At 34.6% G+C, this 257,419-nt stretch overlaps 1 protein-coding gene across 17 annotated transcripts; it reads left to right on the forward strand.

The window, feature by feature from the left end:
• Nucleotides 1-5,606: 5,606 nt before the first annotated feature.
• On the forward strand, nt 5,607-148,534 carry GABRA2 (gamma-aminobutyric acid type A receptor subunit alpha2). Of its 17 annotated transcripts, none has more exons than XM_054253391.2 (11): nt 5,607-5,861; nt 6,884-6,964; nt 9,392-9,507; nt 67,650-67,717; nt 87,359-87,579; nt 89,820-89,902; nt 94,402-94,545; nt 96,146-96,298; nt 134,488-134,690; nt 140,202-140,381; nt 146,363-148,534. In XM_054253391.2, the coding sequence occupies exons 2-11, from the start codon at nt 6,894-6,896 to the stop codon at nt 146,657-146,659; spliced, it is 1,536 nt and encodes a 511-aa protein (XP_054109366.1). In that variant the 5' UTR covers nt 5,607-5,861; nt 6,884-6,893; the 3' UTR covers nt 146,660-148,534. The 17 variants fall into 17 exon arrangements, with proteins under 17 accessions (XP_054109366.1, XP_008991655.1, XP_078224102.1 ...); XM_035293781.3 differs by lacking the exon at nt 5,607-5,861 and adding an exon at nt 6,194-6,432; XM_035293783.3 differs by lacking the exon at nt 5,607-5,861 and adding an exon at nt 6,194-6,366.
• Nucleotides 148,535-257,419: the final 108,885 nt, after the last annotated feature.

The following is a 257,419-nucleotide window of genomic DNA, read 5'->3' on the forward strand; positions in this document are numbered from 1 at the left end:
GTGTGTGTGTGTGTGTGTGTGTGTGTGCTTGCATGCATGCCTGCATATGTGTAACAAGGAGTGTGCAGAGGGAGCAGAGTTGAGGCTGGAGATATACGTAAGCTATAAACTGAAGTCAGATGTGATATACAGAAGAGTAGTTGGACCTTATACTATTCTCAAGGAAACATTTTGGATGACTGAATGACACTATCAAAATCAGTTTTAGAAATATTTTTGTTGCTCCAATGGAAGATATTTTGAAGTGAATAGAAACCAGAGTCAGAGAAACTAATTAGTAGGCTACCATTTATTAGTATTGCAGTAGTCCAAGTAAGGATAGACGTAAGGCTATGGAATTGGTAATGAATAGAATTGTTCAGATAATGGGTAGATAGGAGGTAGATATTACTTTCTTAGCAATAGTAAATGTGTGTGTGTGTGTGTGTGTGTGTCTGTGTGTGTATGGTACTGGCAGGGTGTTGAAAGAGTCTAGAATGAACATCTCCCAGTTTTCAGGATTTTGGTTGAGGAAAGGTGATAAGATAGAGAACACCAGAAGAGATAATCTTTGAGGAAAAAAGGTATCTAAGCACTGATGGTCAGTGATGTACAGTTAGAGACAGAGCTTTAAGAGTTAATGGCATATGTCATAGCTAAGACTGTCCAAGGTCAGGCCATTATTAACTCTGTAACTAAGACTTCCAATTTGTATTCCAAAGTGCTTAACTTTACAAAGATCAGCAATTATTTATTGGACATCTATGAGAAAGCCACTCTCTCAGATACAAAAAGTCTCTACCAAAGAGATCTATATTTAAAATCATTTGATATCCATAATTAATTTGCCATAGCATCATTCACATTTTCTTAGAAATAATTGGTTTCTATTTTCTCTTTCATGTTGCTCTGACCATAAAATGCCCATAGCCTGATTATATTTTTCATTTATTTTTTCACTACATGTTCTCTCTTTTCCTCTCAAGATGCAAGAGTTTTGATGCTATAAATAATGAATTGGAATAATCCTTCAGTTGGACAAATCTTATCCCACCTGAGGTGTTTACAAATGGGTTCAAATTAGGTGCTGGACTCCCTCTGTTTTCTGATTTCCTTGTTGTTATTATTGTTGTTGAATAATTGCACATGATGAGGTGTTATTACAAATAGCATAGTAGTTATGGAAACTCTGAAACCATATTGTTGGGGCTCTACTCTTTCCATCACCACTATGAGAACTTGAGTCAGCTTAATGTTTCTGTGTCTAAACTTTCTTATCAGTGAAATAGAAATAATAATAACTTCTTACTTTTGAAGATTAAATTTGTTAATACAAAGCTTTTAGAATGGGATCTAAGCTGCTATACGAATGAAGACATTACAGGTTTCCTTTTATTATTGTCATTACTATGAATGTTATTTAAAGGACATATCTCACAGGCAAAGCTGCTGATCATGTAGCTGCTTATAATTCATTAACATGCATAGTTTTCAAGGAGGGAATTTTTGGTTTGAATTGCCAGAGTTTTATCTTTGTTTTAAGAAGCAATTCGTTAACCTAAAAATAAATTTAACCTATAATTTTACAAAAGGAAGGCAAAATAGTTTTCTTACAAATAATTCTTGTGTGTGTCATGATGTAAATATTTTTAAAATCTCAGAAACCACCAGAATATCCTGAATGCTTGATATATTCTATTTGCAAGTTGGATGAGAATTTGTAAAATTACTTTACAAACAGTTACTAATTATATTTGAAGAAGGTAATGTGCATGGTTTGTTCAAGCTAGTATACATGATATATTTAGCTCTAATGAAATGTGACCTAGATCCATTAATAGAAAAGAATAGTTTTGGAATTATTTGTTTGTGAAACCAGTTATTTTCACTTTACAGCTGTTTCTTCTTTCAGAATCTTAGGGCCTAAGTCTCCACCTAAATGCAATATATGGGAAAGTAGAGCTTGACCACGTCCTGGTTTTGACTTGAAAATTGTCAACTAAAAATTTGCACCAGTTTTGTTTTTTTGTTTTGTCTTCTGGTAAAGTGGTGAATGTATGAGAACTGACTTATACTTCAGGTCCATTTTGAAATCAGTAAATCGTTCAATGGGAAAAGTAGGAGATAATATTTAATTGTTTGAAAACAGAGTAATCAGTGTTTCAGTTCCTAATTTTTCATAAATTTGCATTCTCATCCAAATGAATGAATCACATAGGAATGTATGTAGTTAAGATATATACAAATATATAAAATAGGTACTGAGAGTTTAAAAAGGTTAATATAGTGAGAGGCTATTCTTATTGAAGTAATTATGATATTGCTCTTCAAAGCATGTGAAAATCACCATGATCCAATTCATATAGTAGTAAGATTAAATATATTTTGTAGAATTGTGATATTTAAATGGTATTCTTATTAAAATACTTGTCTATTTTATAAGTTCAGATATATATTTATCTATAGCTATATCAGCGTGTCTGTATATATGTATGTATGCATATGTGTACAATAAATATAGATGTATTATATATATACATATGTCATATATATTTACATACATGTGTCATTCTATAGAAAACTTAAGATTAATGCAGTCCCCTAGGGCATATAAAGTAGTAGATCTGTATAGCAGTAATGCTAGGTTGGGTCCTAAAAATGAAAGCTGTACAAAATATCTGTTCAAGAACATGAAGAGTTTTTATAACAAATCTTAAAATTGTACAATATTGTGTGATATCATCTAATAAGAAATCAGACAAAACCAGGATCTCCCAATTCTTCAGCTTTTTTTTTTCTTGGACTTTATGTGGAAATTTTCTTAGGGATTTTAGTGTTGGGGCTGGGGAATATATAACAAGTGACCACCCCACCCCCCAGCCTAATTTGTTGGTCAGTAATTCGAACAGGCTCCAAACTAGGCTTGTGCTACCTAAGCCTGGGTGGAAATGGATTTACTGGCAACCAATTAGTTGTCAATTCTTACTCAGGATTGGTTGCCTTAGGACATGCTCCAAAAGGAGTGGGTAGGAAGAGCTTAGTCACGACCCACACAGGCTGGCTCAGATCTCAGACAGTTAACCTGCACTCTCTCACAAAGAGCAGAGGAGAAAATCTGGCTGAGTTTGTCAGATGTTTGAGGAAGCTGGACAATCCTCAAATTTCCAGATAATTTTGTCTGGGCTAGTAATACAGCAAAATAATAGTATAGATATGCCTATATAATAGAAATCTGTTGCCCACAATCAACTTTTCTAGTTCGATTTCTTTTAATGTGCTTTGAAGTTTAAGTCACAGCTATCCAACATTTAAAATTGTAAGACATTTTGGGAGAACTAAAAGCAAGCTTTTACAATAAAACATTTTAAATTGAGTTTTTACGGTGGGTCTTTCTCCTGTAAATGCATTTCTAAATCTGTGGGATGTACTAACATACACTTAAAGAAAAAACTAAAATGGTGAAAATCATCCAAAGCAGTTTGAACTTTGTGAAGTGTCATATAAGAGGGTCATATGTCATTGAAATAACATATTTAATAAGGGTGCTAATCAAAAAAGCTAATTCCTCAAAACAAATCATTCCCATTGATATAAATGTTGAATGGAAAAAATTAAAACTAATATTTATAATTTGATATCAGAATCTAGGAGAAGACCATGTAAATATGAAAATAACATGTAAATATATTTACAAAAATTTTGACATTCATTAAAGAAAAATGTTGTTGGAGCATAGTAATTATGGAAAGAAACCATGCACTGCTCAGCTTCCATTATCAAAATATCAACAATTTAGTAGTAATATAAATAGAGAGGCGATAGAGATCTTACTGAAGATTAACTCATAGAAATGGAAAATGGGAAAATACAGTAGGAAGTGAACTGTTCATGCCAAGTGAACTGTTCATGCCAAGACACTTAGGTTCTCTGGTTGCAAGGTTTTAAGTGGCATGCTTTTTATCTTGGTGAATTTCAATTAGACTCTGCAATGGGCAAGTCAGGAAAAGAATATTAATGATGGAGGAGAGAGCTGGGTGGTATTCCATTCTTCACAGAGCAAGCTGAATAAGACAGCAAATGTTTGTTTAGGTTGTAGCATATTAAATGCTCATCCAGAAAATGGCGATTAATAGGTTAAAAAGGACAGCTGGAAATATTTACGATGTAAAGGTTTTACACTCTTCCCATAATCTTCAAAGCAAAGCTAAAATTTACTGTAGATTAGCAGTGCCTGTTAGAAAAACTGCACCATCTAGGAAAAACATCTGAATTTTTGGTGCATAACTAACAAAATTGAAGTGTTTGGCACATATTGACTCTGAATGTAAAATGACAGAAATATATCAGCATACTTATCTCTCTCTTTTTCCTTTAAAGTGTCTAACGTTTATAACAACTTCTGCAAGAGATAAACACTGGCTCTGCTTTGCCTCAGTAGAATGTGCATAACATTCTCTCTTATGTGCAGTACAAAAAGAAAAATATCTCTTTTTTTTTGTTCAAGTTGCACGTTTGGATTTTATCGCCTCAGATAAAATAGAACAGAAACGAGACAGATCAAACACACAATGTTGAAAGTGTAAGATGGGACTGGAATTCCAAGTCCCTTTGCCAGCAAAAAGCCCTAAAGGGGGAAAACCTCAAACCTTGTTTCCTTTCCTCCCCCTGGAAAAGGAGTTGCAGAAATGGTAGAAGCACAGCAGGTCCCTATTTGCTCCGGGGTAATGTAAACTTTCTGGAGCTGTTGATTGAGTTTGATCACCTGCTAGGGAGGGCGCCTGTGAAAAGAGGTTGGAAAAAGGATTGCTGGAAGTGAGCGGGAGGTTTCCCAAGATGTGTGTGTAATCTGTAAATGGACTTTACTGACTGGCTCAAGGGAAGTCTCCAGACCTCAGAGGGGAAATCGGTCTTGATTGCAGGAGTGTGAAGGAATGAATGGTGTATCAGAAGCGTTCAGGAAATCAAAGAAACTTCCTGCTGTCTAATTCCACGCAATATGCTTTAAACTTGGTCCTGCGTGGATGCGCTGATGACTAAGTGAAGGCGTGATTAGTCCCTAGCCCTCCAGCGGGAGCGGTACCTCTTTACCTCTTAGCAGCCACGTCGCTCCACAGCAGGGTGATGTTGGGGGACGGGTGGCTGGGCGCGGCCCCAGGGATCTAGGGCGTCGCAGCCACTTTGCATTCCCGACTTCACATTAACACCCACCCGCAGCTTCCCCAGGAACCTTGGGGCCTCTCGGGAGCCCCAGCAAGCAGCTTCGGGGAGCAGCCCGGGGCTGCGCGTGGGCTCCGCTCCTCCGGCACGGCGTGGGCGAGGGGAGCGGCGCTCAGAGCGCACCCAGGAGCCCGACTCCGCCCGGGTCTGCGCCGCTGCTAGTGCCAGGCGGGCGACGGTCAGTTACCAGGGATCGGGGCGGGGGAGAGTGTGTGCGGGGGTCCCCGAGTTCCCGGGAACCTCCTTAGCCCTCCTACCCGGTCTGACTCCTCCTCCTCCAGGCACGGGGCTCGTGCCCGCCACCGCCGGCGCGCACCGCGCCTCCGCCCGCGTCCCCACAATTTCCCCCCCGCCCCAGCTCCTGCCACCGTTTTCCCCCTCCTCCTCTTCCTCCTCCTCCGCCCATCACCACCACTACGAACGCCTTCGTCTCCTTCTACACCTCGCGCCGCCGCCGCTCCTCGCGCTCCGCTCTGGCTTCCACCAGCCCATCACTCCACGCTCGCTCGGCTGCTGCAGTCTCTCTCTTTCTCTTTCTCTCTCTCTCTCTCTCTCTCTCTCTCTCTCTCTCTCTCTCTCTCTCTCTCTCTCTCTCTCTCAAGTTTCCTATCTCGTCAAGATCAGGGCAAAAGGAAGAGCACAGCGAATTCTGCTCGCCGTTTCAGGTAGGGTCGCACACGTTGGTCCCGACAGGGACTCTTTCTCGTTTGTCTATGCCTCGCGTGCAATCCTCATCTCCCCCACCCCACTTTCAGAGGCTCCCTGGAAACCGGGGAGGCTCAATTCCCCCACAGTTCTCCTCCCCAGCGCAGTTAAAACATAATTTTGATACTTATCCCCAAAAGCCTATTTGCGACTACAATAAAATCCAGGACGCCTGCCCGGCAGGCAGCACGTTAGCCTGGCTCTTTTAGAGTCTTCAACTTTGCACGCTGTGGTTACCGCTGCCTGCCTGCCTGGCTGCTGTTTGCTGCCCGAGCCTCGCGCTCCTTCTCTTATTGTGATCGTCGGCTCCAGAGCAGCTGTCAAACGCATCGTTTCGCAGCACTTGATCCGAACCTGGCTGCCTCCAAGACACGGTCTTGGGCAACCGTGGGTGGGCAGGGAGGGAGATTATTTTATTTCGTTAAGGGGAGTGAAGAAACGGAGACGTGAGGACCGCAGTTCACTGTAATGATAAGAATAATTGCAGAAGTGGGCTGCCTGCCCCTAGCTTTTCCCGCTGTGGCTGCGGAGGTGGTCTTGGTTGAGGGGGCTGTGGCGTGAAGTACCCATCCCTCCTCTCCTTTCCTACTCTCCCCTCCAACCCATTCCCTTTCCAGCTCATGTCAGTTTAAAGTCCAGGGTGTTATTATTACATGTGTGCGTAAAACAGTGTTTGCTGACGATGAGGCTGGGGGACGTTCCTGGCAGACAGAAGTCTGATTACTTGGTCATCTTGCGGTTTAAAAAGAAAAAAGAAAAAAGAAAGAAAAGAAAGAAAAAGGGTGGGATGTGTGTGTTTGGAGGAAGGGGGGAGAGAAAAAAAAATCTCCTAATTATCAAATCCTACACACAATCCAGGAAGTAATCTCCGTAGCTTTAACCCTAATCCCCAACTAAAAGGATATTTTATGGGGTTACTTCGATAGTGGAACTGAAGGCGATTTTAAGTGTATTTTGTTTTTCCTTCCATGGCTTTGTAAAGAGCGACGGTGATGAAGACAAAATTGAACATCTACAACATGCAGTTGCTGCTTTTTGTTTTCTTGGTGTGGGACCCTGCCAGGTGAGACATTTATTGTATTTGACTATGTTAATTCAGGGTAAAAGTGTGTTTCTTGTATGCCATCAAAGCTTTTGAGAATCTAGAGTGCTTTAAAAAATTATTTCTGAAAAAAGGGGGTATATGGGGAAAGTGCACTATGAAGTAGTAGACTGTAAAAACTTCACTGCTTCTTGTTCTTAGTGATAAGCTCCAAAAGCAAACAGAAATATTTTCTGTGCAGAAAATTCACAGAAGAAAGGAAAATCCTTTTAATGACATATTACTATAAGGAATTGAAGTGATTAGTATAGGCACTTAGAATTTAACACCAGGATTCAGTAAGGAAGCCAAGTTTCCCTTCAAAGCTGACAGAAAAGTACCGGCTAAGTGATTTGAGTGTTAACTTAATTTTTTTTCCTTTTTCTTTTCTTTTTTTTAATGGTATGGCTCCTTTAGTCATCATAGAAAACTCCAATGATGTGTGAGTCTTAAACCTCTAGGTGGAGGTAGTATACAACTTCACAATCACAAACAATAAAACAAAAGCTAGATTTACTAACCATAAACTTTTTGCATTATTATAATCCTTTTTGCCTAAAATACTTAGAGTCAGAAGGAGTACTTATTTAAAATATATAATAAATTTTCTTTCTCCTATGCTCTAAAAACATGAAATTAATTTCTATTGCTTTCAGTAACTTCATCTTAGTTGCAGTCTCTCCTGCTTTTCATCATCAGTGGGCACCTTTTCTTTAATGCCTTTAGGATATGATTTTCAAAATACAAGAATACATAAAATACAAGTTTTATAAGAATATTCCTGTAACCACTAATTTTTTAAAAAAGAAATGTCTTTATTACACATTTATTTCTCTTTTAACTTTTTATTTTATTGTCCAAGTGATGGTCAAAGTATGAAAACATTTCTTAGAATTGAGAGGCCATCTATCTTATAAAGCCTTGTTGTCATTTGGAAAATATCTACTAATTTAACATCTACATATTGATTTGAGAAAGAAAATATAAAATATGATTAAAAAGCACTTTTAAGTGAAAATCTCTATGTGGAACTTTATGAACATCTTAGCTACTGGTTGTACAATTAGCCTACGTCGGCAATATGGAAACTTTTGAGGCTAGAGAGTATAAAGTGATGAACTTATTTAATTTGTAGATGTTTCTCTTCACTTCAAGATTTTAATATTTTCTCTGCTCTTAAGGCAATATTTGTTTAAATTTGGTTACCAGTTTTTGATGTATCATGACTAGTTTTAGCTACTAGCTCTGTAGTCATTTAAATGCACCTTAATCAGAATGTAATTACATATAATATTTTATTTTAAAGGAATGGAAATCCATGATCACTTAATAATCATCGAAAATCTCAGTATTTAGACATATTTATCTTAACTAGTTTCCTGTTCTATATTTGAGCAGTAATGCTTATGCCAGTATTTTATTCTATTATATAAATGATTCCTTTTCAAGGCCAGTAATTTAAATCTCTGATTCATTCTGAGAAAAAAAAAATGGCAGTGAAAAGGGACATTCTGTTTTATACATTCAGTTGCTTCTGCAACAAATGGCTGCATGTCACGAAATCAGGTGTTTGGCTTTATGATGGAGAAATAATGGAGAAAATCACATTTTCTAAACCTTTTCTGGTGATATTTTAAGACCATTTGTCCTTTCTACAAATTTATTATAAAAAATGTAACTAGGCATTTTAATCTTTACATTTCATCTTATTGCTCTTCTCAGAAATCAATCAGGAAGAAGAACTAGGCTCTAAGGTGCTCTGCAGCTGTGTATGTGTTGCTGATGCTTTCATAGCCCACCTCCACCTCCTGGTTACATTTTGCCTGGCACATAGCCAGTGGAGTTTCCCTGATGTCTATATTGCACTTGGCCATTGGGTGGAGGTATACCCAAAGTAAGGAAAAAATCCTGATTTAAAAGAGAAAAAGACATATGAAAAAGGAAGACACTTATGAGAGATATAGAAAATATATTTACCTCCAAAAAGACAATTTATTTTCCAATTCATATTGAAAACAGTTATTTCAAGAGTCTGTTTGATTGTTGGACTTTTCTAGCTTCAGTATAGCAATACTAATTGTATCTGCATGTGAAAATCTATGATCATAATATGTCCCAGGAGACAGATTTAGAAAGAAAACAAATAGTCCACATAAAATGTTTAAGGGGTAAGAATCTCAAATAATGTTAACACCAAACTTCTGATAATCTACTATTTAGAATCTATTTCAACTTCATGTTCACCTATTTTTACAGACATACTGATATTTATAGAAATTTTAAAAGGAGGAAAACAAGTGGTACTAATATCTCAGGGAGTGTTAAAATTTAAATTTAGGAAGAAAAGCATTCTGGCATTTGAAAAACACACATATGTATATATATCAGCTTTTAAAATTATCTGTTTAGGTTGGTGCTGGCTAACATCCAAGAAGATGAGGCTAAAAATAACATTACCATCTTTACGAGAATTCTTGACAGACTTCTGGATGGTTACGATAATCGGCTTAGACCAGGACTGGGAGGTAAAAATAGTTTTCTTTTTTTAAAACTCTCATAAAATAATGCCTTTAAAAGTTAAGGGTAATACTCCTATTTTAATACATTTTACGTATGAATGTATCACTGTGTATATAAAATCATAGAAAATAGAAATATATGAAAAAGCATTATCTGTGATTCCTTTTATACACACATAATGTATTTAACATATCTTTCATAGAATGCCTAAAGTCATCTGGATCCTAGAGTTTCTGCATGAATAGTTTTTAAGTTAATTTATTTCAAATGGCTAACTTTCTAACACTTAGAGTATGTTAAAATCTAGTATTATTGAGCAGATATACTTATGTAGTATATTTACTTTATTTGATCATATTTTCATATCAGTTTAGATTACAGAAGGAACATTAAAAGTATAAGAATATAGTGGTTGAGTTTTAACAAATACACTTTTTAGAATTCTATAATACTTCTTTACACATGCATGTGATATTTCTAAAATACAGTACAAGTTTGTCATTCTTGAAACTTTCCAACATTTCAGATATACACTAGATATAGGTCTAAATTTTTGGATTAAGGCACAATTTGATTTCAAATTTAAACATTAATTTTTTACTCAGAAAAATAAATATATATATTTTTATTCAAAAAGGGAAAAGAAATTGGGTTTGGCTAATATGTTAAATCTTAATGACCACACTTACAGCGTGTATGTTTCATAATAATTAAGATGTTTAGTTTCACAGTTAATTTAAGAAAAATTAGTTGAACAGTTGACACTAAGCGAAGATTTATATAGTTTACCTGGTTATTGCCAGGTTTGATGACTTTGCAATGCTAAGTTTCTGGAAAAGATTTGTATTAGTCTGACTACATGCCTGAGTATTTATGCAAATAATTCCTCTAAAAATATAAATTTTGTGTGTATGGTTTGGATTGTCCACGGGTAGGAAAAAACTCGGAAGAGACCAGGCTGGTTCAATAATATGCCATTTAAATTTGATTAGTGGCAGGGCACGGTGGCTCACGCCTATAATTCCAGCACTTTGGGAGGCCGAGGCGGGTAGATCACGGGGTCAAGAGATCGAGAACATCCTGGTCAACATGGTGAAACCCCGTCTCTACTAAAAGCACAAAAATTAGCTGGGCATGGTGGCGCACGCCTTTGGTCCCAGCTACTCAGGAGGCTGAGGCAGGAGTATTGCTTGAACCCAGAAGGCGGAGGATGCAGTGAGCCGAGATCGCGCCATTGCACTCCAGCCTGGGTAACAAGAGTAAAACTCCGTCTCAAAAAAAAAAAAAAAAAAAAAAAAAAAAAAAATTGATTAGTTTTTTACTTGAATCCCTGAGTAATATCTTACATTTAAATCCCAGAAAGGAATAATGTTCACATATATATGACACATTGCATCCTGAAGGAAAAATTCAGTTGTTTAATATATGCTCAATTTCTAATAGGAAAAATTAAAAGGAAAAGAATATCTGATTAGTAATTAATATGCCTAATAAGCATGAATATAAAGAATTACTGTCCATGTTAACATATGTGGCAATGAACTATTATTGGCCAAATTTGTATAAGAGAAGAAAGCCTAGTAAGTAAGAAGTAAGGCTCTCATAATTCACAATGGTATTTTAAGAGACAGCACTAAGGCAGATTTTTTTTCTAAATGGATTTTATTATTTTTAAATAAATCATCTACTGTCAAATATTAAAATGTTCAAGCTAAACTGCAGACTTTATCTCTGAATTTTTAGAAGGAATATTTATCCTCCGGGTGTATGGTTGGGTAGTAGATCTCTTTATATTTCCTTTTAAAATCTTGCATCCTTTTTATTTCCAATGCTTGCATTCAAATAGATTTTGTTAATTGGGTTAATGTAATATACTAAATGGCCTTTCTTGCATTATTTTCTTCCATTCTCAATCCTCTGATATTGAACACAGCTAATATCTCAAAGTCAGGCCAGTCTTCTTTTAGCTTTATACTCCTTTTTATATGCCGCTCTCTTCTCTTGATCAAGTGCCTTTGGTGGCTCCACATTTCCTTTGGTAGATGGTGGTGAGGGATAGTGGAAGGAACATAGTCCTTGGAGGCAGACAGATCTAGACTGGAATTCTGCTCCATCCACACACAAAGCTGTGCCTTGGCCATATCACCTCTGTTTCCTTTTATTTAAAGTGCCTGTTACATATTTACCTTTCTACCTTATCAGATTGTTGAATTGTTTATATAAACAAAAAGCATACATGGTACACAAAGCATGTGCTACATACTGGCAGTTCAATGATATCAATTCTTTCCCTCCTCCCTTGGGTTAGTAATTTAACAAGGATTTCTGCAGTCTACTTCTCTGGTGTCATTTGCTACTTTACCCCATCTCCCACTCTTCCTGCCCTTCAAACACATCTATTTATTTTCTCTTGATAATTCATCTTATCTACTCCCCTGGTTTTTGGTCATATGATCTCCTCTGACTAGAATCACTTTTTCCTCATCCCCTCTGGTGATCCAAACCCTACCTTTCCTATAAAAATCATCTTAACACCAGTCCTTTTTAGTAAAGATATTTTAACTGAATTGAAGCACCCAGAATAAATTTTCTCTCTTGATTTTTTTTAACTAGTCATTGACTCTGTTTCTCCTGGTACCTATGTGCTATCATGTGTGACTTATTACCATTTTATGTTTCTCTTGTTACCTTATTAAGATTCAAAGCTCATTGAGTCAAGATATTATATAATAAATCCTCTGTTTTCCCAGCAGCTAAATATTGAGTTGCATATTGTGGTCATAAAATAAATGTTGATGCTTGATTAACTTTTCTGTGACCAGTTAATTGTCTGGAAAATGGGACTACTCATATCTGGCTGACTTTTGAGTTAGGAGTGTTGAGGTGGTATGTTGAGTATTGCTCTGTAGGAGAGCAGTGTGACTTAATGAAGAGAACCTTGCTTTAGACTGGACATTTAGTAAAATCCTGGCTCTGAGGCCAAGCGGTTGTGTGACCTTTCAATCCTTAGCCTCTCTGGATCTATATTTGTCATCTGTGAAACAGGATTTCTAATGCCATTCTTAATTTTTTTGATGAATATTAAATACAATATATGCAATGAATTTAGCACAGCAACTGACAGCTTATAAATTACAATCTATAAGATATTGAAGTCTTATAAATAAGACTTATAAAAGACAACTAAAAGACTCTGAATAACTTTCTAAATGTACTGTTACAAGTTTAAATTATTATCTGATTACGTCTGCATCCAAAATTTTTAGTCTGAAGGTACACATGTAATTTCAAATAGAAAGCTCAGGGAAATAACCTATATCATTATTTCCCAGAAATGAATAATAAGGGGAAAATGGGTTTAATTCAATTTTAATATATTAAACTGAACATCTCAATTGATGGGCAATCTAGTTAATCTCAAATACTATTTTCTTTCCTTTATAACTTTAATATAAATGGGTACATAGAAAAGGGGAACCAGTTTTGAACTATGAGTTAGAAAAATTGTTCTCTTCACCTGGCTCTGTCACTTACCACCTCTTATTGTAGGCATTTTGAGCCTTGATTTTTTTTTTTTTTTGAGACGGAGTTTCGCTCTTGTTACCCAGGCTGGAGTACAATGGCGCAATCTCGGCTCACCACAACCTCCGCCTCCTGGGTTCAGGCAATTCTCCTGCCTCAGCCTCCTGAGTAGCTGGGATTACAGGCACGCGCCACTGTGCCCAGATAATTTTATGTATTTTTAGTAGAGACGGGGTTTCACCATGTTGACCAGGATGGTCTCGATCTCTTGAACTCATGATCCACCCACCTCGGCCTCCCAAAGTGCTGGGATTATAGGCATAAGCCACCGCGCCCAGCCGCAAGCCTTGATATTTTCTTTGGGGAACTGGGAATAATAGAATTTTATTCTGAGAGGAGGAGAGTCCATTGTGATTAATTTATATGGCAAAGATTATGTAATACATTGAGTAAAAATTCTTAAGGTATTTAATGATTAATAATAGATCCCTTTAAAAATTTAAGTCACAGCCTGCCCCTCAACTGCTCAGATCCTATTCATTCAGAATAAAAGCTGGATTTCTTGTGGGGGCCTGTAAGGCCCTGCAAGGTTTGTCTCCCCACTCTTTCTTTAACCTCACCTCACACAACTCTCCCTCTTGCTAGCATTGCTTCAGTCACTTTGGCTTTGTTCCTACTTTTTGAACACACTGGGATGCTCTGTGGAGCCTTTTCTCTCGTTGTCTCCTCTTCCCTGGTATATCCATGGATCTCAACTTCTCAGTGAGGTCAACCCTGACCAACGTAATGAAACTCCAACCTGTCTACCCATAAGCAATCCTGATCCCCTTTGCCCAGTTTCATTTTTTCTTTGTGCTTCTTTAGCATTTTTATTATATACCATTATATTTATTACCATTATATTAATCGCATATTTTTGTCTCTTTTGCTAGAATGTATGCTCTATGAGGTCAGGAATTTTTCCTGTTTTATAGCTTGATTCACTGATACATCTATGCTAAGCATCTAGAACAGTGACTAGCACATAGTAAGCACTGAACTAAATGTCTCTTGAATGAGTCAATTTTATTAGTTAATTCATTTTTGTTTTTAGTATGCCACCATGAAAATGATCAACTATAGAGCTTATTTCATCCTTAAAATTAATGGAGGGATGATTTAATTACTACCTCGGCCTTTCACTATTAACATCAACATATTTGAAGTTGATTTCTTCGTGAATTGGAATAATTATTACATCAAAGACTCAGACTCCTGACTTATAGTACCTGTGATTCTGCCATGAATGAACTGTAGTTTGGAATGATTCATTTGTCCCATCTATGACTTAATTTGCTTATCTGTCAAGTGGGAGTAGGAGTTCCACATATTCTATTTATATCTCATAGGGATAGTATATGGCTCAAGTAAATTGAAATTCTTAAGAAAGCACAATGTGACATGCAATTGATAGGTATTGTCAGGTATAGCAGAGGAGAATTCTTCAAGGAAAATATTATGTTAGGGAGTAATCTTCAAAAACATGTCAAGAAAATACTGATAGGTCTTATACATTTGGTAGTCTTACTCCATGTAGGCCTGAAAACTTGAGATGGGATTGCCTGAAAAATCTTATCTACCAAAACCATGCATTCAGATTAGCTAGAAATAATAACCAAGCCTTCAAATCAAGGCTTCTTTTTGTCTTTTGTCTTCAATTTAGTCATTAGAGCCAACAAGTTGGGGTATCACCCAAATGAAAATATTTCATAAGGGACTTTCACGTTGTTAAATGAATAAAAGGAACATTTGTTTCTTGGACAGATTTTATAAGGTTATTGGAAAATTGAATGTGTAGACAGGCCTCATATATTCTTGAAAGCTGACATCCACATGCTAAGAGTAACAACTATTTGAAATGACAAGCCTTGGAATCTAAATTATAGATTCAGTCTGGAAAGTAGAGATTGAGTACCATGCTTAACTGCATTTTGAAAAGCTATTTCGAGGAGGTTGGCTAGTTAGAACCACTCTGTCTCAACTTGATGCTTTTGTCTTATACTCTGAAACCTTGAAGATACCTTATGCTTAAAAACCATGAAAAACTTGAGGTCTGAACATAGAGTCTGATGGTCAGTTTCCAGCTTCACTCTTGGATATTTATCTGTAGGCTGTGGATAGATGTATGATAACATATTTCCATGGATTTGTTACTCACTAAATTTATAAAAAAATAAAATAGAGGCTACTGAGTGGGCCAAAATTAATACCAAAACATCTGATCTCTCCCAGAACCTAAGAGGAAGTTTGACCTCAAAAGAGCATTGTATTACTTCATAAAGTAATGGTTAAGATCAGTGCCTGCTTTTGAATTCTGTTCCTATTGTATATTAACTGTATAACTTTCAGTACATTGTTCAACCTCTCCTTGCTTTGATTTCCTTATTTGTAAAATTATAAGACTTGTTGGTTTGTTCTGGGCTTATTTTAGTTTTTGCATCTAATTCCTTTGGACAGTGGCTGACAAACAGAATAAGAACTCAATACATGTAGAAATTATTATGGTTATTGTTGATCCTACTACCATTTCTACTAGAAATGCAATAGAATATATCAATCCATGTTACACTTAATTTATAAAAGTTTTGACTTTCCAAACGTGATAAACTTGGAGCATACAGAATTCAGCTTTAAAGAAAGAAGTTATTTGTGTGTTTCTTATGCATTCAGTCTTATTGGGTGGGCACATCTTTGTACATGAACAAAATCCCTGAAAACAAAACCAATAATCATGACATATAACAATTTGGCATCATCAATTCATGATAATGAATTTGTCTATAGAAGCAAAGCTGTATTTACAGAATAAAAGTTCATCATATGATATAAATGATGGTTTTAGGGACATATTATAAAATTGAAAGCACAGTCACTACCCTAACCTGGGATGTAGCAGATACTTCAACAGCAAAACCTCTGGGTCTTGAAACTTTAGAGTATACATCCTGATTCTTGATCACATGATACTTATCTTTATGATTATGGGTGGAGATATCAGGATGAAGAGAACACACTGAGAATGGTTTCAAATCTCAGTATATAAAATTGAGGGAGCAAGGAAAAGATGGGGAAAGGTAGGCTGCAAGATGAGTAGAAAGAAGAGATTGAGCTGAGCTGTTAAGTAGTTCTAGTTTCAGTTGAAGGCAGAGTAAACTCCAGATGTTAAAGCTTCTGCTTCTTTGAAAATCTGTTATGTTTGGCATTCTCCTCATTCAGGCAGCTGCAGTCAAGGCTGATTCTCCTTCAGAAGCATGAGGTAGCTGAGAATCTAGACTCTCTTCCCTTCAGACTCAGATTCCTAGGGTCTCCTAAAGTTCATTGAATAGGATAACCTTCAGAATAAGCCTTCCACATATGAAAATTTCAGAGTCCTTTCATGCTCTGCACCAGATCTACCCACTAAACTGCCCAAAGATCACAGGGAACACTGCATTTTATTATTTCATGAGTGAGAAAATGAAAATAAATTGGGATTGTTTCATACAAGTGTGTAAATAGCTTTTGATAAAAGTGTAAATGACTGATATAAACTCATTTGTTATTTCCTATTTATTTAAATTTACTTTGTGGGAGGGATGAAACATGTACTGGCTACCTGAAGTGGGATGCCATTAGGGAGGCTGGAGACTTGTGGACACAGCTTTCAAAGTCAGTTTCTTTAATTTTGTCTGGGGGCTGTCCTACTTTTTTTTATATGGCACGAAAATAGCATACTGATGGACTTCACCACAGTGCACGGAGGTTAAACTAGAAACATGGTAATGTTAGGTATAGCTTTTTGCAATGCTTTTTAATATTTTGAGGCATGACTAACAAGCATCTTAGTGTTTCTGCACACCCTCACTAACACTGTGTGTTGCTTGCCCACTCCTTATTTCAGAATGGGACTAAGATAGGCTTCTTAGGAAACAGGGTGAGGTAGTTTTGCAGAATTTTTTATAGTTGGTTGTTTTAACCAGATATATAGCTTATGATTGTTTTATAGGAAAGGAAGACTGAATACATGACAGCGCTGGTGTGCATTAGATTAGATAGTAGCACTTTTTCCCCATACAGCAAGTGTCAGGCAAAATTCAAGATGATGTCAGTAAAGTGCATAACCCAGAAAATATTACCTATTTTTTTTTTTTTTGGAGACAGAATCTTGCTATGTGGCTCAGGCTAGAATACAATGGGGGGCTCACTCTGCCCACTGTGGCCTCCACCTCACAGGTCAAGTGATCCTCCCACTTCAGCCCCCTGAGTATCTAGGACCACAGGTTTATGCCACCACACCCAGCTATTTTTAAAGTTTTTGTAGGCATAGGATCTCACTATCACTGGTCTTGAACTCCCAGCTTCAAGTGATCCTCTCACCTTGGCCTCCCAAAATGCTGGGATAATAGGCATGAGCCACTGCACCTGGACACTACCCATGTTTTCGTGAACTAACACTAGGGCTTTGTTTGTATCTTGAAACATTTTTGGTTAATAGTAGTTTATTTATTCAACCATCACTGTTGTGAAGGTGTTGTCCTCAGTCATAATTCTGAGGGATAGTTATTTTCACTGTTTCAGGCACAAGCATGCTTCACTCACCATATTTTTACCCTGTAGCACTTCAGCTCAGATGCAGTCAAAGATTTCTTTCTCTCCCCCTTAATACAGAGTGGGTAAACTAGACCACAAGTATGACCAATCCATTTGTTTTAGTGTTCTATTTTGATTGCTACAGCTCAATCACCTTGTAGAAATCTATATTGGTAGTGAAGATAGTGAAATGAACAGATTGGCCAGTAAACAATTCATTACTTTTCAATATGTTAACATGGAAAGAGTCAAATGAAATTATTCTAGTATTTTGTTCCTTAAAATGTGTATTGAAAGCATGTGATATGCCAGCCATGCTACTCTGAAGGACATAAAGACATACAAGGTGTGGTGTTGGTCTTCCTGGAGATGAAGTCCCTCAAGGGGAAGATAAGGCAAATACACTATCATTTTAAAAATACCTTGAAACCACGAAACACATGGGCCATTATAAGAACATACTATTGAAGTTTAGAGAAGTAAGAAATGATTTTTACTTGTACCATATAACTGAAGTTAGCGAAGTTTTGTAGCTGTAAGAATAGTTCATTCATTCAACTGTTGCTTACTAAGGGCTTAGGATTTGCTACATACTATTTTAAATGCTGGAAATACTATGATGAACAAGATTCAGTCTGTATAAATTCATATTACACCATATTTTGGCTTTTTCTGTCTTTCACATGTTCTAGGCACTGTTTTCTTCTTTCTCTTCTTAACTAAGAATTCTGTATAACCACTCTGTGTTTTCTTAATTAAACTTTAAGTCATCTCTCATAAAGCAAAGAGTGATTTCTGGTATAGTTGTTGTGAGGCAGATAATTATGATATCTACAGAAGAGTGTAAAACCCAGAGAGCATATTTTATCTGTTTATAGCAGGGATGTTGAGGGTGTTTATGTTAAGTGTGACATTCCCAGAAGTACTAAGTGTCTGTTAATTACAACAGAAACTTCTGGATACTCCAGTTATCTTCTTTAGAAAAAATATATCTTCTGTCTTAATTGTTTTTTGAGCTACAGGTGAAAGAAAAAATAACTAGATATAAATGGCAAAACAAAAAATATATGAAGAATCATATAATGAAAATTATGTTTATTTCTTCTAATTTTTTAGTGTTGACACAACATAGAATTCTGAAAATTTTTGTTTTTAACTTAAAATACCCTCATCCCTTGAGGTACAGATCTTATCATTTACAAATAAGGTATTATAACAATGAAATTAGTGTTTAAATATTAAAAGATTTCATATAGAAGCTAATCAAATTAGGGATATCAACTTATCACCAGATTTAGATTCCTTCAAATTGTTTACTGGATTTTGCAGTTTAAATAATTAGCATTAGTGATAGTTTTGGTATTTTGTGTTTCCACGGTACCTTTTTAAGGTATGATCTTAATTTGATATATGAGTTAAATCTATTTCATCTTCTCTATATTCCTTGTTGTTTATTTCAGTGTTAAAATTAAAAATGGTTTCACATAAAAATACAAAAAGTAGCATTCTTTCATGAGAGTATCCATTTAATATATTTTTATTAACATTCAGATTGTCACAAGCTTATTGGGGAACAAATGTAAAACGTTTCAGGGATATATGTAATGCCATTTTTTAGTATAGCAGCATATCAGTATTCTTAGAGGATATGATTAATTGGGGCATTAATAGTTTGATTTAGAATATTATAAAAAGTAAGATGTTTCTTCTGATATATATACATATATGTAAGTATGCATATAGTATCCATAGAAAAATATGCTAAAAATAAGGTAATACTATTTTCAACTGTTTTGTGGAGATGGTTAGCAAAGTCTAATAACTTTATGAATATTTCAGGAAAATATTGAAATATATGAATATTCCAATATAATGAGTAGTACACTTGAATTTTGTCTGTGAGTAGAGGAGTAGAGTTACATCTCAAGGTTAAGGAAAGTTGAAGAAGGAATAAAAATTATAAATGTCTCCGAATAGTATTACAAACTACATTATTTAGATTATGTTTTGTAATGGCACCTAACATATATTAGTGAGCACTGGGGAGACATTTGGTTTCTATTAAGTTGGCAAAAGGATCGGATGTTTTTAGGATTATGTATGTTAAAAACTTTCCAAGACAGAAGATAACTCCAGACTTGAATTGGAGGAGGAGTTTAGAGAAGGAAGACAAATGTCATGGGAGACTTTGAGAGCAAGATGGAAGATTTTGTGTTTACTCTTAATTACTTGTGAAGATTTTCAATTTTGTACCAAAAGATGATGAGATACAAAGATTTTTTGTTTGGAGAGTTCAATTTTTTTCAATTACATGACTTTCTTAAGGGTCATTGCAATAGAATTCAGTAAGTTAGCAATAGTCAGAGAATTAGGGTAAATAGGACAAATTCATTGTTACTGTGATTATATAGAGAAATTCTTCAAAATTTTCAAGAAAAAAAAATAGCGGGCTAAAATGATACTTAGATTTGCAAGGAAGATTAAAATTTGGATACCACAAGAGAGGAAGTCTTAATTAAAAGAAAATGGAATTGCAAGTCTGGTGTTCAGGTCAGGTAGTGGGAAATATGACAGGATAGATTTAATTAGTTATCCAGGGCATGTAAGGGTAATTACTGAAGAAAAAAAAGATGAGAAACTGATGATTGTTGTCAGTAAAATTGCAAAAGAATTGTTCAATACATATTCGAGTAAAAGAAACTTCAGAATCTTAAGAGACTAAATGGGGCAGGCTTACGTTGGGAAAATATTATAAAAGAAGTTAATGTAGAGTTACTTTTCAGGAAGCAGAGGATTTTTAAGAGAACAGGAAAGTGCCTTGATGACTAAAAGCTAAAACTGAGGATCCTTTTATCATTTTGAGTAGTTTTGGCTTAGTAGAAATTATAGAATTGCAGGATAGATAACTAACAAGAAAACCATATGTAGAACCCTATTATTAGTAATACTTACATTGTAATATGTCACCATTTAAAATAGATTAAATATCAAACGTTGACTTCTTATTATTCAGATATATACATCAGAATAACAGTATCTGAACTCTTAAAGGAGAAAAGGCAATATAGTAGTAAGGAGAATATTGCTGTAACAGAAAGCTTTATTTCAACTTTCATGCCGTCAAGCTTCCCTGGTAATCTGAAGGGCTCTAGGAGGTATTTTTGGCTGCTGCCAAATTGATGGTATAATTAATATCTTTAACAGAGAGGGTCATTTAGAATTTATGTTATTATCTATGTAATATAGGGGTGATAAAAAGTCCCATGGGATACAGTTGCTAACTCAGGATGAAGACATTTACGTTCAGATGCTCGTTACATAGATGTTGACAGTGTTTGCCATTCTCTTTTAGCTGCTACCCCACCTAGTCTGGTTTTTGTCATTTTTTGGTGACAGCTTCTAATATAGGCATCTAAGCCTCAGACATCTGATTGCCACCAGTTGCAGGGGGCAGTTGTAATTTCTGCCTGTGTTGCTACTGCACTGGAACAACTGGGATGTTAAGAAAAATCTATCAACACATAAGGAAATTGGACAGGTGCATGTTTAAGTGAGTAGATATGAAAGTTAGTGGGGCAGAAGCAGATGTCTCTGCATCAATCCCTTCCCTTTAGGGAACAGTGTTATGGCATGTCATCTCTGTAACTTTCCCCACCTGCTTAGAGAGGGTGGTGTAACACTTTACATACTTCTGTCTGAAGACATTAAAAAAGGATATAATAATCTCAAGTGGTGTTTTATACCACAAATTTAAGCCAGTTGGGAACAGAGGAAACTGCTCTCTAGCATTGAATAAATTATCAAATATAGGTAAGACAATAATTACCATAGTAACCTTAATCAGTTAGGAATGTGTTTGCCTGAGTGTAATTGGAAATTTCATCTGCAGTGACTACATTGGGGGTTATTTTTTCTCTCTTGTTTGTGAGAAAAAATTTTACTGATAGGTGGCTCCTAGGATTGAGTTCTTACAAGATGGCTTAAAGAACATTGACTCTTTACTTTTTCATCGCCTTCCTTATTGTCACCTCATGATCCCAAGATGACTGCTGCAGCTCCAACTATCCCATCTATGATGAAGACCAGAATAAAAGGAAGGAACGGCACCATCTGTTCCTTATGTCAGAAAAATAAGCCTTCCAGGCACTTGTGGCTGATTTCTATCTTAACTTCATAACTCTTTTCAGCTAGGGGGTCATCTGGGAAAATTAGTGTCCTACTAGGGTGTGGGCACATTTCTACCATAAATTGGATTTATTTGAAAGGAGGAGGATGTATTTGATAATCAGGAAGCTACTGGCAATGTCTTTCACGTTTGCTAACTCTTTGTAGAAAAGTTACTTATTCTCTTTGTGCCTCCATTTCCTCTTCTCTAAAATGTGCATATGAATAACATGAATGGTGATTCTTAAGATATTGATTCAATAAGTTTATAGTTTATGTGGGGCTCAAGATGCTGCATTTCCAACAGGCTCCTATGTGATACCAGTGCTGCTGTTCTGTGCACCACACTTTGCCCAGCAAGGAAGTGATTAGCTGAGGCTACCATGTTGTACAACTCTAGGGGAAATTCATAAAGAATATAATGTAGTGAAGAGAAGCAGTCTTTTAAGTGCTCACTAAATATTATTACGATGTCAATTTTTTTTGACACTTAGGGATGTATAATTTTTATTCCTAAATGTTGATGGTGATAAACTATTTTTAGCAGAGTCTAAGTATAAACAAATTTTTTTCTTATACTTGTACAAAATTGTTGATAAATATAAAACTGGCCATTAATTTAGGTGAATGTGCTACATAATATTAAATATAATTTCTCTATCCAGTCATGACTGTACCTTAGTTATATCATCCTCTATGAGTTAAAATATATCTATATCTATATATAGGTATGTAGAAAAAATTAAAATTAATCTGTAAAAATGCTTCGTAGTGTTTGAACCTTGCTTTGTAAAAACAAATGTATTGGATACTGCAGCTAACTAGTTGTGGGAAGAAAAAATCTGAAGTGAAGATTGTGAACTAAATCTGTATACATTATTGATTATAAAATAAATAATTTAATTCTGAATATGGTACTATGGTTAAATAATTACCACATGTATAATTTTGGAAGAAATATAATAGTGCTCTTAATTTAAGTTATTTAACATGTTCTAAATTTCCCTTTTGGAGAGATAAGAGGGGTGATTCACTTTAAAACAATATTATATATGAGTTATATCAGAGCTCCTTACGAAGACCACTTTATAAACTTAGAGTATCCTAAATTGGTGAAAAACGTTGTATTTTAGTTTTACAGACTTGCTAAGAGGAGAAAGAATCTTTAGTTTGCTCAGAGGATTTTGTTACGGCAAAGCTGTGTACGAGAGTATAAAACAAATACTAGTTTGTACATAAAAAACTTCTTTTTATAAAAGCTGTATGACCTTGGAGTAGTATTATTTCTGTGCCTCAGTTTCTAGAACATGAATATGAGAGGACTGTACTCAATGACCTACAATGCCCCTTCTATCTAAAATTTCTCCTGTGGTTTTGTGTGTGTGTCCTGGGTGTGTGTTGGGGGGGCTTGTTTCAGGCAAATAGAGTAGTAAATAAGGTTCTTGGAACAGAAATCAAAAACCAATTTTTTCTTTGTAGAGAAATAGAGTATAGAGTTGAATACAAGCTAGCAGAATAAGGCTGCTAAACCTCTGAAGTCTCTTCAGCCTGGAAGGGCACAAAGGCTGCTTTGGTTTTCTGACTCCTAGCAACTAGGAATTTGTACAAAATTTGGTGTTCCCATTGCATGAAAATCCCAATTAAGAGCTTCTTTTAAATCTGAGAAACATTTGATTAGGAAGTGACTAGAGTAAGTAATAAATGCATCAAGTTATATTTTCCAGCTGTTTATGTTTCTAAATCTTGCTCTACATTCTTTATACATGGCATATGAATGGCCACATTTCTTCAAAGCTCTTTTACTTCTCTGCTCTGTTCGACCTCATAGATCTACCTTTACTCGAAACTTCTCTTTCCTGTTTTTTTTTTTTTTTGTCCCTCTACTGTTCTTTATCAGTGTTTTATTCTTTGGTTTCTCCTTATCTTCTCTCTTCTGAAGTATGGGTGCATTCCAATGTTCTATACTTTTAGCTCTTATCTTTTACTTTAATGATATTTCCAGAACAGTTTAATTCAATTTCATGACCTTAAACATTAACTATATGTAGCGTCCAATACTTTTTTCCCCTGATTTGCTTATTATTGCTCAGATGAACTCCTTTCTATGACGACCCACCATCTTCATGATTATGTCCAGGGCACTTAAGGTAGCTCATGTGCCAATGACCTGTATTCACTTTTCTGAACCCATCTGTTACAACTTGTCATGAATTTTGTATGTAGTGGTCCAGATTCACTGAATTCATTGCATTTTTTATTTTTTAGTAAAATTTAAGAATAGTCTTTGGACCACTAGCCTGTGGGTCATTATGTAGACTGTTGCTTCTATCGGGAACCACATTTTCCTATTTTAGGTTCAAGCTTAGATGTCAGCACTTTCTAGAAGTCTTAAATGATTATCATTTACTCACACACACACATGTCCTTTGGAACAAATAGCCCATTAATATATTTAGTATAACATTATCATGCAGTTTTGTAACTCTGTCATTCACCTCTTGGAATCTAAGATCTCTAAATACAAAGATTTATGACTCTTTGCCTGTTGTTTTATCCCCAATATTATGTGTAGTATTTCTAGGATATAATAGTAATCATTTATGCTGAATAGATAGACAAATGATGAACCGTGCCCTTTCATACATGGATTTCTCAAATTAAGTTTCTAGAAACTAAACTTATAATTCTGCCACCTGAAGCTGTTTTTTTCAGTCTGTAGTTCTCTTGCATGGCTAATGGTATCTGAATTTGTCAAGCCTCAAGAACTGAAAATCCATTTGAAAAGATTTTTTCAACTTCTCTTTACTCCTATCAAGATTCTTGCTTCTGGTCTCTATCCTCTAATCCACAGGTATCAACCTGACTTATTGGCCTATTCTTGTTTTTAAATCAATAATTAACTTAAAACATTTGAAATCTAATAAAATGTGAACTTCTGGCTTCTCTTTTAAAAATGACAAATCTGTTGACCCCAAGCTGAAATTCCTGATGACAGTAGCTCATTGAAATTCAGTAACAGCTTCCCTGAGTACAGGGGTATGCCTTCTAGATTTAACCAGAGATTTTATCCAGTGTATGTCACTCATCAAGTCAACTGCTTGACCAGGACATATTGTGCTGCCCCAAGGAAAAGTTTGAGTATATTAACCTAGCACTATCCTATTTTCCATATCACCAGATTTCTAACATTTAGTTAGATTTGATTATGCAATTATTTTGCTCAACATCTTTAATAGCTTTCTTCTTTCCCAGTTTCCAGAGTGGACCAGTCTGTGTAACATAGCCTTCAAGAGCCAGAACAAAGGGACCCAAACTCAAATGCCCTCCATGGGCAGAACAAGTAAAGGAATGAGTGGAGCATAATGGAGATTGAAGAACTGGAGAGCACATTTCTTGTATGAAGGGGATTGATTATTACCACATGAGTGTTTAAAATCAGAGTTGCCAATTACTCCAATTATTTTTCAAACGTTGTTGAAGATCTCCATTTTTATGGAAAATTTTCTTAAGTCTTAAAGGTCAACCAATTTTTATTTAAATCAAAATAAACAAAATCTGTTCTTCCCAAACAAATTGCACTTGAGTATTAGTTTGCAGCCTCTGGCCCTAAACCAAGACTTCTCATAAAGGGTATGAAGAAATCAGTTGGAGAGCTTATTAAAGCAAATTTGACAAATCTTCAAAGATTCATTCAGATTTGGTATGATCCCAGACCTATATTTCTTCAAATGATTCTGGTGCTCATGGTCCAAACACTGGATTGAGTTATATGTTTTCAAGGTTCTGGTTAAAAATGATAGTTTCTTTCTTCTTTCTGTTATAGTACTTTGTTTGAACTCTTTTTAGTTAAAAGGGAAAAATAAATGTGTATAGTAAGGTTGGTCTGTTACCAGATGAGTCTAGCTAGCATTTTCCTCAATAACATCAAAGAGGGGCCTTTGTCCCACATTGTTCTGAGCTGGCAGTCAGTATTATAAGGTCAGAGTCCTACTTTTGTTTAGTAATTGGATTAGTTAGAATTAACTGGCTTATGCTTCAGTAATAACTTTCCACTTTTATCTCTCTTTCATGTATCTTATTCATGGTCCAACCTTGTTCACTGAGGTTGAATGGTATATGGGAATGGGCTCTCTTTCATGTGATCCTTACTTAGGGTCTCGGGTTGATGAACTTTCACCATCTAAAACGTTGCTAGCCACTGGGACAGATGTCTAGCAATGGATGTCTAGGGGAAAGATGTGGCTAGGTGCACACTGTTACTTAAAGCTTCTGCCCAGATATGACACAATGTCCTTCTGCCCACAGTTCCTTTTTCAAAGGAAGCCATCTAAACATGTTCAACTTCAAGGGGCAGGGAAGTGCAACCCTACCATTTACTCAGAAGTGGAAGAACTAGCAATATTTGGCAAGTAACTTAATGATTACCGCACTTGGCAAGCAGAACCCATTTCTCAGAGTGCATATCATCTTCCATAGTGACTGATTATGCAAACTGCTTGGTGAAACAGGTTGTATCTCATTTTAAAATATATAATTCTGCAACTCTGTTTTGTCTGTAACATGCATAAAATGTTTATGAAGTTAACAACTACATGAAATTAATTATTATGAAGGAATGAGATGAACAACAATTTTTGGATATAGTCAACTTTATATACCTTCTCTTTTTTTGATGTTAGAAGGCAGTACTGTATGCCCTTTTTTCCTAGCTCCCAGGAATAAAGTGCTTTGTCAATTGTACTGTGAAGACATAGTTCCGGTTGAAGATATTTAAAAAGAGATAGTCTTTGAAGTGTTAGTCTGAAATTTCAAGCTCTGTCACAGTAATTGCTAGGGAGAATGGAGTTAGAGAGGTGAGGAGCAGAGACCATGTCTGGTTTGCTACTGTGTCCTCAGTGACTGGAACAGTATGTATGTAGAATTCATCATTTGTCAATTGATTATGTATGTGAATCCAACATTCATATATGTAAAAACAGACATATCTGTACTTTGGAGAGCTACTTATTTTGGGTTCTCAGAAACATTTTGACATTCAACAATTAATTTTGTCTACATATTTGAGTGGTTTAGACTTCTGACATTGCTAAAAATGAGTCATCCTTCTCAGAAACAGTGTTGATTGATAGATGGGTTCAAATACTCTGCTTAACCTTTAATTCAGTAGCACATAAAATTAGATCCATTGGGTTGAACCTGGATTTAATATAGTGAAATGGACTAATTCAGTAGCCCTTGCTATTACCGCATTTTAGACCAGCTGAGCAGTGATCATGAGCAAAGGCTCAGTTGTCTGTAATGCGTGCATCACTGCCTCCTAACACCACAACAAAAGCTATGGAAGAGCTATTAGTTGCACATGACAGAAACCAAAACAAGAACTACAACAATGTATTTCAAAAGCCTGAGAAACATAAGCCTAAAATGCCTATGTTGAGATTTTGCAAAACTATTATTAGTTTCATACAAACCATTTAAATTTTTTTTCAATTGTCTTACAGAGGCTGTTAATCAAGTTATAAGATAATGTGAATCATACTAAATTATAATTTCTAACAGGTTTTTGAGAATGAAGTACCGTGCTAAGCACTTTACATATCATTTAATACCCAACATTTCTTGGTACATAGTAGTTGAGTTATTTGTAAAATTACTAATACAATGATGCAATTGTTCACATAAATTTCAATCATGTTAAGCTTATTATAAGTAATTTTAAAGGAATATGGTAACATGAAGAAGGGATATGTATATGAAAGGCAAATAGATTGCATATTAAATGCTAGAGTCTTCTTTTCAGATGCATTGGGTTACAAAATAGATTGCATATTAAATGCTAGAGTCTTCTTTTCAGATGCATTGGGTTACAATTGCGTCTTTTCTCTTTGTCCCCATTTGAACCATGTTCATCTTAAGAGATGCAATATAGTGTACTTCGGAAAAGATCAGGCTTTGGAGCCTGACAAACTAGGGTTTGTATTCTAGTTTGAGCAACTTCTTTCCATGTGGTTTTTGTACACGAGTTGCCTCTTCTAATCCTCAATTTCTTCATCAGTAAAATAAGTCTAAAATACTGACACTTATAGCAAAATTGTAAAGATTAAATGAAATTATTAATAATATTCCTGTAAAAGTACCTGGCATGTGTTGGGTGTTCATTAGTGGTCAACTTCCCACATGCCCTTTGATTTCTGGTAACATGTCATAGTGTGGAGATTTGTTCACAGTTTAGGAAATAATGAGTGAAAATGAGAGATGCTTTAAAAATAGGACATGAGATAGTTATTTTTACTAAGAGAATTCATGGAGTTTGATAGTCTTTATTTAACTGTGTATCCTAGGGTTACATGTGATTAAATTTCTCCTTTGTGGGTTGCCCTTTAAGTAGAAGTTTATTGCAAAACTCTCCATAGAATTTGTAAATTGCATCATATTTCTTGCCATACACTGGAAGTAAATGAAAAGGAATTGTTGACTTTTGAGATTACTTCTGTGGAAGTACAGAACCAAACAGGAGAATAAGGTGTTTCTGAGAAAACCTGAGCAGTAGAATAAATGATCGTTTAACTTAATCTGGCTTTTCTTTAGAAATTTAGACTCCCATAAATATGTTGTATTTCCTATGTATAAATATTAGACAATAGTGATCTAATTACATGAGAGTTTTTGTTAGGTTTTTAATCATGATACTTACGATTTCTTCAAAACTTAAAAAGGTGGCTGGGCGCGGCGGCTCAAGCCTGTAATCCCAGCACTTTGGGAGGCCAAGGCAGGTGGATCACGAGGTCAAGAGATTGAGACCATCCTGGTCAACATGGTGAAACCCCATCTCTACTAAAAACATAAAAAAATTAGCTGAGCATGGTGGCATGTGCCTGTAATCCCAGCTACTCAGGAGGCTGAGGCAGGAGAATTGTTTGAACCCAGGAGGTGGAGGTTGTGGTGAACTGAGATTGAGACATTGCTCTCCAGCCTGGGTAACAAGAGCAAAACTCTGTCTCAAAAAAAAAAAAAAAAAAAAAAAACTTAAAAAGGTAACTTTTTAAAATGATTGAAAGTGTTATGCAATAGAAAATTTTTAAGACTTCTACTGAAATGAGTAGGAGATAGAATTCCAGGATATCCCCAAATTTCCTGTCATATGTTTTACATGCCCTGTATAATTAATTTCTGGAACTGTGACGGTGGTTTCACTCTGATGATTATGTTTCGTTACATAGCATAGTTGATTTTAACAAAGGGAGATGATCCAGGTGGGTCTGACCTAATCACAGGAGCCTTTTAAATCTAAATTAAGAGGTCAGAGACAGAAATGTCAAGGATATTTAAAACATGAGGGAGATTCTCCATTGCTGGAGGGGCCATATGGCAGGGAACACAGCAGCCTCTAGGAGATGAGACTTGAGATCCAGCAGGGAAAATGGGAACCTAATTCTACAGCTGCAAGGACCCAGATTTGGCCAACAATCTGAAAGAGCTTAGAAGCTGATTCTTCCCCAGAGGCTCCAGAAAGGACCACAGCACACCAATACCTTGATTTTAGCTGTGTAAGACCCTGAGAGGAGAACCAAGACATAGCGTGTTGGACTTCTAACCTACAGAACTATGTGCTATTAAATGGATATTGTTTTACATTGTTAAATTTGTAATAATTTGTTACACAATAGAAAACTAGTATCTCTACTATTACTAATTTTTAAAATACATTTTTCAGTGTTTAACCTGTGCTAGTCACAGTGTAATTTACACACACCATCTCATTCAATTATTAAAAGAAAAACTGTAAGACAGGCATTATAAGCTACATTTAACACATAAGAATATTGAAGCACATACAAGTTAAGTAATATGCACAGGGTCACACATTATTAGTGTATAACTCTGAATTGATTTTAGATCTCTTTAATTCCAAGGCTTGGCATCTTACATGCCCCTTTATTATGTAGGAATAGATATTTCATGAAGATGATAACAAGCCATCTACAGAATATCATATGGCATTGATGTGACAGTTTACCTACAAAATATCTTATTTTTGAGCCTTCAGTAAGAGAAACAAAGTTTTATTTTATTTTTTATATGACAAGATTACTAGTTGTGAATATTACAATTTTAAACAATTAAATGTAAGTATATTCTTCCTTTAAAATTGCAATGGAAAAGTTTAATTATTTCCAATAGGTTTTATGGCCATCAGTTATATCTCCAAGTTTTCATTAACTGAATAAAACTGCACATTCCAAAATGAATAACTTTTAAAGTGCATTATTGGTACATTCAAAATGTTTAATTTTATTTTTATCATCCTTGCTCATATTGAATAAATGCTTTTTAAAACCATTTTAAGATTGTTAATGTTCTCATATCTTTATTAAACATCTTATTAAATATTCTCAAAATATTAACATTATAACTAAAAGAATAAACTATTACACCTTAGAAATTTTGTATAATAAAGTTTATTTTTATTTAAGTCTTTCATTGCAAATTTGTTCTTTAAAAGTCATTATGTATTCTCAAATAGGCCACTATCTTGTCTTAGTTTTTAGTTAGTATTAATATGTTGCTGCCTCTTTCCTCTCTGAGGACTTCCTCTCTTGCTCTATCAATCCATGTGGCTATCTCTTGCTCTCATTTTTATTCTTGGTGCTCTCTTCCTTTCCCAGGGATTTAGCTGTCCTTCTATGTGCCTGATTCCAAAGTCTTTCTTAGTGTGAAGACTACCTTTCCAGGTGATAATATCTCCAGTTCTATCCATTAATGCTTACATATTACCTGTCTCCATTAACTCTTAATACTCCCCTGGCCACTTTTCTGGCCTATTGAAATACATCATTCACTTATTCCCTACGTTCAATATTTCTTTCTTATCATCTATCTTATCCATGTCTCATGTATTCATTTTTTTCTAAGAAACATGATTTTGTATATATCTTGCAGGGAGTGGTTATATAACTTGTTAGACTAGATGAAGTTAGAGAAAGAAGAATCAAGGAATGTTAAAAGGATGTTGACATAGGCAAGGGGGTCAAAACTGTTTACTTTTATTTAAATAGGAATTATTTGAACAGTAGTTACTATTGTACATGCCATAATTACCTGAGTAGATTATGAATTGCATTACTAGAAGTATGAAGTTTTCCTGTTTTCTCTCTACAGCACTTGACACAGCATCCTGCATATAATATCACCCATAATATCACTGGTTTATTCAATTATAATACTTGAATAACTTTATTATCTTTTAACTTTATTATCTTTTGCCATTTTGCAAACCACTGCTTTACTGCATGTAAACCAGCTAAGAATTTCTTTTTTAATAACCAGTGACCATATGGCAGTTGCTTATAACCTGTCATTAAAAGTTTAGAGACATAATCCCAAATCATTTACTTAGTTGCTTTTAGTGGTTTTGTTATCATGATTTCATTTAAATATGTTTGAAGCTAATCCTATTTCCAACCTGAGCTTTTCTTACTGAATAAAATGTAAGTTAACCACTCCCTGTAAAACACTGTCTAAATTTATTTTTAGTTTTTGTGTTTCTTTTTTTGACTTGATTGAGATATAATTTGTATTAGTCCTTTTTCTTGCTGTAGATAAAGACATACTCGTGGTGGGACAATTTACAAAAGGAAGAGGTTTAATAGACTTACAGTTCCATGTGCCTGGAGGGGCCTCATAATTGTGGAAGGCGATGAGGAACAAATTACATCTTACGTGGATGGCAGCAGGCAGAAAGAGAATTTGTGCAGGGAAACTCTCATTTTTAAAACCATCAGATCTCATGAGACTTATTCGCTATCATGAGAAGAACATGGGAAAGACCTACCCTCATGATTCAATTACCTCCCACCAGTTTCTCTCACAGAGCCAAAACATCATTATATCTCAGCCCCTCCCAAATCTCATGTCCTCACATTTCAAAACCAATTATGCCTTTCCAACACTCCCCCAAAGTCTTAACTGATTTCAGCATTAACTCAAAAGTCTGCTGCCCAAAGTCTCATGTGAGACAAGTCAAGCTCATTCTTTCTATGAGCTCATAAAATCAAAGGCAAGTTCATTACTTCTTAGATACAACAGAGGTACAGGCATTGGGTAAATATAGTTATTCCAAATTGGAGAAATTCACCAAAACAAAGGGCTACCGGCCCCATGCAAGTTCAAAATCTAGCAGGGCAATTGGATCTTAAATCTTCTAAACAATTTCCTTTGACTCCATGTCTCACATCCAGGTCATGCTGATGCAAGACGTGGGTTGCCATGGCCTTGGGTAGCTCTGCTCTGTATAGCCCCTCTCCTGGCTTCTTTCACAGGCTGGTGTTGGTTGATTGCAGCTTTTTCAGGTGCACAGTGCAAGCTGTTGCTGGATCTGCTATTCTGGGAATCTGGAGGATGGTGGCCCTCTTCTGATAGCACCACTAGAAAGTGCCCCAGTAGGGAATCTGTGGATGCTCAACCCCACATTTCCCTTCCACACTGCAGAGGTTCTTCTTGAGGGGTCTGCCCTTGTAGGAAACTTCTGCCTGGCCATCTAGATGTTTCCATACATCCTCTGAAATCTAGGTGCAGGTTTCCAAACTTCAATTTTTGACTTCAGTATACCTATAGGATCAATGCCACGTGGAAACTGCTATGACTTGGGGACTTCACCTTCTGAAGCAACAGTCTGAGCTGTACCATGGCCTTTTTTAGTCTCAGCTGGATTGGCTGGGATGCAAGGCACCAAGTTCCTAGACTGTACACAGCAGGAGGACCCTGGGCTCAGCCTGCAAAACAAATTTTTCCTCCTAAACCTCCAGGCCTGTGATGGGAGGGGCTCCCACAAAAGTCTCTGACATGCCCAGGAGACATTTTCTCTATTGTCCTGTGATTAACACTGGACTCCTCATTGCTTATGTAAACTTTTGCAGCTGTCTTGAATTTCCCCTCAGAAAATGGGATTTTCTTTTCCATTGCATTGTAAGGCTCCAATTTTTTTTTAAGCTTTTATGCTTTGTTTCCATTTTAAAACTGAATACCTTTAACAGCACCCAAGTCACATCTTGAATTTGCTGCTTACAAATTTCTTCTGCCAAATACTCTAAATAATCCTTCTGAAGTTCAGACTACCAAAAATCTCTAGAACAGGGACAATATGCCACCAGTCTCTTTGCTAAAACCTAACAAGAGTCATCTTTACTCCAGTTCCCAACAAGTTCCTCATCTCCATCTAAGACCACCTCAGCCTGGATTTCATTGTCCATATCATTATCAGTATTTTAGTCAAAGCCATTCAAAAGTCTCTAGGGAGTTTCAAACTTTCCCACATGTTCCTGTCTTCTTCTGAGCCCTCCAAACTGTTCCAACCTCTACCTGTTACCCAGTTCCAAAGTCTTTTCTACATTTTTGGGTGTCTTTTGAGGATCACCTTACTCCACTGGTATCAAATTACTATATTAGTCCATTTTCACATGGCTGTTAAAGACGTAACCAAGACTGGACAATTTACAAAAGAAGGAGGTTTAATGCGCTTACTGTTTCTTGTGGCTGGGGAAACCTCACAATCATGGTGAAAGTCAAGGAGGAGCAAATGACATCAAAACTCCTGTTTTTCAAACCATCAGATCTCATGAACCTTATTCACTATCATGACAGCAGCATAGGAAAGTAACACCTTCATGATTTAACTATCTCTCACTGGGTTCCTTCCACAAAACCTGGGAATTGTGGGAGTTACAATTCAAGATGAGATTTCAATGAGGAAACAGCCAAACCATATCATAATATACAAAAATTATACATATTTAATGTACACACTTTTAGCAATTTGGTCTTATGCACATACTTGTGATACCATCACCACAATCAAAATGCTAAATGAGATTTAAGAAATGCTGGATTTATTATTTTTTGATTTCCTGGGTAGAACACATTTTCAAAGAGCCAGGAAGAATTAATAGTGTCATTGCTTCCCAGCTATTATCACAGAAGGAGTCATCCCCTTTATACCAGTTGGTTTCCTTCATTCCTGTCTTTTTCCTGTCTCTTTGAGAAATGTCAGTGGAACTATCACTGCTTATATAATTCTTTAAGCTTTGATTATTTTGCATTTTAATGTAAAAATAAAAATAATTACCTTCTGCTTGAAGGTAATTATTTTTGAAAAAAGGTATAGAGTATTAAACAACAGGGAGCTCACTGAAGGTATTTTCATTATTATTTGGTACAGGAAATTGTAGATACGTTGTTGTAGTTATATATTTCTGAGTAAGAAATGATACGGTCATCTTAGACTTGACAGTTTTTGAAGGGGCTGAGTGTACCTTCTCTTGAGTTCTACAAAGTTAAGTATAATGATTATGAGTATCCACATTGGAAGATGGGCTACAAAGTGTCAGATAATATTAAATCCTATAAATATTTAGTTTAAGAAAATTTCCTTACATTTGGAGTGAGTGATTTTCATTAAACTTTAGAGTGTAAGTAGAAGGTGTCAGAGACAGTTAGGTCCCATAATGATTTAGTTTAAGAAGATCTCCTTAAATTTGGAGGGAATGATTTTATTAGATTTTATGACATATTCGGGCAATTTTGGTAAATTTCTGAAGACCAGTGTCAGACTCTGGGTCAAGAAGAATATTTTTAGCTAACACTCCCACTACTTACTGTCTTTATGACCTCATGTACCTTATATTTAAACTCTTCAAGTTTTGATGTTGTCTGAAAGTGAAGATAAAATTACAGATCTCAATATTTGGTATAACAGGTGTGTGTTTATGATTGCAGAGGGAATGAATGAAGATATGAGTTACATTTGAAAGTTATCTGTTACCTATGAAGATAATTCATCATTCCTTATGTATAGAACACTAATGTGGCTGAGATGAATGGCTTGATCACAGATAGTTAGACAGGTATCCAAATGGACATCTTCTACCACTTAGCTAAGTTAGTGCATAAGATCATCATAACTGGCATGACATGTAGATAAAATGACTCTCTGATTGAAGACTGCTCAGGGATATTTAGTCTGAGACTAATCCTAGATTAATTGCATCAGATATAGTGGATGGGTATCAAGCTAAGGCCAAGAGAATGTTAGTTCAGCCATTTCTATATAAGAAACTAACTCAGGAAACATGTGATTCATTAATTCCTAACCATCTGAGAGAGATCCAAGATGGCTGATTACTAGCAGCTCAGGATTGTAGCTCCTAGTGAAAGCACAAAGAACAAGAGGATGCCACACTTTCAGACAAATTTTTGTTGCTCATGGACTAAAAGATTCCCAGTGGAGGAGCCCCATGGGTCACCAGCACGACTCTTGTGGCTGGTGCGGCAGTTTTCCCAGCACCCTGGCATGGTGGTTCTATGTGCAGAGTAAAGGGGACTGGGTCCCCTTTTGGTCGACATTTGGAGCTCTGGGAAGGCAGAGTCACCTATTCAGCTGATTGAAAAAGGGACTCAGGAAGGAAGCCAGACCAGAGATTCCTGGGCAGAAAAGCACCAGGAATCTTAATGCTGCTGTTTTAGCCAGTGCAGTGGGTTGCTCAGATTCCAGCACCGGGAATCAGGAAATTTGACGTCCACTCAGAGACCTAATTTGAAAGTTGGTAATTACAAAGATGACAGGTGGATAAATTTACAATGACGGGAAGAAACCAGCATAAAAAGGCTGAGAATACCCAAAATCAGAATGCCTCTCCATCTACAGGGGATCACAGTTCCTCATCAAGGGAACAAGGCCTGATGGAGAATGAATGCATTCCATTAACAGAATCAGGCTTCAGAATGTGGATAATAAAAAACTTCGGTGAGTTAAAAGAACATGTTCTAGCACAATGTAAAGAAACTAAGAACCTTGAAAAAAGGTTTGACAAAATTCTAACAAGAATAGACAATCTAGAGAGGAATATAAGTGAATTAATGGAACTGAAGAATACAATACGAGAACGCTGTGAAGTATACACAGGTTTTAACAGTTGAATTGATCAAGGAGAAGAAAGGATATCAGAGGTCGAAGACCAACTTAAATGAAATGAGAGGACAAGATCAGAGAAGAAAGAGTAAAAAGAAATGAGAAAAGTCTCCAAGAAATATGGGACTATGTGAAAAGACCTAATTTATATTTGATAGGTGTACCTGAATGTCATGAAGAGAATGAATCCAAGCTGGAAAATATTCTTCAGGATACTATTCAGGAAAACTTTCCTAACCTAGTAACACAAGACAATACTCAACTCCAGGTAATACAGAGAACACCACAAAGATATTCCTCAAGTAGAGCAACCCCAAGATACATAATTGTTAGATTCACCAGGGTTGAAATAAAGGAGAAAATTCTCAGGCAGCTACAGAGAAAGGTCAGGTCACCCATAAAGGGAAGCCTATCAGACTCACAGCAGATCTCTCAGCTGAAACCCTACAAACTAGAAGAGAGTGAAGGTCAATATTCAATATCCTCAAAGAAAAGAATTTTCAACCCAGAATCTCATATCCAGCCAAATTAAGCTTCATAAATGAAGGAAAAATAAAAATTTTCAACAACAAGCAAGCACTCAGAGGTTTCATCACCACCAGGCTTGCTTTAAAAGAGCTTCTGAAAGAAGAACTATACACAGAAAGGAACAACCAGTATCAGTCATCCCAAAAACTTACCAAAAGGTAATGAGTATCTCCATAATGAAGAATGCATATCAACCAATGGGCAAAATAGCCAGCGAGCATTAAATGGCAATTTTAAACTCACAAATATCAATATTAATCCTATATTAAAATGGATTAAATGCCCCAATCAAAGACACAGACAAGCAAATTGAATAAAAATGTCAAAACCCATTGGCATGTTGTATCCAGATCCATTTTAAAAGCAAGGACACACAAAGACTCAAAAAAAGGATTGGTGGAAGACCTATCAATCAAATGGAGCACAAACAAACAAACAAAAAACAAAAGAAAAACAGGAGTTGTAACTTTTGTCTCTGACAAAATAGACTTTAATAGTAACAAAGACTAAAAGAAACTAAGAAGGACATTACATCATGGTAAAAGGATCAGTGCAACAACAGGAGTCAATGATCATAAATATATATGCACCCAATATAGGATCACCCAGATACATAAGACAAGTTCTTCATGACTTAGAGACTTGGACTCCTGCACAATAATAGCAGGAGACTTTGACACCACATTGTTAATATTCAACGGATCAACGAGATAGAAAATTAACAGGGCCATCTATGATTAGAACTCAGACCTGGAACAAGTAAACTCAGTGAATATTTATAGAATTCTTTACCCGAGGTCTACAGAACATACACTTTTCTCAGCATCACATTACACCTATTTTGAAAGTGACCACATAATTGGAAGTAAATCATTCCTCAGCATTTGCATAGCATTTCACAGACTTAAATGAAATATTGGTTGGCTGTTTGCTTGTTATTTTCTTCCCTTATTTCTTCCTGTCTCCACTGTTAAGCACAATTATTGGCATAAAAGAGGTTTTTAATACCTCCTTTTAGATTGCATTCCAACCTGGGCTATAGAACAAGACTCTTGTTCTCTCTTCTCCTTTCTCTTTCTCTTTCTTTCTTTAAAAAAAAAGAAATTCCTCACCATTCAATGCATGCACTTAAAACAATGACTATTCTTAAAGAGGTGCAAATTCTGTCTGGCCACATCCTTGTTGACTTCATAAATATATTTATTTAGAGTCCTACCATCTCTAAGAAGACAAGAGAAAATAATTTTTCAGTATTGTCCATCAAAATTCAATTAAAATATGATATACTATATGGAACATCCACATTGCAAAACAAAATGAAAGCTCTATGCTTTCAAAGTCAAAAAATAATTCCTTCAGCACAGTGTAGCAGGCTAAATAACAGTATCCCCCCAAGGAGCTGAGTTGAGCATTTGAGAGTAGAATTTAGAAATCAGAAGATGTAAAATATTATTATCTAAATAATCATCATTGCATCATGGGACATCTGAAGCTCAGAGATAATCACAGAGAAAAAACTGCATTAGTAGCACAAGTTGGTTGGTAAGAGCTGGCATTGCTTCTCTCAATGAAGCAAAGACCAACATTGTCATCATCATGATCATCCTCATAACCTATTGAGTCCTTACTATGTACAGGCAACACTGTAAGTGTGAACCTTATGTCCTTGCATTGTTTCAATTTTGCAGTATAAAAGCTTCAAAAGGCAGACATTTTAATCTGTTTGTATCCTGTGTTTCCTCAGACCCTAGAACAGCGTCTGGCACATTGTGCTTATTAAATATTACTTCAAAATATGATTGTGGACTAAAAGATTATATAAATTGCCCAAGGTTACACACATAGTAGGTGACAGAATTCAAATTCAAATTGAGGTCTTTTTACTCCACACAGTTCTAATAAAATGAAATCCAATGTTCTAGGTAAGAAGCATGGCCAATTGTTCCTCTGTAACTGTTTAGGGCTTATGGGGCCTGTAATAGGACCCCTTTTTTCTTCCTATTAAACCCCAAGCCAAATAAAAATTAGACATAGAAAGACTTCCAGAGATCAGAATATTAGTTTTATTACTAACAGGCTAGATTGGAGAATGTAGCTTATATGTATGGTCATATTCAGGTTCCCTAATGTTACACCCTAGGAGTACTGGAACCTGCAGATAGACAGACATATCCCTGATCACTGTGTTATGTATGTAGAGCCCCAACTGGGCAGCCAGAAAAGCTTTCAGACCTACCTCCAGATGACAGGCCTGTGTCCAAACTTGTGTACTAATCACAGGAAGCAAAAAAGAAAAAAAACAAAAAACAAAAATCAGGACACAGCTCTTCTGGGCAATGAGATCTTAAATCAGAGAAAGTGGCAAAGCTGATCATGTTCAGTTTCTTTTCCCAATCCCTCTTGTCACAAAAGTTACCATTTCTCCCTCAGGAGACGCATTTATGGGTAGCGAATAGGGCTGGATATGTTACTTCTATTAATGTTTCCTCTAGGGAGACACATGTCCAATCAAATGTGAGAAAAGGGGAGTACGTGTTTTTCCACCAGTGGATCGAACCTCCACAGAGCAGTAGTTCTGTCTTGTTCATTCTGCTCATCTCAGAAAATAGAATATACTAATCCTAAAACCATTAGATTAGTTCCTAATTGTCCTGTTATAATGTCTGCAGACCCAGGCTTTGTGTGAATCTCAGAAGTGATTCAGATATGCGGACTCTAGGTTTCTCAAACACATATTTATTCTGACGCAACTGCCATGCACCCTGTAATTGCTTGATAAACATCAAAGAGATGAGCTGCTAGATTCTATAAATTTGGGAAGCTGTAAAACAGTGGCTTTTTTTTCTCAGTGAATTTGCCATATTCCCAGATAATTGCAAGTATGTTTCTTCCTGGACAGCGGTGTGAAGAGACTGCAGCAAACAGGTTCTTGAATGGGAGATTTAGAGAAAATAAGAAAATTGACAAGTAGATTGGCTTTGGCAAATCCATAGAGGGAGGCTAGACAGAAGGATAAAATTAAAGGTCTTGGGAAAAGAGATTAAAAGCAGAACAAATGAAAGCTGATTTTGATTTTTTGAGATGCCCAGCATTATTAAAGTTTTCTGAGGAGTACAATGGGACAATGGTTGAAGATATTTACTTTAAGAGTTTAAGGGGTGAAGATTAACATGGGCAGGGGCACTAAGTGCCACGATCCCCCTGGTGATTAACAGGCATATAGTGTTGACATCTTATGTCCATTAAGAAATATCACATTTCACCAAGTTCTGTGAAGATGGATATGAGTCCACATGCCTTTTGAAGAGGTACTAAAATTGCCATTATGAGAATAATGCTTGAGAAGAGTGTTTTAACCACATTTTGTTTCAAGTGGTCTACTATGTTACCTAATGAGGTGTGTAGTTAGAAAGAGCCTTCAAGAGTCTTACTATTTATATGTGATTTTAGTTAACCCAGTGATATTTTAAGGTATACAAAAAATTATAAAAATGAATGAAAGCAAGATAAAAAATATGTGGCAGATAAGACTGTAATGTGTTTTCTTCCAGCTCTGGTAATGCTGTGCTTAGCATAGCCCTGATTATTTGGGGGTTCCTATGGTTGGCAGAATCTTTGGCAAAGGGAAAACCAGAAATGCTATGTATTGAAATGAGCTACCCTGAAGGAAGAGCTAAAGTGAATGCTTTGCACTTGTAACAGTTCTTCTCTAGTTTTCTTTGATTTAATAATAACTTTGATTTAAAAAGAAATTTGAGAATCCATTTAAGAAAAGTTATTTGTGTAAGAGGATCTACTGGGGGAAAAATGGTGCACAGCCTGACCCCAAAGGATGTATTATCTCTTTACAGAGCTTGCAAAGGAAAGGACAACTGCTGTTTAAGGCACCATTTAGAAACACAATCTGTTGGAGTATTTTTAAAGCGTGATGGATGTTTAATTCTAAAAAATACTGTTTAGTGCATTGAAATGCTAAGAATCTGTTGACTGCTTATATATTCCTCTATGTTTATACCACAAGAAGTGAACAATTACAGTTATAAGGACTATTCAGGTTAAGAAAATGCTGGCAAAAATAAAGTAAGACATTGGGATTGAAGCATTTAATACAAATTTTTAGCACTGATATGACTCACCAGGCAAATGAGAAAGAAAGTGAAGTGTTGACGTGGGTGGAGGGTGCCTCGGAAGGGAGTAGACTAGGATATTTTTATCAGAATGCACATATTAAGAGTCTACTCAGTTCATGGCTGCCTGCGAGGTCTGTATGAAGTGACTTAGTATGTATAATTATATCCCAATCTCGTCTTCTCCTGTGGAAGTTTAGAATCTAAGACACAGGTGGAGCCAGCCATGACACAGATGGGGCAAAACTGGATGACACATTCAAGCTTAAAATAATGTGATGCGTACAAAAAAGAGTGGCAAGTGCATATGCTGGCACCACGAGTGAGGGAAGTTAAAGGATTTCCTTTCTTCATCAAGTTGGGACTAACTGCTAGCATTCTTGAATCTGTGGGTAATTTTGAGAGGAACTAAGAGAGTAAGTAGCCAAGGGACAGCTAGTTGGTTGGTTTACATGATTCCAAACGAGCAGCTTAAAGGATTAAAAAAAAATCTAGCTGATTTTAAAATGAGGAATTTACGAACAGTTTGGTTTTGTGTTAGTTGGAGGTCAAGAATAGAGATCAGTCATTAGAGATACTTAGAAGCAGTCCCCAAAGGAGGAATGAGAGTCAGAGTATGATGAAATTAATGAAAGGGATAACCAATTAAAATTTGTCCATATGCACTGTGTTTTTCTTGACTTTTTCTATAGATATTATGAGGCTTTTCTATGATATTATGAGTGTCTTGTTTTGAAAATGTTCTAAATTAGAATTAAATTCTGGAATAACACATTTCTTGATAATTACTTTATATTTCTCAGTCCAGAAAGCTTAAATCCTTTCCTACACATAACAGAAACTCATGATTATGCAGAACTGTGTAGTAAAGCAAGTCACTACTTTTAACATGTCACAGCGGTTAACATCCAAGCTTTAGAGCTGTATATGAATTTCAATTTCAATCTTGACTCTGCCACTTACCTTCTGTGTAACCTTGGGCAAGTAACAAACTTTTCTAAGTGTTGGCTTCGGTATTTCCCAAGAAGAGGAGTAATACCTATCTCATACAGTTTATGACAAAAGATAAAATAATGTGTGTAAAATACTTAACAAAGCACTGATGGGTAGAATACTGTCTGTAAATGACACTTTTTTATTCATTCTTCATAAATTTATTTATTTAATAAATATTTATTGAGTGTCAAGTATGTGCCAGCAATTGTTCTAATCCATTACAATTTATCAGTGAACAGATGAGATTTCTGCCCCTGTGAATTTACATCTTAGTGAATGGAGTGAAAATACAAAACAAACACAGTGAAGAGGAAAAATATATAGTATGTCAGGAAGTTATGAATGCTATGGAGAAAATAACATAAATAGAAGAACAGGGAAATAAGAAGTGGGAGAAATGGGAGCAAAATGAACTTTTTAAGTTTAATGTTAATATTAGACTCATTGAGACGTTGACATTTCAATGAGGGCTTATAGAAATTTGATGGAGTCAGCTACATGGATGCCTGAAAAAAAAAAGCATTCTCCAGTATGGAAGAATGTGCACCCTACTAAAAAGATGTGAAATAAGAACGTGCCCAGGGAAAGGAGGCAAAGACACAGAGGGTTAGATTAGCAGGGGATGAAGTCAGATATATAATGGAGAAGACTGTTCAGACTACTACTTACAGCCTTGCTGGCCATTGCAAGAGCTTTGGCTTTTACTTCTAAGTAAAATGAGAAATCATTACAAAGTTCTGGGTAGAGCCATGGCTCAATTTTATTTTCTTGTATCTTACAAGATCCAGTCTGTTTGCAGTGGTGAGAGTAGACTGTCTGAGCAAGGAGACTGGTCAAGAGGTCACTGCTTTTACCCAGGTGAGAGACAGTGATGGCTTGGACCAGGGGGCTAGCAGTAGAATTCCTGACTGGATATATTTTGATGATGGAGTCAGGTCACTTTCTGATGGATTGGATGTGGGTGTGAAGGAGGAAAGTCAAGGATAACTACAAGGCTTTGGCTTAAGCATCAAAAAGGATTACAATAAATATGATTATTGTTATTTTATAATTTGTGGCTTCTTATTTTCCACACTTAAAAGAGAACAGTGAACACACTTGTACCTTTTTGTATCCTCCATAGAACTTATGAAAAATGGAATGCACAAAATTGGTGATGAGTAAATGACAGCTGAAATTTTGAAGGGTGTGGAGACAATGCTACTGCTGAGAAAAAACAGGAAGGCATGAAAAGACAGAGGCCTTCCAGAGAGAATTTTGTTTTCTTTTATAGCTGGGTTAAAGTTACTCTGGTCCTGACTTTTCATCTCCCATTAAATTGCCTGATCCAAGAACTTTACCATAGACATTCTCCAAAATCAATGTGGATGCCCACATCCTTCTTGATTGCAGAAAATGGTCTTTCGTTTTAAGAGCCTTAGAAGTGATATAGCCTCATTGTTCTCTGGCCACATAGAGACAAGTGCTGTACAGTCAATGGAAATGGACAATAGATACAATTACCTGACAAAATAAACCCCAAAATGTCTGTCTAAAATTTCTTTTATGTGGGCAGAAGTGGATCTTGGTTCCCTTCTTTATGTGGTAATATGTCCTTAGGAACTGAAGAGAATTGCCACAATGCTTTCAGGAAATGATGCATTTCATTTCTGTATTGGATTTATATTCTTGTGAACATTTACAGATGGGAAACATAAAACTTTCACACTGAGAGGAGAAGCAGACATTATTATTTGTGGGAGGACCAGAAGAAAAGTAAATTATGTAGCTTACCATTTCTGCTTTTTGCTCATAATCTATGAGTCATAAATATAAGCAGAATGTTGAGACTCAACATCTGTAAACGAAGTTCAGAAATGTCATGCCAATTCCCAAACAGGAGAGCTTGGGTTGAAGAGTACCAAGGCATACATGGAATACCCTGATTTAGTTGTAAGTGTCCCTTCGAGTACAAACTAGATGTGTTTTCATTACATGAAGTGCAAAGCCTTATTTCTAGTGATTCTCTGCCCTTACAGCAAAAGTCTAACCATTCCAAGTTCCGAGTTCAGTGAAGGCAAACATGGAGTGAATCTCTTTGATCTATTAGCTGGGGTTGTACCAAAGCTGCCTTTAAAAACTTCCTGGAGAGCTGAAAGAGCAGCTTAAAACACTACCAGGAATGGCAGGAACATGTAAGAGTGGACAGGTAAAAACACCAGTTTTTGGTAAAATCCCAAATGTATCAACTTGCAAGTTTATATAACAAATCGTTTTATAAGAAGAAATGGTGGAAACCAAATTTAGTATAGGAAAAGACAATAAACTGCTTCTAATAGTGTATCAGAACAGAGAAATTAAGAGGTAAAATTTAAGTGTGAATGAAGAAAGAATGAAGGAACTTGAATATTGACATTAAAATGCTTTCTATGGATATGATCATACTGAGAAATTGTTTTAGACTAATAAATAGTAAATATAACCTTCAATTTCAGACATGGTCTGTAATCATTCTTCATGGAAGATTGTTTTCTTATCTATGTCTTTAATGTTGTTAACCATTCATATAACTTTTCAAAGTTTTGTTTGTAGAAATTATATATTTCTTTTTTAGTAGAAAATGTCTAAAAATATTTTATTGTCTGAAAAACGTATAGACGTAATTAGGATTCACAGACAGATTTATAATAAAGTAAAAGTGTTGTGAATTGCAAAGAATGCTGAGTTTGAGAACTTGCATTAAGTTAAAAATAATATTTTATGACAAAATCTAGGTGTGGCCTCGAAAACAATTTTGAAGGACCATTAGAACATTCTTAATTTCATAGAACACTACCTTAATTTCATAGTTATCTTTATTTCATTCTCTCATCTCTCTCCAATGTCTAGTGAATCCCTTTTGTTACATTTCTTCTACCAATCTCTGCACTTACCTTGGGGCCCAAACCCTATGCTGCATCAAGTAAAATCTAGATCTCCTAGAATTTCATCAAAGGAACTTCTTATAAGTATTAATACTCACTATGGTTAATAGCCCCCCATTTCTTTTTTTTCAAAAGCCTCCAACAATGAGACCATGTAATAAAATTTGTTGAAATGATAGAAGGGAAAGACTCTTAAAGCAGAGAAATAAATAACAAAAAGACAATGCATTATAGATACGAGGATGATCTGGAAAGCCTTTTTCTGGGAAGCATCTCTGGCTCCCCAGCTTTGAGTTCAGAACCATGTGCCTCCACTTCCCCTATCTCTTACCTGTCTTACCATATCTTTGCACTTTTGATTGTTTTTACGATTTATACATACTTCATGGACATAATCTATCTACTTGCTTCTTTTTCCTCCATGACTATGATATCCACATACTATGTTTTGTATTTGCCTTTTATCTAAGTATATTAAATATTATAACAGGTACTCAATATGGTTTTGGGGGTTCTTTTTTGGAAGGAGGAAAAACAAGAATGAAATGAGAAAAGATATAAGAAAGAACATTCATTTTACCATTTCTCAGGGTCTTTCTACATGTAGCCCTCTTTGGAAGTTCAAGATTTAAGATAAAGTGACATAATTATTTTGATTTAAATATGACACAATTCAACATCAAAATTAAGATCTAGATATGAGACATATTCAGATAGTTGCCTGTATATCTATATACATGTATATATATGTGTATATATATATAAAATACATGTATGATCCACGATATAGACCAAAGATAATATATATCTACATATATATATGTGAATACATATGTATATCTTATATCTATATACATACAATGAGATGAAGGTTTAAATTTTCATAACTAGCATTGACTACTTAACTGGACTGGAAGTTTCTTTATTGTTATTTCTATATGATAATATGGAAATTATATTATCATATAGATAATATAATTCTTCATGGCCCAAAATAGCTGGGCCATGAAGACTGTTTAGTACATATATATGGTTTGACTATACTGGGACTACTCAAGATAGTGGTTTAAATTAAATGAAAATCCTTTTACTGGTTGTGTTTGTGAGTGGCATTTTACTACTGTAGTGATTAGGAGAATGAGATTTTATGTCATAGTAAAATATTTCAATGCAGCTCTATCTCATATTAGCTGTTGAATTTGGATGATGAATAAAATGAATATAATTACAATTCATATGGTGATCATGAAGATAAATTTTGATAATATATACAAATTTAATCTAGTTCAGGCTTACAGTAAATGCTTAATAAGTGGTAAATTCCTTTTATTATCACACATTTGGAATTCAGCAGATATGACAAGTACTTAAGGGTTGCTACTTAAGTTTTTAAAAGTTCCTAATTACATGTTAAGTATAGAGTAATCATAATATTTTTTCAATATACATACATTCAAGAAACAGCATCCAGTAATATGTGGTAAAGTTAATTACTTTAGATTTCATTTTTACTTTTATGCTACTTTAAGCTAAATTTATTTTTATGAAGAAAGTGATACTATCATCAAATTAGAATATCAATAAGCTCTGTGTTATAAGTACTGAGTTTCTTTTTGAGACTGATCCAAGAGATTCAGGGAAAGACAGCAAGGGTTTGTACTATTGCCAACAAAGCTATGAATGCATTTAACTTTGAAATGTTGTAGATGAAAAATGTTGAATTGTCGAATGTGAAAACTGAACTCTACTTGAAACAAAAGCAACTGATCTTAATCCTATATTTTTTAGCATCTAAATCTAAAACATTGCTTTAAATTTTTCCCATATATGATTAATGTAATTGAGCAATGTATCATCATAACAATTTTCCTACATGTAAATTACACTAATTATTCATAAGTATAAATTTGACTTACTTCATATTTAAGTGTGATAGTATTTGTATAGCCTTATACTTGATTATAATATGCTATCCAGCAAGGAGATCAAAATGAATATCCTACATGAAAGTCATATTTCAAAGATATTATAGCTACAGGCATAGCTTGGAGATATTCCACGTTCAGTTCCAGACTACTGCAATTAAGAAAATATCTCAATAAAATGAGTCACATACAATTATGGCTTCCTAGTGCATGTGGAGTTATGTTTACACTATACTGTGTTCATTGTGTAAAACAGCATTATGTCTTAAAAATGTACATTAACTAAATATACTTTATTGCTAAAAAATGCTAACAATCATCTGAACTTTCAGGAAGTTACAATCTTTCTGCAGATGGAGGGTCTTGCCTGAATGTGGTTGGCTGCTGGCTCATCAGGGTGGTGGTTGCTGAAGATTGAGGTGCTGTGGCAATTTCTTAAACAATGAAGTTTGCCACATTGATTGACTCTTCCTTTCACAAAGAGTTTCTCTGCAGCACATGATGCTATTTAATAACATCTTACCCACATTAGAATTCCTTTCAAAATTAGAATCAGTCCTCTCAAACTTTGCTGATTTTATAAACTAAGTCTATGTAATATTATATATTATTTGTCACAATTTCAACCATGTTTACAGCATCTTCACTAGGAGTATATTACATCTCAAGAAACCACTTTCGCTGCTCATCTATAAGAACAAACTCTTCTTTAGTTTTTATCCTGGGATTGCTACAATTCAGTTTCATCTTTAGTCTTGCCTTTCAACACTTGTTCTCTTGCTATTTCCACTACATCTGAAGTTATTTTCTCCACTGAAGCCTTGAAACCCTCACAGTCACCTATGAAGATTGAACTCAGGGTTTCTCAAACCTATTAATATTGATATTTTGACCCCCTCCTATAAATCATGAATATGCTGAATGGTATCTAAAATGGCTAATCTTTTCCAGAAGGTTATCTTTTTTAAAAAATTATTATACTTTAAGTTCTGGGGTACATGTGGAGATGGTGCACATAGGTATATACATGCCATAGTAGTTTGCTGCATCCATCCCCCCATCATCTACATTAGGTATTTCTCCAAATGTTATACTTCCCCAATTCCCCCACCCACCACGATCCCTTCCAGATTCTTTCAAGGAATCACTATGACAGTGATAGCCTTACAAAATGTGTCTCTTAAGTAATAAGAATTGAAAGTTGAAATTACTCCTTGATGCCTGGCCTGCGGAATAGATGTTGTGCTAGCAGGCATGAAAACAACATTAATCTTGTGTATCTTCATCAGCACTCTTGGGTGGCCAGGTGAATAGTCAATGAGCAGTAATGCTTTGAAAGAAATCTTTCTTTTTGAGCAGTAGGTCTCAAGAGTGGTCTTAAAACATTCAGTAAACCATGATGTAAACAGATAGGCTGTCATCCAGGCTTTGTTATTGCATTTATAGAGCATGGGAAGAGTGGATTTAGCATAATTCTTAAGGGCCTTGAGATTTTTGAGACAGTAAATGAGCATTGGCTTCAACTTAAAGTCACCAGCTGCATTAGCCCCTATCAAGAGTCTGTCTGTTCTTTGAAGCCAGATATTGACTTCTCCTCTCTAGCTGTAAAAGGCCTAGATGATATATTCTACCAATCAAAGATAGTTTTGTGTACATTTAAAACCTGTTGTTTTGTGTGGCTACCTTCATCAGTGATCTTAGCTAGATCTTCTGGATAACTTGCTATAGCTTCTACTGTAGCACTTGCTGCTTCACCTTGTACTTTTATTTTCTGAAGGCTGTTTCGTTGCTTAAACTTTATAAACTAACCTCTACTAGCATGATTTTTTTTTCTGCAGCTTCCTCATCTTTCTCAGCCTGCATAGAATTAAAGAGCGTTAGGGCCTTGCTCTGGATTAGCCTTTGACTTAAGGGAATGTTGTGGCTTATTTGAACTATTTAGACTATTACATTCTCCATATCAGCAATAAGACTGTTTTGTTTTCTTGTTATTTGTGTGTTCACTGGAGTAGCATTTTTAATTTCTTTCGAGACCATTTCCTTTACAATCACAATTTGGCTAACTGATATGAGAGGCCTAGCTCTCATTCTCTCTTGGCTTTTGACATGACCTCCTCACTACACTCAAGCATTTCTGGCTTTTGATTTAAAGTTAAATGTATGACTTCTCTTTTCCCGTGAACATTTAGAGGCTATTGTAGGGTCATTAATTGGCTCAATTTCAAATATAAGAATACGGTTTTAGTCTAGAGAATGGGGAAGTCTGAAGACAGGGAGAGAGACCAAGGAATAGCTTGTTGGTGGAGCAATCAGAACACACACAACATTCATGACTTGTTTGCTGCCTTATGCGGGTGTGGCTTGTGGCACTCAAAAATAATTACAATGGTAATATCAAATATCACTGATTACAGATTACCATAACAGATATAATATTAATAAAAATATTTGAAGCAATATGATGATGACAAAAATGTGACCCTGAGACATAAAGTGAGCACATGCTATTGGAAAAATGATGCCAGTAGACTTACTGGACACAGGGTTGTGACAAACTTTCAATTTGTTAAAAGTACACTATCTGTGAAGCACAATAAAACCAGCTATGGCTGTAAATGATAGAAAACAGTGAAAGATAAAGTGGTTTTCTCTAGGATTGCTTTGTATCATTCTCTGGTTATCTATGATGCTGTGAGTTAATCATATAGAACAAAGTACTAGGAGTTACTGGGTGGTGAATAGAAAGGTGGACTACTATTTACTAAATTCTCATGCATTGAGTGTTACAATATGAATCATTTTATTTGAAGAAAAAACACAAATTCCTGAATCCAACAGAAAGACTAATTAAGTATCTGAGGAATGGCAAGGATAACTTCATAGAGAATGTATGATTTGAGCTGATTTTTTAAGAACAAAGGTTAAATAAGAAGATATTTTATATACAAGAAAGTCCAAGTACAAAGAAACAAAGGTATGAAGGAGAATAACATGGAATTTGGTGTGGCTAAGGTACACAATACAGAATATCATAGGATTAGGAAGTGAACATGAACAAAGACACATCATGAGAAAATTTAAATTTCATGTTAAGATCTTTGAACCTTAAGCAAACAAGAGCCATTGAGAAAGATTTTGATCAGAAAAGAGACACCATGAGATATGTAATTGGGAAGGAACATTTGTGACAATATAATGGGAGGTAGATAGTAGCTGGAAAGAATAGAGGCAGGAAAACTTTTAAGATGTCATTCCAGAGGTCACTGCCAGTACAGATGGGTAGGAAAGAAAAATTCAAAAAGGATATAGAAAATTTAACCAGCAGAACCTGGTCAAAATTAAGAAGTAGTATATGAGTCAGAAGTTCAGACCATCTAAAAATTTGACAACTGCCTCAATAATGGTGCCTTTTGCCAAGAATGGAAGTAAAGGAAGTTTGAAAGGCATGGCATAAATACACATGTGAAATTATTGGGATTTTGCTTTCAATGCTAGTATTTTTGTTACACTGAATTGCTTTCCTTCTACAAAGAGTAAAGAAATAACAGAAAATAATTTTGCAAAGTAAGCAGATGTCAACAGTAGTATTGTGTGGGAGTGATAGAAATATCATAACAATTAGCATGCATTATCTTATGTACCTTTTTATAATAAAGAAAATATGGCAAAATTTTTTAGTTCCTTACTATTAGTAACATACATAAATTGTATGTCTTAACACATTAAGAATTTTCACTTTATGTTGATTTATAAATAACATCTCACAAAGATAAATGTTTGCCCCTATTACATATTGGCTTTCAAAGTTCTTTCTCATTAATATGGTTATTAAACACAACATGAAAATTTTTAACAGCAAAGTTTTTAGTTTTACAATCTCCTAACTCAGCTGTTAAGCTGGTTACTGTCAGTACTTTAGAGAACAGCATGGGCTTTCAGAATGGTGACTAATAAGCTACAAATTACTGTCTAACCCAGGAATACTTGCTCTATATCATCCAGTGCTCTGACTGAAATGTGGACTCCTAATGTTCTAGCATACTTCATGTGCCCTGATTTCCATCTTTAACAGCTTGAGATAAAGTGGGATTCTATTCTTCCCAGAAGAATAAAGTTTATACTAGAAGTTGTATCTTTGAGAATATCTTCACTCTTCCTTTCCCTTGTCAGAGGGCCAGACTGAGAATGCAGCCATTGCTTGATGAAAGTTGCCTTGAGGAATCCAAACAGCTGAAGGAACCATACGTAGCTTCTCCTTGGAAACATTTTCTCCCTGATCTGTCAGGCTGGGGATGTCTCCAAGTTGTACTTAGTAAGCTCTTAGTAGATATTTGTTAATTGAACCAAATGATCCTACTAAATAGATGCAAATCAGTGTTCATTTGATCTCTGCTTCCCTTTCCTAGTTGACTTTTCTCACTAGTGCTTTGATGAGAGAGGTGTTTCTTCAGCTCCCTTGGCAGAGTAAGCTGAATCACTAGGTTTTGAAGAAAGACATTTTGAAGAGAGAGAAGGCATTGCGAGTCTTCTACCGAGGTGATGGTTTAAGAGCTGGAACAGTTCAAAAATGTGTTGGTGATAGATAGACCTTGCATTCATTCTAATATTGTATTTATTTGTAACTAAAAACCAGAGACTATCATGATTAGATGTCTTTAGTTTCTTCTCCACCGACTTTTTGTATCCTGTCTACAAGTGTACAGGCATTCTTTATTAAAAAAATGAATTGGCAAATAATAACTGGATATATTTATCCCTTACAATGGGAGGTTTTGATACATATATACATTGTGGAATGAGCTAATTGGGATAATTAATATATCCATCACCTGACATAATTTCTTGTGGTGAGAATATTTAAAATCCACTCAGTAATGATGAAATATAAAATATATAATTATTCATTATAGTGCCTTTGCTCTCCAACAGATCATAAGAACTTGTTCCTCCTACCTAACTGAAAGTCTATACACTTTGACTGGCATTTCTCCTTTTCCTGCCTCTTCTCCCCATTCTCAGCCTCTGGTAACCACCATTCTACTCTTTTATTCTAATATGTGGACACTTTTTGAGGAACCTCCATACTGTCTTCCTTAATGACTGTAATAATGTACATTTCTATCAATAGGGTACAAGGGTTCCTTTTTCTCTGCATCTTTACCAGTACTTGTTATCTTTTATCTTTTTGATGATAGGTATTTCAACAGGTGTGAGGTGATGTCTCATTATGGTTTTAATTTGAATTTTTCAAATATACTTATTAACTATTTGTATACTTCTTTTTTTTTTTTTTTTTTTTTTGAGACAGAGTCTTGCTTCATCACCAGGTGCCAGACTGGAGTGCAGTGGCGCAATCTCGGCTCACTGCAACCTCTGCCTCCCAGGTTCAAGCAATTCTCCTGCCTCAGCCTCCTTAGTAACTGGGACTACTGGTGTGCACCACCATGCCCAGCTAATTTTTGTGTTTTTAGCAGAGACAGGGTTTCATCATGTTGGTCAGGATGGTCTCGATCTCTAGACCTCGTGATCCACCAACCTCGGCCTCCCAAAGTGCTGGCATTACAGGCGTCCATTTATATACTTCTTTTGAAAAATGTCTGTTCTGGTCTTTAGGCACCTGCTTTTAAACAAAATTATTTGTTTTCCTATTATTGGATAGTTTGAGTTTATTTATAGCCTAGATATGAGCTTCTTATCTGTCATATGATTTGTGAATATTTTCTCCCAGACTGTTCTTTTTCTCTTCCATCTCCTGTTTCCTTTGCAGTGCAAACATTTTTTAGTTTGATCCAATTCTGTTTATTTATTTTTGCTTTTGTTGAGTGTGCTTCTGGGGTCATCGTCACAAATCGTTGCCCAGACCAGTGTTGTATAGCTTTCTCTCATGTTTTCATCTGGCAGTTTTATAGTTTAGAGTCTTATATTTAAGGCTTTAATCAATTGTGGTTTGATTCTTGTATCACGGGTAAGGCAAGGGTCAAATTTCATCATTCTCTATTTGGATAGTCTGTTTTTCTAACATCGTTTATTGAGGAGTCTGTCCTTTCCCTAATGTGTGTTTTTGAAACCTTTGTTCAAAATCAATTGACCTTGGATATGTGGGGTTATTTCTGTGCTTTCTATCCTACTCCATTTGGTTGCTATGTCTAGTTTTATGGCAGTATTATGCTGTTTTGATTACTATAACTTTGTAATGTATTTTGATGTCAGGTAGTGTGATGTCTCCAGTTTGCTTTTTTGGCTTACAATTGCTTTGGCTATTCAAAATACTTTGTCATTTTATGCAGATTTTAGGATTGCTTTTCTATTTCTATGAAGAATAACACTGGAAATTTGACAGAAATTGCATAGAATCTGTAGATCCCTTTTGATGATATGGATATTTTGACAACATGAAATCCCCTAATTCATGAACATGAGGTATCTTTTCATTTTATATGTGTCATTTTCAATTTATTTCAGCAGTATTTTATAGTTCTCAGTGTATGGATCTTTTAGCTCCTTGGTTAAATTTGCTCCTATCTATTTTTATGCTGTTCAGACTCAGATTGTTCATTGTTAGTGTAGAAATGCTACTGATTTAGTAGGATAATTTTGTTGTATGAATCTTTAATTAATTTATTAGCTCTAACTTTTTTTGATGGATTATTTATGGCTTTCTATATATAAGATCATATTGTTAGTGAACAGAGAAAATTTTACTTCTTCTTTTCCCATGTAGATGACTTTTATTTTTATGTCTTGCTTAATTCTTCTAGTTAATACTTGCAGTACTGGTGAATAGAAATGGTGATAGTACACATACAGGCATTCTTGTTCAGTATTCCCAAATAGTCTATACTTTAAAAATAAGTGTAATGTAATTAATTGGGAAAAATTAAAAGCAAACAAAGAAAACTACAACAACAAATATAATACATAAAGATGCAACTGGTTTTAAAAGCACCAGGAATCTTACACTAAGAGGACAAGTAATATATTAAACATATGTTTATATTTTGCATTTCCAAAACTTTAAAATATATCAAAGCCAAAATTTAGAAATCGAATAAAAAATGATTGTACTTAAACAAGATACATGCCAGTTTTATTATTATTCTTAACTCTTCCTGACTTTATGGGCCCTTTGTTGACCATCCAAATATAGTAATGTATTGTTTGGGTTATCCTTTTTATCAAATGTATGTTGATTGCCCACTGGGAGTAAGATAATAGGTAAGGGGCAAGAGTTCTGTGGGGATAGAATGGAGACCATTTTGTTAACTAATTTAATGTTTTTAAATTATACTAGAGAACACTAAGTACCATATTCACAGCAGTCACTTAATAAGTATTTGTTGACTTTAATTCAATTGATAGATGAAAAATGGCACATGTAGGTGTTATGGGAATCATCCCAGAAAGCAGAATGTCTTTGTTGTTGCTGAGAGCATAAGGCAAAGCACAGCAATGACTAACTCATCTTAAAATATGTGCATGACATTCTAGTTATGATACAAGATGAGCAAAATTATTAGCATCGTGATCTACTTGAAGGGATGTCATCTACAGCTTGATTTCCTCTCAGTATTGTACGTTCATGTCTTTATTGATATGACTGTTAATATCTAAATTACAGGGATGAAGACAGTATAACATATTGCTTGGATAGTTAGCACCAGTGAATACAATTGAAATTTCTCCTGTGCCTGTCACTATTGTCATTTTTTCTTCTTAGAATAAGCGAATGATGTTTGTACTTGCCTCTCATTTTCCCCAGAAGCAGACTCTAAAACACAGATTGTTTGGGGAAATGACATCAGGAGGCACTAGCAGAGGGAGTGGCAAAGTGAACAGGTAAGGAAAGAAAGTCAGCACAGGGTATCCTAATGCTCAGGTTACTGCTGAGGACAACTGGCGTTTAGTGCCACTGTGGACTCTTGGGGAGTGATATGGAATATGTTGTCTCTACTTATGGAGAGAGAAAGCTGATTTATAGTTCTTCCATTTTCCATCAGTCACTGGTTGCTTGTTGCTCCCAGGAACATAAACACTATACACTTCCAGTCTACTGTCACCACCAGAGAAAGCCCTCAGGCAGAGCATTACAGGTGCAGTAGAATGCCATTACATGTATAGGAATTGTGATTGTCAAGGCAGTATGGAACAAGGAGCTGACACTAGATGCTAAATTGGTTTTATGTGGTATACTAGTCCATTTTCACACTGTTATAAGACTGTGGAATTTATAAAGAAAAGAGGTTTAATTGACTCACAGTTTCACAGGGCTGGGGAGACCTCAAGAAACTTACAATCATGGCAGAAGGGGAAGAGGCATATCTTACATGGTAGCAGGTGAGAGAGTGCAAACAGGCAAAGGGAGAAGAGCCTCTTATAAAACCATCAGATCTTGTGAGAACTCACTCACTATCATGAGAACAGCATGGGGGACACCACTCCCATGATCCAATCACCTCTCATTAGGCCCTGCCCTTGACACTTGGGGATTATGGAAAGTACAATTCAAGATAAGATTTGGGTGGGGACACAGAGCCAACCCATACCATATGGATATACATACAATATTTTACATTTTATTAACAGGATTGGCTAAACTATAAAACTTTTGACCTGGAATCATTATTTTTTATAATAAAAATGAATGCACATATTTTTGGAAGCTAACTAGAAATTTCTCTCCAGGAACTTCTTCTACTTTCTTACCATTAGATTTAAAAATCTATTTCCATTTGTTTAAATACTCTCAGTACTTATTCCTGATATAATCAAGGATGTTCTCTCCTCCCTCCTCCCTCTGTGTATTAGTTGCCAATTCCTTTTAGTTAATGTCCTGGCTGCATGCTCAAAAATTTTTCTCTGTCATTGATCTTTTCTCTCTCCTGTATATTCAGCTTCTCCCTTTCAACCTCAGTCTTTCCCATCTGCCTTGCCATATGTTCAACTATCTTCTGCCTTAAACAAGCAAAACAAAAAGCTGTCTCTTTTCCTCTACCTTGCCCTTTTGCTTGAGTTCTCTTACCCTTCACAGTTAAACTTCTCAAGGCTGTTTAACATCTCTCTAGTCTTTTCCTCTTCTCCTGTCTCTCACACAGAGCTGGCTCTTGCACATTTTCTTTACTCAACTAATGACTTCAAGATCTCTAAATCCAGCAAATATTCCAGGCCTTAGACTACTGGATCTCTCATCAGCATTGACTATATGTCACTCCTTCCTTCATAAGAACATTAATTGCCTTTGTAGCACTCATCTCTAGTCTTTGAGATACTATATTCTCCTCTAATTTTGGTTTCACTACCTGGCTGTATGCTATTTTTCTTGGCTTATTTTCATTTATTAATTTTTTAAATGCTGGGACTCGGGCCTTTTTCAATTTATTGGTGTGTATTCCAATATTAGGTATATTCATTTACTTTTTAGACTCCAATTATAATAGTAACACTAATAATAGCTAGCATCATGAAACATTATTATCTGACATTGTTCTATACTCCTTTCAAGCCTTAATCCTCAAAGGAATTCAGTAAGGTGGCTTCTTTTATCTACCTTGCATTAGAGATAAGGAAACTTAGGTGCATAGAGGTTAACTGAGTTGTCCAGTTCTTATTCAGTAGAATCATAGACTCTGGAGTATGCCTTCACAGCCCAAACTCCCCAGTTAGATACAGATATACATAGATGGCAAAATCTTTTATATTACCTTGTATTACCATGTCTGCTGTAAGTGATTTTATAAAATAACTCATTTAATCTTTATAACAAGACAATAAGGTAGGTATAGTTATTATCTATGTTGAATTATACACAGTATACAGATAAAACTAGTTCTCCAAGGTCACACAATTACAAAGCATGCATGTTAGCTGTGCCTGTTTCTTGAGGTCCACCTTATACTATTCTTCTAATTCCTCTCTGTTCTCTTTCTGTACTTTTTTTCACTTCCTGATGAAATCCAAATATTTTTTCTATCATTATCTTTAAATGTGCTGTTTCCCCTATGCTTGTTAGGCCTAATATTATCTTATGTGTCTCACTCAAACTTACTCACTTTTTTTTTTATTGCATTTTAGGTTTTGGGGTACATGTGCAGAGCATGCAATACAGTTGCATAGGTACACACAGGGCAGTGTGTTTTGTTTGCTTTCTCCCCTTCACCCACATTTGGTATTTCTCCCCTGGCAATCCCTCCCCACCTCCCCCTCCCAGTGGCCCTCCCGTTTTCCCCCTGTAGACCCCAGTGTTTAGTACTCCCCTCTCTATGTCCATGTGTTCTCATTTTTCATCACCCGCCTATGAGTGAGAATATGCGGTGTTTCATTTTCTGTTCTTGTGTCACTTTGCTGAGAATGATGTTCTCCAGATTCATCCATGTCCCTATAAACGAAACGAACTCATCATTTCTGATTGCTGCATAATATTCCATGGTGTATATGTGCCACATTTTCCCAATCCAGTCTATCATTGATGGGCATTTGGGTTGATTCCAGGTCTTTGCTATTGTAAACAGTGCTGCAATGAACTTATTCACTTTTTAAAGATCTTTATAATGCACTTTTTTATATTCATGAAATATAATTTGATTAAGGAATCCTACCCTTCCTCTATCCCAAATTGAGTCAGGCTAAATGGTTGGTTCCCTCAACCAATATTTATTTAGAGGCTACTATGTTCCAGAAATTGTTATTTGTTCTTGGGAAATACAATTAAACAAAACTATTTTTGTTTTCTTAGAGTTTTTATTTTAAAATATGTATGTGATATGTAAGAAAACTATAGGGAATATTGAAAATTAATGTTATTATGGAAAAAGCAGGGAAAAACAGGACAAGGCAAGGGAGGTTTATAGTATTGGGTGTTGAGGGAAAGTGAAATTTGAATTACAATGTCCCTTTTGGGCTTATTGGAAGAAGGTAACTTTTGAGCAAAGTCTTAACTAAGTTAACATTTTTAAATGCTTAGAAAGTGTGGGGCATGTAGTCAAACCTATATAAATATTTGTTAAACATAAATAAATATGCAGGGCTCTGTGGCTTATACCTGTAATCCTGGAACTTTTGGGGGCCAAGGTGGGAGGATTAGTCGAAGCCAGGAGTTCAAATCCAGTTTGGGCAACAAAGCAAGTCCCTGTTTCTAAAATTAAATGAATAAATAAATAAATTAATAAATATTAGCTAGGTTTGGTTGTGTGCACCTGTAGTCCCAGCTACTCAGGTGGTTGAGATGGGAGGCTCACTTGAGTCCAGGAGTTGAAGACTGCAGCGAGCTATGAGGCTGTGATCATACCACTACACACCAGCATAGGCATCAAAGTAAGACCTTTTCTCTAAAAATAAAATAAAATAAAATAGTAAGGTGAGAGAGTAAGCTATGTACCTGTGACACGGGCCTCCTCGGTGGAGGAAAATGTCTGTGAAATATCAGGCATGTTTGATGAACATTCAAGAGGTCAGTGAGGCAGCAGTTAGTGAGGGCAATAGCAGAGAAGAAACAAAGTAGCAGGGTACAGTTATGAAGTATTATGTGGGTCATGAATAGAAGGCTATAGCTTTTAATACGTGGAATGAGATAAAGATCCATTCTGGGGTTTTGTGAAGAAATTTGGCACGAACAAATTTCTGATTTAAGAAGAGACTGTGGAAAAATACTTGTGGAATGGAAAAGTAAAGACCTCCAAAAATCGGCTCCTCCACAAAAGCAATAAGAGCAGTGGCAAAAATTGTATTTCATCTTACCATTTCATCTTCTTTACTGCATCTCCATGCTGAACTTAGAAATAAAGTCTTGCAACTCTGTTAATTGTGAAAAACGGCAGTCTAGAGGCCACTGGATTTGACAGAATCAGTTTGGAGCTACCCCAAAAGTCTCATTGCCAGTGAACTGTCACCATTTGACCTGTCTGTCAACTCTCAGGATTCATCTTTATTTTGCTTTACTTAGCTTGCTCTGTGTGGAGAGCTAAATTTCCAGGGCATTTGATTAAAACAATTGGTAGGTTTTGTTTAATGTCACAGTGATTTTAAAAGAGATACCAGCTGGAATTAACAAGAAGCTGGGCAAAAATCTAAAGAAAAAAACTGATGACTGAGATGACAATAGGGAGCTTTTAAAACCTCAAACCTATTCTTGGGAATCTCAAAAGCCTTGCACAAGTGCCTGAGAAACACTTAAAATGGTCTTAGTCTTTCAGGTAGTAGAGCCTTGAAATTCTGCAAAGCAGGAAGTGAAGGCTAAAGTAGAGTTATAGACTGTGTGCTGGAGTGTTGAAGACATTACTTCCCCCTAATTCTTTTACCTCACAGAACCTTTGTTCAAAGGCTGGGAAACTTACTGGTTCAAAGCATTTAGGAAAATCACTATGCTAGTATTAGCTGGACACTAAGCTAATTGAGCAAGAGACTTCAGTGGCTGCAAAAGACAAAAAATACAGGCTTTACAGAAATAGTTCTATAAAGTTACTAAACAAAAAATAGTGACAGCAACAAAGAGCAATACACACAAACACAGACACATGAACACACAATCATGCACACACATCTTGAAGAGTGAAGGATTTATCTTTAGAGTTATCATAATATTTAAAATTTTAAGTTTTCAACAAAAAATTATGACCAATGCACAGAAACAGGAACATACATTTCATGTAGAGAAAAAATATAAATCAATATAGTTGTCCTTTTGGAAACTTGAATATCAGAATTACTAGCCAACAACTTTAAATGATCTTTTAAAATATGTTTAATGAACTAAAGGAAACAATGTCTAAAGAATAAAAGGAAAATATAAAAACAATATCTCACCAAAAGAGAACACTGACAAAGAGGTGGATATATATATCCATAATATATATATATATATATATATATATATATATATATATATATATATTTTTTTTTTTTTTTTAAAGAATCTCATGGAAACTTTGGATATGAAAACCAACTGAAATCAAACATTTACTAGAGGGGTTCAGTAACAAATTGGAACAGTCAGAAAAATCAACAAATCTGAAAAAAGTTCATTGAGATGATTCATCTAAGAACCAGCAAAAAAAAAAAAAAAAGAAGCAAGGAATACAGCCTCAATTACCTAGAGAACACATAAACCATACTAACATTTGGATAATAGGATTTCTATAAGGAAAGGAAAGAAAGGACAGAATGAATATTTAAAGAAATAATGGTTAGGAAGCTCCCAATTTAATGAGAAACAGTATTCTATACATCCAGGAAGCTCAACAAAATCAAAGGATAATTTCAAAGATATATCTACAAAATATTACCAAATTAAATTTGGTAACATGTAAAAAATTATACACTAAACCAAGTTATATTTATTCTGTGAATGCAAAGTTGCTTTAACACATGAAAATCAATTGCTATAATATACAGTATTGACAGAAAAAGGGTAAATGCTTCATGATCATCTGCATAGGTGCAAAAAAATCATTTGACAAAATCCAACACTCATTCATGACAAAAAATTGTACAAATTTGGAACAGAATAGAAAGGATTTGATTCATAATAAAATGTACAAAATAGGCAAATCCATGGGAATAGAAACTGAAATATTAGTTGCCAGAGCTTGTGAGAAGGGAATATGGGGAAAGACTGCAAATGGATATGGGATTTCTTTGTGGTGATAAAAATGTTTTAACTTTAGAGAGTAATGATGTATAAATTGGAGATGATACTAAAAACCACTAAATTGTAAACTTTAGAATATTGTATTTCATATTATATAAATTATATCTGAATAAACCTATTATTTTCTTTTTTTAAAAAGAGGCTTTAGGGGTGAATGAGTGCAAGCAGATGGTTGTAGTTTCAAGAGTCCTAACAATGGAAGAGGTGAGAAGTCTTTGGACTGTACCTATCTTTGAGAGGAGATTTACTGTGGAAAAGAGAGAATCTGTGAATAACACCAAGACTTGTGACCCAAAGGGTTAGAATAAATAAAATACAATAGAGAAGCCTGTAAATGCAGTGATTTTGGAGAGGAATATCAGTTTTGTTTGAGGCATGATTAGTTTAAAAAACCTATTAGACAGCCAAGTGAAGATGCCAAGTAAACAGTTGTATATAGAAGTCTAATTTTTAAAAGAAAGTTCTATGTTGCAAATAAAAATTCAGAAGTTCTTAAATACATGAAATAAATCAAGAGAAGTAAGTGTAAATACAGAAGACCAAAAATTGAAATTTGAGGCATTCTAATATTATTAGGTTAGGAGTTAGGAATGAAGGATTTAGAGAAGTAATCAGAAAGGTTGGAATAAAATAAAGTGATTACCATGGAGAAAAAGTGAAGAAAGTGTTTCCAGGAGGAGCTCCTTTATTGTATATTCTCATAGCATATGTCATGTCTGCAACTGTATATTTATTTGAATTTTTGCATAGTATCTCTCTTTGTTAGGCTATAATAAGCTTCATTATGATAGCAGAGGCTAAGTCTACTTTAGATGACTGTGAACTAAGAGTAAGAATTTATTTAGTTAACCAGGATTTATTAAGAACATGTACTCTGTCAGGGGCTGTTCTGTGCTGTGGCTTTATCTTTCTGAGCAAACAAAACCCTTGTCTTCATGGAACTTAACTTCTGTTGGAGGATATAGATGAGTACTATTTAACAGAACTTTCTGTGATAATGGTAATATTCAGTTGCTCTATCCAGTATGGTAACATAGCCACATATGGAAAAATATGGCCAGTGTACTAAGGAACAAAATTTTAAATGCTATTTTATTTGATTTAATTAAAAATAATATAAATGGCCACATGTGCCTTGTGTCTACCATAGATATAGATATGTACAGCAAAGAGAAAAAATAATAAATGAACTTATAGAGCTAGGGAGAGATTTGGAGTGGTTGTAATTTAAGACAGAATGACAACTTTATTCACTCACTCACTTATTCATTGCTGTATTCAATTGTGTTGAGCACTATATACCCATCCATGATGAACATTGGGAAATAATAATCCTGATTAGCCTTAAAGACGGTGAAAAAAAAATCTTTCATCTCCTCTTAGCTGCCTGATGTATATTTTGAAGCTGCAGTGCCTTTGAGTCTGAAAACTGGTCCAACCTTTCCTTCTAGTAGCTATCTATTTGCACTCTCAAACTCCAAGAAAATAGTAAGACTAGAAGTTCAGAAATGGGTAGGAGACATTAGCCATAGAAAATAATAGCCCGAGAATTAATCCAAGAAAAATTCTATAAGGAACAGACAGGAAAGAAACATTTTTTAAAATGGAAAATTGAAGCTTTCCAAGATTTTCAATCTCAAATTCCTACAAAAGTTAAGTAATTGGCACACGTATGGACCACAGAAATCAGATAATTTTCTTCACATTTATTGTGGATATCTTACTTTGGGAAGTGCTATGCTGAAATTATTCTCTGAATTTATTCTTAACTTTTAAAAGATAAGTTTTAAAAATAATAATGAATGCATGATTTTTATTTTCACTATTATTTAAAATATTATTGAAGATTGGCTAATGCAATAACCTAAAATATAAGTAAGAATAGGAAAAATCATGTTTTTTTCCCCCTAAATATGCAGATAATTGTGTACTTAGAAACTTCGCTGGTTCAATTGCATGTGAATAAAATTATAATTAGTTTTTCTGGATTACACATCATTGACGTGGAGAATATTTTCCTAGAGAAGTTATTTTCTATTCCTAGAATAACAGCATTACTGGCTAGATCAAACAATAAATGGTCAATATGAGTTTATTTCTTCTTTCATGTGATGTACACAAAAATTTTCTGAAATATTTATATGATTCTCTTTCTAATTCTGCATATATTGATGCCACTTTCTTGAGAAAATCAATTTTAAAATGTGTGTGTGTGTGTGTGTGTGTGTGTGTGTGTCTGTCTGTCTGTCTGTCATAGAGAAGAAAGAGAAGGAGGATCTGGCACAAAGAATGTACATATTAAATGTCCATAAATCACTTACAAAAGAGAGGATTTTGCTTTTGCCAAATGTTAGAAATTTTTGTTAGGAAAGTTTGATCGCTATTGTATGTATTTCCCAGTACAGTTCAACTATTATTGTGTTTGTCAAAATCATTTTGATAAGCTTTTAAAAAGAGTATTTTCCACTTATTCTCTTCATGTTTTTACCCTCCATTTACTTTCCAAACCTCATTTGTTTTATGCCTTTATAGTTTTACTGAAAATACTCCTTTCCAGTATCTGCACATCCTCTGACAGTCAAACATAAGGTCCTATTCCTGCAACATTACTTTAAAACAAACAGTATTCCCTTGAATTTTACCATTTTCTATTCTCAATCTCTCTCTCTTTTTTGTTTTTTAGTCTTAACAATGGCATCATCTTCCAAACTGAATACACTGTCCTCATTCTACTTCAGTCTACTTTGTCTCAACTTGCCCCCTATATAAATGTAACATAATATATCTGGTAACATAGCCCTGGACACAAAATTCTCCAAGTCAATGTCCTCCAGTGAATCAACTGCTGCCATGTATATGAAGATAATATTCTCATTATTGTGGCGTATCAGGTCTGTTTTGATAAAAACTTCTGCCTTTCTTGGCATGTTTATGAGTGAAACTATGTTTATGAGTGAAAGTTAACTATCTGTGGGACTTAGCTTTTGCAAAAGGGAGTTTCCCTGCCTCGAATATCTGCCCTGCTCTTTGTTGGATTAGAGGGTGCTCAGGACCACTGAAAATCACAAAAGAGTGAAACCTTCATGTCTTTCTCCAACATGCTTCTCTGGGCATTGAGACATTATCTTCTTGGTTGCAGCAGACATTTCTTGTATTACATTTTTAAAATTTTCTTTTTCCTATTATGTTGTGAATCTTTCACAGGCAAATATTTTACTTTACTCACTTGTATCCTCAGCCATCTATTTTAAGTGAATCTTGTAAAATAAATAGTAATTGAGCATTAATTTTCTTCTTTCATAGTTTTGCAAAGGACTTTCTTAATAAAGAAATTTTTATTGTTATTCTGTGCTGCATTTCCCAGCAAAAAGTAATTTTTCATTAATTAAACACTTCTTGAAATTATTTATATGTGCATTTTGGGTATCCTTTGGGGCCATTTATTTTTTCTGTGAATAATTTTAAAAATTCAGAGATGTACACAGAAGAGAAAGATTAACAATGACCACCCCAATCATATCACAAGATTTTGTCAAAATTTATTAGGATTGATTTTAAAAGAAGAAAATATTAAGAATACATTAAGTATTCTTCAGTACATGTCTGCAGGCTATTCCGTGTCCTCTTTCACAATGCTGAATTTGATTATTTCTCCTAAGGATTATACATTCTTCTATATATGCCACATGCATTACTTATTTCTCCTAAAGTACCTGTTATCAACCTTCTTGTATTTTTCCTCTGGAGAAATCTATATAGAACATCCTCTTACTTTTGCATATTACTATAGGTATTTCTCATGTCAAATATTTAGCTGATAAACAATTATTTTGAGGTAACTAATGGTGGATATTTGAGGTGCTAGGAGCTCTTTAACTGTTCAGACTTCAGTTTTGGTTTGCAGTGAATCAGTGCAGTGAATTCCAGTGAATTTGTTACTTCACTGGAAGCCTGTTAGACTCTCAATCTGTATTTGTCAATTGGAAGTTTGTGCTCTACTTTCACAAATGATAGGTATCTTTTCCTTATAACTAGCGATAGCTATGCATGACCATTTTTAATGTTGATGAAATATTTTGGGAAAAGGTTGATGCTCTACATTACTAAAATGAAAAATAATTTGTTCAAACATACAGCACCTAACAGGCAATAGACATTGTAGTAAGCACTTGTGACATAATAGTGAAAAGAAATGGTGCAGTCCCTGTTCTTTGTGGAGCTTACATCCTAGTCATGGAGACAGACCAAATATAAAACAAAAAGTAAGGAGAATATATTAAGGCATTAAATTAATGGCAAAGTTGAATGGTCTCATAAAAAGCGTCAGACAGCAAAAATAAGAGAAGAGGGATTACATTACATAGGGGGAATATGAACTCTTGCTCCGAAGAGAGAACATTTAAATTGAGACTTAAATGCAGAGAAACAATTAACCAAAGAGAAAATGAGAGACAATAGCCATTTTAAGGCTCTGAGTCAGGACAGATCTTGGTGTGTCAACTAAAAGCGATCAGGGCCAGGTGCTATGGTTCATGCCTGTAATCCCAGCTCTTTGGGAGGCTGACGCGGGTGGATCACCTGCGGTCAGGAGTTCAAGAACAGCCTGGCCAACATGGTGAAACCTTGTCTTTACTAAAAATACAAAAACTAGCTGGGCATGGTGGTGAGCACCTGTAATTCCAGCTACTTAGGAGGCTGAGGCAGGAGAATCACTTGAACCCAGGAGGCAGAGGTTGCAGTGAGCCAAGATCGCAACACTGCGCTCTGGCCTGTGGAGCAAGAGTGAAACTTCATCTAAAACCAAAAAAAAAAACAAAAATGAAAGAATGATCAGGACTGAAGAGTGAATCATGGTAGCTAAGATTCACAGAGACTCAGGTTGCCACAGATTATAAATTCACTTGTTTCCTCTTTAACATACATCTCTTCAGTGGATCAGAATATTGTAACAGGCATTAATAGCACAACTCCACCTTGTTCGAAAAACAAACATAATTGGAAGATACTATAAAATGCCTTCACAAATCAGAGTCACAAGATTACAATATCCTGTATTCTACTGGAAATAGCCTACATTCAAATAATCTCTCTAGCCACCCCTCCCCTCCATTTCTTTCTTTTCCCTTTTCCTTTGTTCACTTCCCTTTCCTTCTCTAAGGAAAAGCAAAATTATAACCACAGATTGAGTTTTGATCATGGAATTCTAGAAGATTGTGTTAGATGTGTCAAATATCTATACTCATTGCACTAAAATAGTTTATTAGCACATGTTGGTTGTTTACAGCTTTGTGCATCATCCATATTGAAATCCTAAAACAAAACAAAACAAAACAAACAAAATAATTCCTAGGCCTAGACATTATTGAATGTTCCCTGTCAGTGTTTGGCCTGCTGATTATCCTTTTTCTTAACATCCACAGCAGGAGAATATCTTCTCAATGCATACATTATTTAGCTATGTTTATGACATCAGTAATCCATGAAACCATTTTTTTTTTAAAAATAACTTTTCATATCTATGTTCTGAGTCTTAGGCATTTCTTTTACTACCTAGAACTTTGACGCTAACCTTATTTTTCATATCAGTTCTTAAGATGCCTCCCTATAGCCACTAGGCACTGATGATACTCCCTTACCCTTTACTTGCCATTTGGCAGGTAAGAAATGTTATTTATATCTGTAGCATCAATACCTTCACACATTTTTGTCATTTCTTGGACTCTAACTTTACTACCTAAACTAAGGAGAATCATTTCACCTTCTTCTCTTAGGCTGAAAGCTACCTTCACAATTTAATTTCTCTTCTCTGGACATTTTAGATCAACAGCTATAACAAAGTTTTATTCAATTACTAATTGATTAAATGTAATTGTATAATTAATTTCGTGTGTCAACTAAGAGTGATCCATACATATAGTATTGTGTATGGAGAAGATACACTGATTTACACTCTATAAATTGAATCTTCACCATCAGGAGATAACATCTGAAATATTTAGTTGAGACATCAAATTTAGGATTATATCAAACAAGAAAAAAAGGGAAAAAGCATTGGACCTTATCTCTACAATTGCTTTCTAATAGTGTATATAATTCAGTTCCAGAACCACCTACATAATTTGTGATGCCCAGTCCAAAACGAAAACACAAGGCCATTTGTTTAAAAAATAATTAAGATTTTTAAAGAAAGCACAAATAGAACATTAAATTAAGCATGGGAGTCTTCTCAATTCAGAGTCCTATGGGACTTTGTATACTCAGAAAGCTGCTCCTGTGCAGATGTTTGGGGTAGGTGGTATCTGAAAATAAGTTTATAAATTTATTTCTTTTTCAAATGCACTTTATAATAGAATTTCAAAAATACAATTTTAGTGATAAAATAGTATATACAACAAAGCTTAGTGAACATATTTCTTTGGAACACTATAACTATGCCTTTGGCACAGAGTATTCTGGTGAACAGAAATGTGTTTAACAAGAAACTACTGTTTGTTTTAAGTTTATCATTGACTATGGTATAATGACTTGATTTAGCCTGAGTACTCAGAAACGAGATTGCTTGGGTTGTAAATCTTTGCTCTATCTACTCTACTAGCTGTGGGTCTTTGGCAAATTTGCTTACCTTTCTTTGAATCATTGTACACATGCAAAGGAATAATAGAGAATCTACAACATAGGTTTGACATGCAGATTCTGATATTTCACGTGCTTTAAAGAGTACCTGGTATGTAGTAAGCATTCAGAATCTACCCTGTTTAATCAAAATCCTTTCTAGTTTTTATTTCTTGCCTTAATGAAAACAATATCCCAGACATACTTTACTCTCTTTAATGGTTGTTAATTAATGTCTAGTATAATATGAAAAATATTTCATGTTGTTGTTTGTGTAGAATTACAAATCTGTCAGCTAATGGATAAGACATTTAGCTCATGTTGATAAAAATTAATGATGTGTTTCTTTCTATTAAAAGAGTAGTGAAAAGATTTTTGTGTTTAGATCTTATCTTTGACCCTCTTCCCCATCACCATTTGGCTTATTTAAAATAAAGGATGTAAATCATCTGGCTAATAGAGCACTCCAGTTAATTGTATTACAGTTATTATGTTACATAATTTTAGAATCCAATTTAGTTCAGTCATAGCATTTCATGCATTCTTAAATACATTTAAAAGTAAGCTTGTTTGAAAGTAATCCATTGTAGTTAATTGAAGTTATTTTATTTTACTTTTATGTCACTGAATGATAAAACTTTTCATATTAATTAGAATTATGTTTATTTGTAATTACCAAGCTGTTTTTTGTGTATGGAGAAGATACACTGATTTACACTCTATAAATTGAATCTTTACTATCAGGAAATAACATCTGAAATATTTAGTTGAGACATCAAATTTAGGATTATATCAAAAAACAACCACACTTTATTTTTAGTACTGGTAACACATTTATTGTAAGCTAATTTGCTTAAGATATTTCCTAAGAAAGTATTCATTTTGAGCAATATAGTCTTAAAATGAGGATGCTCTAATCAGGTATGGTTTCCAAGTAAGAATATCATAATCCTTCCATGCATTTTGCATTTCGGATGGTGAAAACCTATGAAGTAACTGAGCATTATAGTCATTATGGTTGCAAAAGTGGACAAGAAAGTAAAACTCAGTACTCCTGAATTTATGACAACACTTCCAAACCATACCATGTACTCAAACCCTTCTCTCGCCTGTGACTCTTATTATATAATATCTATATTCAATCTCTTTTCTCATATCAGACAGTATTACTGAAGTCTTCACTAACATCTACGTGACCAGTTTTGGCCCTGTCTCAGATACAGATATGGTGAGTTTTTTCATTAAATAGTATCTTTACTTCACATAATGGGAAATGGGGGGTAATTTAGAATAAACTGGCATTTTTAGTGTTATAGCATTATGTATATGTCTCATGTCTATTTAGTCTACCCAAATACATAGAGAGTTAAAGATGTTTGGATTTGTGTTTTTCACTTCCAGCTTGAGTGTTTGGATTAGCCCTTTATGTTTTATATTATTTTTACAACATGTCTACCTAGCTACAGTGTAATAAATAATTATTTAAATAAAATTAATTGTATTACAGAGAAAAATTTTCTAGAAAGACTAAGGCAGCAGTGTGGACTTGCATAAGGAAAGAGAATATAGTTTCATAGATAAATTCTTCTTATAGAATGAGGTCATAGTCAGTGTTACATATTTAAAAAACAAATTTCTGATTGGTATTAAGCAAACTGGTTGCCTTGTTATGCTGTCTACATACATACATACAATACATATATGCACACATAGTAGGTATATAAAAATCAACCCAAAAAATTAGAATGTTGGTACTCTTGGATTCTATGGAACTGGTGTTATTTACTTTTTCTTTAAAATGAGACAGGCCTGGTGTGGTGGCTCACGACTGTAATTGCAGCACTTTGGAAGTTCTAGGTCGGAGGACTGCTTGACCCCGGGAGTTTGAGATAAGCTTGAGCAACATAGTGAAACCCCGTATTTACAAAATAAAAATATATGAAAATTAGCAGGGTATGAAGGCACAAGCCTTTTATCAGAAGGCTGAGGTGGGAGGATTGCCAGAGTCCAGGAGATTGAAGTTGCAGTGAGCCGTGATCATGATCATGCCATTGCACTCCAGCCTGTGTGACAGAGTGATACCCTGTCTCCAATCAATCAATCAATCAATTAAAATAAAATAAAATGAGTTAGGTAGGTGAGGAAAATTGGTTTGATGTGTTAGGTACTGGCGGGTTAGAATCACCAAAGATGAATTATTGATGAAGCATAAAAATTTGATACTCAGCCCTCCACCTTTACTGCTAACTATAGGGCTCTGTAATAGAAATTTTTGATGATATAGTTTTTCATTCATTAATACCTTGTCAGATTCTACCATGTCTCTCAACTGACATTTGGTTCACTTTACATTTCCTTGATGTGCATGTCTCTTGTCCCCTGCTACTTCCCTGCCAAATCACCCCTCAGGCAACTTTCTCTCCAGGACTTCATGGCTCTTTAGAGCTCCATCTTCCTTATGGCCTAGGCACTGAGAATTAAAGAAGTCCTTGTTCCTTTTTGCCCAATTATTCTCCATTATGTCATTTCTACTCAAATTCTTTCCTTTCTCTGATAACTCAGGGGAGAAGTTGACAAGTTTGCACATTTTCTACCTGGATAAACAAACAAAACAAAGCATTTCATTTTTGCAGGCTTTCATGATCATTATCAGCTAATTTATCAGGAGCTCCCTACATTTTCATTAGGGAACCTACATTCCACTTTTATGATAAAAAATATGCTGTTTATTCCATCAGAGCCACATCTCTGACCTCAGACCTTTTCTTACCTTGACCTGGGTGGCCCAAAACCTAATGGTTGTGGGGATGATCCCCACCTTTGGGGAGGTGGTTGATGCAAACGTTGGCAGACCTTTGAAATTCTTTAAAACAGGAATGTCAAGATTTCAGTGTTTTCATTTTTCTCCTTCAACTCTGGGTCTTAGGCACGATTCTGGAACAGGAGGAAAAAATCATATTCTTCAGCATAACACTCCTTTTCCCTTGTATTATCTTAAATTTTGACCTGAAATATTAATCTGCCTCTTCCCATGGGTCAATTTAAGTGGACAGATTCTTGTAATGATGGTAGAGACTATTTTTTTTTAGCAAGAATGTGTATTCCAAATGTTATTGGTTGCCTATGAATATAATTTTATCCTAGTAAATATTCCTTGCTTTAGTGCAGCTTGTCTTAAATGTTCCCAAATGTTAGAGAGATACAGTGCAAATAAACACCTAACTTCTATCTAAAATCAAATAGAGTCAGAATTTTGTTAAGTACTATGTTGAGAAATTAGCATAATATTATATAAATTATGACTCTTATGTATGGTTACTTTGTGTCTTATTATCAGCCAAAACAGAAAGGCAAATGATATAAGACTCCCAATTATCAATATGTTTTCAGTAGATTTTTTTATATTGTAAATTTCAGTAGTAGCAGTTACTGCATTGAAATTTTAGCTTTAATTTTTTGCAGAATAACTTCACCTAAAACATCTCTTTCTCCATATGTATATGCATACATATATATATATGCATATGTACATACATAAGTACAAACACATATATTTCTAGCAAGACATGTTTGGTATTTGGGGATTTTACACAAACTCATGTCATACTTGTAAGCCAAAATGTACAAAGTCATTTGTTTTACAGTAATGATAATGAATTAGATTAATCCTCTACCTCTCCATATTATGACCACTCTTTGGGATTGCTAATATATTTAAAAAGGTGGTAGTTGATGTTAAGTATACAGTTATGAGCAATAGGACACATTAACTACTTTATATCTGAATTGAATAAAAGCAGTCTTGTTTCATCAGTAAATTGAACCTCAGAATGTTAAAATTTTTTAGCAGGCTCAAGATATGCTTTCTTATTTGGGAGGATCCTATCACAAATTATAGAAAACATTAAAATATACTCACACTACCAATATAGGTTGCATTGAGTGGAATTTCAGTTGATAACACTTAAATAAACAAGACCACTTACTTCGATTTTTCAGTTTTTTTAAATATTTCAGAATACATGGGTGTGTGAGTGTGCGAATGCACACCCACATACAGATACAGTTTCCAAAATGAAATGCATATTCAGCATCTTAGTAGGTTTTGGAAAAACTTGAAGGACCTAGACATTTTCCCTAATGATACATTTCCCTTAATGCATTTAGCCTAAAAAATTTATATGAGATTGCTCTGCCCTTGTCAGATTTTCTATTTTATTTCTGTCTTTATTTACCTTGTTTAGTCAGGGTTACCAGCAGTTGTTTAAGAGGAAGTCTAATTAATCAAAAAACTACCACATGGGAGCATACTATAGAAACACAGTCCAGTCACAGGACAGCACAGGAAAATTCTGATATAAAGAATCATTAACTAATAAAAGACAGTTAAATTCATTTTAAAAACATGGATAAAAGAAAATGCCAAGCAATTCAGAATTAACAAATGCAGGCAGAACATCTACTTCTAGGGGTGCGGTGTCACCATTTCCGGAGTCAGGAAGTGACTGAGGACTTGGAAGCACACTCTTTTCCCCTAAGACCAATGAATTCCAACCTCACTGGAGGGGTGCTGCTGCTATAGGAACATGCAGCTAGCTACTGCTGGTGAAGAAACATGTGAGGGTATATGCTGAAGCTGGTCCACAAAAATATGCTGCCCGGGCTGAAAACTCATAGCATGTCAATCCTTTGAAGCTGTGCTGAAAAATGACAATGCAGCTGACCCAGAAAGAGACCAAGAAAGAAAACTCCCTTCTCTTGTTATGACATTGGAGTGTCCCTCCAGCACCCTCTATTGACAAAGCCTGACATTGTGTGAACTGGCAGAGGAGCAGTATTTATAGGGTCCATCAGGTATCATAAAGGAAAGAAAAGAAGGGTGGATTTCAAGTTAAGAGGCCGATATACTAATAATGTGTAATACAGGGAGGAGGATGGAGAGTGAGGACCAGGAGATAGTTTGATCAATCAACAGGTACTGTTGATATTTGTCCAAATCTAGACAAGAAAGATGAACCTGGGAAAAATTGCAGTTGAATAACCTATATACACAGGTAACACAGACACATGCAAACACATGCATTTACTCACATTTTAAGTCTATTTTGGAAGATGGTGTTCAATTGAAAAACATATATACATTTCATAAGGAGAAAGGATTTGGTCTTCATTATGACTGAAAGAAATGGTTTCCATCTTGATATTATTTTTACTGGAAATCAAGGTAGGTAATGAGGCAAAGTTTGAATTTATGTTTAGTGTGGATGGCAAGCTTGAGCAATGAGACCTGGCTGTGACACTTAAGAAAAAGAAATGTTATAATGATGGGGAGAGAAAACACAGCCATGTTATTATCTACAAGTCAAAGTGGATGTGGCGATAGCTAATGAATATCTTACAGAAGCAATTTGTTAATAAGAAAACAAGTATGGCCAGGTGTAGTGGCTCATGTCTATAATCCCAGCACTTTGGGAGGCTGAGGCGGGTGGGTCACAAGGTCAGGAGTTCAAGACCAGACTGGTTAAGATGGTGAAACCCTTTCTCTACTAAAAATTCAAAAAAAAAAAAAACCCCAAAAAACAAAACAAAAAAACAAATTAGTCTGTTGTGGTGGTGGGCACCTGTAATCTCAGCTACTCAGCAGGCTGAGGTAGAGAATTGCATGAACCTGGGAACCGGAGGTTATAGTGAACTGAGATCGTGTCACTGCACTCTATCCTGGGCAACTGAGACTGTCTTAAAAAAAAAAAAAAAAAGAAAAGAAAAAAAAAATAAATTTAGTTCTTAGTTTGTTTATTAGTTTATTTAGTTTGTTCATAGTTTCATTAAAAAATTAAAAAAGGACATTTCTTACAATGACATACATGTAGCCAACAAGCATATGAAAAAATGTTCAACATCGCTTATCATTAGAGAAATGCAAATCAAAACCACAATGTGGGATCATCTCACCCCAGTCAGATGGAAATTATAAAAATTAAAAAAAAAACATGTTGGCAAATTTGTGGAGAAATGGGAATGATTATACACTGTTGGTGGGAGTGTAAATTAGCCACTGTGGAAAGCAGTTTGAAGATTTCTCAAAGAAGTTAAAACAGAACTACCATATGACCTGGCAATCTCATGACTATCAGTAAGACATACACTTGTATGTTCATTGCAGAATTATTACCACTTTTAGGAGCCTAGATGATACACTTTTATTTCTCATCAGTGTGCATAGTCAGCAGCAAAACCTAAATTCCTAATTTCTCCTATTCACGGCAGTGATGTAGATTTGTTATGACATTAGCCTAAGAGAAAAAAAGCAGCATAGCAAAAAGAATTAAGAACCAAAAAAATATGCACACACACACACACACACAAACACACATGCTGCTATCTTGGAATCATTCACTAGTGTAATTGTCTCAAAAAATTTGTAACTCTAAATTATAATTAAAGATCCTACTTACAGTTTTTGTAATTCTGTTGAAAATATTTTAACATTTTGAAATTCATAAAAAGGTAATTAATTTTTGAAATGTACCAGTAGCTAACAATTGACAAAGTTTGTAGTAGGCATGTACATTTTAGCAATTTCTAACTTACTGTACTGTGTTTTTTATTACCTTTTTTCTTGGTTTCTATATGCGATGTCTTTTCTTATATTAGTAAACATTTTCACTGTGTGTGCATATTCTTCAAGTGTAGGTGTTATAACTACCAATTATTTAACCTAAACCTAGACTGAGAACCCCACCCCAAATGCTTGTCTATAGTGAAGTGTTAGGGTTAGAGCTTAGACAATGAAAATTTGATGTAATCTTGAGATTTTTGCTACAGAGTTTACCATTAGGCTAAGATGCAGGCAGTCTGGTAAGTATGACCTTGGCTTATTGATTACATTGATTACCCCAGTTAATACTTTTCTTCCTCTACAAAAACACAGAGTGCATTATCTCTTAGAATCTCCAGAAGCTACTGAGATATTATTTAGTTCAATATTTAACATCAAGGAAATTTAAAGACTTGTGACATTTAATATCTGATCAAAATTGACACTGAACTTAATCTTTTATCCTTTTTCAGAGGTTGTCATTTGTAAATGTAATTCATTAAGAAAACCTGTGGCAAATATGGCAAACCCTTTATATCAAAAGTAGAGCAATAATGTTTACTACATTTAAAGCCAGCATGTTGAATCTGGTTGCTGTAAGGTTATTGACATTTTGGAAAGTTAGGAAATAGACTCTGGGAATATTCATTCATTCATCAGATTTTTTCAGCACTCTCTTAGAATTTATAATTATATTCCCCAAAATGTGATTTATAGTCACATGCATTGTAACCACCTGAATTATTTTTTTAAATAGTTGTTTCCTGGGATCTTCCGAAGATCTATGGACTCATATTCACTATTTGTAGGACATAAAGGTCTGTATTTAACATGATAAGGTATTTGACTTTATGCTAAGGGAAACACAAATCTCTTATAAGATTGGTGAATGGGTGGAGGAAGGTAGAGGGTATGCAGCAGAGTAAGAGTTCTATCATCCAATAATTTATATTAAAGGATACGGAAAGGAAAACTGGTTAGAAAGCTATTCTATTACAGGCAAGAGATGAATGTGGATTGCCTCAGAGCAGTGGAACTGAAGCTGGAGAGCAGTAAAAAGATTTAAAAGTTATCTGTGGGGTAGAATTGATGATCTGTTGGATGTAGGGGTGGAAAAAGTAGTATGGAATGACATCTTGGGGAATTGCATGAATAGCAGTACCATTCACCGGGATATGGAACACAGAAGGAAAAGTTTTGTTTGTTTTTGTTTTGTTGCTCAGGGATGAACATTTACATTTTGCACATGTTGAGTTCAAGACTATAATTGGAGATGTCCAGGTAGCAGACATAGATCTGGAGCTCAATAGAGAAGTTTGGAGTGTAGATGGCTTGGGAGCCATCTAATGCTGGTTGAAACCATAGGCATACAGAAAATTTTAAGAGGAGAGAGATTAGAGCAAAGTGGCATCATACTTTCACAGAAACTCTGGAACACCAATATTTAAAGGTTGGAATGAGGACAAAAAAGCCGAGGAAGAGAATTAGAAGGAGCAACTGTGGGTATCTTTCAAAATGAAGAATGGTTCCATTTTCTGAGCTAGGCTGTGCTTTGATCCTTAATTTTTTGTAAAAAAGGCAGAGACCACTACCTTATTCGCTAGCAGATACAATGGTATGCTCTTGTCAGCCCTCTGCCAAAATGGGATTCTGTAGAGTTAAAGTGAGATGGCTTATTTGGTAACTGTATGAACACACGCATTTTGAACACAGTAAAACATCACCTAGCGGGTGGGGAAACAGTTTCAGAAGGGTTGAGGTAAAAGTAATTTGACTCCATTCGTTAACTTTCTTGGGGAAGGAGAGTTGTAGGAACTTAGTACATCTAGTCATAGCTCTCTTTGTTTTCTAGGGTCACAAAGTAGCATTCCCTACCACCCTCCCCATTCTTTTGTATAAACTAAATAACATTTATTCCTATCAAATTACCAACATCATTATTCACATAACTAGAAAAAAAAATCCAAAAATTCCAAAATTTATATGGAGCCAAAAAAGAGCTTGAATAGTTAATGCAATCCTAAGCAAAAGAACAAAGCTAGAGGCATCACACTGCCCAGCTTCAAACTTCCCTACAAGGCTATGGTAACCATAACAGTGTGGTACTAGTACAAAAACAAGTAGATCATTGGAACAGGCTAGAGAACCCAGAAATAAAGCCACACACTTACAGTTAGCTGATCTTTGATAAAGTTGACGAAAATAAGTAATCGGGAAAGGACTCCTTATTCAATAAATGGTGCTGGGATAACTGGCTAGCCAGATGCAGAAGATTGAAACTGGACCCTTCTTTTCATAATATACAAAAATAAACTCAAGACGGATTAAAGACTTAAATGTAAGACATAAGACTATAAGAATTCCAGAAGAAAACATAGAAAGATGTCATTCTGAACACAGATCTTGACAGAAACTTCATGATGAATTCCATGAAAGCAATTATAACAAAAACAAAAGTAGATGACTGGGACCTAACTAAACAAAAAGAGCTTCTTCACAGGAAAGGAAACAATTAACAGAGCAAACAGACAACCTACAGAATAAGAGAAAATATTTTTGAACTATGCGTCCAACAAAGGTCTAATATCCAGAATCTATAAAGAACTTAATAAGTGAAAAACAAAGAACCCCACTAAAATAAGAAAAAAGGGCATGAAAGAACATTTCTGACAATGACATACATGTAGCCAACAAGCATATGAAAACATGTTCAACATGGCTTATCATTAGAGAAATGCAAATCAAAACCACAATGAGGGACCGTCTCATCCCAGTAAGATGGCAATTATAAAAAGTAAAAGAAAAAAAAATTGTTGGCAAAGTTGTGGAGAAATGGGAATGATTATACACTGCTGGTGGGAATGGAAATTAGCCACTCTGGAAAGCAGTTTAAAGATTTATCAAATAAGTTAAAAGAGAACTACCATAAGACCTGGCAATCTCATTACTATCAAAAAGACATGCATACTTGTATGTTCCTTGCAGCAGTGTTCACAATAGCAAAGACATGGTATCAACCTAGATGCCCATCCGTGGTGAACTGCATAAAGAAAATGCTGTCTAAATGCAGCCATAAAAAAACAGTAAGTTCGTGCCCTTTGTAGAGACTTTGATGAATATCTGGAAACCATCATTCTCAGCAAACTGACACAAGAACAGAAAGCCAAATACTGCATGTTCTCGCTCATAGGCAAGTGTTGAGCAATGAGAACATGTGGACTCAGGGAGAGGAGCATCACACACAGGGGGCAGTTGGGGGGCACTAGGGGAGGTACAGCGTAGTGCGAGGGATAACATGGGGAGAAATGCCGGATATAGTCAAAGGCGGAATAGAGGCAGCAAAGCACCTGGTTATGTATGCACCTATGCCACAACCCTGCATGACCTGCACATGTACCCCAGAACCTAAAGTAAAAGAAAAAAGAAGATGCCATCTGTATACACCTTGGAAAACTATGCAGCCATAAATATAATGAAATCATGTTCTTTGCAGTAACATGGATGCAGCTGGAGGCCATTTTCGTAAGCAAATTACTACAGGAACAGAAAACGAAACATGACATGTTTTCATTTGTAAGTGGGAGCTAAACATCAAGTACACATATACACAAAGATAGAAACAATAGACACTGAAGCTTATTCGATGGAGGGGTAGGGTTGAAAAGCTACCTATGGATACTATGTTCACTACCTGGGTGGTGAAATAATTTGTACATTATACCACAGCAACAGGCAATCTACTCATGTAAAAAACTGTATAGGTATCCCCTAAACCTGAAATAAATGTTGATAAAGGAAAAAAAAAACCTAAATAATAAACAACTGTGATTACTGAAAATAAAGTGATTTTTAAAATAAAAACTGCAGAGGTTGCATGTTTTTGTCCTAGGTTTTAAGTTTCGAGACTATCTTTGGGAAAGCCACAAAGACCTTATATGCCTAAATTAAGAATGATAAATATTATTTATTGGTGCTACTACCATACATTTTCTAGGGGATATCAACACATGTGGATAGTTGACAGGCATTGAAGGTCTCACTCAGGTCCCATGATGAGGATTTTCCCAATGGTTCTCACAATACCAGGAGAATGTGACTTTAAGAATACAGGTACAAGAGATCATTGCAAAAGTAGGGAGGGAACACTGTGTCATATATTATGGTAAAACCCAGAAAAGGGTTTAAATATGTCATTAGATTAAAAACAGAAGTATTTGCTGATTGTGGTAAAAGCAACCAGATTGCAGTGGGTGGAGGCAAGTGGGAGGTGAGGAAGTGGAGAAAGAGCGGAGGTAACATTTTTAAGCAGCGTGGTTGAAGAGAGGAGGCGAGACAGAGGGCAGTAGCTCTACGGCATTATAACTACCAGTGAGGCTTTTATTTTTAAAGATGGCATTGAACTTCTCACTGTTCCCTGAGCATGTCATTATATTTAACAACTCTTTGGCCTCGCACATGTTTTTTCCTGTTCTTGTTATGCTTATGTCCTCCTTTGCCAACTGGAGATATTTTATTTATTCAAAGTCAAGCTCAAATTTCTTTTTTTTTTTTTCTGATTTCTTTCTAGGTTACTCCAAGCCCTCAGTCCTCCTTATCCCTGTGCTCCACCATGTGATGTTCATAGATTTTTTTTTGTTATGACATTGTACACGGGCTTATGAAAATCTTCCTGACTTTTTTATTTTTATTTTTACTGCAGTGTGAGCTACTAGAAGGCATAATTTGTGTCTGTTCATTTCAGCAAGATTTCCCAAGTACACACTAAGTGCTCCTCACCATGTTGGGGCTGAAATATGTAGGCGTAGCCCTCAAATTGCTCACAGGGTATTGGAGGACAGCTAAGGAAATAGTTCATTTTAAAAGAGTACAGTAATGCTTTCATTGAAGTATTTATGAATTAATATGGTATCAGAGGGAGTGTGGGTGGTAGATAAAGAGTTTGGTATGGTTTTTAGAGAAAAAATATAGCTAAGGTGAACCAATAAGGACTGGCTAGCTACAAAATGGAAAAAGCATGTTTTAGCACAAGTTGGAAGAGCTTGCTGAGTTTAGTAAAACGTGAAATTTCAGTATAACAGGAGCCTAGAATGCTCTTAGGAATTCTGGAAGAGAGGAGGCTAGAAAAGTATTCAGAGGCAGGCCATAAAGGCCATAAAGACTAAGAAGGTCATAATCACCCCCCAAAAGTTATAGCTGAATGCCCAAATGATACTTTAAAATGTGGTGTTTTCTGTTACCAGACAACTTATAATTGCATGGCTTTTTTTTTGGTAAGTGTTGATTTTCCTTAAAATATAACTATTATACATACATTTATATCTGCATACCTTTTACATACATATTACACATTCTTTAAAAATAATTATTAATATTTAAAAATTACTATAGCTAAATATAACTATTCTATAAAATAAAATCTAACTATTTATATAACTATAAAAAGTTTTTTGGTGGTTAGTTTAATATAGTTACCTAGATGCACACATGTAAATGCACAAACAGAAGTCACTGACACCTGTGAATTTAAGGAGTAGGGTATTGTTTGCAGGTTGCTGCCATAAGACATCTTTGAGCTTTTCTGACATCTGCTTCTGCTAATGATCCCCTTCTTCTTATGTCTCATCAGAAACATATGGCTCAAAATCCTTCATATCACATTTAATTTATAACGACTTTCTTTTTTCATTTATTAATAAGCAAAGTATTGTATATTTCCTGTGTTTCAATTAGTTTTTTAGATGCCAGTGACACAGCATTGAAGAAGTTGGTCACTGTCCTTGTGGAATGAAAGTTGTCCAGATATAGGGGGGAAACAGATAAGACTGATCAGCAGAGGTTAATGAGTTTGCATAGTAAAATGAAGCATGATAAATCAGAGGCCTGAGATATATGTATATCATTGATGTGGCAGCAGAGAGGGGTGTGTGTGTTGGGGCATTGGTATGTGGATGTGGTGGGAATTATTGTAGGCAAGGCTAGAGAAGAGGCCTTGGAGGGCCTTGGAGGCTGTGAGAGTGTACTTCATGTCAAGGACTTTAGAAATGCAGGTGAATGAAATCAGCAACATTTGATTCTTTCAAACTCCCTTCCCCACATCATTGCAGTATTTCAGTGCATACCATAGCTTAAGGAGTCCAGTCCAGGCTAATTTTGGCATCAGTCTTTAGGCTATCTATTTAGATGCTCTCTCCTTTTCCACGCCTTTTTCATAGGTAAGGAATGTACTGTGGGGACAGGCTAGAATCTAATTTTCCTCGTCTTTTTCTGTGTTTTTCAAAGATGATGCAAGGCTAAAAGAGAGTAGTAAAAGGGGAAAATATCTTTTTACTTAACTGTTTCTATTGGTAGCTCTCTGTTAGCAATCCATGCCATTTGTATGGTTGGTAGATGAATACTGGATCTCCCATGGGGCATACTTGTGATGTCTTCTCAGTGACCTCCTTATTGCAGTCACCAAAACCACAGGTGGCTTACTCTCCAATGGCATTCTCCGTGGTATCCTGTGTGGCCACTGCCTCTGGAACTTTATGACATTGATTTGCTGGTGTCTCTACCTTGTCAGGCTACCCTTTTGTTGAGTATAGGGAGAGGGAGAAGGATCTTTTGAAGATGATTTATGTCAGACTATCTTCTTCCTTGGTGTCTAAACTATTTTCTAAGAACTTTGCACATATTATTTCAATTCATCCTAATAAGAGTCCTAGGAAGTAAGTTCTATTTTTCTTATCATTTTACAGACAAGTTAACTGATATAAAAAGAGGTTAGCCAACCTGCTCAAAGCCAGGTTCCCTGATCTACCTGACTTGAGAACTTGTGTTTTAACATCTATTTCTTATTACTTGATATATATCATTATTATTTAAGTTTGTGTTTGAGTTAGTTTTAGTTGTGAAAAGATTTTTTTAAATTATGGACATTTGAGATGTACAACATTATACTTTAATGCACTTATAAGAGTAAGTGGCTACTGTAGTCAAGTAAAATTAACATCTCCAATATTTTGCATAGTTTCCTTTTCTTGCAGTACAATCAATATTATAATTGTAGTCTTTATATTATATCTTAGATCTGTAGAAATTCATCCTACATATCTAGGCCTTATACCCTTTGATTGACACCTCCCAATTTTTTCCCTCTTCACATCTCACTCCTGGTAACCAGTATTATTTCATTCTGTTTCTATGTATTCAAATAACCTATCTTCCTTCCTTCCTTCCTTCCTTCCTTCCTTCCTTCCTTCCTTCCTTCCTTCCTTCCTTCCTTCCTTCCTTCCTTCCTTCCCTTTTACCACATATAAGTGAGATCATGCAGTATTTTCCTTCTGTGTCTGGCTTATCTCACTTAGCATAATGCCCTCCATGTTCATCTAGATTGCTGCAAATGATGGGATCTCCTTTTCTAAGACTAAATAATATTTCATTATACATATATTCCACATTTAAAAAATTTATTCATGCATTGACAGACAGATTGTTTTTGTACTTTAGGTAGTATGAATAATGCTGCAATGAGCATGTGAATACCAACATCTTTAAAGGTCATGATTTTATTTCTTTTGGATACATACCTAACAGAAAGATTCCTCGACCATATACTAATTCTGATTTTAATAATTTGAGGACTATCAATGTCGTTTTCCCTAACAGATGCACCAATTTGCATCCCTGCCAACAGTGTACATGGATTTCTTTGTCTCTGTCGCCTGTTCAACACTTGTAATCTCTTGTCTTTTTGATAGTAACCATCCTAACAGCTGTGAGGTGGTTTTAATTTGTAATTCTTTGATGATTAGTGATGGCTTTTTATATACTTATTGACCATTTGTGTGTTTTTGTTGGAGAACTGTCTATTCAGGTCCTTTGCCCATAGGTGATTTGTTTTTTTAACTCTTGAGTTGTGTGAGTTTCTTATATATATTGGATATTAGTCTCTTATCAAATATACAATCTGCAAGTATTTTCTCCCACCCTATAAGGCTACCTTTACATTTTGTTGATTGTCTCCTTTGCTGTACAGAAGTTTCTAGTTTTATATATGCCCACTTCTTTATTTTTGCTTCTGTTGCTTTAACTTTTGGAGTGATATTCAAGACATTTATTGCCAAGATCAATGTCAAAGAGCCTATCTTCCCTTCTAGGAGTTTTAGTTTCAGATCTTACATTTAGGTGTTTAGTCTGCCTTGAGTTCAATTTTTGTATGGGATAAGATAGATGTCTAATTTAATTCTAGTGCATATGGCTGTTCAGTTTTTCCAACATCAGGTTTTGAAGAAAATACACTTTTCAGAGATTCCAAAACTCCAGTCTCAGTCCTACAACTTAGTTCTTCCTGTAACTTTTCATAAGCCATGAGTAATGTCCATTTATTGATCTATAAAAGAAGAAAATTTTATTCTGATATTCTGCCTTCAAGGGATGTTTTATGTATGGTATAATGAATGAAGAGACCATGGTGTTTAAAAACACAGAATTTGAAACCAAATTTTGCCTCTCTGTCTTTTTTTTAAGCTAATATTGGTTTTGAAGTATTTCCCACTAGTGAAATTGAGATAATTTTGCATATTCAATAAGGTTGTTATAAATTTTAAATTACACATATCGAAGTAAATTACTGTCTACATAACTATTAATTATAGTGAATACTTTTATTAGATATATTTTAATTATCTCCTGTTAGAATATGAATCTGTAGTATAATTTTCTAATTTGATAGTGAAATTTGCCTGGCCCCTAGTTCCAAAAAGAATGCCCAAACATCTTACCTCCACAGTGTTTGGAATGTGCAGTAGCTGTGTTGTTCTGCAACTGCAGTTTGTGTGAACTTCGTTGTATAATAGGGCTTGTACTAATTGGGTTTCTTAGCACTTTGCTGATCTGTTCTTAAGGGTCTCATTTTTTTTTGCAAGTTTTGCAATGCAAATACTGTACTAAATTTGTTGTCTAGACCCCTTTGAGTACCAACTGAAAATATTTGAGCTTAATTATTCTTGTGTATTCCAAGGATGGTGTTTTTTTTAAATTGCTGCATACCTGCTTGATAGACTACATGTTCCTCATTATAGAAGACACACACTGATTGGAATTTACTCAATGGAGACTAGCTTTTATTAGCAAAAAGAGTATAATGAAATAGATGATGATATTTTAAAATAAACATGGAAAATCAAAGTAAATGAGACATCACTCCAGAAGCAGTCCTACAATTTAGTTGTGTTTTAGTGAGTGGATAAAATTTTTCAGGAATTGGCTACAAGCATTGATTTATAATTAATATAGTCAGGCAGTAAAGAATATGATGCTGTCATTAAGTTAATGTGTCCTTTAAATGATGTTTGTATAACAAACTGTGCAATACTTTATAGAAAGTGATTTCTTTATTTCCAGGACAAATTATGGATATGATGCTTAAAGAGTCTACTGTATAAATGGAGATTTTTAGTAGTGGTAAAAAACCTTTAACTGGAAACTGTATCCTTGTCTGTATTCTGTCACTAACAAACTTCAAAATAGGAAATTCATTGAATTTATCTATAATCCCATCTGTGAATGGAGGAAATTGGGTTACATTTCCTGTAAGGAATTTTTGAAAACTTGGAGTGTATGAGTTTTTCAATAGTTTAGTGTTACCCAAGAGTCAGTCTCACTTCTCCTATGTCTAAGTCATAGGATAGCTTTAACCTAATGTATCCTTGTGGTTTTTGTTTGTTTCTTATTAAATTTGCACTTTAGTTGTATGTGTATTCTCCAATGCATTGTGTAATTCATCGTTTTTAAATTAATTTCTGATGGAATCTCAGTTCGCAGATCTAAGCCTTTAAGTTTATATGAAGAAGTTAGACTGTTTTTACTTTTTTGGTAATTTTCTTATAAAACACAAATCCTGTAATAACTGTGTTAGTATATACTCATGAAAACCTGAAGTTAATTTTAAATGCACTTTTCAGGAATATTCTTTTCAAATATTGAGAGTGTACATTTTATAAGCATTTAAGCAAATCATATGAAAATAATTTATTTGGAAATCTTGTATTTAGTGGCTATGCAATGAATATTATCTTATTGAAATGTCTTCTTTACCTGTCTTTTTAATCTAGAAAGCAAAATATACAAAAACTAGACCATCAACTATATTTCTTTAATATAACTATTTAATATAACTATTTGTATCTATATATTTGTATCCATATATCTATATCTATATTTTATACTAATATATAAACATAAAATGTGGACTAAAGTGAACATTTAAAATAAATATTTAAGGAGTAATTATTATATTTATCAAATAAATACATTTATTTTTTTCAACCACTTAAAATTTTTATATTTCTAGTAATTAATATGTTTAAGTACAGTTTATTATTTTTATTATTTTTCTTAGATATATTATGTTGTAGCAATTAAAAGATAGGATTCTAAATTTATATCATGTTAATACTTGCCTTAATGACTATATTATAGATTCAAATTTAAGAAGTATGTCATTGGCTATTGGTTACTGAATTATGATGCTCATTTTTAAAAATCCATCCACCAACTTCAGATATTTGTCTTTGTGTTCTGGATTTTTAGTTTTTAAAACGGCTTATTACTTGCAATGGTCTGATTCTATCATTGACCATTTTAAATGTTTTTTGTAGTTTTTCTTAAGAGGTTATTTGTTTGCCATTTCTTACCTGGCTCATGTAGAGCTCATTAGGCAGAGAAGTGGTATTTATTTTTCTTGTTTTCCACTTTTGTTTGTACAATTATTATTTTATTCCATAGCATTTTATCAGTAATCTTCTGAAGCCAAATGCCTATTTTCATTAGAAATAGTTTAATCAAAACTAAGTATTATACATTCACCTAACTGGACACAATCACAGTACACTGATAATAAATGCATTCACTAACTCACTTCTTGTTGTTGTCCCTTCTCTTCCCATAGAATGCCTTATAAACATGACCTTAATTTACTTATTTGCATTCTTACTCTTAACAATGTCTATATCATTACATATACTATCTTTTAGTGAAGCTTCAGTTACTTTTTATATTTAAAGTTATATATAAAAATCAAGATTTTATTATTTTCTTCCTGGACCCAAATGGATATACACTTTATTTTGTAAGCCACTATTCTAAGCTGATTATCCTGTTTCCATTTAAAGGATCACTCTTCATTTAGGTATAGTACAGTTGATAATAGTTATATTAAATAAGTTACAACCAACCTGCCTTCCTGAGATTAGACTCATGTAACTTTCATTGAAGTTTCAGATGACCTCACACTCTTTATTCATTCACCAACATCTTTCACTTTTCTCTCACAGAGGCCTAGTGTGCTTGGTTGCAATATTTTTCTTAATTACATTATGTTGTAGCAATGAAAAGATATGGCTCATTTTCTTTACCCCTTCCTCTAGCCATGTTTTCCCATTTCACTTTGAAGTGCCCTTTCACTGAGAGTTGGGGTTAGCTGCTATACCACTTGTCCATCAATTAAACTATGTTCATTGCTTTAGCCAATGGGATGTTAAAACATGTTACAGAAGCACTAGCTTGAAATGGGCTTGTGCATTGGGGTGTCTGAGGCAGGACAAGAGACAGTTCTTGCTGATCTGAATTGCCCCAGCAGCCCTACACAAAGACAGCCTAGATCAGCCAATGGTCATCTAACTCACAGACCTATGAGCAAGCTCAGCTAAGATTAACCTGAGCCCAGATGAGATCAGCCAACTTCCAGCCTCATGACTTCTAAATGAATAATAAATGGTTGTTATTTTAAGCTCCCGTATTTCCAGTGTTGTTTTTAATACAGCAATAGCTAACTTATATTAGCTAGTCTCTAGGTTTTCCTGGTTAAACTAGATTTCTAAAGGCATTTAAATTCAGAAGTGGAGGAGAGTTCTCTATCCTTTATTCACTTGCACCCTGTGTTCCCTCCTCAACTCATTTGCATTCTGCCTTCTATGCTCTCTCCTTCTAAGTCTTTATGACCTTTCAGTAATGTTTGTTATTGATGATTTCTATATGCTTCTTATATTTTCTTTTAGTTTGATACATTTTCTTCCTTCTACTTTGTGTATGCTTTCATGTGTGTTCTTTTATGGTTCCTTTTAATTTTCTAGAGTTTTTCCTTTATTTATTTTTATCAGTTGATCATACAATCTAATATGTTATCTCTTCTATCCTTATAATTTTAATTCACTTGTAAAAACAGCATAGCCTTGGGAACATGTTCAATATTAGTAACCACAATAGATATAAATGGACTGAATTATCATGAAAGGATGGAGAAGGTCAGGTTCAACAACAAAAAATCCCTTAAATTTTTGACGAATTTCAAAAAATTGTTTTATAGGGCCTAATATCTTATTACAACTGCAGTAAAATCAAACATTAATGATTAAATATAAAAAAGGAGGCAATACATTTGGAAATACAAAAACACAGTTAAAAATGTTTTCTATGTAAAGAGGAAGGAAAGTCATGATAGAAATTATAAAATATCTTCAATTGGACAATAAAGAGAACACTATGAATTAAACCTTATTATAAAACCATTATAATAATGACTTTGGAATTGAATAGGCAAACAATAAAAACAAAATAGAAATCAGAAACAAACTCATACCCATATGGATACTGGATATATTATAGAAATATCATTGCATATGTATGGGGAAAAAATGGACCAGTCAATAAATGGTGCTGATAAAGCTGGTTTTCTATTATTAGAAAAAAATGTTGGACCTTGATCTCATATCGTGTGTACTAATACAGGGTAGATTTTAGGTCTTCATGTAAAAAGCAGAGTTTTTTTTTGATATCCATTGAATATAATAAGAGGATATGTTTATGATATTTTAAATATCTTTAGTTTGATTCTTGTTGAGTTGTATCTTATTTAACAAAGTGTTAGTATGGAAACTACATAAAGAATCATCATAACTTAGTAAGAAAAAGATAGGCAACCTAAAGGGAAACTGAGTAGATGAAGTCAACAGACAATTAATAGAGAAGAAAACTAGAATTTTTAATAAACATGAACATATATTAGTTTTTACTACTTAGAGAAATCCACATGGTTGCACCATTACCTGTTTCACACTAATTATAACGTCTAAAATGAAATATTCTGTCTCTACCAAGTAGTACACAAACAAGAACATTTATACCCTTCTTTTGAGAATAGAAATTTACACACTTCTTAGAATTTCAATTTTAAAATATCTTGTTATTTTGAAGATGCACATATACTAAATTCCAGTAATCTTACTGATAGATTTAGTCTAAGGCAGTGTCAGCATACTAGAGCCCATGGAAAAAAAGCTGTCAGCTGCCTATATTTGTAAACAGAGTTTTATTGGAGCATGGCCATGCTTATTCATTTATGCAATCTATGGTTGCTTTCACATTGCAGTGGCAGAGTTGAATAGATGTGATACTAACCATATGGCCCACAAATTCTAAAATGTTTATTGACTAACCCTTAATGGAAAAAATTTGCTGACCTCTGGTCTACAGTAACTCTTCTTATACCTTTGTATTACAAGTGTTGAACAAGAATATTTGTAGCAATATTGCTTGTGACAATGACAAATAAGTAATAAGAAAAATAAGGATTAGAAAAAAATGATGACTTTATTGTGAAGTGGTGTTAAAATATAATGCTATAAAGTAGTGAAAATGAATCAAAGGGTGTTAATTTCCTTAGGATCATAGCTTCTAGCAGCATCCATGTTACTGCAAAGGGCATGATTTTGTTTTCTTTTAAGCTTCCTACCATCCAATAGTGTACATGAACCAAATTTTCTTTGTCCAATCCATCATTGACAGGCATCTAAATTAATTCCATGTTTTTGCTATCATGAATAGTGCTGCAATGACCATATGCATGCATGTCTTATTTTGGTAAAATGATTCATTTTCTTTTGAGATACATAACGAGTAAGCTCATCCCTTCTAGAAGCAGTTGTCAATTACAGATGCAGTAAAGCAGTTTGACTGAGACCTTGTTCACCTGAAAGAGGCCAAAGTGAACTTGTTTTTTCTTTTCACAAGAATATATAGCTAATAGTGTACACAGGTGTACTTTATTTCATTTTATGTGGCAACATGTATTGATAAGCTAAAGGAGTAATATTTGTGATTAAAATTGATTTTCCCCCAATGTAGTTCTCTATGTTTAAATTTTTTAGAATATTATTTTTTGGAATATTATAGTGTCTCATTGTGTCTAAAACATTTACTATTTTGAAAGGGATTCAATTTTTTTTATTCCAGGAATACACAATTGATGTTTTCTTTAGACAAAAATGGAAAGATGAACGTTTAAAATTTAAAGGTCCGATGAACATCCTTCGACTCAACAATTTAATGGCTAGCAAAATCTGGACTCCAGATACCTTTTTTCACAATGGGAAAAAATCAGTAGCTCATAATATGACAATGCCAAATAAGTTGCTTCGAATCCAGGATGATGGGACTCTGCTGTATACAATGAGGTATGTTTTTAGGTTTGATGTGATCCATTTATATACTGAGAAATTCGTATGCTAAACAACCAGTCAATTTAGTTGTCAAGTATTAGCAAAAGTTGAATGTTTTCTAACATATTATTGAAGCATCCATAATATGTTTGCAAATGCCTTGATTAAAAAGAAAACTACATAAGATAGAATTTATGAGTTTGAGTCTCATCTTGTTTCTTTAAATGTTAAGAATTGCCTTTATTATTCAGAATTTATGTTTTTAGTTATTCTTCAGACTATATTTTTTTATGTACAGTTTTAATAATATGATTTAAATTTGGTTTTCATCAGCATACAATTTTAATTTCTTATCAGATATCCCATCAAAATTTTTATTATCTCAAAGTAAGACTTTATTTATGTATTTATATTTATTTATTGAGGTGAAGACTTGCTCTGTCGCCCAGACTGGAGTGCAGTGATGTGATCTTGACTCACTGCAACCTCCGCCTCCCTGGTTCAAGTGGCTCTCCTCTCTCAGCCTCCTGAGTAGCTGAGACTACAGACCCATGCCACCACACCGGACTAGATTTTGTGTTTTTAGTAGACATGGTGTTTTGCCATGTTGGCCAGGCTGGCCTGGAACTCCTGGCCTCAAGTGATCCACCCACCTCGGCCTCCCAAAGTGCTGGGATTACAGGCATGAGCTTCTGTACCCAGCCTAATTTAATATTTTATTTCTCCTTATGAAGTTACTACAGAGAAAAATAACTTTTAATTCAGAGATAAAGCTTTATTTATAAGGCTTACAAGTATTTTGGATACCATAAACATATACAGGATTAAACCATATGAAATTGTCATTTTGTAACTCAAAAAGTATCCTAAACATTAAGTTTATATGATTTAAACTTTAATGAAATTTTATGCCATAATAAATAAAATTTAACACCTATTACATCTTAAGTATGCTTATGATTTAATCTTGGGAAATAAGTTACTTGTATTATATAAGGAAAAGATCACAAATCTAGTAAAATTATGTGGAATCTAAAGATAAAATATTTCATAAAAGATTTGAAACAGACATCTGACATCAGCATTATATATAGACGGAAACATGTATTCCAGTTATTTGATGCATTGTCATTTTGTAAGATAAGTGCTAGATTTTAGTTATAAAAGTTATTTAAGAGGGACAACAATATGGTCCTATGCTATTTCTGATCTTTAAGGAAAAAATTTTTGAGGACTCATTACTGGATATTCATTGCCTACAATGGAAGTGCTAGCTAGTCTTTCTGCCTACCTCTCTCTCTGAATTTTGCAATATATTCTGATGCAGTGCCCTTGTTGGCTTTGTACTTTGATCATTTCTATGAGTTAAGGCAATGATGAAAACCTTAGGATTTAAACAAAATGCAGGTACAGGACATATAGAATTTTGGAAAATATTGTGTAAGTTCTATTTAAATATTCTCTTAGAATTTAAGCCATAATAAATCGTTGGTCACATTATTTGCTTTGCTCATTATAACAGATTCCTCTATAAATTTTATTTAGTATCTGCTATACCCACTTTGTCTTCATGTGATATGGAATAATTGGAAGTTTGCTTTATATCAAATTTTCTATGCCTACTGTTTGTTGTAATCATGTACATACAGAAAAAATATGTATTTAACATTCTTAATTTGTGTTCTACAATTTAGCCAACAATCTAATCTCAATAAGTTATTTCTAGGAAATACACCTGTATATGTATTTATATCTAGTTCTATATGTATAGCTGTGAATATATATGCAGTATGTGATATTTATTCACAATTCACATATGTTGAAGGGAGCTCCTCTGAAGTAATATTGAATTCTTTTATCAATTTTGCTATACGTTTGTCGATGAGATAATGGAGACATTAGCATTCTTTTAATGATAGAGTTATTTGTCCTTAAGATTTCAAGTGTTAATAGTGAACTTAAGGAGGAAAGAGCCCTTTAAAATGCCTATGTAATTTCTTCATGTCTTAAGAAACTAAAATGGCTAAGGTATATTTTTAATTATTATCTTCAGTTATACTCAGAATTTGTTTGTGTCAATATCTTCTGAGGGATCACCTAAACATGAAAGAACAAGAGTATTTACATATGAATGAGCCTAATAAAAATGCTATGATTAAGGCTCTACCTCCATCAATTCTGTTGACAGTAGACATAAGTGATTTTTCTTGACTTAACCAATTTACTTAAACAAATAGTGGAATTTTGACTTTTAGGCTTACAGTTCAAGCTGAATGCCCAATGCACTTGGAGGATTTCCCAATGGATGCTCATTCGTGTCCTCTGAAATTTGGCAGCTGTAAGTACAGGAATGGAGGTACATGTTTTGGGTCAATAATATCAGGGAAAATCAGCAGCACTCCTTAGTTGTCCAGGTTTTTTTTTTTCTCAAATTATGAGTTGATTAACAATTGTCCAATAAGATACAAAAGTAAAAGGCATGCAAATCATCCTTAAGGAACATCTCTCAAATATAGCTATAATTTAGTTATGATGTTAAACAATTATCACTCGTTTCTCGTTTTTGCTCCTAATAAAAAATATTATGTATTTTTGTACATGATAAAATTAAACCATTCATAAAATGTATGAATGTATAAATTTAGACGTGTATAAAATAAAGACCTAACTTGAAGTTTAGGACTGTAATTTACCTCCTTTTCCAACTGCTAGAACCTTAAAAACTCAAAATAAATGTTATTTTTTTATCAACTAAGAATGAATTGGAAAGGATAGATTCTACAGTTTACTAAAGTGGCAATCAGCCTTTTGCAAATGACATGCACAGAAACTTTGTGCCACTGTCTTCTACTGTAACAATGGAAGAAGTTATTTTTTATTTCTTAAATTAAGGGAGATAATGTAGCTGTATTGCTACATTCTGGCACCTTCTATGTACATAGAACATTTTAGAAAAGGATCTGTACAGTTGGCTGTTCTTTAGATCATAGGGGTTATATCATGTATATCAAGCAGAAGCATTCATACTTCCAGAATAATTGAAAAGGGGGAAGGTTAAATCATCTTCCTAGGCCCACATGACATTCTGGGTAGATTCAGCATGAATTCATGAACACAGCTAAGCAGTCTCCCTCTTGTGAGGGTGTCCTCTTGCCTGACCTTTTTAGAAACTGTGCTCTTTCTGGCACCATCATCTTTGTCACTTCTGAACAGCTTTTGACTTTATATTCTCTGTCAAATAGAAATGCAATGCTCTCACCTGATTAAAACTATGTATCACTGAATAGTGTGCCTTCTCCTTGCAAACTATATCAAGGCAAAGAAAAGGAAAGAATGACAGCTCATATGAATGTAAAACTCTCTAATTATTTTGATGATCATACTTATGTGGTATGAAAAAAGCAGTCTTGTTTGTTCTTACAAAAGGTGTCAGCTCTCAATTTTCTTTGAGAATCTCCCCTTTATTTAACTGCAAATCCTTCTTTCATTGTCATGGAAACCATAAGTTTAGTACCAGCATTTCTTCCAACAGTATTTAAGACAGTCAGTCATGTTATATAACGTAAACATGATGCTGAGAAAACCACAGCAGATGCAGCAGAGGAAAATTTATTTCCATTACATAAGTGGCATTATAGAAAAAATTGAAAGCCTTGATACCAAAGAAAAGATTAATTCAAGATGTAATCATGTTGTAAGATGGATTTTTTTTTTTGTCATGAAGGCATCAAATATAAATGATGTGATGGATGTCTCCATTCTGAAAATGAAATGAGCACACCTGAAAATATTTTAAATGAAATTTAAAAATCTCTTATACTGCATCTACAGAGTGGTGAAATATCGCATTCTTGAGAATATAGTTTCTGTATCCAGAAGGATCTATGAGCAACACATAAAGTGTGTTGCCAGGCTTTTTATGTTTAAGTAATTATCACTAATTTTGTTTTCTTCACATTTATTTTATGACACACTGAATAAACAATTTTTATGTTATTTTATTGTATTTGCCTATAATAGGTGCTGGATGCATAAGTATTAATAGTATGGACATCAGTGTAGAGTAATGTACAAGCCGAGCCAAACCTAACATGTTTGCATAACGAAGTTTGGTTTGTTATGCAACACAGAAGCAGCTGTGACATTTTCTTCTATTCATTTATTCCTTGCTTGTTTGAAAGCCCTCTTCTTCCCTACTCCTACCCCCCAAAACATTGGATTTCAGGAACTTTGTCATTGTCCTCAATTAAAGGAAGATTTTTTTTCTGTGTGCTTACAATTTTAAATTCAGTCTTGTTTTGTTTTATTCCTATTGACTCATACCTTTCAATTGTTCCTTGTTGTTTAACTTGATTTTAAAATTTCTGAATGAAAGTCTAGGGATACTCCATTCATTAATCCCAAAGAAGCTGTAAATTGTCTTCAGACTAAAAATGAATAGCTAAAAATAATTTTGGTGTATGTTTCCTGGTTACCAAATGTTAAAAATCAGTTGGTATAATCTGTTTAATGCAACGTAGGAATACAAAATGGGTTAATTAACATAAACAAGATTATTTAATGGCAGCTAATTTAGAAGTGAAATTTATGATGAATTTTATAAAACTTTCTCTTCCTTTATACTTTATTGAGAAACATTATTATGACCTCTTGGCTTATATGTGTGTTAGTGTCTTCAGGAGAGGCTCTAATATTCATTGTATAACTTTCTGCTGCATTATTTTCACCAGACACAAATTTCAAAACTATATTCCTGTCTAACTAATGAAGGGCAGTAATTGCTTTTTCAAAAGTCATGTGAAGAATCAGTCACATTCTTTAATAAATTCTTGAGTTCTTCTCCAGATTTCCTTCTTCCATAACAGTAAAGAACATAATTAAAATACTATGAGTTAATTTATTAATCTAGTGAGGATGGACTGAGACTTTTTCTTCTGTGTATCAGGCACTGTACTGGGTCCTGGAAGAATAGACATGAATCAGACAGAGTCCCTGTCTATCAGTATCTCATTAGTGCTTTAAAAATGTCATCTCTGTTACAGGGTTTCATTTTTACTTATTTATGTTTAAAAGAAACATTATAATTCAAGAGTGATTTATTCTACTTATAAAAAAACTTCATACTTTGTTGACAACTACAGAGTATTGTGAGGCCCTTCCAATGTAAAGTAGACCATTTGATCTAACTTTTTCCTAAGTTCTGTGCCATTTAAAATTTTATTGAAGAGAGAGCCAGAATATGTATTCAAGGGAAAAACAAAGCAAGCCATTTGATCGACAAATCAGTTGCTAGTTATCCACATTCGTAATGTTGTTTAGTCTTCTCAGGGTAATCAATCATTAATAATTAATGAATTGAAATTACCTAAGAAAATTAAAGCATGGAATAAAATTCATTTATATGCAATCATATGAAGATTTCTCTGATACTAAAAGTATATACATACATAAATATATACATATACATTTTTAGAATCCTATTTCAAAAATTGTTTCACATAATATAATTTAATTCTTAATGTAGGTAAGTATATATGTAGTGATAGTGGTGTTTCGCTGATATTAACATTTAGTAGAAACATTAAGAAAACTAGACAGCATTGCAGTATGTCATTAAAAGACACAAACTCATAATCGTTCGCGCTATTGTTACTGATACTTGAGAGGAAATTGATCTGTGATGACAGACTTTAGATCAAGTTCAGAACCAGGGTCACCACAGTACGGTTCCATTAAAGCTAGGAAAGTTATAGATGACAGAGAATGAGATTTCCAGTTTCCTAGAGAGCTGGAGGCAGAACTATTGCCAGCAACAACTTGCCCTTTAATCAAATCACCCTTAATTGGTGATGTGACTGTGATGTTGAGTTTTGTTAGGGGTAACTATTTCTCTAAACATTCTCACGAGTAAAAGTGCATAGAAGTTCTTCAAAATGTCACTGATATAGCAATAATTGCCTGTTATTCAACTGTGGAGGGACTCTGCCTACCTGGAGAGGTTACCTGTTCCCCAATGGGACATAAAGGGGTAAGAAAATGCAGTGCCAGAGGAAGAAGTGAGACCAGGTATATTGCCTACATGCCAGCTCTGAAGTCATCTCACTTCTGCTAAGTTCTGCATCTTTGGCCAATAAATCAGGAATTTATATCTGATCTGATTGCATTTTTCCTCTTTGTGCCAATCTGTAATTTAACTGGGATGCTATAAATGTGTAGGCTAGTGATATCTGTGTGCATTAATTCCTTTAAAAATAAGCATAATTTTAAAAGGATTTTCAATTTGATGCAACTATAGCCTTATTATTTATCTTATATGTTCTATAATAATTTTTTTTCTTATGAAATGCATTGTATCATGATAGCTAAGCCATTTAACTCTTAACTAGGGTACATTTATGTCCAAAAATTAGTATAATTTTGACTTATGCTTTTTATCTTATGAGTGATTGATGTTTATCAATAAGTGGTTTTACTGGACTTTGGGCATTTATAACATGTTTACAACATTGTCTTCATATGTTACCTTGGGCCTAAAGGGAGATGTTATAATCATCTCAGGGCCCAGTGATTGTAATAGACTCTAAGAAGAAATTTGCTTTTCACCTTTCAAAGTGGATGCAATGAATATACTGTCATGGCCATGATCATCCTTTTTGGTCTGCCTTATGTCTCTCATATTGAAGTAAATTTAAATGAGACATTTTTTCCTAAAATGTGATGTTTAAGTATTAATATTAAAAGTATATAGTGACTGTATGAAATGCACAACTGTACATGTAGCACTAGATTGATGGCTCTTATTTTAATGCTTAAAATATTTTTTCTGATTTTTTATAGATGCATATACAACTTCAGAGGTCACTTATATTTGGACTTACAATGCATCTGATTCAGTACAGGTTGCTCCTGATGGCTCTAGGTTAAATCAGTATGACCTTCTGGGCCAATCAATTGGAAAAGAGACAATTAAATCCAGTACAGGTTAGTAAAATTGGTCCTAAGAAAACCTGGTGCCTAAGAGTATTAATAGGTTAAAGGACTTGGAACTGTGTCAGATGGCTTAAAATCATTTGCTCTTGAGGTCCAAGAACTAGTTGCATAGATTATGCTTGGAAGTTTTTTAGACATTCAGAGTCTTAGGCCCCACCCCTTATTAAATCAGAATCTACATTTTAACAAGATTCTAAGATTAATAGTTGCACTGAAGTTTTAGAAACATTAGCCTAAAATGCACCATGTATTCAAAACATACATGTTTTCTTAGAGTAGTAAATTTTAATTTTTACCTTTCGACAAGTGATAATTTCTTTTTTACTTTTTTTTTTTGAGATGGAGTCTTGCTCTGTTGCAAGTCTGGAGTGCAGTGGTTTGATCTCAGCTCACTGCAACCTCTGCCTCCTGGGTTCAAGTGATTCTCCTGCCTCAGTCTCCAGAGTAGCTGGGACAACAGGTGTGCGCCACCACACACAGCTAATTTTTGTATTTTTAGTAGAGACGGGTTTTTGCCATGTTGGCTAGGATGGTCTTGATCTCTTGACCTCGGGATCCACCCGCCTCAGCCTCACAAAGTGCTGGGTTTACAGGCGTGAGCTACCTTGTCCGGCCGACGAGTGATAATTTCTTTAGTTTTCTATTTTTACACTCCTGTTCTAGATAATTTAGGATCCTTCAACTTTTGATATTGATAGTTACTACAGGCCCATGTGGAAAGCTGATTCCCTCTGTGAGGGCCACCTTAATCTAAAAAAACCCAGCAGTGTGGACTAATGATCTTACATCTGGCAATAATTAAAACCCAGGGAGCAGAAAGAAAGGTAGATATGAGAATTAGATAGTAGTGACTGAAGCAAATTAGAACAGACATATAACAATGAGAAATTCAGAATTGGTGACAGGGTTAAAAGTGAGAAAATATGGGCCAGAAGATCAGTCTAGGAAATCTGGCCAGAGATCAACATTTTTGGAGCCAGAGAGCACTGAGTAAGAACAATCAAAACAGAGACTTGAGGTTTATACTAAGAGAATAAAGGGCCTAACCAAGTAAAATAAACCATTGGCAGAAAACATTTATAAATCCTGAATTACTTTGGTCAATAAGCATGACTTAGAGAGGAAAACAAATGCAAATTGAACATCTCTAATTTGAAAATCTAAAATCCAAAATAAAAAAAAAATACTTTTTGAATGCTGATATGATGCTCAAAGGAAATGTTCATTAGAGCGTATTAGATTTTATATATTTGGAATAGGGATGCTCAATTAGTAATAATGTAAATTTTCCAAAATCTGAAAAAACCAAACTCAAAAGCACTTCTAGTTCCACATATTTTAAATAAGAGGCATTTAATCTGTACCATATCATGGGATGTATACTGCAAGTTTCTTGACATTATCAAAGTTTTTCTTGAACCACTCATGCTAAGCTAAGGAGGCTTTTAAAAGTAATATAAATTTCATGACATATATGTGATACATTCTTTTTTTAAAAAATTAGTTTTTGTTCTACCTCTGACCATTTCTATTTCCAAAAAGTTCAATCTATTGGCTATTACTCATTGAGCTTCTTAAATTTTACTTCCAGGTGAATACACTGTAATGACAGCTCATTTCCACTTGAAAAGAAAAATTGGGTATTTTGTGATTCAGACATATCTGCCTTGCATCATGACTGTCATTCTCTCCCAAGTTTCATTCTGGCTTAACAGAGAATCTGTGCCTGCAAGAACTGTGTTTGGTGAGTGAATACACTCTTTGCAGTACAGCACATTATCTTTTATAGCATGCTTTCAAAAACAATATCTCTCTTGATCCTCAAACTAATTCTTTGTAGTATGTGGGGCAGGGAGCATTGTTTTTGTATTATAGTTGAGGAAATAGGCTCAGAGAGGTAACATAGTGTTGCACTGTTAATTAGGGATATAAACAGTATTCTGAAAACACACTCAGTCTTCTTTCTTGAAAATCATACTGCTCTTCAACATTTGTCCCTACTATATTTATATCAGGAGGATTTTCTTAGCGGTTTTAATTTACAGTCTGACTACCATATTTCTAGGCTTTCTATATTTTTCTGTTGTTTTTAGATGAAGAGGGATGATCTTACAATTTAAGTTAGAAACAGAAGGAGAAAGGGAGGGAGGGAAAGAGACCTCATTCACTTTTATTAGAGTATTTCATTTTCTTGAAGAAAACCAGGACAAGGAAGTTTTAAATTTAGAACATGGAATTCCATATATCTAGACTTTAAATGTTTGTTTTGAGATGACAAAAGATATTAATACTTTACATGAGAGAGAGAGAGGCTGGTGCAATGCCTCATATCTGCAGTCCTAGCACATTGAAGGAAGGGAGGATTGCTTGCATCCAGGAGTTGGAGACCAGTCTGGGCAACATAGCAAGACCCTGTCTCTCTAAAAAAAAAAAAAAAGCCAAGCTTGTTTGTACATCTAGAGTTTCAGGTATTTGGGAGGCTGAGGCAGGGGGATTGCTTGAACCTGAAAGATTGAGGCTACAGTAAGCCATGATCATGCCATTCCACTCCAGCCTGAGTGATAGAGCAAGACTGTGTCTCAAAATAAAACAAACAACAAAATGAAAAGGAGAGGTATGTTATTCATTCCACGAGTTTATTTAATAACAAAGCTTTCATTTTCTTAATTGAAACCATGCAGAAGAATTTGGCTACTACTTTTTGGATATGTGGGTATATGAATTAGGCTGAGCACATTTTGTAACAAAGTAGATTACCTTTGTGTGTTTGGTCCACTCATTCCTTTGGGAGTTTTATTGAGAACTTACTTTGTTAGGTACTGTACCAGGCCCGAGAGAGGCAAATATGAATAAAATGTAGTCACTGCATTCAATTACTTGGTTAGTAGATGGCACAGTATAACCAGGAAGGATAATGACATCACAAGGTAAAGGTATTGTAAAAGAGGAATAGACAAGTTATCATAAAAAACAGCAGCATGGATCCTTCGTAGAGTTGAGTAAGTGGCCGAGTTAACATTTGTGCTGAGACTTGAAAGATGAGTAGGAGTTTCCCAGATAGATGAGATGGGCAAGAATCCTAGCTCAAAGAATAGATTGTGTAGTGACATTAAGGTATGTTCGTTGAAAGGGAACTGTTTAAAAATCCTAAAATTGCAGAACTAAGAGGAATGACCAAAAAATTGACAGTGCTCTGAAAGGATAATTTCAATCTCTCTCTCTCTCTCTCTCTCTCTCTCTCTCTCTCTCTCTCACACACACACACACACACACACACACACACACACACACACACACGGGTGGGGGAGAGAGAGAGAGACAGACAGAGAGACAGAGAGAGAGAGAGAGAGAGAGAGAAAGATAGAGAGAGAGAATGGTATGTTCATTGAAAGGGAGCTTGTTTCAGTGTCTGTGGAGATATAGATAGAAATTAGGTTGAGGCCTAGATGAAAAGGGCGTTATAGGTCATCATAATAAAATGTACTTTTATTTTAACAGGTTATAGCAAGTCACTGTGGTGTTTCAGACCATAGCATGTCTAAAGCTCTCAGAACAATGCCTAGCATTTCTTACATGCTATGTAATTGTTAGCTGTTCTTCAAAACCACTTTGTTGAGGTTGATTGACATGTAAAAATCTATACATATTTAATGTGTACAACTCCTTGAGTTTGGGGTGTAGGATACATGTGTGAAACTATCACCACCATCAAAGCTATAGACATATTCATTACCTCCCAAAAGTTTCTGTCACCTCCTTTATTACTGTTGAGGTGTGTGGAGGGAGGGATGGTAAAGATACTTAACATAAGATCTACACTCATCGCAGATTTTCAGAAGACAATATATTGTTGTTAGCTATTGGCAGATGCTATAGTAGATCTCCAGAACTAACTTATATCACCTAACTATAGATATTATTATTAATCTGATCATATTTGTATTTTAGAAAGACATGGCATCTTTGCAGAGAATTAAAAGATAGAAATTTAGAGAGGTAGGGAGAAAAGTTAGAAAGCTGCTAAAATAGTTCAGGTGAGAAATGATTAGGTTGTTTTGAAAGAAGACAGTAGCAAAAAAGAAAGAAAAGAATCAAAAGATGTTTACGAGAGAGAATCAATGGATGTGGTGAACATATATAACAAGTATATAAAAAGAATAATTTAGGATAACATTTAGGATTTTTCTTGCATTATTTAAATGGATAATGTTCCTATTAATAAAAGAAAAAAGGAATAGAAAGGGCAAATAGGAAAACTGAATGTAGTTTGAGTTATGTGTATTTTGATATTCCTTTTACTATCAATTTGATGTTTAGTATACCAATAGAAATAAGTATCTGGAACACAGATGAATATTAGAACATGTTGATAAATATGATAATTATTAGTGACTAGATAATAGAAGTTATAAATCTAGAATTTATCTCAAAGATAAATTAGGTGGGTGAATTTGATATCAGAGAACAGAATCTTTAAAAATCCTAAAATTGCAGAGTAAAAAGGAACCAATTGAAATGACCAGAAAACAAGGAAGGAAAACAGGGGATAATAGAGCTATAAAAGGAAAAGAGGATGCTTTCAACCATCACACACACACACACACACACACACACACACACACACACACGTGCATGTGCACACACACACATAAATACACATCCATACTGAATATATATCAAATGTACACTGATAAGTCTAAAATGCAGTGAGTGAATCTAACTAGTAGAAAGTTACTGATGGTAAAGAAATAAATAGGTAAAGTTGCTTTGGAGTGAAATAGGATTGAAATGGAAATAAGAAATGAGAAAGGAAAGGAGCTGAGCATAGAATAAATTTGGGAGAAGAGAAAGATTAAGATAGCTATAGAGACAGGCGAGTCATTGTTGTTATTATTAATACATAGCTATTAACATGAAAATAAGAACATGGGGAACTATCATATAATAAGCCACAAGATATGTGTGTTGCATCCTTCTTTACTTATTTTTTTCCAAGGAAGTAGATTATAATATCTCTTTTCTAAGGAGGAAAGATATGAGACTCTAAAATTTTAGGTATCTTGTCTAAGACCTTAAGGCCGACATTTACTCCAAGGCTTAGTTTCCTTCAACTACACTATGCTGCTGTCATGGCTCTCCTTTAAGGGGAAGGGGGTCAAGAAAGAGTAAGGAAATTGAACATTTCTGTAGAAGATGTAAGAAATTCTGATAAACAGGTACCTAAAGAAAATATTTGTAATACGGTTGGACTGACAAAAGAAAGGAAACCCAATTTTCCAACGTACAATAAGTGATGCAAAGCAGGCTTTGTTAGTACTTTCCTTTCTCCAACTTTTTGCTTGGCTGTGTAACAAACACACATTTTTTTTAATCTTGGAAAAATACTTTTTATTATTACATTATTGGACGAACACGTTGGCTTAAAGACTACGCCACTAACTATAAACATGATTCAAATGGTAAATAACCTCAAGATAGTATAGTGAGTTCAAATTGCAACCAAGTTGTGTAAGATTCATAATAAAACTGTTTTGCAATTAGATTTGAGGGGAAAATTTTAGAAAGAACTAAACAAACACAACATGTATTAGTAATAAAGGAATAAAAAGAGGAGAGAATGAAGAGGATAGTAAAAAGAGCAATTTTTAACAAATGTATACACCTATGAAAACTTTTTTTAAATTCAGGAATAAAATTTTAAATCAGGATATGTCTGCCAAATCAAATTTAGCTCAGGGTTATCATTTGTTTGTTATTATACTGTCATTCATGTTTTCTTTGTACTAATATGATGCATGCTTATGATCTATTTATTTAAGAGGTATATATCTTTATCTCATGCTATTATATACACACATATATAGGATATATATTATGTATATATATCCTATATATGATATATGTCAGAGAAATATATATATCATAAATATAGAGGATATATACCTCATGTATAACTAACTATAGGATACACATATGAGAGATATACATATAGGTTGTATATATGATATATATCATATGTGTATCCTATATGTATCTCATATATATATATCCTATACATATCTCATATGTATAACCTATATATATATGATATATGTGATTATATATATCTCATATATATAGGATATATATTATATAGGAATATCCTATATAATATATATCCTATATATATATAATATCCTATATAATATATAATATCCTATATAAATGAGATATATATATAGGCTATTCTATATATCTCCTGCATATTATATATGTGTGTGTATATATATATATCATAAATATAGAGGATATATACCTCATGTATAACTAACTATAGGATACACATATGAGAGATATACATATAGGTTGTATATATGATATATATCATATGTGTATCCTATATGTATCTCATATATATATATCCTATACATATCTCATATGTATAACCTATATATATATGATATATGTGATTATATATATCTCATATATATAGGATATATATTATATAGGATATATAGGATATTCCTATATATGTGATTATATATATCTCATATATATAGGATATATATTATATAGGATATATAGGATATTCCTATATAATATATATCCTATATATATATAATATCCTATATATATATAATATCCTATATAAATGAGATATATATATAGGCTATTCTATATATCTCCTGCATATTATATATGTGTGTGTATATATATATATGTGCATATATCCTTTGTATATATTTAAAGGGGATTTTATTAAGTAGTATTAACTCACATGAACAGGACATCCCACAATAGGCCATCTTTAAGCTGAGGAGCAAGGAAGTCAGTCTGAGTCCCAAAGCTGAAGAACTTAGAGTCTGATGTTGGGTGACAGGAAGCATCCGTCATGAGAGAAATATGTAGGCTGGGAAGCTAAGCCAGTCTAGTCTTTTCACGTTTTTCTACCTGCTTTATGTTCTGGCTAAGCTGTCAGCTGATTAGATGGCTTCACCCAGATTAAGGGTGGGTCTGCCTTTCCCAGCCCATTGAATGAAATGTTAATCTCCTTTTGCAATATCCTCACAGACACACCCAGGATCAATACTTTGCATCCTTCAGTCCAATCAAGTTGACACTCAGTATTTACCATTCCAAGTCCACCCCTTATCAACTTGATTCTATACACATCCAGTGAGATCATATACATAATCTTCAAATAAAGACAATAATAAGGTCATAATTACTCTTAAGATAATACAACTATCTTTCATACAATGGGAAATGCACCAATCCTTAAACCAAATGCTAATACATAAAGTTAACAATATGAGGTCAATAAATCTTGTGTCACATGGTAAAGGAAAAGGGGAACAAAATGAAGACATTTTCTTAGTACAGGTGTATACATGCACAAACATGTTTTTAACAAAAGAAAGAGGAACTATTCATGACAATTACAATCCTTCTATCTGCAAATGGTCACATGGTCATAGTTGGTGTTGATGGCTAGCTTCACTTTCTACTACCCATGCTCTATTTCCTTTGCCTTCAGCAAGCACCTGGGCAGATCATGTTTTTTGTTTTTTGGGCTTTTTTTTTTTTTGTCGTTGGTGGAGTGATCCAAACCTTCGTTCTTGAAGGATCTGGGCTATTGGTAGTTCTGCTTGGTTTGGGCTGTTATAGTTTCCAATTGACCTTAATCGTAGGGCATGGTAATACTGAGAGATGCCTTAATGTCTTAATGGATCTCCTGTGTTCCATTCTTGTTCTTCCTTACCTCTGTTATAGAGTATAGACTGATTTCATCTTGATATAACCCAGCAAACACTGTAACTACCTCCTTAGCCTACAGACTTAAAGGACACACACCCAAAGTGTCCAGGTAGCAATCTTAATTTCCAGTTTAATGGAATCATTCATGTGTCCTCTGTTGCCAGCATTCCTCTCTCTAAAACTAAGAACTCTAGGCCAGCAGAACATAATGTTGTGGAAACAGGAAGCAAACATTTGGCTAGTGGATCACTAGGGGTGAGCTAAGTGGTACCACTTATCTTTCCACCCCTTGATTCCTGGACCCATGAATCTTGGTGATGGTAAAAGCATTACCATAAAGGTGATGCTGATTCATAGCATACATGGCCTTCTGGAGAACTTTACCCCTGCCCTTCAAGATATTGTCACCTCGTTGGCACTGTAATTGTGACTTCAAAAGGTCATTCCACCATTCTATCAATCCAGCTGCTTCAGGATGGTGGGGAACACGATATGACAAGTGAATTCCATGAGCACGAACCCACTGCCTCACTTATTTGGCCATAAAGTCAGTGCCTTGGTCAGAAGGAATGCTGCGTGAGAAACAGGTGAGAGGGCTAAAAGGCTAAACGGACATACTTCCTTTGTGAATTTCTGTTATCCAGCCCAGAGAGGCCCTCAACTTGTCTGCACTGGCAGTGATGATGGCACAGTTAAGCTTTGGGACATCAGGAAGAAAGCAGCCATCCAGACATTTCAGAACACATACCAGGTGTTAGTGGTGACCTTCAATAACACAAGTGATCAGATTATTTCTGGTGGATCACTAGGGGTGAGCCGAATGATGCCACTTATCCTTCCACCCCTTGATTCCTGGACCCATGAATCTTGGTGATGGTAAAAGCATTACCATAAAGGCGATGCTGATTCATAGCATACATGGCTTTCTGGAGAACTTTACCCTGATGGAATTATTTCTGGTGGAATAAACAATGATATCAAGGTCTGGGACCTGCACCAGAACAAGATAACATACACCATAAGAGGCCAGGCAGATTCAGTGACTGGTCTGAGTTTAAGTTCTGAAGGCTCTTACCTCTTGTCCAATGCAATGCATAATACAGTTCGTATATGGGATGTCCGGCCATTTGACCCCAAAGAGAGATGTGTAAAGATATTTCAAGGAAATGTGCACAACTTTGAAAAGAACCTTCTGAGTTGTTCTTGGTCACCTGATGGAAGCAGAAATAGCAGCTAGCTCAGCTGACAGGTTTGTGTATGTGTGGGATACTACAAGCAGGAGTATATTGTATAAGCGGTCTGGCCATGCTGGCTCCATCAGTGAAGTTGCTTTCCACCCTGATGAGCCTATCATTATCTCAGCATTGAGTGACAAGAGACTGTATATGGGAGAGATTCAGTGAAGATATATCCACCATAACGGTGGATAAGGCATTCCATGGGTCCATGGATGGTAGTCTTGGCAGAAGCATTGCATGCAGGATAGACAAACCCATATCTGGCATAAGTGTCCATTCAAGTGAGAGCAAACCTCTGCCCTTCTCATGATGGAAGAGGTCATTATAATCAACCTGCTACCAGGTAGCTCTCTGATCACCCAGAGGCATGGTGCCATATCAGGGGTCAGTACCTGTCTCTGCTGCTGGCAAATTAGGGACTCAGCAGTGGTCGTAGCCAAGTCAGCCTTGGTGATGGGGAAGTCCATGTTGCTGAGCTGAGCACATGTGTAACTTTCATCCCTCTTACCATGAACACATTGTTCATGGACCCATTGGGCAATGACAGGGGTGGCTGAGGAAAGAGGTTGGGTGGTGTCCATAGACTGGATCATTATATCCAAGTCATTAAAATCCTCTTCTGCTGAGGTCGCCCATTGGTGAGCACTCACATAGGATACAAATATCTTCCCAGTTATTAACCACTCAAAGGGGTCCTTCCACATGCCTCTTCCCCAAATTTCTTTGTCACCAATATTTCAATCATGCTTATTCCAAGTCCCTGACCATCCAGGCAAGCATGTGTCTTTACAATAGAATAATTTATATTCCTTTGGGTATATACCCAGTAATGAACTTGCTGGGTCAAATGGTATTTCTGTTTTTAGGTCGTTAAGGAATCACTACACTGTCTTCCACAATGGTTGAACTAATTTACACTCACATCAACAGTGTGTAAGCTTTCCTTTTTCTCCACATCCTTGCCAGCATCTGTTTTTTTGTTTACTTTTTAAAAAAAATAATAGCCATTCTGACTGTGTCAGATGGTATCTCATTGTGATTTTTATTTGCATTTCTTCTAATGATCAATAACACTGAGTTTTTTTATATGATTTTTGGTAACATGTACACCTTCCTTTGAAAAATGTCTGTTAATGTCTTTTGTCCACTTTTAATGTTTTTTTTCTTCCTGTAAGCTTAAGTTCCTTACAGATGTTGAATTTTAGACCTTTTCAGATGCTTAGTTTGCAAACATTTTCTTCCAATCTGTAAGTTGTCTTTGCACTCTGTTGATATTTTTCTTTACATCTTTAGTTTAGTTTAATTAGGTGCTCTTCAGTTTTATTAGATCCCATTTATCAATTTTTAATTTTGTTGCAATTGCTTTCGTTGTTTTCATTGTGAAATGAAATTTCACAATGCCCGTTTCTGTGTGCAGAATGGTATTGAAATGAAATTTCACAATGCCTGTTTCTGTGTGCAGAATGGTATTGCCTACATTGTCTTCCAGGGTTTTTATAGTTTTGGATTTTACATTTAGGTCTTTGATTCACCTTGAGTTAATTTTTATGTAAGGTATAAGAAAGGGGTACAGTTTCAATCTTCTGCATGTGGCTAGCCAGTTATGTTAGCACCAGTTACTGAATGGGGAATCCTTGCTTGTTTTTGTCAGGTTTGTTAAGATCAAATAGTTGTAGGAATGAAGCCTCTTTGCAGTTGACATCATCCTGTATCTGAAAAACCTCATAGTCTCAGCCCAAAAGCTCCTTAAGCTAATAAACAACTTTTCAAATTCTCAGCATACCAAATTGGTGTACAAAAATCACAAACATTTCTATACACTAACAACAGTCAAGCTGAGAGCCAAATCAGGAACATATTCCCATTGAAAATTGCCTAAGATTGCTTTGTGAAGTATGGTCATTGATATGGTTTGGTTGTGTCCCTTCCCAAATCTCATCTTGAATTGTAGCTCCAACAATTCCCACCTGCCATGGGAGAAAACCAGTGTGAGGTGATTGAATTATGGGGGTAGGTTTTTCCAGTGCTGTTCTCATGATAGCAACTAAGTCTCATGAGATAATACAGTTTTATAAGGGGATCTTTCCCTGCACAAGCTCACTATTTGCCTACTACTATCCATTGCTCCTCTGTGCTTTCCACCATGATTGTGAGGCCTCTCAAACTACGTGGAATTGTAAGTCCATTAAACCTCTTTCATTTGTAAATACCCCAGTCTTGGTTATATCTTTATCAGCAGTGTGAAACTGGACTAATACAGCTACATTTACCAATATTGATTCTTCCTATCTATGAGCATGGATAGCTAGTAATACAGGTAAAATTCATATACAATAAGAAAAGATCCTTAATAGTCTGAAAAATCCTAAGCAAGAAGAACAAAACTGGAGGAATCATGCTATCTGCTAATTGATTTTCAATAGGGGTGCTAAAATTATTCAATTGGGAAAGAATAATCTCTTTATCAAACGGCACTGTTATAGCTGGATAAATGCCACATTCAAAAGAATGAAGTTGGACTACCTAGCTTACTTGAGAAACAATAATTAACTCAAATAGATAAGAAATATTTAACATCTGAACATAGCACCTAAAATAAAAAACTGTTAGGAAAAAAAACATAAGGATAAATCTTCATGATCCCGTATTTAACGATGAGTTAATTCTTAGATTTAACACCAAAAGCACAAGCAACAATAAGTAAATAAATGGGAATTTTTATATCATGAAAAACTTTTGTGTATCAAAGAACATTATCAAGTATGTGAAGAGAGCTTACAAGTGATGAAAATCTATTTGCAAATATTTCATCTGATTATGTTTTAATATCTAGAATATATGAGGAACTCTAACTCATAAGCAAAAATATAAACAATTAAATCTAAAAACTGGGCAAAGACTTGAATAGACTTTTCGTCAAAGGAAGTATACAACTGACAAACAAGCACATGAAATGATGTACAATACTATGGGTCATTAAGGAAATTCAAATGAAAACCACAGTGTGATACATTTAATACCACTGGGTTGGCTATATAAGTATTTTTTTAAATATAATAATCATTAGTAAGGGTGTAGATAAATAGGAACCCTTGTATATTGCTGTTGAGAATTTAACATGTTGCATCCACTGTGAACAAGTTTGGATGTTCCTAACAAAGTTAAACAAAGAATTATCACATGATCCTGTAATTCAACCACTAAATATATATCCAAGAGTAATAAAAATATATGTTCAAACAGAAAAATGTACATGGATGTTTATAGCGGCATTATTCTCAATAGTCAAAAGGTGGAAACAATCCAAATTTTTATTAACAGATGAATATACAAAATATAGTATACACTTACAATAGGACATTATTTATCCATAAAAAGGATTGAGTACTGACATATGCTACAATCTGGATGAACTTTAAAAATTCTATGCTTAGTGAAAGAAGCCAGACAAAAATGGTCATATAGTATATGATTCCTTTATATAAGTTATCCAGATAGACAAATCCATAGAGACAGAAATGATTTAGTGGTTGCCAGTGGATAGGAATGGAATAAGTGGAGAGTGATTACTTAATAGAGACAGAGTATTCTTCTGGGATAATCAAAAAAAGTTTTGAAACTAAGAGAGAGAGAGAGAGAGAGACAGAGTGATTGCAGAACATTATGAATGCATAAATGGCATTGAATTATATAATTTAAAATGATAAATTGTATGTCATATGAATCTCCTCTCAGTAAAATAATTTTTAAAAGTCATAAGCTTAAAAAATAGCACTGAATTTGTATTTCAAGGATTTCCCAGGAATAAGAAGAATCTTCTCAAATATCTGTTAAAAACTTTGCAAGTTATTGCACCAATACAAAACCATAGGTGTGCCCAAAGCTGAAAATAAATGTTTCATGCAAATGACTTAAAAAAGAAGATTGCATGATTTTCAGAGCACAAATAATACAGAAAACAGTTTCAGGGAATGATTATATAGTAATGAAAAACAGAAAGGAAATAAATGGGACAGAAGTTAAATTTCAGAAAGACCTAAATTAATTTGCAACTATGTTATAAATCTCTAATAAAATAATGCATTATCTCTTTAATAAAGATTATAAGGAAAATTAAAATAGTGCACTGAGGTAAATAAAGACAGAAATTTCCTAGTATAAGTCAAATGGGTATATATTTTAAAGGGAGCCAGCAGAAGACTCTACTCATCCTAGTACAGAGGTGAGATAAATAGAGGAATAGATATTTAACTTAAAATCAGCAGAAGGTGTTAGTCTCAATGATGCCAGGTTTAATGTTTTTTTGTATCAAATGTACAAATGTTTTTAAAGACTGATGATAAATATAACATACATAAAATAAAACATCCAGACAATTTGAATGTGTAAATTTTATGAGTTCTTTACAATATCACTTTACAGATTCAAAAATCATATTTTATGCAAGTTGAGGTTGTCAGGCGGTGAAAATATTCTACAAGCTATTTAGTATAAAGATAGCAATGAATATTCCCTATGAGTGTATGTGTATGCATGTGTATATTGGAGAGGGGGCAAGTCAAAGATAAACAAAAATGCTAACATCTGCCTGGAATGAGGCTTGAAAGCTGTCCAGCCTCCTTATTCTACACCCTCTTTTCATTCTTCACTGTTTTCTACTTTCTTTTTTTTTTTCTTTTTGAGCGTGAGCATTGTCATTGGATTATTGCATAGCAGTTGCCTAAGAAAAGTTGCTACCTGCTTTAAATTTCTCACTTTAAATTGATAGTCAGGTTTATGAACTCTCTCCCTAATGAGAGATAATTAAATCTTCTGTACTCCCCCTATGGCCAAAGATTTTTTTTCTTAAAAAAAAAACAAAACCGACTGTTTAAAAAATTAATATGCCATCAGAGACAGAAGGTCAAATTTTTCAACCTCTGAGGTCTTTATGGCCTTCATGCTGTGAATAGAATAAGAAAACAGAGCAAATAAGACAGTAGGCAGAGAAATTAAAAACAGAATATGCATGCCTTGATATTAGAGACTATGCTCCATCATATTGGGTTTTAGTTATTCATTTTCTGGCATATTTCATTTATCTCATGGATATGTAGAGCCAGCCTGATGTCTTTCAAAGATAACCTTGTATTTTGCAACAAACTTTTTCTGTTTATCCGATTCATTCAATACCAACAGATACTTACTAAGCACCTGTTTACACCCTTGAACAAAAAGCATGCACAATTCCCTTCAAGGTGAGGTATTTTCCCTTGGTTGACAATATAAGAAAGCACTTGGGAAAACATACCTTAGGTGTTATGCTTTAGAAGTTCCTGAGACTAGACAATGCATTAACAGTACACAAACCTCATTTTGTTGTGTGTGTATATATATATAGCTTATTTTGTGAAATTATGGATCCTGAACTTTTTAAATAACTTTATATAAAAAACAGAATTGTGAGAAATTTGCTAAGTATTCTCTCTATATTTGATGCCAAATCAGTTTTTAAATTTTGGATACATTTATATGAATTATGAACTTGTATTTTTCTTAATATTATATTTAGTATATAACAGAGTTCTTTTCTATTAAGAAGTCAAATCAAATAACAGACATCTGTTAGGATGGAGGTTTTTGATAAGTAAGTAGAGGGAATAAATTTTGTTTTCTACAAAATTCAAGGTATATTCAAGGACATTAGCTATTGTCTTATATAAATTTCGGAGTAATTAAAACTCCAAAATGGGTATGTTTGGACTGATCATTTCTATCCTTAGTTCTACAGATTTCTCTGATTCATTCTGACGTTTTAGACCAGAGAACCCAAATATGGTAGTTTGAATCCAGAATACTTTTTGTTTTCTTTTCCCATGTGGAGGAAGTCCACAAGTAGGTGGTCCAAGGCTAGTATGACAGCACTATGGTCACCAGGTATTCAGTGTCTGTTTTTCTGTTTTGATGTCCTTAATTTGTAGTTTTGCTTAATTTGTGGGCTAAAATAGCTGTTGATAACTTCAGTCATTGTACCCATATTACAAGAAAGATGAAGAATAAAGTGAGGAAGGGTAAAAGGCTCCTGCTCTCAGTTTTCCATACAGCGAGCTTTCCAGATGTCCCTCTAACTAATTTCTACATGTTATTAGAGTAATGTGGTCTTACAACTGGAAAATTTGAGAAATTGCTATCTTAAATAAATTCAGTTTTCTACTATTATAGATTGACTCTCAGATTGGTAGCTAGTGGTTTCTGCCACAATAAAAATAAGTTGTTCTGAAGATACCCTGGATGCCAATCACCTTAGGTTAAGAGAACATACTTGGCAGCCAGAGTATCTTGGTTCAAAACCAGGCCTTTTTACTACCAAACTTTGTGGCATCTGGCAAGTTTCTTAACCCTTATGTACCTTAGTTTCATCTCTTTTTAAAACTGGGTTAATAACAATAACTTTCTTGTAAGGTAGTTTAGGGAATTAACACATGCACTTGCACGTACAAACTCACATTTATTCATATATGGAGCACTTAGTGGAAATGTGGTTATTTAGTAAATGCTACGAAAGTATTTGCTATTATTATTACTGTTTATTACCTGATGCTGATTCTCTATTTCATGTCAAAAAAAAACATGTTTAAAGGATAGTCATATCTTGTTTTAGTGCAAATAACAGTAATCATTTTGCAGAATGGCCTATTTCAGAAGCTATGGACCTCTATAAACTTCTGGGAAAAGCAGATCTGGGCAGAAATCCAGCTTCTTTGACATCATATCATTAGGGTTTGGTTTTCTTTGAAGGGAATTTCAGAATCTTTGTCATTCTGTTATTTAAGCAAATTATGCCAGTGTGGGTTCAGTTTTAGTAAAGGCTTTTTCAATTGCAGTGGAATAAAATGCATGTAAAGTTGTCTAATAACTCTCTGTTAATTTTATTCTTATCAATCACAAGTTTGTCTAAATATCCACAAGAAACATCATCTCAGATATGTCTCCCATCCCAAAATCCTATTCTTGGGTCTTGTTGGTTTGACATAGGTCACATGCTCTTCCCTGATAGAATCATCCTGGCCAGTTACACACTTATTAGCAAGGCTTGGGTCCAGTCCACTCCTTGAGCCAGTGGAAATTGTCAAATTCACCCTGAATATGAAAGAGGAATATTCCTCCAATGGAAAGGAGAACAAGAGGTTATTAGAAGGATTGTCATGCACCCTCACTCTGCTATTTATGTACATTTTCTTTGATGAAGACTTTCATTTGTACTTCACTGAGAAAATTGAAGCCACTAGAAGAGAACCTCCTTCAAATCCCACAGCCTCATGCATCCAAGTTCCTACACCAACATACTCTGCCTAATCATGTTTCTGTGTATTGCTATCCCTTCCACCTGTGCACTAGAATGCATTCCCTCTCTCTTGCTTCAGAGCATTAATCCAGGAGTGCACCTCTCCCTTTTTCATTTCATCAGTGCTTTGATTTTTTTACTTAATCATCTCTAGAGGAAAGACAAACATGGCATTAATTACCCAATCCTCAAATAAAATTCCCTTGACTATACTAATGCCCTGGCTAACACCTCATTTCTTTGCCCTCTGTTTAAGCTGATTTACTTGAAGGCATTTACTGTTTTTACTGTCCTCAATGTTTCTCCTCCCATGAGCTCTCAGATCCACCTAATCAAGCTTTTGTCTCTACTATTCAAACATCGTCCTGCCAAGGTCTGCCAAATTGATGAACAGAGTGGCCAAATCTCAGGCCAATTTACTTGACATATCAGTGGCCTTTGACAGAGTATATTCCTTCCACAAAATGGAAATACAATGTCCTGGAGATACTTTATTCATTCTGTTTCTAGGATAACCATACTCCCTAGATTCACCCCCAACTTTTCATGCCTTCTTAGTCTCCTTCGCTGGTCCCTACCTTTGCACAGAGCCCTTAAATGTTAGTGTGCATCAGGGTTCAAAATTTAGCCATTATTTTTTTATGTATACTCTCTACTTTGGTGATCTCAGCCTTTATTGTGACTTTATACTATTTAAGTGTGATAATTACCAAACTCAGAACTTTTGTACAGAGCTCCTCTCTTAACTCCAGGCTCATACACCAAGTTGTCTTCCTTATGTCTTCATTTGTGTGTCCAATAGACAAACCTGATCTGCACAAAACTGAGCTTTCAAATCACCTCTCCTCAAAGTCTGCTTTACTTGTAGCTTGGCTTGTACCCTAGACTGGACTATCATATCCCACTCTCTTATCTCTTTTGGATCATTGCAAATCTGACTTAGTCTGCTCAGAATACTATTAACAAATACCAAAGATTGGGTGGCTTAAAAAATAGAAACTTTATCTTCTCATAGTTCTGGAGACTGGAACTCCATGATCAAGGTTCAGCAAGATTGTTTTCTGGTGAGGTCTGTCTTTCCAACTTATGGATGCTTGCCATCTCTCTATGTTCTCCTGTGGCTTTTCCCTAGTGTATGTGCAGAATGAGAGTGAGTGGGCTGTCTGGTGTCTCTTCTTATAATCACACTAATCCCATTTCGATCAAAGCTCTGCCATTATGACAGATTCTTCTATAAATTTTATGAGCATATTTAACCTCAGCTACTTGAGCTACTTGCCTGCAGGATCCCTTTCTAGAGATAGCCACAGGTGAGGCTGAGACTTTAACATGGATTTGGAGGTAACACAAATATTCAGTCCATAGTACTGTCTAGACCCTTAATAGACTCTTGCTTCCACCTGTATGGAGTGCTATGCCCAAAACAGCAGTAAGAAGGATCCTTTTAAAATGTAGATCAGATCATGTCATACCTGTGCTCTAAAGTGTTTTGGCTCTCCAATATACTCAAAGTAAAAACCAAAGACCCTTCAGAAATCAGTCCTTATGTGACATAAATTCCCTTCCCCTCCAAGTTCAACTTCTGCTACCCTTCCTATCCCTCCATCTTTCCCTAACACCCACACTGACGTTTTTTTATTCAGTGACCATGTGAGACATTCGCCTACCAGCTTTGTTTCCTTTTGCCTGGACCTCTCTTTTTCCAGGTATCTGTGTGGCTCACTCCTTCACCTTCTTAGTGCTTTTTTCAATTATTATCTTCTCAAAGAGACCTATTTTCCAACCTGACTTAAAATTGGAAGCTATCTCAATATTTCTGAGACTTCTGCTCCCCTGTCCTACTCTATTTTTCTGCTTCATTGCATAGATCATCTTCCAACATTATAAAGATATATATATATATATATATATATATATATAAATTGTGTTTGATTTCTGTCTTTCCCACTATACTTTAAATTTCAGGAAGCAGGTATTTTTATCTTATTTAAAAAACAAAAGAAAACAAAAAAAGCGAATAAGCCTAGAGGAATGTCTAACATATAGTAGGTACCTAATAAATATTTGTTAATAGAATGGATTGATGCATGCTGGATAAGAAAAAATTATATTCCACTACTTATGTAATCTATATAATCTAATTATGTAATCTGTAAGTAGTAGAACAGAATTTCCATTTCCACTGTAATCCACTATAGATTACAGTATACTCCAAAAGAAAATCGTGGAACTCTAAATTCTTAGAGTGAATAAGTGGTTTCATCAAAGTGATTAGAACCACATAGACCATATGATCCCTAAGTTTCCTGCATAATAGCAATCATGAGTTGGATTACTTAAAGGGGAAAACAGTAGTGAACAGAAACTCCCATCAGAATAGCCCAAATAATGATTCTGTAAAACTTTACTGTGAAATGCATATTGAATATATGAATATTTGGATGTATAGAAAGATATATTTCCATATAAGATTTTGTATGATGTATCAACATGACTGTTTAATGTAACTCTTTTTATGGAAACACACAGTCGTGATGCAAAAAATAATAAATAAATAAATAAAAAAGAAAAGAGATGAAAAGGGATTATCCATTGATAGATTTTATTATCTAAAACTACAGTGCCTAAAAATTTTATATAGGTGTGAGGGAATAAGTAAGTGGAAAGTGATTTTAGATACTCCTGTACATAGGTGGTAGATACAGACAGACATACAGATAAATAAATATAAATTGGCTCATACATTCATACATAGATGATAAATAAGTAAACACCTACATTCATTAATTCAACAGGAGTTAAGTTAGCAAGAGCAAATCTATATGAATGAAAAGTGTATATCAGGAAATTGGCCATAGGAAATCAAAGTGCTATATCACAAAGAAATTTTAATAGATGTATCGGATGGAAAATAAATTAATCTTACTCATTGCAATAGATTATCTGACCTTGAAGTTTATAGGGGACACAGTGCACAGAGGCTGCTGTCCCTCTGACACTACCAGTAAGTTCTGAGAGTTCCTAAAATCACCTCTGGTTTGATAGTTCACTTTATTATATATATACATATGTATGTATATATATATAATAAAACCAAATATTAAATATGTAATTAGATTATCACCTTATGTTATCAATGTATCTGCCTCCTTTATACCTTTATTGATATTGTTACTCTTTTAGTTCCCATCTCTTATTTTTACCTTCCCTTCACTCTGTTTTCCTCGTCATTGTGTAATTCTCAATGTCTTAACATTTCATTCTACTCTGGAGCATTCCTTTTTACTCCCAACTAGTTATTTAAAGCTAGAAATACTTGTTTTCAGTGTAACTGGTGAGTGAAACCACGCTTCTTCATATAGGCTTGGAAATCTATGCAGGAAATGGGCTCATATATCCGTTACATGAAACACAGCTATACATTGTATGTGATCAGAAAAATTGGTAGAGGAAAAACAACATCTCTTTACAACTTTTGGGAGAACATCTTGTGGGAAGAAAGTCCTTTAATAATGACATTATTGTGCCATAAAGAGAGTCATAATCTGAAGCAAGCAATATAGAGTTAATCTTATAATAATAAGACTACCCTATCAAGCACTTACTACCTGGTTTAAAAAATATTGCACCAGGAATGAGGGAAGCTTGTGTCAGGTACCGACCTCATATTTAGCTTGAGTAAGTTATTAGTTCTCTAAACTACAGATTTTCTCTACTTTAAATGGATGTAAAGCATATGCCATCTACCTCATAGGGATGCTAAGAGGATGCATAGAACAATGTGTGTAAAGCATTGCTTAAATTTAAAGTCAATGTATACCTTTGTTTTATTTATTCAACAAACAAAAAGTTTGGATATTTTTTGAGAACCAAGGACACTGTAGTATATGCTATAGATACACCTATTGTGTAAGTGTGCATAAGTGTGTTTGTATGTTTTTCTTGAATTAAAATTTTTTTATCCTGGGATTATAATCTTCAGTTTTACAACATTTCAACTACTTAACATATTTGTATACAAAACTACTTCTTACATTTTTAATATCTGACTGACTATAGAACTTGATAGATAGAGTTAAATGAGACATGAAAACTAGCTAGCTAGATAGAGGAGACAGGTAGATATAGATTACATACACGCAAATGCACATGTGCATTTGCATATGCATATATGTTAATATTTTCCATTGTTTAAAAATAGGCAATGAAAACTCAGAAGATTTGGTAAAGGAGGGACTCATATTCTTGCACTGGCAACCTTCAACTGATACTGAATAGCAGCAGCCACCATTAGACCTGTGCTCTCTAGCTTGCCACAGCCCTTTCCATTCATTATTGCCCACCTTACCAATTTATTTTTCCTACCCAGTCCCTGTGGACATTTGAATTTATAACCCATGGGTCGGGGCATGCAGAGTTAGGAAAGGGCATTCTATAAGAACTGATCAAAACAAACCAATGCAAAGAGAGAGACAATCAGAAAGTCATACAAGTAGAGCTTCAGCTTGTCCAAGCTCAAGAGTTGAGGCAGTCTTAGGCAGAAATAGATACAGATGGTTTTAACTGGAAAAGTAAGAGAGATGGTGGCAGCAGGAGTAGAATGCCTGGGTGGTAGCAGGATAGGAAATCGATGAGCACATAGCCTGTAGAGGGTAGAAACTCATTCCAAATCTGTCTTCCACAAGACATGGGCTGGGAGTGCTCACAGGAGGCACACCTGGCATCCCAGAATTGACTTTGGCATAAGGCAGCACTGGATAATCAGATGCAAGCTGCCAGCCCACCAGCAACCCTCCTCCCTGCTGTTGTCAGAGTCTCATCCCAGTTAGCTCACTGCCAATTAGGAAAGTGACTGAAGCAAAATACATTAATAAGCCATGGCAAGGAAAATTAGAGAGCCTTGATTAGTCTGGTCTAGAAGCAGGCTGAGAAGTTGTTTCAGGAATATAGGTGGCCTGGCCTGATTGATAACCTGAGCTATTATCTCCTTACAGTAATGACATAAGGGGAAATTAAAAGTATATGCTATTGTTTCTTGGTGATTTCTTTTTAATTTTTAGATTTTGACCAGGACAAGCAGTTATCACTTTAATATAGTTATGACCATTTAAGTCATGAGAGCAGGAAACCCACTCCTACTTCCTACACTAAAATTTATATAGTAATAATGATGACAAAAATACAAGTAGCATTTATTGAATACCCTTTATATGACATACACTCTATTAGAAACTTCAGATTAACTCATTATTTAATTCTGAAAAAAAAAGCAGGAAAGTGACATTTCCCCCACTTTTCAGACAAAAACATTAAGACCCAGAGGTGTTAAAATGCTACTCTATTATCAAACATCAGGTCAGTTCCAAAGATAAAATTTAAACTGTGATCTCCCTGACTCTAATGCTTTCACTTTTTCTACTACACCATTATGACATCAAACTACTGTGTCCTTTTTGTTTGTTTGTTTTGAGCCTGAAATCAGAAATACTCTTGGTGACTTCTTATTTCTGTTTGAAAGTCAATCAGGCTTAACTAAATCTACATCAGAACTTGATGTGAACTTTTAGAATCAAATTCTCCTGGTTAGCTGTTACCTGTCGGCAGCTGCAAAGGATTTCAGATTCTTTGCCCTGTAGTAGAAGTTGCTACTATCAGATGATACTACAGCCCCTGATCCTATAAAGTGGCTTTTCCTAGTTCAGTCTTGCCCTGGTATAATATTCAACATTTTTAAGGGAAATTAACCTAGTTAACCTATGTCTAGGTTAATTTTGCCTTAAAATGCCCATGTTCTTGTAATCTGAAGTGGATAATTTACTGGTTTTGACTGCCTTCAGTAAATCCAATTCTCTATGATGTATTCCTTCTTGGAACTCATCTGTGAGTGCTTGATAACTTTGTTGACTGTATGAAGGAGGTTGCAGGTGTTTCAAGAGAAAAGTTTTTTGTTTTCTTTTGATTTGATTTTTTTTGGTAAACATAATGTTTATTTTCTTCATTTAAGCTTTAAGAAATGTGGAAAATATCAGCTTTTCTACTCCAGTTATTCTTCTATCTGTAAGGCTTAGGTTATCACTAGATTATAAAATATTTACTTTCACTACATAAAAGGTCTGAGTGCATATTTATTGCTGTCTTATAACTCCCAAAGAAATAATAAAAACTATCCTTTATTTTCAAATAGGTTTTAATATTTCAAGAAAATAATTTTCAGTTGGATGAACTTTTTGTGATAAAAATTCTCTAATGATGCTTTATTTATTGCAAATAACATATATTCTCAGTTAAATCATCTCAAGGGGTTATAAGAAATCATTAAAACTATCAACATAGGACCAGTCAATCTGCATTTTATGGCAACAAAACTTTCAAGAGTGAAATAGAAAAATAATTTGATAACAATGGGGGGTTTATATAGGATAGGGTTTTTGATAGTCTCCTGTTATTTTATTGTCTGCTTTTCATTATTATGAATATGTTATTTTAAACTCATGAAATTGGAATGTAATAGTGATTTTTATAGTCACATCAGGTCAAAGCTCGTGGATAGAGAAGCAGAGGTGGAGAGATCCCGGAGTGATCGCCCTGGTCGGCCATCTTTGTCCATATTTAGATCCACCATTACCTTAATGAAGAACCTCTAGGTTATAACTGATTTCAGTTGATGTGAACCATACTAGACTTCTTGGAAATCACCTCTCAAATGCAGTAGATTATGATTTGATGGGTTGTTCTTGCAAGAGATTAGTTTTCAGTCATAAAACAGTTAAAAAGTCTGCTAAATACATTTGATAGCATCACTATCAAATTTGTCTAATTAAGGAGGTGTATCAGAGTAATTCTGTCATTAAGATGAGGAGTTTATGGGACTAGAAACAGGTGAATCCACTCAGAAGAGATTCTATGCTCTATTGGAACAATGGAAGAATGAAGGGGAATCCAGTTCAAGGCTTTCCTTTCTTTTTCCACGAGAGCCACATTAAATTGTTTCCCAAGGTAGGAAATGAATTAACTAAAATAAAACTGCCCAGTGCTTCCTAGGCATCCATTTAAGCAGTGTAATTTTGAAATGTCTTTTGATTTTTCTTAAACCACCACTAGATGGGACTCTTGCATCCTTGATTTTGGGTTCATTCTTAGCCTCTGTCCACAATTTGGGGGTCTAATGAATTCAGAAATAACAGGGAAGTTATAAGGTTCTCTAATTGACAGATTCTGCCTAGGGCCTCTCCATACATCATTTAATCTATTTAATCTTTGGAATTACGTAAGATGCATATTCTAATTCCCATTTTAGAGATAAAATCACCAAGGCTCAGAAAGAAAGAAGAGACAGGACAATTTAACATTCGTTGGTCAACTCTGTATATCAGGGATGTATGCTCATAGGTTTTCCTTCTAACAACCCCCAAAATATTTTCCTTTGCAGATGGAGGAAGGATCTGCAGTTTAGCAAAGTCACGTAGCTGCTGTGGCAGAAGCAGAATTCAAGCTCTTGCCTGCTTTTAGAGCCTATTTTTCTCTATGTATAGCCACTTCTCAAGCAATTTAAACACTTTAATGCTTGACTCAACTTTAAAACTCATAAAGATCTTGTTGACTTTACCAGTAAAATACAAGGGTTAGATTAATTATATCAAAAAACACACAAATAAAATCTCATTTATAGATTCAGCAATGTAATTTAGTAGTAAAGAGTGTGGACTTCTGAGTTAGGTTGCCTGGGTTTGTATCTCTTCTGTACTACTTGATACTACAGTATGATCTTCAGTAAGGCACTATACTTTATTTAAACTCAATTTCCTCATCCATAAATGAGAAAAATAATAATACCTAAACTTACATGGTTGTTATATGAACTACACAAATTAATACATAGAAATGTTCTTAGAATAGGATCTAGCATTAGGAGAAACACCTAATGTAGATGATGTTGATGGGTGCAGCAAACCACCGTGTCATGTGTATACCTATGTAACAAACATGCAATTTCTTCTGCACATGTACCTCCGAATCAAAAGTATAATAAAAAAAGAGTGATATCTGATAACTAGTAAGTGCTTCTCAGTGATGATTTTTCATTATTCAATCTGGAGTAATGTAATAATATAGATTTATGTGCAAAAGGCACGATTTATATAATTTAAAATTATATTCATATTGCAATATTGTAATTAAGCTTCTGTTTCATTCTAAAGCTTACTATATTCTTAATTAATATATTCCTTATACAGTCTGCAAGTGTACTCCACTAGTGTTACTATTCACAATTTTTAAAATTAATTCTTTCATTAATGAACCAGGTGATAAGGAGTGTTTACCTTCATCAGAATCTGTGATAGGTGACATTATTTTAAAAGCACATGCACACAATCAACTCAGAATGTAGAGGGATAAGCAGGCATGTGAATAAATAATTGAAGTAAAGGATTGTAAGTGCTAGGAGAGAAATTGTCTAAAATAAGCTAAGAGTAAAAAGAAAGGAAACACTTAGAGGAGTCAGAGAATCCCACAGGGAAGAAGAATCAATTCAAGCTTTGCAGATTAGCATAATGAAAAGGCCGTATTCTAAACAGAGGGTATACAATTATCAAGGGCAACATGGAGCTTATGGAGAACAACAAATTATGGAGTGGTGTATCTCTGGCATGGGGTTCATTTGTTTATCAGCATGGTTAGATAGAGTCCAGTTCATGTGCAGCCTTCCATCCCATTCTCAGTCCCTGGAAACTACTTCAAGGGTGTTTTAGCAGGAGAGTACAGGGATATATTTGAGTTTGAGGAAGACTATTATGGGAAGTATTGCATAAAATAGATTGCAATGAGAGGAAAGTGGATATAAGGTGACTAATAAGAACTAATTTTTATGTTTCAGGTGAGAGATAGGATCTGAAATAAGATCATGCATGTTTGTGGAGAGAGAATTACATATATTGGAGATAGTAGAAAGGTAGGATATGTAGGATATAGGGTGTCTGAAGGACAGAAAAATGTAGGTGTAGAGTTTGTAGAATACATTCAGCCCTCTGTGTCCAAAGGCTCCACATCCATGGATTTAATATGGATTGAAATATTAGGGAAAAATGCATAGCTATGACCTTACTAAACAAGTGCAGACATCTTTCTTGTCATTGTTTCCTAAGCTAAACTGTATAACAACTATCTACTTATAATTTACATTGTATTAGGTATTATAAGTAATCTACAGATGATTTAAAGTACATGGAAGGGTGCGCATAGGTTATATACAAATATGCCGTTTTCTACAGGGACTCCAGCAACTGTGGATTTTGGTATTCACAGGGAGTCCTGGAACCAATCCCCTGTGGTTACTGAGGAATGACTATATTCCTAGATCTCCTAGTGGAGTTACTAGCTAAAATCCAGTGTTTTTTCCTACATTACAGAATTATGACACATGAAGCAGGTTTTGAGTTAGTCTAGACTCACTTGTGAAAGTTTACATTTTGAGACTTCTGTGGGACCCATTTCTGTTGGTATAGCATAAAAATTGTCTCTGGTTTTCCGTCTCTAGTCTAACATTCCTTCAGTTTATTCTACACATTGTGGCAAAAGTAATTTCCTAAAAACACAAACCTAGTCATGTAACCCTTTCCTGCATGAAACTTTACAGTGGCTCCATTGTATCTATTGACTAAGAATCTTACTATGGGTTATAAGACCTTCATGAGGCCTCCCCAGCCTAATCATCTGTTATAATTATTCATTTTGCTATGTTAACCTATATTTGGCCTAGGGATGGGTTTTATTTTGTGCTGTTTTGCCTTGAATATATTCCTCAGACTTTTTCAAGTCACTTTTTATATATCAGTTCCTCCAGGGAGTCCTATCTGATTCCAGAGTCTTTGGTACCTCTTAGGTAGTCTTAAAGCACCTCATACGTTATCACTTTTTATACTTTCTGTGTAACATGCCTGTTGGTCATCTCCATCTTTCTGTAAGTTATATTCCCCCTGAGCATATGATGTATGTTTTTCATATACTCATGTCTAACGAAGTGACTGACACATAGTAGGCCATATTTTTAATGAATAAATAATGTCATATAGAAGGCTTGACAAATGTTGACTGAATCCATGTGGAGATATTCAGAGGAAATGAGATACTTGACTTGAGGAATCATGAGCTACATCCTTGAAGATCTTAATAATCTGGGAGTAAGTTGGAAAATGAGAATAAATTAAATTGCCAAGGGAGAGGAATAAAGTAGGAAGAGTAGAAGGGCAGCATTGTACCTTGTGGATACCAACAATTAAATGACTAGTGTCAAAGGAAGTAAAAAAGAAATCCTCAAAAGATAAATTGTGTATGGAATACTAGTAGCTTTAGAATTTCTATTTTGACAAGACCAAACTGTTTGGAAGAGAGGGTTAGGAATTATCTTGAAGCTGCATTTACATAGCAAGCGTATTGTAACAGTTTCAAGGAGACCAATATATGTATGTTGAGCTTTATTTATTAGGTAGTTTGACATTTTAGAGGGTCAGTATAAAACATTCCTTTTTTCCTCTCTCAAATTTGAGCTAAGTGATGTGTTCAGTACATAGATAATCAGCATTCCTTCTGTCAGAGATGATTACTGTCTCCCAGTAATTTACAGAATATTATAATTCCAGATTCTAGCTGTGTTTGTCAAATCAAAAACTACGTTTTTTTCTTCCTCCTTTATAGTTATAGGAACTAAGAGATATGAGTAAAGTTCTAAAAGAGATATGAGTAATTAATAGTTGTATAATTTTTCATTTGTGACTTTAATCTTGGGGATATGCCCTTAATCTCAGTAACATGCCCTTAAAATGAGCAGATATGCTCCTCCTTCCCTCTTCCACTTTCTGTTTGCTGGAAGCCAGTTTAGTGTTGGCAAGATTTCATGAACCTCAAGAACATGGGCAACATCTTAAAAATGGCAGCGAAATAAGAAATAGAAAGCCTAGGTCTCTGACACCAAGACCGTCCTATGCTTAGTGTCTTGTGCCACAATTGTTAAATGAGAGATAGAAGAGGAGAAAATATACTTCCATCTTCTCTTGTTAGCTTTCTTACCTTCTCGAACCAGAGAACGGTATTTAGTTGGTGCTTAGTTTAATAGCTTAATATATTCATTTTCTAAAACTTCTCTCTCTCTCTCTCTCTGTCTATCTCTGTATCTGTCTCTCTAGTGAATGGTCTATATATATATAGACAATGTCTATATATATTTGGAGTGAATGATATATGTGTGTGTGTACGTGTGTGTGTGTGTGTGTGTGTGTGTATATATATAGTATATGTGTGTGAGAGAGATAGAGAGTAGAATGTGAGAACAGAAAATAAATATTTGAGATAATAATGGCCAAGAACTGTCCAAATAAAACCACAGATCCAGAAAGCTCAGAGAACACTAAGAAGGATACATTTAAAAGATGAAAGGAAACAACCAGAAAGTACCTAGTCTTACCATTTTCAAACTGCTGTAAACAAAGGACAGGGAAAATCTTAACAACAACTAGGGAAATAAAAACGATCTGCTTTAAGCATAAAGAAATAATATCCAAAGTAGTATTTTAAATAAGAAATATTGATCATACCACTAACCTGTCAATTTTAACTCTATAGTAGTTTCCCATTGCTCTTGAAAGTAAGTTATATTACTTTAGCATAGTGAAACAGGCTCTGAATAGTCTGGCTCCTGCTTCCTCTTCTGGCCTCATCTTCTTTCATGAAAGCCTCATATTTTGCCTTCCTGCCTTGCAGCCTTCTCTCTATTCCTTCTAAATGCCCTGGGCTTCACCATGTTCCTGGGATGTTCTGTACATGCTCTTTTCTAGTTTAGGATTATTTTTTCTTGGTACCCCATTAACTTTGTCCCTTATTTTTGTAGGGAAGCCTTACCCAAGCTCCACTTCTAGGTGGACTGCTTTATTATAGGTCATCTTCAACCTCATCCATTTGTGATGTTGGGTTGTTTTGTACTCTTATTTTTTATATCTCTTAGATAGCTTATCTGGCTTTGCTAACACTACATTCACAACTCCATAGTGATTACCACAAAGTGGGGACTAAATTTATGTTTGCTTCATAAAAGAAAGAATAGCTTTCTTACAATTATCATAAAAATAAATATTTATTGATTACAGATTACTGGGAGAGTGGTTTCAATAAATATATTGAAAGACAAATGAACCCCTACCCTCAACTAAGCACCCTTTTACATTTTGGGGAGAAGACACACAGGCTCAAATTCATATAATTTATTAGGGTATAAAGTTGTGCTACTAACAAAAAATTGAGAATGACAATGTAACAGAGATATGCACAAGACCAAGTTGTGTGTGCCTTTAGGAAAGCAATTCTACAGATTACAAAACCTGAGTCTATATACTGCAGCATTAAAAGAATATGCAACCTAGGGTGCAGGAACCTTTGCAATTATGTTAATTGGTGTATTCTCATTTTTTATGAAAGTACCTGACAGTTAGAAGGCACTTAGTAATAATTTATTAAGTAAAATATAGGAGTTAGCTAAATAAAAAATAGGTGAACAAGTGACAAGGAAAACACTCCAGGTAGAGTAAACAGGATGTACAATTTCCCAGACTATCAAAATTTTTATATCTCTACAATTTTAGCCCAGAATATGAAAATGGTATAAATTAAATTGTGAAGCCTTTCACTGAGAGAAGGACTTCAGGAAGAAAAGTGAGGAGAAGGATACAAATTTTAGATACATTAAATCTGTGATATATTTAGGTAAACAAAAAAATTAATTCCTTCAACTGTGTTATTCACATTATTATTAGACTTCGAAACATTTTCCTCTGGATCATAATTGTTTCTTTATTCTCACCGACATTAAAGATAGGAGCATAAGTTTTCGGACAAAATATGTCATCCAAATTCCAATTTCTCTCTCTAAAACATAGAAATTCTAATGCTTTTATTATTCTGAGTTAAAAATTATAAGCTTTTACATTACACGTAGATTGTATTTGTAAATGTTTGTTTGGGGGATACAGCATTTAACAAAATGGCGAAGGTTCTTGCACCCGAAAGTGCACATTCTACTAATGCTGTAGCATCTATAGCTCAGGTTTTGCAGTCTGTAGAACGTCTTTCTAAAGGCACATATAACCTGGTCTTTTGCGTACCTTTGTTATATTCTGTCTTTTTCAACTTTTGTCCTTTGGGCCGAAGGGGTGGGGGGAAACTCAACACGTTATCAAAGTATCTTTTGTTTCTGTCATTTCTAGCAGTAACCAGCAGGTGGTATCAAACAATTTTACATGTGTTCTATTGCAGTCTTCCGTGCCTATTTGGTTTCTGAGACTTCTCCTTCTTACCTTCCACCCTACACCCCAACCACAAATGCACACAAATATTTGATAAAATAAAGATCTACAGAAGGATTTTATTTTATTGTGTCTTTCTGATTTAAATCTCTCTTTGCTTTCAGGGTGATAGTTTTTGCATACATGCATTGAAGTTTTTTTTTTTTTTTTTGTAGTAAGGGCACAGCTTTGCATGAAGAAACTTATTTGGTCTTATTAACAATACTGTTGGAAAGCACTATTGGTGATCCTTACTTCAGAAATGAGGAAGCTGCTGCACCAGTGTCAGTCTCTGGGTTAAACTACCTCCTCTGGCTTGGCTTTGTTCTCAGTGCATATTTTCATCCAACACTCTTTGCTTGGGCATCACTTGCTCAGCTATTCTGAGTCAAAACATCAATTGCTTAACATTTTTTGTCCATACTTTGATATAAAATATTATATAAAAGAAACCAAAATATAAAAATGCTATAAGTTAGATATTGCCATTGCGTGGGGAATAATCACATGTGTTTCACATATTACAGAAAACTTTAGTGCTAAGAACACTTTAAGATCCTTACCTTTTTTCTTTTTAACTGACAAAAGAGCCTCCTAGAGAAGAAGTAGAGGTCTCACAGAGTGATAAAAAAAGAAAGAGTCTGTTAAAAAATGCTAAGGAAACATTTAGAGAGTGCCCAACTAGGTGTAGAAAATGTACATTGTTGGCAGACAGGTACATGGAACTTTTGTAAGCTTTCCAGGTAAGTTCATTGTCTTTTTGTTTAATGTCCATTATTTTCTGTTTGTAGTGTGATGAGACCAGGCTACACCAAAGCAGGAAGCAGAAAAGGTGGCATTTGAGAATTGTATTTTTCTAGTAAAAAGACAAAAAGAAAGGGAGGAAAGAAAGGAAGGAGGAGGGGACCTAGATATAATGTTAATACATCAAATTTCCAAAATCAGATGAAAGAAAATGTAATTTAGATATAGGGAAGATTGCTGCATAGTAGATTTATATTAAAATTGCTGCAATGTTTTATTGCCTGGAATGAATACACCAAAATCTAATTTTAAACTATAACTTAGAAACAAAATTCAACTTGTGGTTTGCCATCATTTGGACTTGCATTTATTGTAAATGTTTTTATTTTTTAATTAACCAGTATTAAAGCATTTATCAAATATTCCAAGATTCACATTTGAATTCGAATTGTTAGATGCCATTGAGTTTCCCTGATTTAAATTAAAATTGTTGTATTTTTTAAATCACAAAAGCAAAGCAGATTCACCACAGAAAAAGAAAATAATAAAATCTCCTCAGTATTAATTCCTACAAATAACTAATAGTACCATCTTAAATTGTATCCTTAGAGATTTTATTCTTTAATTTTATTTCTGATATTTCACTTTAAATAGCAAAAAATGTAAAACAACAAAAAGTCAGCCAAAAGTCCATTTTAATTTTCTCCATTCAATCCAAATGCCACATTTTCTCCCCAGATGATAACTGTAGGTGTTTGTTATTTTATTTTTTTAGTACCTTTGTACAGGTATATTTATATTGATATACAAATCCATCTATGTATACTTTTATTCAGATTGAATTATGAAACTTTTAATGCAGAATATTTGTAGTCAAATCAATGTATAGCACTACTTTATTCTTTGATATTGCCATTGGTGATTATGATGCAAGTATCCAATAATTTTTCAAAGTATTTCTGTGTCAATTAATATTCCAATGTGCCACTCTGGCTTTTGAAAGCAGTGTTCATTGAAGAGTTTGGTATATCACTTATCTCTATACTGTCTTTTTTATTATCTATTAACAGATTATAGTTGTATATATAAATATGGAGTGCAAGGTGATGTTATGATTTTGAATACAATGTGGAAAGATTAAATTCAGCTAATTAACATATCTATCACCTCTAATATTTAACATTATTGTAATCAGAATATTAAAAATATTTTCTTAGTAAAATAGAAGTTACAGAATTTAATATTTGCTATATTTACCATGCTCTGCAACTGTTCTCAAAAATATATCAAAATTATTTCTCCTATCTGAGGCTTTGTACCCTTTGGCTCTCATCTTCCCATTCTATTTCTCTGACCCCCCAGCCTTTAGTAATTAACATTCTTCTCACTGCTTCTATTAGTTCAATTGTTTCAGATTTTACCTATGAGAAGATGCTTTATTTTCTTTTCTGTGTTTGACTTACTTGAGCATAATATTCTCTAATTTTATTCATAGTGTCTCAAATGACAGAATTTCTTCTTTTTTTGAGGCTTATTACTGTTCCATTGTAAATATATACCACATTTTCTTTCTTAATTCATCCTGTGGTAGACACTTAGGTTGATCCCAAAGTTGTCTGTTGTAAGTAGTTTAATGAACATGAAAGTGAAGACATCTCTTCAGTATACTGATTTCAAGACTTTGAGATAAATTCCCAGAAGTGGGATTACTGGATTATATGGTAATTTAATTTCTGTTTTTTGAAATCTCCCATATTGTTTTACATAATAGTTATACTAATTTGGAATCCAACCATGAATGTGCAATTATTTCCTTTTCTATACATCCTTGCCAACACATGTTATCTTTCGTCCATTTGATAATTGCCATTCTAAAATATGTAAAGTGATATTCATTATGGTTTTAATTTATATCCTCTAATGTTTAGTGATGTTGGACACTTTTTTCATATATTGCTGAATGATTTATATGTCTTCTCTTGAGAAATATCTTTTCAAGTCCCTTGCTTGTTTCTCAATTTGATTAATTGTTTTGTTTCTAGAGAGTTGGTTGAATTTTTAATATACTTTGTAAATTAAGCACTTTTCAGTGTGTGGCTTGGAAATGTTTTCTATCAATCCATAGATTTTTATCATTCTGTTAATATTTTTAATATATGGAAACTTTTTATCTTGATGTAATCTCAGTCATTTATTTTTGTTTTTGTTGCCTATGTTTTTGCAGTCAAACTTAAAACATTATTACTCAAACTAATGCCATACACCTTTTTCTCTATATTTTCTTATAATAGTTTTAAGGTCGCTCTCAGGTTTTGTTGTTGTTGCTTTTCTATCATATCAGCAAGATAGATTTTGAGAATGGCAGCACAGGTTGAGTATCCCTTATCCAAAATGCTTGGCACCAAAAGTGTTTGGATTTTGGAACATTTTTAGAATATATACAGGTTCAGCATTCATATCTGAAAAATCTGAAACCTGCAATGCTCATTTTAGCATTTGAAACATTGAATACTTTAGAGAATATTAAATCTGAGATTTATGGATGAGGGATTGTCAATCTGTCATAGTAAGAAAAATAGAAGGAATAAAAATAGCTAATATTTACGTATTCTGTCCTATCATTAGATGTTTCACTAAGCTATGAAAACAAAGATTTCAATAGCCCCTAACTAAAAAAGAATACAGACTTTATAGAATTAGTTAAGAAAATCTAATAAACAAATAATAAGTACATCAACAACGACAAACCCCAGAGAAGCATCAGAATGTGATTTCCAGATTTGCCATATTAAAATATTCCTAATGTCCAATTTTCAAAAAAAAAATGAGACATGCAAAGTAAAGAGAAAGTATAACCCATTTGCAGGAAAGAAATATATTCATTAGAAATTCTACCTGAGGAAGCCCAGACATGTTACTAACTACACAAAGACTTCAGCTATGCTAACTATGATAAAAGAGCTAAAGGAAACTTTGTTCAAAGAACTAAAGGAAAGTATAATAATAATGTTACAAACATATTATCAATAAAATGATATAAATTCTTTAATAATTGAAACAATTAAAAAATTCTATAGTTTAAATTACCATAACTGAAATGAAAAATTTACTAGAGGGGGGCCTCCAGAAGATTCAAACAGTCCAAAAAGAAAAATCAGTAACCTCAGTGATAAGCCAATTAAGATTGTTGGATGTGAGTAATAGAAAGAAAAAAGAATAAAGAAAATTAATCAAAGTTTGTAAGACCTGTTGCGCATCATCAAGCACATCAACACATGATAATTTGTAGTCACAGAACAAGAGGAGAGAGAGAAAGGTAAACAAGAATATTTGGGCCACTCAAGGTGGCTCACACCTGTAATCCCAGGACTTTGGGAGGCTGAGGTTGATGGATCATTTTTGGTCAGGAGTTTAAGACCAGCCTAGACAACTTGGTGAAATCCCATCTCTACTACAAATTGAAAAACAAAAATTAGTTGGGCATCGTAGTGTGTGCCTGTAACCCTAGCTGCTCTGAAGGCTGAGGAGAAGAATTGCTTCCCTGGGAGGGAAAGGTTGTAGTGAGCCAAGACCATGCTGCTGACCTCTAGCCTGGGTGACAGAGTGAGGCTCCATCTCAAAAAAACAAAAACAAAAACAAACAACAACAACAAAAAAAGAATATTTGAAGACATGATAACCAAAACCTTTCAAACTTGATGAAAACCATCAATCAGTACGTTCAAGAAACTCAATGAACTATAAATAAAATAAATTCTAAGAAATCACAACTAGATATATCATAATAAAACTGTGGAATGTCAAAGGGGCCAATAGAGAATCTTGAAACAAGCAAATGTTTTAAGCAAAGTAACACTTCATGTAAAAGGGATCCTCAATATGATTAGCACCTAACACATTATCAAAAACAGTGGAGACCAGAGGTAATGGGGTGATACTGGAAAGAAAAATATTCAGCCAAGAATTATATGTTCATCAAAACTATCCTTCAAAATTTAGTAGAAATAAAATATTCTCAGGTAAACAAAAACTAAGTTTTTCATTAGCCAAACTGCTCTACAGAAAATGCTGAAGAGCCACCTCAGGCTGAATTGAAAAGATAGTAGATAGTATTTATCCACAAGAAAAAATAAAGAACAACAGTAAAGATAGGTATATATAAAATACAACTTCAATGTATTTTTGTTTTAATTCATTTATTCTTTTTAATTTGAAAGAACTTTATAAAACCATAATTATAAATTTATATTAATGGGCAAACAATATAGAGAGATATCATTTGTTATATAAAAGTATTAAGTTTGAGGGACAAAGCTAAATAGAAGCAAATTTATATATTTTTGATACTTAGTTGGTATTAATCCGTTAGATTGTCATAAATTTTAATTCTTAAGACAAACACCAAGAAAATAACTCAAAAGTACATGGTAAAAAATGCAAAGGTATTAAAATGGTACATTATAAAATATCTATTTGACAAAAACGGAATTAATGGAACAATTGAGAAAATATAAGATATGACATATGAAATTAGCTAAATGAGAGAAGTAAATCTTTTTTTTAGTAATTATATTATATATGAATTGATTAAACTCAGTAGCTAAAGTTATAAATTCACTTAATGAATAAAAATCCAAAAAATATGATTCAACTTTATGTTGTTTACAAGAAAATTCCTTTAGATTCTAAAACACAGATTAATTGAATGTAAAAGGATGGAAAAGCATATTCTACACAAACAACAGCCAAAGAGATCTAGATTGGCTACATTTATAACAGACAGGATAAATAATAAGAAATTAAGGCTTCAGAAGACAAATGACATAATATAATGACAAAAGAGTGAATTCATCAAGAATATATAAAAATTATAAGCATTATATAATGACAAAAGAATCAATTCATCAAGAATATGTAAACATTGTAACTATACACATGTAATAAAAGATTTCAAAAATATGTGAATTATAGAGTGAAAAAATTGAAGGGAGAAATTAATGGTTCAAAAATATTAGTTGAAGAGTTCAGTGTCCCACCTTAAAAAAAAAATGAATGTAACTAGGCCTGGCATGATGGCTCACACCTGTAATCCCAGCAGTTTGGAGGTTGAGGCAGTGGATCACCTGAGGTCAGCAGTTCATGAGCATCCTGGTGAGCATGGTGAAACCCTGTCTCTATTAAAAAATACAAAAAAAAAAATGGAAAAAAATAGCTGGGCATGGTGGTCAGCACCTGTAATCCCAGCTCCTCAGAAGATTGAGGCAGGAGAATTACTGAATCTTCTAGGTTGAGGTTGCAGTTAGCTGAGATCGCACTACTGCACTTCAGCTTGGGTGTCAGAGCAAGACTCCATCTCAAATTTTTAAAAAAGAAGAATATAACTAAAGATCAGCAAAAATTAGAAGATATGAATAAAGAATATACCAACTAGACCTAACATACTCCACCCATAAAAAGCAGAATGCACATATTCCTCAAATGGACATGGAATGTTCTCTGGGAAGATAATGCATTAGACCATTAACCAAGTCTCAATAAATTCAAAGACTGAATTATTACAAAGTATGTTCTTAACACTACAATGGAATAGAATTATAAATCAATAAAGAAGAAAATTTAGAAAATGTACAAATATGTAAACATTAGACAGGACATTTCTAAATTACCATGGAATCAAAGAAGAAATCACAAGAGGTATTAGAAAATACTTTAATATATATGAGAAGAAAAAATAATGTAACTTATGGAAAATAACAAAAGGCGGTTCTTAAAGAGAAATTTGTATCCCTAACCACTTATGTTAAAAAGAGAAAAAATAATTCTCAAATCAAAAACTTAGCCATCTTCCTTGAAAAGTAGAAAAGAGAAAACTAAACCCAAAGCAAGAGGAAGAAAAATAAGTGTTAGAGATAAATTGTAGAGAAAACAGAAATAACAGTAGAAAAAATTACCACACAACTGTAAGTTGGTTTTTTAACAGATCAATAATATTGACTTACTTTTAGCTACAATGACCAAGAGAAAAAAGAGAAAAAAATCAAATTGCTAAAATCAGGAAAGCAGATGGAATATCACTTCTGACCATAGATAAATTATATATATATATGTATATATGTGTGTGTATATATATATATGTAATTCTGTATATGTATCTGTTAGAGAATATATGTAATTCTATATATGTGTCAGTTAGAGAATATACATATAGTGACCAGGCTCATGCCTATAATCCCAGCACTTTGGTAGGTCTAGGTGGGCAGATCACTCACTTGAGGCCAGGAGTTCGAGACCAGTCAGGCAAATACGACAAAACCCTGTCTCTACTAAAAATACAAAAATTAGCTGAGCATAGTATTGTGCTCCTGTATACCCAACTACTTGGGAGTCTGAGGCACAAGAATTATTTGAACCCAGGAGGTGGTTCCCCCGAACTAAGATCATACTACTGTACTTCAGCCTGGGTAAAATATATACATACACACACACATACACACACACATTAGGAAGACATAAATTGTGTGTGTGTGTATAAAATAACTCTGAGAACAATTGTTTTGTCAAAAATTTAGATAATCTAATTAAATACAACAATTCCTAGAAATAACAAATGACCAAAATTGACTCAAATTTCTGAATAAACCTATAATAAATAAAGCTATGAACTTAGTAAACAAAAAAAACGTTCAATAAGAAAACCTCAAGGGCAAATGGCTTTACTGGTGAATTCTACCAAACATATAAAGAATTAACAAAAATCTTTCTCAAAATCTTCCAAAAAATAGATGAGAAGGAAACATTTCCTGACTCATTCTATAAGGCTTTATTACCAAGATCCCAAAATAGAGAAACAAATCACAATAAAAACCTAGAGATCCATATTCCTTACAGATATAGATCAGATGCCCTCAATAAAATAATTGCAAAGTAAAATCAGCTACACGATAAAGTGGGATTTATTCCAGAAATGCAAGGTTGGTTCAGCATAAAAAAATCAAACAAATATAATACAACATATTTATGGAAAAGGAAAAAAATAAAAATGCAAACTCATAGGTGAAGGATTAAACTTTCTCACTAACATCAGAAATAAGACACAGATGTCTGCTCTCACCAATTCTATACAACATTATACTACAGTTTCTAGCTAGGGCAATTAGGCAATAAAAATAAAAATATACAAATTGGAAAGGAAGAAGTAAAATTCTATTTGCAGATGACACAATCTTATTTATAGAAGACCCTTAATAAACCACATCAAAATTGTTACATCTATTAAACAAATTCAGCAAAGATTTAGGCTACAAAACCAACATACAAAAAGTCAGTTGTGTTTTTGTACAAAAACAATGAACAATCTGAACAGGAAGTTAAGAAAATCAATCCATTGATATTACATCCAAACAAATACAGTATCTATAAATAAATGCAACCAAGATGAAAGATGTATACACCAAAAACTATAGAATATTGCTGCATGAAATTAAAGAAACCCTAAATAAATGGAAATGTTTATGTGAGAGAAAGAGAGAAATGGGGAGGGGGGGAGGGTGGAGAAAGAGATAGAGATAGATAGAGAGAGAGAGAGAGAGAGAGCACGCTTGTGGAAATATATCGTATGTCCAAAGATTGAAAGCCTTAATATGATTAAAATGACATTACTACCAAATAGCACGTGCAGATTCAATGAAATACCTATCAAAATTCCAATTATTTCTTTTGCAAAAATGAGCAAAATGACCATAAAACATATGGAAATGTAAGGGACCCTGAATAGCCAAAACCATCTTGAAAAAGACTAAGAATAATGAACAAGAATAAGAAGAGACTCACGCTTCTTGACTTCAAAAGTCACTCTAAAGCTATAGTCATCAAAACTGTGAAACTTGACTAAGGATAAATATGTAGATCAATGGTGTAAAATTTGGAGTACAGAGATTGAACCACATATCTATGGTCAATTGGCTCTCAACAAAGTGTGCAATATAATTTAATGGGGAAAAAAAGTCTTTTTAACAAATGGTGCTGGGACAACTGGCTATCTAGGTGCAAAAGGATGAGTTTGGATGTCTAACTTACACCCTCACCAAAAATGAACTAAAGGCACACTAGTAGTACCTCAAACTGTAAAACTCATAAAAAAATAAGCCTAAATCTTCATGATCTTCGATTAGACAACAGTTTCGTAGCTATGACACCAATTTGTAATACCCCATATCATCCTAAATACAAGGAGAGTATCAAATTTTTAAAGTTTTGATAACATTTTGATGATACTATTGCTTTTAAAATGTGTATTATTGTTTGGTTTGTATTTCTTTACTGCTGTTGTTGATTTGTTATTTTCATTTCCTATATTGTGTGTGTGTGTATATATATATATATGTATATATATATGTATGTATATATGTATATCTGTCTTATATTCTACTCTTTTGTACAAAAATCTCAACAAAGAGCAACATATCAGTTTAAAACCTTTCACAACTTAGCTCGTGCAAACACAATATGTTTCTGTAAATGCTGATTTTAATAACTTTCATTTTTGCTTTCATTTTTACCATTATTATCATATGGTATTTTTAGAGGCATTCACTCATGATTTACTAGAATTATTGATGTTTTAAATTACTAACTGCATTCTAAATGAATAAAAATACTGATTTAATGAATAAAAATACTGATTTATCCTAAAGGAAAATAAAATACAAAGAATCCTCAAATATGAATGAACATTTCTTTAACATTTTCATATTTTCTTTTAATTTAATGTACTTCCAGTGCACGTAATTAAACTTATATTGGATTCCAGATAAAGCAGCTTATTGCAGCCATTTTGGGGGCTTATAATGCAATTTACCTTCTTTTCTCTTAACAATTGTGACTTCCCTTACCAGTCAGAAAAGCTATATATTAAAAGGAAAAGAAATACATTCTTTTTAAACAAAGAAAATTATGAAATAATGAATTATATTTTAGAAAGTTTTGTTTTTAGTGGCTTGCTTTATATTTTAAAGATTCTGAGTTATGTTATAAAAGATAATTATGTCCTCATAATGTCCTGATAATCTAGAATTAATTTCACACTTAAGTAGTCATGCTTGAAGTATTTTTAAATCACAGTTTCTTCGTGATCACTTCTGTGGATTATTGGTCCATTGCCTAACATGATTCAAATACATGATGAACAAATTAATGTGAAGCTTTTATAATAATAAAAAAAATTAATGTTGATTGGCAATGAGCCCATTTAACATGCCTGCTTTTCCTTGAAGGTAATTCTACATCAGTATCCCCATTTTAACCTCATTAGTACTTAGAGGAAAAGGGATTTTTTTAAATACAAAAATGAAAACCAAAAGCATTTTCAGAGTCGTTACTTCAAGAAATATAATAACCATTTAAAATAATTGACTTTACACTGTATTCTAGTATTTATTGATTTATTTATTATTTATTAGTGGATAAAAGTAGCAAAAATATATAGAGGGAGAAGAAAAACTACTTCTCATGCTGTCCTGCTAGTGCCTATTGATGTTTTCAGTTCCCACGTTTTCTTTTGCAGGAGTAACAACCGTCCTAACAATGACAACTCTAAGCATCAGTGCTCGGAATTCTCTCCCCAAAGTGGCTTATGCAACTGCCATGGACTGGTTTATTGCTGTTTGTTATGCATTTGTGTTCTCTGCCCTAATTGAGTTTGCAACTGTTAATTACTTCACCAAAAGAGGATGGGCTTGGGATGGGAAGAGTGTAGTCAATGACAAGGTAAGTGAGAACTTCCATGTTATCATTATTAAGAAAACGAATTCAGCTTGTAACAGATATGTTTCTAAAAACTGAGATTAAAGACATCTATCTATCTATATATGAGCTAAAATCATGTCAATTTCTTTTAAAGTGTTCTTGCCTGAAACCCTTTAGGAGTGCTTGTAGTAGTAATACTTCCGTTAACACCACACTGTAACATCTGTTGAGTTCTATGTGTCAGGCACTGTGCTAAGTGTTTTACGTATACTCTCTCACAAAATCTTTATAGCATCCTTATTACTAGACTGTCTTCTTAATTCTCATTTTTACTGATGAATAAGCAAAACAGTAAAGTTATTTACTTGCCCAAGCTCACACAACTTGTTAGTAAGTCTACTTGAACCCAGATCTGTCTGTCTGATGATTGAGTTTATAGTTTTAGCACCACACTACATTATTACAAAGAGATTGGAAAAAGAAAATGGGCATTTATTTTACCTATAATAGAATTCCAGGCTCTAGCAATGATTTGAATTCTCTTCACCTGTTCCAATCTCTGTTGATTGATTGTAAAAGGCCATATAGCATTTTTTATCTCTCCATTATTGTATGGAATAAATTTGTGGGTGCTGAAATGCCTAAGAATTTTATGTTGCTCATACAGTCTAAAAGGGAAAAGTTAATTGTTTTTACGATTAACTTCTTTTGAGGTTATTGCTGTCCATTTTTAGGTTTCAAGTACTGAATCTAATGGGAGATTTGTGGATTAATGTAACAGCTGCTTCCTTTCATATGCTATAGATTATTTATCTGCCTTAAGAGGAGTCTGAATGTTTCATAGTGATCTATATTCTTATTAGTAAAATGTTGTATTCAGAAAATTTCTTTAACATTGTATTCACCTAAATGCTTCTTTTATTACATTTGGAATAACTTACTTGCAGACTTGATTTTTTTCTCAGGTATTTGAATATAATATTTTTCATTTCTGTGACGATCACAGTTTAAACATACAAGCCATAAATGTTATAGTTTAAAATCTTGCTATTTTTCCTTAATTTTGTGAGCCATAGAAATTTTAACAAGACTGATGGTTCATTTAATTTTATAAGTTGTGTTTTCCCTACTAACAGAGCCAACAAATAAATATGAAAAGGAATCTGATCCATTTTATATGCTTATCTTTTGGGCTATTTCAGCATTTCTATTACATTTTAATGTTGATTTATGTTTTCGTTGCCCATATAGTGTACTGTTTTTTCATGGTATCTATGCAATTATTTTTTAAGCTATATTGATTATACATGCACTTTCATACTAATTTTGGAGGGATAAAATATTACATATTTGTAAATAAGTCACAAAAGATAAATGCTTTGTGCCATGAATTCCTATATATAAATTTATTGATTATTATTTTAATATTAGAGCATGCCAAATTGACATTATGAAATGATATGCCTTCTCAGCTCTTGACCTTGGAAAACAGAAGCACCTCTAAATGTGAAAAACAAATAATTGATAATATTTCATAAAAGCAATAACTTACTACTCATGGATAGTGGGATTTAAGTTTACCCATATGCCAAATTACACATGGCCAGGATAAATTTCTGTCAAAATCACTGAGATCCCAACCTAATTTTCAGGGAAAGAGCTAACATTGTGTATGTTATTTTAGTTCTTTTGGTTTAGTTCAGGAGAACGATATATCAGACATTGCTTGTTCTCATATACTTTTTCATAGCTAGAGTGTCCAGCACAGTGCCTGGTCCTTAGCAGGCATTTTAGAAATATTTATTGTATGAAAGAATAAATGAGTGTCTGATCTTAAATCTGAAAATGTAATACCAGTGGGAAAACTTCTTTGCCTTCATGGAAAGCTTTTTAAAAAGCTTGTAATAAATTTACCAATGGGTACGCTATCCAATTTCATGATTCAGATGAGTTTTGAGAGTTGTTTCATAAATTATCTTAGGTATAAGAACTAAAAACACCTTAAAACTAAAAGGAAATCAAGAACAGTGCTTAAAGTAGCCTATCTGTCTAAAAGATATTTTAGTGTAATATACTTTTACCTTAATATTTCTTAGACTTAATTTTAAGCAGAAAATTATAATTTTCTTTTTATAGAAATTTTTTGTTCACAGGCTGTTTTTGGTGTCCTTTCTGATTAACCAGGCTTATGGAAGGCCTTTTGTTTTGCCATTATTAAACATGAGCAAATGTAGCTATTTATCAATCAAATGAGCACATGAAAAGTTATTTGAAAATTCATAAAATACCAAGCATCAATTCGCTCCATAAGAATAATGATTCAGCTATTTATTGATATTGTATGTTTTAAGAAAAAGACATAGGTCTTTAACCTATTAGTTAGAATTACACAGTCAACATATTAGATTTAGAATGTGCACTGATACTTAAATTTAGTTTTTACAAATAAATAAATAAATACTCTCATTTACATTCGAGCTACTTTTGAGCCCTATATTAAAAGGCAAATTTACCTGGCTCTGTGAGCTTGGGCAGGACTTGCACTACTTTTAGCATCAGTTGTGAAATTAGGCAAGGAAACCTTATTATTAGAAAAATGCAATACTGGATCAGATTATCCAACTCCAAATTTTTATGCCTTTCCATATACAAAAGTATCTATTTATGCAACACCAGGCTCTTAGGGAACTTTTCTTCATATTCAGTGTTCCTCCTTTTCTCTTTCTGGTCAATACAAATTCTTTCACCCTGCCTCTTGATTTGATCTCTTTTATTCTTGTTGCTTTCTCAAACCTTCTCATTAGTTACTCTTTCTTATTTTATGTCTAAAAGCGATCTTATTATTTTCAACTGCCTCCTTTCTTTCAGCTTAGGAAAATGCTTAATATGCTTAATTTACTAAGAGCAAAACTTTTTCCAATCCTATGCTACTTTCTTTCCATATCCTCAGATTCTACCCTCTGTTCTATATTCAAACTTTTAAAAAACATGTTATCTTATCCCTTTCGACTTAATCCCGAGCCACTATAATCTAATTTTTTTTTCACTTACTATATTGTAACTGAAGGGGACAAATAACCTTATATTTTAAGATCTGATATTTTTCTATTTTTCTCAAGGAATCCCCATTAAATCTTTTTACTGTTATGCTCCAGCATCATTCTTCAGAACCAGCTCAGCAACTTTTTCTCCTCTTTTCTTTCTGAAATCAAGCTTCAGAGTATCAGCTTTCTTTGCTCACATCCTGGCAGCTGCCAGTATTCATTTTATGTTTTTTGATTCTCTGCCAGAGTTCAGAGTGGACCCAGCTTCCCTGGCATCTGTTCTTGTTTATCCCTAAAGACAGTCAATTCTACTTTCTTTAATGCAGTTTTTGTTTTCAGTATTCACTGTGTGATTCTCACTTTAAGGGTTTTACTGACAATGTTTGCATGAATTTCTGCAACACTAAGCATACTGTCCCCCCATTTACCATCCTCAGCACGAATATCTATTCATCAGGAAAATTTTGAGCCCCCCTCTGCCCTTACAAATGATTAGGTCTCAATTATAAGTGGGTACAGAATTCTGCTCGTTTGCATTAGAGCCCGCATTGCAGTTGTATATTGCATGTTTCTGTTTCAACTCCCTCACTGATTATAACAATTACCATATTTGTTTAATAAATCCCTTCTTTTGTAATAAATGTCCAAGGCATTTTGTATGGGCCCTTTCATGTATTAGGTGCTCAGTATATATGGTATGAGTTAATGAGGTATTACAAAATTAAAATTCAAAACCCATGCTTTTATTTTACTATTCAAGGTTGTTATCAGTAAGTATACTGTACCTTTTAACTTCATTTATCTAACCTGTTCCTGGAACATTTTTACCTGAAAATAATATCTCATTCTCAATCTCAGCCTGAATATGACAATATCTGTTTTATAAAGGATTAAAGAAATAACAGACAAGCAAAGAACAATACAGTTCTCCTAAATGGATGTCATATCTGTTCACTGCCCACACCCAGTTATTCATCAGTAATTGGTACCTCAGTTAATGTCACAACCTAATCTTATAAGCCAACAACTTGGAAGTATCTTTCAATATCTAGTCAGCCATTAAATATTGTCCATTATTCTTCCTACATATCTTAGACCATATCTCCACCATCTCTCATAATTTTTACAGTTTTTTAAACCTCTCTGACTCTAATCATGTCTTTTTCTTATCTATCTCTGCATTATGACAGTCAGAGTTATTCTAAAACATAGATCACTCTTCAGTTCTTTAATGAATTATTAAAGGCAAATATTCAAAGAGCTAAACTAATATAGTCCAAGTGTATAGTTTCTCTTGTATTTGCTTATATGATGAATAATAAGGAAAAATTTTTTGTTATTGTGTACTTCTATATGTCTGGGAATATCTCTATTTTAGAAATGAGAATTGGTTGATAAAGTAACCTGGTCTGAATCACACATCTCATAGGACTTAAGATAGATCTAAGTTTCATAATCATATTCTTCATTTCTCCAAATATCTATGCCTCTGCACAGTTCCATAGCATAAGACCTACTGCCCTTCTTGCAATAATATTTCTTCTTCTTCTGCTAACTGACAAATTCCTATTTTTTTAAGATCAATCTGATTTTACATAATACAAAAACTTTCCAGACTAATGTTTCTGACTTCTCTTGACTCCCATATTGTATTTTGACACCATGTGGTACAAATTATTTTTATAATATCTCAATACATTACAGTTTTACTGTAAATAAATCTGTTTCTTACACTAGTTTAAAGGATCTGAGTGGGCAATATTTTGCCTTATTTATCACTGTATATGTTGCTACTTAGCACAGCATTTAGTACATAGCTTACTGAGTAGATAAAAAATATATTTACTTTAATTCCTTGAGATGGTTTTCAATTCTAAATCTAAATCACTGAGTCCTAACTGGCTAAGAAAAGTATAGAAAACACCAGATAATAAATTACTCAAAACATAGACATAGCAACAAAATATCCAAACTGTTATGGAATGTGCCATTATTTTGTGAGTCATTTTACTTAATTCATAGAAAACATCACATTTTCAAGTGTATTTATTTAATTATTTGCATTTATAATATCCTGACTTGTTCCAAAAGTATTTTAGGTAGTTTATCAAAAGAATGCATGCACTTAAATTATAATTAAATAAAATAGAAATAAAATTAGAAAATAAAGATAAAAGAAAATAGACTCAAATACATTTATCTTTGGGCCAGCACATTAGCTGCAGTTCGTAGCAATAGTAGTTGAGCTTCAAATTCTTGTCTTCTTGGTGACCAAAGTAACCCCTTGGGGGAGGGAAGAATTATTTTTCTTTGGATATACACATTTTTTCTCAGAGAAAAACTTTTCCTTACACTGAAACTGCCTTTGAAAAAACAAAATATCATGTTGGCATTTTTTTAAATTAGGGGAAGCTGGGTACTGTAGCAAGTGATGTCAAATTTTTCCCAATAAACGCAATAATGGATTTCATATTGATGTTTCTTGTAGTCCCCTTCAATAAAAGCTGAAGGCATTACATTAACATACAACTCAGTGAAAGCAATTCTTCAAGGAGCTAAGCTAATATGGTCCAAGTATATAGCTTTCTCATGGCCCAATTTATTCCAAGAAAAGACTTTAGAGTACTTAGAGAAGTGGATGGACTGTTTAACCTTCAAACAATCTTCTGTAAGTATCACTTTTCTCAGTCAGGATGATTAGTAGACAGTTAACAATAGCATTATCTGACCAATGAGCATGTTGTTATTTTACAAGTAATGGGCTTTCTAGTAGCCACAATAACTGTAAAAAGGCAACATGGTATGATAGAAAAAGTATACATTTGCACTTTGGAGACCTGTTTTTTTTCCTCCAAAGCCTATTATATTCAATGTTTGAATGAGAGTCCCATTTCTTTATTGTAAGGAATAGTCACTAAGATTCTTTCTGATTCCAAATCATGTAACTATTATTTTCACTTAAATACTAGGTGACTTTACTCATAGGTATATTAGCTAGAACATCAGCTGAAGTTACTAGCAAATTATTTTCTCTACCACTCATAGGAAGTCAAGATTGTTTTGACACCATGGTGTAAGACATTTTAATTTCTGTAATCTGGATTTTTCTAGACTTGATATTTTAAATATATATCCAAAAGACCTCTCAGTAAAGTAATACCCTCAAAATTAAGTCTATTAAACATCATTTAAAAATGGGAAATAAATTTGTGTGGATTATATTTCCTTTTTATTCCACTTCATCGACAGCTGAACAGTCAATAAACTATAAAACAGCATAGTTTAATTCTTCCTCCACCCAGATAGTATATAAAAATACATACTTTTTATTTTGTTTACAAATCAAATCTTCACATTCTAATATGAGGTCTAAATCACAAGTAAAATGGCTACTACAAGCATTGCTTTTTAAAATTAAGCCTGTTTTATTATTTCCCAGTGTTACACATCTGTAGATGGTGAAATTGAAGACATTCAGGAGGCTTACACAACAGAATTGTAGAATAAGCGATTAAATTTTGTATCTATTGATTAATAAAGTATTTATTATAGTTTATGAAACATATTACCTTAAGTTATGCTTTATATGTTATATATACGTTTTTATCATAGTAACCATTTTAGTTACATACCGCTCATTTATCATTAAGCAAATGTTTTTGAGCCTGCTCCGAGCCAGGAGGTATTCTAGGAGCTCTGTACAGAGTCTGTGTTTTCATAGAGCTAACAATGAAGTGAAAGGAAAACAAAAGAAGAGTGAAAGAGATACATACATGTTTTATTACAGACATAAGTGCCAGGATCCTGCTGAAAGGCATGAAATGGCAACTAAGTGCAGGCAATAGAAAGTGTTGTCTCAGTCAATGTGGCTCAAAGCTAGGTCAGTGTTACCCTGGTAATAGTAAGGAGGAAACAAGGGGACAATATGGAGTTAATTACCAGTGTTGGCTGAATTGTGTTACCAGTTGCAGGTTAGGGAGTACAAGTGAGTGTACAGATTTCTGCAGGAAGTGAGAGTTCATGGAAACTGAGTGCATATCCAGACATTTTTGTTTTAATTACCTGTGGGATATGTAGGTAGAGAAGTCTAGTGAAACTTAGTGGTTACGAATTCTGAAGAAATGCTGTGTCATTCATTCATGCATAGGTATCTCAAGCCATGAGAATTACTGACAATTAATAGAAAATACTGTCAGTTTGCTTTCCTTTCCCCCAGTCTCCTGCCAACTGATCTCATTCTCAACTTTTAACATTATCTTTTTTAAAAAAATGACTTCAGAAACACAGTGTTTCTATGTGTATATTTTTGGCTATACCTGGCCTTATTCTGAAAATGATAGGAAGTGGCCTATCTAGGTGCCTTAAAGTAAAAATACAGCATTAGATTAGGCAACAGGAAATTAGGCTGTATGAACTATCAGAATTTTTCTAGTTATCAGAAGAAACAAAAAAATGTTGTATAGGAACATGAACATTAAAAAATTCATTTATGGAAATGAATATTGTTTTTAATCCTTAACACAAAAGGTTTCGTTGGGCCATTTCTCTTCAGGTTCTGAGTGTAGGCTAAAAGTTACACTAAATAAAGTAAAATCTGTCATGTGGCCCGAGGATTCAGCCTGCTGATGGTCTGGCTCGATCCAAAGCTGCATCAGATTCAAAGAGGTCTCTAAAGTGAAATTTCTCCCAACATAGTTATTTTTAATAGAAGTTGACAGTGAATAGGGCAATGTAATATCTCCTGATTATAGTTTAGGTAAGCTATGCTTATTCTTTGGTACTATCACTATCAAGTCTGTATCTCATAAAGAATATTAATAATATATAGTATATAGACTTAACCTTTAGGCTATCCTTTAGAAGATCTTAGAATTGTAAGTCAGCTATGAATTCAACAGTATTTTTTCTCCATAAACAAGATTTTAATTTTAAACAAAGAGAAACAGTTTGCTTTACTATAGATTTGTAGTTATTACTTTCAAATTGACTGAGGGAGTTATTTTTTCCTTTAAAATGAGACTTTGTAAAATTCTGAGCCAGAAAAGCTTTGCCGAGTTGTGGCTAGGAATTGAGAAGATGTAGCACCATAGGAGTGCTCTGCCCTTCATTCAGTGAATTGGTAAGAAATTACAGGTGCCAATAACTGGGTTATTAACTAAAAATAGTACTTATAGCTGTTATATTTTGCTTACTTGGTCCTGAAAATGGTAGTTTCCAAGTCACAAGAGAGCATTTTTGAAGCCAAAACCACTACCTTGTTAAGTTCTGAGCCCTATTCTGAAGTTTACATGGATTCAGAGATTGAAGCCATACTTTAAACAATGAAGAAAATAAGACAAATTTTGTTATTTATGCTGTCAATAAAAATTACAAGCATAACTTGAAAAGAGTTTTAACCCTGCTTATTAAAGGGTCGTTAGTGTTAGCATGGAACAAAAAAAGCCCACATACAAATATGCATGATGGATATTTGGCTGGTATGTGCTGCTTCTGGTTATTTACGGCCAACGTCAGTTCTGATTGGTTAGAGTATCTGTTCAGATTAGTTAGTTCCTCTGCTCTAGAGTTTTTCAAACATTTTGTACCTGTACTTGCTGGACATATATGTGCAATTGGAGGGTATTCAAGTAGGGACAGGAATATGTTGGTTGAAATTACTACAGGGCTTCTAGCTGTAGACTCCTGTTACAACAAAAGGTATTTACATTTTGTATTTCTTTGTCTACATGTCTAAATTCTACACCATAGTTCTTCATATAACATAAATGTCCTACTTTCACAAAACTCTCCTTGAGCTCTTCAACAAAATATTTTTTCTTCTTCTGCCTAATACATAATAAATTATATTGCCTTTACATCTTGTACACCAGTAATCACTGTCTGGTTTGTAATAGTTATGATTTGCACTCCACTAAGAAAATACATGTTTCTCAATGTGGTTGGAATAATACATTTGTCCATTTGTCTGGACAGTTTGATATACCTTTAGTATCATCATCTTCGTTTTGTCAAGTTAGAAGCTGAAGAAAAACATTAAGAAACTTTTTCAAGGCCCAGATTCTTTATATGTGCAATTTGATACCATTTTAAATAATGTTACAATTTGGTTCAAATAATAATATAAACACATGCATTAGAAAAAAAATTATGTTATTATTTGAACCACATGGAACCAGTTGTAACATTATATAAATTATAAATTGAAACTTATATACATTATAAGTTAAAAAGTCCTTTTGGAAGATTGACCTAGTGGTATAAAACTCAACAAGGATATTTTAGGAAAAAGCATACTCCCAAGTCTCAAACAGCTTCCTCAGACAGAAAGTCATATGGCATGGTGTTTAAAAGAAGAGGTTTAGAAGTCAAATACATCTAAGTTTGAGTGTTTTTTCAGCCATTTAATAGGCAGGAAACTGATCAAATCACAAAACTTTTTTAGCCTTCATTTTTGAACTTATATCATAGGATTAATAAGGGAATTTAATTCTTATCTCACGGTGAGATTTCACCTTGGCTAACAATTAACCTGACACATTCTAGTGCTCAAGAACTGTTAGCTATAATGTCCTTATCAGTCTTTGACTTGAGGATTATCCTCCATTTGTAACATGGGAACTATATGCATCATTACTGAAGAAGAGATGTTCTGTAGCATTTATAAATTTACAAATGGTGATCCCACATCCCTCCTTTTTTCATAATTAAGCTAGATCTGGAAGAATGTCAGCAGGGAAAAGAGGAGAGTGAGAAAACCAAGCCAGTGAAAGATGAGTAATCCATGACTGTTTTTAGATTCTCCTGGGCTTTCAGAGTTTCTTTCTTAACTTATTTGAACACTTTAAGAAATCTTAATTAAAATAACTAAGAGTCAAAACTTTATTGTAGAACAATTTTTCTTCTATCTCAGTTGCTTTACACGTTACTCATTTTGTTGGATAATTCACCACTGTCTCAATTTACATTGTATTTAGATAACTAACAATATATTTGTATTAGTAAAGAAACACAGATACTGTTTATATTTTCATTTTGTTAAATGAATTATATATTAATGCACTGACATGGCTACCTTGTAGAAGGCTTCATGCTAAGTGCGAAGATTACAAAGGTAAACAAGACAGAAGCAGCACCAGACTTCATTGAAAGAGAAAGCAAGATGACAATGAAATAATCACATTACTAAGAAATAACACATTTCAAAAAGTGTCATAATGGAAACAGGGTGTTATGAATGATAATATATGGGGACCAAATATATGTTTAATTAGAATGTGTTTTAAGAAAGTCCTTTCTTAGGAAAACAGCGTTTGAACCAAGACCAAAATAAGAGAAGGAATTGGTGGTCATGTGAAAAGTGAAATGGGGAGAAGGTATTCCAGGTTTTAAAAATTGAGGTGTTTTGGGCTGGGAAATTATCATGGCGAAAAGCATGGCATGAAAGCAAGAAAGTATTTTGAAAACTAAGCTTATTTCAGGGGAACCAGTATGTAATGAGCAAAAGAAAGAAGCTGTGATTTTAAAAAAAAATGTTGTTTTAATTCTAAGTTCTGTGAAATAGTATTTAAGGGATGTAAGCATAGAAGTTAATGATCCGATTTTTGTCTTAAAAAAGATCCCTGTGATCATAATGTGTCTAATGATTGGACAAAGTCAAGCCAAGCTAGAAGAACACAAAGTCCAGGCAGGATATAATAGTGACATAGACAAGAGTTTGTGATAACTGAACTGGAGATGATAAAGAGAAACGGGATGAGCTAAGCAAAAATCCAAGAGTTTGTATTTTATTCTCCTTCTGTGTTTCTAGTATTTGTTGCACTGCCATCTTCATAAGGTTACAGTTTCCCATCATCTAAGTAAAGCACTGCTGTATGATTTTGACATGAGGTGGGAGGGAATCCTGTTTCGAAGCTAGGAATGTGGGATCATTCATTGCAGATTATCATTCCTCTTGTTAAAATATTTCTACATTTCACTTATTCATTCAGTCATTCATTTGACAAATATTTGAGTGACTCATGAGTAAAAAATGTTATATTGTTTTATTATTTGATTTATTTGTTTATTATTTTTTGAGACAGAGTTTTGCTCTTGTTGCCCAGGCTGGAGTGCAATGTTGTGATATCGGCTCACTGCAACCTCCGCCTCCCAGGTTCAAGCAGTTCTCCTCCCTCAGCCACCCGAATAGCTGGGATTACAGGCATGCGCCACCATGACTTGCTCATTTTGTATTTTTAGTAGAAATGGGGTTCCTCTGTGTTGGTCAGGCTGGTCTCAAACACCCAACCTCAGGTGATCTGTCCTCTTTGGCCTCACAAAGTGTTAGAATTACAGGCATGAGCCACCATGCCCTATCTTTATATTGTTTTTTAAGGTTGTATTTTTCTATTGTTTATTTTCCATGTCAAGCACAACCAAAAAGATTCTCCAGGAAAGTAGTACCATTAATTTTACTCTGGGGTTTTTGTCACCCTAATGGATTTGGGATTTAATAAGCACCTTTATTTATTTTCCCAATTTCTGTTTTTTTTTTTTGAATGCATGATGATTTGTATTAGGATACTTTCCTTCAGAATTTGAAGTGGACTTTAGAAAATGTTATGTAGCAGACTCAACCCACACTCTCTCAATTTTTGTATTTTTCAATAGAAAAAAGAAAAGGCCTCTGTTATGATACAGAACAATGCTTATGCAGTGGCTGTTGCCAATTATGCCCCGAATCTTTCAAAAGATCCAGTTCTGTCCACCATCTCCAAGAGCGCAACCACGCCAGAACCCAACAAGAAGCCGGAAAACAAGCCAGCTGAAGCCAAGAAAACTTTTAACAGTGTTAGCAAAATTGACAGAATGTCCAGAATAGTTTTTCCAGTTTTGTTTGGTACATTTAATTTAGTTTATTGGGCTACATATTTAAACAGAGAACCTGTATTAGGGGTCAGTCCTTGAATTGAGACCCATGTTATCTTTGGGATGTATAGCAACATTAAATTTCGTTTGTTTTGCTATGTACAGTCTGACTAATAACTGCTAATTTGTGATCCAATGTGTACAGTATGTATATAGTGATACAGCTTACCAGTAGACCTTTAATGGAGACATGCATTTGCTATCTCATGGAACTGCAGACAGAAAGCACTTCATGCCAAAAGAGCCATTGCCTTTTTTCCAAGATTTACCCTTGGACCTAATTTTAAGTGAATTTCAGATGACCTGATTTATTTCCTATCGTTCTAATAGAGATGAAAATGGGAATCCTGTACAACCCTTTGTGAACCCTTTTGGTTTAGCTCTTAAGTAAGGTATTTTCTACTGTTGCTTAGTTATGATGGAAGGTAACATTGTCATTCATAGATGAATTCTTCTAAGTGACAGAACATTGTATCTGCGACATCATCTCCCTTCATGAGTGCTCAGAATCCCTGCTAATGTAATTGGAAGCTTGGCACATATAAGAAAAACTAGAGTTTTGAAATCAGCTTTTAATTACTATGTATAGAATCTATAGCCATGTACATATTTCAGCATGACAAATTCAAATAATTATGAGTCCACCCTACAGGATGTTAATTATGCCTATGATTTAATAACTATTGGAATGTCATGGTCATTACATTTTTAGCTTCAGAGTTTATTTGAAAGTAATAATTGAAATCCTACAATTTATTTCAATCATTGGAAGCTACCTTAATTTAAAAAAAAAAGAAAATAAATGTGTCTTACTCTTTCCAGGTATGTGTTGTATTGAAATTGATCAGCTAAATTTTACTGGTGCTGGACACTGGAAAAAGCATCCAGTTTGGTTGCTGTGGAGCAATATGCATATTGGATTGGAAAATTGTGCCAAAAACTCCCACTGATGAGAATTCATAGGTGTCTCACACTACGATGAGCACTTATATGATTCTCCTCTTTCCTGTTTACTGCAAATTCTGCCTTAAGGCTTCTTTTCAAGACTCAGAAGCCACTAATTATAAAGGAAAGGGCAGTTAATTGGCACATTTTTCTGTTGTGAAAGCAGTTCTTTCAGATAAGAATTAATGTAAATCTGCTTTTGTAAATTGCAACTTTAAATTTCGCTGACTCAAGTTTACAACAGCTTTGTATACCAGAAGAGATTTTGGTAAGTGTTGAACATTTTTACACTGCAACTTTAAAACATCACCAATAGATTGTGGATTATTTCACATACACAAACATAAACACACACACATGCACACACACACATGCACACACAAACACAGCTAAATTAGAAACCACATTTTAAATTTTATATAATTACTATTAATGGGTAAAATTCATTTTTCTTTTAATATTTTTAAATATTATTTACACCCCTAAAATATGCTAATAAAAGTTAAAAATTGTGTATATGCCTAGATTCAAAGTTTTTGGCAAACCTCAAATACTTTTCATTGACATAAACATTAGCAGTTATTAGTTGACTTTTACTATTAGATGCACCTTTACAATGGTGTTTTTGTAGAAACATAAGTAGTCAAATAGTGACATTTCTTGCAGTTTTGTACAGTATTTGAATATAGTGCATAAACAGGTATGTTCATAAAATCAATAAAAGGAATATCTATGGAAATAAGCAAAATCTCAACAAAATTGCTATTCCTTTGCCTCATTTAATTTTTTTAAATTTCCTTTGTTTCAATGTGATTCTATTATATGTTTTGCATGATTGTATAATACCAAGTTCACAAATGCATCTTATTAACAGAATTTGCCAAGAAGACAGCCTTGGCATTAAAAATTCCCTCTCAAAAGGTAATCCATAATCCTTAATAAAATAAAATTGTTATATGAGCCAATAAATGTATTTCTTTAATTCCCTTCCAGTAACACCTTCTTTGTCACCTAGTTTTAAAATGTGCACTTTATATACTGAAACAGAAGATATCCTACTATACATTTAAATACAGCATAGCTCTTCTGTGTAGTTTAGAGATGTTTGAAATTGTCTGAGAAAGTACGCAACGCTTGAAAGTAAGCAATGAAATTGCTTTATGTGGTATGCATTATTAGACACGTTTAAAGTATTTTTCTTGTAAAGTCCACACTGCCTCTTTAATGTCTGACTATGAATTATAAATTTATAAATATGTGAATATGTAAAAATCATTGTAAATAACAGTTTCTGTATGACCACATAAAAAACTCATCTATACTTTAGGCAAAGAGCTGCTATTATGTTGATGGCACTAGTTTTGTTAGCATTTATGGAAGATTGACCAGGAAACATATTATTGTTATTCTTATTTTTAATTTCAGTTGTTAAAATTTTATTTGAGTGCGATGACATTCTGACAGTTTAGATTTTTCAGTAATATGGATCAGAACTCTCTGTAATTTCACGAGAGATGCTTCATGGAAATTGCTTTTAAATTATAGAACAAGATTTTCAACAATTATTCTCCTTTCCATGAACCAATTTAAAAACAAATTAAAAGAATGTTAATTTATCACAATAAGACCAATTTTTCAGGAAATACATTTTACATATACTAACACTGATCTCTTTCGTCCATAAGATTATACCTATTTTATGCAGTTATATAATCACATAAAGTGTTATGATATGTACAAAATGTAGATAAATATATGTACATACATATAAGTTTAATCTCATTATTTTATAGCTACTACTCTGATTCAAGTAATATTTATTCAAAAATATTTTTACCTCCTTTGCCATGCCCTGAAATTGGTGTTAATATCACTCATGTAACATCCACTGAATTTAGTTGAAATTTTAAGTACATCTCATTCTTTTAATGACATGAAATTAAAGACTATATAAAACATTTAAATTAACTAAGTACTCGGAGTTCTTTAATGAGCTATGATATCACTAGTGTGCTAAGGTGGTAGCTGTTTTTTCTCCTTTACATGTTCCTATATGTCTTATTATGAAATGGAACAAATAGAACCATTTAAAAAATTTTTAAAAACTTTTGTGATTTTATTAAGTGTCGATCTTAAGGTTTAGAAATCTATTCAGGGATTTCTTTGTTTTGAATTGATCTCAGATTTGGATAAGTGGTCTCCTTGAGCTGTGTTTCTAAATTTTTTTCTTAAATAGTTCATAGTTTGTTTTTAACAACAACACAGAAGCTATGATTTCACTGTCATTTTTTTGGTAAGTATACTTTGGTAAATATATCTGGGGGCAGATAGATATATGATTGCATTTATGTGGCTCTTTTGGAATTTCTGGTTGAGGGACAGGAATCCTGCCATGACATAATCATGGATTCTAGAAGAGCACCAAAGTTTTAGAGGTACTTTACTTTGGCATGGCCTGTCATCATTCCAATGAAAGAATAAAGGAAATAGCTCAAGTCACCTTCTGCATTGTCATGGTTCTTCAGCATGACAAAAAAAAATTGTTTAATGTATTTTATGCCCAATACCCTCAGACACATGTCTGTGAAACATAGACATATTTATTTACTTACTTGGAAATCCAAAATCATGTTAATAGATTACTAAACAGATTATTTGTGTTATTAGTCTCCTGGCTCACCTAAATTCACCTGGATATTTTTGAAGCAATGGCCAAAATTTTTATTACGTGAAAAGATTCAGAATTTTAAGTGAATTAGTACCTGGCCCATTGCTGCCCTACAGTGCCATATATTTTCCATTTAATTGAGGTCCCATAGGCACCTCGTGCTTCCCCTTTATTAGTTCAAAGTATGCAGAAGTGTAAAATTTTAACTGGGAAGGGATGCAGTTATTTTTGACATCTGAATGGTTAAGAAACATGGATACTATATTAAAACCACTTGTAATAGAGTGAACCAGAAGTTATAGTTTTATTTACTGAATTCATGCTTTAAAAATGAAAGTAAATATTTAATGTAATTATTTAATATTCATATTTTGCTATTAAAATTTATATTAAATATATTAATATTTTCCATCTGTATTTAAAAGCTCAGATTATTGGAGAGAAGAACCCACAGGAAATGTGAGGCTGTTGCTTATTAAACCAAGTGAAGCATATTTTCCTTTTTAAACTTCTGAGAAAGTAGATAAATTATACATATGTAGACACACAAATATTTTAAGAGTCTTTATTCTATTTTAGATAAATTATACATATGTAGACACACAAATATTTTAAGAGTTATTATTCTATTGCGATAAGCATCATAACTAAAATACTGAAGTAGAGAAAGTTCATGTGAAAGGCATTTGGGAAGGTAATAACTTATTCAACATCTACTTGTAAATATTATATATCGTACCTTTGTTTTTTGCTAAAATTCTTAATTATCAACATATATAGACCACTGTGTCTTCTATCTTGTTTAGTTGAAATATTCTATTTTTGTTTGTTTATATATGAAGAACAATGTGTACTGGTAACTATACATCCCACCTCAAACTACTTGATGATGTATTTAATACATAACAATACCTAATATTGCCAATAGGAAAGAACAATTAACAGATTTATGTTTCAGCTTACAGTAATGTTCCCAAAGATCTTTTAATAAGGTCTTAGCTGTATGTGTCAGTGATGTATGTATGTTTGTGAGTGTGTATGTGTGTAATTCCCAGGTATGTATGAAAGAATATTTTGAGAAATTTGAATAAATTTATGAAATCTAAAAAAATTTGTTTTATTAATGGATCCAATCACAAATTCAGTTCTTATTAAACTAACAATTAACTTGACCAATAGAATAACTTTTTCAGTAAATCTATAACAAACTTATTAATTAGAATTAGGTTTGAGGTATGCATATGATTAAAAATATCTTTTCTATGTTTCTGTAAACATTTTTCCAATGTATTTCTAGTTTTTTTTTAAAGATAAAATTCAAAATGATCTCGCAATTCTGCTTTGTGAAATAGAATAGAAACATCTTTGAATGCTAAGTTTCTCAATGGAGGCTTATGTAAGCCATTTTAAAAGTTAAACATCTGGTTATTTACAAATACAAAGTCATCTATATTTAATACTTGTTTGTTTTATACCTTACATTTTGAATTGCAATGATATATAGTTATTAGAGTATAATTATTAGAAAGCCCATCACATGCTAGTCAATGTTCTAAGCTTTTTATACATATTAGTTATTCAGTCCTCACAACAACCAACAACCATAATCACTGTGTGATTCTTGAAGTTCTGGAAATCTAGAATTTCTATATAGTACGTCAACATACTAGTTTACATGTACTATAAGAAAAGTAAAAAAAAAAAATCTGTATTTTTCTTTTCTTTGCTTTAATTCATATTTATATGTATGCCTTTTAGGGAATATCCATGCAATAAGGAAGCCAATAGATGCTTCTCTATACAACAAAACAAACAAGTAAAAACAAACACTAGACAAGAAAACTGTGCTATACAGAAAGCAAGTACCCATTTTTGTGATGCTAGCTATTTACTAACTTTGATACAATTTAGTTTCTGGGAATATATTGCAGTTTTCTTTTTTGGTTCACAAGTAATGATCAGGTTTTAAAAATGATTAATGTTGATTAAGCAAAAGTAAGCACTGCTTTTATTTTTTTTCTAGTTTTGTAAGTTTTATTTGTCGTTGGAGAAATATGTTTTTATTTGCCATATTGTTGAACTTAAAGGGATGGACTACAAGTATTATCTATTGATTTCATCAAACGTCTTGTTGTAAATTACTGTTAAAAGAATGAGGCCTGAATTGATCCCCATAGATGCCATTGGTGGGACTGTCAAGTGTTTAATTAACTTACCAGGTTTGAAAATGTCAGTTTTCCATGCTTCTTTTTAGAAGAATTCACCATAACATGATGCCAAAATACAAATATATATTGTTGGCTATATATGAATATTTTCAACAAAGTTTATTTGTAAAAACACTAATGCTAAGAAAGCAAGCAGGAAATTGCAGAATTACTTTAGAAATAAATATTAGTTATAGATTGTTCACAATTTATTTTTAACGACTATGTTGAAGCAATTGGCTGTGCTTTGAATTTAGCATAATGTGTAAAAAGGTGTAGTATATAATTAGAAAGACATAGAACTCAATTATTGAGCCAAAATTTTCATGAATTAAACTTTGCCATTTACAGATAAGTCCTGATTGCTTGTTAACCTTGGGTGCCTGCACTACACTTGATTTTAAGATTGTTGGTGTCCTATTCATTTTCAAGATTTTCCTGAGCAGATACAAATTCAGGTTTTGGTGTCCTTCAAATTGAGGAACATCACCTTTCATGAAATGTTTCCAGTAGACGTGATGTGGGTGAAAACTTTTTAAAGTGTCATATTTATTACTAAATTTGAACATAAAATAAAAGGAATGAAAAATTTTCCCCTTGCTGCAAATTAATAATGCAATCACATGTATAGAGAATGTGAGGAAACTCCAATGCTAAACTTTGATTCACATTATATAAAATTTGAAATTTTCTGGGTGACAGTATACTTATATGGTAGTTTTCCTGTTTCAAGAAAATAACTCAAGGACTAACAATATTTGTAACTATGACCTTGTTGTAATTGGGAAAAGCCACTAGTTTCTCATATGACCTTCATTGAATATGTCATGCTTGCTGTTTAAAAAATTCCTAACTAATCACATGCAAATTAATGCTAAACATATTTTTTGTACTTATTAAAATAATTTAAATATATTTGATCTGAAAATTGTGTTTTTTATACTCTATTACATCTTTGCTTACAAGAATTGAATTTTTTGTGAATGTGGCTTTTATACATTGGGGTATAAAATGATATTTTGTAATAGCAATTTTAAGAGTTGTTAGTTTCTTAAACTTCTCTTTAAAATATAAAGCTGTAGGCTAACAGGAAAAGCATAAAAATACCCTAAAATATGGAGGGTGGAGTATTGTATTGCTAATGTAGATCTCTTCAATATTTTAAGAAAGTGGTCCTATAAAAAATATAACCTCACCCAGAAAATTGGCTACCTGCTATTATAAAAGTGTCACATTTACATGGAACTATTAAATTCATAATATTTTATTTTATATAAGGTAGATTGAAGTTCACCATTCTCTCTGTAAGCCCCCATATCATGTATTTTTCTTATTTGCCCTATTTTCTAAATTCAATGCAATATTATTTAAAATAGTTTCTATTTTGATTATTGTTATTTTGTTAATAGTACTAAAATATTTTAAATGTCAAAGGTATAGACACAAGACAATTTTTATCAGCATCTTTTTTCATGTGATAGCGGTCAACCCCAGCCAAATTTTTTAATTAACTGAGATTTTTTAAAAAATGAGTAAATCAGAATCTTGAGTGAGAAGGTTCTATGAAAAAAATTAAAAGCTCTCCAAGTAATTTTACTGTACAGCTGTGTTCATCTGCTTTTATGGGCTTTTCCTAGTCTCTTTCTTTTCGAAGAGTTCTGCTTGCTAACCTATAGGCACAAAATTAAACGAATAGTACATCAGTCTTTACATAATATAGTAAGTATAATAGACAATATTAAATCTTATGTAACAAAGTATTCATTTTTATTTTATTAATTTTTATTAATGTATTCATCTAATTAAAGTTGCTGCCTCACTATTTGTACCCTACAGACTGTAATTAATTATGAACTGTGAATTTGTATATAGCTGTAGATAATAGACATAGATATAATTGTCATCTTCAGCCTATGCTTTTAATCAAATATTTTAAAATTATTTATAGTAACATGTTTTTTCTATTTTCCTGGGTAAATTATGATCAATTTAAATAGTAAGTATTAAGAGCTTGAAATTTACATCTCAATAAAATTGTAGCCAGCAAAATGCTAAACACATCAACAGCATTCAACTAGTTTCCCTGATATTAGTCAACTTGTAGTCCAGGCTTTCTCAAAAGTATTTAAATGAAAGCATGCTTTAAATGGAAGCATTCATTTCACCTTTTCTCTGTAAGATTCAAAAGGGAGAAACTGAGTTTTCAAAGGATTTTCTATGGTGTTTTGACTGATCTTTAAAATGGAAAGCCAAGGAAACTGCTAATAAAACAATAAGACTCAAATCTTAACAGTATACTGTGAAGATGGTTGCATTGCCAAATTGAAAAGTTTTTATATTCTCAAACCTATCATTAGTATTATCTCTGGGAAGTTTTCAGATGCAGATAGAAAAATAGAGAAATGGAAAAACAGATATAAGTGGTTAGAAGATTATCAAATCCCTCAGATATCCCTTGAGAAACTGTGGAATTATATCCAATTTTCTTGGTTTAGAAAATCAGGGATATCAGTATGTTGAATTTTTTAAAAATTTCCTCCATCAGTTAACAGTTAATATATTAGAAATTTATTGAGTTTCCTTTACCTGGAAAATTTACTCCTGTGGAATACCTTATTCTCTTAATAACTTGAAATTTGGTGAAATTTCTTTTATTAATCAACAACAATTTCTAAATCACTTCTTAAGATGTAGAATAATAAGATATAAACTAATAATTGAAGTATATCAGTTTTAAATTGTCCATGCACTTATGTTTGGAACTAGTTTTATTTCCAAAGTAAAATATACATGAAATTCCAGATAAATGGAAAAATGAAACTGTTATCATGCCTACCACTTAAGTCAGGCTGTCTACAACCAGTTTATAGAACGTTTTCATAGAAACTATATACAGAGGTCGCCCTAAGGTGTATCTGAAAAGCCAATCCATTCCAGACAACTGAGTCTGTACCTCAGGAGAAAAATGTCTATAATTCTATAATGTTTGTTTTGTTAACTTTTCTTCACACTGATCATTGCGTTTCTCCTTCAAGATTCTGGTATACTATGTAGTATTTGTATTGAACTTCATGAGTATCTTACTGAAAATCATGTTTTGCTTTCTGGAAGTCAATATATTAGCCACGACTCCTTTGAATAAGAGCAGGAACAACTTCAAACTAGTTGAAACACAGAAAAAATTTAGAGAAAGGATTGAAGATGTCGCATTCAATTGTGAATAAGCATGAAAACTCCTGACCTCAAGCTGGGAGCAGGGGCTCAGGCCTATAATCTCAATGTTTTGGAAGGCCAAGGAGGATTGCTGGAGGCCAGAAGTTTGAGACAAGCCTGAGCAACATACTGAGATCCCATCTCTAAAAAGAATTTTTTTTTTTTAATTAGCTGGACTTGGTTGCAGGCACTTGTAGTCCAGCTACTTGAGAGGCTGAAGCAGAAAAATACCTTGAGCCCAGGAGTCTGAGGCTGCAGTGCGCTGTGATCCTGCCACTGTTGCTCACAAGTGGGAGATAGAAATAGGACCCTGACCCTAAGAAACAAAAACAAAACTAAACTAAAAACTATATGAACTCAGAAATGTTAGGAATTAAGCTATGAAATTTATTAATGTGATGAAATAACAAGACTCATTGCTTGTGTAGCTCAATTCAAATTCTGGAGTAAAATAATCTGATAGGGAAAATTTGGTCTAATCAGCTGTATTATCTTGAGTAAAAAATACAAGCAGAACTGCTAGGTCACTCCCTCACCAGTGGAGAGAGCCAGTGTCCATTGAAGAGGAGCAAAAGTTCTGTATACACTTCCAAACATTGGCCATTACATTCAAATAATGTTTTTCTATTTTGAAAAATTACAAAAATGAAAATGAAATTTAAAAATAGATTAAAAATGAGGAAAACAAAAAATAGACACTCTCAATACTTATATAATTATATTTTCTAATGACACAAATCAACTACGTAAAGATGTTATAATTTATGATTGAATTGTCGTTATTTATGTATCTGCATAATGTTTTTATTTTATTTTTATGTATTTATTTATTTCGAGGCAGAATCTCACTCTGTTGCCCAGGCTGGAGTGCAGTGGTGTGATCTCATCTCACTGCAACATTCACTTCCCAGGTTCAAGTGATTTTCCTGCCTTAGCTTTCTGAGTAACTGGGACTATAGGTGCATGCCACCACACCTGGCTATTTTTTTTCTTGTTTTGTATTTTTAGTAGAGACAGGGTTTCACCATGTTGGTCAGGCTGGTCTCGAACTCCTTACCCCAAGTGATCAACCTGCCTTGGCCTCCCAAAGTGCTGGGATTACAGGTATAAACCACCATGTCTGGCCTGCTTAATGTTTTTAACATAAAAATAAATACCAACTATTGCATCAAAGGACACATGTACATTAAAGATTTTGTTATATATGTTTCTATTATCAAAATTAGTGGCCATCCCAAAATTACACTGGGATGACAGGTCATTTACATTCACAATTGCTTCTATTAGCACAGTCTCTCAAAAGGTATGGAGGAGACTGGTGGCCCAGGCAAGTGGAGTCATGATTTGGATGTGGGGTCCTACAGGGCAAAATTGGAACTGGGTTGCCTATCCCAAACAATCCAGGAATGGAAAGAGACTAAAACTTAATGCCAGACAGAAATTATCTGGCAAAGAATATTCTAGGAAAATGGCTATCAACATGTCCATGTGACAGGAACATGGCCAAAACAAGAGGGTTAGAAGAAGAAACTAAACTGGAATGGAATTGAAACATGTTATACTCAAATTCTGGAGTAAAATAATCTGATAGGTACAATTTGGTCTAATCGGCTGTATTATCATGAGTAAAAAATACAAGCACAACTGCTGGGTCACCCCCTCACCAGTGGAGAGAGCCCAGTGTCCATTGATGATGAGCAAAGGACATTATTTTGTTATAAATAATGAAAATAGAGTCTTTATTGAGGACTAAGAATAAAACTAGAATATCTACCTGTCTTCATTACCTACTATCCTCATAATACATCCTGGGCACACTAACATCAAGTAAAGTAAGTAAGATGAAACAAAAGTTATGAGAAATGAATGTGATTTTATTTGAGTCTTAAAGAAGCAGAATACATTGACTAAATAATTAGCCAAAGTTTGAGTAAAGAGAAATAGCAATCAAGATTTAATGCTTTAGTCTCATATGTTTTTAAGGAATAGAGTCTTCCATTTACCCTCACTATTAATTTATACCACTAATGTGCATTCTGCATATTACTATTTATTCAGAGGTTACAACTATGAAACATTTATGCCATATGAGAAATTTTGATACAGCAATTGTGATCACATGTCATATAACAAAAACTTAACTGATTAGCATATTTCATGATAGTACAGTACTACTTAGTGAAAGCTTGATTTTATAATTTCAATTTCTGCTTAAATAATAGTTTTATTCATTAATGTCTTGTTATTAAGCGTACAATATTACAATTTCTATATCAAACCTCATCTCTTAGTAGTTTAAAATTGATGAAACTACAACTAGTATTTTAATAGCAGTATAACTAAAACTTAGATAATAATTCGTTTTGAGCACACCAAAGACAAACTATTATAAAACTTTAACAACTTGTGCTTGATTGAATGTTCACTGATCTCCTGTGTTTCTCACACTTACTTAAAGATTGCTTTCTCCATTACTCTAATGGCAGGAATTATACCATTCTTTTTCAAATATTTTGATTGAAATTTACCAGGATTCTTTGAATCTGGGCATTGGTTTATCAGTTTTGGAACATTCTTAGTTAATATCTCTTTAAATAACATTACTTCTCTCTACTCTCTCTCCCCTATCTCTCTGTAATACCAATTACATATATTTAGCTCTTCTTGCTCAACCCTCCATTCTTTCATAACATCACTTTCATGTCTTTGGTCTGTATTCTGGATAATTTCTTTTAAGCATTTGCTAAATAACTGGCATAAAATCCTATTTTTTAATATTTAATTTTGAATCCAGAGTCTGACCATTAAATTACACACTGGTTCTGTAATTCGCTTGCTTTGAAAAAATTGATTTCAATATAAAATATTTATATGATTAATAATACTCTGTGAAAATTATTCTTGTCCATGGGGAACCTCTAGGCTAATATTCAGTGATCTGAAATTCTTACAATTGACTTCAGCCAACTTATAAAAGATGAATACCCTTCATATTCCTGTACATTTTCTTCTAAAATTTTGAAGGATAATTCCAACAACTTAAAAACGAAAATGTAAGTTAATTTATGTAAATTTATCATAAGCATCCAATCCAGGCATTGAGTTTTAATATCATTTCATAAGGCTACTCTCAAACTACTATCAATAAGATCTGTACGAACATTGTGCCCATTTATGAAATGGCATATTTATGAAATGAGTACAATGTTTATACAGATCCTACTGATAATAATCTTAATTAAATGTTGTATAAGACAAATTGATCAGATATAATTTCAACCTCTGTCTATCGGATCAGGAAAACCAATGAAGTGTCATGTATTCATAGAAAATCCCACAAGAAGCCATCTTGGTATAGAAACCGTGGATACATCTTTTAGAAAGCACTTCTACATGAGTGTCATGAGTGTCACATTTTTGCACATCTTGTCAGCAGAAGCACTGGCTGCATTTGTTCCAGACTGACTTTTCAAATATGTTTGTAGAGCAAGCAGCCTTGAGGGAAAATTATAGTGACAAATTTTGGTTATTTATGGGCTGGTGAGATAAAGATATTGTGTCTCTTTGTGGCAAAGACCAGGCAAGTTTATTCCCTTTCACAAAAGCTTCAGATTCCCTAATCATGATACTCTCTCATAATGTAATTCATTAGGTATGTAGGTATCTGCTGAATATGCTTTTATTGCCCTACAGGAATTAGGAATTAGACTATGGGTGCAAACATGATTATATTCTGGCTCTTGATATTACCATAAGTAATAAACTCTTTTATCTCGGACACAGGAGTTTCATGTCTTCTGCCAGCATCCAGAACACTTTGTCTGGTTAACATTTCAGCTTGCATATGCGGGAAAATCTTGAACTTCATAGTTCTTGACAAATCACCACCACCACAACCATAACAGTAAAAATAATGATGACAATATATACAAATAACTAAAAAAGCACACCATGCCTGTTATCTTTCAAGACATGTTAAGTATATTAATTAATTTTTTACAATAAAGCTATTAAGTTAATACTATTATACAGATGAGGAAATTGAGGCAGATATATTCATTACTTTGCCAAAGATCAAACGGCTAATATACGTTAGAAGTTAGATTCAAACATACACCACAAATCTCCAATCTCTGACTTCAACCAATTTTGTATAATTGCTTATTCAAGTAACCCTTTTACTATTGCATATCATAGACTATTCATGGTCCATTTTACAATGCTAGTAAAAACACTGCCACCTTAACACTGAACCAGGTCACTTAACTCCAAACTCGCATTTTCTTAAGAAATGATTACTTTCAAACACTCTTGTTACTAATTACTTTTTCAGTCAGTATTCATATGCACATCAACCAAAATCCACTATATTTTAAGCAAAAGTAGACTTCTTATAGAATTTGAATTATATACAGATTTATTGAACATTAATGAAAAAAAGCAAAGATTTAAGAAAAATCTCTTAAAGATGTGCTGCAAAATGACTACCAAGGGTAATACTTTTTCTGTAGTCAGGAGGCCACAGGTATCAGACTAACATCACTGCCACTATAAATCATCATAACTAAGTAAGTAACCCTATGGTATGTTACGTCAAGATGGACAAGCAAATCTTGTTAGCCATAATCCAAATGAACATAATGTATGTCCGTGCCCTACCTTTCAAGTACTATGAAGCTAAAAGAGTGAGACCTCTGTTAATACTACTGCAGAAAAACCTCAATATCATAAACTATCTTTAACAAGAATAAATAGCAGAAGCAGGAGATTTTCTTCCTTCTCTTGGTTTCTGCTTTTCAAATCTTGTGTTTATCTGTTTGGCTGAACTGAAATCAAATCCAGAATTCTAGTTACCTGTGAATCTGAAAAATAATATTAAGCTTCTGGCTGCCACAGAAAAGGAATCTATATTCAGAATCTGTGGACATAAGAGCTGAGAACCATTCTAGCAAATTCTTCCTCGTGCATTAATTTTTAACATAGTAGAATATGTTCCAAATAAACTACACAATTCAAAAACACTCAATGATATGCAACAGGTCTTTTTGAAAATTAAGTAGCTATTAAACATCAATAAAAAGTATTTCACTGAGATCTTTACTCATTTCATGATGCCATCTTGCTACTCCTAATTTGGGTAGGTAGGCTTGGAGCTATCTTTTGAGGTCATGAATATAAGTAAATTGGAATGAATAAGACGGTGGGTGATTAGAGATTCTGTATGCCAGCTCCCTGAGAGAGGGACAAGAAATTTTACCTGTCATGTTGTGGAAAGACTAGGAAAGAAAGGATGATCATAGAAAATTGAATCTGGTGAGAAAAAAGAATGTATGATAACAATCAGTAGTATTTCATTTTTTTTCATTAGCAGTTGTAGAGATCTAGAATGACGACTAGATTTAAAAGCCTGAGCTAGAGTTTTTAAAAATGTGAATTGTCTGTCTACCTACTACAACTAAATCTCGTAATGCTCTTGAAATTGTAGAACTCTTTGGGAAACTAAATAATTAAATGCTTTAAAAATGGATACTGAGCAAATGTGGCTGAAACATATCTCCAAATTATAGCATTCCTCAAGCTAAATACATCAACAATAAAATACTGTAGTAGATACATTTCTGGCATTGTTATATGGTGATTTTGTGGGTAGTGAAGAAAGAAATTAAGGGCATGGAACAATCTGTTCCTCAGAAGATGCATTGTGTAGTGCTCTCATGAGAATGACAAGGAAATAATTGAATGCATTTTGTGAACCAAAGTATTGATGAATAAAGAAAAGACAACTCTTGGGCAAGAAACAAAGCCATGAAAGACAGGTAATTTTCAAACTTTAAGTTTAGTTTCTCATTGAGATATATCAGAGAATGAATGTGAGGCAACTCTGAAATCATAATTAGAGGGAAATCTATAACAATTACTTTTGCAAACACTTCTAAAAGTGACAGTGGGAAAGATTTTTAAACAAATAATTTTCAGTCCTATTGAAAAGATAATGGAGTGTGTAGTTCTCTCTTGGCACAGACAAGAGCTCACTTTGTCCAGAAAATTATAGGTCAAGCAATACAGAACACTTGGGCTTCATTAAGAAGAACACAGCACACTGCTGACTAGGAAGCAAGTCGCACAGGAAGAGAAAGCCTGGAAAAGCACCCACAGCTTGCCTATTTACCATTTCATTCAAATATCATTGTAAATGTTTTAAATTATTCTCTCATCTCATTCTCTGTAGGAAAAGAAAAAAAAGTCTGCTTTTGTAATGAGTCCAGCTGTTCATGCAAGTTAAGCATAATGGGATAAGTGGGTATGCATATTTAAAGCTAACATACAAAGAAGTTATTTATGGTATAACAATTACAGAATGAAAGTCAAGAAAAATGGAATTTGTCTTGCTGAGCTTCTAGCCAAGCAGATCATGGCTGCATATGTGTCTGCTATTTTTTTATTGTACTTTAGATTCTGGGGTACATGTGAAGATCATGCAAGATTGTTGCATAGGTACATTCATGGCAAGGTGGTTTTCTGCCACCATCCCCCCCACCCCCTATACCTGACATTTCTCCCCACATTATCCCTCCTCCACCTTCCCTCCAACTAGCCCTCCCCTAGCTCCCCACAATGGACTCCAGTATGTGATGCTCCCCTCTTTGTGTCCAAGTGTTCTCATTGTTCAACACCCGCCTATGAATGAGAGCATGCTTTTTGTGTGATTCTGATTACTATTCTTAGACTCTCCTAAGAATTACATAGTAAATTCACATATGGCACACTGAACTTCTCAGTTGAAAGGCATTTGACTGAGCAAATTATGGAATTAATATTATATTCTAGATCTTGTATTTTTTCCATATATTAACAATTTAGGAATTCAATTAAATATGAACCTCAACCTCTCAAAATACTAGAAATCAAAGACATAAAATTACTCACTAGGAGTTAAATCCTAAAGTCAAAAAAGGAAGTTTTAAAGTCATATATATATATGATAAAATATTTTCCAGGTCTGATGGATTAGAATATAAATTGCTTACACATTTTAACATTTTAAAATAGAAAATTTAAATTGGAAGTATTTTTGGTCAGCAACAGAAACATAAAGTATTTAGTCCCTTAGAAACGAACAGCTGTGCTACACATCCAAGCTCCGCTAAGAAAAAGGACTTAGCAAACACGTCAGACTATCCTAGACCCTGAATATTGGCAATGTCATCCCTATTTTCAGATGGTTGCACCAGGCAAAAAAAGCGCACCTAATTTAGATTAATATTCAATTCATCATATTCCTTTGTTCTGATTACTTATACATGAGAAAACTATTTGAATTTGGCTTCCTATTTAGGTCTCCCTTTTGAGATAATGTGCTGGATATATGGACTGGAAATATCCTTGCCTCTATAATAGTTCTTTTATTATATATTAGAGTTATGGTAATCCGGATTTTTACATTTCAATTTCGCATTTTGATTACTGTGAGTCTACCATCAATAGAAGAAAATGCCACTGGTCTACTAGCAATGTCTTGCTTCTAAAACTGGTACTGAATTTGGGCAAATTTAGCAAAATCACAAGTGGAATTCTGAAAGCTCTTTGGAGAAAAGCTGCTAATTTTTTCTCCATTTCTGTATCACCATATTAGGAAGACAAAAGTTATTCCTTATGTCCACAGGACATATTTTCTTGCACTGATTAACCACATTGTAGCCACTGCCTGTGTTTATTCTCCCAGTACATTTAATGAAGTTTATATTTGTTATTATCTCCTCTGTGAATTTTCTGTGGGTACCTTCAGGGGCTTTGATGTCTGAAAGCAGGAGAAGATAAATGTCCTAGCTCAAGAAGAGAGAGAATTTGGCCTATCTCTATTCAGGCTCTTAAGGGTTTGGATGATGCTCACCAACATTGGTGAGGGCTAATCTTCTTTACTTAGTCTCTTGATTCAAATGCTTATCTCTTCTAGAAACTGCCACACAGACACACCCAGAAATACTATTTTACCAGTCATCCAGGCATCCATTCACTCAATGAAGTTGACACATAAAATTAACCATCATATATCCAACCCTTGTTAACTTGGCACCCATATACATCTCCTTAAATCATACTTAATCTGTAAGTAAAGACGATAACAGGTCATAATTCTACCTTCAATAATACAACTGTTCTACATACAACTGAAGAGAAACTAATTTCTTTCCCAGAAGAGACAGTCAAGTTTTTAAGTGACATTTACTCTTCTGATATTTCAAAATTTAAATATTATGATGTAAAATGAACAATATGTAAATACTGATATTAATTTAATATATCATGTTATAAGATAAGAAATATGAGAGAGAAAAGCCAAATATTTGATTTAAATATGTTTGTGTATACAAGACTGTATTTGTAACAAAATCTGAACATACCCATGACAATTACAATCTTGGATTCTGTAATGCATCACGTGGTCTTCACTGGTATTCCCCCCACTTCTGAACACTCAGCTGTGTTAATTAGCTGATATTTTTAACTACCTTCCTCTACCATCCATTCTGTATTCTCCTTTCCTTCAGAAAGAACTTTACCTCTTCATGGTTCTTTATTTAGCAAAGTCACCCACATTTTTATTACTGAAGGCTTTGGGCCATTCATTGTCCTGCCTGGATTGTTTTTTTTATATTGACCTTAATCACAGGGCATAGTAATACTAAAACACATTGAAAAAGGATCTCCTGTATTCCAGACATACTTTTTCTTATGTTCACTTTGGAGTAGTAGTCCAATTTCCCCTTGAATGTTCATATGAATCAGTACAGCCAACACCTTAATTCTCTTCTTGGCCAATTGACTCATAGTCATGAGGAAATTAAAATGATCAGATGGCAGTCTTAACATCCATTTCAATTGAATCATTGTTTCCGGATTGAAATATTTCTCCCTCTGGGACTAGACCTCTAGACCAGCAAAGCATACACTTGTGGGAAGAAGCATCAAAAATTTTGCTAGTGGGTCAGTAAGGTAATGGTGAAAAGCACCACTTCATTTTTAGCCCTTGATTCCTGGACACATGAATCCTGGCTATTGGAAAAAGAGTAGCATGAAGTGGACACTGATTCAGAGCATATACAGTCTTCTGGAGAACCTTGCTTCACTCTTGCAAGGTACAGCCACCTGGGTTGTATTGTAACTGTGTTTTCAAAATGTGGTTCCACCCTACTTTCAAACTATATACTTGGGGATGCTGGAGAACATGGTAAGACTAGTGAATTCCATGAGCACGAACCCACTGCCACACTTCTTTTGCTGTGAAGCGAGTTCCTTGATCAGAAGCAATGCTGCATGAAATGTCATGAGAATGGATAAGGCATTCTGTAAGTGTATTTTTGGCAAAATCATGGTGTATAAGTAAGACAAATTTATATTCAGAGTAAGTGTCTATTTCAATGATGAGTGGAATCCAAAGTAAGTGTCTATTCCAGTGATAAAGTGTCTGATCTTCCCCTGATGAATATTGTCCAATGTAATTGACCTGGCACCAGGTCCAGTGTAATCAGCCAATATAAAATGGTGCTATATGAGGGGTTCAATATTGGTCTCAGTTGCTGGCAAACTGGGCACTCAGAGCTGGTCACAGACAGGTCAGCCTTGGTGAATGGAAGTTTATATTGCTGAATCCATGCATAACCACCATTTCTGCCACTATGCCCACTTTGTTTATGATTTCACTGGACAATGACAGAAGGGACTAGGGAAAAAGTTGACTAGTATCTTTATAACAGGCCCTTCTATACACTTGATTATTAAAATCCTACTCTGCTCAGGACATCCTTTGGTGAGCATTCATGGACATGGACTCAGGTATTCTCATGATTTTGCCCATTCATAGATGTCTATCCACATACCTCTTTCCCATATTTCCTTGTCACAAATTTCCCAAGTATGTTCCCTCTAAATTCCCTGACCATCTAGCCATACCACTGGCTACAACTCATGTTTGGTATATAATCACGTGTGCCACCATTTTTCCTTCCAAACACAGACCACAACCAGTTGTACTGTCCAAATTTCTACCCACTGGGATGATTTTTCTTCACCACTGTACTTCCAGGATGTCCCACAGAGGGGCTGTAATGCTGTAGCTGTGCCTCGTTCTTCTCTTCTTCTGTCAGCTGATTGAACGACTTCTCCATGAGGCTAAGAGAGAGAAGGCAGTATAGCAGAAGTGGGGACTATGGACATATAGGTTACTTCCTCATGTAACTTACTTGTGCTTGGAGGGCCAACTCAGGCCTGATCATATATATCTTACTTCTATTTGATGATGGTGTTGCTGTGCATGCCCACATTTCTGACTTCATGGAATAACCAGTCTATGATAGGCAGCTCAGGTCACATGGTAAGTTGATGGGCCATGATCAAGTTTTTATTTCTACTGTGGCCCAGTAGAAGGCCAAGGCTGTCTCTCAAAAGGTGAATAGTTATGTGAGGATGATGTCAGGGCCTTAATCCAAAATCCTAAAGGTCTTCACAATTAACTCACCCTTAGGGGTCTACTATAGGTACCAAAAATATGCCAATGACACTGCAAGCACCACTGGATCTGTTAGATCATATGACTCAAATGGCAAAGCATCTTGCAAAGCAACTTGAACCTGTTATAGCGCCTTCACTTGTTCTGAACCAAACTCAAAACTAGTAACTCATTTGGTAAATTGGCTAAAGTAATACACTCAAATGAGGGATATGTTTCATCCAAAATCCAAATAGGCCCACAGCATTCGACCTCTTTCTTGGCTGTAGGAGGGGCCAGAAGCAACAACATATTCTTCATTTTAGAGGGTATATTAATATGTCCCATGCCACTAGGACCCTAGAAATTTCACTGTGGTAGAAGACCCTGGATTTTATTTTGATTTACTTTCCACACTCTGACATTCAAATACATACCCAGTAAGTCTACAGTAGTTGCTGCTTCTCAGTCACTAGGTCCAGTCAGCATAATGTCATCAATGTAGTAGACTAGCATGATATATTGTGTAAAAAAAAGGCAATCAAGATCCCTATGGGTGAAATTATGGTATATAATTCATACCATATAATTCATACCTCAGGGGTATGTCATACCAGCTGGAGAGTTGACATACCCCTGAGGCAGGACAGTGAGGGTAGATTTCTGATCTTCTCACCTGACAGTAACTACTTCTGGTAGAGATTTTGACAGGTATGGAGAAACTCCCCCCAAAAATGTTTCCCAGATTAATGCTACATACCAGGTACCCAGGAATATGTTAATTTTCTCAGTCAGCTAAACCATATGTGGTACAGCAGCTTCAGTTGGAGCCACCATCTGGTTAAGCTTATAATAATCCACTGTTATTCTCTAATATCTGTCTGTGTTCTGCACAAGCCAAACAGAAGAGTTAAATGAGGATGTCATGGGAAATAGCATCCTTGCATCTTTCGGATTCTTGATGATGGCACTAATTTCTGCAATTCCTTCAGGAATATGGTATTACTGTTTCACTAGGTAAAGGCAGTTCTGATGTCTACCATTTGGCATTTTTCACCACAATAATCTCACCTCACAGGTCCAGGAACCAATGTGGGAATTCTTCCAGTCGTAAACTATGTGTACTCCAGTTGTGCACCTGGAACTGGGAAAATGACCACAGGCTGGTATTGGGGTCCCACTGGACACACTGTGAAATGGTCCTGAGATAGAACTCCATTGATCTCCTGACCTTCATAAGCATCTACACTGATTAGTAGACCACAGAAACATATTGGGTCTCCTGGAATTAATGTTAGTTAAGAGTCAGTATCCAGCAGTCCCTGAAAAGTCTGATTATATCATTTTCCCCAATATGCAGTTATCTTGGCAAAGGATGTAGGTCCCTCTGTGGGAGGCTGGTTGCAATATTAAAAATATAAATTTTTGGTAGTATGGAGAGTCTTTCCTCAAGAGGACCTGGCCCCCCATTCATTTAGGGCGTTTGGGGTCTGTTAATTGCTTAAGTATGGGAAATTGAGGGATTCGAGGAGCCATTACCCTGTTTTTATAATGTAAGTTAGATTTTTATTCACTTGACTTGGAAATTATCTGCTTATACAGAATAAGTAAAAATGTAGTGGGTATTCTGTTAATTTTATTTCCAGGAACACCATGATGAACTAGCGAACACCAGAGGTCTGCAAGGGTCTAAATATTCTGATTGCTGCTTTGACTCTTCAGTACATTATCGCAGTTATATGCATCTTTCCAGTTGTCTCCAACCACCCTAGGAACCAATTACTCCCATTGCATTTAGATTTTCCAGTTGAGTGTCTATGGTTCCCACTGTAAGTTCTGACCTATAGAGAAGAGGAATCATAGATTTTCAAAGATACTGGTGCTTCCCTCACAAATTTATTTCTCAAAATATTGTTTAAAGGTAGGACTTCTGAACCCACCTAGTGTGAGTGAGTAGGTCTTAAATGATACCTCCTCTCTAACATTCCATTTCCTCTGTCTTTAAATCATTTCCTCTACATTAAACAAAAGGGAGATCAGGCATTTCCAATTCACTCATAATGATATGCTCTTTAATTCATGTTTTAGCCAGTTAAGCAACCAAACAATTAAAGACCTTTCTAACTCCTGAGTGCAACATTAAACACAGCATCTCTGCTAATGGGCCTGTATCAATAAATTTGGCCTAATTCAAATTGATATTTCTTCCACCTTTATGTCACAGCTTTGATACTGATTTCTGCACATATTCTCTGGATTTCTGCGGGTATAAATTAGAAAACTCAAGAAGTTCTTTTAGAGAGTAGCACATCTCCTCATGGGTCACTCTTTATTTCTCACTTCTTGGGGCCTGCTGGGGCTGAGTCTAGTTATAATTGTAGAAGTAAAGAAGGATAGTAGGGCTTGGTCCTGAGCAGAATTAGCAAGGACTTGCATGACCACTGTTTCAGGGGACACCACAACCTTTTTCTCAGGCAATGCAAGCTGAATTCCCTCATAGGGAAGTGGGAAGGCTTATATCAATGTGGCAAGGATGCTGCTCCCACTGGAGAAAGGAAGGCTGGTTTCACTGGGGTTAGAAAGCCTACTTCCACCAGAGGTGGAGAGACTACTTCCATTGCCAAAGACTTGTCAGAATTTAGATGCTAAATGTTCCCAGCTTCATTAGAGTCTCCCCACATGTCCATCTCAACTTACAGGATCCCATTCTTTAATAATTAATGTCCTAATCTTATCAAGAAACGCCCAGCAAGACTGGGAGTTCAACTTGTCTTGTAATTCAGCCAATCACAGGATGAGGTCCTATATTTGATTCTTAGCACTTTCAGCCCTCCAGCTCTAGGAGATATGACTCTTTCTCAGGGTACACCTAGAAGTTCTTAAATGATTGATGTGCCTCTTGAGTTGGTAATTAAAATCACTGAACTTATTTTTTCTTTCATCACTTTGTCTAGTGACATGAGGAAAAAGCAACCAGTGTCATTATATTTCTTTAATTTCCAAAATGTTTGAACGTGTCATAAACATAATTGCTTACCTCCTTCCTTATTATAAGTGGTGAATTAGGAGTGTCCAATGAAGATATTTTGCATATTGCACCATGGACTATCAGTGCACTCTTTAATACTAGAAATAGAGTCATTAAAATCTTTAAATCTCATCAGAGTAAAGATGCAATTCTAGAAAACCCTAAATAATTCAGAAAACTCCTTTTTAAAATTATGTTCCTCTAGAACCAATTTTAGTACCAAAATCTGTGCTACTCAGGATTATCCAGATAAATGGAACAAATGGATTATATATATGAGAGAGACAGAGAGAGGTAGATGATGAGATATGGGAATATCTCTTCAATTTATTATTTGTTTAGTCAATTATTAAGAAAATCGGCTTACATGAACAACAAAACAAAGACATTCTATGTTGTGTCATCAGCAAGCTGGAGAATCAGCAGAGGCGCTGGTATAATTCAGTCTGAATCTGAAGGCCTGAGAACATGGAGAGCTGATGCCGTAACTTCTACTTTGAAGCCAAAGGCCTGAGAACTGATGAGTGTTGATGGAGGACTGGAAAGGTGAGACTGGCATAAGTAACAGAATCTGGAGTCTGAAGGCTAGAGAATCATGAGCTTTAAAGGGCAGGAGAAAACATTTGAGCTCAAAAAGAGCTGCATGGTCCCTCCTCCACCTTTTTGTTCTGTTCATGTCATTAAGGAATTGAGTGATGCCCCACTCTTATTGGTGGGTATAAACTTTATTGCCCATAAATTTTCCTTTTAGGATCTCACAGAGTCTATTCCTTTATTTTCAGTCACCTAGTGTTATAGAGGAGAAAACTAAACCTACTATCTGAACCTTCATTATGTGGATACTTAAATATGTTTTTTTAAAATAAAATACTTTCCCAGGTTACTTATTGGTACAGAATGTTTATTGTTGGCTTTCCTTAGAAAGTGGTGAACATTTTCTGTCTGTATGTTGAAATTAAAAATAATAAAATGACATACTTCCAAAACCTTTTTTTCTAATATGGCAATGTTTTTCAACATTGAAGTAAAATAGAACTACCTAGTTCTAGAAGTTTCCAACATACAGGTACACATTATGCCCTTAGTTCCATTCTTTGTTCAATTGGTTTTTGGTCTAATCCACTTAGCAAATTTAAAGTTAAGTCATTTTATGCTCCTAATCTTAGAATAATTTTTCTGTGTAGTTGCTCTTTAGATACTATTATGCTCTAGGCTTGAAATATTTGCTTACCCACCTCAGCTACATGGATTTTTGATGCTCCTAACAGAGTGCTCTGCTATTACTAGTCATGTTATCTTGAGTAACTGATTGAAGTTGTCTGATCCAAGTTTCTTCATTATAAACTGAGGATAGGGTCTATCCTATTAAGTATATAATTCATGGAGCTGCTGACAGCACTAAGTCATATAACATACAGTGCCTGGTATATACTGATGGCTCAATGAATGATAAAGATCATTAGCATTCTTGCATCATCATTATTTTTAGTTCAATCACCAGAAGCTACTGTTACCACAAGGCCTTTCTTTGCCCACAGAAGTTAATTTGGGAGAATTAAACTTTTCAATGTATAAGACACTCATGTCATTTCCATTTCTCAGGTCCTGAACAACTTTCTGGGGAGTTGTTGGTCAGAACTGATAATACTAGTATGGACTTTCTGTTTCTAATTCAGAGGAGATATCAGTGCTGAAAAAAGAATGGTCTTGCTTATACTTTAAAATGGGCAAACTTGTATAAATGGTACATGTTTTACTTTTAAAGTTCCATTATCTTTGTAATAAGTGAAAATTCTTCATGGAAACTAGAAATAGGTTAACTGTTAAATCCTTTTTTATTGTGTGTAGTTTTTTTCTGTGTGCAAATTTGTTCATATTTGATTTTAAATATGGGGAAGTTTAATATTTGAAAGAAAACCTTTTAGTCAGTGTCATGTATAATAGAGTTGATATGTCTACTGCTAATCTTGTTCATAGATATCTTTGTTTGGGCTGCTGTGACAAAATATTATAGACTAGGTACCTTAGAAACAATAAAAATTTACATTTCATATTTCTGAAGGCAGAAGGTTCAAAAACAGGTTGCTGGCATGATCATGTTCTGTGAGGGTCTTCTTTCTGTTTAATAGATAGCCCTCTGCTCAGTGTGTCCTCTTATGGAAAAAAGGACAAGAGGGCACTCCGTGGTCTCTGTTATAAGGCACCAATCCCTTTCCTGAGGGCTCCATCCTTATGGCCTAATGACCTTCCAGAGGTCCCACCTCCAAATCCCACCACATTAACTATTATGTCTCAATGTATGAAATTGGTTGGAATGTAAAATTCGGTCAACAATAACAGGAAACTCTCTCTTCTCATATCAAGTCCCACTTTCACCATAGGGTGAATCTGAGTCAATGTGCCATGATCCTTTGCCAGGTTACTCATCTGCATGTTTGTAGGTATTTGGGAAGAGCTTTGATCACCAAGTGGTTGACTTTCCACAGGTTTTCATTCCCAGACTCTGGTTTGGGAACAGATTTCTCCTACCTTTTGTTTGAGTAAGCTCCCCATTCTGCTATCAGGCCCTTTTGATAGAAAAGTCTTCGCTTTCATCAGCCTTCCCATATAGCTCACAAGCATCCAAATTTATTTCCTTCTTTGTTTTCTTTTCAGGTTTATTTTATTTTCCCTTCATTTCTTCACAGTTCTATTCGTATGAAAATGGCTAACATTTATTGACATAGATTGACTTTGATGGGCACTACACAAATAATTTTACACGATTCTATTCATTTAATTACCATACAAAATATGAAGCATGTATTAACATTATGTGGATTTTACCAGTAAGAAGCCTAGATACATTGTAGTTAAGTAAAGTAACTTTCCCAGTATTACACAACCAAGGAGAGATAAAACAAGGGAGGTGAACAACAGCTTTACTGTTATTCACCACTAATGGACTCCTGAGGGCATAAAATCTTGCTTGTTTGTATGATGGTGTTTATGCCAATTTAAGTTTACTGTGATTGCTTGTTCTTTTTAGTTTTACATTTTTTTTTCAGTCAGGATCTCACTGTGTTGCTCAAGCTGGTCTAGAACTCCTGGACTCACGTAAACCTCCCTCCATAGCCTCCTGAGTAGCTGGGATTACAGGCCTGACCACTAAGCTTAGCCTACATTGTTATTGCTTCTGAAGTAAATATCTAAAGCTAAATAATATGTACTATTGAAAAGGATCCAAGATAGCTGATCACTAACAGCTCGGGATTGTAGCTCCCAGTGAAAGTGCAGAGAATGAGAGGAAGCCACACTTTCAGATGAATTTTCGTCGCTCATGGACCCATAGATTCCCAGTGGAGGAGGAGACCCACGGGTCGCCAGCGTGACTCTTGTGACCGGCGCAGAGGTTTTGCCGGTGCGGCAGCTCTTTGTGCAGAGTAAACCAGACTGGTTCCCCTTCTGACCGATGTCTGGAGCTCCAGGAAGGCAGAGCCGCTTATTACGGACTCAAGAAGGAAGGCAGACTGGAGATTTCTGGGCAGAAGAGCACCATCAGTTTTATTGTTGCTGTTTTGGCCAGCGCAGTGGGTTGCTCAGATTCCAGGGCTGGGAATCAATAAACTGGATGTTCACTCAGAAACCTAACTAGAAAGGCAGTAATTGTAAAGATGACAGATGGATAAATTTATAACAAAGGGAAGAAACCAGCCTAAAAAGGCTGAGAATACCCAAAATCAGAACGCCTCTTCCTCTACAGGGGATTACAGTTCCTCATCAGCAACGGAACAAGCCCTGATGGAGAAGGACTGTGTTCCATTAACGGAAGTAGGCTTCAGAAGGTGGATGATAAGAAACTTCTGGGAGTTAAAAGAACTTGTTCTAACCCAGTGTAAAGCAACTAAGAACTTTGAAAAAAGGTTTGACAAAATGCTAACAAGAATAGACAATATAGAGAGGAATATAAATGAACTAACGGAGTTGAAAAACACAACATGAGAACTTAGCAAAATATGCACAAGTTTGAATAGCCGAATTGATCAAGCAGAAGAAAGGATATCAGAGGTCGAAGACCAACTTAATGAAATAAAACGAGAAGACAAGAATAGAGAAAAAAGGATAAAAAGAAAAGAGCAAAGTCTCCAAGAAATATGGGACTATGTGAAAAGACCTAATTTATGTTTGATAGGTGTACCTGAATGTGATGTAAAGAATGAATCCAAGCTGGAAAATACTCTTCAGGATATTATTCAGGAAAACTTTCCCAATCTAGCAAAGCAGGACAATATTCAACCCCTGGTAATACAGAGAACACCACAAAGATATTCCTCAAGAAGAGCAACCCCAAGGCACATAATCATCAGATTCACCAGGGTTGAAATGAAGGAGAAAATACTAAGGGCAGTCAGAGAGAAAGGTCAGGTTACCCACAATGGGAAGCCTATTAGACTTACAGCAGATCTCTCAGCAGAAACCCTACAAGCCAGAAGAGAGTGGGGGCCAATATTCAACATCCTTAAAGAACAGAACTTTGAGCCCAGAATTTCATATCCTGCCAAACTAAGCTTCACAATTGAAGGAAAAATAAAATCTTGTATGAACAAGCAAGTACTGAGAGATTTTATTACTACTAGGCCTGCTTTGCAAGAACTTCTGAAGGAAGCATTATACATAGAAAGGAACAACCAGTATTAGCCTTTCTAAAAATATGCCAAAAAGTAAAGAGCATCAACATAAAGAAGAATTTATATAAATGAATGGATAAAATAGCCAGTTAACATCAAATGGCAGTAACCCTAATTTTAAGTCAACTAAATCCCCCAATCAAAAGATACAGCCAACACCTAATGGTATGCTGCATTCAGACCCATTTCACATCCAAAGATACACAAAGGTTCAGAACAAAGGGATGGAGAAAGACTTACCAACCAAATGGAAAGCAAAAATAAATAAATAAATAAAAAGCAGGAGTTGCAATTCTCGCATCTGATAAAATAAATTTCAAAGCAACAAAAATATAGTGGTAAAAGGATCAATGCAACAATAAGAGCTAACGATCCTAACACCCAGATACATAAGACCCATAAAGAGATTTAGACTCAATGAGGCAGAAAATTGATGAGGACAATCAGGACTTGAACTCAGATCTGGAACAAGTAAACTTAATAAATATTTATAGAGCTCTCCATTTTAAATACACAAAATAGACATTCTCCACTTTAAATATACAAAATATTGATCAGCTATTATTAATACCCATTTTTAGAATAAGCAATATTCCCATTCTCTTCCTCTTTTTCTTCCTCTTTCTTCCTCTCCTTCATTCCTTTTTTTCTTTCTTTTATTCTTTCCTTTCTAAAGAAACAACAAAGAATAATATGTACTATTATGAACAAATGAGGCAGTAAAAAAATACCTGCATAATTATAGCAAAAACTTCTAGAGGAATACTTCAAGTTAAAACTCAACCACAATTTATTATCATTCTCACAAATTGTATTAGATTTTTAAAAAATAGTTTTATATATAAAATATTCTGAATTTTACTGATTTGTCCAAGTTCTGAGTAAGAGATAATATTTGCTCCATCTTCTTCTTTAATAAAAGTTTAACAAATTGCTCATCTTCAATGAAGCAAACTCACTTGGCTGAATTATTGGAACCTGTTTAAAATATAGTAGTATTATTAAAATGTTTTTGCTCTTAGATGTAGTTTTTTACTAGACTCTTATGATTTAATTGCATAGATATATGGAGGTCAAGGAAACCTGAAAGCAAAGGATGATACCATGACCTAATGTTCTTTTTTGTAACCATTGATATTAGCATACAGTGAGAGAGAAAAATTTCCACTACACCATAAGAATTATTTTTAAGTTAGAGGGACACAATTGATTATAAAGAAGTAACTAATAAGGGCATTTATGACTCCTTTTATGTATATGATTCACCCATTAGATATCTTCTCAAAGGAGTCTGTGTAACTCTGCAGCATCTTCATTTTTTTTAGAGCTTAGTCATTTGTCATTATGTCATGAAATGACATAAGTTGATCTGTGGCTTTGTGAAGACAGTGACAATATTTGTTTTGGCATCCTTATTTGTCAGTAAACCTTGATATGAATAACATTAGACATCTTATTACAAATCAGCCCCAAAGTTCCCATCTTCAAGGCCATCAGCAGCAAATGGCAGTTGATAAGGCAGGACTCACTAAGGAGAATAATTTTAGAATGCTGTTGTCCTTTCATAACAGTTTGTACCTTTGTGTCTCTGAAAGATACAGTCTGTGTAAGTTATGTGACCAGTCCTCTGTATTTAATATCCAGGTGAGTGCTTTAGAAATAATTTTTGTTAGTCAATAATAATGCAGAAGTTTAGGCAAAAGTGATATATATGTATGTGTATTGTGTGTGTTTGTGTGTGTGTGTGTGTGTGTGTGTGTGTGGCCAATGTCTCAGTTTAACAAAATGAATTTGCTCGAGTATCATATGATTGACTGCCAGAATGCTTCAATGATCGAAAGGTTTTTGTATTCACTGTATCTGTCAGTAAGATTCATTGCCTTGTTTTTTTTTTTTTTTTTTTTTTTAATTTTGTTTTCTGTTAAGAAGCCCTTTCAAAGTGAGTGGCGTTTGACATCTCTGTGGAGACATATGTATTAACACTTTTGCATGCATGAAAATTCACTTACTCAGCACCACAAAAATTCATGAGCAGCAGAACCACCCACTCAGAAAGGTATCTTAAGTATCGATCTTCTGGGAGGCCACCCCACACTATTTGTAGAAGAGAAAGCTTGCAGTCACTGATGTTTCTATTCTTTTTCCACTTTCATATTAAATCCCTTGTCAATTCTTGTATCTAAAATACTGGACAAATGTTCCATATCCAGCTGAAAAAAAATATTGCTTCTTTCTCTGAAGGATCACTTGAACGTTTCCATTTTTCTTTACCACTTAATGCTTTGTCACTGTCAGGTGCCCATCTCCTTCCCTTTTCAGTCCGATTGACCTTCTATTCCCCAGCAGAGTGGTCTTTCTAAATTACAAATCTGACCATGTCAGGGTACTGCTTAATGACTGTTTTGCAAAGATAAAATCTAAGCTGAAAATATTAGCTTGAATAATTTCCTTCATAATAGGACCATATCCTAAATTATATGGCCCTATTATTTTTTGGCCAGTTTTCACTGACATTTTCTTTCAAGCACTTTCGTCTCCATTCACAGTGGATTTCTTCCTAACCTCCAAATGAGTTGTATGCATTCCTCTGAGTAACTTCCTACGTGTTTCTTATTCTCCTAGCATGTGCCCTCCTTCCATCTCTACCTGCTGAATACCCTTTCAGCTTTCGAGACACAGTTTTACCTGCAGTTTTCTTTCTGTGAATTCTTTTCATATTTTCCCATAGTTGGCCTGACTTTGAGCCTCCTTAGAACTTTAAACTAAATAATTTATTATGTTTAAACTGCATTAGAACAATGCCTATTGAAGTAGGATATATTAATTTTAGGTCTAACTATAGTAGGCTCTGTCCAATATTTCTAAGACTAATAGCCTATGGATGCCTGCGATTTCTGTAGCTCATTTAAAATCATGCCTTTAATAAATTTTTAAGTACAGAATTCTTCATGAGTTATACATTATATTGATGTGGTGACTTTTTCTATTTTTATCTCTAATGAAAATAATAAAGGGGTTAAAACTTGTCTGTTTCAAGCCTCCTAATTCCACTTGGAATAAAATTAACACCCACAATCATATATTACAATTTATGCACTTTCTTTGTCTGCAGACTTCCACCTGAAATTATGTTCATAACCCATCACTTGGCAATGGTAATGAACCCCACCTGGGAAATACAAAAGAGTCATAGATACCCATTAATAGTTGCAATCTCAGCCAAGCCTGACCACCTCTGCACATTAAACGGCACTCTTTGAAAATGACTTCTGACATACGCAGCTGTTTGAAACCTTATAAGCCGTTTTGCATGAAAAAATTTCAGAAACATAGATTTTTCTGTTATTTTATGTTTTTGTTAAGATTACCTTTTAAAAAATAGCCAAATGAAGATCAAAGTGAAATTAAAAAAAAATGTTTGAAGAGGCACAAAACTTTTAAGATTGAAGCCAGCAGGCTATCACTGAAGAGGTAAAATATATTAAATGGAGGTGTGTTAAAATGTTAAAAAATATTAAAATACGTTACTATAGTTTATAATATAATATAAAAATTAAGAATAAAAACATTGAAAATTGTAACAGAAATGGAACATACACACCTAAATGAGTTTTCTTCTCATACATAAAGATTTGGATCGTCATTTCTGATGCCAAAGAGAGTTCAGATGGTAAGAGTTTAGGTGGTAAGGGATACAATTTCCTCTAAGAGAATACATGAAAAAAATATATTGAACACTAACAGATTGATGAATTCACATTAAAGTTTTTTATATTTTTATTAGCATTGTGGATGTTTATACTTATTTTTAGAGTAATTCCTTATGCAATAATGGTTACAATTATCTTAGGACCACCTTATGTGTAGCCATTGGGACATGCCTCTCTGAAGACCATTTTATATTAATTTTTGAAATGTTGCAAAATTTTCCATTAAATAATATTGATTTCATTTGTAATTACATGAAACAATTTGTCTCATATTTTAAGTATCTTGCTTTTACCAAGGAGTGGGGGAAAAAATAAAAAGTCTTAGGCTGAGCACAGAGTACTTGAGAAGTTAAAAAATCTTGAATTCAATCATTCTACTCTCAGATAATGATCTTCAAATTCAACATTCTTGCCCAAGCACTTCTACAACATTTTATTATTATTATTATTATTATTATTATACTTCAAGTTCTGGGGTACACGTGCAGAATGTGCAGGTTTGTTGCATAGATACACACGTGCCAAGGTGGTTTGCTGCATCCATCACCCCGTCATCTCCATTAGGTATTTCTCCTAATGCTATCCTTCCCCTAGCCCCCCGTTCCCCAACTGGCCCCAATATGTGATGTTCCCCTCACTGTCCCTGTGTTCTCACTGTTCAACATCCACTTATGAGTGAGAACATGCGTTGTTTGGTTTTCTGTTCTTGTGTCAGTTTGCTGAGAATAATAGTTTCCAGCTTCATTCACATCCCTGCAAAGGACATAAACTCATCCTTTTTTATGGGTACATAGTATTCCATGTGTATATGTGTCACATTTTCTTTATCCAGTCTTTCATTGATGGGCATTTGGGTTGGTTCCAAGTGAGCCTCCTTTCCTAAAACAAATAAATAAATAAAAATTAGGTCAAGAAGCTATGTGTCTTTAATAAAGTTCAAGAACCAACATTCTTGAACTTCATTAAAGACACATAGCTTCTTGCTCTAATTTTATGTATTGATATATTTGTTTGTTTGCTTATTTTAGGCTCACTACATTGCCTAGGCTGGCTTCAGAACACCTAAGCTCAAAAGATTCTCTGGCCTCAGCCTTCTTAGTAAGTGGGACTGCAGGCAGTTGACACCTTGCCCAGCTTTTCTGAGCTCATTATTTTCTATCTTCTTATGTACTTTTCCTTTTGGACAGATCTGGGTCTTATGATTCATTTATTGTAATAAATTTCTGGCAAATACCCTCAGCTTTTCCCTATCTTTTCTTTCCTTAATTGTCTCACAGTGAAACCCATATCTGGATGATTCCAACTAGCTGCCTTTTCTCTACTTCAATCTAAATATCTGAACTGTGGTATAGACAAATTATACCACCTGGCAAATTGCTGAAACTTCAAATCACCACTACCAGAGTTCACTTAGCATTCTCTGTCAATTCTAGCTTGTTCCCTAATAAGCTTGTTTTCTGAAACTTCAACGTCCATCTTCTTTCAAATCATTCTCCATTGATGATTCACCTTATTTTTGATTGAAAGAAATAGAAGATATGTCTTGGACCAGTCCTTTCTTCCCTCAAAATAGTTCTATCAGATAGAAGTAGGCTTAGATGCAAGTTAACAGTGACTAAAAATAACACTGGCTTAAAATAAGTTGGAGATATTTAAATTTACTTTCTTATATTGGAAACAATTACATTCTTTTTATTTTCTTCACTTAAATTCCTTAACCTTTGCTTCTGATAAAATTGAAGTAACAGTGATGTGATTTGCTCTCACATCAGACTTCTCTTGCCCCCCCCCAAAAAAATCAGACAAAAGACATGAAGTGACACTTTTTAAGATATTAGACATCAGGCAGTAGATGACAGAGACCCTTTAAAGGCAAGAAACAAATGAAGTGAGGACTACAGTTTTGAGAGAGTTTCTAAGCTATAGTCATAGAAAGATAAGTGAAGCAGAGGCTAAAGAATATTATGAATTTAGGAGATAGAGCTGAGAGTCCAGAGAAACCAAGACAGCTAATGGCCATAGAACAGATGATACAGTTTGGCTGTGTCCCCACACAAATTTCATCTTGAATTCCAGTTCCCATAATCACCAAATGTTGTGGAGGAACCCAGTGTGAGGCAATTTTGAATCATGCAGGAGGGTGGGGTATTTACGATGCTGTTCCCATGATAGTAAATAAGTCTCATGAGGTCTGATGGTTTTATAAAGGGCAGTTCCCTGCACATGCTGTCTTTCTTGTCACCATTGTAAGACCTGCCTTTGCTGTTTCTTCACCTTGTGCCATAATTGTGAGGCCTCCCCAGCCATGTGGAACTGTGAGTCCATTAAACCTCTTCTTTAACATAAATTATTCTGTTGCATATATGTCCTTATAGCAGCATGAGAATAGACGAATATAACAGATTACCAGAAAAGTTAGAGTTACACAAAGAGAGAGAGCCCTGGATATATGCAGATGGTTCTCCTCGAGTTTTCTGAAAAGTATTCATCAGAGCCAATGTGAGGAAACTACTCTCATCTTGGAAGAGAACTTTCAAAATGGGCAGAAGAAATACTGGCCATTTTTCAAATAGGGCTGGTATCAATGCTTATTTCTATGATTCAGATTAGTGAAACTCATAACTCAGTGCATTGCATAGAGAACTCAGGAAGGTCTTGCTCAAGCAGTGTAGAATGATTAGCCAGAGATTCAGCCTTATTCCAGAGCTACTTCAAAATCATAGAAGCAAGGCATGCAAAAATCAAAGTGTTTCCAAGTAACTAAACTGTATCCCAGAACAAAGCTCAAGAAAATTTGTAGGAATGAAAATGTATCTAGCACTCAATAAGGTGAAATCCACACTGTTGGACATATAATCAAGTATTACTTAAAGCAGGAACACACAGCACACAATGGCAAGAAGAACTAGTCAATAAAAACTGATATGGACTTTAGATGAACAGAATATGACACTGACATAGCTATTGTAACTGTATTACGTATGTTTGAATAGGCAAATGGAGACATAGGAAACATAAATAAGATCTAAATCAAACTTCTAGAAAAAAAAGCGTAATGACTCAGGGGACCAACATGCTAAATGGAATTAATGGCAGATTAAGCATGACAGGAGGAAAGTTTACTGAAACTGTCCCAGGTGAAACAGAAAAAAAGTGTGTGTGTGTGTGTGTGTGTGTGTGTGTGTGTGTTTTGAGCAACTAAAGAATGGAGTTTCTCTTACTTGAGACGGGAATAAAAAAGTGTAGCATGGTGGTTGGTTTTATTCAGATATGTTTGTTTAATTTTGAAAGCTGCTAGATGTATAAGTAGAGACATCAAACAGGAAGTTATAAAGTTACATATGATTTAGTGTACTGCCCTAAGGGCTCAGATGAAAATATTAACTTGGATATTGTAAACATATAGATGGGGTCTCTTTGCGGCTGGATTTATATAGAAAACATAAAATTCCCAAACTGGGACCACTCAGATATTGATTAAGTGAGAAAGAGAACAGATAACAAAAGAAAATGAAAAGAAATAATTTTGGAGGGGTAGAAAAATCAAGAGTGTGGTGATCTGAAAGCTTAGTTGTAAATAGAAAACTAATCAAGGATAAGGAACACTCATGCTGGTTAAATGCTTCAGAATGGTCTAATATAATGAAGACTGAAATAGACCACCAAATTTAGCCAAGCATGTCATTGGCATACTTGACAAGAGTAGTTTCTGAAGAGTAGAAAATTCAAAGCCAGGTAAGTAAATTTAAGAGAGAAAGATTAAAAAAGAACTTGGATACTAAGAGGATACCCTTCAGAGTTTTGTTTCAAAAGTATTCTGAGTAAATGGAAAAGCACATAGTCGAAAAATAAAAGAAAATGCTTTTTTTTTTAAATGGGAGAAATTTCACCATATTTATATGCTGTTAAAACTGTGTTCAGCTACATGGAGTTAGGGGCAGAGTAGATGGTGGTTTGGATTTAACCACCTGTGCCTTGCAAGGAAGAGAACATGCAAAAAATGATAAGGGATAAAAGTGACATCCTTCGCTTATCTTTGGATTTGTACATTTTTCCTTTTTATACATCCCTATTTTTTAATTGTCAATCTACCAGAGTTGTCATAAATTTTTGTGATAAAGTTCTGATTTTAAATCTATTCCCATTGCAAATGTGTACAATGTTGAGTAAATTAGTTAGCTTCCCTGTTCCTCAGACTTGTCCTCTATAAAATACATATATGTTTTTGAGGCAGAGTCTTACTCTATCACCCAGGCTGGAGTGTAGTGGCACAATTTCAGTTCACTGCAACCTCTGCCTCTGAGGTTCAAATTATTCTCCTGCCTCAGACTCTTGTAGCTGGGATTAAAGGCACACACAATCCCCAGCTAATTTTTGTATTTTTAGTAGAGATGGGGTTTCACCATGTTAGCCAGCATAGTCTCTATCTCCTGACCTCGTGATCCGCCCGCCTCACCCTCCCAAATTGGTGGAATTACAGGCATGAGCCACCATGCATAACCTCTATAAAATATTCTTAATAATATTATTCATCTCATATGATTATTAGAGAATTAAAGAAAGCAATATATGTAAAACATAATCCAGTGTCTCCAACACAGCACATAGTAAAATCACAATTAATGCGGACAATTATATTTCTGCTCCATTACTCATTCATTTTTTACATAATTGAATTCTTCAGAATAATTTAAATGATGTATTTCTAACTTAAGAATTGATATTTTGCCTAACACTTGTGTTTTTGGTATTCCCCTAAGTTTATTTTAAATTTTTGTATTACAATACTTTGTATGTATTCAAGTTTCATGCCATTGAAACTACTGATGTTAATTTGATGTTCTGCTGCTGCTTTAAAACTTAGAAACAGTTGTCTCACAGAAGAATCAAATTAATTATCACATATGTATTTCTTTGTAATTCCTTCTCTATTTAACCATTTAATAAATTTGAGAATTTTTTTGTGGTGACCAATATCTATGACAGGTCATCTATCTTCAGTTTTTGATGACCTACACCAGCATTCCCCAACATTTTTTGGCACTAGGGACCAGTTTTGTTGAAGACTATATTTCCACAGACACTGGGTGTGGTATGCTTTGGGGATGAAATTATTTCACCTTAGATCATCAGGCATTAGATTCTCATAAGGAGCACACAACCTAGATCCCTCACACACACAGTTGTCAATAGGGTTTGAGCCCCTAAAGAATTTAATGCCACAGCTGATCTGACAGGAGGCAGAGTTGAGGCAGGAATGATTGCTTGCTGGCCACTCACCTCCTTCTGTGTGGCCTAGGTCAGGAAACTGTAATGAACCTGGCCTAGGGGTTGGGGACTCCTGACTTACACAACCTCTTTTTCTTGAATTCATGAAAAAGCACATTCCATTAATTCATTCACGTGCCATGTTTTTACTGAGCATGTACTAGATATTGGGTAACATCCTAGGTCCTAGAGTCAAACAGGCAAATGAGATAGACATCACCTTTTCCTTCATGTAGTTTAACAAGAAAAACTAAAACCAACAAACATTGTTAAAATTTTATTTGAATGGCATGAAGGGAAAAAAGAGAATAGAATATGGAAAATAAAGCAGGAGATAAGTACTTCTTAAAGTTTGATCAAAATTTTATTCTAAAAGATGCTGCTGATAAAAAGACTGGAAGTATGAGAGGAAACTTCACAGTGACAGCAGCTGTCTATTTCTCACAGGACAGATAGCACATCAAAACTTCGAATGGGATTGAGTTATTTAAGAATGAAAGAAACTACAATGACTAGAGCAGGGTAAGATGGGACATGATATAGTTAGAGTCAGGGGACAGATCTTGCACAACATAGATCACAAGAAGTAATTTTAATTACACTGCATAATAAATGCTTAACAAATAAATGAACAGTTAAAATGTACTACTACACTACACTCCTGGAATTTGCATCACATAACAGAACTGATTTTGAAGAATTGCTGTTAAAACCTGATTGGCTTGTTGGAAATCATTTTTATATTAAATACAAATGGCCTTTAATTTTTAAAACCATTCCACTTGAAATCAATGTTTCCCACAGGTACTGCTATTATTGTTATGATGGTAGAACATGTCTTTCAAATCCAAGACTATACATTTTGTATAATATAAAAAGTAGAATTTAAAGACTGAAAATGATTCTGATCAAGAAGTAAGCTGGATGGAATTCTCATTTATCTTTCTTTAGCAATTCACTACTTCCCAGAAATAAAAGTAACAGAACAATGAAAGGTGGTTACATTTAGAATGATAAAAGACCTGTGAAAGAGATCCTTTATATAATTGTGCAGTTTTGCTCAAGAAAATGTTCTTTCAGAAATACTGACTTTTTAGAATTTGTACAAGAAATTTAATGTTTGAAATTATTTTTTATAGGATGTTACTCATCCTAAAGTGTCTACTACTAATAGCATTTATTGGCTGATTTCTATTTGCTGGACAGAGCTATCAGACCTTTTCAGTATGAATTGCTTTATTTATCATAATAGCCCTATGAGAAATATATTATCATTTATGTTTCTTAAGCAAGGATACCAAAATTTGGAAAAGTTAAGTTATTTTCCCGCATTTTAAAGCTGGTAAATATTAAAGTTTGGATTTAAACACAGGTGATTTGATAATAAAGGCCACAGCTTTATCTCTCTACTAGAATCCATTTATGTACAACTTTTAATTTTTTTTCTTCACTCCAGCTTTGATGATCTTTGATTCATTTTCAATAGATAGTCATGTAAGAGCACTATCATCTGGCATTTTGACAAAATGGTGACTTCTGCTTGCTAAAATCTTTATGACAAAACATTAAGATGAAGAAAGTTTTTTTTTTAGTATTCCCCATTTATATTAAATTAACAGTAAATGTAAGCAGTCATTTTTATTATGTTGCTACTGTAAACACCTTTTAATGAAGATTGTATATTAAGCTTTTTACTCTGTCCTCATCACTCTCACCCTATGGTGAATAGTGAAGTCCAGTGTTCAGAAAAATGCTCCTCAAGACAAGGGATATCTAGACTAAGAACTGAATGAGCAGGGAACAAAAGAATGCTTCAGAAATACGGTATGTCAAGCATGTGAGTGGAAAGGAGTACCTTGCAGCTGAAGTATGAATTGTTGATGTGATGGGATTTTATGTTGGAGAGAAAGGAAGAGAGTCACAGAATCTTGGAAACTAACATATGATATGTGGACTTCACTCTAACTACTTTTGAGAGATATTAAGACTTACTTATGGTAATAATGTGCCCATATTTTCATTTTAGAATCACCCTGACTACAATGGGGATAAAGGAAAAAAGGAGAAAAAAAGGACAACTAGGGATATTGTTGCAGTGATCCTTGCAACAAATCATGTTATCTCAACTAGGTGCAGGAAATGTGGGCATACATAGATTTAAGAGCCATTTAGAGGGATTGAATGAATAAAACCCAATAACCAATTAGATGTAAGCCATAAAGGAAGAAACACAATTTTAAGATTATATCTATGTTTCTGGCTTCAGAAATAGGATAAATAATGTAGGACACCACTAACTAAACAAGGGAGCACAGGCAGACACATGTTTGGTTGGAGTGGGGAAGGGAAGATAACAAGTTTGCCTTTCTTGAATTTGAGATAGGCCTCTCAGATCTGAAGATCCTTACAGTGATCCAAGGTAGTCCTAAAGACTTTGGAACAGAGGATTTGGATCCAAGATGGCCAAATAGGAACAGCTCTGGATTGCAGTTCCCAGTGAAAATGCAGAGGGTGAGTAATCACTGCATTTCCAAATGAATTTTTACTGCCCACAGACCAGAAGATTCATGGGTGGACAAGTGCTGTGAGTTGCCCGTGTGGCTGTTTCAGCCAGTGCAGTGGGTCTCCGCACAAAAACTCATACAAATCCAGGGTCCGTTTCAACTGGTGACTGAAATGCCTGGGAGACAGAGTCACTCATTTGACTGAAAAAAAAGGGGACTGATCTGGCTTGGCACAGCTGGACCTGGGACAGTGCAGTTCTGTGAGGGGAAGGGTGGCCACCATTACCGAGGCAGTCTGCCATTACTGAGGTAGTCTGCCACTACGGAGGCAGTCTGCCATAACCGATGCAGTGTGCCACTACAGAGATAGTCTGCCATTACTGAGGCAGACCACCATTACCAAGGCAGTTCTAACTATACTGCTATAAACAAAACTGCAAGGAAGTTCACACAGCAGCTGGGCAGAGCCCATAGCAGCTCAGCAACACCTCTTCTGGCAGACTGTGACGAGGCTATCTCTTCACTGGGCAGGGCATCTCCGATAAAAGGCAGCAACACAACAGGACCTTATGAATAAAGCCCTACCTTGCTGGGACAGAACACCTAGGAAAAAAAAGACAGTTATGGTTTCCGCTGCAGCAGATGTAAACATACCTGCCCAGTAGCTCTGAACAGAACAATGGAGCTCACAGCTCAGTACTTGAGCTGCTATAAGGGACAGTCTCCTCAAGCAGCTCCCTGACCCCTGTATATCCAAAGAATCACCTCATAAAGGAGAGCTCAGGCTGACATTTAGTGGGTATCCTTCTGGGACAAAGATAGCAGAAGAACAAACTGGCAGCAACCCTTACTGTTCTGCAGCCACTGCAGGTGATCCCCAGGCAAGCAGGGTCTGGATTGGACCTCCAGCAGTCCTACAGCAGAGAGTCCTGACTGTTAGAAGGTAACTACAAAGACTACAGGTAGATAAATCCACAAAGATGGGAAGAAACCAGGGCAAAAAGGATGAAAATACCCCAAACCAGAACACCTCTCCTCCTCCAAGGGATCACAGCTCCTCACCAACAAAGGAACAAGGCTGGATGGAGAATGAGTCTAATGAACTGAGAGAAACAGGCTTCAGAAGGTGGGTAATAACAAACTTCGCTGAGCTAAAAGAACAAGCTCTAAAACAATGCAAAGAAACTAAGAACCTGGAAAAAAGGTTTGACGAAATGCTAACGAGAATAAAGAGCTTAGAGAGGAGTAGAAATGAATTGATGGAGCTGAAAAACACAACATGAGAACTTGATGAAGCATGCAAAGTTGCATGTTCTTCACATGTACCCCAAAACCTAAAATGCAATAAAATATATATTAAAAAACTAAATAAACTAGGTATTTACAGATGTATCTCAAAATAATAAAACCTATTTATGACAAACCCACAGCCAATATCATACTGAATGGGCAAAAACTGGAAGCATACCCTTTGAAATCTGGCACTAGTAAAGGATGCCCTCTCTAACCACTCCTATTCAGTATGGTATTGGAAATTCTACCCAGAGCAATCAGGCAAGAAAAAGAAATAAAGGGTATTCAGTTAGGAAAGGATGAAGTCAAATTGTCTCTATTTGCAGGCAACATGATTGTCTATTTAGAAAACCCCATTGTCTCAGCCCAAAATCTCCTGAAACTGATAAGCAACTTCTGCAAGGTCTCAGGATACAAAATCAATGTGGAAAAATAGCAAGCATTCCTATACATGAATAACAGACTAACAGAGAGCCAAAAAAAGAACGAATTGCCTTTCACACTTGTTACAAAGAGAATAAAATACCTAGGAATACAACTAACAAAGAATGTAAATTACCTTTTCAAGGAGAAGTATGAACCACTGCTCAGTGAAATTAGAGCAGACACAAACAGATGTAGAAATATTCCATGCTCATGATTAGGAAGAATCAATATCATGAAAATGGCCATACTGCCCAAAGTAATTTATAGATTCAAGGCTATCCCCATCAAGCTACCAATGACCTTCTTCACAGAACTGGAAAAAGCTACCTTAACTTCATATGGAACTAAAAGAGAGCCTGCATATCCAAGTCAATTCTAAGCAAAAAGAACAAAGCTGGAGGCATCACACTACCTGACTTCAAACTATAATACAAGGCTACAGTAATGAAAACAGCATGATCCTGGTACCAAAACAGAGATATAGACCAATGGAATAGAACAGAGGCCTCAGAGGCAATGTCACACATCTACAACCTTCTGATCTTTGGCAAATCTGACAAAAATAAGCAATGGGGAAAGGATTCCCTGTTTCAAAAATGATGTTGGGAAAACTGGCTAGCCATGTGCAGAAGCAGAAACTGGACCCCTTCCTGACACCTTACACTAATATTAACTCCAGATAGATTAAAGACTTAAACATAAGACATACCACTATAAAAACCCTAGAAGAAAACCTAGGAAAAACCATTCAGAACATAAACATGGACAAGGACTTCATGACTAAAACACCAAAAGCATTGGCAACAAAAGCCAAAATAGACAAATAGGGTCTAATTAAACTCCAGAGCTTCTGCAAGGCAAAAGAAACAATCATTAGAGTGAACTGACAACCAACAGAATAGGAAAAAGTTTTTGCAATCTACACATCTGAGAAGGGACTTATATCCAGAGTCCACAAATAACTAAAACAGATTTATAAGAAAAAAACAAGCAAACCCATTCAAAGGTGGGTGAAGGATATTAACAGACACTTTTCAAAAGAAGACATATATGAGGCCAACAAACATATGAAAACATATAAAAAAATGCTCATCATCACTGGTCATTAGAGAAATGCAAATCAAAACCACATTGACATACCATCTCATGCCAGTTGGAATGGCGATTATTAAAAAATCTGGAGACAACAGATGCTGGAGATGATGTGCAAAAATAGGAACATTTTTACACTGCTGGTGGAAGTATAAATTAGTTAAACCATTGTGGAAGACCGTGTGGCAATTCCTCAAGGACCTAGAAATAGAAATTCCGTTTGACCCAGCAATCCCATTACTGGGTATATATCCAAAGGATTATAAATCATTCTATTATAAGGACAAGTGCACATGAATGTTCATTGCAGTACTGTTTACAATAGCAAAGACTTAGAACCAACCCAAATGCCCATCGATGACAGACTTGACAAAGAAAATGTGGCACATATGCACCATGGAATATTATGTGACCATAAAAATGATGAGTTCATGTCCTTTGTAGGGACATGGATGAACCTGGAAACCATCATTCTCATCAAACTGACACAAGAAGAGAAAATCAAACACTGCATGTTCTCACTCATAGGTGGGTGTTGAACAATGAGTTGAGTACACCTGGACACAGGGAGGGGAGCATCACACACTGAGATCTGTTGCGGGGGACTAGGAGAGGGACAGAGATGGGTAGGGAGTTGCGGAAGGATAACATCGGGAAAAATGCCAGCTATAGGTGATGGAGATGAAGGCAGCAAACCACATTGCCATGTATGTACCTATGCAACAATCCTGCATGTTCTTCACATGTACCCCAGAACCGAAAATGCAATATAATACACACACACACACACACACACACACACATACATATACATATATATATATATATATATATATATATATATATATATATAAAGACTTGAATAATCAAAAAATCAGTGTTTCATAAAGCTGTGGGGTGGATGTGTCTGAGAGTGACAAGTGAATTCTTAGGTTCTAACATGGAGAATCATTGGCATTTATAAAAAGAATATAAATATTGTTGTCTCCAAATAATATAAATACAAGAACTGATTAGGGTCACTACATTTGTTAAAAATTTAGTATTAATAAGAAACTTTAAAAATGTTAACATAATTTCACTTCCCAAACATTCCTGAGTTGACATATGTTGCTAGGTAGATGGACTGGATCTTCAGTTATGCTATTCCAATATGCTCATTTTATTAGTCTCAGGAAGACAGGGAGAAAATAGGCAATATGAATGTTGAGTTCAACCCCAAAGAATTTAGATGTAGAGCAATTTTAGAATGTGGGTCCGATTTATCCAAAACTAAAAATTGGTTTGGAACCCTGTTGCATTACAATCAAGAAAATCAAGTTCTTGTATTTAATTCAGTTGAAATTCAGGCTCAAGATATCCAAAGAGTAAGTCTATTTAGTAAGAAATACTTCAAAGAAAAATGATGTACTGTGCAAGTGTTGTAGATATGTATGATCCCTGATTATTTTAAAACTTTGGAAAATTGAGAGCACAAAAACTATTTCTGCTTTTTTTCTCTCTTTAGAAATCACATTATAGTATCAGAAATTAAAATAGAAAATAGTGTTCTGGTTCTCACTTTATATTTATTAATTCATTTATTTACCCACTTAAAAAAAGGTAACAGTGCATGATTTTCAGTTATATTTGTCTGATATGCAAAAACAACATATATTTATGGATATTTATTCATCCTTTTAATTCTCTTGTAAAGCAATGAATAATTAAATGATGGTTTTTAGACTGAAAAATGGTAAACGCTTTGTATGTATGTGGATATTTTATTTTTTATTTCCCTGTATTATCTGGACATACAGGTTAAGTTTCTTCTTGGTTTCTCCAATCTACAGAGGTTTACTAATGGACAGATGGACTAGAAACCAAATCCAAACTAGACTCAGTTTTTTATCATTGATGGTATGAAATTAAGTAGTAATCAGATTAGAAAATTAAAAGTCTGGACATTTTTTCAGAGCCTAACCTGAGAAAGTTGCCAAAAGTGAAAATGATTTGAAAGTATTTTCACATCTTTGCAGTAAGAATAATGTAAATTCTATGCAGTCAGCACCAAACGGGGAGTCAGCATTTTGAGGTTGGGCATTCTTTCTGTTCTGTATTTCCTTTGTAACGTCATTCAGTCCTTCCCATCAAATCTCCATAGAACATGAATAATACAAGTATGCATTATTGAATTCTATCAGGATAAACACCTATAAACAAAATGGAAGGTCCAACAGTATCCACTCACTGTCAATTATTTATTGAAATTTTTCAAAAACAGGGTATTATGTTAGGTATGGGAGGTGATTACTAATGATGAAAAAACTTTCCTAGACCTTAAAGACCTCAGAAACAAATTGAGAAAACACTCACTTGTAACCACATAATTGCAGAACTCTATAGATTTATTTTTAACTCATTTTATACCAAAAGAAGGACTTATGGAACTTTTAAAATGCATATTGTATAATGACATTTTAGTAAAAAAGGCTTTCGAAAAATAGCCTAAAAGAATGAAATTAAACTACATCTACATTCCTTCAGAGTTGATAACAAAATATATCTCTAAACTAGTTACATGTTAGAGATATCTTTTGTTATCAACGGTGAAGGCATAAATTATCAATGTCTCCTCAACTAAAAGTATAGCTATACATATTGTTTTCATTTCTAGAATAACAAATAAACCAGGAAGTAATCACAGTAAAAAATAAACAATTCTTCTGAAGGAGTTTGGAGAACAAACATAACTATTTCTTAGGTACAAAATATTTACAAAAATAAAATAGAGCATCACTAATTATACCTTTGATTAGCATTTATTACTTACTTATTGGCAAGCATATTTCTCAAAACTTATCAGTTATCATTTGTACAATATTTTTAGATAAGATACAGACAATCAAGATGTCTTATTTAAAATGTGTATATAAATATGTACACTTGTGTTTAATATTAATATTTTTTCTGAAAGTAAATATAAACTATTTTATGTAGAACACACACACACAGAAAAGCATAAATTATAAGCATACAACTAAATGAAGTTTTGCAAATTAAACACACCAATGTAACCACTGGCTAAATCAAAGAAAACATTATTAGCATCCAAGGAAACTCCCTCATAACTTCCTCTAGTTTATAACCCCTATGTGTTAATTAACTTAAACATACAGATTAGTTTTATCAATTTTTAAATAATGAAATAATACATATTTATCCATAGTGTTACATGATTTTGTTTATTCTCAATCTACACAGCTGTATATTCCATTATATTACTCTACCACAGTTATTTCATCCACTATACTCTTGATATTTGAGTATTGAGCATAATAGACCACTACCTAGTTAACCATGATATCTTTGATATTGAAAATATTTTTTTAAATTAAAAATATGCTCTTAAAAACTGTTAACAACTTCGTGCTTTATTTAAAGCATATGCAGTGCAAACAAATCTATTGCAAATAGTGGAATGAATCTTAAATAAACCATTATTTTTACATATGAAAATCAGAATTGTATTGCACAGTGTTCTATTTCAACTTTTAACAACTAACTAATCATAAAACTTCTCCAATTTATTCAACTTCAAAATTGCTTTACTGTTAAAGGGCTTGTTCTGACATCTTATTCAGAGATGTTGTATTATTCATATGTACAGAATAAATTTTCTCTGGCCTAATGGGGAGCAAAAGGAATCCAAGATCATGCATCATGATTAAAGAGAAATTTAACAGTTAAATCCTTAAATGCATGTGACAAGGAATAAACGTACTCCTTTACATTATCCAAGCTACTCTTTGGCTTGCTGTCACCGATGTTCAATCAGATGGAGACTTCTGACAAGACATGTTGCCTCTGAATTAGAACGTCCATCCATATTACAGCTTCCACTGAAAACACAGATGTCAGCCTAAATGATCTAGGTCTTCCAGCCTGATGAGAATACTTTTCCTTTATAATTCAGATAAATTAATGTCTCTTCATCCACTCAGTTGGACATCCAAAACCCTTCTTTTATCTTCAAATGCTTGCCTTCTTTGTTCAGGCTTAAAGGAGGAACTACTTTTCTCCTAATCTCCTCTGGCCCCACTTTTTTAAAGGCCAAATTCAGGTTACCATAGAATTTTGCTTAAGCAAAAATACATTTAAATTAAAAGGAATATTACTCTTCATTAGTGCTTTCAAGCTGATTGCATTCGTTGTAGCTTTAAATTATAATTTATTTGCTTCATTCCTCTATTGCACTTCTTTTTCACAATTATTTCTATTAAAATGTTATAATACAGTTTATATTTTGCATTGGATATATTGATAGCTTTTTAAAATAGGGTTTAAGTCTTTTCTTCCAACCTTAGTGTTGATGGACTTCTGTAAGGATGTAGTTCTTGGTCAACTTCAGTGATTCAGAAATTCGTGGAATTGTTTTCTGTGTCCAAATTTATTATTAAAGGGGTTCATGCCCGTGAAATAATTCAATGATATTGAATCTCAATTCTGCAATTTTTAGGTAGATGGCTTTGGCAAAATATTTAAACTCTATTTTTTAAGTCCAAAAGGAATTTGTAATGGGATCTACTCCATAGGGTTGTGAGTTCTTTTACGTAAAGTACTTAATTTGTGCTTGTCACAACATAAGCATCATATATGTATTGATTTTTATTATAATTATTATAAAATGCTTCTGAAATACCATTCAATAACATTACCCATAAAATTTCTCTTCATCCACTTATTTGGATGACGTAAAATAAAATTGGAGTAATGTGGTCTTAGAACCAGAAAGGTTTTTGACTTCTGCCTCTGCCCTTTAGCTGCTATGATATTTTAAGCTATTATATAAACCACTTGTGCTTCAGTTTCCTGATTTATAAAATGGGCATAATTATTCCTACCTAGAAGAGTTGTTCCAGGGATTCAATGATGATGTAATTAGAAGCATGCTTTATCACATATACACTAAATCTCCAGTAATAGGACTTTTATTTTTTCCATTTGTTTAACACCTGAGTAGGACTTTTGTTATAGCCTACAGTTATTTGACAAGGGCAAAGCAACCAGTGTTCAAGGTGTTAGTAGATTAGAGATAGAGAGCAAAATGGATGATCACACCTAAACATGTCACATTTTATTCTGTACTCCTGCTCAACAAACCAACAGAAAGCTGCAGTGTGGGACCTTTAAAAGAATGAAATGTAGTGCACAAATAAAACATGACACTTTTTATTCCTAACAGTTTTCCGTCACTGCAAGATTTATGTTTATATTCAGCCATAAAGATGGATCTGTACCCCAGCCTGGCAAAATTTATAAAGATGAGACTGGGGTACAGATTCATCTTTATGGATCAAAATAAAATTCTATCAATGACTTGTAATTACAGACTAAAATTTCTGTCATTTCTGAAAAATACAGTTGAAAATGTCATTCAATCCTCCAATTATTTTCTTTACTTATATTTGCCATTGTTGTAAAATAGATGACTTAGAGAGAGCCAAAGAATTGATACAGCCAGGTGGGAGGGGGTTCCTGGAGAAACTCCAACCAGCCTGCTCACTGAGGTGGAGCCTTGGGAAGTTCACAAGTTTTATAGCAGGGAGTAGCCTAGCCCCTCCTCTTCCTATGTGGAACCTGGGATTCAAACTGTGGGCAGGAAGCACTCTAGCAGGGACTCTGATCTAAAAAAGTCCCTGTTTCTCCCTCTTCTTTCTTTTCACCTAATAAAACCCTGCTTTACTCCCTCTTCAAACTGCCTGTGAGCTTAAATTTTCATGCTGAAGTCCAACTCCCTACCACTGGTGGCCAACAAAGAAAGTTCTTATAAAGTGACTTTATTTGGAAAAAGGCCTGGTTGAATGTATAATAAGTTATGATGAGGTCATACTGGAGTAGACTGAGACCTAAATCTAATAGACTAGTACCTTATAAGAAGAGGAGAGAGAGACATATAGAGAACCCATGGGAAGAAGCAGGTGCAGAGATAATGCAGTGATGGGAAAAAAGAGGCAGAGCTTGCTGTTACGCTACCACAATGCACTGCCTAAGACTTACAGAAGCTGGAAGAGGCACAGAAATAGTTTTTCCTAGAGGGTTTGGAGGGAGCATGGCCCCACCAACACCTTGCATTTCAAGTTAACTAGCATTCAGAATCATAAGAGAATAAGTTATTCAGTGTATGGGACTTAGTTATGGCAGTCATAAGAAACCCTTGAAAACAGCATGTTAGAAACCATTGTGGAATTGATCACGTTAGGGTCACCACCTGAGATGTTGATCACCACCTGCGGGGATCTGTCCTACAAACCCTGACTCCGCAACGGAGGAATAAAATACATTCACACACTGAGTACAGTGAACAAGTGAGCTAGGGAGGTCGTCAGCAGCTCTCAGAGGGTGATTGCATCTACCAGACCCCTACTAGCTGTTCCTTCTCACATTTATTCAGTATAGATTTAATGACAGAGGTTCTAAGTCAACATGCTTACGGATAATTAACATGGTTAAAAGAGTGGTTTTAGAAATGATAAAAGTTTTGGTTCCGGGCACAGAACAAACACTATTAACTGGTAATCCCCCTTTGCGCTACCCTTGACAGGGTCATCTAGCACCAAGTTTACATTAGTAAACAAGCAGTTAGAGACAAAGGAATGTGGGGTAAACAGACTTAACTGGGGAAGCTTCTATTATCCTTAATCTCTACCCTATGACCTAATGCTCTAAGGTAAGAACTGGCTGTTTTCAGCCTGTTCGATTATTATAAGTTAACGAAAACCTTTCAGGCTTCCAAAAGATTTGAGGCCATATTTTATAACTTTTCCTAATATTTTCTTTAATATTTTGTCAGCCACCCTGAGTGAATTCCAACAAACCATCATCAATGATCTGAAGAAAACACTGTTGAGACATTTGCCAAACACAACAGTGCTTATTTCTGGTCAAGTTTGTAGGCTGACAGTGGGAGTTCTGGTTAGTGGCATCATAGAGGACACTTGTGTGGTTATTAAAAAGTCACACTTAAGAATTTTGATATTGATCCTTCGACCTTCAATTTATATTACCCTTTAGAGTCTTATCTTTCTCATAATAAAAAGGAATCTAAATATTTGTACTGCATAGCTTCTTATAAAGAATGAGTTAAATATGAGAAATCCTTTAAAAGGGACAGTGCAATTTGAAAATGGTTGACAAGGACTCAATACTCATTTCATTGTGTTTTTTCTATTCCTTATCTTTTATGAAAAATTGTAAAATACTTTTGTGACAATAAAATTTATCAAAGTTATATAAAAAATAACAAAGATTATTTAGAAAATCACTAACAGTTATTGAGAACTTACAACGTGCCATCACCTTAGGCCTCACATGTACTGTTCTATATGTATTATTTCAAGTTGCATAATACATATAAGTCTTTGGAGGTTCAATAAAGTGAAATAAATTAACCAAAGACTTGAAGTTAGAATAAATATTCTTAGACAGCATAAACTAAGTTATTAAAACTTCTGAAGACATTTGGTTAACTACTATGTATATTACCTGCTGGATCATTCATCAGTCTCTCTCCACAACCAATTAATACAATCTGTATCAACTGATTATGCTCTGTGTGTTGATATACAGTGTGGGTATAGTCAAATTTAGTTTGCTGTTCTTTTGAATTGTGAGATTCAAGTTAGAAAAGAGGAACTGTAACACTTTATATTTGCCAGAAATTCTAATTTAGAATCTATGGTTTGAATCCCCTGTATCTCTCACTCTTTTTATTAACTTCTTATATTATTATATTGCCTTTGTGTAAAATACTAGGCTTCAGATGAGACTGTGTACAAGCTATAAATGTTGACTAAATTGCATTTCAAAGTCCAAATTAGAGACACATATAATGCTCTTCTCACACTGAATATCACAAACAACCCTTGGAAAGTCTAACTGTAATCTTTTGTTCAATGTTTCCATTTAATATAATCAGAGATGAGCATATTTTAATATCCTTTTACTATGCCAATATGTAAGACTGTGATGCCAGGAGTTTAGAGATAGGTTAAAAGCAAAAAATAAATTTACTAGTTATGTGGATGTATTATCTTACTTAGCCACAAATATTATTAATGATTTTTTTCTGCTTTTTGTTTTCTGGTAATCCAATTTTATCTGTTCTTATTATGTCTCTTTGGCAATAAATGACTTGATTATTATAAAATGGCTTTCCAGCAAGTGTGGAGGATTTGTTTTTCCTAAAGAAATGTTTTCATTTTAGGAGCATGTGTCTGAAGAATGAGCTATTTTAGAACCTATTAGACTACTTTCTGATTTTGTTTATGTCACTTTTTTTGTTGATGCAGAAAATAGATAATTTCTTTGTATCTTATTTTTTCTTAGTTAAAAATACTTATTGTTTTCTTATTATAATTGCCAAGGTGGATGTACCAAAAAATGTCTGAAACACAAGAGAAATTTTTTTCTTGCTAACATAAAGTTTACAAATGAGTGGTTCTGATCAATAAGTGGCTCTCCACAAGATGATATGAGGTCTAGGCCCTTTCGCCTGTGGCTCTAACATCTCCAACATATGGCTTTTGAGTTTGCAGTATTAACTTTCATCAGTCTGACAGCTGACAACACAGTTGCAAGTTGCACGGAGGAGATATTTATGTGTCAGTTCAGGAAGTGATAGATACCTATGGTGCTTACATTCTATTGGCTAGCAATATGTCAAAATGCCAAATTTGTGGGCAAGTAAGCTGAAAAATGAAGTCTAACAGTGTGCATGAAAAAAAAGGAAAAAAGTTTGCTGAATAGTTTTGCCAATCACTCTCATATTCATGAACTCGAATAATAGTGCAAACGGTCCACAACAAAGGTTTAGATGAGGATTCTCTTTGCTGCTATACCTAGAGAAAGAAATGTTATCCACACTTAACAAGCCAATGAAATGGGAAATTTGCAGCAATCTAGACAGTCCAGGTGAGTCACATCCACATCTATTGCTAGCAAAAGCCATTGTTAGGGAGAATAGTTTTGTCTTTCTTTCTTTTTTCTTTCTTTCTTTCTTTCTTTCTTTCTTTCTTTCTTTCTTTCTTTCTTTCTTTCTTTCTTTCTTTCTTTTCTCTTTCTTTCTCTTTCTTTCTTTTTTCTTTCTTTCTTTCTCCTTCCTTCCTTCCTTCCTTCCTTCCTTCCTTCCTTCCTTCCTTCCTTCCTTCCTTCTCTTTCTTTTCTTTCTTTCTTTCTTTCTTTCTTTCTTTCTTTCTTTCTTTCTTTCTTTCTCTCTCTCTGTCTTTCTTTCTTTCTCTTTCTTTCTTTCTTTCTTTCTTTCTTTCTTTCTTTCTTTCTTTCTTTCTTTCTTTCTCTCTTTCTTTCTCTTTCTTTCTTTCTTTTTCTGGAGAGGCTCTTGCCTTGGGAGATTAGGGAAATTGTGAGGAGGGAAAAATCAGTCTGCTATTACCTTCTTTTTCTTCCTACATCTCAAAAGCAGTCTTTTCCCTTTAAATTTGTGATACTGAGTGCTTATTTTGAATGACACGTGTGAGTGGATCAGAAAAGCTGGAGAAAATGGCATTCCACACCCTGGAGTTACTTCTTGAGTATTTTATACACATATATTTTCCTTTAAGAGTGAAGGTAAGATTTAAAACTTGTCAAAGAAAACAGTTTTAAGGCCTAGCATGAGAGGGGACAGTGTAATGCATTATTTTTAATACCATTATTTATCACACAATTATGGAGTTTTTAGATGAAAAATATTGAATAAAATGTCTTCCTTTTAGCCTCTTAAATCATTCATCCACAGACATCCATACACATGCATTTCCACACATAAAGTTAGCTTAAGAAATATAATTATCTCCTTTTTAAGTTATTGAGTTTTAAAATACTGCAGTTTACTTAGAAGCAAGTGTTAGCAAAGCAACTATCTGACATCTTTAAACCACTTATAGAAGCAATAAAAACTTAAAGTCTCTGATCCAATCAAATGCATCTGATTGCATCCAATCCAAGAAGGTTTCTTCCCAACATCACTGTGGGATCACAGCCAACATGGACTTCCAGAGTTGCTAGGTATCACCAATTACAGGCAAACTGATTCCACAGCTGTTCAAACACAAAGGACAGCTAACTTTCGGGCTTGGGCAATTTTACAGAACTAGAGAGGATCTGGTAATTGTTTACCTCTGCAATCTCACTTTATAATGTCAGACCTCATACTTATACCATCAATGTCATTCATCATATTTTTTTTCTAATGATATTTCTTGCTCCTTACAATATTCTTTTCCCCTGGATCCTTTCATGCAGCATTCCTCTGGCCACTCAGATCTTATCTCCTGCATAATTGTATTAGAAAGGTCTTTTCAGACCACCTTCTGTAATATTTTGCCTTTTATCCCTACCTTCCTTTAATTGCTTTCTATCAAATCACTCTGTTTTGTTTTCTTCACGGTGCTTAAATTAACTGAAGTTGTTTTATTCCCATATTGGTTTCTTAATCTCAACCTTGTATTCTATACTTGACAAGTAATGTGAACTTGTCAATCTTGTTCCTTGTTGATATATTTCTAGACACAACACCAATTCTTGACATATGATAAGTGCACAGTCAATATTTGTCAAATGAATAAGACAGTAAGTGATAATAAGTGAGTTAGAGAAGCTGATGTTAACTCTTCCAAGTATGAGGGTGATTCAGAGATTGTTCAATAAATTGCATATTTTCTCTGAAATACACTTTGGGTAAAAGACCATGAGACTCTCATCAAAGCTAAATGAATATGTAAGGCATCAACCTAAAATCTTTATATGGTGGCTCACCAAGGAAACTGTCTTCTTGTTCATATTCTTACTATTCTGACCCTGGTGGAATTATATTTATATCTCAGATATTTCTGAATTATCGAGTTAATACTAGTTCTGAAAATTGGTTAATCAGGGTAATGACCAAGTTAATTAATTCTTCATGAAACCATTTTGACAAATGGAATAATTAAGCTTTGTAACTATCAATGATAGCAAAAATATTTTTTATATATCAAAAATCTAATTCATGAATAATAATCATTATTGATTGAATATACTTTGAAAACAAAATGTTATAGTCCTTATTTACACATGAGAATACTGAGATTTAAAGAGGTTAAGTACTCTGTAGAAGGCTGTACATCAGTAATGGTGAGACCAGTTTGTCACCCCAAGTTTTACTGGTGTTAAGGTTTTGGCATCTTAATCACATTGTCTGATTGTCATTAAGAGTACCAGCACCAGATGTTTCTTGTCTTATTATGTTACACAGAGCTGGAATGTGAACCCAAAAGTCTAGTTTCAGAGCCCATGTTTGTAACCAGTACTCAAAGATATTTTGTATCTTGTTTTAAGTGCCTACTAGCTTCCTCACTAGAACTACAATACAGTTATTCTCTTTGCATACATACTTTTAAGGATAAGTTAAACATGGTTATCTAGGTCAGGAAGTCTTGAAGAGTGCATTCAAACTAATTTTGGGAAGATGTATAACAATGACAGATTGGGGATTATAAATCTAATTCATGTTTATTGTAAAAAGATTTTTTTAAAAAAGGAAAAAGAAGAAAGTAAAAGTCATCTATAATTCCTCCTTTCCAGAGATATTTATTGTCAATCAATCTTTGGATTCAGAAGCAGAACTGCATTGAATTGTAAGAGACGAGAATTTAAAGACTCTAAAACAATCAAAGGGTGTTTTGGTCATCAGAAAAACCCTGAAGCCCCTTAGTTTTCATGTGGTGTTATAATGAGAAATTGCCAAAATATGCATAGAAACCACTACATAGCCAGGTCACTTAGCCTTTTGGCACCTCAGGTACTCCTTTGAAAGAGAAGATTAATAAGCCCTTGCATACATGCTCAGGGATATTTAAGGATAAATTAGATTATAATTTAAGAAATAATACATAAAGAAATATGTGCAATGATAATTCTTTCAAGCAGGTTAAAATAATGTGTAATTATAGCCCAGAGTATCAGTCTCACATTCCAAAGTAAAATTGTCAAGGTCAGTCTCAGGTCCTGGAGGCTTTCAGTAGTCCCCTGCAATGTGGTCCTTCATAGGTCCTTGCACAACATGAGAGCTTAATTACTCAAGGCCAGCAGAAGAATCTCTGCCGCTTTGTGTCTCTTCTTTCAGGAAAGATCTGGACCACTTTTAAAAGGAATTGCTTTAATAGGTTGGGACAGCCTTTTCTCTTTTGATTAACTCAAAATCAACTGACTAGATACCTTAATTACATTGGTAAAATCTACTCATCTTTGCCATATTCAACTGGTTAGAAGTAAATTATAAAATCTGTGCATGCTAAAGGAGAGGGCATTGTATTAACGCAAACCTGTGGTTATCAGGGCTAAAATTTGGTGGGACTTTTAGAATTCTGTCTACCACAGATTGATTCTTCAGTGTGATGCTTGCATTTAAGTCTGCTTATAATATTTTTCTATAGATATTTTAAATTTTTAGGTGAATAATTTTAGCAATTACTTATTTCTACTTTTTGGATTTGTGTCTTCAACAGTACTCAGGTAGGAAGCCCAGCATCCACTAACTATTTTTCCTGATGTTCTTCCCCAACCCCATGGATTTCTGGTGTGTGTTGTTCCCTGCCATATGCCTATGTGTTTTCATCATTCAACTCCCACTTATAAGTGAGCATATGCAGTGCTTGGTTTTCTTCTCCTGTGTTAGTTTGCTGAGAATAATGGCTTCCAGCTATATCCATGTCCCTGCAAAGGACGGATCTTGTTCTTCTTTGTGGCTGCAGAGTATTCCATATGTATATGAACCATATTTTCTTTATCCAGTCTATAATTGATTGGCATTTGGGTTGATTTCAGGTCTTTGCTATTGTGAAGAGTACTGCAATGAACATACACATGCATGTATCTTTATTACAGAATTATTTCTATTCCTTTGGGTATAAACCCAGTAATGGGATTACTGGGCCAAATGATATTTATGTCTCTAGGTCGTTAAGGACTGACCACAATGTTTTCCACAATGATTGAACTAGTTTATACTCCCACCAACAGTGTAAAAGCATTTATTTTTCTCTGCAACCTCACAAACATCTTTTCCTTTTCTTTTTTGACAGAGTTTTGCTCTGTCGCCCAGGCTGAAGTGCAGTGTCATGATCTCAGCTCACTGCAATCTCTACCTCCTGGGTTCAAGCGATTCTCATAACTCAGCATTGCTAGTAGCTGGGATTACAGGCACATGCCTCCACATCCGACAAATTTTTGCATTTTTAGCAGAGATGGGGTTTCACCATGTTGGCCTGCCTGGTCTCGAAATCCTGACTTCAGGTAATCTGCCTGCCTCTGCCTCCCAAAGTGCTGGGATTACAGGCATCCTCACCCAGTCATATCTGTTGTTTTTTGAACTTGTTAATAATAGTCATTCTAACTGGGATGAGATGGTTCTCATTGTGATTTTGGTTTGCATTTTTCTAATGATCAGTGATATTGAGCATTTTTTCATATGTTTCTTACTCACATGTATGCCTTGTTTTGAGAAGGGTCCTTTTCCCACCTTTTATTATTTATTTATTTATTTATTTATTTTTTCTTTTTTTTATTGCATTTTAGGTTTCGGGGTACATGTGCAGAACGTGCAAAATAGTTGCATAGGTACACACATGGCAGTGTGTTTTGCTGCCTTCCTGCCCTTCACCCACATTTGGCATTTCTCCCCAGGCTATCCCTCCCCAGCTCCCCCACCACCACTGTCCCTCCCCATCCCCCCCAATAGACCCCAATGTGTAGTACTCCCTTCCCTGTGTCCATGTGTTCTCATTTTGCCTCACCCGCCTATGAGTGAGAATATGTGGTATTTCATTTTCTGTTCTTGTGTCAGTTTGCTGAGGATGATGTTCTCCAGATTCGACCATGTCTCTACAAAGGACACGAACTCATCGTTTTTGATTGTTGCATAGTATTCCATGGTGTATATGTGCCACATTTTCTCAGTCCAGTCTATCATCGATGGGCATTTTGGTTGGTTCCAGGTCTTTGCTATTGTAAACAGTGCTGCAATGAATATTCATGTGCATGTGTCCTTATAGTAGAACGATTTATAATCCTTTGGACATATACCCAGTAATGGGATTGCTGGGTCAAATGGAATTTCTATTTCTACTCTTTAATGAGGTTGTTTATTTTTCTTGTAAATTTAAGTTCCTTGTAGATTCTGGATATTAGATCTTTGTCGAATGGATAGATTGTAAGAACTTTCTCCCATGCTGTAGGTAGTCTTTTTACTCTGATAATAGTTTATTTTGCTGTACAGGAGCTCTTTAGTTTAATTAAATCCCATTTGCCAATTTTTGTTTTGTTGCAATGGCTTTTGGAGTTCTGTCATAAACTTTTGGCCCATACCTTTGCCTTGAATGGTATTGCCCAATTTTCTTCTAGGGTTTTTATAGTGTTTATAGTTTGTATTTTGAATTGTAGTTTTTAATCCATCTTGCTTTAATTTTAGCATATGGTATAAGAAAGGGGTCAGTTTCAATTTTCTGCATATGGCTAGCAAGTTCTCCCAATACCAGTTATTAAATAGGGAATTATTTCTCTGTTGCTTGTTTTTATTAGGTTTTTTGAAGATTAAATGGTTTTAGGTGTGTGGTCTCATTTCTGAATTCTCTATTCTGTTTAATTCTTCACTGCGTTTGTTCTTGTAGTAGTACCATGCTATTGTGTTTAATGTAGCCTTGTTGTATAGGTTGAAGGCAGGTAGCATGATGCCTCCAAATTTCTTCTTTCTGTTTAGAATGGACTTTACTATTTGGGCTTCTTTTTTGGTTCCATATTACCTTTAAAATAGTTTCTTTTCTCACACCTGTAATCTCAGCAGTTTGAGAAGCTAAGGTGAGTGGATCAGGGCCTCAGGAGTCAAACACCAGCCTGAGTAAAACCCATCTCTACTAAAAATACAAAAAGTAGTCAGGTGTGTTGGCACATGCCTGTATTCCCAGCTACTAAGGAGGCTGAGGAAGGAGTATCGTTTGAACCTGGGAGTCGGAGGTTGCAGTGAGCTGAGACCACACCATTGCACTCCAGGCTGGGTGACAGAGTGAGACTCTATCTCAAAAAAACAAAACAAAACAAAACAAAAAACAAAATTTCTTTTCTAATTCTATTAAGAATATCACTGATAGATTAATGGGAATTGCACTGAATCTATAAAACACTTTTGGCAGCAAGGCCATTTTCACGATATTAATTCTTCCTATCCATGTGCCTAGAAATGTTTCTCCGTTTGTTTGTATCCTCTCTGATTTCTTTGAGCATTGGTTTGTAGTCCTCCTTGAAGAGTTCCTTATCTTCTCTTGTTAACTGTATTCCTATGTATTTTTTTTCCATTTTTTAGCAATTGTGAATGGGAATTCATTCATGATTTGGCATGTTGTTGTGTTTAGGAATACTAGTGATTTTTGCATATTGATTTTATATCCTGAGACTTTGCCAAAGTTGCTCATCAGCTTAAAAAGCCTTTGAGCTGAGACAATGGGCTTTTCTAGATTTAGAATAATTTCATCTGTAAACAAAGATGATTTGACCTCCTCACTTCTTATTTGAATACCTTTTATACTTTATCTCTTCATCTTGCCTGATTGTCGTGGCCAGAATTTCCAATAAGATATTGAATAGGAGTGGTGAGAGAGGGCATCCTTGTCTTGTGTCAGTTTTCAAGGGGAATGCTTCCAAATTTTACCTATTCAGTATGATATTGGCTGTGTGTGTGTCATATATGGCTTTTATTATTTTGAGGTATTCCTTCAATAACTAGTTTATTGAGAGTTTTAAACATAAAGGGATGTTAAATTTTATCAAAGACTATTTCTGCATCTATTGAAATAATCATGTGGATTTTGATTTCAGTTCTGTTTATTTAATGAATCATATTTATCATTTGCATATGTTGAACCAATCCTGCCTCCCATTTATTGATTTGCATGTGTTGAAGCCAACTTGATCATGGTGAATAAGCTTTGATGTTCTGGTGGATTTGGTTTACCAGTATTTTATTGAGGATTTTTGCATTGATGTTCATCAAAAATATTGGCCTGAAGTTTTTGATTTTTTTTTATATCTCTGCCATGTTTTGGTATAAGGATGATGCTGTACTTATACAATGAATTAGGGAGGAGTCCCTCTTATTCAATATTTTGGAATAGTTTCAGTAGAAAATGATATCAGGTCTTCTTTGTACCTCTGCTAGTATTCCTCAGTGAATCCATCTGGTCCTGCGATTTTTTGGTTGGTAGGCTTTTTACAACTGCCTCAATTTCTGAATATTTTATTGCTGTATTCGTAGATTCCATTTATCCTGATTCAGTCTTGGAAGAGTGTATGTGTCTGGGAATTTATCAGTTTCTTCTGGATATTCTAGTTTTTGTATGTAGAGGTGTTTATAGTATTCTCTAATGGTTGTTTGTATTTCTGTGGGATCAGTAGTAATATCCCCTTATTTCTGATTGTGTTTACTAGATTCTTCTCTCTTTTCTTTTATATTTGAGTAGCTAGTGGTCTATTTTATTAATTTTTTTAAAAAAAACAGCTTCTGCATTTTTTTGATGTTTGAAGGATTTTCATGTCTCTATCCCCTTCAGTTCATCTCTGATCTTGGGTTTTTTTTTTTTTTCTTGTCTTCTACAAACTTTGGCATTTATTTGCTCTTGTATCTGTAGTTCTTTTAGTAGAGATGATAGATTATTAACTTGAGATCTTTCTAGGCTTTTGATATGGGCATTTAGTGCTATAAATTATCCTCTTAACACTGCTGTAGTTGTGACCCAGAAATTCTGGTATGTTGTCTCTTTGTTCTAATTAATTTTAAAGGACTTCTTGATTTCTGTCTTAATTTTATTATTCACCTGAGTCATTCAAAAACAAGCTGTTCAATTTTTATGTAGTTGAGTGGATTTCTTAGTCAAGTTCAAATTTGATTGGGCTCTTGAATGAGAGACTGTCATGATTTCAGTTCCTTTGCCTTGGCCGAGGAGTGTTTTACTTCAGATTATGTGATCAATTTTAGAGTAAGTTCCATGTGACAATGAGAACAATGTATATTCTGTTGTTTTTCTGTGGAGAGTTCTTTAGATATATATAAGGTCCACTAGATTGAGAGGAGAGTTCAGGTCTTGAATATATTTTTAAATTTTCTCTCTTGAAGTTCTGTCTAATATTGTCAATTGATGTTAAAATCTCCCCTTATTAGTGTTTGGCAGTCTAAGTCTCTTTGTAGGTCAGTAAAATATTGCTTTATGAATCTGGGTGCTTGTATTCGTCTGTTTTTATGCTGCTGATAAAGACATACCTGAGACTAAAAAATTTACAGAGGAAAGAAGTTGAATGGAGAAATCACCATTACACAGAGTTGTGGAAGATAAACCTCACATGATAAACTTCAAAATCATGGTGAAAGGCAAGGAGGAGCAAGTCACATCTTGCATGGATGGCAGGAAGCAAAAGAAGCTTGTCCAGGGAAACTCCCATTTTAAAAACCATCAAGTCTCTTAAGACACATTCACTATCATGAGAATTGCTTAGGAAAAGCCACTCCACCTAATTCAATCACTTATCACTAGGTTCCTTCCATTACAGATAAAATTGGGGGAATTACAATTCAAGATGGAACTTGGTTGGGTATACAGCCAAACCATAATATTCCACCTCTGGCCCTTCCCAGTTCTAATGTCCTCACATTTCAAAAGCAATCATGCCTTCCCAACAGTCCCTCAGAGTCTTAACTCATTTCAGCATTAACTCAAAAGTCCACATTCCAGCATCTCATGTGAGAAAGGACAAGTCTCTTTTACATATAAGACTGAAAAATCAAAAGCAAGTAACTTACTTTTTAGGTATAATGGGAGTACAGGCATTTGGTAAATACAGCCATTCTAAATGGGATAAATTGGCCAAAATGAAGGGGCCCATGCAAGTCCAAAATCCAGTGGGGCAGTCAAATTTTAAAGCTCCAAAATAATCTACTTTGACTCCATGTCTCACATCTAGGTCATACTGATGCAAAAGATGATTTCCCATGGTCTTGGGCAGCTCCTCCCCTGTGGCTTTGCAGGGTACCACCTCCCTCCTGGCTATTTCCATTGGATGTCATTGAGTATCTGCAGCTTTTGCAGGCATATGTTTCAAGCTGTCCATTCTGGGATCTGGAGGACAGTGGCCCTCTTCTCAAAGCTCCACTAGGTGATACCTCAATAGGGACTCTGTGTGTGGGGTCTCTCACCCCACATATCCCTTCTGCACTGTCCTAGTAGAGGTTCTACATGAAGGCTTTTTCCCTGCAGAAAACTTCTGCCTGGGCATCCAGGTGTTTCCATACATCCTTTGAAATCTAGGTAGAGGTTACCAAACCCTAATGCTTCTATGCATTTGCAGGCTCAACACCATGTGAAAGCTGTCAAGGCTGGGGCTTCCACCTTCTGAAGCTACAGCTTGAGCTCTAATATGGTCCTTTTAGCCACCTCTACAGTGGCTGGAACACAGGCCCCCAAGTTTCTAGGCTGCACACAGCAAGGGGACTCTGGGCTAGGCCCAAGTAAGCATATTTTTCCTCCTAGGCCTCTGGGCCTGTGATAGGAGGGGCTTCTGTGAAGACCTCTGACATGACCTGGAGACATTTTTCCCATTGTCTTGTAGATTAACATTTGGCTCCTCATTACTTAAGGAAATTTCTGCAGCTGGCTTGAATTTCTCCCCAGAAAATGGGACGTTCTTTTCTATCATATTGTCAGGCTGAAAAATTTCTGGACTTTATGCTCTACTTCACTTATAAAACTGAATGCCTTTAACAGCACCCAAGTAATGTCTTTAATGCTTTGCTGCTGAAAATTTATTCTGCCGAATAGCATAAAACATCTCTCTCAAATTCAAAGTTCCACAAATCTCTACTGTAGCAGAAAAATACTGCTAGTCTTTTTGCTAAAACATAACAAGTCACCTTTGCTTCAGTTCCCAAAATGTTGCTCATCTCCATCTAAGTCTACCTCAGCCTGGACTTTATTGTTCATATCACTATCAGCATTTTGGTCAAAGCCATTCAACAAGTCTCTAGGAAATTCCAAACTTTTCCACATTTTCCTATCTTTTTCTGAGCCATCCAAACTGTTCCAACCTCTGCCTGTTACCCAGTTCCAATGTTGCTTTCTCATTTTTTAATGTCTTTTCAGCAGCACCCCACACTCTTGGTAGTGGTAGCAATTTGATTTATTAGCCTGTTTTTATGCTGTTATTGAACACATATCTGAGACTGGGCAATTTACAAAGGAAAGACATTTACTGGAGAACTCACAGCTCCACATGGCTGGGGAAGCCTTACAATCATAGCAGAATGCAAGGAGGAGCAAATCATGTCTTGTATGGATGGCAGCAGGCAAAAGTCTGGTGCAGAGAAACTCCCATTTTTAAAACCATATCTCATGAGACTTATTCACTATTATGAGAACAGTGGAGGAAAGACCCACTCTTGAATTAAATAAACCCCCACCAGATTCCTTCCATGACATGTGGGAATTGTATGAGCTACAATTCAAAATGAGATTTGGGTGGGAACACAGCCAATCCATATTAGTGCTCCTGTATTGTGTGTATATATTTATTTAGGATTGTTAGCTCTTCCTGTTGAAATAAACTCTTCACTGTTATGTAATATCTTTCTTTGTCTTTTTTGATCTTTGTTGGTTTAAAATCTTTTTTTTTTCCAGAAACTATAATTGCAATCTCAGCATTTCTTTTTTTTTTTTTCATTTAGTGAATTTTCTTCCTTCTCTATATTTTGAGCCTCTGTGTGTCTTCACATGTGAGGTAAGTTTTATGAATACAGCATCAATGGGTCTTGGCTTTTTATTCAGTTTGCCATTCTGCATCTTTTAATTGGGATCTTTTGCCCATTTACATTTAGGGTTAGTAATGCTATGTGTGACTTTGATCCTGTCATCTTAATCCTCACTGTATATTTTGTAGACTTGTATGTGTGGTAGCTTCATAGTGTCACTAGTCTGTTTACTTTAGTGTGTTTATGTAGTAACTGGTAACATTGTTTCCCTTTCATATTTAGTGCTTCTTTTAGGAGTCTTTGCAAGGAAGGCCTTGTGGTGATGAATTCCCTCAGCTTTTGCTTTATCCTTCCTTCATTTATGAAACTTAGTTTGTGTTGATATAAAATTATGGGATGAGAATTCTTTTTTTAAAAGAATGTTGAATATTGACCCTCAATCTCTTCTGGCTTATAGGGTTTCTGCTGAGAGGTCTGCTCTTTGTCTGATAGGTTTTCCTTTGTAGGTGACTTGGTTTTTCTCTCTGGCTGCCTTAATATTTTTTTTCTTTCATTTTGACATTGGAGTATCATGATTACGTGTCTTGGAGTATCTTCTCATGGAGTATGTTTCTGTAGTTCTCTGCATTTTCTGAATTTGAGCATTCACATGTCTTGCTAGGTTGGGGAGGTCCTTCTGAATGATATACTGAAGTATATTTTTCAACTTGATTGTATTCTCCCTGTCTGTTTCAGGTACTCTAATCAGTCAGAAGTTCAGTTGCTCCATAATCCCATAATTCTTCAATGTTTTGTTCTTTTATTTTTTTTCTTGTATCATTGTATACCTGTCTTATTTCAGAAAGACAGTCGTCCAGTTCTGAGATTATTTTCTTCAATGGCATACTCTGCTATTGATACTTGTGATGGAATTGTGGGTTTCTCATGTTGTGTTTTTCAGCTTCACTGATTGGTTATGTTCCTCCCTAAATTGGCAATTCTGACTGTCAGCTCCTGTATTGTTTTATCATAATTTTTGGCTTCTTTGCATTGGGTTACAATATACTTTTTTAGCTCAGCTCAGTTTATTATTACTCACCTTCTGAAATCTATTTCAGCCAGTTCAGCCATCTCAGCCTCAGCTCAGTTCTGTGCCCTTGCTGGATAAGTGTTGCAGTCATTTGAAAGAGAAGAGGCATTCTGACATTTTAGTTTTTAGTATTTTTGCATTGATTCTTCCTCATCTTTGTGGGCTTACTGACCTTTGATCTTTGAGTTTGTTGACCTTTGAATGAGGTTTTTCTGGGGTCTTTTTGTTACTGTTATTTTCTGTTTTTTTATTTTTATTTTAATAGTCAGGCAACTCTACTATAGGGCTGCCATAGTTTGCACGGTATCTGCTGCAATCCCTAGTTGCTTCAGCCACTCTTGCACCAGGTGGTGTCACCAGTGAAGGCTGTGAAACAACAAAAATGACAGCCAGCTCCCCTTTCCAGAAGCTCCATCCTGGGAAGGGCACTGACCTGCAGTCACCTGCAGTTGACAGCTGGGTACCTTCAGTGGGAAATGTCACCTAATAAAGAGGGAGGGGATCAGGGATACACCCAAAGAAGCAATCTGGTTGCTTCTTGGTAGAGCAGGAGTGTTGCACTGGGAGAAACCCTTTTTCATTGCAACTGTCTGTATTCTCCACAGCTGGCTGACTGAAATGGCTGAGTCCCACAAGCTGCAGAGTTGGTGGCTGCCAGAGAATGTGGTCACATCTCAGTAAGACTTTAATCTGCTGCTACTGGCTGGCTAGGATTCCAAGCAAGTGGGTCCCAATTCATAAAGTGTTGTGCAAATGGAGCACACAGATCGATGCTGCTTGGCTTCCTGGATTCAGCCTCCTTCCTAGGGATACAAACCGACAGAGTTTTCCACCTTGTCAGGGATCTGGGGAGCAAAGCATGTAAAACTCTTTGGTCTTTGCATGCCTGAACAGCTGATCTGCCAAAATTTTACACAGCTCTGGGTATTGGCCCCAACTCCCTGGTGGCATGGGCTCATGACAGGGTCTCCTGATCCACAGATTGCAAAGATCTTTGGGAGAAATGTGACTTCCTGGGTGGGGTTCACAATCACTCACCACTCCCTTCTGGCTGGGAGTAAGGGTTACCTTGGCTCTGTGCTGCTCTTAGTTTGGCTGTTGTCTCCCCTCTCCACCTGTTCTTCTCCTTGCTCTCTGGGTCAAGCTACTTGCCTTTCAGTCCCAATGCAAGAACCTGGATACTTCAGTTGAAGGTGTTGAATTCACTTGCCCCTTTTACTTTCTCTCTGTGAGTTCCACAGACCACAGCTGCTTCTTATTAGCCATGTTTGACTAGTTCTGCAGGCTGTACAAAAGAATGCCTGGGAGGCCTCAGGAAACTTACAATCATGGTGGAAGGCAAGGAGGAAGCAAGCATATCTTATAGCTAAGAGATGAGACAGTGTGAGTGTTCTCAACTTACTGCAGACTATCTGAATAAACATAATGAAGAGAATGTACCTTTACTAGAATAAAAAGCCATGTTAGTACTTGTTTAGTGTCTTGTAGGCATTAGATTTATGCTAAGTTTTTAACAATGAATGAGAAACTGAATCTGCCCATCAGTCTGTTGTAACACACTCAATGAGACAAGCATATTGACACTTAACTAGGTTTAAATTTAGAAATCCATCATGGAGTGCTTCGGGTGCTTTTAGGAAGCACCTTTGGAGTTCTGGCAATATTTTCAAAAACAAACGAACAAACAAAAACACAAAACATTTGAACTGAAGAGGAAGACAGGAAAGTTGTGTATTCTACAACAGGAATGCACTCTAAACAAAGAGATCTGTAGGTGATGGGGGATGGATGCAGCAAACCACCATGGCATGTGTATACCTATGTAACAAACTTGCAAGATCTGCTCATGTACTCCAAAACTTAAAGTAAAAATTAAAAAAACAACAGACCTCATAAGCAAACGCACAAAAGTCTAAAACTATCAGATGAGTTAGAGAACTCATAGCAAGAAAAATTACAGGCAAAAAGGAATGGTAGGAAAAGACTTAACAAGAGTCAGAGTCAATTAATTTATCTCCTGAAAGTAAATTAATAATTAGTTTTTCATTTGTGAACAATAAATACACAGAGCAAATATTTTGCTTGAGAAAAATAAACTCTTTATGTTAACTGACTGACTCTTCTATTGAGGTCTCAACAATTGAGAAATTTCTTTTAACTAACCAAAGTTATTTAATAATTTAACTCTACAAAGTTTTGTTTCCTTATCTGAAAATTATATTGCTTACTTTCCGCTTCTTCAAAAATGACAAGAGAGGAAGTACAAAATGATTTTTGTCTAAATAGGCCCCTTTAAAAATGCAGAATATAATAAATGTCTAAGTAACATTATCAAGACCATTGGAGTTTAGAATATTATCTATTGTAATAATTTTGTTAGAAAGACTGTAAGAGATAGTTTAAAAATCTTAAAGTATAGCTCTAACAGAAGGCATTAAGAATGAGATTTACTAGAAAATCTTTAATATGAGTAAGAAAAAGAAAAACATAATCTGGATAAATCCCCTATGTTGTTTGCTTTTACAATCCTTCTATAGATTCAACATTATTTTATTCAAAATAAAGCTATTTCACAATGTTGACAAAACTAGGCATTTGAATTAAAGTGGAGAAAAGAAATGATATATACAGGGCAGCACATTGAACCCTATTTTAGCTTCAGGCCTCAGACTACTATTCTGGAATTATAGGTCTCTGGTTCATCATAACTTAAAAATCTTGCATTGAAAATATGTATTGGTTTTTCTGTTGTGTTTCAAAATGATTTCTTTTTGTAAAGAGAATAATGGCTTGTTTTTTGCTGTTTGACTGCTAGGCATGATGTTGACTTTTTGATTTAAGAAAAAAAATAGTAAGTTAGAGGCTATGTCCCTGTGATACCATTAATAACCAACTGAAAACTAGTTATATTAAGCTACAAGAGGGGGAAAATGTGGACAAAAATAGCAATATTTCTTTTTATATATTTAAAAACAAAAATGTCATTGGATGCTTGGCATTATTCAATATTAAAGTGAAGTTGCAGCTATAAAATTTTGAAAGGCAGAAGGTAGAGTACTTATTTTATTGACATAAAAGAGGAAGAGTCATTTATCTGAACATTGCATTCAAAATATTAGCTTTTGAAACTCTGGTATAAAAACAATGAAATATAAAGTTTAATAAGTGATTTTTTAAAATGTTACTGAGTCACTGAATATAAGTTATACATGGGCAGTTAATTTGTGTGTGTGTTATTACACAAGAAATTCCCAGTGCCTACACAGTACCTGGAAACTGCTATGTGCATAAAAGAAAAAAATAATTGGTTAGAATGTTAATACATGTTCTCCTAGGTGATCAAAATGGAGGCAGCAAACCACCATTGGCATGTGTATACCTATGTAACAATCCTGCAAGATCTGCATATGTACCCCAGAACTTAAAGTAAAATAAAAAGAAAAAAAATGTTAATAAATGTTCTCTCAAAAGGAATTTGGAGGAAAGAGGCATTATTTCTTTGAAAAGTTTGCACACTGGGAAGATACAGCTTTTGTATAAAACAAGGATAGATTCCAGAGAACAAAAAAGGAGTTCAAAGTTTATAGCAAAATTTGCGACCCAGGTTCTCAATCAGATCTGTTGGGTCTGGTTACAAATAAAGGATTCAGGCTCATTTATTTCTGATTGGTGGGTAGAGCTCATCCCTGATTGGTTCATACAGGTAAGCCCTAATCGAGTAGAACAGGTGATTTCTGATTGGTTTCCAAGTCCAAAACTGGAAGTCTCTGTCAGATGTTTTTTTCAAACTTTATGTTGTTGGGAAGGGAAGAAGGATCTATTCACAGTTTATCTTGACACTAACAGCAAAGAACTGGTTTGGCTTGATTGTAGAAATGAAGTACTGTGATAATTTGACAACATCTTTCTAGGAACACAGAGCACACGTTTATGCTCTCATCCAACTATGGCTTCCCGGTTCTGATTTAAATTTTAGTACCTCAGCTAGCCATGGGGAATACATTCTCTGTGTTAGCTGGGGCATAGTTTAACAGAGCAAATGGAAGAAGGAAGACAAAATGAGACATTAATAAGGAGGAAGGAGGTACTTACATGTACTTACATGTTTCTAAAAATTGTGTTATATAATCCTCACAATAAGCTAGTGAGGTGGACATTAACTTGATTTAATAGATGAGAATATTAAAGCAAAGCTATGTACCTCATCAAAGTATGTGTATATGTATTTATGTATATGTGTGCATATGTACCTGTACAATCTTACCTCTTATCTACCTGTCATTCATGCCTATCACCATGTCTAAAAGAGAGTAGGTGCTAAATATATGTAAATTGTCTTCCCTCATTCTCTTATTTAAAATCCTATATTTACCATGCAGATAAAATAAAATACTGTTGAAATGGACCAACATTTTAGCCTTTTAGAAAAATGTATAGTCACAAGGTAATTTAAACAGCGCAATTTTTTTCTCTCTCCCTCTTAATAATCATTGATTTGGCTAGCTTCTTTCCCAGTAACTTAGAATAAGATTTTTGGGTCTCAAAGATTATAGGCACCAGACTCATTCAAGGATTTTACTCATTTTTATCAAACACTTGGCATTTCCTTATACTTCAAAGAAATTACAATGTAATATATATTTTTCACATTATTTGAATTTGTATCTAGGGATTTCTAAAGTCCAAGAGCTTAAAAGATATACACAATGAATCTGAGAGCTAAGGAAATATAAAATTTAAAGTATATTCGTTTTGAATGTGCTAACCTTTTCCCACAGACTTTGAATAAAATTACTTCTTGGAAAGAACAAGTTCTCAGAGGCTTTAGGCTTTTGAGCAAATGAGGTCAATACATAAACTGTGGTCAAATGCATCCATAAAAATGGTGGCTTAAAAATCATATAGGCTAACAAGAAACATTTATCAAGTCACATAGAAGCTTTTCTTATAAAACTTAGGCATCTCAGTGTTGTTGTAAATAATGAAATTAAGTCAGAAATAAATGAGTTCTTTGAAACCAATGAGAACAAAGACACAACATACCAGAATCTCTGGGACATAGCTAAAGCAGTGTTTAGAGGAAAATTTATGGCACTAAATGCCCACAGGATGAAGTAGGAAAGATCTAAAATTGACATCCTAACATCACAATTAAAAGAACTGCAGTAGCAAGAGCAAACACATTCAAAAGCTAGCAGAATACAAGAAATAACTAAAACCAGAGCAAAACTGAAGAAGAGGAATACATGAAAACCTTTCAAAATATTAATGAATACAAAAGCTGGATTTTTGAAGATTGAAAAAACAGATAGACCACTAGCCAGACTAATAAAGAAGAAAAAAGAGAAGAATCAAATAGACACAAAAAAAATGAAAAAGGACAGATTACCACTGATCCTACAGAAATACCAACTGCCATCAGAGAATACTATTAAAAACCTCTACACAAAAAAACTAGATAATCTAGAAGGAATCAACAAATTCCTGAACGCATACAGCCTTCCAAGACTAAACCAGGAAGAAATCAAATCCCTGAATAGATCAATAAGAAGTTCTGAAAATGAGGCAGTAATTAATAACCTACCAAACAAATAAAGCCCAGGACCAGACAGATTTGCAGCTGAATTCTACCAGAGGTACAAAGAGGAGCTGTTGCCGTTCCTTCTGAAACAATTCTAGAAAAAACAAAAGAGGGAATTCTCCCTAACTCATTTTATGGAGCCAGCATTATCCTGATACCAAAACCCGGCAGAGACACAACAAAAAAAAGAAAGTTTCAGGCCAATATCCCTGATGGGCATTGATGCAAAAATTCTCAGTAAAATACTGGCAAACCAAATTCAGCAGCATATTAAAAAGCTTATCTACCATGACCAAGTGAGCTTCATCCCTGGGATGCAAGGCTGGTTCAATGCATGCAAATCAATAAACGTAATCTATCACATAAACAGAACCAATGACAAAAACACATGATTATCTCAAGAGATGCAGAAAAGGCCTTCCATAAAAGTCAACACTCCTTCATGCTAAAGACTCCATAAACTAGGTATTGATGGAACATATCTAAAAATAATTAGAGCTGTTTATGACAAACCCACAGCCAATATTATACTGAATGGACAAAAGCTGGAAGAATTTCCTTTGAAAACTGCCACAAAATAAGGATCTCTTCTCTCACCACTCCTATTCAATATAGAGTTGGAAGTTCTGGCCAGGACAATTAGGCAAGAAAAGAAATAAAAGGTTTTCAAATAGGAAGAGAGGATGTCAAATTGTCTCTGTGTGCAGATGACATGAGTGTATATTTAGAAAACCCCATCATCCCAGCCAATGTTCTCCTTAAGATGATAAGCAACTTCAGTAAAGTCTCAGGATACAAAGTCAATGTGCAAAAATTAAAGTATTCTTATACATCAATAACAGACAGAGAGATAAATCACAAGTGAACTCTCATTCACAATTGCTACAAAGAGAATAGAATAGCTGGGCATACAACTTACAAGAGATGTGAAGGACCACTTCAAGGATCTTCAAGGAGGACTACAAACTACTACTCAAGAAAATAAGAGAGGACACAAACAGATGAAAGGCATTCCATTTTCATAGGTAAGAAGAATCATTATCATGAAAATAGCCATATGGCCCAAAGTAATTTATAGATTCAATGCTATCCCCATCAACTTACCACAAACTTTCTTTACAGAATGAGAAAAATTTACTTTAAATTTCATATGGAACCAAATAGAGATATTTTGGTAACAAAGAAACAGAACAGAGGCTTCAGATATAGTACCACATATCTAAAACTATCTGATCTTTCACAAACTTGACAAAATGTCATTGAGAAAATGACTCATTTAATAAATTAGTTGGGAAAACTGGCTAGCCATATGCAGAAAACTGAAACTAGTCTCCTTCCTTAAACCTTGCACAAAAGTTCATGCAAGATGGATTAAAGACTTAAATTTAAGACAGAAAATCATAAACACCCTGTAAGAAAACCTAGGCAATACCATTTAGGAAATAGTCAGGGGCAAAGACTTCATGAGTGAAACACTGAAAGCAATGACAACAAAAGCCAAAACTGACAAATGGATTCTAATTAAACTAAAGAGCTTCTGCATAGCAAAAGTAACTATCATTAGAGTGAACAGGCAACCAACAGAATGGGAGAAAAAATTTGCAATATATTTATCTGACAAAGAACTAATATCCAGAATCTACAAAGAACTTAAGCAAATTTACAAGAAAAAACAAACAACCTCATCAAAAAGTGGGCAAAGCATATGAATAGACACTTTTCAAAAGAAGACATTTATGTGGCCAACAAACATATGAAAAATATCTTATCATCACTGGTAATTAGAGAAATGTAAATAAAAACCACAATGGGATACCATCTCATACCAGTTATGGCAATCAGTAAAAACTCAGGAAACAACAGATCCTGGATAGGATGTGGAGAAATAAGAACACTTTTACACTGTTGGCGGAAGTATAAATTAGTTCAATCTTTGTGGAAGACAGTGTAGGAATTCCTCAAGGATGTAGAACCAGAAATATAATTTGACCCAGGAATCCCATTACTGGGCATTTACTCAATGGATTGTAATTCATTCAATTTAAAGATACATGCACATGTATGTTTTTTCAGCTCTATTCATAATAGCAAAGACTTGGAACCAAATCAAATGCCCATCAATGACAGACTAGATAAAGAAAATTCAGCATATATCTACTATGGAATACTATGCATCTGTAAAAAGGGATGAGTTCGTGTCCTTTGAAGAGACATAGATGAAGTTGGAAATCATTATCAGCAAATTAACATAGGAAAAGAAAACTAAACACTGGATATTCTCTCACAAGTGGGAGTTGAACAATGAGAACACATGGACACAAGGAGGGGAACATCACATACCAGGGCCTGTCAGGTACATGGTGACTAGGGGAGGGATAGTATTAGGAGAAATACCTAACATAGATGACAGGTCGATGGGTGCAACAAACCACCATGGCACATATATGCCTATGTAATAAACCTGAACATTCTGCACATGTATCCCAGAACTTAACGTATAATAAAAAATAAAAAATCAAAGCATAAAACACTAAATTATCAGTGATCTACTTTCTCTAGGATAAATTAATCACACTGGATGGGTCTATATGTATTGATCACTTAGAACTTAATGTAAATGATAAATTATGTGTGTGTATGTGCCATAAAATGCCTAGTATATCAGAGTTGATATATAATATATGCCATGTTTCCTTCTACCTTCACTCTTATACATATACTGTTCAACGAGTGCCTAGAAGGTATTGGGCACTATAAGAAGATATAGTTACTATTATTCCAGAAATGCCCATCTTGTCTACTACATTCTTATTTTGTTGATTCATAAAAGACATTTTGTTAACAATTTCACATTTGAACTTTCTAAATAGTTCCTGACATGTATAAGTGACAAAAGAAGCAACTAAACATAATTTGATTTTAACTAGTTTCATATTATAAATTTTGTCATGATGAATATTGCCATTTATATCCAGGAAACAGCCCAGTTCTGCCACATTTCCTTTGGCCAACACCTTAATTTTTACCTTTAGCGTTTCACACAGAGATAAACATGATGTAGTTTAACTAGCTGCCTGCACCACGTTGCTTTTTCTCTTATCTATTCTGCATTAATTCAAGTAAGCCTCCCGTTTCCATTCTTTACAAATATAACAAAGGCAAACACAACAAGCCTAACGATAGCAGGAGTCAACATTCTTTGACTAGCCTCAAGTTTCTTCTGTATTTCTATATTCAAATGCTTACTTTCCTTCTAGAGTTTTTATGGCATTAGACCTCATGTTTAAATCTTTAATCCACCTAGAGTTAATTTTTGTATAAGGCATAAGGAAGGGGTCTAGTTTCAGCTTTCTGCATATGGCTAGCCAGTTTTCCCAACACCATTAAATTGGGAATACTTTCCCCATTGCTTGTTTTTGTCAGGTTTGTCAAAGATCAAATGATTGCAGTTGTGTGGCATTCTTTCCGTGGCATCTGTTTTGTTCTATTGGTCTATATCTCTGATTTGGTACCAGTACCATGCTGTTTTTGTTACAGTAACCTTATAATATAGTTTGAAGTCAGGTAGCATGATCCATTTGTTTTTCCATTTGTTTGTGTCCTCTTTTATTTCCTTGATCAGTGTTTTGTAGTTCTTCTTGAAGAGGTTCTTCACATCTCTTGTTAGTTTTATTCCTAGGAATTTTATTCTCTTTGTAACAATTGTAAATGGGAGTTCACTCATGATTGATTTGATTGATTCTCTGTTTATTATTGGTGTACAGGAATGCTTGCTATTTTTGCACATTGACTTTGTATCCTGAGACTTTGCTAAAGTTGCTTATCAGCTTAAGTAGATTTTGGGTTGAGACAATGGGGTTTTCTATACAGTATGTCTTCTGCAAACAGAGACAATTTGATGTTCTCTCTTCCTATTTGGATACCCTTTATTTCTTTCTCTTGCTTGATGGCCCTAGCCAGAACTTTCAATACTATGCTGAATAGGAGTGGTGAGAGAAGTTATCCTTGTCTTGTGCCAGTTATCAGAGGGAATGCTTCCAGTTTTTTTCCCAGTCAGTATGATATTGGCTGTGGATTTGTCATAAATAGCTCTTATTGTTTTGAGGTATGATCTATCTGTACCTAGTTCATTGAGAGTTTTTAGCATAAAGTACTGTGAACTTTGTCCAAGGTCTTCTCTGCATCTGTTGAGATAATCATGTGTTTTTTGTCTTTGGTTCTATTTATGGAACAGATTATGCTTATGCATTTGCATATGTTGAACCAGCCTTGCATCCCTGGATGAAGCTGATTTGATTGTGATGGAGACGTTTTTGTTGTTTTTTTCGACTTGGTTGGCCAGTATTTTATTGAGGATTTTTGCATCTATGTTCATCGTGGATATTGGCCTGAATTTTTTTTTATTTGCATCTCTGCCATGTTTTGGTATCAGGATGATGCTGGTCTCACAAAATGAGTTAGGGAGGATTCCCTCCTTTTGTATTGCTTGGAATAGTTTCAGAAGAAATGGCACCAGGAGGAGCTGGTACTATTTCTTCTGAAACTATTCCAGACAATACAAAAGTGTTGGAAAAGTGTTAAGTTTCCACTAATTTATCCATTTCTTCTAGATTTACTGGTTTTATTTGCACAGAAGTGTTTCTAGTAATCTCTGATAGTAGTTTGTATTTCTGTGGGATTGGTGATGATATCCCCTGTATCATTTTTTATTGCATCTATTCAAATTTTCTCTTTTCATTTTTATTAGTCTCAGTAGCAATCTATCTATTTTGTTGATATTTTCAGCAACCAGCTCCTAGATTTATTGCTTTTTTGGAAGGGTTTTTTGTGTCAAATGTTTCAAATCAGAAAGATATACTTGGTTTTAAGAATTTTTGAGAGACAACAAAAAATTTAGTTTTAAAAAAAAGTTTAGAACTAAATCAAGACAATAGAAAATGTTTTAGAAATGGGATTAGAACACAATTCTATGATCTTTCTCTTGGCATTTACCAAAGACAGCATTCATTCTTCGTGAATCTTAGTGATGATTATCTAAGGGCACTAATTCCCTGATGTCCTATGCACAGAGAGAACAAACTTCATTCAAATGCATGATGACTTAGTTGTGAAACTTTTACAACTTTAAAGTCTCTAGATTGTACTACCAGTCTTCTTTGTATTTGGAAGCCTAAATTTTGTAATGTCTTACCTCAAAGCTTGACATGTGGCCAGGACAGATTTTTACCAGTAATAACTGTTGCAATGTGGAAGGTAGTCCAGGGTGAACTGAACTCAAATTTGAACAGAAGTGACTGGGCATTTTAAAGAGAAAATGACAGAGTAGGAAAGGGAACAAACACAAGCTCAAATTCAGAGAAGTAAAAACTTAAAAATTACAAAGGTTTAATTAATGTAAATGCAGTTGGTGCAGCTGTGTCTGCTAGCTGGCAATGATTGAAGTTAGGATTCTATTCTCCAGCAGAACTTGGAGACAGAGGCCCTATTTTTAAGTGTTGGCTGAATCCAACAATAAATTGTTTTGGTGACCTTGAATGCTCTCAAAAAGGCACATTAAGGGGTGGGGAGATGGAATAACATCCTATTTGGGATACAGTCTTCAGCTATTAGAACAATGCTACTGCTTGTTCAAGTCTTTATAGACCAAGGTTGATGCATAGTGGAGAAGACCCAAAGGAGTCTAGCTAGAGTTCTGCACTGAGTAACTCTCCTCTTCTCACCTTTCCTCCCATTCCCATCCAAACCACAAAACTCCTCAACGTGGATTACTTTCTCTCGTTATTCAACTATAAATGTTGCTTCATGTCATACTCCTAATCAATTCTCCAGTCAAGGACCAAGTTTTTTCTGAAAGAAAAACTCAGACTTGGTGGCTCACACCTGTAACCCCAGCACTTTGACAGGTTGAGACTGGCAGATGACCTGAGGTCAGGAGTTAGAGACTAGCCTGGCCAACATGGTGAAACCCCATCTCTACTAAAAATACATAAACCATCCAGGCATGGTAATGCACACCTGTAGTCCCAGTTACTAGGGAGGCTGAGGCAGGAGAATTGCTTAAACCCAGGAGGTGGAAGCTGCAGTGAGTCCAGATTTCACCACTGCACTCCAGCCTAGATGACAGAGCAAGGCTCTGTCTCAAAAAATAAATAAATAAAAATAATTTAAAAAGACCAAGGTAACAGCCAGTAAGTTGTTTTGTTTGCTGTGCTTGATAACAATACTATCTTTGCTCTTTTATTTAAACTTTCATTTCACATTCAGGGGTACACATTTATGTTTGTTACACAGGTAAATGTGTGTCATGGGCTTTTGTTGTGCAGATTATTTCATCACCCTGGTATTAAGCCTAGTAATCTTAATTACTTGTCTTGATCCTCTCCCTACTCCCAACCTCCACCTTCTGAGAGGGCCCAATTTCTGTTGTTCCTCTCTCTGTATTCATGTATTCTCATAATTTAGCTGCTACTTACAAGTGAGTAAATATGGTATTTGTTTTTCTGTTTCTGTGTTGGTTTGCTAAAGATAATGGCCTCAAGCTCCACCCATGTCCCTGCAAATGACATAATCTTGGTTTTTTTTTTTAACTTGCTTCTTTTCTGTTTTATAACTGCACAGTATTCCATTTTCTATATGTACCACATTTTCTTTATCCAGTCTACCACTGATGGGCACTTAGGTTGATTTACAATGTCTTTGATATTATAAAAAGTGCTATAATGAGTATACACGTGCATATTCCTTTATAATAGAAAGCTTTGAGTTCTATATATACCTTTGAGTATATACTCTGTAATGGGATTGCTGGGTTGAATGTTATTGCTCTCTTAATGTCTTTGAGTAATTACCACACTGTCTACTACAATAGTTGAACTAACTTACACTCTCACCAACAATGTAGAAGCATTTCTTTTTCTCTGCAACCTCACCAGCATCTTTCTTTTTTTTTCCTTTTTAGTAATGGTCATTTTGACTGGTGTGAGATGTTATCTCATTGTAGCTTTGATTTACATTTCTCCAGTGATCAATTACTTTGAGGATTTGTTTTTTAAATATGATTGCTGGCTACAGGTATGTCTTTTTTTTTTTTTTTTGAGAAATGTCTGTTCATGTCCTTTCCCCACTTTTTAATGGAGTTGTTTTTTTCTTGTAAATGTGTCTAAGTTTCTTATAAATGCTAGATATCAGACTATTTTCAGATGCATACTCTGCACAAATTTACTCCCATTCTGTAGGTTGTCTGTTTACTTTGTTGATAGTTTCTTTTGCTGTGCAGAAGTTCTTCAGTTTAATTAAGTCCCATTTGTAAAGTTTTGCATTTGTTGCAGTTGCTTTTTTTTTTTGGACAGGGTCTCACTCTGTGCTATCCTGGCTGCAGTACAGTAGCATGATCACAGCTCACTGCAGCTTTGACTTTCCAGGCTGAAGCATTACCTCATGCCTTAGCCTCCCCAGTAGCTGGAACCACAGGCATGTGCAGCTATGTCCTGCTGAATTTTTAGAATATTTGTAGGGATGAGGTCTCCCTATATTGCCCTGACTGGTCTTGAACTCCTGGGCTCAAGAAATCCTCCCACCTTGGCCTCCCAAATGCTGTGATTGCAGGTTTGAGTTATTACACCTTTTTATGAACACTTGTTAGAAGGAGTAACAAGTTTATTTTTCAGCCTGCCATATGGTAAACACACAACAAATACACATGATGGTGTGGGCAAGTTTACAACCACACTTAACATATGCCAAATCCCAAATAGTTTAATCCAGCAAATAAAGTTATCAGTTCTGAAACCTAAAAAAAAAAAAAAAGGAATGAAAGAACTACACATTACTGTTAAAGAGCCTCACATTTCCCATAGCTTCAATTTATCTTTAATTTTAAAATTATTAAAATATAATAATAGCAGCAGCAAGATTAATGTTTATGCTGATGATGTGCCGAAGTGCAAAATAAAAAGTGGCTTTAATTACTTTCCAGTTCCTCCAAATACATGGAGATAATCCAGTCCACAGAGAACACTGGTCACTATAGCTGTGTGGACAATAGCTGCAAAAAGTTTAATTAAGTTCTCATCTTTATAAATGGTGGCATCAGTAGTTAACAGTGTGTATTAAGTGCCAGATGATGTGGAGAATACCAAATCTTTATAACCTTGGCCCACTAAATTGTTGCTCATGTGATACAAATATTCATATTTGAGATTTAATCTCAGAAAATTAACTCTCTTTCTCTCATGATTTTTTCTTTGTCTCTTCTTTTGTTTTTTTAAATCAGATCCTTGATAGAAAATTTTTATTTTTAAGAGTTTATAGACATGAAACATATTTATATTTGTATCAATTTTTTATGACTTAAAAATATTGGTATCTATATATATATATATATATATATATTCAAAATATCTCTTAGTTTTCATCCCAAGCATATAATTTTTGTGAGTTACCTTTTAGGATCAATCCCAGGCATCGCTCTCATTTTAGTTGTCCCAAGTCCCTAGATTGCCATTATAGCACTACCTCTCTTTGTACCAAATACTTTTTCTGTGTTCAGCCATAGATTCTCCCCTTTAGTCTTAAGTCCCTTTTTACTTCTGTTGTGTGTATGGGTGCCACATTGATAGTATCTAGAAAAAAAGATTATTTCTCCCATATTTCAGTGACACATTACCACTTCTTGCTTAAACTATATTATCTACACAAAATATTGCATTGAAACATGCAAAATAGTTTCTAGGTCAAAAAACGGAATTCTGTTTGCCTTTTAGTATTGTTCTGCTATGTACAGTTTTGAATTTTGTCAGTTTTCACTGTTGTAGGTATATCTGGCCCCCACTATCACTCTGGTCCATACATGCTATGTCTGCTTATCTTTTTTAACTTATGTCACAGCCTTGGTGTGTGACATGTGGCACAAATACCTGTAGGTTCCATGCTGGAATTCATTTTTTCATGGCTTCACTTGCTGAAAGTATCAACAAACTTTCAAATATTTTTTTTCACTCTCAGTTGTGAAACGTAATGCCCATTGTCATTTCAATTTACATTTCCTCTTTTATCACCTAATATTTGCCTATTAATGTACACAATCACAAGCTCCCACAATAGGCTGTCTACAAACTTAAGGAGCAAGGAGAGCCAGTCCGAGTATCAGAACTGAAGAACTTGTAGCCTGATGTTCAAGGGCAGGAAGCATCCAGCATAGGAGAAAGATGTTGGCTGGGAGACTAGGCCTGTCTCTCCTTTTCACACTTTTCTGCCTGCTTTATATTTTCTGTCAGCTGATTAAAAGGTGCCTTCCCCAGCCCACTGACTGAAATGTTCATCTTTTTTGGCAACACCCTCACAGACACACCCAGGATCAATACTTTGCATCCTTCAATCCAATCAAATTGACACTCAGTATTAGCCATCACAAGTCCACCCCTTGTCATCTTGAACCCATACACATCACCTGAGATCATACTTATTCTTCAAAGTAAGGCAATAATAAGGTCATGATTATGCCTAACATAATGCAACTATTCATAATGTACAACTGGAAATGCACCAATTATCAACCAAAATACTATTACACAAATTTAACAATACTTAAATGTTGATATTAAGTTGATAAATCTTATGTCATATGATAAAAGAAAAGAAAATAATATGAAGATATTGTGTTAGTACGATTGTATACATGCACAAATATGTGTTTAACAAAAGAAGAAGGAAATTCTCGTGACAATTACAGTCCTTGTTTCTTTGATTGGTCATGTGGTTATAGCTGGTATCAATGACTATCTTCTTCTACTACACATTCTGTATTCTCTTTGCCATCAGGAAGCACCTCAGCAGGCCATTTTTTTTGTTGTTGTTGTTTGTTTTCCCAGTGCAGTGTCTCAAACCTTCATTCCTGAGGGGTCTGGGCTATTTTTAGTCCTGTCTGGATTGGGCTATTGTAGTTTACCATTGACCCTAATTTCAGGGCATGGTAATAATACTAAAAGACACCTAATGGATCTCCTGCATTCCATTTATACTCTTCCTTGCCTCCATTGTAGAGTAGTAGACTGAATTCATCTTCATATTCTGGGTCAGTCACCTTAGCCAACACTGTGAGTCCCTTCTTAGCTTGATGACTTAAAGGGATAAGGAGCCCAAAGTGTCCAGGTGGCAATTTTAACTTCCAGTTTAATGGAATCATTGTTGCATCTCCTGGTGCCAGTGTTCCTCCCTTTGGAATTAATATCTCTAGGCCAGCAAAATGTAATGTCATGGGAATGGGAAGCGAAGATTTTGCTAGTGGATTACTAGGGGTGATGGTGACTCCTTTTGCTTCTTGACTCCTGGACTTGTGAATCCTGGCTATGGAAGAAACAGTGCCATATATTAGATGCTGATTCAGAGCACGCATGGCCTTCTGGAGAACTTTGACCCAGTCCTGAAAAGTATTGTCACCTAGTTGGTGGTATAATTGTGATTTCCAAAGGCGATTCCACCATTCTATCAATCCAGCTGCTTCAGGATGATGGGAAACATGGTAAAACCAGTGACTTCCATGAGCATGAGCCCACTGCCACACTTCTTTAGCTGTAAAGTGAGTGCCTTAGTCAGAGGCAATGATGTGTGGAATATCATAATGGTGGACTTGGCAGAAGCATTGCAATGCAGGATAGGCAAGCCCATATCCAGAGTAAGTGTCTATTCCAGTGATGACAAACCTCTACCTTTTCCATGATGGAAGAGGTCCAATATAATCAACCTGCCACCAGGTGGCTAGCTGATCACCCAGAAGAATGGCACCATACTGAGGGCTCAGTATTGGTCTCTGGTGCTGGTAGATTGGTCACTCAACATTGCCAGTAGCCACGTCATCCTTGGTGAGTGAAAGTCCATGTTGCTGAGCCCATACATAAGCTTTATCCTTTCCATTATGGCCACTTTGTTAATGGGCCCATTGGGTGATGACAGGGATGTTGGGGTAGCTCCTGAGAAGAACCAACATTATTTTGCCAGGAAACTGCCTCAGGGGAGGTCATCATTGTTGCCTCATGCAACAAAGGGTATATATTTTCAGACAAAGGTAGGAAGGCTGATGGCAGCATGGGTTGGGGAGAGGATATTGACACTTCAGGGGATGGGTCAGCTGTTCTTTTCTGGAAAAAAAGATTCATCAGAGTTTACAAGATCAGTGTCCCTAGCTTCATCATGATTCTCCCACATGTCCCCATTCCAAGTTGCAGGGTCCCATTCTTTTCTAATCAATGTCCTTATTTTAACAGTAGACACCCAGAGAGGCTGTGCATGCACCTTTTGTTGCAGGTCAGCCACTTGCATGATGAGAGTTTGAGTCTGTTTTTCCATAATTTCAACTCTTTCTCTACAGGAGATAAAACTTTTATTCAGGGCAATCTTAGCATATTTGAGGCTCAATATCTGCTTCTGAAGCCGGGAGACAGAATCCCTGAGTTTATTATTTACTTTCATCACTTTGTCCAGTCAGCTTCATTTTGTTTCTTGGTTCTCCACATACAGTCAAAGGTATTATGGATAGGGTCACTAAACTTCTTTTTTTTTTTTTTGAGATGGAGTTTTGCTCTTGTTACCTGTCCTGACCAATGAATTAGCAGTGTTAATTGCATTTATTTTGCATAACTCTCCAAACAGTTCATGCCAACGATGATCAGTGTTCTCCATACTATTAGAAGTAGAGTCCTTAATAATTTTGGGTCTAATCATATTAAGCAACCCTAAAACCAGCAAAAGAACTCCATTCTTAATATTCTGTTCCTCTAGAACCACTCCTGTTATCCAAATCTCTATCAGTCAGGGTTCACTACAGGGACAGAACTAATAGAACACATATATTCTATCAGAACTTATATATATATACATATATATATGCAAATATATATTCTATTAGAACTAACAGAATATAAATATATACGTGTATGTAGTTTATTAATTACTAACTCACAAGATCGTAAGGTCCTACAGTATGCTGTCTGCAAGCTTGAGAAGCAAGAAGAGCCAGTCTGACTCTCAAAGCTGAAGATCCTGGAGTCTGATGTTCAAGGCAGGAAGCATCCAGCACAGGAGAAAGATGTAGGCTGGGAGGCTAGGACTGTCTCACTTTTTCAGGTCTTTTTTTTTTTTTTGTCTGCTTTATATTCACTTAATCTGCTGGGCAGCTGATTAGATAGTGCCCAGCAGATTAAGGGTCGGTCTCCCTTCCCAGCCCACTGACTCAAATATTAATCTTTTTTGGCAGCACCTTCACAGGCATATCCAGGATCAATAATTTTCATCCTTCAATCTAATCAAGTTGGCACTCAGTATTAACTTTCACAGTATTGAAAAAAAACGCAGACTGATTTACATAGCTACCTAATGTAGATTTCCATTGCAATGGTGTAACTTTATTCTTCCAATAAATCTCATCCCATAATTGAAGCAACAGGGGCTGGAATGATGTTTGCATTTTCTGGGTAAATGAGTGAAATGTTATTTGGCCAGTGTCACTTCAGAGTATATAGCTTGAGTGCCGCAAGCCTGGTTCTGAGCTCTCCTAGCTGCCAAAGTAAAGATGATCTTCTTCCCGTAACATTGACTATTGACTATTTTGGAAGCCCTGATTTCTAGAAGCTCTTTTCTATATACTATAATATTTTAGGCTCCAACAGGCGCATACTAATAAACCTATTTAGACAGCTGTGCTGTTGTTATAAATTTAATTCAGGGAAAAGAAAGCTGTATTATTAACTAAATAATGATCCTAAGAATTGACTAAAGGGCCCTTTTTTTTCACTCATTTTTTAACTCTAATTTTGGAATATTTTGGAATTATAATAACCATTGCAGTAACCTGCTCTGGTATGTACTTTGCATCATAGTATGTTTTCTATCTTGTTTCGTCATTGTCATGATTGCAAGGCTGTTAATCTCCAGAGGTTTTTAAAAACATATGCTGTGTTTCTGGTTCATTTTGCCGTCCAGGGTTATTTTTGTTTTTGTTTCTTTTTAACACAAGTAGCATTTCCACAAATCTATGATGTATAGGCTTGGAGAAGGTATAATTTTTTGGCTTCTCTGTCTTAATCCAATCAAAATATTCAATCTTAGTATGTAAAATAATGTACTATCTTTTTACACAAAAGTGGGATTTGGGGTTGATAGACACAGTAGTTTGGCCTACTTGGAAGCCTATTCCAATCTCCTTCTAGTGTGCTAAAACTACACTTCCTTGATTTCCTTAGAGCTAGGATTCTAGATCTGATTTCAGCTTTGTCAGCCAGATGAATTAGTATGACATTTGAATTTAGGAATAGTCTAAATAAAGTGAGTGGTGTACAAACAGTCTTTTTGTTTTGTTTTGTTTTTTCACTGCTGAGGAATTAGTGATATGGCTCATAGTTCTACATTCTGGAAAAAAGTTCTGGATTCCTGGTTACTACAAAGCAGTGTGCTTTTGGAACCAAAATTTCCAGGACTTGCTTTCTGGTTCTTCAATTTTCTGATTGTGAGACAGCTTTAGGGACTCATTCCTGAGGGATTAGTCATGAACCTGTTTCTATGTTTCTTCCTGTTTAACATTCTTAAAAATATTTAAAACAGTGCCTGGCACAAGTTAAGTACCCACAAAATTTAAAGTATTATTATTAATTTAATTTTTGCTTCCTCCTACTGTATACTTAGGCTCCATGAAAGCTAGGACTGAGTCTGGTTTAATATTCTACACAAATATTGTCTTGGTGAATAAAATATATAAGTACTAAAAAATATAGAAAATTTTAGTGTAAATAATTGGTATTATTTACAAATTCATGCTATAAAACCTATGCTGGATTTATATTGTACATTCAAAACATATAGCAGAGCCTTTTTTTCTTCTTCTTTAGTAGTGAATACCCTTAAAATAATATTTGCTTTTCATTTTCATAAAAATGAAACAATATATTGTAATGTACTCATCAGTGCACGCTATTAATACAAAGGGCACTAATGGAGAGGAACTAAATATGCATAATTATATTCAACCAAGGATATTAATAATTATTAAAAAAACACAATCCTATACCATTTTTAGTAATAATAAACCAGTTGTAGTAAATTCAGAATCATTTTTATTAAGAGTGTGATGATGTGTTTTTAATAGAAAATAGTTACCCTACAACTTTTCTTTGCCTTCATTAAATTTATTATGGCAGCACGAGCATTGCAATATTTTAATTAGATTAAAATTACCTTTTCAAAGCAACTGAAGAGTAAAATATGGAATTTAAAATGAACCACACTTGAGAGAGAATCCTTAACATTTAATTAACTTCCTCATTTTATATATGTCTTTAGGAGTTGCAACCACATTGAACATTAAAAATAAGGTCCTTTAAAAGGAGTTACGCAGCATTGTAAGAACAAAAGCAAATTTCGTAAAAAAACGCCGAGAGAAATGACTATTTCTAACACTTTAATGATCAATCTAATTGTTTTAGATAGACATAAGTTTATATAGAAAGGCCCAACAATAGCTCAATCATATCAAGATAGACAATGAAGGAGGGGATTGTGATGATATGTTAACTGTGAAATATTTTGTTATTTAAACACAAATTGTAGTATATTTTATAGCTACACATTGATAAAGATCATATATTAGGGCAGGGGTTCTCAAGCTGTGTTTCTTTAGAATGTCATGGAAGAGGTTGTTGTTTTTGGATGGTGTAAATAAAAGGAAGAAACAATGAAAGAAGCACAGGAGTCTTTATAACTTGTGCCCTCATTCACCCACTTTAGGCCTATTCTTATTCATTGTATACATTGGGATTTGTGGTCAGATTTTATTGGATAATAGGGCTCCATAACTAAAACAAAACAAAAAAATTGAAAAATAAACCAAGTATTTATAAATAAGAGATCTAGTTCAAGCTCTATATTTTTGAATGAGTGAACTCAAGCCTGACAAAGCCACTATTTAAGACCAATTTCTCATCCATGATCTTGTCCTCACTATGGAATGACACATTGCTTTTTTTTTGTTAGTCTTTATTCATTCAGACCTTATTCATTTTATGTCAACAAATATATTGAGCCTCTCCTGTATTCCATGCACAGCATCAAGCACTGGGGACATAAAGATGAATAATACACAATTCTCTCCCCTCCAAAATTGCAGTTCATTTAGGAGACAGATAGTAAATATAAATGTTTAAAATACATAGATAAATGCTACTATGATGTACAGCATACCCAAATAGAATGACGTTTTGTTAAGGCAAAATTATTTGAGAAAGGGCCATTATTTTAGGTTTTGTTCACTCCAGATATCAGAATCTTGATTCTAACATTCCAAAAATATTGATGTAATTAATATATCAATATAGAACAGTATTTGATTGTTTTCACTGAAAATTTTTGAAGTGGATAAAAGCATTTATTGAGCATAAGTAAGTAAATCCATGCTCATTTATAAAAACTACCTGGAATCTACTATACCATTGTACTGGTCCATTTTCACACTATCACACTTTTATAAAGACATACCTGAGACAGGGTAATTTATAAAGAAAATAAGTTTAATTGACTCACAGTTCTGCATGTTAGGGGAAGCCTCAAGACACAATTATGGTTGAAGGAGAAGAGGCACATCGTACAAAACAGCAGTTGAGAAAGGGAGAGAGAGAGAACGAGTGAGCAATAGCTGGGAAAACTGCCTTATAAAACCATCGTATCTCATGAGAGCTCACTCACTATCACAAGAACAGCATGGAGGAGACCACTCCCATGATCTAGTCACCTCCCATCAGATCTTTCCCTCAACATCTGGGGTTTACAGTTCAAGATGAGATTTGGATGGGGAAACAAAGCCTAACCATATCATTCTGCCCCTCTCAAATCTTTTAAAATGCAATCTTGCCTTTCCAACTGTCCCTACAAGTCTTAACTCATTTCACTATTAACCCAAAAGTCAAAGTCCAAAGTCTCATGTGAGACAAGGCAAGTTTTTTTCTGCCTACGAGCCTGTAAAATCATAGGCAAGTTAGTTAGTTGCTTCCTTGGTACAATAAAGGTACAGGTATCAGATAAATGTTCCCATTCCAAATGGGAGAAATAGGCCAAAATGAATTGGTTACAGGCATCATGCAAGTCCAAACTCCAGGAAGGCCATCACTAAATCTTAAAGCTCTGAAATAACCTCCATGTCTCACATCCTGGTCATGTTGATGCAAGAGGTGGGCTCCCACAACCTTGAACAGCTCTGCCCCTATGACTTTGCAAGGTACAGCCCCCTTTTGCTCTATCGTGGGCTGGCATTGAGAGTCTGTGGCCTTTCCAGGAGAATCATGCAAGCTGTAAGTGGATATACAATTGTGAGGTCTGGAGGATGCTGGCCTTCTCAAAGCTCCAGTGGGCATTGTCCCAGTGGGGACTCTGTGTGGGGATGCCAAACCCACATTTAACTTCCATGTTGCCCTAGCAGATGTTCTCCATGAGGGCTCTACCCCTGCAGCAAACTTCTGCCTGGACATCCAAGGATTTCCCTATATCCTCTGAAATCTAGACAGAGGTTTCCAAACCTCAATTCTTGACTTCAGTGTACCCACAGGCCCAACACCACATGGAAGCAGCAAAGATTTGAGGCTTGCACACTACATATAGCTCAAGCAACAGCTACATATAGCTTGAGATATATGTAGGTCCCTTTTAGCCATGGCTGGGGCACAGGACATCAAGTCCTAATGCCACACAGAGCAGCAATGGGGCCCGATGCCTAGCCTATGAAACTATTTTTCACAGGCCTCCAGGTCTCTGATGGGAAGGGTTGCTGTGAAGGTCACTGACATGCCCTGGTGACATTTTCCCTATTGTCTTGGCAATTAATATTTGACTTATTTTGATTTATGCAAATTTATCCAAGTGGCTACGTGGCTTGAATTTCTCTGCAGAAGATGGGATTTTCTTTCCTGCCATATTGTCAGGCTGCAAATTTTCCAAATTTTTATGCTCTGCCTCCCTTTTAAATAAAAATTCTAATTTCAGATCATCTCTCTCTCAAGTTCAAATTCCACAGATCCTTAGAGTGGGACAAAATGCCACCAGTCTCTTTGTTAAAGCATAGGAAGGGTGACATGTGCTCCAGTTCTCAATCTCATCTTCATCTGAGACCACCTCAGCCTGGGCTTCATTGTCCACATCATTATCAGCATTTAGATCAAAATTATTCAACAAGTTTCTAGGAAATTAAAAACTTTCTCACATCTTACTGAGTTTTGAGGCCTCTAAATTGTTCCAATCTCTGCCTGTCACCCAGTTCCAAAGTTGCATCCACATTTTCAGGTATCTTTATAGCAGTACCCTACTCTCTGTGGTACCAATTTACTGTATTAGTCCATTTTCACACTTCCATAAAGACATACCCAAGAATGGATAATTTATAAAGAAAAGAGGTCCATATGGTCCATATGGCTGGGGAAGCCTCTGGAAACTTACAATGATGCTGGAAGGGGAAGAGGCACATCTTACATGGTGGCAGACAAGATAGAGCAAGCAAGAGTGGGGAAATTGCCTTATAAAACCCTCAGATTTCCTGAGAGATCATTATCACTAGAACAGCATGGGGGAAACCACCCCAATGAACTAGGCACCTCTCAACAGGTCTCTCCCTCAACACCTGGAGATTACAATTCTATATATTTGAGTGGGAACACAAAGCTTAACCATAGCAACCATTACCTTAAACAACTTTAAAGGATAAGTAGCTTTTGTTATAAATATCTATTTCTTCACCATGAATAACCAATAATACCATTTAAAGCATTTGTAAAAGAAAATCTCTAGTCTAATCTGTGTTTTCTTTGTCCTGATATTCAGCCTGTTGTTCTTTCCACATCTTCTCATTGATCCCAGAATGTTGTTTATGTTTCACTTCAAGGCCTTTGTTACTATTTTTTTTCTACTCCAATGATTAATCTCTGTCTCTAATCTAAATAATTATGTCCTGGACTTACCATTGGATCCATATGTTCCTCCAGTGAGTTTCAGTCTTGTTGTTGGACATAGTTTGTACTCAAGTCTCGTTAGCTTACAATGCTTCCTTTACTAAACTCAAGATGGAGTCCCCAGTTTACACAGATTCAATTCTGGTCAATCATCATTAACAATAGCTCAGGACCCATTTCCTCATATGCTAGTCAAATGTCACATAGATCACACCCAAGTTGAAGTTCAGTGTAAGCTGAAATCATTAGAACTTGCAGCAGATTTTACTGGAAACCATGTCCTGCCAGAAATAATGCTATAAACTGACAGATTTGTCTCTGTTTTGAGTTATATACAATGTTAACTTCAAACATCTTTGAGATATAACCAATCATCTATTTTACTACTAGAGGGTGACTTAAGGCCTCAGAGAGCATGGCTTAATATTTGCTCATATGAAAGATTTTTACTGTATAGTATTCCTCTGTAGTCATGTTTACTTTGTGTTCAGGTTAAGTATACATTATCCAAAATGTTTGGGACCAGCAGTGTTTCAGATTTAGAATATTTTTGGATTTGGAAACATTTGCATATACATAGTAAGATATTTGGGGGTTGGAGCCCAAGTCTGAAAAAATATGAAATTTATTTATATTTCATATATACCTTATACACATAGCATTAAGGTAACTTTTATAAGAATGTTAATAACATTGTGTAGAATACAAAGCTTTGACTGCATTCTGCCCCATCAGATGAGGTCATGGGTAAAATTTTCCACTTGTGGCATCATGTCAGAGCTAAAAATGTTTCAAGTTTTGGAAGTTTGGCGTTTTGATTTTGGATTAGAGATGCTCAATCTGTATTTCTATACCTAATAAATTATGTTCACTTCAATAACACAGTGATCATTTAATATTTGAGTAATCCTATATTATCTTTAATTAGATAGAACTGGAATAATTCTTCTAGGGATAAAGAAAATAATAAATCTATAAAAAGACAACACAGATTCTACCAAAAAGTAATAGTTCATTTAGTGGTAAAGACACTTGAGCTGATGTTTGTGAGACTGACTTCTTTATTAATAAATTCTAATACCCTGAGTATAATTTGTAATTATAAAAGTATTATCAATGAAGCCATGTATCAAATAAATGAATTAAAATAACAAAGAAAAGTCATTGTGAGGATATATTTAAATTTCTGTGGGAAAATTACTTTTATTTGGTGTATTCAAGCCCAATATTTCCCTTGTAATTAATGAAATCAATGATTTTTTTACTATAGGTATTCAGTTTGCAAATTTCTTCTTTGAAGTTTTGTGAGCACGATGTTACTTAAATGAAACCAATATGCTCTTAGCTTTAAGCAGCTACTTAAATCTTTTTGAAGCATAGAGGAAAACAGCAGGATATTAGTTAGGAAGTTCTGAGATTTCAGTATCAGCTTTGCCATTAAGTAGCTGTGTAACCTTGAGCAAATTAGCTTATTTGAGTATTCATTACTCCATCTGTAAAATAGATATAACATTTTAAACTGGAATAATTCTTCTAGGAATAAAGAAAATAATAAATCTATAAAAAGACAACACAGATTCTACCAAAAAGTAATTGTTCATTTAGTGGTAATGATTATTATTATTTTTTCTTCTGATGTAGTCTCAATTTTAATGGCTTACTTTGCAAATACAAATATTTTAGAATAGTACAATATCAACTATGATATTTAGAATATTTTAGAAATGTTCCATTGGTCTTTTAGACACAGCTATATTTCCTATGTCTCAATTTTCTCTCTCATTTGTGAAGTTTACTCCTTCCTCTACATGGAAAGATATTTAACTAAGAAGTCAAACTACCAGTGTCCCCATACTAACACATTTGTGAAGGGCACATGGCTAGAATATACTAGAGCAGTCAATTTTTATTGTAATAAAAGCATCATAATAAAATGTTTTCTAAAATATGTTCTGTAGAGTTTGAAATGGGAGATAATCTAAGAAAACAAATAAAGCAACAGTAATAAAAGGGTGTTGGAGGTTATGTAATGAATACTGAGTATTATCTATACTTCTCAGAGATTCACAGAACACACAAGGCTTTGAGAATTGCTACAGAAAAGAAATCTAAGTCTCCTTGGATATTTATATTTATTTAAATCATGTATATATTTGACATCAATAAAATCCTATAGAATTAACACTTTTTTTTTGTAAGACATTTGGGAAATTCTGCCTTAAGGCTTTGGCACTAAATGCTTATGTGGAGTTTTGAACTTTGAGGAACAAGGTTGGACTACTCATACTTATTCCAGAAAGACTCTATGTATTTCTTTTCTATGGTCTTCATTGAATAGGCCAATTTGCTTTCTTGACTCCTTTCTAATAGACTCAAAGATTTCATTTTAATTGTTGTGGTCTTAATGGAAAGAAGAATAAATTACTAATACACTCAAATAAAGGAGACTGTTGGCACTTTATATTTCTGATCTGAGAATTAAATACTAGGTTATACTTATGGAGGTGCAGCTTTTTGATGAAGACATAGCGAGAGGTCCCTGAATTTCAGCGAAGGTAGATACAGTAATCTAACAGAATAGACAATGGAATTATTGTTTAAACACCGACAAACTTTATACATTTATTTTAAATGGGAAAATTTAAATAAGGTACATGAGTGTGATTAGCATATAATAGGCATATACTAACTCATACATTGATTCATTGTTAGTATTCTAAACTCTTTATGATGATAATCTACTATTTTATCTTTAAATATATATATTTATTACTAATTTTTTATTTCTATATATTTTTAATTACAGTTTTAAAGTATGTTTTAAATTGCAAATTATTTTTGCATACCTATCAATTAATATGTGAAATAAAATTTCTATGCATTTTACACATCTATATTTTAAACTCTAAGGTGCCCCATAATTTGTTTATATTCAGATATTTAGAAAAGTATAAGAAAATGGAATCTAAAGTATAAAAAATATTGTCAATAATATTTCTCATTCTAATAATTTCTAAAAGAAAACACAGATTTTCTTCTCTACTTGTTAGTAGCAGTTTATTTTCCACTGGGGGCTTTGCAGGGATTGTTGTCATATTTTGCTGTTAATTTGATTTATCATCTCTTTTCCAAATAACTTCAGTTGCATAAATATACCTTTTAGTGTCCTGAATGATTCTCCACCATCATAGATTTTTATTTGCCAATGTTCTTAAAGTAGAAATACACAGAATTCAAATAGTACAAATGAAGTTTAACTACTTGTATTCAATATAAACTTTTTCTTGACCCTTATATAAAATTTTTATTAATTTAAATTTTGATAGGTATATAGGTAGTCTTCACTTTCAGACTACACAACTGAATTATGTTAAAAAATTTTGAATATGCAGTTGCATAAAACATATGGTATTTTTACTTCCTCAAATGGAATATAGTCACACTAAACCTTTTATTTCAGAAATTACACAATTATTATTTTTTTCTTTTCTGTTTTTTCCTTTTGGTCATGTGACAAAAAGTAATTTTTTTTTTTTAACTAAGTGTAGACTTTTGTTTCTGCTTTGGAGGTAAGAAGCTGTGAAGAATACCCTAAAATCAAAAACAAAATAAGGTGAATAATTTACAAAATCATTACTTTTTTTCACCTCCTCAGAAAGATAAGATTACCGACAACTAAGTGAACTGATTTCCAATTAGGACAGATGAGACACAAGAATTATTTCACTTTCAGCAAAGCACAGAAGAAAAGGGAAATCAACATACAATTGAACAATAAAAAATTGATTAAAAGTTTAAGAAGTAATTAAGGGCTAATTTCAGGGTAATGTACCAGTGTAGAATAGGTAAGGAACCCCAAAACAAATGGAATTTCATTTACTAGGAAGCTCTTTCTAACAGGACTTCACCTTTTGGGAAAAGGCAATGAATGAATTTCAGTTTTGTTCGCTAAAACATCCAGAGGTAGTACAGCCCTGCCAACACTGTGATTTAGGCCCATTGATACGGATTTTATACTTCTGGCCACAAGGTACTGTGAAAAGAATATCTTTTTGCTGTAATCCTTTATGTTTGTAGTAATTTGCTATAGCAGCCAGAGGAAACTAATGTAAGATTCTTGAGGAATAGGCCTTTCCCCATCCCCAATAAAATAAACTGAAAATTCCTAACTTCTATTTTCTGGAAGAATTTGTGTATCACTGAGACTATTCCTTCCTTTAATGTTTGTTAGTGCTTGCCAGTGATGTCATCTGGGCATAAAGTTCTCTTTGTTGGGAGGTACTTAACTAAAAATTCCATATATGTAGCAGATATATAATCAATCCTGTTATCAATTTCTTTTTTAATGAACATTGGATGTTTTTCTATCACAAAGACATTTTGCATTTTATTTACTAGACTACATTTATTGGCCTAAATCTGTTCATAACTCTTTCTTATTACCTTTTCAATATGGGGTTGGCCAGATAAGTCTCACTACCTGTTTTTATATACTTAATGAGGTAAAAAAAAATTTATATTCTAAAGGGTCCTAAAAATAAGCAAAATTACAAGAATATGCAACAGAGACTGTGTATGGTCTGAAAAGTCTAAAATATTTACTTTTGGTCTTTTTCTAGAGAAAGTTGGCCAACGTTTGCATTAATGCCTGTAGGATCTCAAGATGTCCTCTCTTCTCTTCCTGATTTTGGCAATTAGACTCATCTCTTGATTTTATGATCAGTTTAGCTAAAGATTATCAATTGGATTGATCTGTTCAAACAATCAGCTTTTTGTTTTATTGATTTTTCTTTAGTGTCTTTTCACTTTTAATTTAAATGATTTATGTAATCTTTATTATTCATTATATATAACATACTAGCAGAGAAAGCAAATTCTTCCTACTCCATATTTTTGCCCTATATAGAGCTCTGAAAGATTCAATGAAGCTGACCCACAGAGAGGAGGGCAATCTGATTTACTCAGAGTGCAGATTCAAATGTTAAGTTCATCCAGAAACACCATCACAGATATACCCAAAACAACATTTAACCAAATATCTGTGTACCCTATGTCCCAGTCAAACTGACACATAAAAATAACCTGCACACATAAATTGGACTGTAGAACTAAACCTTAAACCTACAAAACTTCTATAAGTAGATATAAGAGAAAATATTTCTGACCTTGGATGAAGCAAATATTTTTTTAAAACATACAAAGTACAAATGATAAAAACAAATTGATAACTGTACTTTATAAAAATGATAATCACTTGGTCTTGAAAAAGTACTGTAAACAAAATAAAAGATGAGATATAGACTTGGGGTAAATATTGGCAAATTATGTATTTATTAAAATAATTGTATCCAGAATACATAAAGAACTCTCATGATTTAGTAATAATAATAATAGGAAGAAGAATGCATTTATTAAAAATTTAAAAAATTGTTATTTTTTTTCAAGATGGCAGATAGGAGGCAGTGTTAGCATTCCTCTCTTACTTGGTAGGAGAGAATAGTATATGGAGATTCACACTGTAAACTTTCTTCCAGGAAGCAATGCAGGAACTTAACAGGAAAACTGAAAGAATCCATAGACCCTTTGAAAGAAGCAGCAGGCTGAAGCCTACTCCAAGAAAGGCAAAAAATGTAAGTCCCCAGACTGTAGGTGGGGGAGAGACTACCTCCAGAATACAAATCCCCGCAAAGTAATCTGAAAATTCAAGTCATGGGAGACGGCCTTGCCCCCATTCAGAGATGAAACTGATTTAGGAAGTGATGAGAAATATGAATGTAAAAGTAGCAGTGGGAAGTGCTTTGCAGGCATTCCCAGTCTCCAGTATGGACCAAGGGGAAGCCATTCCTGGTTATATTTCACAGGGGCTCTTGGGAAAGTCACCCAACTAGCTCCAGGAGGACTTGCAGGGAGAAAGAAGCTATCAGTTGGATTTTGTGATCTAATCGCAAGTTGGAATGAACTCCCTTGACCAGAACCTGGGGAAAAGTAGGAAGTGCACTGGAGACACAAGTGCAGGATCTGGGCTTTCCAGGCAGACAGGAAAGAGCATGGTCTGAAAGTTGTGCTTGCTATCTCTGTGGTGAATGCTTATGCCCTGGAGCAGATCTGAGTTCTGTGCATAGACAGACTGGGTCTCAAGCCAGTGCTGTTAGGGGAGCACTGTAGAAGTGAGATCAGCCTTGCCAGCTCCATGGGAACTGAATGATGCTTACTGTCACCTGCTGTCCCCTCTTCCTTTTATAATTCTTCGGATCAGGATAGGCAGTTATAGTCCCTGGGGACATTGCTTGCCCCTGCCAAAGAGAGTCAGAGAACACACCCTCCTCATTCTGCCCCCAAATAGCTATGCCTTTCCACTAACTGTGGTAGCTTAAAATAAAGGACATAAACTTTTGGGAGCTTTACATCTCCACCTATCACCTGAGAAACCAAAATACTTTCCCTGGGAAACTTAGGGTAAGCTCAAATCCCACTGCTACTACTGCAGCTGATGCAAGCACCACCTCTTGGCTGGAAGCCAACTGACAATCCATTACAGCACCTCTAGGGAGAATCATAATATACCCAGGAAAGAGAAGACCACTGTGTGGCCTAAGCTATAACCACTGCCTGCAACACTCTAACTAGGTTCTGAGTCTATCCATGTGACCAATTCACTACAATTATAACAAGTATTCAGGAAAGCCCACACACTAAGCCTATTTTCAACCAAAGAATTGCCCAGAATCTAAGTCACTCCTCTGCCACTACCATCAGGGTTGATGCTGGTACCCACTTCTGGGAAACATGAAGACAGGCCACATCACTGGATCCCTTGAAGATATTCCTCAGCACCAACGTGGAGTGTGGCAGTCCACTAGCTGGCTAGAACCAGAAGAGCAATAGCAATCACTGTAGTATAGCTGTCAGGAACTCCTACTCTTAGGGGAAGGAGGGGAGCACCATATCAAGGGAATAGCCAGTGAAACAAAAGAATATGGGTGGCAGACCTTGAGTCTCATATTTTTCTGCTAGTGGGAAGTTTCTTACAGCAGAGACACAATTGCAGTGCTGGGCACATCAAGGAATCTGCATTTCTATCCCAACAGGCAGGCAGAATTTGTGCTCATGAAGGATCTTGGAGATGGGCTTGTTATCCCCTAGTCCAACACTGCAGACGCAGCTGAGGCTTCTCCCATGGGTACTCAGTGTGGATACACTTACAGAGAGCTTTTCTGAAACAATTCAGGGTGATTGCATCCCCAAAGGTAGGGCCCCAACCATGTTTAGGCTTGCATGAGAAGCAGAATCAAAATTTCTCTCTACTTGGAACATCAACTTTTCTACAGACAATAAGAGGTCTCTGTTTTATCTGAATAGCCAGAACACTTGGACAGCAGTGAGACTGGGAGGTGGATAGCTTTCCTGCTGATCTGGCAGGGGAGATGAGGTAGTTACCACCCTTCCCTCTGATAAAATTTTAGTACATCGAATTGAGAGCTCCCTCAGGCACTTTCATCAAGGCTGGGACTTCTGCCCACCAGAGGGCATTTCATCTACCCAACTGTTTTAGCTACAACCAGTTCCTATCCAGGGATACCTCCTATACTGGCCTGAAGCCTGATCCCTCAACTCAGTAAATAAAATACTGGGGAAAATACAAATCAGAGAGTAAGGTGCACACAACAGGGGATTGAGATACATTTCAAGGAATTCTTGCCGTTTCAACCCCAAAGGAAACAGTCAATTTGCTGCACACACTTACGATGTATGTAGTAGTAGTACATAAGTGCTACAACCAACATATGAGAAAGTCAACACACAAAGACTCTTCATCACTAAGGAATACATACAGAGTTTTGACCCCTGAAATCACCAAGAACCAAATTGAGCTTTAATAAACTGTAAACATTAAAGTCAGGTCCTTAAGAGGGAAGAAAATAATTATTTTTAAAAATATAGCCAAGTCAGAAATAAATTCAAGAAAAAATTGAAAAAATATTGTCTACTCAAATGAGAAGGAATCAGAAAAGTAATTCTGGTAATATGACAAAACAGGGTTCTATGATACCATTAAAATATCACACTAGCTCCCCAGCAATGGATCCAAACCAAGATGAAATATTTGAAATACTAAATAAAGAGTTGAGAAGGTTGATTATTAAGCTACACAAGGAGATGTCTGAAAATGGTAAAAACCAACATAAACAATATTTTTAAAAAATAATTCAGGATAGAAATACAAAATTTTCAGTAGATATATTCATGAAGGAAAAAACAATCATAACTTCTAAAAATGAAAGACATGAAGACATAAAAATTCAATGGAAAGCTTCAACAATACAAGAAGAATGAAGAATTTCAAAGCTCAAAGATAAACATTTTCAAATTAATGCAATTAGGCAATGATTTTTTAAAAAATCAAAAGAAATGAATAATGTCTCCAAGAAATATGGAACTATTTAAATCACCAAACTTAAGAATAATTGGTTTTCCTGAGGGAAAAGAAAAGAAGTTTGGAAAACTTATTTAAGCAAGTAATTGAGGATAACAATTTTGGCCTTGCTAGAGGTTATTTAGATACCCAAATCTATGAAACTCAAAGAACTTCTGGAAATTTTATGGCAAAAATATCACATTAAGTTATATAAGCATCAGGCTGTCTTAGGTCAACAGGAAGGAAAGCTGCGAGTGTGAAACAAAAACAACAGTTAACCTATAAAGGAAAACCTATCAGATTAACAGCAGACTTTTAAGTAGATACTTTACAAGCTAGAAGGGATTGGGGTCCTATCTTTAGCCTCCTTAAACAGAATAATTGTCAGCCAAGACTTTTGTATCCAGCAAAGCTAAGCTTCATAAATGAAGGAGCAATAAAATATTTTTCAGGAAAACAAATGCTGAGAAAGTTTGCCACTACAAAACCAGCATTAAGGAAATGCAATAAAGAGTTTTAAATCTTGAAACAAAGTTCAATATGCATCAAAACAGATCCTCTTGAAAGTAGAAAACTTACAGGGCTTATAATATAGTAACACAATGGAATAAAAAACTTCTAGGTAGCAAATCATATGATAAATAGAAAAATATCTCATACCTCAATATTAACATTGAATATAAATTGCCTGAAGGATCCACTTAAAAGATACAGAATGACAGAATGAAAAAAAGAAGGACCAGCCAAATACCTGCTGTATTTATGAGACTCACCTAACACATAAGGATTCATATAATTCAAGATAAATAAGTAGAAATAGATATTCCATGCAAATGAAAACCAAAAGCAAACAGGAGTAGTTAGTCTTACATCAGAAAAAACAGACTTTAAATTAACAATAGTTAAAATAAAAGGACCAAAAAGCACATTATATAATGATAAAAGGATCAGCCCAACAAGAATATATCAGAAATCCTAAATTTATATGCACCTAACACGGGAGCTCCCAAGTTTATAAAACAATTACTATTAAACTTAAGAAATGAGATAGACAGCAACAAAATAATAGTGGGAGGCATCAATACTCCACTGATAGCACCAGACAGATTATCAAGCCAGAAAGTCAACAAAGAAACAGCAGACTTAACCTATACCCCAGAACAAATGGACTTAACAGACATTTACATGACATTTTCCCAACAACTGCAGAAAGTACATTCTTCTCATCAGCACATGGGACATTCTCCAAAATATATTATATCAGAGGCCACAAAACAAGTCTCAATAAATTTAGGAAAATCAAACTTATAAAAAGGATCTTCTCAAATCACAGTAGAATAAAAATGGATATTAACTCCAAAAGGAATGCACAATACTATATAAATATATGGAAATTAAATAATCTTCTCTTTAATGATTTGGGGGTTAATAGAATCAAGATGGAAATGTTTAAAAAATCTTTGAAATGAATAATACTGACACAACTTATCAAAATCTTTGAGATACAGCAAAAGCAGTACTAAGAGGAAAGTTCATGGCATTAAGTACCTACTTGAAAAAGTCTGAAAGGGCATGGATTGCACAAATTGGAAACCTAATGTCACACCTCAAGGAACTAGAGAAGCAAGAATAAACTAAACCCAAACCCAGCAGAGGAAGAGAAATAAGAAAGATCAGAGCAGAATGAAATAAAATTGAAACAAAAAAATACAAAAGCTAAATGAAACAAATAGCTTGTTCTTTGAAAAGAGAAACAAAATTGATAGATTATTAGCAAGATTTACCAAGAAAAGAAGAGAAGAGATCCAAATGAGCTTAAGTAGAAATGAAATGGGAGGTATTATCACTGATACCATAGAAATACACAAGATAATTCAAGGCAACTATGAACACCTTTATGTGCACAAACGAGAAAACCTATAGGGAATGAATAAATTCCTGGAAACACGCAACCTTCCTAGATTCAGTCAGAAAGAAATAGAAACCCTGAATAGACAAATAATGAGCAGAGAGATGAAATCAGTAATAAAAAAATTGCCAAGAAAATAATGCTCAGGACTAGGTGTATTCACAGCTGAATTCTATCAGATATCCAAAGAAGAGTTGATACTAATCATACTGGTAATATTCTAAAAGATAGAGAAAGAGAGAATCCTCTCAAAGTCATTCTATGATGGCAGTGTTACCCTGATACCAAAGCCACAAACAGACAAAACAAAAAAAGAAAACTATAGACAATATCCCTGATGAATAGGGGTGCAAAAGACCTCAACAAAATACTAGCTAACCAAATCTAATTGGACAAAAAGACCTGTACACATACGTGTATAGCAGTAACTGGAAACATGGTAAATATCCACTATTTAATGAATAAATACAACATGGGACATCTATACAATGCAATACTGTCCAGCAATAAAGGGAACAAAACATTGTTAATATTTAATAAGGTGGAATCTCAAATTTATTATGTTAAATTAAGGAACAGACACATAAGACTACAGATTTTATGATTCCATTTTTATTATATCCTGGAGAAGGCAAAAGTATGGGAATAGAATTCAGGTTAGTAATTTCTAGGTACTGGCTATGGGAATGAACAGACTGTAAAGACACACAGCGAAATTTGTGGCTAGTGTTCTATATCTTCAAAGTGAGAGTGGTTACAAACTGTCAAAACCAATGGAATCATATACACAAAAGAATGAATATTAGTATTTTCAAATTGTACCTAAATAACCATTATTATACATACCTAGTTTTTACAGCCATTCTGATTGCATTTTAATTACATCAGATTTTCCAGAACAATTTCATCATCCCCTCATATAAGTAAACTTTATCTCCTACCTCATGTTTTCCACTATCATGAAAAATATGCCTTTTAATCTCCCTTTGGGGTGAAATTGATCAATTTAATCTATACTCTCCTTGCTTGGTTGATTTACCAACTTTGAATCTCACATAAAGTATTGCTACTTAACAGGGTAAAGTAATGTGAACTACAAAATCTGCATACTTGTCAGGAGTGAATTCTAGCAATGTGCTCCATTGAGCCATAGAGATGGTTGATAAAATTATCTTAAGGTAGCAATCTCTGCCTTTAATTCCATTATTAAAAATAAAAAACCAAACGTCTAAGGCTATTACACGTGTAAAGTAATGTGGGAAAATGGCAGTATTTGACCTTGTTTTTTTACTCCTACTGTATGTTTTTTAATTCTAAGTATACATAGGTTTGTGGTAATTGCACTGAGATTTGAAATTTAAATGATGTTGGTTGTGTGTCTCGAATAAAGATCGGCATACAGGCAAATTAATTGCTATATAAATACTGATGGCATTAGTTTTTAACCTTTGAAGGAAATCTTTATATGTAGTCAAATATTTGCTTCCTCAATGATGAGATGAAATCTAACCTCAGAACAAAACAATAATGCATAATATTTGTATAAAGAGGAGTTTGAAGACTATGACTCTCATCCATCATTTCATTAAGAGGTCATCAGCCCAAAGAGGTAGCTAACCCACGTATTGATGATTGTATTGATCTTAAATATTTAAAGTCTTGGAAATATTTTAACATTCTTAGAAAGTGATAAATTTAATAAAACAACAATTCACTTATATATTAATTGAAAAAAATATAGTGACTACATTTTGCCACTGTATTTGGTATCAGCATTTTCAAATGCAGGTCTACATTTACATAACAATCTCTTGAGAAGCTTTTCTAACATACATATTTCAGGATTTCACCTATTAAATTCTAAATCAGATTGTACCTAGAGGAAGAATTTTATTTTTATAGGCTCCACTAGGTCTTTCTGTTAAACAGCCAAGTTTGGAGAAGCCACGTTTTGGTTCAAGAGTAAAAATTCTTGTGTCTACTTTTCAGTGTTTATAAAGTTATTAAATTATCTTACATGTTCTTTAATTTAGCCTTGTTTTTAATAAAAATTACCGATTATAAATGTATTCTTAAAGAATTTGGCTGATATTTTCATGCCTTTGTAACCATTTCAACCATTTGTTTTGGGCAGAAGAATTTACAGGCACTTTTAGCAGTAATTAAGGAGGTATTACCAATGAACTACTGACCAAATAACTAATTCTGTATTGTGAAAATAAATTCCAATCTTCGGAGAATAACACAGAGCTGATCATAATGCTTATGGTGGAAGAAACATCACTGAATCTGACTCTAAAAATCTGTACTATTTAATCAAATATTTGATTGTGGAGAAATATTTACAATATTATGCATATATGTTGTGTAAATCTGTAGACACTTTCACCTCTCCAGTTACTCTGCTTATAAAACATTTTATTATTTATTTTCCCCCATTTGTTTCTGAATTCCTTATTTATGTGCCTCATAATATTTCGGAGATTAATTAGCATACTCTTGTTCTTTGTCACTATCCTAGATATCCAGACAAATGTATTCCTTTCTTTTACCCAAGAGATATGACACAATTTCCCTGAATTTAACTGTCAAGTCTTATTTTGTCCAACACTGCAAAATACCATAATTATGAAGAGCTCAATAGTAGCAAATCCTTGAAATATCTCAATTTCTAATGAGAGATTGTTTCATATTAGTCCTTATGTATTACACCCTTTGCACCCAAATAAACTGATGTCTTTAATTATTTACTATGTTTTCATGACTTAAATTTTGTCATTTGCAGATGATAGTTAAGTAGATAATATGTTAGGCCATTCTTCTATTGCTGGAAAGAAATAATTGACACTGGGTTATTTATAAAGAAAATAATTTTAGTTGGCTTATTGTCCTGCAGGCTGTACAGGATGCGTGGTGCCAGCATCTGCTCAGCTTCTGATGAGACCTTGGGCTTCTTACAGTCATGGTGGAAGGCAAATGGGCAACCAGTATATCATATGAAAGCAGGAACAAGAGAGATGTGAGAAAGGTGTCACACACTTTTAAACAACCAGATCTCATGACAGCTCACTATTATAAGGACAGCACCAAGCCATGAGGGATTTGCCCCCATCACCCAAACACCTCCCACCAGGCCCCATCTCAAGAATTGGGGATTACAATTCAACGTGAGATTTATAGGAAGCATCAAAGCTGTATCAGATGGGTGTATAGAGATAAATAGATAATTGACAACAAATTAACTCTTTTTCATTCAACTCTTTTTCATACACGAGAAAGTGCCTAGTGTTGCTAGGTATCAGGAACACACAATTAAGAGAGAGTTCCTGACACAGAGTCTTCTATTTCATAATAAACCAAAATCACCATAATAAAAATATAAATAGCTATAAATAGAACACATATACAGTGTGGTAGAAGTACAGAAAAATTGATGTTGGCTTTTCAGTCCTAATCTTCCTCCCACCCTTCCACCTTAGGTAGACCTTAGTGTCTATTATTCCAATCTTGTGTCCATGTGTACTCAATGTTTAGCTCTAACTTATAAGTGAGAATATGTGGCATTTGGTCTTCTGTTCCTGTGTTAATTTAAGATAATGACCTCCAGCTCTATCCATGCTGCTGCAAAGAATATGATTTTATGGCTGCGTAGAATTTTATGCTGTATATGTAGCACACCTTCATTATTCAGTCCACCTTTTATGAACATCTAGGTCATTTCAGTGTATTTGCTATTGTGAACAGTGATGCAATGAACATACATATACTTGTGTCTTTATGGTAGAACAATTTATATTCCTTTGGGTGTATATCCAATAATGAAATTTTTGGGTCAGATAGTAGTTCCAAGTTCTTTGAGAAATCTCCCAGCTTCTTTCTGCAGTGGCTAAAACTAATTTACATTCTCACCAACAGTGTGTAAGTGTTCCCTTTTCTCTACAACCTCACCAACATCTGTTATTTTTAACTTTCTAAATGATAGCTATTCTGATTGGTGTGAGATATCTCATATTGATTTTGATTTGCATTTCTCTGATGATTAGTGATGTGGAACATCTTTTCAAATGCTTGTTGGCCACATATATGTCATTTTGAGAAGCTTCTGTTCATGTATTTTACCCATTTTCAAATTGGGTTGTTCATTTTTTGCTTGTTAATTTGTTTCAGTTCCTTATACAACTTTGTCATATGCATAGTTTGCAAATATTTACTCTGATTCTTTAGGTTGTCTGTTTACTCTGTTGACAGTTTCTTTTGCTGTGTAGAAGCTCTTTAGTTTAATTAGGTCCCATTTATCAATTTTTGTTGTTATTGCAATTGATTTGGTGTCTTCATCATGAAATCTTTGCAAGGGCCTCCATCCAGACAGTATATTCAGGTTCTCTTTTCGGAATTTCATTGTTTTAGGTTTTATATTTGAGTATTTAATCCAGGCTTAATTAATTTTGCATATGGTGAAAGGATAGGGTCCAGTTTCAATCTTCTGCATATGGCTAGCTGGTGATTCTAGAACCATTTATTGATTAGGAAGTATTTTCTCCATTGCTATCAAGTGACTGATTGGTGGTCTTAGAGAATATAACCATTTTTGGGCTAAACATGAGGCTCTGTTGTAGATAGTCATCAAGTCAAACAATAGCTGGTGAGTAAAATTCCATGTTGTTGAATCTATGTATAACCTTCATCCCTGCCGCCTTTACTTTTAGAGCACATTTCATATGAACAGGGGTGGCTGTTGAAAGGGAGTGACCGATATCCACAAAACAAATGATCTCATTCACCTGATTATGAGTATCTTTCTCTGCTGAGGCTAATCTAGTGAGAATTCACAGATGGAACAAAAAAAATCTTGACTCCCTGCCCATTTATAGAGGTCTATCCAAATTTATCTCCCTTAGTCCTACTTTTCACCAGCTTTTAATCTGTCCCTTCGGGTATCTGACTCTTGGCCACAGTCTAGGATCAATGTAGATCTTATCTCTGGCTAGCTCTCATTTCAGGAAGGAAAAACTGCGAACAGGTATCCTCTTTGAATTTACTGAAGATTTTTTTCTTTACCATTTTACTCAGAGATACCCTGAAGTAGGATTGTACAATTATGGTTTGCTTTTTGGGTGGTTCAAGTTAATCCTGTAGAATCATTTGTAAACAAAGACTGATTTTTTTCCTTCCTCAATTAAGTAGTATAAGGAAACTCCTAGTTAGGCTTAAGGGTAAAAGTTGATAGAAGGAGAAATAAAGCCAGAGTAAGGACCATGAACATCTAGGTGACTTGCTCAAATGGCTTATCTACATCTCCAGGCACCACTCAAGCCTGATATCACCTGTGTCATATGTATCATATGTGCTTTATAATTAGCCTCTGTCCGTGCTTTATTTTATTATTTGTTGGTCAGACAATATTAGCTTATGATGGGTAGCTCAAGATATATGGCAACTTGGTGGCTTGTAGTAAGTGTTCAGTCTCTACTAGATACCAGTAGTAAACCACAGATTATTTATTATTTATTTACAAGCGGATAATAAATTTTAAAGGATGGCATAGCTTATAGCTTTCGTCTATAGTCTTAAAAGTCTATTTTGTGATTTATCAATAGAATCTTCCCCAAAGGGCCATACAGTAACCCTATCTGCTACAATCAATTCAAACATAATTGAATCTTCAGTATTCTGTGGCCCAAGTGAGAGAAAGCTTGTGCCGCAGTCTAAACTTATTGCAAACTTTCTCTTTCTCTGAGTCCTAATAAAAATAATAAAATTCTAATGAAAAACAGAGTTAAAGAATACTTGGTAAATGGGTTGGAGTAATAAACCTAGATAAAATATATACTGCCTCCAAAATTGAAAGAGACATGCTCTCTTCCTTATAGGAAAGAGCCTGATGAAGCAAATTGCCCTTCACCTTCACAGGGATGTGCAAACCATTAACCCTAAAAATGTCATAAGGTATCAGCCCCCTGATTTGTTATGAGATTACTTTTCTACCTTGTATGTATGTGTCTTACGAAGGTTCTAGAGTATTTCCCTCTTCATGTTCACCAGATTCAATCAGCATCATGCCATCCCTGTAATGGAACAGCATGATGTCTTACAAAACAGACAGCCAATCAAGGTACCTTTTGACTAGATTATGTCATGGGGCTGGATGTTTGATTTAACACTGAGGCAAGTCAGTTGGCAGTGAACTGTTAACTCTCTCAGCTGAACATAGGTTTCTTTTGATGGGTTTTGCCACTAAATGTTTTCTACATACCAGGTGTCAGGAGATTGTTAATTAACTGCAGCAATAAAATCACATCTAGGATAGCAGCTACAAATGAAATAATTACCTAATTACATTTTTAAATAATCGATCATCTTTTTTTTTTATCCAATCTGCCTTCTATACAAACCAAATAAGCAAACTGAATGTACGTGTGATAAATACCACTTCTTCACCTTTCAAGTCCTGGATGAGGCAGACATGTGGTCTTACGTTTTTCTTAAGACCTTATGTTCTTAAGATCTTATGTTTTTCTTAAGTAGAAAAACCGGCTTTTACTTGGTTTTATCTCTATAGGTCAAAAAACATTTTGTTTTCTGCCAGTGTCTACGTTTCTTACCACTGCACATTTTTTAATTAGGATAAAGCCACAGGATATTTGCAAAGAGACATAGGCCTACAGTGGGCCGAACCATAATCACAGATATTCATAGGCCCTGATTATGACAACTAGACCACAATGGCATTTTGAGTACCCAAAAATATTTGTCAGTTAGTTCCAGGGCATTATAGTCTCTAAAAGATTAGTTATTCCCTTTCTAAAATGCTCAGTTCCTCTAATAAATAGTGGCAGGATTTCTTGAAAGAAGAGTAGGAAGTTGATTTTCAGTACATCATATCATTACTTAAAGGAACCCGAGCCCCCTTTCATTAAGATACTCTGGGTTCATAAATTGGTGCATGACTAAAACTGAATAGGAGATTTGGCATCACAGTGGCACTTGCAATCCCATCTCTCATTATCAGATCTATTGCCTTTCTGCCTGTACGTATCAATAAGACTCTGTATAACAATCATCTACTTCAGTTCTGAGGACAACATAATCAATTAACTAACTCTCTTAGTCAGTTACACATGCTATAATAGAATAACATAGATAATAGACTGGATTGAAAAAATGTGCACATATACACCATGGAATATTATGCAGCAATCAGAAATGATGAGTTTGTGTCGTTTGTAGGGACATGGATGAATCTGGAGAACATCATCCTCAGCAAACTGACACAAGAACAGAAAATGAAACACCGCATATTCTCACTCATAGGTGGGTGATGAAAAATGAGAATATATGGACACAGAAAGAGGAGTACTAAACACTGGGGTCTACTGGGGGGAAAAGGGGAGGGCCAGTGGGAGGGGGAGGTGGGGAGGGATAGCCTGGGGAGAAATGCCAAATGTGGGTGAAGGGGAGAAGAAAAGCAAAGCACACTGCCATGTGTGTACCTATGCAACTGTCTTGCATGCTCTGCTCATGTACCCCAAAACCTAAAATCCAATAAAAAATTAAAAAAAAAAAGAATAACATAGACTGAGTAGCTTAAATAAAAAATTATTTCTTACAGTTCTAGAGTCTGAGAAGCCCAAGATTAAAGGGGTCAACAGACATGGTGTCTGGTGAGGACACTCTTCCTGGTTTGCAGACAGTGGTCTTCTAGTTGTATCTTTATGTGATGAAGAGAAAAATCTCTTTCAAGTTTCTTCTTTTAAGAGCACTAATTGTATTCACAGGGATTTGTTTCCATGATATATTACCTTCCAAATCCCCCACCTGCTATTATCATCACATTGGGGTTAGAATTTCCATGTATGAATTTTGGAGGGATACAAACATTTGATCTGTAACACTAATGCCAAGGATATTTTCACATCAAACTTCACTGTTTATGGCTAGGGTTCTTCTGTCCAATACGGTAATATTAAATCTGCTGCCCATATTAATTCTTAAGATGATACCCATTTTATCCTTTATTATTGATGTCAATTGGCCCCTGCCATTCTGAAATCTTATCATGCCCATTGAATATAGAGAATTCCTGAGATCTCATTGTTCCTATTGAATTTCAGGAATACTGTTTGATCATGCTATTTCCTACTATCATCCCTGACCTGTAGGTAATAGTCATCACAGAGTTCTTTAAATCTGCTGGAGTTTCCCTCATAAATACATTAGTGGAGTTAGCCAATAGGTCTTATAGGACCAATCCACCCTAACCACCATATTTTCCTAAAACTTGGAATAACTGCTTTGCAGATCCAAGGACATTTTAACTTCATTATTTTAGATTACCTTTGAGTAAAGGTTAAGTCAACTATTGATGCAAAGTGTCAGAAACACTCTTTAGCTTCTTGATTTAATGCATTGAATTCAGAATCTTTATTTAGTGTACCAATCATTTTAACACATTTTTCTAATCAAATATTATAGTCTTTCCAATCTGATCCAAATGACTTAGAACTCATTCCCATATGGGCTCCACAGATTGAAGAATGGCAATTCTGTTGGTGTGCATGGTACCTCCCCATGGGACTATAAATAATTTCCCAGTATTTATATGTAGTTACTGAGTACTTTGGTGGGCTGGAAGCTACAGTGAGACAAATGAGGGGGAAAATATGCAAGTAGAAGAAGATTCTCTTTCTCTCTGGACCCTTATGGCCATAGGAAATTATATTATTCTTTAGCTGCTAGCCAAAGCCACATAAATAGACACATCACAGGCTATAAATTGGATGAGTAGGGAATTAGGTACTGATGGGACCCATTCAAAGATGCCCTGGGGGCTATTATTTCAATGCCAGTTCTGCAAGCAAGGCATTTTTAAAATAAAATATATTAGGCTACATATGAGGTAAGTGAGTAATTGATATAATAAAGCTCCATCAAAACCTTTAGGGTTTTCATTAAATGTCAGGCTACAATAAATTTCCCAGTGCTGGACCTCTTTCCTGTAAGTGTCTGATATCTTAAACAGGATTATGGTCTCTTGAAACATGGCTACATGAGGGTCATTCTTTAAAAACTCTTCACACTTTTGACATTTTTATGGCATGGTCCTTTGAAGTGAAATATGAAAGGTTTTCACAACAATGATGCCCTCGCATGTAGTCACTGAAATAGCCACATTGGTTAATCTGAGGGGGAAAAAGGTGGCCTTGGCAGAAATGTGAACAATTTCTTTTAAAGCAGATACCATGACTCATCTGCCGTTCAGTACACTATCATGTAGCAGTTCGAAACCTGGGCTCTGAAACCTGACTCTAGGTTCAAGTTTCAACTTCATTACCTACTTGCTTTGTGACCTGGGAAAATTACTAACCCTCTTCTCTTCAGTTTCCTCATCTATGAAATAAAGGAAAAATAATGGTAACTGCCTGATAAGGTTGTTGTAAGATTTAAATAAGCTAAATTATCCAAATGAATTAAGACACATAATACTAGCAAACTACAATGACTTATTAATTGTAATTGTTAACTTTTGATATTTTGTGTTTCTTTATTATACCTTCTTTGATTCCTGTCATTTTGTACTGATCATCAAAAAGTAATACAACAATATTAACAACTATACTTCTACATCACAGTAGTTTACAAAGAGTTGCAGTAAAATTATTTTATTTGATCTTCATACTTACCCATAATAAGAATAACCATTAATTTCATTTTGTAATTGAGAAATTTAAAGTTCAGAGAGATGCAATTTGCCAAAGATTACAAAATAATTAGTGCAAGCAGGATATAAATTTATGTTATTTTACTCTACATTTCTTATTTTTGCAAAGATAACATAATTTCATGATTCATAATGCTTACTTACAAGGGTTTACCCTCCTGAGTCCGCATCCTTACCATTTATTGAGGACAGTTTTTTGGTAGACATATTACTTATATTATATAATCATATTACCTCAACTCTGCAAATTTCATATTAATAACCTAGCTTTTTATATGAAAGAAACTTAAGTGTACATAAATAAAGTGTAATACCCAAATTATAGACATAATAATGTAGAAATGTTGCAGTTCATTCCTTTCTTCATTTATTTATTCAATAAATGGCTATGGTGGACACTATTCTAGACTAGGAATAGCGTAAAGAAAGAAAGAAGACAATAATAACTGGCCATTAATGAGTTACACTCTAGAAAAAAGACGAAAATTAAACAGATTGTAAAAATATTTTTAAGAATAAAAATATAAATTGTATCATAGAAAGTTCATCAGAATGCAACACAATCATCTTTATGAGAGCATAAAAATCTGTCTGCTTTTTTTGTTTATGGTAGTACATAGAAGAGTGCTTGATACCCAGGTGCTCAGTGACTGTCTCTTGAGTTAAATTAATCAATTAGTTATAAAATGCATCAAATGTCAGGAAGGAAAAGTGCTGAGTGCTATTAGATGTTACAATGTGGAGTTAATTTAAATGGGAGAACTGAGGTTTCTTTAAAGATTGGCTAGTTAAGCTGAGAGTGAAAATAGGACAAGAAAATAGCGGAGGAAAAGCAAAAGGTGAGATTAAGTGATTAGGATATAGAAAAATCATTGACAAAACCATTGGGTAAACATGAGGCATGGCAGTGAAGAGCCTAGAGGAAAGTCATTCTGGCTGGAACACATTGAGAAGAGGAGAGAGGTACAAAGAGAGAGAAGAGAGATTGTCTCACAGGCCATGATAATAATATTGCATGTTGTCCTAACTAAATTATGAAGTCATTGAATGGTTTAAAATGGACAAAATTTCAGGTTTTCACCTTTTATAAGACCATTATAGTAGTTATATAAAGAACAAGTAAAAGGTTGACAAGATTAGAAATGGAAGGTGACTGAAGTGTTTTGATGGCCACTTGTATTGATTGGCTGTAGAGCTAGAAGGAAGTTGCATATTGATAATAGCGTTAACAATGTTTGTTAAGATTAACTGAGCGCTTAGTATGTTCTAGGTCCTCTTCTGAATGTTTTGTATAAACTAACTCATTTAATATTTACAGTAACCACATGAGAACTAAGGAATCGAAAATGTAAATAAATAGAAGACTTGGTTTTGAACCAAGGCCACCTTATGTATGAACCAATGGTTGCCACAATCTATTTACACTGGATAGTTTGAAGATAAGTTTTGGGAATATTGTAAAGAGCTGGTGATAGATTAGATGACATACATGTCAAAAGAAAAAGAAAAACCTGTAAGGTCTCTAGTTGCACTAGCTAGCTGGTGTTATTTAGATTTAGGTGTCTGAAGCTCAGTAAAACTTCTTTGACTTGCAATATGGTTTAAAGAGATATTTTAAGTTCTTACAATAGTATGTAAAAATGTGATAATAGATGAGATTGCCAATGATGACAGCATGATGCAAAAAGAAGTCAAACTGATATTTCTTTTGAGGAACTCCAAAGTATTGAAGTAAGACAGAAAAAGCATGTTAAGAAGCCTAGAAAGAATTAGCAAAAGTTGCATGGAAAAAATAATATAATAACTTTCAGGAATATTTTGAGAAAGAAGGAACGATCAAATGCAGATGAGAGATCACACAGGTGCATTGGAAACTTCTACTGGATTAGCAACATGCAGGCATTAGTGTTAGCAACAAAGAGGGACAAAAGCTATACCGGAGAATTTAGTGAGTGAATGGCTGGTGAAGAGAGAAGGATGATTTTAAAAAGGCCTGGATGGCTGAGGGGGGGAAAAGGAAAACATGGTTATATATGTCCTTGAATATTAGACATGATAGCACATTTACATGTTTGTGGGAAAATCAAGTAAAAGGCAAACATGGAAGATATAAGAAAGAGTAGAGATAATTAATAACAAAAGTTCAGATTCAGATATTATAATACAGAAACAAAAAGGCCAAAACAAAAACGACCTGCAAGTTGGAAGCCGTAGACCCATTCCTATCCGACACGTCTGAATTCTTTGTCTTGGCAGCACTCTAGAGTCCAGGTTCAGGATTAAGAAGATTGAACAGGCTGGCAAATAAACAGTAAATGCCTCCAGCCTTTTAAAATATCTTTGTGCTGGTCCTCACCTCTGTTTGATTATAAAAAATAATCTATTTACATAAACTGAAGTGGCAAGGTCTGTTGATTTTTGTTTTGACAAGCTGTGAATCAGAAAAATAATTGCTCCTCATGGTTTCATGGGAAGGAGTAAGTCAAGCATCAAAATCTGGAATTTGTCTACTTGGATCTGAACACTTGTGCCCACTACTAAGAAAGAGAGATCCCTTTATAGCTCCCTTCTTAGCTTCATAGCTATATATTCATAGCTTTTGAATATATATCAAGAGGTTAAAGGTATTCATTTGCTTATTTAATAAATTATGCATTGAATCTGTATTCATTCTACAAATATTTATCAACTGCCTATTATCTGCTAGCCACTGCTAAGGTTGAAAGGGATACAGAGGTGATAAAAACAAATTAAAGCCCTACCTTCATAGAGATACATTCTACAGAGAGAAAGGTACTAATTAAATGTGCACACATAATATTAATCACATGATATAATACCAGATCTGATAAACACTATGAATCCTTACTATATAAAATTTTAAAACAGAACTGCAAGTTTAGGTGGAAATACAGACAGGCCCTAAAAACGTAATATGTTCTATGATGCAGAAATAAAGCATTTGCTTTAGCAGGACAGGTAACAGTGTGCACCAATAATCTAGAACTGCTAAAAACAATGCCAGGGAACACACAGCTAATGCTCAAAATGATTAACCATTATTATATGTATGATTAATATATATTAAATCTGTAACACAGACTAGAGTGCAATGAACAATCAATAAAGGCTTCTTTATATAAAAAAAAAAACCTTACAATTAATCAGAAAGAATGAAGAAGGATTAAGCAGATGGTGAGGAGGGAAGGGTCTCCTAGGGAACAGCATGTGACAAGACAAAAATGGATGATTTTGCAGGATAAGTTTAGGAACCTGAAACTGATGCATTGGCTGAAGTATAGAGTTTTGGCCATTGGAAGAAAAGTGTATCAGAAGAGGTAGAACAGAACTGCAAATGTCCCCTTGATCTGGAGAAGGCAAATTTCAAGATAATGTTGAACGTAGAGTGAAAACAATAGTGTCTCCTAATTCTCTCATTTCTTTCTAATAGACTGTACATTTTACAAATTGACTATTCTGTAGCAGGTGCTGTACTAGAGACTGGAATGAATAATTAGATTTAAAACCTATCATCAATGAGATAACATTATTAACATTTTGAGTAATTTTAATTATCCAGGCACCGTTTCAAGTGATTTCCATGTATTAATTCACCTAATCCTTTAAAACACTCTATAAACCAAGCAGAATTATTATTCTCTTTTTTATATACATATAAACCAAGGCAGTAAGTTTTCTTCACCATTGTATTTCTAATTCCAGGCCTAGTTCCTGACATCACAGCTTCTTACTAAATAGTTTTGAATGAATTAATTAACAATGGACAGAGGAATCATACTGAATCCCTGCTTTACTAAGATCATGGTTTCACATATATGATCAGGTCTCTGTTTCATTGGAGTTATTTTGTGAGATGATGGTAGGATCTTGGTTCTGAAACTCAGATGCATAAAAATCTCCAGAATTTCTTGCTAAAAATTATATTACATACAATGGTGAAGCCCAAGAATCTGAATTTTAAGGAGATAACCCAAATATTTTATTTTCAGGTGATCCCTGAACAAATTTTGAGGGAAATAATTGTTATGCACTATGTCGATAGTCATTATAACTAGATATAAGCCTAGTGAATAATGACCGTGGTTCAAAAGAAGGAGGAAGGAAATGGTGACTTTGATGACAACATAAGGAAATCATCCATTGCAGTAGAGTCTGGTTACTATTCTCTTCACTCATATGTCAGGGCTTCTCAGCCTTGCTACTATTGCCAGTTTACTATTGTAATTCTCTGCTGTGGGAGGGCCGTCTTTTGCATTTTAGTACATGTAACAACGACACTAGCCTCTATCCACTGGACACTAACAGCTGCCTTTACCCCTAGATTGTGAAAACTGGAAATATCTCTAGACATTGACAAAAGTTCCATGGGGTCAAATTGCCTTCACTTGAAAACCACTATTATAATGTAAAGATAGAGAGCTTTCTTCACTTCCTTACCTATAGCAACTTCTAGTATTCTAATCTATAATTCTGTAAGACACCTGATCTTATCTCCCCATGAGTCCGTGAATGTGCCCTTGTGAGACACTGTTTGATGAGTATGATGTACCTTATTTGTTTTTTTCAGAACTGACAGTATGTATCTTTCATCACATTCCTCCTCACCATACATAGAGCTGGTTTATCAAATCAAATGAGGCAGACTGTCAGGGTCAGCTCATGGGTGATATCTAAGACCATCATTCCTTTTCTCCAGGTTCCACAGGATTCAGATTCCCTTTACATATAATAGCCCATAGGAAATAACAATTATTGCAGAATAGGATTAGTTTCCCATAAAACACATATTATAAAAAATAGAA

Source organism: Callithrix jacchus, chromosome 3 (assembly GCF_049354715.1).
Source record: "Callithrix jacchus isolate 240 chromosome 3, calJac240_pri, whole genome shotgun sequence".
NCBI lineage: Eukaryota > Metazoa > Chordata > Mammalia > Primates > Cebidae > Callithrix > Callithrix jacchus.

Excerpts from the sequence above, each read along its gene's own strand:
- GABRA2 (XM_054253391.2), top strand. The coding sequence starts at position 6,894 with ATGAAGACAAAATTGAACATCTACAACATGCAGTTGCTGCTTTTTGTT. Across the intron at positions 89,903-94,401 it reads TCCTCTGAAATTTGGCAGCT|ATGCATATACAACTTCAGAG; the intron begins GTAAGTACAGGA and ends GATTTTTTATAG. Across the intron at positions 94,546-96,145 it reads GACAATTAAATCCAGTACAG|GTGAATACACTGTAATGACA; the intron begins GTTAGTAAAATT and ends TTTTACTTCCAG.